This window comes from Polyodon spathula, chromosome 1 (assembly GCF_017654505.1).
Source record: "Polyodon spathula isolate WHYD16114869_AA chromosome 1, ASM1765450v1, whole genome shotgun sequence".
Taxonomy (NCBI): Eukaryota; Metazoa; Chordata; class Actinopteri; order Acipenseriformes; family Polyodontidae; genus Polyodon; species Polyodon spathula.
The window spans coordinates 24713824-24941009 of NC_054534.1; the positions used below are offsets into that span (position 1 = coordinate 24713824).

Below are 227186 nucleotides of genomic sequence, written 5' to 3' on the forward strand. Positions count from 1 at the left end.
TGCCACATCTCTCCCTCAGGTATATTGCACTCCCTTTCAATATAACTTCATGTGCAGTTACACACATAAGGCATTTCCCGGGAAGAGAAACATACGAGTGGCAAAAAGGGCAATCGAAAGCATGTAGCATGTTAAACATTACTGTGCAAAACTTTAGAGGTGCAAAACTTTGGTCGTTTGTTCAAACTTATTAAAACAGGTGGTGCTTGACTGGCAATCTTCTCATAAAAATGAAAAATGTGTTTTTTGCTTTTATCCGTTAAACAAAATCTTAATACCCGTTTAATAGTCTTAGATGCACTTTCACATGTGGGTCAAATTGAGTTTTACAGCCTGTATAGATTAAAAGTTAGATGAAAAGTGGATGTTGAAAAAAGCATTATAATCACCCAATTTTATAAAATGAGCATTCTTTTGATCTATGATATGAATCAGAATTGGTTTTTTTCCACTTGGCTATTGTTAATTGTTTGTATTGCCTGGGTGTGTTAGTGGTTAAGCACTTTTGTTTTGTTTTGTTGTTATCTAAAAGAATAACCTTCTGTGAACCAATGCATTTATTTTTAAATGAGAAAGAAAATTCAGATTGTGTTTGCGTATTGCATATTTCAAAAGGTAATATTCACGATTGGGTATGTGTATTCATACTTGCGGGCTGAGTATGCGTGTAGCTCAAAATTTGTAAATGTGCCACTTTTGCAAACTTCTGTTCCAGTAATCCTGCAAATAAACGCATCTTATGAAAACAAAGTAATGGACTACATGCAGCAATAACAACAGCGTTCTTCCAGGGATTGAAATGAAGCCAGATTCTTTTTTCTCTCTTTTTTTTTAAAGCACAGGAAGTGTGTGTGGGCATGACTCACGATGACACACTACATGTGAGTCCTTCTAGACAACATTACATTAAAAAAAATGTATGTTTCATTTTTTAATTCCTGCCACTTCTTTCTGTACTGCAGTGTACAGTAACAGACTCAAAAAACAGTGTTATTGTATCAAACTTGCGGTATAGTAACAACAGCTTTAGTAGCAAGTGATTTTCAAATTACATTTGTTAATAAAATGAATCTGTTAATACTTTGAAATTGAGTCGATGAGGTTGTTAATGAATGCGTTTCTTGTTAAAAAGCTTACTTGTTGCAGGTCACCGACATCACTTCCTATCTCATCAACTAGATAAGGGGAATTTGTTAATCAAAATGCATGTCAGTGAGATCAAGAAAAATGAATGGATGCATAATTTGCTGTTATGGAAACTACTAGCATACAGGGAGACGGCTCTCCCACCAGCGAGCAGCAGCCAAACGGAAATAAAAAATAATGGGAATATCTATTTTGTGTATAATTTGTAATAAATTGTGCATTTTGTCATCTAGAATGTACATTTATTTAGAACACTTCACATATAACATGCTGATTTACGATTATCTGACGTGTGGGTTTAAATCGAACAGCACGGATTTACAAATAAAAAATAAATAATGAAATAATTAAATCCCACTAGTCATTTGTCCTCATTTGGGGGGATATTTTGCCACAGCTTATATACAGTCGCTACCACTTAGAACTGGCATGTTTTTGTTAACATGCATTCACCTGCAGTAAGCAACTGACGGTATAAACACCCACACAATAACCTGACATAAAAAAGGTCCCCCAATTACCAGTACAGTAATTAAAACAAACAAGCATGTATGTGTTTAAAAATCAAGATTTTTTATGTATGGATGGCAAACTGTTTCAAATAACTGGGTGCACATAACAATATATGATTTAGCAATATAATAAACCTTCTGTAAGGTTAGAAATTGTTAAAATAAGTAATTAAAACAAACAAGCATGTATGTGTTTAAAAATCTTGATTTTTTATGTACAGACGGCAAACAGATTAAAAAAACTGACTGCAAATAACAATATATGATTTTAGCAATATAACAAACCTTCCGTAAGGTTAGAAATGGTTAAAATAAGTGAATAAATCTCATTCATAACCACACATACAAAAAAGACAAATATTTTCATAACTACAAATATTGAATTATCTAGGTAGTCTTGCAATATCACAAATCACATGCACATTTAGTGAATGGAACCCCTTCCTGTTCACATATGTATAAACATGGTGCTGCAGGGATTTGAGTGCAAGGTGTGCGCAATCGATAGCCCCCATTACTCTGGGAAATCCATAAAACTCCCTTTTAGTATTTTGTAGCTGCTCCTGATTAAGTGGAATACTGATATATTTGTTAACCCTCTTTATCAAGTCACCCGTGACCCTTTGAAATGACTCAGAGACATAGAAGGACAATGCTGCCAAGCCAACACCTTCATATACGGAGGTACGGCAGGCCCCTTTTCATAGGCATTCAAGGTCAGTCTAACAGAGGGCTACAAAATGCCCTACACAGACACAATCAAGTTTTTAGTCATCTGGTAAATCTAAGGCATTAACCCTAGTCCTGTACACCCTCTCTCTGTATCGTTGGCGTCGCAGCCGGGGTCTGTCAATCTCAGGCTCGCACTCAAGCTCTAAAATTACATTTGCTGCTACTACTGCTGCAACTGCTGCAAATTCATACTGTATTTTGTTTATTTTATTTTATTTATTTATTTATTAACACCGAAGAACTGAAGTACTATTTCAAGGTGCGTTTTATATACTTTTTCGTTAATTAAAACCCTCCTTTTCCAAGTTCATTTGAACTCCTGATAAATTATTACGATTAACACGGATTTGCTTTCAAATTCCCACGCAAACAAAAGAAATTGTCGCAAGAAGCACTGCTTAATAAGATTTTAACATTATTTCGGAAAATAACATAATTTCGGAAATTACATTAGGACGATTATTTAATAATGAAATGAACATAACGGCTGCTTAAAAATGCCAAAATAAACGGTACATACCGAGTTGTTGATTAGCACTGGAGTTATCATTTATGCAACCTTCTGAAAAGCCTGCCCTCAGTCTTACAGACCTCGGTAGAACAGAGCCCTTTCACATGTTTTTCAGGAAAACAAAGTAATGGATCATAATCATGTATAATCATCCTAAACATTGTTATTCGTCTGACACCTGTCCACTCTTGAAGTGATAGACATACACATAGTTATGGAGACAAATTTAACAGAAAATGAAAGAAAATAGTTTATGACAATTTATTTTCAAAAGTTGGCAAAATATTTTCTCTCTAAAAATTTTTTAAAATATATATATATATATAGCATATATATCTACGGAATTGGATATATTATATATAATATATATATTTATATATATTAATTAAATTTAAAATTCTAATATTTTACACAGGTATAATATCACCATGGATTCCAAAACATTTTGTACTGAAAAGATAGGAGGGTGTGCAAGCATACATAACTGAGGAAGACCATCCGGGTCAAAGACAAGGTATTTAGTACACGTTTCAAACATTTAGTACACTTTCTTATTTGACTTTAGTATGTGTTGTAATTCTAATTATTACACGTACTAATTTGGCCAATCAGATCACTAAAAATGAATTTATGATTTAAAGAAAATAGTATGTGTAATAAATTATTATAATTAAAAGTCACCTTACATCTGCCATTCCTGCCTAAGCCGTGGCAGTATATGGACTTGGCTTTGGGTAAAGTCTAGTGAAAGATGGATTCGCTATGGTAACTCGATATTTAAGTGCAAAAATAAATATACTTAGAAAATAAAAAATAAACAATTGTGTACATTGTTAATACAAACTGAACTTTGTCACTGTCAACACTGTCTGTCTTAAGAAATCGGTAGCACTCAGCAAATCTATATTTGCACCACCATGATTTGCAGTTGTCCTTATTCTTGAACCAGCTATCGGTTAGCCTCAGGGCTCTTTGGTCTTTTACTGCTTTCCACCGTCTTCTCAAAACCCACGTATTCAACCTTTTATTTGTAAATTCCTGTTTATATTCCTCTTTATATTTATTTATTTAGTATATATTGTATATGTGTTTTGCATTTTATTGCCTATAATATTGTATAATATTTTGCAATCTAGTTAGAGTGAACATGGCTTTCAGACGGCTATATTTGCAAATGCTAGCAGAGCAACAGAAAAAGAGAAGTGCGGGCAGAATATACAGACAACATGTAACAGTCCTTGACTTGTCTACTGAAGAAGTCCTTAGTAGATTAAACATAATAACATTTTAGTTTATCTCCAACTCCAAAATTAAATTTATTTGTAGTTTATTTTAAACAATACTAATTACCAGTGCTTAATTTGTAAAGAAAGAGGTGCCGGGGCGCAATGACAATACTACCGTTGAGTCTGTTCAAGCTCTGTCAAGTTCCTTGGGGGGTGTTGATGCACAGCAATCTTCAAGTCATGCCACAAATTTTCGATTGGATTTAGGTCTGGGCTCTGACTGGGCCACTCAAGAACATTTACCTTTTTGTTCCTTAGCCACTCCAGTGTAGCTTTGGCTGTGTACTTTAGGTCATTGTCATGCTGAAAGGTGAACTTCCGACCCAGTTTCAGCTTTCTTGCAGCAGGTTTTCCTCAAGGACTTCTCTGCACTTTGCTTCATTCATTTTCCCTTCTATCCTGACAAGTGCCACAGTCCCTGCCGATGAGAAACATCCCCATAACATGATTCTGCCACGACCATGCTTCACCATAGGGATGGTGTACTTTGGGTGATGCGCTGTGTTGGGTTTGAGCCAAACATAATGCTTTGCATTTAGGCCAAAAAGTTCCATTTTAGTTTCGTCAGACCACAAAACGTTTTGCCACATGGCTACAGAATCTCCTGAGTGTTTTTTTTGCATACTGCAAATGGGATTCAAGATGGGCTTTCTTGAGTAATGGCTTCCTTCTTGCAACCCTAGGCCAGATTTGTGGAGTGCTTGGGATATTATTGTCACATGTACACTTTGACCAGTCTTGGCCATAAAAGCTCTTGCAAAGTTGCCATTGGTGTCTTGGTAGGCTCTCTGATCAGTCTCCTTCTTGCTCGTCATCCAGTTTGGAGGGACGGCCTGATCTAGGCAGGGTCTTGGTGGTGCCATATACCTTCCACTTCTTAATAATCGTATTGACTGTGCTCCAAGGGATATTCAAGGCCTTTGATATATATATTTTTTTATATCCATCCCCTGATCTGTGCCTTTCAACAACTTTGTCCCGGAGTTCTTTTGAAAGTGTCTTGGTGCTCATGGTTGAGTCTTTGCTTTGAAATGCTCTACCCAGCAGAGAAAACCTACAGGAACTGCTGAATTTATCCTGAAATCAGGTGAATCGCTTCAGTTTAACACAGGTGGAGGCCACTTAACTTGGTGTGTGATTTTGAAGGCAGTTGGTTAAACCTGAGCTAATTTAGGATTGCTATTACAAGGGGGGTGGACACTTATCCAACCAAGCTCTTTCAGTTTTTATTTGTAATTAACTTTCTACAAATTTCTAGAATATTTTTTTTGACTTGGAAGTTGTGGGGTAGGATGTGTCTTCATTATGATATTTCCTCTTACTACATACAACAAAATGTTTACTTTAAGTAACTGTCGCAGCGAAAATGCAAATTGCGGTTTGTTTGTGCTGCCCCTGGTCCATCTTAAAACCTACCGTGTGGTATTATGTGAAATATTGTACTGCTGTTCTTTAGTGCACCACTGGGTGGCACACGTTGTCCATAATTCATATTCTGTAGATAACAGATACATGGGTGTCACACTCGGTAGCTCGGAACAATGCCTCCAATAAAAGGGCATTCGGCGCATGATGTGGTTTAACTCTGTGGTGAAAAGATTTAGCTGTAATTAGTTATCTTCTCTTATATCACCTCTTAATTCAAATATATCCTGTCATTTTCCTGAGCTTGAAGTACGCACACAGTGTAAGGAAGCTGTGTGTAGGAGATCTGTGGTTTTAAAAAATAAACGTTTCCTGCAGATATTCCAGAACATTTATTTTGCTGTTGTATTTTCATACTGTGCTTCCATCTCCTAAAATACACATAATTACATAGTTCACTAATAAACTGGGGTCCAGGTGGCAAGGTTATTTATGTGTTGTACTGTAGGTGTTTAGGTGGCTTGTGAGATGTGTTATTTAGCAGGTGTCAAGATCAGAGAGCCTGTTTCAAAAATAAGACCTGCACTGTAATGAATCGATCTGATTGCGATAAAGATTGGCCTCCCATACCGTCTTTCAGCCTTTCAAGGTTGCAGTAATTTACCTGGTGTGAGAACTTCATTATCCAAGGTATGAGGTGTCGTTAACACTTTTCTGAAAAGCAATTCGGCACCAAAAAAAAAAAACAAAAAACACTTTTTCAAAGGCAGGTGTGAAACAGAATCAGTTGTAGGATCTGCAACACTTGTTATCATCTATTCTCATGTTTGTTTTGCAATATGACACAGCAGCAGCCAGTAAATGATGTATTATTATTATTATTATTATTATTATTATTTATTATTATTATTTATTTATTTATTTATTTATTTATTTATTATTTAGTTCTTAGACCCATCTCTACCAGTTAAGCAGCATCTGGGATTGATGGAAATGTTACGATTGATCATTCTGCATGCTTGATTTTGATGCTTTGGTCAATAGAATGATTGTGCCTGTATATAAGATAGGATACATATAAATCCCGATACATTGTGAAATTGTATTTTGTTCCCAGGGTTGGCTGATTTTAAATCAAATCAAGTAAAAAAATAAAAACAATAAATAAATCCCATGTTTTCATTTACTATCTATTTTATAAAGTTTCTCAAAGAAAAGCATGTTTTGAAAACCTTTTATTAACACAAACATCTTAAACTCTTATTGTCTATAAACTCTCTTAGGGCTGTATTCTGATCACAGCGCAAATGCGAGTGTAAGCACGAATGGCGCTGGCCCCCGATTCTGTGGCCATAAATGGAGCGAAGACTAAAAAAAAAATAATAATACTACACTGATGGTATTCTGAAGACCTGTCTTCCCCCGTTATAGAGCGCCTGCCCCATCATTGACATATTCGCTGAAGCGAATCTGATGTGCAGTGGGGTCCCAAAAAGACAATTGAGCACTGTGTCACATGCTGAAACCAGGTTTATTTAGTGGTGCAATCAGGAACTTTAACAATTTAACTAAGTAACAACTGCATGTATTTGGATTGATGGAAAGAAAAGTAAAAGAATGGCTGGGATGAGTGAGGGGTATTTTTCTCTGGCGTACTCCATCGATAAATTCTTGTAGTTCACATTTAGATGATGCCACAATGATAAATAAGTTGCTTTATTTATGTATTCATTTTTACGATTGAGTCATTTACTTTGATATATAACTATTCACAAACCAGCATTTCCAACATCCTTATATTTACAATTGATTAAAAGAAAATAATAATAATTAAATCGCCAACCCTGTTTGTTCCTAATTTCCTGAGTTGGCCACATGCGCTCAATTTAATAACAAATGTGACAGTCATGAAAACAGATATGAAATTACCTAATAAATGATTTATTCTTGTCATTGCAGTCAATGTGCAAATCAGCTCTAGCTAATCAGCATTTTTTTTATCAGATGCATTCGTAATTAATCATTGTAAAGAAGCATGGAAAAGTTGAACCTTTGATCCACCACAAGATTTATATTAAGCATATTACATTGAGAAATGTATTTTTTTGTTTGTTTTTTTAAGTCTGTAGCAGAGTTTAGAGATTGAAAATATCACAGGCAATTTAATTTGTTGAAGTTTTTATGTTGAGGCAAATTAATGTTAGGGTGTTCTAACTGGAAATATGTTGGAATTTTTGAGAATGAACGCATCCAACAATCAGATTTTTTAAAAGCATAAACTAAATATATGTCCGTATACCCAAAAACATACGATATTTCATCTGTTCTTAAAGTGCTTACAAGCATAAACTGATGGAAAACATTGCTGATGTATGTGACAGCTAAAAATAGTCCACAAAATTTTCAGAATGATTACATTTTCTTTGTTTTCTTAATTTAAAGGTTATTAATGTTCAACACAGAGCAGTATCCACATTGCTTCATGTCTATTAGAACCTGTTTTACTTTGCTGGAGAGTTTAAAGTTCAACTAACACGTGCTGTGACATCATACTGTAGGTTGTTTTGTTTTTTTTTTAAATGGAGGAAGTATTAATATTTCCTTTTAAAAGGAACACTTAGTCTTCATTGCTAAAGTCTACTTTCTGCAGACCAACTGGCTCTATTGTTTTGTATCATTTGATTTGTTTCATTGTTCAATAAAAACTTCATAAGTGAAGTTGAGCTAATAAGAGGACAAAAGGATACTAAAACAATTTAAACTCAATTAATTCATGTATTATACACTTTCCACTGTATTTAGCTCACTATGTTTGATGCTACTATCATGTATTATGTACTTTCCACTGTATGTCATGTATTATGCATTTCTCTATTTGAAGTATTATGGATTTTCTTGTATTTATTGCATCTTGTAAAGCACTTTTTGATCGTGTTCCACTATGAAAGGCGCTATATAAAATAAAGATTGATTGATCTATGGTACAATGATAATACAATTGATAAACCCCTTGTATTCATGGTAACGTTGACCCTTGTCAACTTCCCTCGTGCTACCATTATTAAGGATGTATTTTAGCAGCTCAAGCCAGTCGATGAAAAAACAAAAAAAAACAGCCCCTGTAACACCAGTATTAATGATCTTTATGCCAGCGTGCAGCAGTTGATGCTGTGAAAAGGAGATTGGCTTGATTTCTGTGAGCTTGTGCTGTGCAAAAACAGAACTCCTACCGTAATGATCTTCCTTTGCTCAACCAGATATCCTTTTCAGTTATTTTAGTGAGGGCACATTCTGTATCTTGGGAATGCATGGGATCTCTAAATAGGTGTCTGAAGTGCCCAGTGATGTATTTTACTTCCTTCTCCTTCTCCCCAATTTGAAACAGGAAGTTTGACTGTCACCTACAGATAGTCTTCCTTCCCACTATCAAGCTCAGTGGCAATTAACCTCTGCACTTCCAGTCCAGGTCTTTGCTCCATCTATGGCCTTAGTTATTACATTGAACCAATTAAATCCCTGATTAGATCATAAAGCACTTATCCCTTAACTATATCTATTTTACCAGGAATACCCCTGTTCAAGCCAATTGCCTATTTCTGACCAGGCAAATCTTAAGCAGTGGATGTTGCCATGTTGCCGAACTCTGTAGGCAAGTGATCGGCTTAAATGATCTCTGTCTGGCCTTGACCCATGTCTGACCAGTAAGAATCCATTATAGCGCTGTGAAGTTCACAAATCCTAGCTGATGTTCTCCCCTAGCCAGCGGGAGCACAAAGGCTAATGCAACTCAAGCTATGGGCACCAGCCAAGATCAGCAAATCTCTATGACCAGCATTTGAAGGATTTGGCAGTGTCTGTACTAGATGAGCAACTGCAGACTTAAAGTGGAGAATATATACAGTACACCCTCATTATAACAACCTTCGGCTGTAACGAACCTGGTCCCTGGAACCCAAATAAAAAAAAGAAAAAAGATAATATAAACACACACTGTCAACGTCCCGCTCTGTACGCACAGATGTCACCTCCACAGTGAAGTCAGCTGTTGTCTTAATAAAAAAACTTGCGCTGTGTAACAATGCCTCCAAAATTAAAATCATTTTATGTTACAACAAAGCTGAAAACTATATTGATCATTTGAAAAAAGGAGTAACACAGGCATAACTCTGTCATGAATATAGATTGGCAAAAAACACTCTGTTTTCTGGCATGTTCAGCAACCATGAAAGCAACTTGAGAATCTCAACTTTTCATGATGTCGGGTTGATTTGGAATAAAAGATCAGCTTGGGATTCTTATATGTTGGAGAAAAAAACAATTCATATCAGAAGAATTTTTAAATAAGTTCAGCTTCAATTCAGGATTTTTGCTTTTTGTACTGCATTTTAATTCTTTAACAGATAGGATAAAGCAAAGGAAGAATACTGCATACATGAGACGAACAAGTACATGTAATTCTACTTGTATTCACGCTCTCATCTCATTAGCTGACTCCAACCTTTTTAATTTTGATTGTCATTTTGCTATAACAACCCCCTCGATATAACAAACAAAAGGCTTGGTCCCCATCAGGTTTGTTATAGCGAGGGTGTACTGTATTATAAATATGAAACGTTCATGCATAAGGACATCAATCTTGGCTATTTAGAATACATTTTCTTGGAATACAAGTGTTTGTTTTGAGGATTCCATGAGTTAAGAGAATTAATTGAAGAAGGGACTCACTTATCCCTTGATTTAAAGCTTCTCACTGTGACCTTTATTATAAATCAATGAGCTACAGATCCAAGGATTTTTTTTTGTATGATGGCATAACATCGAGGAGAAATGTGCCAACCTCGACTCATTAGTTTCAATATCAGGCCATTGTTCAAAATATGAACCCATGACTGTATCTTTCAGTTCATCTTTCTGTAGTACTCTACATGGTAAACACGATAACAGCCTTGAATTTTTACAAATGTAAGATTTTACCAAAAACCTTATGGATGCTTTTTTTCACTGCCATTTCTAGTAGCTAATCAATTTTAGGTTTATTTTTAACAGACCACAGAATTACTAGCATTATACACATGGCACAATAAGGTAACTGTATATTAAAATTATCTAAATTGTTGCTAATGTAAATACCAATGTTATGCAAATCATGTTTGTCTTGTTAGATGTACCTGTCTGTAGAAATATAGGGAGGGAAAACTCAGTAAGGCTAATATTTTACTGATTTTGACTGACATTCGCCACTGTTTTAGATCAATTGATTAGTGTACAGTATTTTGCTACTATTGCCCAAGTACATAACCAGTGTGTTGTACAGGTGTAGTGATGATGCAGTGCTCTGGAACAAACACACACACAAGACAGTTCACAGTTAACAGCTCTTTATTTTCATCTGGGTTGCGTTTTCAACAACACTTTAAATAATAAGCACGGGTTCTACACCTCCATGTGTATTGCGCCGTGCAAAAGGAGGGTTACAGTCCCAAAATAAGATACTTTTTAAACACACAATACACAGACACGTCTCCTGGCAGTGGGTGCTCTAGTGCGAGTGAGTGGTGAAAGACAAACACGGTGGTACAGTAGGTCAGTGTAGATCGGGTTTGGTGCTGACGTGCAGCGACAGCTCCCAGTTCGTGTTTGCCGTCTAGCGAAACAATGACAATTAGCTGACAAACAAACAAAACACGAAACACTCCCTTAAATGCCCCCTGTCAGGCTCTCTTTCGGTGGCATGGCCAATCACATCGCTTCCAATCCGTGACTGACACATCGCTTACGGCACTAAGGCGCTGACTTCTGGTATCATGGCCCCACCCCCTTCCTGAATGTCCGGCATCCGACTGACCCTGGAATGAACTGCCAAACCATCCATTCCGGGGCACACTGTTTTGGCTATACAGTGCCCTCACAGGTCAGGAGGGAGATTGTTGACAAGGATTAATTCAGTCTCTGTCACAAGATCTCAGTGAGATGCTCCCCCAGGACCAGGCATTTTTGGCTCTATTTGACTCTTCCTATAAAAATTCACAAATCTATTTTTTACAGCAAACATTTGTCCTTTTTTTCAGAACACTCTGGGGAACAAAGTACTTCAGAAACCATACAAACTCTTTTCCTTTTTTTCCAACAGAATATTTGAGGGTTTAAAAAAAAAATCATGTATTCTGCTTAGAGATACATGTATAAAAATGTGTTATTCTATGGCCCGAGGGACCTTACAATACTTCCTGAAAGTTTTGTTGAAAAATATTGATGTTTGGGCAAATTTATAAGACATTGTTCCATCTGAGTGATTGGAATGACATAATACACATTTATTCTCAGGATTCTCAATAACTGACACTACTCAATTATTTTCTAAAAAAAAAAAAAATAAATAAAATAGTTATTCATTCCATTATCAATAATAAGAAAAGTTGCACCTGATGATAAATTTAGTTATAAAAACATTCATAAAGGAATGAAATGAGAAATGAGAAAACTGGAGTACATGATCGGATTTCATCCATAGCTGCTTATTTAACGGCAGTTGATATTAATAAGAGAATTCAGATGCGTCGTCTATGAAGGCATGTTTTTAACGAATTGAGAGAAAAAGGTTAACGATTACCTCATTAGCATAAAGTTTTAATCGGTCCTGAACGTTAGCCTGCTATTCATAAGGGTGAACGATAGCAAAATGCTGTTGATAACTAGGAGTTATTGAACGCTTTATAGAGTCAAGTCTAAACTAACGACAGCCTCAGCAGACTTTTTTAAAATTTTTTGACATGTTTTGTTCCTAGCTCTGTTGTACAGTTTGACATACCCATGATTAACACTGCCTATTTTGAAAAAAATCTGTAGCTTTATAGGAAGGAAAAAGTTTAATATAAATATATACTCACACAAGAACATATTCTCTGGCATAATCATTTTGAAACAGCGCTGTGAAGCAGAGAGCAAGTGAGAGACTGAGAATAGACAGTTATTTTATTATTTCTTTGCCGTGATCTGTGGCTGACAGTGGCCCTTTTTCTTTTTCTTTTTTTTACCTCTGTTCACAATACACAGCTTAGATGAACACTGCCTGTGTGAACCTGTTTATTTTCAAGGAGCGTTACAATATACAGTGTACCAGTGCTGCTAATTCAGTCTGTGAGAAATTTGGGCTTGCTTGGTGTTGCAAAAACCACTAATGGAGAAATGTGCAGTATGGCGTGAAACTTTCACTGATTCATAAACATAAACTTACCCCTGATTGATGCTATGCTTTAAGTGGGGTTTATTATTGTTATTGTTATTGTTATTGTTATCATTATTATTGTTATTATTAGTTGAATTTGTAAGATTAACATTTTAAGTTTTCAAAATTATTAGTATTAGAATTCCAGGATTATTCCAACGTCCTCCTACAGTGCTTTTTGTTTAGAGCGTTTGTTTTTTTTTTTTTTTTTGGTCCTGCAGTTAAGAATGGAAATCTTATGGAAATGTGTTTACCAGCGCTGCAAAACAAAACGGAAATACAAAGTATTTATTTGTACACTTTTTTTTTTTTTTCTTAATTGACATGGCCTGAATTTTTGGCAGATGTGATAGGGGCATTGGAACCAGGTTTTGCAAACTGCCCGTGACTGGCAGCTGCAGACTTGGGTTTCAGTAGTAGGCTACTGTCTTTGGATTCCATTTTTCTTTTTGTAACGCCTACTGATGCCACCCAGGAAACATTAATAATGCTGATGATGTCATAAAAAAGAGGTGGATTTTCATTCATGAACAACTGTATACCCAGTCATAAAATGCTTTGCAACAGTCGCCCATTTGCTCAGACCATTTTATGAATAGCAACATGGATGACTTTCGTTAGTTTTAAGCGAAATTCATTTTATTACGTCAGTCGGCAAATACTTTTATGAATAGGGCCCTAAATGCCTCTTTCAGTGACCTCACACAAAAAAAACTACCAGGAAGTAAAATTCAAGCCCTTCCCTATTCAGTGATATGTGTTTAAAGCCTGTACTGCAAAGTACGGTGGCCCTGTAAGTCATCAAAACAAAGTGCATTTTTTATTGTGTTAACACGATCCCGGCCCTTAAAGGTTAACTATTTAGTGTACTATTTCATGTATTATGCTACTATCATGTACTATGTACTTTCCACTGTATTTAATGTATTATGCATAGTTTTTTACTGTTATGTATTTCTCTGTATTTGAAGTATTATGGATTTTCTTGTATTTACTGCATCTTGTAAAGCGCTTTGGGATGGTGTTCTACTATGAAAAGCACTATATAAATAAAGATTGATTGATTGAAGGGTATTTCTAGGCAACTGAATCAACTTGATTCTAACAACTACAAAAAACCTGTAACACCAGTTACTGATATTTTATATCGGTGTGTAGCAGTTGTGGATGTCAAGATGATTAGCTTGATGTCTCTGAGCTTGATCTGACCCAGAACAGACTAGGAACACTAAGTTAATAATCTTCAGTGGAAATCCTTTGCTCAGTTACTTCAATGAGGTCACATTTTCTTGTACCTTGTTTTTTTTTTTTTTTTTTTTTTTTTTTTTTTTGATGCACCTACAAACCAATGGACTAAAAAGAAACAGACTTTTCTCTTTTTCCAAGATTAATGGTGCTAGATGTGCCTGGAAAATGTGATTTGAATGTCAAAGTTTCATAGGTTTTGGATAATTAACTCTGATCTCAAACAAACAGCTGACAAAGTCCCATGGCAAAGAATGCCGTCAAATTGACTTTAGGGAAAATAAATACTGTCTTATAAGGTACTGTAAACCCTGTCCTTTGGATGTATATTGGCCTGAAGACATTACAAAAATAAAAATAATATTCACTTGGAATCTGTCCAGCATTATCACATTTTTCTGCATATTATTCTAAGAATACCCTTGTTTACTGTATGGGCAACTAGTTTAGTTTATCTTTATCCAGACAGTTTCAGGAAAAGAGGAATTCAGGAGTAGTTCCACAATCTGTGACAGACCAATTACCTTTGAGAGGTCTCCCTAATGTGCATGATGCTTGGTACTAGAATTGTGTAAGCTGTGAAGTGATAGGGAATTATTTTTTTATTGCCTCTTCTTTTCTTGATGAATACATGGTGCACTGTTGATGAAATCATGTGGAATTGACTGATTTCATAGGCACCTGCTAGGAGGGGATGTGGCCTCATGGTGTGGAAATAGAAGCTCCCTACCCCCTTGAACCTATTGTGAGCCCTTCTGCAATGTAGGCACAATGGTACTTAATTAAAAAGTAAAACCGGAAGGATAAACATCTGCAGTAGTGACTGTTTATGGTGCAAATTATATATATATATATATATATATATATATATATATATATATATATATATATATATATATAATATAAATATATCATATTTTTTTTTAAGCTGGCTCTTTTGACACAATGAAGCTAACAAAAACCACTGTAACATATATTTTTTTGTCTGAGCGTCAATAAAAATGCTGCAATTTTCTGTCTTGCAATATACTAATAGCTAATTATCTCCTACAGATTAAATTGCTGAAATATCACAAAATATCACCTTGAAATGATTAAACACCATTTACGAGGCATTTCAAATGATTGTATTTCAAGCACCGGAGTCATTGTTTCTCCTGGGACACATCATTATCATGTTGAAATGTTGTTGGCAATAATTTTGATCAATTAATAGCACTTTGGTACGGGCTGTAGTGCTTGTTGTTCTGAAGAAGCTCTGCATCAGATCTCAAACTGAAATACTGCTGCAAAAGGCTTTTTGCAAGTGGGGTCAATGTCAAACATATTGGTGTGTGATAGGAAAGCTGATAGAGCAGGCTTGAGAAATGTCGGGTGACTCAGATGGCCACTCCTTGTGATATCACTGCTTTGTAAAGGACTCTGTGCTCCATTTTAAATTTCATTGAAAGAGACTGTACTAATGTAAGTGTTTAGTGTACATAACAACCTACAGTACTTGTTTGAACCTTCAGAAGAGCTATAATTACTTAAATTTGTGTTCTTTGCAGTGAGATATTTTAGATAATGGGACATTTCTTGTGTGAGACAGTGATTTTAAAACTAGGGATGTGATTATAATTCTGTTACAGGTTCTTAGCAGTGTGTAGTTGACTAACTATAGAATGAAACAAAGAAAACTATTCTCAGCAGTGTAAATACATACAACTAAAATAAATGTTTTACAAATCCTAAATGCACACTTTTTTGCTGTGCTTTTTAAGCGTGATAAATCCACTGGGAACGCAGAACCAGTTCAAGGCTTCATTTGATTTTGTGTTTGAATTATTGAGTTTGAACATTGCCAGACTGAATATTACAGAAAGCATTTTTCTCATGTTCTATGAATGCTATATGCTATTCTTGGATAATGTATTTTTTAAATATAATGCTTTTTGTACCCATGGTGCTTTTGAAAACACATCAATTTGACGGCGCTGAAGCTTTGCATCGCCGCTGGTGCATATGGGAAGTTTAACCCTGAGTCACTGTCAGCTTCTTGGAATGATTTTCACCTGAGGGGTGATAGGGGTGGGGGTGGGGCAAGGTGAGGGTTTAGCCAGGGTGGGGGGGTTGTGCTGATGGTGTCACAAAGCAAAAGTGTGCGCAGTGTATAACTGCAACAACACGTTCCGTGCTATACAAGCTGCTATACAGGCGACTTCTGCTCCACCCCCACCCCCCACTCCGGTGCCCCTGGACTCGTGATGCATTGTGTAATCAAGCATGACTGATTGCTTTTGTCTCACATCAATTATATGTTGTGAATTGTGGATATTATAAGCTTTACAAAATACTATGTAAGAAAGGGTCTGGGTGCTGAGTCTTGCAATTCAATATCTTTATTACAAATCTAGAAACCAATTGAAAACCAATTTGAAAACCAAATTTGACATAAATCTGTGAGTTCCAAGTTTATCTCCTAGTATGATACAAATAAATAAATACAAATATAAATAAACGGCCTCTACACAGTGAGACTTTTCCAACATACTCAGTCAAGGAGTAGTTCTTTTGATGTAAATTGCAATTTGCAAATTGATCCACATTTTTACATGGTCATACAGTCTGTGTCATGGAACCTAATTTGCACAGAGACCAGCTGTAGAGATTTGCAGGTTTCTGATGAACTTCATTAACCAGAAGAATAGCAACAGAGTGTTATAGCGCTGTAGAATTCCATTCAGGCAATCTGATGGTGAATCCTCATCAGATCACAGAGGTGGAATTACAGCGTTGTTTGTTATTTTTTGTTACTTCTGTGCATTTCAGAAAACACTACATAGTAAAGAGAGATACTAAAGGTACTACATGTGATGTTCTGGGACTGCTTTGTTTTTGTTCACAGAACACAACCATTTCTGGCTATAACTGGCATACTTTTCAGATTTATTCAATTTTAAATGTTATGTTTAGAAAAAATATTATTAAAAGTGAAATGCTTGTGCAGATTTTCACTGAAATCCATTTGGGTTCTGTTCTGCTTGAGCAAGCACATCATTTACATCATTGTGTTTCTCAAAAAAAAGTACCATGTAATTTCTTCCTTTTTATATCAGCTGCTAAGTAGCTAGGCTCTATATTCCAGCTGAAAAGAACGTAACTAAATCTTGACAGAAATTTTTGGAAAAACTGCTGCGATGATACTGTATATCCACTTTCGATACATTCACCTCCTAGTAGTACAGGCTGGGGTTGGAAACAAATAACTATAAATAACAATATTTATCACACCTTGCTCATAGTAAAGCCTCTATCTCTTCTATTTGATATTGTCTTACTATGAGCAAACCATCAAAATGTACAAAATAAGAAAACATTTGGATAATGGAAAGCACATTTCTCTATTTTAAAATAATACTTGATAACCCAGGACATCTCGACCCTGAAATCCTGAGCTGCTAGTCTACATGTCATCCCCACACTGTGAGCTGTAGTGGCTGATTTTCTGTTCTTGGTTCCTGTTCTATTAGAGTTCCCTGCAAGAAGTTTAGAATCCTGCTCAATCTTAAATTGAAACCTAGGTTTCCATTGATCAATCAAATGTGTTGCCTGGCTTGTTGCAGTATACTCCTGGAGAGAGTGTTATTATAAAAAAAAAGAAATGAGTTACATAAATGAAAGACAGGTCTCTCACACAAAGAGAGGTCTCTCTGCACTTATCTATGTGAATAATAAATGTCAAAGCAATCCTGATGCTATGGAAAAAGACATGGCAAGGATATGCGCAGTACACAGGACAGTAATAATAAGTAATGACTTTGTTTTAACACTTGACATGTTTGGTAGAGCTATAGCAATCATACTGAACCGCACTAAACTTTGGTGCCGAAATGTAAAGTATAGAAAAAAAATAATATTGCATTGATTTAGAGTTTTAGAAAATATATTTGATAATTTTGTATAATATTCCTTTTATTGGCTGATGTTCTTTAATAAGTTTAGTAAAGGAAAGTTTTACTGTTATAGACCCTACTTACAGCAGGTACAGGCCAGCACATACTGTACAGCGTCCTGGAAAAAGCGTTGGGCCACTACCCAACCATACCCATTTTTTATTTTGTGATGTTGTGAGCTGCTGGGGTAGTCCCTCCACAAGACTTGAGCAGAATGTGTCTCCATTCTTCGCTCTGTGCTCCATTTTGATTTGAGAACTTGTTTCAGTACTTGACTCCCAGTCTGGCAACAATGGCTTTTATCCTCTTGCTCTTCCACTGTGATATCACATTCAGCACAGTTGTTTTTGGATGTCTGGTCAGCTCACTAGTCTCTCAATTTCTCTAGCCACTAATGTGGCAACCAAATATGACAAATATGTTGAAAGTCGAACAATTCCCTCTGACACAGTGGACTGTGTCAGCTGTGGCTAGACCTTTTATTCCTGATATGATCTGTAATTTGCAGATCAGCAACACCTGAAGTGGTACACATATATGTGTTGAACTCAGAAGTTTGATTTAGTACATTGGGCCAAAAGCAGTGCTGATGAAATTGTTCAAATAACTGCACACTACTCCACTATGACCACTGTCAGGAGAATAGAAACGCATTGCTGACATCTTGTAGGCACCCTGTCAGCCACTGGGGTCACCAGTGTGCGGTGAACCACAGATTGAGCTGCTGACGTAAGCCCTCCCTGGTGGTGCTCGGCCAATTGTTCGCCGCCCCGTAGGAACCCCTGGTCAAGGTCAGCAATGGCATAGCTTGGATTTGAATCTGCAATCTCCAGGCTGTAGTGCACATCCTGCACTCCATGTGGAGTGCCTTTACCGGATGAGCCACGCCGGTGTCCCAGACTTTTTTTTCCCTAGATAACTCCTGTGTTAAACCTTTGTGAATAGGGCCCACTGTTGCCAGTCTGAAATATAAATTCATGTGGTACTTATTGGACACATTATCAACACTATGTAGATATTTTTAATCAAGTTCAGTAATGTTCAAAACTGTGCATAAATGATTTCATAGAGGAAGGGCAATGCCAACAATAGGAGTCTATTAATTAGCTACTTTCTATTGAAACTGCAACCACCTTAGAATTCAGGTATTCTCTTGGGTCGCAACCCAGCAGGTCAAAACATAACCTTGTTGAACAAACTAATAACATTTCCCAACGGTGATGTATGCCAATTCACACTGTGACCTATTTTAAATGAAAGCGAATCTGTTGGTTGCATGACCAGAAGGTTGTACTGTAATCATCTTGATTCTGAAGAATTCATAACCCCCCCCCTGGTGTTAAAGTATTCGTAAATGAACAGAAATTGACAGAGAGTAATGGGTTCAAATTAAAAGCAGTTAAGACATAACTAAATCAATCGCCCTACGAATTGATTCTTTGCAGTTAATGTTGTGTCTGCCACCACTGTGACTGGATGTATTGGATTTTGACTTTATGGGGTTTGATGGATATATTTTTAATGACACCCTGCAATTTCTCACATTAAATAGACTTAACAACCTGGTTAACATCAGGAAGCTTAGCGCTGCATGTTAATATTATCATCCTGCAGAATCAAGAGCATTATATTTCATACAGCACATATAGGTGGACTAAACTTTAAAGGACTAAAGGTAATGAATCAATTTAGCAAATCTTACTAAGCAAGGGTCACAGTTCATGGGAAAGTTGTAATTTGTTAATTTGAAATAATACTGTTAATGTTGAGGAAGTGGTTTTAAATATGATATTTAGCTTGTAGCAAGGATTCATGGTTTCTTAAAATTAGCAGTCATGTGACTTATAGGAGACAGCAACTGTAAATTTAAAAAGCTGCTAGTAGTTCTTTTGAATTATTTTCTTACGGCCTGTGGGAGATCCAAGTGTGTGGAAATGTGGCCAAGTAAAGTTCCAGTTTATCAGTTCTATTGATGTATACCATTGTGATTAACAAAACAAAAATAACGTTGGTGAAGTATTTCTCACAAAAAAAAAAGTCCAGTGGTAACAATCCTGGGTTTTTGTGAGTCTGTGCTCTCCAGCCAATTCAACAGTTCCCCATTCTGGATTGCTCCCGTCCAGGTCAGTGTCTTTCACTTGCTGTACTGTATTCAACAATAAAGAAGACAAGTTTACTTTACCAGCTCGTGATTACACGCCGCACCGGTGTGATGCTGTCCCTTCTCACATCCCCGGGCTCACTAAATCTGTATCCAACATGTTCCCCTTATATCCTCCTAACTCTACCAATCAGTGATTTCTTAAGTAGGTTATTGAAGCACTCATGTGGCTTACCCCCACCAATATGGCTGCCGCAACCTGACCATAGACTTACAGTCTGTTCCATTTTGGTGAAAGGTATCAGGAGTCAGTAAGCACAGCGCCACCACCCATCAGGAGGCCGAACTTCACCAATATGATCTTTTACCCTGTCACGCAGCCTTTGCAAGATTTGTATGTTTTGTGACTATGGTCCCTAGTTACCAAAGCAGACGAGCCTTTCCAAAAAAATTTAAAAAAATAAAAACATTTTGTAGAACGAGATGTAAGGAAAATGAAACTGTATTTGTAGAGCCAGTATCACATCTTAGAAGATGTAATGGGCCTTGCTGTGTTGTTCCCTATCTTCCCGGTTCACTTGTAATAACTTTTTGAAATGATAAACTGCTTCGAGCAACTCTGATATATCCTGAAGCTCAGTGGCAGTGTTTACATCTTTGGCTGCTGTCCCAGAATTATTGTCTTCATTCTTTCCGTCCAGGTAGCAGTAGGAATAAAGTCTGATAAATGATTCTTACTTTAGGGTTCCACAAGCTAACTTTTAAAGTCAGGTGGCTGCAGTCTGCCTGGTGTCCCACACATCGGCGTATGCTCACAGTTGGTGTCATCTGGGATGTAACTAATGAATGAACTTAGACACCATTAAAACATTATTTTGAAATTTTTGTAAGATGCTGACTGCAACGTTAATAGATTTGTACAGCTCTGTGTGCATAATTTATTAATATCAAAGCACTCAAGACTCATTTAGTTATTTTTCTCAGGTGACTGGTCTGGAGCCATTATATTAAAGGGATGATTATTTTAACCAGTTCACTTCACAGCATGTAAAAAAAAAACTTCCCAGATATGTGAAGCACAGCCCTGGAGTAGATCTATGACGAGTATTTGGAAGGCGACGCAGTTTAATGTAGCGCCTAATATTATTATGAAGAGGTAATTCTTTTAATGAAAAACATTTTGTTAGTCTTGGGTTCATCATTGCGAAGAATGTATAGGTTTTTAGTTTTGTAAAATTAACATGTTTTTCCTGTCACAAAAAATTGCAAAATGTAGCTTACTTAATGAAAATAACCTGTCTAGGAGAAGGGATTTTTAATAGCCTCTAAACACACACACGCACACAAACTTTTTTACTAAAATAATTCAATAAATGTTTAACAAATCAATAGAAGTTCAGGGAGATACTCACGTACAGCGCTGTAGAAACGATCAGGTTAAAGAGATTTACTCCTTTCTATTTAAGTAAATAAGATTTTCCATGTATTAAATTACATTTTTACTCTTTCATCTACTTTTAACAGTAAGGGGTTTTGGTAATGTTGGTCATGGACTCGGAACAATTTAATGTTAATGATAATATGCAAAAGCAATTTTGGGCCAAGCACTCAGTCAAGGAACTCAAGCACCATCTCATTTAAAAGGGTAACTTGAATAAAGCAAAGTGCACACAATAGATGTAAATGAAAAAACATTTCAATTACCTCAACATATCCTTTTGTTCCCATCTTTATCTCTAGCAGGCTAAAGTACTTTCATTTTAAAATGTGTCTAGGGTAGATTGTTTAATTTGTAGGTATATATTTGTACTCAGGTCAGGTTTTAAATGTGTGTCTCATCCTGTACCAGCAGAACTAGAAATGCCTAACCTCCCTGTTATTGCTCTTCTGATTAAACATGGACTAAAAATTGTCCCTGCCTCATTTGCCTACTGCATCACTGCCTTATTCTAATCTAGAGGGTATCTGTGTAAGACACGCATTTGTACTGTTGAAATCTAAAATAGGAAAATGAGGGCTCCTTCTGACACAGAAGTGTGTTCCTGGCAGGTTCCACTCGAAGGATCACTACAACCTCACATTCTCTTTTAAGGTCATTGCCATTTAATGAGGATCGTTGGTGGGGGTGGGGAGGGGCATCATCCGTTGTGAGAAGGATACATTTGCTTATCTGCCATGTCAACTTGAGAGAGTTGCACATAAAAGTAACATATACTGGAGCTGGACAAAAAAAACAGTAACACCAAGACATACAGACATATACACTCAGAATCTGATACTCTGCATACCTTCTGAATAGTGAAAGAAAGGGGGCCTCCATAGGTCCCCTTATTCTGATACTCATCACAATTGGACATTTGCTTCTGTAAAGCAGGACATACATACTCCCGCCTCTATGAAACAGTGGGAGTATATATCCCTAGTATTGGTTAATTAAACATTGATCAAGCTGAAATGAATGGCACTATAGGCATTCTAAAGGAATTAGAAGCAGAAATAATTGAGGATTGGTTATGCATTCCTAGAACACCTTGCGAACTGGTAATGTAGAAGCAGTGTCGCCCTGGCACTACGCCTCACTGACAATGTTATGGCTTGTGTTCCTAATAGATTATCCAACTCCAGATCTTTATAGGTTTGAAAATTCTTAATATTCAGTTGCAGTAAGAGCTGTCATGCATTGCTATCGGCTATTCATATGTTATCATTCATGATACTCAATCACATCAGAATCTGTAATAAAGCCATTCACTGATTGATGCTCTGCACTCAGGAATTCTTAAACACAGCTGAGTCATCCCTTTGAAAAGACAATTGGAACAACGTTTGCATGTCTACTGCACTCTGTGGAAGGTCTTTATAATCAAGAAACTATTGACTGTTGAGATGTAGCCAGCTGAAAATGAACTTTTCTTTCCTTGATCGTACACATCAAAAAGGGTATTCAAACCTGATGTTTTTTCTAGCAGTAGAGTGCCTTGACCTGCCTTGAAAAAACACTTGCTCTTCAGATTTTCTCGACAGGTTTGCTGGAAAGGTTAATTAACTATGCTAATGGCGTGGCAGAGAGCTTTAAACGATTAGCAACAATCAATCCAGTACATTAAAGGAAAGAGAGTTGTTGTAGCTCTGTGTTAATACTGTCAAAATCTACTCGGAATCAATGAACTCAGGAGACCTACTGTACACATTCTGCAAATTAATGAGCTGCACATTATTTGAAGATAGGATACAGTTTACAATCTTCCTGTTACATTTTAATCGTGATGAGAAAGACAGCAGGTCTGATATATTTCAGTGAATTATGTGCTTTGTTGGTCAAAAGCTGCATATTAAAAATGGAAGTATAAGTAAGGTGACAAGATGTCCAGTTTTGGATGAGACATTTCCACTTTTGGAACACTGGTCTCACTGTCCCTAGAACCTTTCTTAGGACACTCATTTCGTCCTGCTTTTTTCCCAAACCATCGTCACGCTGGTAACAGAATATTGTACTTTCCTGAAGGCTGCTGTGTTACTTATTACAGTACAATGTCACTTGTTGTGATTAGGGAAGGCTGAACGATCAGTAGCATTAAAAAGCAGCTGTACAGGAACTCCCGAGGACAGGGAGGGCTTAGGCAATCCACTGTTCACCACGCACCAGCGACCCCTGTGGCTGATTAGGGTGCCTCCAAATCTGCAGTGCAGCCATTCTGGTCTGTGTTGTCCTCCAGCACTATAGGTCTGAGTGGCTTCGCTGTGGCTCCGCAGTACGAAAAACAACAGATTGGCAGGAACACCTTTTGGAGAACGTGTGTTTCAGCCTCTGTTTCTTGAGTCGCTGTGCGGTTGCAGCAGTGAGCCAGGATAAAAAATAATAATTGGGCATTCCAAGTTGGAGAGAAAACTGGGGTAAAAACCATTGGCAACAACTAAACTTATATTAAAAAAAAAAAAAGCTGTACAGTGCCGTGTAATCTGGAGAATTACTGAACAGTCAACTTTCATATTTGCAACCAATCATAGAATTGTGAGTGGGTTTATCAACAGAGTGTTGCTAAAATGAACCTTGTCTGAATCATCAGTCTCGCTGCCAGAAGAGGTTAGACTACTGTAGTCTAACAATAACGGTTCATACAGGTACCATTTGTATTTTGTTGGAACTATTCTCTTCATCCATGATATATCTATAGCAGCATGCAAACGACTTTGCTTCATGTGTAGCTAAAGGCAACAATTGTGGAAATCAATGCTGTCATGTCACATCACTGTGCATGTTTACAACACAGTGCACTGAAGCTTGTTGTGGTTTGAACTCTGTGCATCACTATAGCCCATCACAACAATAGGAGGGGCTGTAAAATATGACAAAAGTATTTGGAAACACATTGTTTATTGAAATAAGTCTGTATTCACTTTCAGTTCACCACAGATACCCTCTGAGAAATGTATGTTTGTGAATAATACAAAATAGTTATTTCACATTTACAAAATTCCTGCTGTAAATGTGAAAATATTTTTTATTTCTTTAAATATACGTTGTTTTACAGTGATAGTTGAGTACTGTATATGATACAAATAGTTTAAAACAATTACAAAAAACACGTCCAAGTTAAGTTAATAAGTATTTTACTTAATCACTGCTGTTAGTTTAATCATAAATATCTGCCTTTCCACAAATATTATTATTTCCCCCCAAACATATTTCCTATACATCTCTTTCTATTTTGTATCTTAGTTGAGAATACTCAATATTATTTTGAAGAGTTGATCCAGTAGGGTGATGTCTTAGGGTCTTTCGTTCAATACTGTCTTATTGATGAGAGGTCCATCTTCGCTCTGAGGTGTACAACATGGCAAGACACAGTGAATGAATCAGTTCTTAGCTTTTCCTTTAGTAGCAATCTAGGTTGATGTAGCTATTTGTTAAGTCCCTAAAAACATAATTTAGGTCTTTCACCAAGTTTATTTAGTTATTTGGGTATTTTAGCTGGGGTTATTTCTGAGCTGATATTTTTAACATTATTCTTCTCTGCTCACCTTTCTCTGACTAACCAGCTGTATCACTAAAACAAAGATTGCTCTGACCTTGAGGATTTGTTTGACAGAGTCAACAATCTCCCTCTCGATCTGTAAGGGCACAGTATATGCGATGTGCCCCGCACTGGAGGATCACTCGGAAGTCGGACATCTAAAAAGGGGGCGAAGCCACAACACTAGAAGTCAGCGCCTTACTGCGGTAGGCGATGTGTCAGTCATGGATTGGAGGATACGTGATTGCAGTCACTACTGAAGGGGGCAGGACTGAAGGTATATCGGGGGATGTGGCCGAGTGATCTGCTCCTTGTGTTACGGTTACACAAAGGTATATGAGAAAAAACCTGTGTACTAACCGTGAGTGTTTTGTTTGGTTTGTCATGTCTAGTAATTGTTGTATTTGTCATTGTTAGATGGCTAACTATCCAGGAGCTGTTGCTAAGGGGCCAGTTTCCAAACCCGGACTTCACATCACCATAGTGCACATTACTAGTATTTCACCACTACACTAAAAGCATTACAGCTTTTTGATCCAGAGCAGAAGTTGCTCCAGGTTTTCTAAAAGTATTTCTCAGAATCTGAAGGTGCATATCTAGCAAGGGACAATGCAGGTATGCAAAAGATAAGTAAGATGTCCAATATTTGAGAACTACATTGCATTATTTACAAAAAGAATATACAAAGTTATATACTGCAAGTATACTTGTGCCAAAATAGAATAGAATAATGGTCCCAATAATATATTAAAACCAGACAATTCTGGCACAAGTATACTTGCTGTATGTTACCTTTTTGCAAGGGATAATATTAGATTCTGATCCAAACTTCTTTATACCCTCTTAAATGTTAAACTTTATGGGAGGTTAAAAATAACAAAAATGAAATAAAAATGTGCACACATTATATAGTAAAATGAGCAAGTGTCATGTATTAAGCATACAGTACACCCTCACTGTAACAACCCTGTTTGGGTCCAAAGCCTTTTGTTCACTATAGTAAAAGAACAATCCAAAACAAACAATAGAAGCTGCTGGAGTAAGCTGAGGAAGTCAGTCACCTTGGATAAAAATATTAGCTAAATTAGTAATAATATTAGTACTGTTTTATTTTGTGATTCTTTATTATTATAGTATTTGCCATTACTAGCACTAATAATAATAATAATAATAATAATAATAATAATAATAATAATAATAATAATAGGCTGAGATTGTGAATAAAAGTAGAATTACAAGTACAGTACCTATTTGTGGCATGCTGCATCCAGTATTCTGGCTATATCCTATTCGTTGATGAACACAGTACAACCCCCCCCTCAGAAAAAGTGCATCAACAAATTTCTGTTTTGTTTCAATTACAAATGTTAATTGAAATCTTGGTTACTTATTAAAAAATAAATAAAAAAAATAAAAATGTTGCTTTGCCGTGCCAGTTGCATAGACCAGCAGTTTTATTTATGTATTTATTTATGTATTTATTTTTTTAAATCAGTATTTAATCGTATAATGAAGACCATATAGTGAGGATGTAAACAGTGTATCTACACTCGGCTGACAGTTTGGATCCTGACTGTTGCTGCACTTGGTAAAATAAGTTACAAGCCAGACATTGTCTTGTGGTCTGGATCAGCATGCCTTGTTCATCTAGTAGAGCTGTGCCATGGGAAGATGCTGTCGATGAGGCGTATGAGAGGAAGAAGCTTTGGTATGCTCAACTAGCTGCTGAAGCGGAACAGCAAGGATGGAGAGTTCGAGTTTACCCAGTGGAGGTGGGTTGTCGAGGATTTGTGGCACACTCTACAACCCGGTTTCTCAGAGACATCGGGTTCATTGGCCAAGAGTTACATCACACAGTGAAGAACTTATCTGAAGCAGCAGAAAGGAGCAGCAACTGGCTGTGGTTAAGATGGAAAGATTCTGGATGGGGATCTCAAGCACAATAAAAAGAAAGCAACGCTGATGTACAGGTAAGTAAGCTGAGTGGGGGATGGAGGGGGGTGATGCTGGGACACCAGAATCACTGTTGAGCCCTCTTGAGGTGTCGTGGGCTAGTCAACGAAACACCGAGGATGGAAGGTACCCACTTGAAGACCCCTGAGATGTACCCTACTTAGGTCAATTCAGACGGTTGTCACGCTGATGCGCTGGGGAGACTGCACTGGGTTGATCCGGAGCCAGCATCGCAGCCGTTGTGTGTGCTGATGTGCTGGGGAGGCAAAATGAGCTGATCCCTGGAGCCAGCATTACACTTCAGCAATCAACACCAGACAGAAGGATATCTACATCATCAGATGGAAAACGACGTAAATGGATGGAGATGCAGATGGATCATATTAGTTTTGCAAAGCTACGTCTTAGTTGGTGCTTATCTTGGCGAGAGCCGAGTTCAAATCAACATGAAGTTCAACATTTACTCTCATGTAATGGAAATAATCAAATCATCTTTAAAGAAGACAATTTAGTAAATCAGGCTATCCAGGTAAGACAATTGCTGTTAGTTTAACAGGACTAAGTTGACTTAGCATACCGAGTTAGCAGACATAACCTCAGGTACTGTTCCTTTGATATCTATTCATATTCTATGCAGGATCTCAAGCTCAGACATCTGAATTTGATGCTCTTTGTTGTCCTTTATATGTTCTGGCATGTCAGGTGTGCTGCTGCCACCTGTCAATCAGTGCCTTTCTCCACTCAACATATGTGTCCTTTAAAACTTCAAGGCTCTGCTGGTCTCAGTCATTTGCATGAAACTGGTTATATGGTAAACAGTTCTTCAGTAATTTACAGCAGTCCAGCCGCAATCAAGGACTATATTTAGCTTGCTTCAAAATATTCACTTTTCCCCTGAAACACAATGTTATTGTGGAAAGTGGGATCCCAGAGCAATCATTTCAGTTAAGACAAAAATTGCGATGAAAGATTACATTTTTTGTTTCCATTTATAATGGGGGAGGGTTGGAATGTGCACAGAATGTGCTTTACTCAGACTGGTTGGTCAGTTATCATTTCTTTCCAAATATCTACCAATACTATTCAAAATAGAACATAAATGCCCGGGTTCATAGTCCCTGCCACCTCTATTTGTAATGCATAAATGACAACAAGAAGTGTTGAATTCAGAAAAATATTATATTTAATTACCTTATAATAACTTTATTACTTAGAATTTAATTGTTTTATTTACAATATAATTTAATATTGAGCTTTTAAGAAGCAGTATGGATTGGTATTTAATTAGAGTCCCTGTCTGTGTCAAAGATCACCATCAGTGGTGCTTGATTGTAGATCTGGACTGTAGCTGTCTGGTTGAAAGTACAACTGTGACCGAAGATGGTTTGCATGCTGTGTGTAGGAGTGTAAGAAAGTCTCCCAGCTAGTTGGTGGTGCTGTCTTCTGTTCTCTCACTGCTGCTGTGCCAATATTTGTTTGCTTGTTGATGCTGTTGTCTGTGGAGAAACAAAGTTTCTGTTGCTTGAACAGACTGTATTGAAGTAGCTCTGGGCACTACACAGAGTGACAAGTTCATACTCGCTGCCAGCTTTTTTCGTTACGCAGAAAATTTAATTTGCCAGGTGTGTGTCAGACTCGGACACAGGTATTTCTTCTGTCTGTCCGATCTCAGTTCGGTCAGACAGAAGAAATACCAAGACCAAGTTAAATTTGGTTTTCTTGGATGTATTTACATTTTCTTGTTGACTAATAAAAGTTTTTGGAGCATAGGTATCACCTGGGTGACGAACGTTTTTGCTCAAGCTGATCTTAATTGACAGAGAACCGTCCAATGCGACTTTTTAACGTCACAAAAGTGCAATACTACTTTTTTTTTTTTTTTTTATCATGGTCCACAGTGTAAATATAGCTACTATCCATTTTATATATACACAGGTTAGAAACTAACACTTGCCCGAATTAAAACTGATGATGACTAGGTGATACCAGTGTCTCAGCAATCCTGTGGGTGAATGCTTAAAAAAAGTGTAAAAAATGAAATTTTCTAACAGGGTGTAGCAGTGGTGAACAAACATTCATGATGCTTACAAAACAGTTCAGAACTCAAACCTCCCTGCATCTCCCCTTGTCATGCTGAATTTCGCATTATTTTGAGATATGCGAATGCGTCTGCGTTTCACTGAATTTTGTCTGTGTGATTACTTACACCACGTTTTCAAAACTTTTTAGGCCCCTTACTCCTTTCCAAAAAATCTAGTCTACCGTGTACCCACATCTGAGATAGGGTGATAATATACCTATGGAGACAGAAAAAAATTGTATTTTCGGCTTAAGTACTTACTAATGTTTACTGAATATAATATATATATATATATATATATATATATATATATATATATATATATATATATATATATATATCGATAATATTAAATCTCATGTATAATGTACGAGTTGATTAAAATGCTCACCTACCAATGTGATGATGTGCCTCCTTTTTAACACAGATTCCAGTAAAACTACACCCTGATTAGTAAACAATGCAGCCCCCAGACAAGGTTATGTTATTCTGTATTTTAAAATGAACAAACAGGACTTCAAGTTACAAAAAAAATTAAGTGGGTCATTAAAAAATAAATAAACAGGACTTGATTTGCTGGCTCAGAAGGCACAGGGAAGTAGGAGGGGCTAGAGTTCAGCCAATTATGGATAACTGTTGTTAAACTAATTAAAATTAAATTAAATTAAAACTAAAAATACTAAAATTATTTCAAAAGCCAGACCAATAAGAGGCAAAACGAGTCCAAAAACAGGTTATGCTTTTGAAAACAAAACTAGGGTTCTAATTTAAAACAAAATTACATAGCAATTCTCAACAAAAGTCCTGCATTTTTTCCGAGAAATGCAGAAGTGTAGCGAAAAAACAGACGGGGCATTTGCATAAAAACTATTTAAAATTTACAAATACAGGCATCTTTTTAAAAAATCTGGTAGCATGCAGAACTATGTGAATAACACTGTGTAATTGTAATTTACAATTATACTGCATTTACAGTATAATTGTAAATCTCGAAAAACTACTCACTTCTAAATCTTTTGTAGTCATCTTTGTATTACTTTAGTATAAATACATGTTAATTTGGATTCATATGTTGTTTTTTTCTGACTTTAAGTGAACGAAAAGACACACATTTTCCCATTTTCCCATTGGAAATAGTGATATTTTGAAATATCACTGTCCTGGTCACAAAAGCAAAGTTTGTGGGGAATAATAGCCATTTTCTATACTTTTGAGGCATAAGCAATTAGGAAATAACACTTACTACCCAGGAACAAAATTGTGTTACATAGTGTAATGAATAATACATTAAAAAAAAAAAAAATATATATATATATATATATATATATATATATATATATATATATATATATATATATATATATATATATATATTATATTTTTTATTTTTATTAATAATTTTTTTTATTTATTTAACTTGACTGTTATGGTTTAACACTTAAAATGCTATCTGTGTCTTGTGCAGTATCGAATCCAGCCAGAATAAGCACATTGTTTTGAAGTGAATATTTCCTAAAAGTAAATTTGATTAAAGTAGAAAGGGGACATTTATATCTTGCAGTCAAAAATTACTTTGAGCAAAATGCTTACATGTTAGTATTTAGTGCAGTCGTCTGTTCATGTTAATCAGCTGCCAGAGAGCTTGTTGATGGGCACTAGCTATATGATATGAACACATTTAATAGGTCTGGAGTAGGGAATCCAATTTCAGACACTTCCCAATCCAGGAGTTCAGGGATTGATTATGTATTTATTTATTTATTTTTTAAATCCGCAATTCCATTTTTGCAATAATAATAATACAGTGCTTTTTGCTTTTATTAGCCTAATAATTAGCAGCGTACATGCTTATGCTAATGCAATTACTCGACAAAGGAGTCCTTCTACGAATTTGTCAAAAAACACATAAAGAATTGCAAGATAACACAGTCGTGTACATCCAGCTCCAGCGCAGTGATTTCACTGTCTAAGCTGGGTGGCACAGCTGCCTGCTAAACTCAATAATACTGTAATTTAAAAACATAAACTTAGATAAAACACACTGAATTTATTAAACTAAACTACACTAAACATTTAAACTCCAGAAAGCAAACGTACCTAGTAAATACTACACATTTTTAAAAGAAGCAACATCATACAATGATTTTTTGTTTTGTTTTTCTTTTTAGCCTACAGACTGCAGAACCATCGCCCTGCTATTTAAATATGTACGCTCACTCACTATCAGCAGCCGGTTGGGTGTTTATAGTTAACCTCGCCCAACAGAAAAGAAACGCACACCAGTACGGTTGTGGTTTTATTTGAAACGAGATTCAACATGGTAAATTCGATTGCTAAGTTGCAAAGTACTACAATGTGGTAAAAAAAAAAAAAAAAATACATACATACATACAGAGGATTTTTCTTGCGTACCCCTGAGGAGCGCTCGAGTACCCCCAGGGGTACACGTGCCCCAGTTTGAAAACCGCTGACTTACACTATTCATTAGTTCATCGACGTGGTTTAACTGTGAACGTTTAGTATGAACAAAGTTGACATTTTAGGCATCAGAACAGTCAGTCAAAATAATGAGAGGTAAAGCTGGATAGTAAATATGACTTTATATACTGTAAAGCCATGAATATTTGCAAGCCTTTTATTATGCGTTTTTCGCGTATAAAAAAAGGTAAACATTTTTTGCAATAATATCTTAGTGATTCGGCAAATATTTATAGAAAATGTTTTTGAAGATCAGACTGCAAGTTTTTTTTTTTTTTTGTAGTATAATTTTGTTAAGTCACAGAATCGCCGTTCAGCAGTTTTGTCATTCAGCCATTTTATCTTGTTGGAGTGGAGGTGGAGGACCTGCCTTTGAAAAGGGGCTGGACTGACAGTAATGTGAACCAATCACATGACAGGTGGAGACTATTGCCCGGTGGTGTAAGGTTGGTAGAGCAATAGTTAAATCTATTTTTCCTCCCTATGATGAGGTTTTAACCAATCACAAGCCAGAATTTAAAACCACTGACATATAAAATCCAGAACAGGGCAATGATTAAAAAACCTCCCAGACTTACAGTGCCTATGGAACGTTTACACCCCATTTCAAAATTTTCACCTTTTGTGGCCTTATTGCCTACAATTAAAATAGCTGTTTTTTTCATTTATCTACACACACAAAATTCTAGAAATTTGTAGAAAATTAATTACAAATAAAAACTGAAATAGCTTGGTTGGATAAGTGTTCACCTCACTTGTAATAGCAATCCTAAATTAGCTTAGGTGTAACCAACCGCATTCAAAATCACACACCAAGTTAAATGGCCTCCACCTGTGTTAAATTTTAATGATTCACATGATTTCAGGATAAATTCAGCATTCCCTGTAGGTTCCCTCTGCTGGGTAGTGCATTTCAAAGCAAAGACTCAACCATAAGCACCAAGGTTGCTTTCAAAAGAACTGAACAGGGCATGGGTATAAAAAAAATATATATATATATCAAAGGCCTTGAATATCCCTTGGAGCATGGTCAAGACGATTATTAAGAAGTGGAAGGTGCGTAGCACCACCAAGACCCTGCCTAGATCAGGCCGTCCCTCCAAACTGGATGACGAGCAAGAAGGAGACTGATCAGAGAGGCTACCAAGAGGCCAATGGCAACTTTGCAAGAGCTACAGGCTTTTATGGCCAAGACTGGTCAAAGGGTGCATGTGACAACAATATCCCAAGCACTCCACAAATCTAGCCTGTATGGTAGGGTAGCAAGAAGGAAGCCATTACTCAAGAAAGCCCACCTTGATTCCCATTTGAAGTATGCCAAAAAACATTCAGGAGATTCTGTAACCATGTGGCAAAAAGTTTTGTGGTCTGACAAAAATAAAATGGAACTTTGTGGCCTAAATGCAAAGCATTATGTTTGGTGTAAACCTAACACAACGCAGCACCCAAAGAACACCATCCCTACTGTGTAGCATGGTGGTGGCAGCATCATGTTACGGGAATATTTCTCATCGGCAGGGACTGGGGCACTTGTCAGGATAGATGGGAAAATGAATGGAGCAAAATAAAAATAAGTTCTTTAGGAAAACCTGCTGCCCCCTGCAAGAAAGCTGAAACTGGGACGGAAATTCACCTTTCAGCATGACAACGACCCAAAGCATCAGCCAAAGCTACACTGGAGTGGCTAAGGAACAAAAATGTCCTTGAGTGGTCCAGGCAGAACCCCGACCTAAATCCAATCCAAAATGTGTGCATGACTTGAAGATTGCTGTCCATCAATGCTCCCCAAGGAACTTGACAGGGCTTGAACAGTTTTGTAAAGAAGAATGTTCAAATATTGCCAAATCTAGGTGTGCAAAGTTGACAGAGATCTATCCCAACAGACTCACAGCTGTATTTGCTGCCAAAGTTGCTTCCATCAAGTATTAATTCAGGGGGGTGGAGGCTTATCCAATTATTATCTTTCAGTTTTGTATTTTTAATATATACATATTTTTTCTTAATAAAACCTTTTTTTCCCCTTTAACAGTGTTGAGTATGGTGTGTAGATAAGTGAAAAAAAAAATCCTCATTTAAATGCATGAAACTCTGAGACACTGACTCAACAAAATGTGAAAAAAGTTCAAGAGGGTGTAGACTTTCTATAGGCACTGTATATTAATGTTTTTAGTGCATGATACATATTTAAATACTATATAGTACTCATGCATTTAGTCCCTTCAGATCTGTATACTTGTGTAAACTTTTTCAGTACTGGAAACATACAAATAATAATAATAATAATAATAATAATAATAATAATAATCTCACTTCTCTCTCTTTCTTGTCTCACCGTCTCCTCGCAGAAGCAGCAGCAGAAGCCCATTACTTATCTCAGTCCAGGGCACACCCTGGTGCACCAGCCACCAGTCCCAAGCAGACACAGCTTCCCATTCTCGATCACCTAAAGTTCCAGCATTCCATCCCTTGATTCTGCCAACAATGTTGCAACTGGGGACATTTGCTCGGCAAGCCAAGCCTCTGCTTGGTGGTGATTGTTCTGTCTCTGATGTCCCTGAACACCTGCAGCACTGAACTGTTGACCTTGGGGCAGAACCTTCCTAAACGCGGTTACAGCAGATCCAGGGTTGTTATTATATATAACTGATAAAAGACATACAAGCATATGTTAAAGAACGTGACTCATCAATGCCATACACGTTCTTTAACATATGCTGGTATGTCTTTTATCAGTGCATTAGAGGAGAAGTAGTATTTCAAATTACTAGAACACAGACCAAGATTTCTTCCGAGACCAGGAGTGGAATTTGTACCTGAGAGAAAATGAGAAAAAAAAAACAACAACATGCAGTTAATTGCTCAGTTGAAAGTGTCCTGTAATCTGAAATTGAAGCAATGACAGAAATAACTGTAACAGTTATTTTGTTAGTGTATTAAATGGAATGAAGTCCAGACAGTAATTTATGTGTACAGAAATGGAAAAATAAATGTTATTTTTATTTTCTATACACAACAAAAGGATTAAATAACAAACGAAAAACAAAATGGTGTGAGGGAAGGAGTGCAGGGGTGGAATCCAAAACAAACTGTGATGACTCGTCTTTAATTTGTCTTCGTGGTGACCATACATAAACAAAAAAAAGACAAAAGAAATGTTAGTGTTTCAAAAATCCCGCTGCACAAAACCAGACTCTCCCTCCACCCGTTACTCCTCCTACTTTACTTTCGGACCAACCCCGAACACAGTAGTACGTTCCCTTTAGTATGTAATGTCCCGCCTCTGTAGTCAGTGGAACACCAATCCCCAACCGACACGTGTCCTTCTCCTTCACTTGACTCCAGTGGCTGGAATTTACATACTCGTACTTCCGCCCCTCACCAAGGTGCCGCCCCTCAAAAGATTCACGAGACTTTTGCCATGGTCACGAGATCTTGGTAAGGGAAGTCCCGAGTTGGTTTGATGCCATCTACTGTCGGGAGGCTGAATCACAGACCGAAAACCCTTTGACTCATCACATATCCCACCCCTCAGAGTGGAGCCGAAGGAACACTCGGAAACCTCTAACCCTTCCCTTTTACCTCCCTCCCGGGAAAAAAAATCAGCATTTTGATGTAACTTACCCGCACGATACCTTATTTGAAAGGCGAAGGGTTGGAGCGCCAGGTACCACCGCGTAATCCTAGCGTTTGAATCCTTCATCGTGTCTAACCACTTTAAAGAAGCGTGATCTGTGATGAGTACAAAGGGTCGTCCCAGAAGATAGTATTTTAAAGATTCCACTGCCCATTTCACTGCCAGGCATTCTTTCTCCACTACCGAATACCTCTGTTCTCTGGGCAGTAACTTCCGACTGATGTATAGTATCGGGTGTTCTACACCATCTCTCTCCTGGGACAGAACCGCCCCCAGACCAGTCTGCGATGCATCTGTCTGCAGGACGAACTCTCGGCTGAAATCCGGGCTTATTAATGCTGGGGCCTGACTCAAATTAGTTTTAATAGATTCAAAGGCTGTCTGACACTCTGCACTCCACTTAATTTTATTTGGAGCGTTCTTTTTAGTGAGATCAGTGAGAGGGGCGGCTATAGTGGAAAAGTGTGGAATAAAGCGGCGGTAATAACCAGCCAACCCTAACAGTGATCTCACCTGGGTTTTCGTGGTAGGTACCGGTGAATCCAACAAAGCCTGGACTTTTGAAACCAACGGTTTCACTCTACCCTTACCCATTATGAAACCTAAATATTTAGTTTCTTCTTTTCCAATAGCGCACTTTGCCATGTTCGCTGTGAGCCCCGCCCTCCTCAGAGACTGTAAGACGGCTTCTAATCTAGTCAAATGTTCTCTCCAGGAAGAACTATAAATGACTACATCATCGATATACGCAGCTGCATACTCTCGATGAGGTTGTAAAACCCTGTCCATTAGTCTCTGAAAAGTAGCAGGCGCTCCATGAAGTCCGAACGGCATAGTACAAAATTGAAAAAGACCCTCTGGGGTTGAAAATGCCGTTTTCTCACGAGAGGCTTTCGTTAATGGAATTTGCCAATATCCTTTCGTCAGATCCAGAGTTGAAATAAACCGAGCTTGCCCCAGTTTGTCTAAGAGTTCATCTACTCGAGGCATGGGATATGCATCAAACTTGGAGATAGCATTCACCCTCCTAAAATCGATACATAATCGTAGTGACCCATCTGGCTTGTCTATTGGTACTATTGGGCTACACCACTCACTTCGGGAAGGTTCAATTACCCCAAGTTTCAACATACACTCCACCTCCCTTCGAACAGAATCTCTCCGACTCTCTGGAATGCGATACGGTCTCTGTCTAACTCTTAGACCTGGCGGAGTGATAATAGCATGTTCGATCAAATGCGTTCTTCCAGGCACGTTAGAAAACACATCACTGAACATTTTAATTAGATTGCTTACCTCTTCACGCTGATCAGGAGTTAATTGTTCCCCCATCGGGACCTCAATTGCTGACTCTGACTCAATTGAGGGTCCAAAATCCTCTCCCTCCTGTACAGGAGATATAAAATGGACTTCCCGTTCTTTCCACGGTTTCAGGAGATTAACATGATAAATTTGACTTTCTTTCCGACGCCCAGGCTGTCGGATCTCATAATTGACTTTACCAATTGCTCGAATAACCTGAAAGGGACCCTGCCATTTAGCAAACAACTTAGATTCCGATGAGGGCAACAATAACAACACTTTATCTCCAGGTCGAAAGTTCCGAATTCTTGCATTTTTATTGTAGCTTTGTTGCTGCTTCTGCTGTGCCGCTTTGAGATTGTCATGTGCCAATCGACCGACTAATTCTAAGCGATCGCGTAACTGCAACACGTATTTTACTACATTTTTAGACTCCTTTGACTGTTCTTCCCAGCCTTCTCTTATGAGATCCAAGATACCCCGCGGCTGCCGACCGTACAAGAGCTCAAACGGGGAAAACCCCGTTGAGGATTGTGGTACCTCGCGAACTGCAAAGAGCAAGTAGGGAAGCAGTTTAGCCCAATTGCGTTTTTCTTGATCTACAAAGCGGCGCAACATATTTTTCAAAGTCTGATTAAATCGTTCAACAAGCCCATCCGTTTGTGGATGAAAAACTGAGGTTCTAATTGAACGAATTTTCAATAATTTATATAGTTGCTGAATACAGTCTGACATAAAATTAGTGCCCTGATCAGTGAGAATTTCTTTCGGGATTCCCACCCTAGAGAATATTTTTACCAATTCATTCGCTACAGCTATTGCATTCATAGAGCGTAAGGGAACAGCTTCTGGATATCTCGTTGCGTAGTCCACTACTACTAAAATATACCGATATCCTGACTCTGTTCCCTCCAGAGGGCCTACTAAATCTACACCAATCCTTTCAAACGGTACCCCAATAATTGGAAGTGGAACCAGAGGTGCGGGGCGAACTGACTTAGGGGCAGCTAATTGACATTCAGGACACTCCGATACATACTTCCGCACAAGACCATAAACCCCAGGCCAAAAAAACCGGGCCAGAATTCGTTCCTGAGTCTTTTCAGTTCCCAAATGACCTGAAAATGGAATGTCATGCGCCAATCTCATGACTTCTGACTGAAAAGGCCTAGGAACCAATAACTGTTTTACGAGCTGTCCCGTCCCGGGAGCCCGGGTTATTCTATATAATAAGTGCCCAGATACAGAAAAATGCGGAAATACCACCGGTTGTCCTTCCTGCATATCCTTCCCCTCGATATATCTAACCCGTTTCCAAGCATACTGTAACGTGGGATCATTTTGTTGTTCATATCCCAAGTCAATATCTCGGTCCCAATGGTTAGGTACACAGAGAGGAGTGTCTTTTATTACATGACCTTCCACCTCAGTAACCTCGCAGCCCCGGTTACACTGAATACCTACTCCCTTTCCTTGCCGTTTCAGCGATTGGTTTACTTTTGTGTCAGACCCCTCCCCTTGTCGTCTCAGAGTTCCCTCATATTTTTCCACCCGACGCTCTCTTTTTGTTTTTCTTGGGCGGATTTTAGGGTTAAACAGGTCGGATTGCAACGGAAAAATCTCGCCAATTGTTTTCTCCTGTTGCTTTAATTGTCCCCTGGTAGAAACTAAGACCATTTCCCGACCTAAAATACGATCAAAAAACGGCCAGTCTCTTCCCAGGAGAACAGGGTATGGTAAACATTGCGCTACAGCCACTTTAACGCAAGCTGAATAATCACCTACAATAAGTCTAACTTTAGTGGTGGGATAAACCCGAGTTTCTCCATGAATACAGGAGATAGCCACTTTACCCTGTGGCTCCCAGGCTACCCCATCCAAGAGAGCTTGCCGAATCAATGTTTGTGCACACCCAGAGTCCGCAAATGCGTAAGTACTCTTTCCCCCGACCTGTACTCTTAACTGATAAGGGCCCTCCCGACATTCCCCAGTGTTCCTACCTGTTACTGCTGACCAGGATCTTGTCGCCAGGTCCACCTTTATTACTGGACAATTCCTGGCAATGTGTCCAGGCTCATTACATTGGTAGCACACTTGGTTAGGAGGCATCAACGGAGTTAATCTGTCCTGCGAGTCCGCGACCGGCAGGTTAGGGGGATTCTCTCTCGCCCAGGATGGGGCTAACCTCGACCTCCATGGTCTGAAGGTCCGGTTACCCCCTCTGGGCTTCATTGGTTGGTTGGTCCGAGTTAGTTTAGGGGCAGGAGTGGGGTCTGACCCGGCACCTTCGTTTGCGTCTTCGTAGGCCTCCGCCAGGAGGAGGGCATCCTCGAGAGTGGTAGGTCTATTCCTCTTAATCCACTCTCGATTCCCTGGCGGTAGTATAGACGCAAACTGTTCTATAACTATTTTCTGCACCAGTTCTTGGGGTGTATGTTCTTCTGGCCGCAGCCACCGGGTGCACTGATCTAAAAGATATTGTCCCGCAACCCGGGGCCGCATCCCCTTGGACAGCTGGTATTCCCGAAAACGGCGCCGGTATGTTTCCTCCGTGATCCCGAGGCGTGAGAGAATGGCTTCTTTAACTTTAACATAGTCCCCTGCATTCGTGGCCGTCAGGGCTCGATATGCTGCCTGAGCTTCCCCTGTCAGGCAGGGTGCCAATTTCATGGCCCAGTGTTCCCTAGGCCACTCTGCAGCCTCTGCCACTCTCTCAAAAGTAATCAAGAAAGCCTCGGGATCATCTTCCGAGGTCATCTTCTGAAGATTAGGCTGAGCTGCAAACATCCGGGCAACCGCTCTCTCTGATGTTGATATTGATAGTTTTTCTACCAGCTGTCCCAAGAACTGGGCGAGCTGTTCCAGGTGCCGTGTCTCTCTCTCCTCTCGCTTCTCCTCCTGCTCCCTAAACATTGTCAAAACTGTAGCTGGATCCATTTTCACTTCTGACACCACGTGTGAGGCGAGAGTGTATTAAATGGAATGTCCAGACAGTAATTTATGTGTACAGAAATAAAATAATTTATTTTTATTTTCTATACACAACAAAAGGATTAAATAACAAACGAAAAACAAAATGGTGTGAGGGAAGGAGTGCAGGGGTGGAATCCAAAACAAACTGTGATGACTCGTCTTTAATTTGTCTTCGTGGTGACCATACATAAACAAAAAAAAGACAAAAGAAATGTTAGTGTTTCAAAAATCCCGCTGCACAAAACCAGACTCTCCCTCCACCCGTTACTCCTCCTACTTTACTTTCGGACCAACCCCGAACACAGTAGTACGTTCCCTTTAGTATGTAATGTCCCGCCTCTGTAGTCAGTGGAACACCAATCCCCAACCGACACGTGTCCTTCTCCTTCACTTGACTCCAGTGGCTGGAAGTTACATACTCGTACTTCCGCCCCTCACCAAGGTGCCGCCCCTCAAAAGATGACTTTTGCCATGGTCACGAGATCTTGGTAAGGGAAGTCCCGAGTTGGTTTGATGCCATCTACTGTCGGGAGGCTGAATCACAGACCGAAAACCCTTTGACTCATCACAGGGGATAACAAATGTTACCACATACAGTATTTTGTGACTCTTAGACAGGATGGAGATATGCAATGCTGTGTGTGTGCGTGGGGTGGATGGGTGCTGCACAGTGGATACCATTTTTTATACTGTATCAGTGGTTTTACAAATGCAACTCTGGCCAGAGCCTTATAGCTGATTGTATTAAAATATTCTTATCAATTGGTGCTCTAAGCTTACTCTGGACCTGTATGCATGTGACTTCAGACTTCATATCTCCATGCCAACCTCACTGGACCAAGGACGAAAAGTGCATTGCGGTTCCCTGAGATTACGAATAATTGAAACATCCCTTTCATTTTAGTTAGCACAGGCCCTTTTTTGGCAACTAACTAAAAATATATCACAGTACACGTACAGTATATTATGCTACAACCTGACTGCCAATGCAGAAATATCACACACCTGTATCTGTTTTTATCTGTTGTTAAAATTTAGACACATTAGTTGTTTTTGCAAATAAGAATACTGGTATGTGTGCTTGTTTGCATATGATACTCGCATTAAATCCATTAAGATCCTGTCAACATAAATATAATAGAACTTGTTATATCCCATCCTGTAAGATACCACACCTTCTATTAACAGATGGAGCTCTGGTGTGTGTCATTTACACATGCTGCTGCTAACTGAGCGGTGCTGATGGAAACTGATTGATGCTCATTTTATTATGGGTCTACAACAGTAAATTCAGCTCTTAGCATGACAGAATGGATTCAGTAAAAAAAGACAATTCCTTTTTTCCTTGATTCAGTTTCATTTTTCACATGCTGTCATTTTGTCTAAGTGCCCAGTTACCATTTTAAATCAAAGAAAATAAGAAAGCAAGGAATTCATATAATAACAGTACTGTTACAAAGCAGAAACAATATTTTTTGGATGACCTCCAAAGCCAGTTTGTGTTTCTGTATTCCAGATAAAGTAAGCATACAGTAGGGGGTTATACAGTATGAAACTAATACCTATTGTTGCATTGTGGCAAAGTGGCTAGTGGAGGGGAACAGGTGTAGCGGTGATGTGATGCAGGAGTGACAAGCAGACAACAGTTTCCAGTGAAAAGGTGCTTTTATTTATAATTCAGGTCTGGTGACCGTAAAATAATAAATCCCCGTCTATACACAACAATGTGTAAAGCGCGGGGATAACAAAAACAGGGCACAGTACCGAACAAAAAATGAACACACGGTCACCAGTCCTGGGTGAGTGCAGACGTGAGGGTGCGTGGTGAATACACGGATACGGTGGTGTGCAGGGGTGCTCCGGACAGTGCTGACCTTTTGCGACAGCTCCGGAGTAGTGCTCTAACTGTCTACAGTGAAACAAACACAGACAGTTAATAAACAAACACAACACGTATATCACAAAAACACTGCAAGTTCCACTCTCGCTCCTTCTTTCTCCAAACATTCTACCCAAACGAAGGAAAAGATCAGCGTTACCCTGGACCCTATATGTAATCCCGCATGATATCTAGGTAAACGGTTGCAGCTGCCTTATTACTTGCAGCTGCCTCTTGTTTACCTTTCAAATCAATACGGTCTACAACAGAGTCTCGCTTCCATCCAGGCTGACCCACTTCCCTGACCCGGAAACGAACTGTCAGGCCAGCCCGTCCAGATATTTCTCTTCTCGTTCTTTAGCACCCTCACAAGTCGGGAGGAAGATTCATCACCAGAACTCATATTTCTGTCACATGTATATATAAGCTGAATTGTATAATTTAGTTGATTCTTCATTTGTATGTCATCGAGTGTACTTTTCATGCTAATAACGTATAAGGAATAGTATCTGAACTTTCTCTGCTGCACATACAATATAAGAACATAAGAAAGTTTACAAACGAGAGGAGGCCATTCGGCCCTTCTTGCTCGTTTGGTTGTTAGTAGCTTATTGATTCCAAAATCTCATCAAGCAGCTTCTTGAAGGATCCCAGGGTGTCAGCTTCAACAACATTACTGGGGAGTTGGTTCCAGACCCTCACTATTCTCTGTGTAAAAAAATGCCTCCTATTTTCTGTTCTGAATGCCCCTTTGTCTAATCTCCATTTGTGACCCCTGGTCCTTTTTTCTTTTTTAAGGTCGAAAAAGTCCCTTGGGTCGACATTGTCAATACCTTTTAGAATTTTAAATGCTTGAATTAGGTCGCCGCGTAGTCTTCTTTGTTCAAGACTGAATAGATTCAATTCTTTTAGCCTGTCTGCATATGACATTCCTTTTAAACCTGGAATAATTCTGGTTGCTCTTCTTTGCACTCTTTCTAGAGCAGTAATATCTTTTTTATAGCAAGGTGACCAGAACTGAACACAATATTCAAGATGAGGTCTTACTAATGCATTGTACAGTTTTAACATTACTTCCCTTGATTGAAATTCAACACATTTCACAATGCATCTGAGCATCTTGTTGGCCTTTTTTACAGCTTCCCCACATTGTCTAGATGAAGACATTTCGGTATACAAAAACTCCTAGGTCTTTTTCATAGATTCCTTCTCCAATTTCAGTATCTCCCATATGATATTTATAATGCACATTTTTATTTCCTGTGTGCAGAACCTTACACTTTTCTCTATTAAATGTCATTTGCCATGTGTCTGCCCAGTTCTGAATCTTGTCTAGATCATTTTGAATGACCTTTGCTGCTGCAACAGTATTTGCCACTCCTCCTATTTTTGTGTCGTCTGCAAATTTAACAAGTTTGTTTACTATACCAGAATCTAAATCATTAATGTAGATTAGGAATAGCAGAGGACCTAATATTGATCCCTGTGGTACACCACTGGTTACCACACTCCATTCTGAGGTTTCTCCTCTAATCAGTACTTTTTGTTTTCTATATGTTAACCTCTCCCTAATCCATGTACATGTGTTTCCTTGAATCCCTACTGCGTTCAGTTTGAGAATTAATCTTTTGTGCGGGACTTTGTCAAAGGCTTTCTGGAAATCTAAATAAACCATGTCATATGCTTTGCAATTATCCATTATCAATGTTGCATACTCAAAAAAATTAAGCAAGTTAGTTAGACATGATCTCCCTTTCCTAAAACCATGTTGGCTGTCTCCCAGGACACTGTTACCATATAGGTAATTTTCCATTTTGGATCTTATTATAGTTTCCATAAGTTTGCATATAATAGAAGTCAGGCTTATTGGTCTGTAGTTACCTGGTTCAGTTTTGTTTTCCTTTTTGTGGATCAGTATTATGTTTGCAATTTTTCGGTCTGTCGGTACAACCCCTGTGTCAGAGACTGTTGCATGATCTTGGTTAGCGGTTTGTAAATAACTTCTTTCATTTCTTTGAGTACTATTGGGAGGATCTCATCCGGCCCAGGGGATTTGTTTATTTTAAGAGCTCCTAGTCCCTTTAACACTTCTGCCTGGTTATGCTAAAGTTATTTAAAACTGGATAGGAACTGGATGACATGTGGGGCATGTTGTCAGTATCCTCCTTTGTAAAAACTTGTGAAAAGTAATCATTTAATATATTTGCTATTTTTTTTTCTTCATCTACGATTTTGCCATTTGTATCTCTCAGACATTTAATCATCCTCTTTGAATGTTCTCTTGCTGTTGTAATATTGGAAAAACATTTTGGAATTGGTTTTAGCTCCCTTAGCAATGTTCATTTCTATTTCTCTCTTGGCCTTTCTAACTTCCTTTTTTGACTTGTGTTTGCAGTTCTGTGTACTCTTTCTGTGTACTTTCTTTTTGGTCTTTTTTAATGCTCTGTAAAGTGCCTTTTTTCGCTAAATATTTTTTTAAATTGATTTATTAAACCATTTTGGCAATTTAGTTTTACATTTAAATTTGTCTACTTTAGGGATGTAATTGTTTTGTGCTTCTAGTACTGCATTTTTAAAGAACAGCCATCCTTTTTATGTGAATGTTTTCTCTATTTTACTCCAATCTACTTCTGTTAGTCTCTGTTTCATACTTTCATAGTTTGCTTTTCTAAAATTGTAAACTTTAGCTTTAGTCATTACTTTTGGGGTTTTAAAAAGCACTTCAAATGAGACCATGTTGTGGTCTGAGTTTGCTAGTGGTTCTCTGACCTCTGTTTTAGTTATTCTGTCTTTGTTATTTGAAAAGACTAAATCAAGGCATGCCTCCCCTCTAGTCGGTGCCTTGACAAATTGTGTTAGGAAGCAGTCATTTGTCATTTCCACCATTTCAATTTCATCCGTCGTGCTCCCTACCGGGTTTTCCCATTTTATATGGGGGAAGTTGAAATCTCCCATTTGTATGGCTTCTCCTTTGCTACACGCATTTCTAATGTCATTGTATAACAGATTATTTTGCTCACCATCTGAATCTGGCGGTCTATAGCATGCTCCTATTATTATGCCCTTTGAATTTCTGTCTATTATTCTGACCCATATTGATTCGGCTTTATTTTCTTTGTCCAGGTTTAACACCTGGGCTTCAAGACTGTATAGCGCTACTCCTCCTCCTCTTCTGTCCTGCCTGTCTTTCCTATACAGTGTATACCCACAAATATTATATTTGTCCCCATCACTCTCAGACAACCAAGTTTCTGTAACACCTATCACATCATAGTTACTTATTAGTGCAGTAGCTTCAAGTTCTAAAGTTTTGTTTCTGATACTTCTAGTGTTTAGATAAATACATTTAATGGTTGTCTTACCTGAGTTGTTGTCTTTGTTTTGATGTGGTCTCCCTTCTGTTTTTTTGTTGATTTCTCCCCCCTTCCTTTCTAGTTTAAATGCTTCTGAACCTGCTCGAGGATCTTTTCTCCAAGTAGACTGGTTCCATTTTTATTTAAGTGCAGTCCATCTTTCTGGTTTGTTGTTATTTTCTTATCGAGTGGCTGTGTATACAGACGTGTACTGTTTGGTTACTTTAATATAGGCTGTGGATTCCTCTGCCACCCTAAGCCCTCCCTACCCGGGAAGCGCTTGGCCAATTGTAACGGCTGGTTGTGACATAGCCTGGACTTGAACCTGCGATCCCCAGGCTAGAGGGCACATCCGCATGGAGCGCCTTTGCTGGATGCGCCACTCGGGAGCCCCAGAAGGTGACATTTCTGTTGATGAAACGTCACTTGTGAGGAATCTTGGAATGCAGAGAAAGGTGCAAAAATTCCTGTTCTCCACAAAACCACCTTATAAAGATGAGAAGGAGGGTTAACAGTTGTGGCTGTTGTTGGTAAAATCCTGTCTAACAGATCCTATCAGTTAGGTATGAAACTAATATATAAGATTCTTTAGTCTCAGTGAAGGTTAACATAGCTTATTTTTGTATATTTAGGATTCATTACTTCATACAGGTAAAACTTTAATAAACTAAATAAACTGTTGTAATGCCTTTTATGTTATACTTTATTTACCCTTAAAGAGTCTAACTGATTTACATTTAATAAGGGCAGCTTACAAAATATCAGACACAAGATAATCTACTCCATTTGATTCAAATTATCAAAAAAAAAAAAAAAAACAGTAGTGAAAGCTATATGCCTCAGGTTTTAGTTGAGAGAACTCTCTGTATTTCTTTACACACTTATTTTTATTTAGCACTTAGTGTTATATTGTTCATTGAACAGTACTGTCTATGACTCAAAGTCTTTGATGCAACAAAATAAATATATTCAGGCTCGCTACATGGTTATAGTATTATTTAAATTCCTTGGAAATGTCTTGCATCCTGATTAGCTGCTGACATTGCAATCCCATATTGATAAAAGAGGACAACCAATGGCATGGATCCGATTTCATTCCAACTGGAATGATATCAACTTCTTAAGCGCAATAACACAGTGAAAGGCATGCATGGGTTGTACCGATACAATCCATTTCTCCGGTGGCTGAGTTTACAACCGTGTGTGTTATTGTTTGCACATAGTATAGAACATGCACATATATCAGCATGTCAGGGGCTTTCTAAGAAGACACGGTTCCTTTGTCCTCGATTTAGCTTTTACAGTTTGCATTACCATTAAATTCAATGCAATTCAATAAACTTTTTAGCAAGAAAGGAAGCTGAGAGAATTATAAAGTCATAATAAACAGGTGAATGTGGTGAAATGCTTATTTGGAAATAACACATAGCCAAATGTTAATTGAGTTGGGTCTATAGCTCCAACGGCAACCTTTGGGATTGATCACTAAGTTCTAAAAAAAACTGTGGAAATGTGTGTGTGTGTGTGTTTTTTTTTTTTTTTTTTTTTTTTTACTTTTGGTGACACTTTCTATGGCAAAAAGACACCTTAACAAGCACAGCCTGCTCGTTTAGCAACACTATTTTATCACACTATAAAACAAGGGCTCATTTTCCATTATTATTTAGAAACCTATATTTAAAATATATTTCTCTGTATTTGTTTAATTGGCAGTAGTGTTATTGTATTTTCTTCTGCAAAATTCCTAATGGATGAAGGTTTTTGTTTGTACCGGTAAAATAGCTCGATAGCATTTTTTTTCTTTTCATTTTCACAGTTATTGATTACGCATTGCACATAAACCCTATGGGATAATACCCTTTATTTTTAACAGATGTTACAAATCACATTGCTCATTTTAAAAACTCTGTAATGCTGTTGCTATAAATTACACTGTACAGCAGAATTATTTCTAGTCAACTGGTCTGCATTTTAATATGTTTTGCAGCTCACTGCTCACAGTTTTTTGTCAGTGTATACCTCCTCTGCATCTTTCATTCAATATGTAACAGACTTCATTAACATTAAGATATCATTAACAGCCCAATGTTGCTGATGACCATTGCCAGAAGCAACTGTTGTACTATCAATGCCTTAAAGGTGAAGTCTCATTAAGAATGTGTTTGTCTTACCAAGCTTTTGCTCCTATAAAAATGACCTGCAGTAGAACTCATAATAAAATGAAATAAAAGATCAAAATAGAATCTTATGTGCACTCGGCTGTGACTCTGCCCCTGCCTAAGGTGCTTTATTGCTGGGGCTGCGGCCAACTGGCTTCTTTCCCACCCAAGATGGTGGATTGACTGGGGTTAGAGGTAGGAGCTCCTGCCACCGTCAAGCTTCTCCTCCTTCTCTGCCAATGGTGGTTCCTCATTTCCACTGCTTCCACCGCTAGGATGACCTCTGGTGGGGGACCCAGTGTGTACACACTTTAATCTGTGCCAGACTGCCTGCTAGCTGAGGGAGGAGAGGCTAAATAGGGAACCCTAACAAAGTAATTGACATCTCCAATGACCTTGTCAAAACCAACTACCTGCAAGAACCTCCCCATTAAACAGACAGAAAAAAATCCCCCAAATTGTACCCTTATTATTGATCTTAAAAATCCCAAATTAACATTCCCTTTTAAAATTACACTTGAATATATAGCTAAAGAAACACGTGCAGAAACACAAGAAAACCAATCTTAGGATCAATTATCCTTTCCCTTCTTATGAGGCGTGTCATCCCTCTGCCCAAATGAAATGATCTGATCCAAGGCAAGATAGACGATGCTAATCAGTATACAGCAGAGAAGCTGGTGCTCTTCCCAAAGGAACGTGACTTCTGTGACACTGCACAGTGCAGAATATAAAAGAGGATTAATAAAAAATGAAAAGATACCAGGACATAACAAATGACTGTGCTTACAGAGCCCCCAAAACAAAGCTGCTGCAATACAGTAATGTCAACAAGTCTGATTTCACCTACAATGGGCTCAGGTTGTATTAATTTAGTTTGAAAAAAATACATGAAATATGTGTATAATTTACCTTTAGGTGCAATGTAAATTGTAGAATAAAGTATTGTACACATATTACGGTATTTAAAGTTCATATAAATGCATTTTTTTCTACTACTTCCAAGCCATATGGCAGACAGGGTAAAATATAACAATAATACAAATAATCAGCGTTAGAGCAGCACAACTCAGAAGCATTCACAATGACTCAAAACACCATACAAGGTAAGGAAAGTGTGGCAGAGCAGAGCTCTGCCCTTTATAAATCGGCAGTTATGGGGTTAAATTCCCCTACCTGCCTGGGTTTATTGTGTTCAGGTGGCTGGGGTTGATTAGAGTAATTAACGATCAATCAACACCCAGCCACCTGACATAAAAGGAGGCCTCAGCTTCCCATTAGAGAGAAGAGGGAGCTGAGGAAGCAAGCTAGTGTTTGTTTTGTGCTTTTTTTTTTTTTTTTTTTTTTTTTTTTTTTTTTTTTTCTTATCCAGTGGAGGCATCGCCCAGCCTGGAAACCTTTATTTTTGTATAAAAGGGGAAATGGAAGTTAATTGGTTTCATTCTGGAGTCATGTGCTTCTGTTCATTCCTTATCATTTTTTGCTTTACAAGGGAAAACAATTATCAAAGAAAGTCAAATCAGAGGGCCTGGAGCATTGAATCCACACAAGCATTTCCTTTACTTTGTTGGTACTCCCTTGAGCAATAGAGAAGATTTCCTTGCAATCCAAAATCCCCTCAAAGGTATTAACTTCATCATAGAATAGTATCATTAGATTTCAGATTTATGACCAACATTTTTCTTTATACTGCAAATTGAACTGAGAAATGGATTAAGATCCAGAAAATGCAAACCCTTTGAGCACTACTTGAATGTTGGTATAGAATGTTGCACAGATAAAGCATATTTGTGTAAAAAGAGCTGTTTGTTTATTTCTTGTTGGTAATGTATGGTAAAAATATTCTATTGGCTTTTTAGAATGTAACATGAACCTTAAGGTCACCTTTCTCAAGGTCAAAACTACCTATTGTTGTGGAGAAATGCAATTCAGCTATGAGCTATTATATTTGAATCGTGAATAAAACAAACATTCATGCTGCTGTCTTCTTTGATTATGTTCAATTTCTAATCTTGCTCTATACTGTTTCATGTAAATGTCAAACCATAAAGTCCTACTTGCCTTTTATTTCATTGTGAAACAGTGGCAACTTTTACTACGGTGTCAATCAGTAACCATAGCGACAAATATTATCTTCATAATTTCACCCCCACCTACTGTATAGTATTGCATCAAACAGTTACTAATATCTTCTGTTTAACCACTCTAATGGTTCATGTCTGTACATGTTGACAACTTGGTTTGCTTTCTTTCTTTTATTAAACTTCAATTAAACCTTCCTTCACCCCTGTCTAAGATTTCCGTTTTCCTTAGTTGGGGTCTCTGCTGCCTTTTTCACTCTGTGGAATTAAGTTCATCGTTTTGTCTCAAGTTATCAAGTTATTGTACCTATGAAAGGAATAACAATGTCATAACCTCTCAAAAGTCAATTCATTTTCATTTACCACCTAAATAAGGGATGCATGTGGTCTTGAAAGCTTATGTAAAATGATTTCTATCAGTCAGTTATTCTTTCTGTTAAACATGTATGTTTTTCTTGTGTTGTGTGCCACTGGTATGCCACCAGATCAAGTCTCTGAAAAGGTATATTCATTATTCACGTTAGAGTAAGTGTGGAAAAACGTTGACAAGGTTAAAGGGCAGTATGATACCTTAGCTCATTTGTATTCATTTCATATGATTGGTTGTGGGGGATATAGTTCAAAGGTTAACTATGTGTACAGTAATTACATTGTAGTTACCATTTACTGATATTTACAACATTCACTAAGCACACAATATTGTTATTGTTAGCACAGAACTCCAGGCATTAACAATAAGTGAAGTATTTAACAGTTGTTTTCCCAGTTGTATATATTTTTTATAAATACATGTTAAGACGTGGTGTGCAGATGTTTCTTATTGGATAAAAGATGCATATTGTAAATACAAGAACTACTATTGAACATAAAAAAGTTTTTTTTGTTGTTTTTGTTTTTTTTTTTACCTCCAGATAAGGTCCTTCCTTTTTGAGAATTTGAAATACGTAAGGAGAGCAGCATTATATTCCCAGCTACTTTGTTTTTTTGCAAAATGATAAAACCTTTATTGGCAGCAATTATAAAACTGCTGGTTACAATTTAAATTGAGTTTTCCTTTAATTAACAGCTCAACTGACCAATCAGAACTCCTAAATTGCCGTCATATTGATTTTCACATAAAACTTGTGATTTGCTCTCCTAATTTAAAATGCAATACTGCCTTAATTTAAACACACATTGTAACACAATTCATGGGTTTAATCACCAAGTGAAAATGTTATTCTCTTAATATCTCCAGACTCAGCTGTTTAGAAAGGTATAATACTCAGACCTCAAACAGGAAGAATGTTAACCGGAGTGGAAGGGTTAATCCACTTCATTGATACAGTTATACACCTGCTTGGTATGTGGATTCTGATGCAGTTTGCAGTTAGACGAGACAAAACTAAACAGCGATTGGTAAGTAAATTGAAATGCTAGTTTTTATTTAGGAAAGTCATATTGAGTGTAGCTTTACCAAAAAATTTAACCAAAAAAAAAAAAGCGCACCACACTTGGAGAATGTTCATTTAGCTTCATGGCTCAGATTCTCTGGAACTCTCTCCCAGCCGTGGGGCGTGATGCTCCCTTCGCTTTAAACCAACTCCCAAGACCAACTTGTTCTCTTTTGCTTTCCTTGCTCTTTAAGCCTGATATCTGTTATTAGCAGTTGTGTCTTTGCTACGACTAACTTCAGTGTATCATTTAATCAGGGCTTTGTTTATTTTCTTTTAAAAATACAGTAAATTTTAAAAATACTTAATCCAGTCACAGACAAAAGTGTTAACACTTCACGCTTAATAGGCTATAAGTCAAGGTAACAGATTATAGACAAGCATTTAATAAACTTTAACCACTTTTTAATAAAACAAAAAGCAAAATACACAATTTAATTTAACAAATAATCGTTATTAAAAAAAAATCAACAAACTTTTAAATTTCATTTAAAATACTTGTTGATGTATGTTACATCCTGTTGATACAATCTGGGCCTATTCTGTCTCACATATTTCCTTCAACTCAGACAGATTGAATACACAATGCTTAGCTACAGATCAGCAAAGCATTTCTATCTGGAGATTGCCAAGACCATTCCAGAACTTGCACCTTAGTTTTCTTCAAGAATATCAGTTTATTTAGCCATATGCTTTGGGATGTTTTCTTGTTGGAAGATAAACTGTCTGCCAATCAGCCTACAAGCAGATGGTATCATTATACTTTGTAAAATCTTTTGATACATGGCTGCATTCATTCAATCTTCAAGCACCGCAGCAATTCCCCATACAGCTCAGAATATTAAGCTTGCTAAAATTATTATCTTTGTTTAATAATGCTCATATAATCCTAACGCTATTGCATTACATCCATTTTTACTAAATGCGTTATAAGTAATTTGTAAGCATTCTTTATTAATGTGTGTGTGTGTGTGTGTGTGTATATATATATATATATATATAGTATATATATATATATATATATATATATATATATATATATATATTACACACATTCCAGACACATTGTAACAACATAAACTTTGATTGGGATGCAGTGACATCATAAATACTGAAGTCAAGCTGAAGTCAGTCTCTTTTGATCACCAATCTTGACCTGAGTTTGTGAGTCAAAAATTTACTTTTATAAGCAAATATTTCTATTATAATAGATTCTTTTGCTCTCAAATGTAATTATCTACTGTATTCTTTATTTTGCTCTTATTTGATTTTCTAATCATTTTACTGTACTTTATAACTGCTATTACCTGTAATGTGATATTGTGTAATGTGATATTTTGCAGTGTGATACTTTGTATTGTGATATTTTGTAACAACTGTAGTCACGCTGGATAAGGGTGTCTGCTAAGAATTGAATAAATACATAAATAAATATTTTAATCTGGCGTGTCCAATTTAGGGTTGCCACCTTTTCCACAGACCAAACCCGGACATATTTCTCAGTCAGACCAGCATTCAAATATATGTTTAGTTAATGAAATGTGTCTGCTAAAACACTATCTCATTCACAGAATCTCGTTATAGCATCTACATGTCACTGCAACAACTAGGAGAACAACAGAAAAAGGCCTTCTGAAAATGAGTTACAATATTTATTGTTATTATATTAAGATATCGGTAATTGGAAAGGATTACTAACTGCAGTACACTTTAATGATAGACATTTGCTAATGCTCAGTTGTAAAACATAGCTATGGTTAATTAACATAACACAGTGGAATGACAGTATTACATGTGTGAAATATTTAACAATAAAGCCAGAACCAAAATGCTTTAAATTTGAAGCTGGTTAATAGACTAGCAAGCACTGGCAAATCAGGTTTTTTTAAAAGGTGCAGAAATAATTTATTTGAACATATTGTTTAGGGACTTCACTATACCTCCAAGGTGGGTGTCTTAATAGTAGTATTAACATGTACTGACAATAATAATCCAAAGCAAATTTACACCCTTTTGTTACAGACTTTCTAACAAGTCTGGCATAAACAACTTTGGCTGCTACTTACTTAACCCCTTGTAAAAAATAAATAAATAAATACTATAACACAAAACTGCTTAACCTAAAAGAACATTCCTACAGGTACCACAGTAGCAGGCACAGCTTACACAGCCTCTGAGATTCTGATCGCATCATCAATTCCAGATTTCCTAAATACATTGATGGAAATGGCTGATCTGCTTTTTTTAATTTTTTTTTTACATTTTTTTTATTTTTATAAATTTAGTCGTCTCTAATTTTTTTACCCCAGTTTTCTCCCCAATTTGGTGTGCCCAATTATTATCTGTATCCTTGGCTCACTGTTCACAACCCCCCCTCCCCCGACTCGGGGAACGGAGGCTGGAGCAGGCGTCCTCCGAAACGGGCTCCTGCCAATCCATCATTTTACACACTGTGGATCCACAGCGAGGCCACCAGATCTATAGCGCCGGAGGACAACACAGATCTGGAGGCTCCACTGCAGAACCACAGGCACCCTATCGGCCACAGGGGTCGCTGATGCGCAGTGAGCTGTGGATTCCCCTGCCGATTTAAGCCCTCCCTACCCGGGCAGCGCTCAGCCAATTGTGCACCACTCTTTGGAACTCCCGGTCACAGTTGGCTGTGACATAGCCTGGATTTGAACCTGTGATCCCCAGAATATAGGACACATATAGACTGTAGCACTTTTACTGGATGCATTAATTTTTTTAAGCAAATTGGCTTCATCACTCACTGCCATTCTCATATTCACTTTGACATCGGACACATTCTTTCCCTTGTCCAGCACTTCTTTAACCTGTGCTGCATACCAGCAGTCTGTCAGAGGGCGGGATCGCACACTATGTGTCACACTCTGGTTGGTGGAAGTATTATTGGCGATCCAAACCTCCAATAAAGCCAAAATAAATTCCACTCCAAAATGTCACATTATACGGCGTGTCAAAGAAATTATTAAAGAAAGGTTGCTGTTTCTTATGTGTTTGACTTAAAACCAGACATTAGGGCGTCCGGGTTGGTTCATTCCTGCCACCTGAACACAGGTGCCAATTCCTGGACTGTACAGGTCAAACCCGGACAAGTGGCAACCCTAGCAATTCCCCCACATGGCTCAAGAGACCCGAAGATTCAGTGGGCGTCCTTGGATCTCGCGACCAAGCCAGCTTCCTTTTTCACCCAGGAACTCGAGAGCAGATGTCAGCATGCTACTGACCTCTGGAGGACAAAGGCAAGCCCTGCAGGTGTCTGCGCTGAGCACACTGGATGCCTGGCCAGCAGGGTTTGCTACAGAGCTATGAGGAGAAACGGTCCCAGCTGATTTTACCTCCCTAACCCATGGGAGTGTCTGGGACCCAGCGAAGACCTGCTTACTTTGCACAGACAAGACCTGAATGTGCATTGTATGACTCACCCTATGCACCACACATGCATCTACAAGGTAAGCCACTCTGGTACTCCTTTGAACAGATTCATAACAAAAATATATATTAGGTTGGCAGCAAGGACCATCAAACTTTTGAAGTACATTTTACTTTTGCCCAAGGTCTCTTGAAGAAAAAGACTACATTCACACGTAATTATTAGAGACCAGTTTGTACTTTTCTGTAACGGGAAGGCCCAACTACTAGCTGTCTGTGTTACCTGATGAGTGTTCAGTCAGCACCTTTCCCAGGCACTTAGGTAATTCATCACAAATTATAAAATAAAGCATGTGCTGTTAAGGAGCTTGAGGAATGTGCAATGTACAGTGCCGCGAAAAAGTTTGTGAACCTCTTAGGATTTTCACATATTTCAAACCTAAAATGTTATTAGATCTAATTCTAAGTCCTAATAATAGATAAAGATAAAAACATGATACTTTTTCAACATTTTTTATCTACTAATGAGTCAACATTCAATATCCATGTGTGAAAAAGTATGTGAACCTTTAGATTCAGTAACTGGTGGCACCCCCTTGAGCAGCAATGACTTCAACTAAGCGTTTCCTGTAACTTGGTCAAACTCTCGCCTCGGTTTTGAGTAATTTTGGCCCATTCCTCCTTACAGAACTGCTTCAACTCGGTGACATTTGACGTCTTCCTTGTGTGGACAGCTCTCTTCAGGTCCTGCCACAACATTTCGATGGGGTTTAGGTCCAGACTTTGACGAGGCCATTCTAAAACACGAAATTTCTTCTTCTGCAGCCATTCTTTTGTTGATCTGCTTGTATGTTTAGGATCATTGTCTTGCTGTATGGTATGGTGACCCTCTGCCTTCCAGGACATGGCATGACCTCAGAAAGCCGGTTTTCTGGTTTATCTGGACTAGACTGTTGATTGTTGAAGAAGAACATCTAATTCTCCAGGCAACTTCTCTCACAGACAGGCCACCTTCAATCATGCTGATAGCAATCAGATGATCTTCATTACTCAAGCGGGGCATGGTCGTATCTTTCGCTGTTCTTGCATTAATTAAAATCATGTCTTTTCGAATGGCTATTTTTATAAAGATTCTAAATCAACTCAACTCAAATACCAAACACAGAGCACCTGGCGTTTTTAAGAAATCACATGACTTGAGCTCAGTATATATTCTTTGAGATATTCTATTGGTTGACTTTTTCTCCCTTCCTTGATAAAATACCAAATTCCTCATTATAAATGCATGCTTTCTGAGCACACTATTATATGTTTCAGTCACATCATGATTAGAGAGAGCAGGGGTCTGCATTTTGATAAGCAGTTTGTTCTAGTGGTAGGGGGTTTAATTACAATGCAGGTGATTGGTATTTCAACCCAGCAGACATTTCTTTTATGTATTTATTCTATGTTGAGATTTCTTGCAGAACAAAAAACTGAAGAGAATTTTAAGAACAAATATATTAATCATGTATGTTTTGAAGACGCACACAGCAATGTGGTTATTACGAACGTTAGCAGGTATAGGAGACTACCTGATAAGCATCATGTCAAACAATAGAACAATACATGTTATTCTGTTGCATTGTAGTCTTTATGTGATAAAAACTTTTGAGCTTTTTCAGTCTTGTCCTGCAATTAGAGATATATAATTGCATGTATAGTGATGGTAGCTTTACTCCCCATAAGCTTCTACTACCCCATGGGGTAGTCACACTCACATCTGGTCTGCTTCCAGTTGCAGCCTTACAACTGGGGGGGGAGACCTATTGATTGCCATGACTGACACCACATTGAATGTCATACCAGTATTGACAGTCACAACTTCAAAAAACCATTTTTGTCTCACTCAGTTGTTTTGTTCCTAATTTGCTTATTAAAACCATCTGCATGCATCTGGACATGGGGTGATTATTTAATAAGCCATCCATACCATCTAACCATGATTGCAATTCTTAGTGTAAATAAAGAGGGTGGTTTCTGCTAATGTGCCTACCTCCAGTCGTTCTGTACTGTCAGCAGACACTGTATATTTCCCATGGTTATATATTGCTAGAGAAGACTAGATACCTTATATGCATACATCTTATGATAAAACTGTTATCACGGCTGAATATCTGGAGATTTCACGAGACGCAACACACTAAAGAAGGCAATAGGTTAAGACAATGTAAGAATAATACATTTTTATTGTGTATTCCTTTTATATTACATTTCACCAAAAGATACAAAAATCTCAAAAAAGAAATATTAAACTTTTAACAGCAACTTTTACCAAAAAGCAGTAAAATGCAAGCAAACACCCTTTCAAATGAAGAACTACAAAATCATCAATAAAATCACAGCTCTGGAAAGAATAAAAGGCATTTCAAAAAAGGAAAAAAAGAAACTCTTCAAATAGCTGACAAACGCAGTGGAATATCCTTCTATAACAAAAAAACAAGGTGTGGCCACTCGTCATCAGAGGCTACGGAGGCTAAGCCTACATGTAATTTTGTAAAAGTAAACAAAGTATTTTACTTTAAAAATAACGGCAGTGCAATAACCACACTGATCAGTAATAGCCGTGTATCGTGTTGGGTTTCGTTTAGCCTCTATCGCTTGTTCCGTACATTTTCAAACCTTTTATATAAACAATGAAAGCAGGTTTTGTTATTTAGCCTTGCCCACTTATTAAAGTCAGGAGCTGCCACTGTGGCCAGGTTAGCAGGATTACAGCTATAGCCAAAAGTTTTGCATCCCTAGAATTTTAGGATTGAGACATAATTAATAATAAAAAAAAAATGATATAAGCATAATTTAGGTATTTTATTTAACATCATGTAATCAAACAAACTATGAAATGATATTGCAAAAATCTACCAGAAGCCATAATAGTAGTACTTAGTATTTGTAGTGAATTCATTGTTTTAAGACTTCCTAAATCCTCCCAGGCATGGACTCAAATGAAGCACTGAAGGGTCGAGTTATCCTTTACATTCCTCCAGGCGGTTTATATATTGTTTCTTTTGAGCCATCAAACTCTTAATCCACCTCTGTTACCAAAACAACTGGAGGGGGGACTTTGGCCCAGTCTTTGGTCTTTCTTTCTCTGATGTTTTTCTTTCTCAAAAGGGGTTCTTAGCAGGCCTCCCTGACACCAGACCGTTCTCCAAGAGATGCCTTCACTCCAAATTCATATCATGTTGCAGTAAGTAGACACTACTGGCCTTCCTATCTCTCAAAAGTGAGCGGCATAGGTGGCAATCCTGACGAGAGGTGCTTTCTTTTGGGTTTCCAGACCTGGGGGCAGCTTTATACCTTCCAGTTTTTGGATAATTTTTGGATCATCCTAGATACAATGTTTTGGCTGGCATAATCTCTGTTGGCAATCTGACAACTGCTTGAACCGTCTTTATGAAGTGCAATGATGGCTGAGCGTGTTTCTAAGGTATGGCTCTTCCCTATGGCTTACTCTGAAGTTACAAAATCTATGTAAAAATCATGCTTATATAGCTTAAATCTAGTTGTTGCCACTTCTAATTGTCACCTTTTGATTTACTTGTAATTGAGTAACACGTGTCAAGATGTCTTTTTGGAAATCATATTAGATTTTGAAATATCATTATCAATTTTTGTCAGTTTTTCATTAACTATATGGAAAACTACAAAACAGCTGAGTGGGGCAAAAATGGTTTTATCCATCAGGTTTCTTTTGATTTTATGAAGCAAAATTCAATGATTCTAGGGTGATGCAAAACTTTTGACCATAGCTGTACATATCTCAGGAATTAACAGGTTAAACACATTTAAGACACAATCAGTCAAACATGTGACTTGTATAAATGTAGTCAGCACTCAGATATGCATTACCCAAATACACGTCAGTCGCGTTTTACCGTCCTTGTATTAAGATAAAATCAATCCCCATTATATATATATATATATATATATATATATATATATATATATATATATATATATATATATATATGTAACAAATGAATGTGTACATTTTTATTGTGTATTCCTTTTATATTACATTTCACCAAAAGATACAAAAATCTCAAAAAAGAAATATTAAACTTTTAACAGCAACTTTTACCAAAAAGCAGTAAAATGCAAGCAAACACCCTTTCAAATGATAGCTTGCCCATCACACGCGATTTCCAACTCCATCACCACTTTTCTAGTACAAAGCCAATTTCTTCAATGTTACAACTTAACTGAATATCCGTCACAGCCTGTGTTTATTTATTTATTTATTATCCCTAATGCCAGATCAGTCTTATATTGTGCAGTTACACGGCGCTTCCTCCAGTTTCACCTGACGAAAATGCAGCCAAAACAAAGCGAACGAGACAAGCTAGGGTAATGGAACAGTTCATCATTAACAGTTTTAGACACTGTTATGTATTTTTTTATTTATCTGTGATCTTTTGTTGCTTTTATGCATTTTCATTTGCAAGTGAACTGTGACATTAGGGCCTTATTGAGCACAATATTCTGCAATTTTGAATACTGACTTTGGATCCTGTTTTAATTCTGAAAACTGTGTTACTGTTGTTTTTTTTTAATCTATTAGTTTTGCTAAATTGCATTGCCTTTTATGTTTTACGCAGTTCTGTGCGTGGATAACATTTAGATTTAATTTTGCTGTTTGGTCGTTAATGGGAAATTTTACATACCGCTACAATATATATGGATATAGAAATATGTACTGTATTACAGTTAATGTGTTGTCTCTTTAGTCCTCGCAAGTGATATTTTCAGAATCATATTGTTCTGAATTAAAATACTACTTCTGTTGAAAATATAATACTGTACCAAAATACCAAACTAAAGTACAGTAAAATGGAAGCCTACTTATTCTAAAACATAGTCCTTTCAGATATGTATTTTTAATATTGTACCTTTTTTGTGTTCCCTGAAAAACGGACAAGAGATGGAATGGGACAAAATGAAATAATCAGATATGCGTCACACGCGTTAACCGTCACTGAAGTCAACATTTTATAGGGTTGGATATGTGAGTGCTGACTGTACTATGTGAATGCCGGCAAGCAATGATGCACGTAATAAATCAGTGCAAGTAAGGAAGAAGATAATGATATTGGTCTCACAGTTCAGTGCAGTAGTGGTGTGTGGATTATTTCTTAACAGACCATGGCTCCAAATCATGCAAATGCAGTTACACTGCACCTTATTTTGTACTGTGCATATTTAAACAAACAATGAGTTCTTGATGAAGCAATGCAAGGCATAAAGGCTGCTTTGTAGAATGAACCATTAAACACACATGTCACTGCACAGATTTATAGAATAGGTATTGATATTGAATAATGTTCAAATACCATTGTTACCAATTACCCATCTTCAATGCAGTGATCTTCAAAAGTTTAGTGAAACCGCTTACTATACAGTTTTCTTATTTTTGTATTATTTGATTATTTTTTATTGGTCACATTTTTTTGGGGGGGGGGGGGGGGGTTATTGAATGGAATTTTTTAATTCACTATAAAATCAGGAAACAAGGATTGATTTGTAATTGAACCAATGGTTTGGTCGTGGTCATTACGGTGTCTCTTAATTTAAGGGATTAACTGTAACCTGTAAACGATGATTGTACGTAGGGAATACAATCATGTGTGAAACACATCTTTATCCCACTGCAATACAAAATCACATTTATGTTTCACAAAATAATTCTAAAAACAAATCCAGTCACATTCAAATATCCCTCCCTGCAAATAAAAACTATTCTCTCATGTTCGCCCTTACAAAATGATATATAGAATATATTTTACTGCAGTATTTTTTAACGATTTTTTTTCTTGGCAAACCACGTGTGAAAAGTAAATCTCAATTCAGCTGCTGTTTGATAACATCCAGTTACATCAGTGCTGCACATTCAAAGGTCACAAGAATGAAACAAAACAAACATGACAGGCTTCTTTTGCCAGTCACTTGTCTTCTTTTCCATTGTATCTATACTGTTAAGACAGATACGGACACTTTACCACTAACAATAGATGGGGACACTAGATACAAAGACAAGATTGTAAGAGCAATATGTAAAAGATGTATTCTATAATAACAAAAATAAGGCACATTTTAACATTAACTGGCAACTTTGGAATTTGGAAAAGAACATCCATCATCACAATTCTGGCAACAAAAATAATGAACAGTACAATATTTCCACTCTCATTGTTCCCAGTTTCAATAGATGGATTATTGATTCAATAAGTAGGGCTGTTGCACACATCTTTCAGGATTAAGATATGACACACATGACTGGGTACAGCCCAATAATAAGTCAGCTGATTCCCACCTCCTAGATTTAAGATTATCCTCTTGATTATGTACAACAGTCTACATGACTAAACTAAATGTATTATATTGTCACTGATATATAAAATGACTATCCCAAGCAAGTCTCTTGAAACGTAAAATAAGTTATCCATCACAGCGAGAACTATGTGTATTTTGTATGTAGGTTAACCAGAATCCCATGGGATAACACTCAACCCGGGACCCAATGAGTGACTCATTGCTTAGATGAAACTGATTTTTTTTAAAACCCCATCATCCACAGTTATTCTAATGTTTAAAGTAACTCTATACATGGCTTTAAAATCCATTGGTAAGCCGGTAGAAACACGTATTAAAAAATGTAAAGAATCTTCACAGTATTTCAGAGTCTGCTCTGTATTTGCTCTTGGGACGGGCTCATCTCAGTTGTATCCGGAATGTACTGATCTCCATAGGATGAAGCTGGATCTCACTGTTGTTCTGGCTTCCTTGAGGTGTGTGCATTAAAGATAAAGACACCGGGGTGATGCGCTGCACCTTCATCTCATTAAAAAGCTTGTTAACTGGAATCTGTACAACAAAAAAGATTTAAACAATACAAAAAAATAAAAAAACAAAACACTGTCATAAAACATGCATTCTTCTACATTATTGACACAAATGTTCCTTAAATTTACCTGAATGGACTTCAAAATGATAAAATACAATATATTCTATAATAAAAGCCCCTTTAAGCTTTTACAAGTATTTATGTACAATTATGTCAAAGCCACACATATGAATCAAGACCACATAGTGTAGGTTTGCTTCCACTCTCAAACATTCTCTGTGTATCCAAACTCCCATTGTAGTCTATTTGAACAAAGAGAAATAAAGTCTGATGCTTCTCACTGAGAAGTCATTTGAACCCTGACACAGACAGGCGATGTGGCTTTATAGTTTTATTTCTGATCTTGCACATTTTTTTCTTTTCTTTCATTGTTCTTTCATTTCTTATATTACATCTCAAAAACATCACAAACCACTCCTGGGCCTCACTCCATGATGCCGACTGCTGTCCTTGTTTAGGGTATTGCTACCAAACTCCTTTGACTTGTGGATTAAGTTGACAGTGCACTAATCTACTGCATTGCCTTGCTCTCTCCAGTCTCCTTTCCATTACTGGAGTTTTACAAACTAGAAAATATTTTCCTTAAAATATTAAACCTTACTGTTTTTTACACCCTTTTAAAAGACAGTAATAATCTTGATTACCTTGCCGCGTGTTGTAGAACACAGTAACCCAGTGTTTTTTGTGGAGAAGCTGCAGTCAAATCCTTTCCTGTGTAGAATAAAGGCTGCTTCATCTGATGGACCCACTCCCTCCTGCAGGGAAAATAATTCCAAGACCTGATTTCACAGCTTACTTAAGGACATATGAAATTAATATATGAAAGTACACTTTTTCTAATTTACACACAGCTCTATAAATTATAAGAGAATACAAGATTTTGAATTAAAGTTACTAAAGACATTTACTGTAGGGAGACAGCTGACCTTTATAGCTGTCATCTTTCTGCTGTATGCATGAGTACACTAACACATCTGGTGTGCTGTCAACTTCCAGATTTAAGTGTGATGGAAAATAAACAACAAAAGAACACTGAAATATAATATTATAATGATGAAATGGATTCGGTCTAATGGCCTTTACCCAATTAAATATCCAGACTTTAATAAACGCACATCCCAGATATTGTGCAGGACAAATGGTTTTGATATTTCAACTTAACAAAAGACTGTCAGAATAAATTGATAATAACTTGAGATGTCCTCAGTAGGGATATATAGTGGGGTTGCTTCATTCACCCTCTACTTCCAACACAGAACCTTTAATCATCAGAACCCAGTCGATTGTGCCTTTTGCTCTTGCTTGTCTAAAAAATACTTCAGTGGTAAACAAAGAGAAAATCCATCAAGCAGCCCTGCTATAATTAGCTTGAATTTGGTATATTTTATGACCTGTGGCATCTTATTTCAAAATAAAGTTTAGCTTAAAGATTAAGTAGCGGGGTTCCGAAAAAAAATATAGCGTTATACATCCCTACGGTATGCTACAACCGTTTAAATAACGTACCTGTTTTTTTTTCTTTTCATTGTCAACTTTTTACACTTATAACTCTAAAGTCTGTTTCAAAGCTCTTATCAAAATGTCTGCTGTAGCGCACTAGGGTTTGAGATCTGTCCTCTAAATCACTGCTGAAAGTTGTGAATTTGAAAAATTGAAAAAACAAAAAACAAAAACAAACATAACAAGTGCTCTGTTATTGCTGTTTTATCCATTTTACAATGTGGGTATTAATTTTTACACTATCAGTGCACTACAGCAGACATTTTGAAAAGAGAGTTGAAATAGACTAAAGTTTTAAGTGTAAAAGGTTGTCAAGATGTTAACAATGAAAATAACAATTACAGATACATTATTTGAACAGTTGTAGCAAAACGTGGTGATGTGTAATGCTATATTTTTCAGAACCCCGCTACTTGTCTGATATCCTAGCCATGTTCTAATATTATCATGGAGACGACATTCATGGAAAACTCATTCTGCAATCCAAACTTACTTTCATTTTCATATTGTGCACCTTAAACAAATGCAGCACAAAATAGAGAGATTAATAAAACATTATTTTAATTTTATGCAGCTGAGGACTGACTTCCTTTGGGGGTAAATAAATAAATAAATAATACACACAGAGAGAAAATACTAAATATGACAAAGCCAGCGTATGGTATCAGCATATATTCTGAATATCGAGTGGAATTACCTCACATTCATCTGCACAAGAAAATGCATGTGAATCACATTATGAATATTTAAGGTCACTGGTTTAAACTGAGATGCAGAACTGTTCTTTTTAATATTTAAACTTTGTTTAATTGAAAGACATTATTAATTAAATTAATCCATTCACAATGTATTAATGAAAATGAAAGGACTGGTGTTCCAACAAAGGGGCTTCTCTATTGTTTTACACTCAAGACCCCACGAAAGCTTCTTTTCACAGACAATTAATACAAAAAGCTCCATTTTGTTACCCTTTTGGGTTATAAGAGTGACTCCATTGTCTAAAATTAAAATACAGTTTATATAAAAAGAGTGAATGTTTCAAGAATGATATATCTTTTCACACATTAATACTCTTCCTTTGTATCTTTCTTTGAATGTGTCCTATCAAGGACAGATACAGACTTCAGACATAGTAGTGTGTCTCTGTCATCTGTACATTTCTTATGAAAATTTAGTAAACGGTTTCATCACAAAGGCCCTTAGTGGGCACAAAATCTCTGTTACTTGACAATCTACAGTATATCCTTTTAATTCATTAGTAAATAGCTTGGCAAGCAAAATCACACACCTCCTTAAGCAACTACACAAGGAAACTTTGGCATGAGAGGACATTTCAATCAATCACAGTCTCACTGCTGAAAAATGAACGAGCAATTTTACAATGACATCTTCTAGTAATAGTAGGTATTTGATATGTACAGTACAAGGCAGGATGGTTCCTAAACCCTTACTTGAGTGTGAAAGGAAACACTTTTTACTATATGGCCTCATATATTGAATTTCAAAGGCTCTACACAACATGTTGGGACCTCGCAACAGCAGTAATTTGTTCTGGGTAGATACTGTACAGGTACTGTAGGCTGAAAGATATGTCTCAGCGATGTACCAGAGGCTATGAAACACTAAGTTCAGTGTTAAAAGTGCTTCTGTGTCTTTCATACTTTGTAAAACTGATTATATGCTAAACAGTGCTCCCCAATATCCGTAAGTGTACATATATTTTCAGACTTTTACCGACACATCCAAAAGGACATTAGACTTCTTAATAAAACAGATTTTTCACGTTAGGACAATTCCTCTTTGTAAAATGGTTGTCACTGTTAGTGTTGTGTAATATCGGGACCAGACAAATAAACAGTAAAGGACCTGTGGGGCAAGATATGACCATTTCTTAAACACTTTCTTATTCATAAATTAAGTGATTTGACATGTTTAAAGAAAGCACATCGAACATGAAAATATCCACACAAAAAAACCGGTCAAGTTCCAAATAAAAAGATAAAACATACCTTTGACTGTATGGCCCGTAGGTTAACTACATGCAAATCACAAGGCATGGATGAAGCAAGTGGTCTGAATTCTGAAACCAGCGAAGCAGCCCCAAAGTCCATGTTGACAGCCATAGGAACCACTGGGTGATTCAAGTACAGTGATGAGATATGACTGAGCAGAGAGGGATAACTCACTGGCTGGCTGTTTTCCTTCTGTTTAATAAAGCATAATTATAAGGTTAGATCAGCGGTGTCCAATCACAACAGAAGAGGGAGTTCCATAAATATTCAACATCTTTTTGTATTCTTCACTGGTTGGTCTAAGCAGGTTGTGGATGGAACTGCTGTGGTGTATTCAAAGTAGCACAGTGGCAGAAGAAACAACTCCTACAGTGGATGGAATACTTACAGTATGTCTGTGGCAGGGTTGAAGCCCTGCCGCTGTAAATAGTGTGTGTGTGGGAATGTAAGGTTGGCAGGGATGGGGTTAAATCTGTCCCTGCCAGCAGTCACAGGTGTGGCCATTCCCCAATTAGGTAACTGAGTGATAATTGTATACAAGGGAAGGAGAAATCCTTTGTCTGGTGGATGAGTTTGGGGGAGTGAGTGTTTGTAATGTGATTTTTGTACTGTTTTGAAACATTATAGTGAAAGTAAATGGCCAGCCTGTATTGTTTTGTTTGAACATTTGTTTTGGCCCTTGTGCCGTGTTTACTTGTTCCTGTGTTTTGTTTGTTTTTTGTTTAATAAAGTGAGTAACAGGGCTTCACTGCAGCTTCTGTCTCTGAATCTCATTATTGTACAAGATGCAAAACGATAACATGCTGTTGAGAAACACGACAATGACTGAATTCCTAACTGGTTTTTGAAAAACATTTTACGAAATGAAGTTGTGGACCAGTGAAACACCCAAGGAAGTTAGGAGTTATCCAATCAATACATGTAATGTATATATTCATTACAGTGAAATATAGTACCGGTACATGTTGCTGTTACAGGCTTATATTCTTTATTATTGATCTTCCTGCTTATGATATGGTGCAGACACCACATGGAGCATGGCTCAGCACGAGCAGGGGAGACTTGAATACATTGTATATAGTGTACACTGTTTGTCTAGTGCATTTTCATTTTGATATTCTGTGCTGTGCTTTGGTTGGATATTTTTAATTAAATGCTCAACCTCTCTCCTGTAATTTTATTATATGCATTTAATACTTTTCAGTCTTCAGGGTTCCTTTCTGAGGTTGTGTATGTTTGAAAAATACTGTTCAATCTAATATTAACATGATTGTATCATTACTGTGTGGCAGTTTTTATTTGGCTACTGGTGTTTTAAGGATCTGTGATAATGGTTGTTATACAGGACTGGTTAACAGCTGGGTAGCGGCTGTATTTCCTTGTCAACTGACTCTTTTTGCTCAGTTTCTTTTGTTTGGATACAGTAGCTTGGCAACCTTCCAAACTCATTTTTTGACAGTTTTGTTCATGTCACTGGCTGCTATGTTTTGTTGACTGTAATTACATTTTAAATATACAGTATGTGATTTGTTAGGAATCTTTGCTGCACAATTTTTTTTTTTTTTGAAACACTGTTTTTATTTAGCCGTTGGCAATGTTTTCCTATTTGTGTTGTAAGCAGTCAGTGCATACACGGCACTAATATAAGGAAATACAGCACTGTCATAACTAAACATTGTTTTGTGAACGTGACCCAAGCTTCAACTTCCTCTTTATGGATATTTAAATGGAGCAGTTCAATTCTTAAATCAACATGGCACCACCTCTCCCGGTTTTTGTAACAGATGTCCAAAAATCCATATCATAAGCAGTTAAAATGATGGACATGGATGTACTGGCATCATTTTAACACTCTCTTCAAAGCATAATGCATGTCAAAACACAGACAAAACAAGCATGTCTATGAGACAAATTAAAAATGTTTCATGTATGCTGCCTGCATTAACATTGTGCCTTGCTTTACAGCCGATTGACATTTGCCAATAGGATTAGAAATTAATGACGTTTGATAAACCTTCTGCATTCAACACTTTTTATTTTACAATACCAATAAATGGCGATGCTACTTTTCAATCAGTGTTGTACATAATCACTACCCAGTTCTTCTGAGATCAATCTTTTTAACCTTTGTCAATATTACAGATAACAGTACCATGAAAAAGTAAACAAATTACATCCATTGTATTTAGAGTACACGTAGGTGTGTCACTGTGGTAGGATAGCATCCCGGTCAAGGCCGGTGAGCACCAGGAAAGCAGACACTCAGATACAGAATATAAAATTAACAAACAAGCAAAAACTATAAATCAAAAAGACCAGAAGACCCTGTGGTCCTCGATAACTGGAGTTTTATACCCCTGCTCTAGACATACTGTAAAAGAAATGTGTGACACATGTTCTCCCACACACCCTTTTCTGGGATATTCTACTTTAGCTACATTTATTTTTCTACTTCATACTTGTCTGACTTCTCAACACCAGAATTTTAAACTATTACAACAGAGTCACATGTGCATATATCTTTGTTACTATGGCTACTTAGGTGAAATTGATTAACATTGCTGGACAGGTCAGTTGCTGTAAACATCTGGGAACACCAGAAATTAAAGCTTTTACAAAACTCAGGACAACAAAATAAAGCTGAATTGCTTTTTTTGTTTTTGAATATCAAGTGTATTTAGTAAATCCACATAGATTATCGTAGAAAACACCTGAGGTTTCTACTGGTGGCTTTGTTTCCTACATTCCAAGCAATACAAAAATCCTACAGCATTAGAGTGATTACCTCATCCACATGGACTCTCCTCTCCAGCAAGATACGAAACAAATTGGCTGTAATCTTGTTATCTTGGACCCCTTGTCCGAGGCCACGGTTGTCGTCCTGCATCAGCCTACGGTCCATGATGACTTCCAGCTGGCCTGAGGAAGAAAATTGGATATGTTTCATCGACAGCACAGAGTGGTGCATTTGCATGGTTCAAATGACAAGCCTATGTGGTTAAAAGTGACCTCAGGTGCTGGTCTCACAGCAGTTAATTACAGAAGTCTCAAATGATTAGGAAAAAAAACACATCAATGTGGATTTGTAAAGACAAATGTGGCACAGGCATCAGATAATTAGTTTATAGTTTACAAAAAAAATAAAATAAAAAAAAATCTATGACTTAGGGAAAATTACATAATTTACATAATTCTTGTAATACTAAAACATTATTGAATAAATCCTATACCCGCAAGTCATAGCCATAGCACGGGGTTCTCCAACCCTGATCCTGGAGAGCCTCAAATCCTCAGGTTTTATTGGTATATGTCACCTAAATGGCTAAAGATATGGAACACCTGTTAATCTTGATTAATTAAGACAATAATTGGTGCAATTAAGTAACTGACAGCTTGGTTGAAACGAAAACCAGAAGACCTAGTACCTCTTCAAGACCAGAGTTGAGACCCCTGCCATAGAGTGCAATGCACAAAATAATCTGGGGGGTGCTGTTGGTCATTGAAAAATACTACTGTATATTATTTCTTCCTACCAGATGTAGTTCACTGTTATAATTTCATGTTTGCCCAGTGCTAAGTATTGTGACAGAGACTCAATAAAAATAAACATGCGAACACGATTTTACTTATGATGCAAAAATAAACAGGAGGAAGTATCAATAAATCACCAAAATAGAAAACAAACAAACGTGCATGCTCATTAAAAATGTAAGTTGCTATAAAAAAAACCAAAACAAAACAAAACAAAAAAAACACAACAACAACATAGAAAATAAAACCAGGTCGGTTGACAATCGAAGCACATTTTGGTACGGCTACCTTCATCAAGGAGCTTTGCTTTGTAAAATAATCACAAAGGCACTACCTGTAAGTGGTGTCTGACAATGGAACTACATAGTGAGCTTTCAGAAGGAGTTTAAAGATTAAAAACTAAAAAAAAAAACATACAATCCTTGTACCAGTAGCTTCATTGAACTCAAAGATCTTTCATGTACTCTTATCAACCTCGAAGGGAGCTTGGACTCCCATTTCACAGGGCTTTTATAACTATAAATAGAAACATTCCAGATACCACTTGTTTATATCAATTATGTCGGTTTTCTGTGTTGTTCTGTTTTCCTTCCAAGAACACATTACAAACAGAACCCAAATGCAATGTAATTTGTGATGAAATAAAACAATTTCCCATACTCTAGTTCTTCTCAATGTGTTAATGTCCTCACCTACCATTTAGTCTCATGTCATGTTATCTCACACATTGGAATGTGAATCATTTGCCTTCCATGAGGAGGAGCTTTTGCTTAAAAAAAGATCTATTATCATTCAAACGCCACATTATTTCTTTTAATAAAATACAATATTTTTATACTTATGTTTTAGGAGGATATTCCTCTTACATAGAAAATCTCCCCACAAAAAAAGCTCAATTTTAAAATACTTTGGATTAATCCCAAGGTTAAGAATTGAACCAAGTTAATATATTGTACATAACTGTAGCCATTCTGATGGTTAAGGTTAGAACATCACAAAAGCAAACTGTAAATCCAGATATAAAACCGTAAAAAAAACAAGTAGGTGGAGAGGGACTGCTGATATGAAAACACACAACAAAAGGTTGTGCAAGGCCATTAGTGAATGCACTAGACTGCACTCAGGAGGCCTGAGTATCAATCCGGCATAGCTTAAAAGAAAAATGCCGTCATTAAACTTCACTGAATAATACATTAAAAGAAACAAGACAACATGCAATTCCTTAGCCCTCCCTGCGGTTTTTCTGTAATATATTTTTTTTATAATAGGGTATAACTAAACACCAATAATTTGAAATTAAATTATTTGCCAAAATGACCTGCTTTGCTTTACTACAGTCATCCCAGGTCTAAGGGCCAATTCTTGTGCTCTGTGTTTACAGTGTCACCATTCACTGTACCTGAGAACTAGCAGAGCATGCAACTAAAGGTTACAGACTGTAGTAAAGCAAAACCACAACAATAAAGCAATGACTGTATGTACGTTAGGCATTGTAACAGGGTGGGTGTATTTGCTGGCCTGCACTGGCTGCAAAAACAACTGATTTGCATATATTTCCACTTATTAGAACTGAACAATTTTCTTTAGTGATGGAAGATTTAATGCTAAAACTCACACAGAGATTTGCTATTGAATCCACTGGTGCACTTAAATTTTTAATAAGGGTATATTGAGTTCTGCAAAACTGTTTCGGCTTCATATTGAAAAGATTGCACAGCAGGGTTTCGACACTGCAATAAAGCCATTGAAAATGTAATGTGTTGCACAAGACGAGTGTATTTCAGTGTGCAATATCCCGGATAAGAAGCAGGACAATTTAATGGAAGAAAATCATTTACTGCATTTTGTAATATGTTCAGTAAAACAGAATAGCCTGCACATTATAAAACCTCTAAAGCACCTCACTGGGTATAGCAACAGCTTCAATGGTCAGTTAATATGAACATAATTTGTATTATATTAATTTCTAATATACAGTACAATGTGTGTGTGTGTGTGTGTGTGTGTGTGTGTGTGTGTGTATGTATATATATATATATATATATATATATATATATATATATATATATATATATATATATATATATATATATATACACACACACACACACACACACACACACACATACACACACACACAGACACAACGTACCCAGACCAGACCCGGAAGCTGACACAGAGACACAGGCAGGTATTTGCTGGTGCGCCTTTTTTATTGAAACAAAAATAAATAAAAAGATTGTACAAACCACAGCTCATAGAGCAAAACATTTTTTTAAAGAAAAACAAATCTTGAACACAAACACTGAACAAATACCGCGCTGTTCTGCCCAGCACGAGTAGCAATTGCTTTTACTTTGTTTCGTTTTAGATTTTCTTTCAGCTCGCTCACGATCCTCCTCCCAAACACACAATAACAACCGGAACACAGAAACATACATGCTTATATATATATATATATAGTATTATATTTGTTTAAAAAAAAATATACATTTTAATACTGTTTAGGTGTCTTGCAATGCACTAAAGAAGACTTGGCTTGCTAGACTGTTGCATGAACATTAACTAAACATAACTGTCCTGCTTTGACGTACGGTACCAGCACAACAGATTTGACAACTACATCATGGTGAACTTTTTTGCAAGTACACCTGTTATCATTGCTAGCCAGAAGCAAATTGCAATGATCAATGTATAAACATTATCAGTCAGAACTCAAAACTAAGGATAGTCTGCTGCATAGAATCTGTCAAAAAAGACTCTTGTATGCATTGCCATCTATATGGAATTCTTTAGCTCAGTCTTTCTACCAGGTTGGGAACCTCAATGGATCTGTGTTTAAATATTTCATGGATTTTAATCAATGTAACATTGAATAAAATTGATGTGACAAGGCATACATGTTGTAAATATGAATGTGGAGCTGCTATTTCAATCCCATTGGATATGAGGTGATTTATCATTTCAGTGTCGTTTTATCCTTAGGTGACCTGCAGAAATGTGTTTTCTCCAATAGGGTAGTATTTAGTAATTCTGTTTTAAAAGTTTACCTTTTTTTGCAGCAGCAGCATTTGCAACTGAAAAAAAAACAACTACATTGCCTACAACCTGTGTGTTGTGTGCCACAGCTTCCTGAGTATTATTACACTGAGCTCTTGTATAAATAGTCAAACTGTTGTTGGGAATATGACAGATGACCAGATTTATAAACTGCTATTTTGAAGTAATGATGTAAAGATAAGATTCCTGTTGATACTTAGAGGTAAGCCAGTCCCCCAAACTGCAATCAAGATTTTTCATTTCACCAGTACTTGTTATTAATACCGGGTCGACACAAAAACTGCAGTGCTTGAGGTGTTTTTAATACGGCTGCCTTCATGACAGAATGAAACCACTTAACAAGGTTAATAAGCTAGTATGTTTTTAGATTAAACACTACTCTTTCAGAAGGGCTGTTATTAAAAGACAGAAACCCAGACACAGTTCATAACATGGATGACAAACACTATGCTACTAATAATAAACACTATAAGCCAAGATTGAAGACAGTGATAGTCCAGCACCTCATACAGATCAAAGATGTTCCCTTAATGGAACAATACAGTACTCCCAGATAGAGGCTCCTTGGAGTTATCTTCACACAACAATGTAATCAGTTATATCCTATATCTGAAGACCCTATCCAAGGTGCCATGATGACCTCTATTACTTTGTCTAGCTGTAATGAAGTAAAGACAAATTGATTAAGGTTTGAAAACAATGCCGCCTGAGCCGGCATGGGTTATCAGGATTAGTGATGTTTTGTCATCTCTTTGCTAACCTCTGGTTGGGGGAAATTCTCAGAAATGGTTGAAAGACGTGAAGAATGCCTCCTCTTTCTCTCAAGTACAGCACTGCTGCTCCCATGCCTGTCTCTGAGTTGTTACCTGTCATATGTATCCCTAATGTCCATTAAAACACTAAAGAAGAATTCTTGGTTTTGTGCAATCTTCACTTTCTTTCTAAAGCTATGTGTCTCCCCCTTTATTACCCCTTTTAATAGCACAGCAGCCTCTGCAATGGGGACTTCAATGTCATAAGTTTACTCTTGGAGAGCAGAACAATAATTTGGTGTTGAGGACTGAATAAATGAGGACTTGACATATTTGTTGCTGTATTATGTGCCTGACTCGCATGTAAAGCACGAATATGAACCAGCAAACTCTTGTTTGGCCAATGCTCAGACTATTAAACGTACCCCGTCTCAATACAATACCTCCATGTGATGTTTTAAGGGAAACTTATAGCTTGAAATTACAGGTGGTAGATGGGGGAAATATTTTAACCATACCATGTGTTACTATATTGTAAAACATGATAATATTGTTAACATGTTTTTTTTTTTTTTGGGGGGGGGGGGGGGGGGGGGGTCACATGCTGTACGCTTGAAGCCTTCATTTCTTGAACAATTTGTGAAATGTAGATATAGATAAACTTGAACATGTTATTAGTTCATTTGACTCACTTAAGGCAGGGATTGCTGAATCCAATAAACGGATTCAAGTGACAGAAGAATGTATATCTTTAATGGAGGACAGAGATAGTGATCGAGATAAACATATTGGTGTCTGCTGAGAAGGTGATAAAACAGCTTCAGGAGTTCGTGGATGATGCTTAGAATGGGAAGATGTAGAAACATCTGAATTATAGGCCTGCCCAAGGATTCAGAGGGTATTTCCAACACGCTTTTCTGAAAGATGGATACCACAATAACAGGACATTGTATCCAAGAATGGAACTCTCAAAATAGAGAGCGCCCATTGATCGCTCACTCGCTCCCAAGGCTGGGGTGGACAGAAGACCATGACCCATCATAGTGAGATTCCACAACTGCAGCGATAGGCAAACTGTACTTGAAGCTGAAAGGAAGAAGGGTGACCTGAAAGTTAATGGGAAGAAGATAGTTCTTCAAGGATTTTTCATTTGCAGTTCAGAAACAGCGCTGCAAGTATGATTCAATACACAAGCAACTACGAGATAACAACATACGACTCACTCTGTTGTATCCTGTAACACTCCGAATCTTTCAGGAAGGAAAACCAAGATTCTTCAAAACCCCGCCAGCAACTCAAGCAACGAGCTGCTCGCCTCTAGATCCAAGTGTGAGACTTTGAACCCCTTTCCCTTTGCTTTAATGGGTTGTACCGTCAAATATTAGATGCGAAAGACCATTTCGTTTCAGGTATTTTTGCTTTTTACTTTATTTTTGTTTGTTTTCTATACCCCTGATGCTGGCTACAACTCCCTTTTTTGTTATTCAAACATTATCTTTGATGCTTAAGCTACTAATGGTTCTTGACAAACATGTTTCTAAATCACTCTTTTTGATAGTTACAGTTCTTTATTTGTTTATATTTTTTTATTATTCTTACTATAAGACAGCTACAATGTACTATTCTTACACATGGTAAATACTTTCTAAATACTTTCTAAATTTTTTAACAGGCAGACAGTATCATGGCTTTAGTTTACTTTATAAATATAGATAATGCTGCATTGGTCTTCAAAGTGATACGTGTTTTACTTGCATTATATTCCTTGTTGATTGATAATGGCTGATAAAACAGGGATTAAGATGTGCTCATGGAATGTGGTGGGTAAACCATCCCATTAAAAGAAAAATGATCTTACATTTTCTTAAGAAAGAGCATGTTCACATTGCTTTTCTACAGCAAAGCCACTTAAATAACATTGAACATGACAAATTCAAAAGGGAATGGGCAGGGAAAGTATATTCTTCTTCTTATACATCAAGTACAGAAGTGATCATTTTAATACATAAAAATGTTCAGTTTAGTATTGAGGAATGTATAAGAGACACACAGTATAGGAATATACTTATCAAGCTTGCTCTTTATGGTGAGTCAGTTGTTCTAGGCAATATATATGCCCCTGTGGGAGGTTAGTGGGTTGAGTCAAATGGTGGTGATGATGGGACAGGCAAAAAGTACACTGAAGGCTTGTATAGTTTTTCCCCGCAGCAGGGTTTTTATTTATCTGGCTGTAGATGGCCACCGACCAGTATTCCAATAAAAAAAAATATATAACAAAAGAAATGAAATAAAAATAATCAAAATAAATTCCCCCACCAATATCAACAATGATAAAGGAGGAGGAGAAAATAAAAGGTACAACTAACAAAGTCCCGCACACAGTAAAATATAAGCTGGTCTCTAGGGGGCTCCCAGTCCTGGGCAAGGTTTAGTGCCGAATTCCCGGTCGTTCTTCCGGGAAATACGCAGAAACACCGTCTCCAGTCTCTGTAACACAACACACTTTTTACATACGTTAATAAATCCAACAGCGCGTCTCCTTCGCTGTTCCCCAAGACTGAGCAAGCACGCTCAGATCGTACCGTCCTTTAAATACTGTTCGACCTCGCCCTTAGCCTCGGCCCCGGTCGCCGCTGTACGCAATCAGCGTACATAGTAACTCTGACTGGGGTACGTGGCGTGGCGGGCGCGGCGGCCGCGGACTTCCGCGTTCGAACGGAGCGATCGATCTTTCTGGAATACCCGGACGGCTCGACCTTTGCCTTTCCGCCGGTCTCGTCCCGTTTTATGCAACGCCACCAGCGATCGGGAGGATCGACCACAGCTCTGACCCGTTGCACCCCCGTCACAGCCCCAAATAATTTTTATGTCAGTTTTTTCATGGAAGTATTTTCTAGAGTGAGAAAGTTTTCCTGCGCAAATATTAGACATTGTGGAGATCTCAACTGTATCTGGGATGCTAAGAATGACAGATCCCTTGTCCTGCCTAACCGAAAGCCCCTCAATAAAGGAGAGTTGTACTTTATTAGTTGTACGGAGAATCAATGGTACATCAGACTAACTATTTTTTTTTTTATCAGCAGAGAAGTCTTTAGATAAAATTACTGGGGAATCTATAGGAAACATAATAATATCCGATCATGCACCCATTAATATACTATATGAACCCTTTAATTATACTCACAATGTATTCTACTGGTGCTTTAAGGCTTATTTAGTTTAGGACCCTTTGCCTGTTTCCTATATGGAAGACAAACTCAAATTATTTATAGAGACTAATTATGTGTCTGGTACAGATCCCTCATTGCTATGGGAAACATTGAAGGCTTACGCCAGGGGAATGATAATGTCATATTCTGCCACTAAGAAAAAACAACAGAAAGTACAAAAGATAACTCTAGAAAAGATAATAACTGAACTGGAAAAGAAAACTATAGCATCTCCCAGTAAAAAAGCTGCCAAGGAACTAACTGCTTCTCAAGCATCATTGGATACCCTGTTCACACAGGAAGCAGGCTTGGCACTCTATGCAAGACAGCGTTTTTATAAACAAGGTAACAGACCAGGGAAATATCTGGCTCAGTTTCTCCAGGGGAATAGAGAGAGTAACTGCTATTAATAATATTTTTAGGGACACAGACATCTAACAATGAGAAATTAGCCGTGCGTACCCTTTATCCATAACTGCAATTTCAGAGTTAATACAATCTCTAAATAGTAATAGACCACCAGGCCTAGTTTTATAAAATCTTCTCTCCTCTCCTTAGGCAGCCCCTGCTTAATATCATTCAATTTTCAATCAATTCAATAATGCATTCCAAAAAGGCACTCTTCCCCCTTCATGGAGATCAGCCAATATAATACTATTACTGAAAAAGGAAAAAAAAAGGAAGACACTGCATCATACAGGCCTATATCTTTAACAGACACGGATGCGAAGGTCCTCGCAAAGGTCCTTGCACGACGACTTGAAAGCATTCCACCTAATGCGATTAACCCAGACCAGACCAGACGGGATTATACTAAATAGATTTTCAGATAATAATATGAGGTATTATGGTTTTAGGAAAGGGAGAATAATATGAGGTATGAGGTTTTAGGAAAGGGAGATCGTGCCTAACTAACTTGCTTGATTTTTTTGAGGATGCAACATCGATAATGGATAATTGCAAAGCATATGACATGGTTTATTTAGATTTCCAGAAAGCTTTTGACAAAGTCCCGCACAAAAGATTAATTCTCAAACTGAACGCAGTTGGGATTCAAGGAAACGCATGTACATGGATTAGGGAGTGGTTAACATGTAGAAAACAGAAAGTACTGATTAGAGGAAAAACCTCAGAATGGAGTGTGGTAACCAGCGGTGTACCACAGGGATCAGTATTAGGTCCTCTGCTATTCCTAATCTACATTAATGATTTAGATTCTGGTATAGTAAGCAAACTTGTTAAATTTGCAGACGACACAAAAGTAGGAGGAGTGGCAAACACTGTTGTAGCAGCAAAGGTCATTCAAAATGATCTAGACAAGATTCAGAACTGGGCAGACACATGGCAAATGACATTTAATAGAGAAAAGTGTAAGGTACTGCACGCAGGAAATAAAAATGTACATTATAAATATCATATGGGAGATATTGAAATTGGAGAAGGAATCTATGAAAAAGACCTAGGAGTTTTTGTTGACTCAGAAATGTCTTCATCTAGGCAATGTGGGGAAGCTATAAAAAAGGCTAACAAGATGCTCGGATACATTGTGAAAAGTGTTGAATTTAAATCAAGGGAAGTAATGTTAAAACTGTACAATACACTTGTAAGACCTCATCTTGAATATTGTGTGCAGTTCTGGTCACCTCGCTATAAAAAAGATATTGCTGCTCTAGAAAGAGTGCAAAGAAGAGCGACCAGAATTATTCCGGGCTTAAAAGGCATGTCATATGCAGACAGGCTAAAAGAATTGAATCTGTTCAGTCTTGAACAAAGAAGACTACGTGGCGACCTAATTCAAGCATTCAAAATTCTAAAAGGTATTGACAGTGTCGACCCAAGGGACTTTTTCAGCCTGAAAAAAGAAACAAGGACCAGGGGTCACAAATGGAGTTTAGAAAAAGGGGCATTCAGAACAGAAAATAGGAGACACTTTTTTACACAGAGAATTGTGAGGGTCTGGAATCAACTCCCCAGTAATGTTGTTGAAGCTGACACCCTGGGATCCTTCAAGAAGCTGCTTGATGAGATTTTGGTATCAATAAGCTACTAACAACCAAACGAGCAAGATGGGCCGAATGGCCTCCTCTCGTTTGTAAACTTTCTTATGTTCTTATGTTCTTATGTACCTACTGAATATAACACAGCATTCACAGAACACATGACTGGAGACAGTCCTAGTGAATCTGGATGCTGAGAAGGTGTATGACAGAGTGGTGTTTAAATACGTTTGAAGTATTACAACGCATGGGCTTAGGAGAGGAGTATATTAAATGGGTTAAAGTACAGTATCAAAATCTAAGGGCCTCTGTAATTACAAATAAATGGTCTATGCTCTGAACAATTTGCTCTTTGCAAGGGTACAAGACAGTACTGTCCATTATCGCCTGTTATTTGCTATGGTAATATAGCCGCTGGCAGAGTCTATTAGACGTGACCTCAATATTCACTGTGCTCAGACAACACCATATGCGGCCGACATAATATTATTTTAGACTAAACCGCATAAAATCGGTGCCGAGACTAATGGAGGTGATTAAATCTTTTGGAGCCTTCTCAGGATATAAGATACAGTTTAGCAAGTAAGTGATTATGCCGACAAACACCTCCCAGGTTAACCCTTTACCTTTGGAGCCTTTTTGGTTGTCAACAAGAGGACTAACATATTTGGGAATATGGGTATCTCCATGCTTGGGGCAGTTATTTCCCCTATAATTTATAAGGTAAAAAAAAGACCTAGAAAGGTGGACCTGTTTGCCCCTTTGTTTTTTGGTAAGGGCAGTGATAATTCAAATGAATGTGTTGCCCAGAATCCTATTTGCCGTACAAATTATATCAGTATCACTTAAGTAAGGATCTTAAAACTATTAATCAGGTAATAAGAGCATGTCTATTTGCAGGAGAAAATAAAACCAAAAAAACAGATATCAGTTGAGGAGACTACAACTGTATAAAAATGGATAGATTGGCAATTCCTAATTTTAGACAGTATAACTGGGCTGTGCATTTGAAACATAACCAGGGACTGCTAGCCTGTAATGTGAACTGTGCTTGGTTGGACATAGAACCTGATGCAGTGGAATCTACTAACCTGGCGTGTTTACTAACAATGACAGAAAAACAATGGAGAGTACTGATTGCCGGAAATGTTGTTCTGGGTAATACATGGGACAGGAAATTAAAAGGTACCATGATAGGGGAGTTTTTGGTCAACTGCTAACTTCTGTCCTGGGAAACCCAGACTTTCAGTCGGGTCTCCTAGATGATGGTTTTAGGCTTTGGGATAATAATGGTTTGAACTCTTTTTCCCCAACCGAAGGGAGCAATTTAGAATCTCACAGCAATTTTTATTTAGATATTTACAAATTAGACATTTTATAACTTCCAATCTTATGAGGGAGGTTCCAAATGACACTCAAACAACTATAGAAAAAATGTTAGCCACAAACAAGGAAGCGAGGGAATGTTTACTGTATACCATATTTTCACCAGTGGCGGCTGGTGGGCAAAAAAAATGGGAAGGCAGAAAAAAGACAGCGGGCTTGGGGTCCACTTAAGCTCCCAGCAACAGTAGAATCTTATTATTGTATTCAGACTGACAACACTTTTTATATTATTATTATTATTATTATTATTATTATTATTATTATTCAAGGTGACTTGCAGGTGTTCCAGAGCAGTACAGGGTTACAATGTAAGATTAATATTTAAATACAGTATAATTTACAGTAAGTGCAAATAATATTACTAAAATACAATATGAAATAGCTTGCAATGGGTTAGGATTACAAGAGGTTATATCTACAATAGGGCTGAAACAAAGGGTGCATTTTGATCTTTGAAGGTTTGGAACATATTACCAAAGGAAGGTTCGAACCTTTGATGGTACTAACTTGCATAATTTATTGGTGACATTGCCATAGCTACTTGTTTATATTTGATTGAAAATCCTGTTATTTTACAGGTAATCCATATGAGTGTAATACAACATTCACATGTAGTTTTAAAAATACATTATACAGAACAGTCATCATGTTTTTACAATTTAAATACAAATAAAAATACACGTTGTTTATGTACCGTAATTGATGCTGCTTGCAGTATATACATTTTGTGAAAAGTCCAAGGGGGGTGAATAATTTTGAGAGCCACTGTATCAAGTGTTCTGATGCTCTTCATTCAGTAACCCCTTGGAGTGCAGTGTGAGTAGGGTGAGTAGGGTGGAATGGGAACAGGACCTGAAAATAACTCTAGATCATCACATTTAAGAAAATATTACATTCCGGATGCACTCTAATCTAATGTTTAACCAAATAACAAAGAAAATTCAAAATAATCCACAGACTGCATATCACGCCACAGAAATTGCATAAATTAAAAATCACCAAAAGCCATAGATATGTACCAAATGCAAAAAGACAGCTGGGACATCTGAACATTTCATCAGGGCCTGGTTCTCACAGAACAAGCTTTTGGGATCAAATATGCAGAGAACTTACAGCTATATGTAGTTTACCATTTGAAAATAACCCCCTTGTGCTTATCTTTAGAGCTCGTATGAATGTACACTGTGAGATGGATAAACTTGTAAGGGCTCTTCTTGCAATTGCTAAAAAGTGTATCCCAACAAACTGGATTTTGCACAGACCACCTACGATTCTGCAATGGTATAAGGCTATTTACAGTGTACTCCCAATGGAAAGGTTAGGTAATATTGAGGAAAAAAAAATTAGGACAAAGCCATAGGATTTGGGATCCTTTCGTTAAATACAGGACCCGCTCTCTCAGATCTAATATTGAAGGGATGCACGTCATGTCTGAGCAGAAAGCATTTCTTTTATTTCCCATTTGTATCACTTTGTTTGTAATGATACTGACAGCGGGCACTCTGTAATTTATGTATACAACATTGTAAATGTGTACACATGTAAGCAAAATACAATAAACAAACTACAATAAAAACATGATCCTATTTTAACAAGATGTAATGCATTAGTTGTTTAGTTTACTCTGTATAAGATACATTGAGGGGGCTCATTATTAAGCACACTTTGACATTGACATTCAACACATTCTAGGGTTTTGTCCCACTTCAATAAGTGCTGGCAAAACAGTAATGGACTGCTAGACATTAATAATTCCACTTATAGAATCTGATTCTAACCTAAAGAAATTAGAAAAAAAAAAAACAATTAATATATTGCAATATTACCTTTTACAAAAATTGTCCTCCTTAGGTTGTGATCAAGACAAAAACTATGTAAACAAATACAAAAATTGCAAAGCATGTTACACAAATATACACCTGAAGATTCAGATGTGTATGCTCACCTGGGTTCAAACTTGCAGTCCCCAGCGACTGGGCAGAATGAAGTGTCATCCGAACATTTTCATCCTGAATATATGTCATCGTGGTCATGGGATAGAAGTTCGCTTGAAGAGGTAATGTGCTTAAAGTTCTCCTGGGCTGAATCTGCAAAAATAAAATGAACCCAGTCAGGATTAATACACTTGTTTTTCATCATTCATTCATGGAATTTTTTTGCTTTTATATCCCTTAACAATGTGTGAGAGTATCTGGTAACTAAGAATTAGATAGACACCAGAAGTGCCATTTTCTCCAAAAAGTTAGGATATTTTCAGCCGATTATAATGACAATATTGAACATTTCGACTGCATTTAATCTTTTGAGGTCTAGCTTTTTGTGCAGCATGCCTACTTAATTTCCTTATAAAATGGCCACACCCTGAAAGAAACACCTTCCTTCAAGACAAGCAGCTTACATTGCCCTGAAATAGTCTTTTTGACATCTTGTCTGCGTCAACTCTGTATTGAGATCCACAGATGTGTATTAATAAAGACCATGTCAGTCGTGTGACTGTAGCACTGCAGTAACTCAGCATCATAAAAAATAGCATTATCACACTCCAGGGAGACAGGTTTACATCACTGGTTCATTTACATTTCAATCCAGTTAAAAGAGAAGCTACGTTTAAAGCACTTGGCAAAAGAACACAGCAGGGGTGCACTTAAGACCATTAAGTCATCCAGATCATTACATAGCAGACATATGGACGTTGGTGGAGAAACAATGTTTTTTTTTTTTTTTTTTTTTTATGTGATCTGTTATATACAATACCACATTCTCCCAACTTCAGGGCTCAAGGAGCAAGATAATTCCCTGACACTGCAATATTTTGTTGTGCCATGTTAGGAAAACATATTTATGCTGATTGCAGATGTGTACATTACATTTTCCATATCTGTCAATATTCAGAATATGTAAAAACACAAACAGTCGTGCTCCACACTAATGCTGGCATGTAGTAAATTGTAATTACATTTCTTTGATGTGCAATGGAGTAGAAACAAAAAAAGAGGTTGAGTTAAATGTACTAATTGTTTAAAGCACTCCTCTAACCAAAACAGCCTTACAATAAGTATGCTTTTAATTGTGGTTGACTTGAAAGCGGACGTATTTAATTGGAACTTTTCAACAACACTGGCAGTATAATGGAACGATGTTAGCTGTTACTTTAGTTTTAAACAATGAGACACTGCTAATTTTCTAAATACTTTCCTGAAGGAACTCCCTCCACTATGAGGATGGAATTGGCACATAAACAAATATTCTGTGTAATGATGTAAAAACAAAAAATGCTGACATATAAGGCTCTTCGTGGGCTAGCTCCGACTTATCTGTCAGATCTGTTATCTTTTTACACTCCCACTCGCAACCTCCGCTCTGCTGATCTCAGACTGCTGTGTCCCGTCTGCTCGCCTGCGCTCTATGGGCGACAGGGCCTTCTGTTGCTCTGCCCCCAAATTATGGAACTCTATTCCACTAGAGATTAGGGACTCAGCTTCTTTGAGTGTTTTTAAAGTACATTTTTTAGAAAGGCATTTTTTATGATTTTTATGATTGTTTTATTTCCTTGTTTTTCTTTTATGCATAATGTTTATTTATTGCAGTACTACTAATTGTGAAGCACTCTGAGATGACTCCTTTTAAAGGTGCTATACAAAATAAAGTTTATTATTATTATTATTATAAAAATGTTAGACCCTGTGTGTGTGTGTGTGCGTGTCATCTAGCAAATAATGTTAAAGGGAGGCACTGTAGAACACAAGACATTCTACAAGTAGAGCTGGTAATAACGGGTCTTGCAACTTTCTATACTTCCATGTTTCAAATATGGAAGCTACTGTACATAAATAAAGTTATCAACTTGGAAACCAAATGCGTTTTTTCCAGGGATAATCTCAGCACAACTGTAATATGTGCAGATGAGCTCCAGCCCCCCATGCTGAGTCCTGGAGCATGTAACTGCATTGTAAGAATCTTAGTTTTTTTTAATATATCCACTGCAAGCTTTACATCACAAGCTGTTTCATAGAAACATTGAGAAAACCAGAGTTTCATAATAAAAAAAATAAATAACAAAAAAGATTAAAAAAAAAAAAAAAAAAAAAATCCTCTAAAATATCAAAGTGATCATTGCGAACAGGGACCAAAGTAACCAGAGCACACTGGGTGTTTCAAGTGCTTTCACATTGAAAGCCACACCCTTGAACTACATTGTACAAAATCCACAGACATGCTCTAGAGACCTTTCATAAAGACCTATATGTGGCTAAAACGTAAAATGTTGGCAGGATGTAAACAATGAAACAGAAAATGAATTAAAAAGAGCTAAAACGACACGTGACTAAAGAGAACGCTGTATTTTTACACTCCTACCTCTATTTGCTCTTTAAATTAACAATTTATTGTTGAATTAAGCTGTTAAAAACACACACTTTCTATAAAAGTAGTTATGCTTACCCAAAATATAGTGTAAACTGGTTATCAATAATGTAATACAACACTCACTGCCACCCCATTACTGAATACAGACCTCTCTAACATACACATAAAAGCCCTTGAAGGCAGCTTAAAATGGCTTCTTTAACTGTCTGTTGTTTTGCTCAGTGAACAGCTGTTATTGTAGCCTCTTTAAATTGGGAATATAAGCAGTTTTGTCTCCACTCCCAGGCACGGACTAAAATCAAGACATTTCCACATCCTATAGTATAGTTAACATCACATGCCCAGTAGTTCCATGCACCTATACAGAAACTCCCATTGTAAAATATATAATACTGACGAAAAACAATGTTGTGAAAACTGGCTTTGTGACAACAGCACTGTCTTTCATGCGCACTTTCTACAGATCAATCTCTATTGTGTTGCAGTGTTATATACAACATACACTTTGATTATTCCCACAGTTTTACTACAGACGCTGCTGTAGCTTTTCTTGCTAAGTGACTCCTGTGATCATTAAGCTGGCCTGGGGAGTAACAGATTGCATTTCAAGTCTGCTGCAGTTCTTTTAACTGGCCGCAATCATGTACTGCTGCAATGCAAGCTCACTGTATATATCGCAAGCAGCATCAACTGCGTGCACCTAAACAACGTGTATTTTTATTTGTATTTAAATTATAAAAACATGATAACTGTTCTATATAATGTATTTTTAAAAGTACATGTGAATGTTGTATTACATGTGTATGGATTACCTGTAAAAATAACAGGATTTTCAATCAAATATAAACAAATAGCTATGGTGACGTTACCAATAAATTATGCAAGTTAATACCATCAAAGGTTCGCACCTTCCTTTGGTAACGTGTTCCGAACCTTCGAAGATCAAACTGCACCCTTCGTTAGGACCCTATTGTAGATATAACCTTTTGTAATCCTAACTCGTTGCATTGTATTTCAACTGTATTTTAGTAATATAATTTGCACTTACTGTAAACTATACTGTATTTAAATATTAATCTTGCACTGTAACCCTGTACTGCCCAGTAACACCTGCAAGACACCTTGAATAATAATAATAATAATAATAATAATAATAATAATAATAATAATAATAATAATAATAATTAAAAAGTGTTGTTAGTCAGAATACAATAATAAGATTCTACTGTTGCTGGCAGCTTAAGTGGACCCCAAGCCCGCTGTCTTTTTTCTGCCTCCCCATTCTTTTTGCCCACCAGCCGCCACTGGTGCAAATATGGTATACATATATTAGTTCAAATACAGGTTATAAATAAATCAAACTAGCTAACTCAGGTTTTCTTAAGTACTCCACCCGGAGACATTTAAAAAGCTTAGACTCAGCTTCACTGCTGCTCTGGCTTTCCCGAAGGTACAACCTGCCTACATCCCTTCTACACACTGAGGACCTGCCAGACTGTCAGCACAAAATGCAGATGATTTCAATTACTGTAAACAGCACACAGCTCTCGGAACAAACAGAAATTCATACTGCAAATGAAACAAACAACAGTTCCACATGATGAAAAAGATTTCAGGCAAAAAATGAACCTACTCAACTCCTGTATAATACTGCAAACTAGAAAATATGATATGTTACTAAGTTATTATATGTTACTAAGTTAATAAGCAATATCCACAAAGTTATCTGTGCTTTAAGTCTAAAACAAAAAACAAGAGATCCACACCTGGAAGCCGTTAAGGTCTGTGTAGAATCGGTCTTTGCTGTTGATGTCTGATGTTATCCTCATTACAATTTCACAGTTGAGCTCCCCCCTGATGTCCACCGTGTTGGAGATCTCCACAGACTGTCCGTCCACTCCTGAAACAGAACAGCAGGGCTGTGTGTTAAAGACTTCGCAAGCACATTTTTGTTTGAAATCTACTGCCTATGAACTGGAAATATACACGTATGTCGGGGCTGGCTTTTGTGTTCCAACTTTATTTCCTGTGAAATACTGTAAACGCACCAGTCAGTCTAGAAACTTTGCTAGACTTGATTTTTTGTAAGCGATTTACCGTAAAAAGCATTTGTACTTATACAATCTAAAATATATAATATCGTCACTAAAAAATAATGCTAGTTATTTCACGTTTCTGCCATTTCAGATTGGTATTTTTATTACATAAGAAAATGAAAAGCTGTTTGTATGTCTTTTTTTAATGATCTTCATAATTAAGGCACTAGAACAACATATTTTTATTTTTTCATGCTTTGGTCACAATTGTGCTTCATTTTTTTGAAGATCTTGCCACGATTTATGTAGCGCCTAAATGCCTTAATTATTATTAACTCACAAATTGTGTTTTGGTGGGATCACTAAAAATAACACAGAGGAATCTCCCCTAAGCCTGGTTAATAATAACTTACAGAGGAGATCAACTATGACTAGATCATTGATCAGTGAAATCAAACATGCAGAAACATAAGATTTATAAATAGTTACTGTACATAAATAGCTTTCAGCTGAAGTCTTTTATGTTTGTTTATCACTAAGACCAAAACAAGACCACAATTTCTCTTTTAACTGTAGAAGGGCTTTTTAATCAAATGTGTATCTGAAGGATAACTGTCATTCTAGCAGTGTAGCATAAAAAAAAAAAAAAAATTAGTTATTTGAATGTCCAAATGTTTGCTGAGCGTGCACTCCATTGTTTAAATGTTGTTTTTGAAGGGAGTTTTTTCCCCCATGCATTCCACCTTGACAACTCATTACACTCTAGCAAAGAGGCTACTTATTTATTTTTTTCAGCTAAATCCATTAGACATAGATCTCAGACAGCACAGCAGTAGGGGAAAAAGTCATTAGCTCTTGGTCGAAGATGTTTTTTCCTAAGGGACACAGGCAGCTATATTGCTGGATTCTACTTCACAGTAATTTATTTGCACATATTTGTCCATTAAGAAAACCGAAACATAATTCACTGCACAACAGACAAGACCGCTATAAACTTGTGCTTACCTAATACTCACAATAACTCAAAATATATGTAGACATGTATGTATAAAAACTATAAACAGCACTGCAACTGAACTGATTAACCTGAAAGTGGAAATATTGGTTCAACATTACAGTTTGAACTTTTAAAAAAGTAATAAAAACGGTTAATATTTATTTATTTATAGCAGCACAGATTCGTTTTATTATCACACAGAGCACATAAATCTAAAAACTATTAGCAATGTAAGTGGTAGGCTTTAAATATTTTAATATAGACTTTTATATCATCTCATCTGTAAATAATGTTTATTGCAATCCAATTGTCACCAAAGTTAACAGGAAAGGCTGTATATGTTATTTACTTAGGCTAATTAATAATGATTGATTTGGCTTGAAAATGTTTTAGGTCAGATCAAGCTGTGCATGAAGCCTGGAGTCTCACTCTCATCATGATCTGATGCTTTTGGAGTGCCATTAGTATTGTGACTGAAGCCTGATCACCACATGAACACTTGGAGTCTGGATTATACTGAAGGTTTTTTGTATATTAAACACATGCTTTGTATGCAGCATGAAATTCAGATGACCTTACTTGGTGTCAAGATGCGGGTAACTTGCAGTTACATCTTGGCAAACCACCTGATCCTTAAAAACAACCCCAATTTTCTAAAAAATGTTAAGGTTTGTGACTTCTAAAGGATGTCAGATTCTATTATGTTTGTGGAAAATCTCTAGCTAAAAACTTTTTATTCCAAATTGATACTTATTAGCACATTTTTTAATATCACTTCTACAAGAAATAAATACAATTTAACTATAACCACTTATTTATTTCTCGGTCTGGCAACCTAATCTGGTGTATCTCAAATGGTTTGATTATTATCATGCCGAAACCAAAAAAAGTCACTTGGTTACATTAGGCAGCCATATAAAAGTGAATATTTCAAAAACAGTGCAAATTTCAAATATAAAGACATTGATTTAATAATGTGTCAAAATTGATGGAAGGAACAGCTACTAACAACTGTAGGAATGTTTCCCAGCATTGTTCACCAGTATCAGTATTATAAACTTCCTGCCTGTTAATGTATTCTTTCTCTATGCCCCTGGTGCAGTTTGGGTAAAAGGTTTTCCCTGTACTTGTTACTATATTAATGGGCTTTAGGAGTAATTGGGTAATTATGTGATCTACATGTCTTTGTCATAACTGTATATTAATTGTATTCCTGGTCTGCGCACTTCACCAATTGTTTGACCTATTAACCTTAGAGGTGCTGTCAGACATGACATAAAAAAAATAATAAAAACATCACATGGAAATGACATCATAAAAATCATATTGGACTACCTAGATTAAATGGAAAAATGCTAAAAACCTTTTCCCATTAATTAAAAAACTGAAACGGATTTCTGGTTAATGGAAGTCTAACAAAAATACTGAATATATCAGATATATCAGAAAAGTGCATCAAAATGGTTCTCAGCAAATCAATGTATGATGGGAGAACGTACTGTTAAAAAGTAATGACCCTAAACCTCTGATATAGAGCACCCTGGGGTTATTAAAGCACTTCATCCAATTTCAAGAAACATGTGTTTCTCTTTTAAGTAAATCTTAGTTAATTTTAAAATGCAAGTACCCAATTACATCTATTCTTCTAAAAGCATTTAGAATATAAAAGCAAAAGCATTAAATACAAATCAGAAATTAGACATGATCTATCTATCTATAAATCACAGAATCCTTTTTAAACTATATACACTTTTTCTCAAAAGAGCCAACTTCCCAACGTTTCGGTATGTTTAATATAACTTTGTCAAGGGAAAGTGTCTCTGAAAACAAGGAGGAACTTATAGGCTCGTGATGCCATGTTTACTACACTCTTTCTATTTAAATATAATAGCGTGCTTGTGATATCATTTACTACATAGTTAGTGATGTAACAACCTACTATTCCATTATATTTAAACTTCCAGGCATCATGACAGTCAGTCTATTTACCCATTTATTTTCATTTATTCTTCCACATTGTACATTATCTCATTTAGTTTCTTCTAAAACTACAAATTTTAGGTAATTTGTGTATTGTTTATTTTTTGTAAAAGTGTTGAACTAAAAAAAAAGTGTTGAACTAATTTAATAATAGATAGATAGATAGATAGATAGATAGATAGATAGATAGATAGATAGATAGACAGACAGATAGATAGATACACACACAGTCAACTGCGGTAAACTCGACTGATGGACAATTCGACAGACAGTCTTAGTCCCAGATTTTTTCCATACAAAATATATGTATCCTTGCTCTTATTTTTTTTTATTCAACAACATGCTTTGCTCATAACTAGACATTTACTACTGGTACCGAAGCGATAAAAACTATTAAAGACTAGTGGATAACTCGACACTGTCAGTTCATGTGACTGATCCACTTGACACTCTTGTTTCACATGACTGATCTCTGACAGTGCAGCTGATTACAGATGAGTATCAGTTCACAATGAGTGAGAAGTGAAAAATGAGTTCCTATTTGTAACGGGGTGACAAGTCCGAGCCACAAGTCCACCTCGCACGTCAGGAATACAGAGACACTCGGAGCTTTCCTTCTTTTGTTTTTACGGTACAAGCATTCATTTTCTTTTAAGTAATATTAAGCAATCCTCTCCATTTTTCACCTTACACAGACAGACAGCCTTTTAAAGAGCTAGCCATGCCCACATTAACAGCCTTATTTAAACAATTTAGTACCGTTACTTTTATGAAAAAAAAAACTTTAATACTTACATATATAAATCACATATAAAACAAAGTAATTTGTTTCCTTTTCATACTGTGCACTCGCACACAGTATTTTTAACAATGCATAATAGTAGCTACAAACATGCAAGTGTTTCATTTATTTTCTCGACGTTAGTATTTAACGTCTATATAGTTACTGTTATTATGCAGTATACCGTTATAATATAAAACACAGTGGCTAAGCTGCACACAGAATTAGACTAACACGGCTTCATACTGCAACAATAAAAACACCACCCCCAGAGTCAGTTAAACATTGCACCGCGACTCATTGTAAACGACTCATCGTGCCCCAGTGAGGGTGCGCCGTTACACTGTTCAAATGGCTTTAAAGCTCAGGTTATTCAGGATAAAAAGCTTGTCAACAGAACTTTCAAAGCATGTATTTTGCATGCGAAACAATCGACAATGCTTGATTTCCACATGAAACTGTAAATTATTGTTTTTGCTCACCGAGTTAATTCTGTATAATGTACATTTGTTAACTTTTGCTATTTAAGCTGTCAAATTAGACAGTACAAGCCAATAACAAAATATAGTCAACATTTTGTTTGGGTTGTTTTCGTAAAAATAACACTGTAGTTATTTTATACATTTTTATTTAAATCAAACTATACGAGTTGTGCCGAGTTTGCACATTACTGATTGATTAATTCACTGCAGTTATTTCAATCGTTTTCATAAGGGCATTTAACTAAAAATAAACTTGTAAATACTATAATACTGTAAATGTGTGAGTTCTGTTACTTATACCCATGTTAATGCCATGGCTCGTGAGCACCTGTGATTAACTCAACAGCTTGGATAAATAGACACTGAATGGCATCTCTGTGGGGTGTCAAATTAACTGAGGTTTACTGTGTTTGTGTGTGTGTGTGTGTATATATATATATATATCAATATAGTTTCCAGATTTGTTGCAACATAAAATTATTTCCGTTTTGGAGGCATAGTTACACAGTCCGTGTTTTTAATTGAGACAAAAGAGTTGACTTCATTGCGGAGGTGGCATCCTGTGCATGCAGACCGGGATGTTGACAGTGAGTGTGTTTATATTAACTTTTTATATTTTTTTATTTGGGATCCAAGGGCCAGGTTCGTTATAGCTGAAGGTTTGTTATAATGAAGGCCATTATAGCGAGGGTGTACTGTATATATATTCTCAAGTGCAAAAATGAAAAACAGGAAATTGTGGTGGTATTTTTGTTAAGGTAAACAAGGGATGTGATCCAAGATTGCATACAGTACAAGTTATGAAAATTAAGGACACAGCGCCCATTATACTACAAAAATTATGCAAGTTTTAATTTAATGCATACAGTTGTAACAGCATTCGCCTTACCTTGCACATTATAGAGGCGTAGCGAATGTGTGAAATGGCGGTAAGTGCTTGTGACTTCAGAAAAAACTGGTCCAGTGGTCACTCTTATTATAGGGGGCTCAGAAGTAACATATGGCTGTAAGGAAAACAGGATTGGAATTACACTGTGTAAAAGCACTCATAAAATGAAGAGGTGAGCTCCTAGCTCCTATTATGCTAAGCATGTAGACTTTATAGAGATTCAGTCACTGGTCCTTTGACTTGTACTAGTACATTAGTTACCAATTACTTTATACGACCTAAGTTAATTACCTAGTTCTATTAAAAAATAAACACCACAGAAAGGCAGAAAAAATGGGCAGTTACAGATGTGGACTGGGTAAGAGCCAGCAACCAAGCAAACACCTTAACCACTGTACCAAAACATTGTTTTACCCACTTTTTTTTTTAAATAAGCATTGTCTCACTCATTAGGGTTAGTAGTACCCTAACAGGCAGTTCATCACACAACACTGAACCACATAACACTATGTTACACACAAAAACTCAGAATATAGTCTTATTAGGAAAACTCAGCAGATGCTGTTGAGATGTTTGTTTATTTAAAGTTATACATTTTAGTTCTACTAAAGCTCTACACACAATATGTTTTACTTCAGGTGCCTGTACCCGTGTTCTTATTTGTTTTTAGCTCAAGATGAATATACATTAAAGGTAAAAACAAAACAGCAGTATTAAAACATGAAGATACATATTAAAATGGAATACAAAAAGAAACCTTTGAAAACTGAAGACGAGAAGTTTATTTATTCTGACTCACTGGTCACTGGCCTAAAAACTGCATCTGATTTCACTTAAAAGCTTTAGAGCTTTACAGGAACCACTTCCAGCAATTCAACGAAATGTCACCATTTCCAGCTGGGTCGTGATGACTCACTTGCTCATTCAAACAAGTCCAGATAATGCATGGCGCATTAACAATTTGGCAGCTTCTTTCATTCAAACTTCTTAATAAAGTTGAGTACATACAAATAAAATGTATGTATAACCGCTGCACTGTAGTATGCCAGTATTTCACATGCAGCTAATCTTTCTTAAGTACCTAAGTGACCACAGAACAATATTTGATGCAAACATATTTTTGGCACTGTTGATGCTTCCAATGGTGAATAACGTGTTAGCATGCGATGAAAAATCTCTGCTTTTATTTGTTTAACTATCCAGCTTGTTCTGTACTTCATAACCCTCCCAATCCCCAAACCCAGGTACAACATGTGTTATTTTCTATGAGGTATAATGCATTTGATCTATTTTTTCACTATACCTTAGCTTGCCCATCAGGAAGGAAAAGATATGCGCCGCTCTTATCTCTGTTGCTGGTTGTTCCATACCACATAAACTCCACCTTCACATGTTGTTCTTTACTATCATCCTTAAGCTTCACTTTCTAAAATAAACAAAAAAAAACCTAACTTGAACTCTTGGGGTAAGCACTGATAGTCCCCTTTACTAGCAATGCTTCTTCATTCAGATACATGTCTTTTTAACAGTCTCTACCCGTACAGTTTAGAGTTGAAAACAAAAGTCATTGCATATAGAAAACACAATCACAACATTTACCCACTGGATGGCACTACGTGCAAATTAAGTTAAAATCCAATTTAAATTAAAAAAAAAAAAAAAACATGCATTATTATACTTATACTTATAAATTATTATTATTATTAAAATTGCACAAAATGATGCAAGGCCAGTACTAATTTACTTACCTCCAACAAGCCGGTTGATCCAGAACACCAAAGTTGAAGGTGTGTGTTTTCAATTTTGAAGTTAATAGGGTTGTTTTGTGAAACATCCAGTTTGAACGGTTCACTTGTACCGAGTACCAGGCGTCCCCCTTTTTTGTATAGATTGTAGTCTGCTAGGTGCGTGTTCATGTCTGTCCCCTCAGTGAGCTGGTATACTCCTAGGCCCAGTGCAGACAGCTGGGCCACAAAGGAGACCTTTGTGGAACAAAACAGAAAACTTGCATGGGAAATAAATCTCAAATGTGTGCTCTAACTATAACTGCATGTATGTGAATTATACAGTCTAATAACGCACCTCCATCTTTTTCTTAATCCAATACAATTGGCTTTATTGGACAACAACAAGAAGTCAGCAGGTTGGGAACCAAAATACACAACTGTGATGGCTGTCCTAATTTGGGTAGCACAGAAGCTGACAGCCTTTGACCCAGCTAACTTCAGGCTTTGTATTGGGATCACCAGCAGTTTATACTTCTGGGATCTTAAGAAGTGGCAAACTCATGGAGACAGCAGGTCCCTTTTAATTATACAAGCATTTCATGTGCTTTCTTGATCTTCTTAAAATAACATAAGTGGCTACTGTTGTCTAATCGATACTGTATCTAAGGGCAACTCTTTTCCCACATCTCAGCCACAATTAAATAATGCTATTTTAATGTGCAATACTTTTGGAAAAATCACATTACAGCCTGTTTTAACATTTTTATGGATATTTAAACTGATACATTATTGTGCAAAAACATCCACTGCTTGCAGTTGTGGATGTAATTAAACACTTTGAGAAGCAAAACAAGACAACTGTAGCATGAAACGTAATAATCCACACCAACAAGATGTGGAGAATGTAAATAGACTGAAATTAGCAATTGGAATCAGGACTGTGAGAACATATTGTTGTCAGTAACATACTTATTCTCTGCAATGGCTGTCAATAATAATAATAATAATAATAATAATAATAATAATAATAATAATAATAATAAAAACATAATAATTGGAGCTCTCAATCACCTGTGCCAACAGTTCTCTAGATACATGTAAAAGTAAGTGTATGAACAGTATCGATAGTATATACATATGGGGACTGCCGCTATATCCTCCACAGGGCATAACTGATTAACTTTGGGGCGTGTTCTCAAAGCTCTTTGCTACAAATTATCATCAGCATGATTTTTTTTTTTTTCTGAAAGGACAAATGTAACCAATAGTTACCAAACCAGAAATAAGCAATTTGGATATTCAATTTAGGGACTTGTACAGTTAGTAGTCTTATATTACTAATTTCAGAATTGATCTAGTTTCTCAAAGACCCTTGGAATCCAATGAAAAACAACTTCCTAGTCCAGTTCAGAACATGAAGCTTGAATTGAACTTTGTTTAACATTCTAAATGACATAGCTGCAACTGCTTGTCAATTTTAAACACTATCACAGGATCATACTATACCTGAAAGGCTTCTTTGGATACTTTGATCGTTTCCTCCCAGACAGCACTGACCTGTACCTTCACAGGCTGTCCCAAAGCTGTCAGGACTTTTACTCTTGGGGTATTCACATACACAGTAATAACAGCAGACCGGTCTTGTTCTGTGGGGTTATAAATCACGAGTGACCTGCAATAACATTATTTTGAAGTTAGTACACTTACAGACACACACATAAAGTAAAAATAACTAATATTTTACCATTTGTTGATTTAAAAAGCACAACATTGAGTGACCTCTGAACTTGAATATATTTTACACAACTTTTCTAATGGCTATGTACTTAGTTCTCTGTAAATGTACTTAATTCAGAATAACACACTCTTTGTAGTCAGATCCAGTTTTTGACCCAGCTTTTCATCCAGATTTCTAATGGGTGTTTAAGGACAAGATACGGAAAAGTTACTGTATTGCATCGCCATGAATAACCACTTTAAAGAAAGCTTAAGGTTGGGAATTGACAGATACGTATAGCTGTATTTGTACATACCTTTTAACTCCTCTACAATGATCTATTTCTAACAGCTCCAGTCTGACCAGTTTTGTTAAATGTTTATTTGCATTTGCTGTAAAAAGGGAGGGAAAAGAGAAAATGTACCTGGGCTGTGTACCGAGTTTCAGGATAGTCTTGTGGGGCAGAGCATCCTGAGAGGGCTGCACGTCATCCTATGTGGAAAATAATACAAGAGATCATTACATCTCATTATAGAACAGTACTATATAATATTACTAACAGCAGGATTGTAATATTATTATTATTTAATAATACTAGCAGAGGACTAAGGGTTTTTAATGCACATTTATATGCCTAATAAAATGAAAGTTTGTTTCTGAATATTGGGAACAAATCTTGAAATACTGTAAGGAAATTGTTGTAAAAATACAGCTATACCTTGTCTTATATTTTAATTATTATTTGAAATATTTTAAAATATGTTTAGTAATATATTACACATACGTGCATCCGCCATTTTACATCATACCATGTTCATACTCTGATGCCCATAGGCATTAAAATATATAAACATAAAAAACTGTTGATGCTACAGGAATACAATAAAAAAACAAAATCATAATCTGGGTTTATAATAGCAATACATGAGTGAATCTATCTCCATATTGTGTCATCAACTGACAGAATTCATATTTTGCTTGTTTTTTTTTTTCCAAAGGGGAAGAAAAATAAGATTTACACACTCAGTAAATTGCCATCTTACCATCTGAAGGAAGAGGTTTGAAGGGTTGTGTTTGTAGTCATCCTTGTCCTTCAGAATCAGAAAATGAGCAGAGTCAATTATCACCCGCTTCAAATTCATTATAGAATGAAAGAGCCTGCAAAAACACAGACCAAAACAATTAGCCAGGAACAAATATAACGTCTGAATTAGCCCCACGCTGTCCTTTGGTGTCCACACATTAATGAAGACAGCAGGTATTGGATGAAAGAAATTAAAAGTAATATTCCCAGGCAGTCGGCAAGTACAACAAAGGAAATAGATTAATGCCCACTGTACACAATCCTCTCAAAAATTATATTTTTTTCTTTTGCATTTCTGAGCCCTATTCCCCAAATGTTCAGGATGTTTTAAGGCACTTCTTATTTTTTTTTTGCCCCAAAGCATGCTTATAAACATTCTCTATGCTTTGAAAAATTAGAGCAAACATATAAACTATTTCTAAAACAGTTGATAAAGGTGTCATTTATTGGCCCTATTCCCAAAATGAAATGATTTAGTGTAGCACTGTATTTGCAATCCTAAATTAGTTCAGGTGTAACCACTCACCTTCAAAATCACACACCAAGTTAAGTGGCCTCCACCTGTGTTAAATTGTAGTGATTCACATGATTTCAGGATAAATTCAGCAGTTCCTGTAGGTTCTTTTCTGGGTAGTTGTGACAGAAATACAATGAGTTCTGGTTATAAATCTCCCTCTCGACCTGTGAGGGTGCTAAATAGTGAAAGGAAAAGTATCTGGACGGGCTGGCCTGACAGTTCGTTTCCAAGGTCGGGAAGTTGGTCAGCCTGGATGGAAGCGAGACTCTTGCATGAACGTATTGACCCGGAAGGTAAACGAGGTAGCAGCTGCAAGCTATAGACGCAGCTGAAATCGTTTACCAAGGGATCATGCGGGGTAGCATAAAAGGGGCCAGAGAAACGCTAATCTTTTCCTTCGCCTGGGGTTTGCGCTTTAAACCTGGAAGGACTGAGAGCTGCAGTAGAAACTGCTGAGGAATATTCGTGAGTGTTTGTTTGTTTTGAGTGTCAGTAATTGTCTTGTTTATTGTATCACTAGAAGGCTAAACATGTTCTGGAGCTGTCGCTTTTGGGCGAGCACAAGCCGGAACTGCACTGCGTGAACTGTCACGAAATAACCTGTTATCATCCACCACGAGCACTACTACACGCACCCAGGACTGGTGACCGTGTTCTAGTATTGTGGGGCAGATAACGTTTATTGTTTTGGACTGTAAACCCGTTTATTTGGCTCCGCGCATTAAACATTGTTGTGTATTGCCAGAGCATTTTTTTTTTTTGTTGGTAACCAGACCCGGATTACAATTAAAACCACTTTCCTACCGGATTACAATGGTTTGCGATTCCTTTTGCACCGCATCACCTCTACACCTGTTCACAATCACAGGTCAAGTTGCACAGTACTGCATTTCAAAGCAAAGACTCAATCATGAGCACCAAGACTCTTTCAAAAGAACTCCGTGACAAAGTTGCTGAAAGGCACAGATCAGGTGATGGGTATAAAAAAATATCAAAGGCCTTGAATATCCCTTGGAGAACGGTCAAGACGATTATTAAGAAGTATAAGGTGTATGTCACCACCACGACCCTGCCTAGATCAGGCTGTCCCTCCAAACTGGATGACAGAGCAAGAAGGAGACTGATCAGAGAGGCTACCAAGAGGCCAATGGTACTTTGCAAGAGCTGTAGGCTTTTATGGCCAAGACTGGTCAAAGTGACAACAATATCCCAAGCACTCCACAAAACGGGCCTGTATGGTAGGGTGGCAAGAAGGAAGCCATTACTCAAGAAAGCCAACCTTGAATCCCATTTGAAGTATGCAAAAAAACACTCAGGAGATTCGGTAGCCATGTGGCAAAAAGTTTTGTGGTCTGACGAAACTAAAATGGAACTTTTTGGGCTAAATGCAAAATGTTATGTTTGGCGCAAACCCAACACAGCGCATCACCCAAAGAACACCATCCCTACTGTGAAGCATGGTGGTGGCAGCATCATGTTATGGGGATGTTTCTTATCGGCAGAGACTGGGACACTTGTCAGGATAGAAGGGAAAATGAATGGAGCAAAGTAGAGAGAAGTCCTTGAGGAAAACCTGCTGCCTCTCAGCAAGAAAGCTGAAACTGGGATGGAAGTTCACCTTTCAGCATAACAATGACCCAAAGCACACAGCCAAAGCTACACTGGAGTGACTAAGGAACAAAAAGGTAAATGTCCTTGAGTGGCCCAGTTAGAGCCCCGACCTAAATCCAATCGAAAACGCTCCCCAAGGAACTTGACAGAGCTTGAACAGTTCTGTAAAGAAGTATGGTCAAATATTGCCAAATCTAGGTGTGCAAAGTTAGTAGAGACCTATCCCAACAGACTCACAGTTGTAATTGCTGCCAAAGGTGCTTCCACCAAGTATTAACTCAGGGGGATGGAGACTATCTTTCAGTTTTGTATTTTTAATATATCATTTTTTTTTTCTCAATAAAATCTTTTTTCCCCCTTAACAGTGTGGTGTATGGTGTGAAGATAAGTGGTACAAAATCCTCATTTAAATACATGAAAATGTGAGGCACTGACACAACAAAATGTGAAAAAAGTTCAAGGGGGTGTAGACTTTCTATAGGCACTGTATATATATATATATATATATATATATATATATATATATATATATATATATATATATATATATATATATAATATATCAGTATGGTGACTGTCATATACACCTGATCTATGATATAGCGATCTTCTATAGCATACACTACCACTGCACAGATTACCTGTTTGCATGACTAGAGGACATTCTTCTATGTAGCATTTTACCACTGAATGAAGCTGAATCACTTTTCAGCTCGGCCTTTTATTTACACTTGTTTTAAGGTTGTTGTTTTTTTTTTCTCTTAACACCTGTACCCCTACAACTACTCTCAGGTGCTAATTCTGCTTCACCCTCGCTGTCAAGTTCAATTGCCCCTGCGTTTTCTTCGACCGAATTACAAGTTTCGGTTGCGACCAATGCAGGAAGAAAATAGGTTCTTGTCAACTGCTTCTGTATCATTTTTGTTCAAAATTGAACACACAATTCAGTTATACCACTGAATGTATTTTAGTCATGAGTACTTGCTCACTGAAAATAAAGCTTTAAAAAGGACACAGGTTAAATGCAAAGCTATAAAAAAACATGCATGTGATTTCATTTAGTATTTAAATAACTGTTTTCTATTTTTGCTATTTTGCTACCGATACCTAACGTATTATGAATCTGTATTATAACTATAAATGAATGACAATAATGTACAAATGTAATACTTATATGGGTATACCTTAGGTGAAATATGTCGTTTTTCCTAAGGTCATTTAAAGGGCATGTATGTTAAAATAATTTACCCACAAACTCACATGCTTTATTCTTTACAGTCATTCTGGGTATAAGGTTTTTTTGTTGAAGCCCAGGCACAGTTTCATCAAATCAATATGCAAACATTATTAATGTTCATACAAATTTCCATAAAATATATTACAAATTGCCGATTTATATAAGTAATGTCCATTTTAAAAAATCAATCGCATTTGTCGATTTCAGCGAGCAATAAAATAAGCCCTACCATTATTATATATAAAGATAATTGTGCTTTACAATGTGTACTGGCGTTTACTGCTTAATCTTGGGCCAAAATATAAAACAAATTTAAAACTTTATTTAGCTTCTAGTGTTGTTATGGCCTCTATAGTTTGCCATTTGGTTGTTTTCATCTTTACTTTTCTTCCTGGCAACTGGTCAAGTTTTCACAGCAGCTGTTTCTTTGTTTTGAAAGGGTTATACGCTCTCCTCATGATATAACTGACATTAACACCACTATGTCAAGGAAACCTGTAAATTATTTTCACAATAATAGGCGCTTACCTAGTGCCATAGTCCACAACAACCCAGTCTTTACCAGTTCCTGTAATAGCATCGTGGTGTTGGAAAAGGCCAAGGTTTCTTCTAGCTTCTGTTAGCAGTTTATAATTATCAGATGAAGGGAATGCACTCATTTTGTTCCACTTCTGAATATTTGCCAAGGCAAGTGAGTATAGTATCTCCGCTGCCCTGTGAAGAATAAAGTTGAAAGAGGTAAAGAAAACATACTAAAAATGAAATGCTGAACTTCACAATTAATATCAAAAGGTTCAAGTATTACTGTAAATCACTATAAATATATCTGATGGATATAGGCGAAACAAATCATTGCTAAAAGGCATGGTTGCCTAAGTTTCCTAAAGGCCCAATGACATTTGCTAGTTAATACATATGACAGTATACTACAGCTTTGGCAATGTTGAACAATGTTACTTTAACATATTGAGTTGCATACCGCTTTGTAGGTTTCCATATGCTTAATGAAAAACTGACAAAAAAGTGACATTTTGAAATCTAACAATGAAATACTTTAGTTTCTTTGATTGTATGATGTTAAATGCATGATCCAAATTATGTGTATATGGTTTACTGGGAAAGTTGAGAAATAGTTTTGGTTTTATAAACCGGTTGACTTAAAACAGTTATGTTAAAATGTTTTGCTGCAATACGTGCATTGCAGGGTACCGCAAAGGCAAAGTAATTCATTTAATGTAAGAGAAAACATAAAAAAAATACATAAAAAAAGATACTGTAAATGTAAGCTATTAGCTTATCAAAGTTTTAACATATGGTACATTTCACTGCTTTTTCTTTTTTTTCATTCTCTTGCACTTCTCCAAAAATATTAATATAATAAATGACTGCTCAAACCATTTCTTTGTTTCTGAGATCAATACTAACAATTACTCAATATTGCTTATGAAAACCTTAATAAAAGTTTTGGAGCCACTGCCTCCAGTTTAATTTAGAGTATAATTAAAATGAATGACTGTATAAATGTTTAATATATCCCTTGCAGCCCCTTGACTGTCGAAAGAAAGCATACGTTCACAGAACAGTTAATCTTAATCCCCAGAAAAACACAATTTTACAAGACTTCACCTCAATCCCACACATCCACAGTACATTCCTGTGGCTGCAGTTATATTCTTATTAAGACTGTATTTTATTACTGAAATGTTATTTAGTAAAAGTAATTTGGAGCAGACTTACAGCTCTGGTTCACAGTATCCTATATTTTATTGCTGGAGACATTTTAATTTAAAATTCCATTGTACCAAATGTTCTGTTTACCCTCTGTTCAATCTATCTTTCACTCGTATCAAACAGCTACCAGAGCAAATAGAGTGCTTGTGTGAATCTACTCTATATGCAAATGGTTTGTGTAAGTGTACATCTCAAATTTATAGAGGGCATTCTGGTCATTGATACCCTGATCGACTCCAGCAAAAGCTGGCCTTACAGGTGGTTGTCCAATGAATAAAGCTTTAGTTCAGTAAAGTATAGTTAATACTTTATATATTGGATTTTGCATAATAAGAAAATAAATGCCAAGATAAGAATATCATTAGGTGCTAAATTAAAAACAAAAACACCATTCATCGATATCTTTCAGTCCTCGAAATAGTTCTCATTCTGCAAGATTGGTAACATGCTGTTCAGTCAACCAATTAAACAGAATAAAAAATTAGTAGGGTTCTTCAGTTTTCATTTTTTTTCAGAATTTCTTGAGAACTTTTCTGTAGTTTATTTTTCTTAATTGAGAAACGAGAGAAATAGTGGAGGGAAAAAGTGATGTTCAGGACAAAAAAAAAATTTATAATTCTCAACAATGTGATAATTTTGGTACTGTACGTTGTTAAAATGCAAATAAAAGGTAACACACTTGAAACAGCTGCGTCATATCTTAAATAAGGAATAAAGCCACTACTGCATACTGTTTTGCTAATGCAAGAACTAGCCTATATACCAAAAAAAAAATGTGTAAACAGCTTTTCACGGTAAGATAACAGTCTTGGCAATCACCATTGCAGAAAATAATTTTTGGAGGGTAAAATTAAGCAACACGGATATTTCTGTACTTCTGGGATAAGTTGATAATTAAAAGCTAATTTGTATTTTTGACTAATTTTGACATGTGTTTAAAACTCTGGTCACACGTGAATCATGGCAGCCATGCACATGTTATTGTGGCAGCTACAGTACATTTATAAATCTGGGGAAAAAATACAAGATTTAAGTTAAATCTGGAAAGAAATATAAGGTTTAAGCTAAATCTGGAAAAAAAGACATGTTAAAATATTCATGTTTTTTTTTTTTTTTTTTTTTTTACACGACACCCCATAACTATTTGATAAAATGATAGCAGTAGCAAGCAACAAAATCAGTCAAAGAGGGGTTTTTTTGCACACAAATGAATGTAACACAACACAGGGTATTATTTTACAACAGTAAGCTCCAACTGAGGGAATTATTTGCATACAATGATATTTTTATAGAAGGGAAGAGCATGAAGAGTCATTTGTTTGTTTGAGTAAGATATTTTTGCTGTATTTTTAGCACACATTTCACACATACTTCATTAAGCTTCATCTCCATGCATTGAGAATAATTTAGAAATCAGTGCACATATACTTGGCTGATTACATTTTCCTCTCCTGTTTCACACAGAATTAACTGTTTATACTCCTCGATATTAACAATTAAAGTAGTCCTCAAAATAATTCAAATCACGGTGCTTGCAAACAAGGACAATACTGAAATGATCACATTGACCACACACACTTTACAGTCTTTATTTATTAACTAAAGGATATTTACCAAGAGAAGCTGATTGAGATGTTAACTAGCAGAAATAGATCCACCAAATAATTCAAACTAAACAAAAGACAGACCCTGACATTCCACGTCATTTCATGTTTTGGTAATTCAATCTCAAGAAGTGGCATAATTCAAGCACTAAATAGTGGGTACTTAGGGCACATTTTGGCATCACGAAGTTCCATTGTTATGATAGGCACAGTAGCAGGACTGAAGCACTTTGAGGAAACCTGGCATCAAGATGACTTAAATATCAGGCAAAAACCTGTCAACTCCTATATTTTCTAATGGAATGTAAATGTGACATTTTCTGTTGAAATAATGCTATAGAAAAGTGGTATACAGGCATCGTGAGATACCAAATTCTACTATAAATACAGGGTCATTCCAGCCCAAGAGGACTAAGGGGAGGGGGGTTAATTCCTTAAGCTCTTTAGGCAAGCTTTAAAATAGTTTTGTTATAGGTTAAAGGTCATCAAAATGGGCATTTTACCAATATGTTTCTCCACTGAGAAAAAAATACTAAGGCTGGCAAGGCAGGTGATCATTTGAGGACCATCGACGGGTCAAGCATGTGCATGTTTTGACACCGCTTCCTCTGCCTGCTTGAGTCTTCTCAATGCACATTCACACCTAATTTAAAAAAAAAATGTAATTGTATGTGGGTTCATATTATACGACTGCACATAAATGGTGGAACAACAACAAAGGTCACTTTCCAAAGGTAGCCTGCTTGATCAAAGGCATTTTAAGCATCCCAATATGGAATGCCCAATCGTTTTTCTCCTCACTGCAGCAATTCTCCACATGGTTCAGGAGACCCAAAGGTTCAGTGGGCGTCCTCCGATCCCATGACCAAGCCAGCTTCCTTTTTCACCCAGGAACTTGAGAGCGGATGTCAGCGAGCTGCCGACCTCTGGTGGACAAAGGCCAGTGCTGCAGGTGTCCGCCCTGAGTACACTGGGCACTTGCCAGCAGGGTTTGCTGTAGAGCCATGAGGAGAAACAGCCCTGCTGGTTTTATCTCCCTAACCCACAGGAGCGCTTGTGTCAATACGACTCTCCCTTCGGAGTCCCCAGTGAAGAACCGCCTACTTCGCACAGTCAGAACCTGCACTGTATGACACCCTGCGCACCACGCGGCTGAGCTTCTATCAGGTGAGCACTCAGGGACTCGCTATACTACTTTTTACTTAGATTTACTTGTTTAATTATTCAATGGGCCATTTTCGTGCTTTTTCCATCACTTGGCACAAATCAAGACAAAAATAATGCAAGACGTTTTTATAGAGGAGTTAAACATAATCTGATGTCTTAATTTATATAATAGTTTTCAATAATTTTGCAACTATTCACCATATTATCAATAGCTCTAAATGAATTACTTCTGTTAGTTTTGGTAACTTTTTTAAAGAACATCAATGCTTCAATGCATCTGCTGTGAAAGCAATGCATTGATGGTAAAAAAAGGAGCATCATTCCAGCCTTAGAAAATATTACAGAATTGGTTCACTTGAGCTGGAATGACCCTATACTTGTAAATCTCCAGAGCAGACAAAGCTCACCACGTACAAGATGCACCTGAAGGGGCCTCAGCCATACCTGGAGAGATCACCTTCTAAGGCTCAAGCTCCACACTCATTCAATGCTTTACAATGTTGGGAATGAGACCACCAAAATAGGCACCTATATTTTAATCTCACTAATTACTGGGGATTCAGCTCCAGGCATTCCCAGCACAGAAGCTACTAATTAGATTCAGATTTTGTGCATAATGATATGAAGGGTTGCATAACACTTGCGAGTGAAACACAGTGAAGTCTGGTGCAAGTTTCGATAAAACTAAAACAAGGGATTTGCATTCCTATTTTGAAAGCAACAGACTTGTGTATCAATCTTTATTTTATATAGCGCCTTTCATAATGTAACACCATCAAAAAGCGCTTTACAAGATGTAGTAAATACAAGAAAAGGGTTGCCACAGGCTATTTTTTTTTATAAACATGTAAACTAGCTGCTGTAAAACAGCAACACATACATTATTATTATTTGTTTATTTAGCAGATGACTTACAGAGACTAGCGTGTGTGAACTATGCATCACTTACAACAACATCTCACCCAAAAGAGCACAAGCAGGTTAAGTGACGCTCTGGGTCACACAATGAGTCGGGGGAACTGGGGACCTCCTGGTTATAAGCCCTTTTCTTTAACCACTTGACCACACAGCCACACATTTACAGGACACTGGACAGTTATTAAAACATTGCCAGCATAGCAGTTAGCAAGCAGCCTTTCACCAAATTACTGATCTAGTAGCTTCAGAGCAGAAGTATCACTGACTTTTTTTTTTTTTAATTACAATCCAGAACTTGAAATACCAAAAGCCTATAACTAGAGAATGCATCAAGTCATTTGGAGTAAGTCATCTCCCATTACAGTCTAAAACCCTGACTTTCTGCAATCATCCTCTTGGAGGACTTATTTTCTCATACACTATACATCACCATCTAAAAATATGGAGATGAGAGAAAAATCTTTCTCCAAATTCACAATTTCCAAACCATAGACATGTTTGCTCAATACCCACCATGTGTTTCCAATCATAAAGAATGAGAACTGTTTGAGAGAGTGTTTGGGGGTGTTCTTGTTACTTTTGTTTTTAAAAAATAAAATAAATGCATCTCCCCCTCTGACATAGACAGGGGGACACTTGGAATGGGGACAATGTGTCTAATGTGTCAACTAAACCTGACTGCACATTTCATTATCTCTTTCTCAAAGCCACTCACTATCTCCAAAATGAAAAGCAAGATCACTTCCATATACACTGTATGTTTAGATTCCCATTCAAAAATGTTTCTACTGTTATGCTGTGTCAAAGGCTGGTCTTGTGTCAGTTTAATTTACTGTAAAATGCACTGACTGTAGCAAGTATGATAATAGGGTATTCCGTCTGCAGCCTTTGAAATGAATCTTTGTGCATGTATATTGCAGGGCTCCTGGAAAATGAGAAATGGAGGATTAGTTATGGGTTCTCGATAAGACCTTATCTGACAAAAGGTTGTAGCCAAGTGGAATCCCACAGCACAGGAAAGTGGTAATGTGACAGCTCTTGATATTCATTTTGTCCTGTTTTATTTGTCATCTTGCTTTATCATTGCCAAGTCTTAAGACACCTACTTGTGTTCTCAGACATATTCTTGCTTATTCTGTCCTCCAAAACAAGCTGCCAAACTAAAACATTTAGGGTAGCCTGAATAGTGAATATCAATATCGTTTTGGCTTATTCTCATCAATATATTGCTTCCAATTTAAAATGCTTTAAGCATAATTCTGTTTAAACAAAATAGTGTATTTTTCAATAGTCTTCTATTCAAATAAACCTCACAACAACTCAGCTTTAACATCGTAAGTATTTGTTCCTTTCAAAAACAAACTTGGGATTTTAATTCAGCTGCACTTAAACGAGACCTGGAAAAACAGAAAGCCTCCCTGGACAATTGCCTGACAACCAAAGGAGCCAGGTAATGGGCAATCAAAGTTAAAAGTTAAACAGCAAACCCCAAAATGCCCTGGTCTGCAAATTCCTAAGGAATTTTCAATCACTTTCTCACAGTGCATTTGTAGGGGATTTTTTCAACAAATTCCACTAGCCTTCAAGCATGAAGAGATGCAAGCTAAGCTGAAGACAGCAAATACTCTTGCTGAACAAAGACAGCCACTGAAAATCAGAACAGACAGAGTATTCCCACATCTCCTGCAGCTTGCAGCTTGGCTGAGGTCATTGGAATCTCTGTGCAGAAAAAAAACATAAGGAATTAGGCCAGGGAGACACTGGAAAAGATTAATTTGAAAACAAATATACACGGGGGGCCATCTTGAGCGAAAGAAAAAATGCATATTATTCTTCCTATTGGGAGATAAGTGCTAGGCTGTGTGTAAAGTATGAGGCTGTCTATAGCCAAGCAAGCATTACTGTATTGCAGAACTGCTGAAATGTTTTATTTATAATAATAATAATAACAATAATAATAATAATAATAATAATAATAATAATAATCATCTTTATTTTATAAAACGCCTAAATACACGCATCTCAAAGCGCTCTACAAACACATACATACATAATGCATATTAAGAGTACACTTAATATAAAAAGAAATTACACAAATCAAAAACCAAATCATGATAAAAATGACTCAACATAAAAGCATCAATGGTCTTAGCATCCCTGATAGATTGAGATTGAGGAAGGTTGTTCCAAAGTTTGGGCGTATAGCGGCAAAAAGCACTATTGCCCATGGTTAGTTTTGGGTATTGCCAATAAACCAGAGGATGAAGAACGTAGAATATGTATGGGTGTGTAACGTGTAAGCAAATCAGCAATGTAACCTGCAGATAAACCGTTCAGGGTATGAACTAGCCTCTCTGCATCAGGCACAGACAACACAGGCATGAACTAGCCTCTCTGCATCAGGCACAGACAACACAGGCATGAACTAGCCTCTCTGCATCAGGCACAGACAACATAGGGCGCATTGTTACGAAGGTGAAAAAAGGACACCTTGGTGACATTGGGGACATGTGACTCAAAAGTAAGGCTAGGGTCAAAGACCACACCAAGATTCCTAATTACAGAGCTAGATTTAACTTCAAGCCCATCCATCACTATGCTAAAAGAATCCAAATTTCTAAGTTGTTGAGGAGCGCCAAGTAGCATTACTTTGGTTTTATCGCTACTTAATTGTAGGAAGTTTTGCTACATCCAAGTTTTAATCTCAGTCAGACAATTATCAAGAGCTGAAACGGCCACATTTGTATCAGGTGTAGTCTTAAAATATAATTGTGTGTCACCTGCATATGAGTGAAAACTCACACCAAGACGACGCATGATCTGTCCAAGATATTAAAAAGTAAGGGTCCTGTGGCACCCTTGTAGATACCGGGCTAGGGTCAGATGTATAGCCGCCCACAGAAACAAACTGACTATGACCTGACAAGCATATTCGGAACCACTTTAAGACAATGCCAGTAATACCCATACAACATTCCAAGTGGTTAATTAAATGGCGTGGTTTACAGTATCAAATGCAGCACTGAGGTCTAAATAGGACCAGAATTGTTAGTGCACCTGAGTCAGCGGTCATGAACAACCTGAACAAGAGCTGTTTCAGTGCTGTGTCTTGATCTAAAACCTGACTGCAAAGGTTCATAAATACCGCATTCCGATAGATGACTCTGTAGCTGCTGAGCTGCTATGAGTTCTAGGATATTAGACAGAAGGGCAGATTAGAGATGGGCCTACAATTATAAAGAATATCTGTGTCAAGGTTTGGTTTTTTTAACAAAGGCGTCACAGCGGCATATTTAAATGCTGGTGGAACTACTCCAGAACTCGTTTATGATCTCTGTCACACCAGGCTGAGAACTGAAAAATGTGGCACAATGAGTGGTGTAGAGACTGGATCTAGGGAGCAAATGGTTGGCTTCATTTTAGTGGCTATTTCAGCCAGCCTTAAAGAAGTAACCTCAGCAAAACGTTACCATTAAAAGCCAACAACAAAACCACTATTTCTTAAACAAAACCACTGTGCTTGCTGTCGTGTTCTTTTGCCTGGTGTAGGCAAAACTTCATATGATTCTATGATAATGGTACTTCAATAAACTGAAAACGGCAATCTGTACCTTGAGATTACATTCCCACAGGAAAAGATTACATTATAAATTGAACAGGGTTTCATCTAAATAGCTAATCTGCAATCTAAGGGACTTGTGGTGTTTCTTTTTCTCTGCAATTTATGGTATTTCATTATGCAGTGGCACACATGGAACAGCTACTGAAAGCAAGTATAAGTTTAGTTTTAGTGCAACATTACTGCAGTCTTTGTTGTGATAAATTGTCTGTGACAACAGGACATTTTGGCCAGTTTCACTCATTGTTGATTCAAGACCAGAATACAACTGAGGCAATACAAGTGCTGACTGATGGTGCACACTTACAGTACCTGGAAGACATGGCTGAGCTGCAATGCTTTTATTAAAAACGTACGACATTGTGACGGGGTGACATGTCCAAGCCACACGTCCACCCCGCAAGTCAGGACCACAGAGACACCCGGAACTACTTCTTTCGTTTTTCAGGTACAAGCATTTATTTTCTTTTAAGTAATATTAAGCGCTCATTCACATACTGGTCAGTCCTCTCAATCCCCCCCACCCCCCGTACAGACAGGCAGCCTTTTAAAGAGCTAGCCACACCCACATTAACAGCCTTAATTAAACAATTTTGTACCGTTTCTTTATATAACAATATATATCTTTAAATTGTAACATATATAAAACATCACATATAAAACCGTATAAATCATTTGTTTCTTTTTTATACTGTGCACTCTCACACACACAGTATTTAACAATGCATAATAATAGCTACAAACATGCAAGTGTTTCATTTATTTTCTCGACGTTAAATATTTAGGGTTTTAATCATTACTGTTATTATGCAATATACCGTTATTGATATAAAAGACCGTGGTTAAGCTGCACACTGAATTAAACTAACACGGCTTCATATTGCAACAATAAAAACACCTCAGAGTAAGTTATATATAACATAGTACAACAACACAACTCATTGTAAACAGTCAAGCCCAAATGAGGATGCTCCTTCACAGGCATACAGGAGCTGCATACCTCCAACACTGTCGCATTGAATAAAATCAGGGTTTACTTTAAAAACCAAATGTAAATATGGAGACCATTATAACTGTATAGTTCATGTTCTGTGTCTCAGTCCTACAGTGTTACAACTGCAGTTGTCTATAGCACTCTAATGGGGTGACATGAACCAGCCTTTTTTATGTAAAGCTACATTCTGCTCCTCCTTCAAGAAATAAAAGGCGAGTAGTTATTCACTCCAATCATTGGGAGTTCAATTATTGTTCTGAAAGGAACAACACAATTACAGCTCTAAACTCTATATGAAAAAACATAACATTACATACAAGCCCCTCAGTGAAATGTCTGGGTTGTTTGTCTAGTATGGTAACGTCATGAGGTACGTTTATGCTTTTTGAAAAAAAGCCAGAAGGACAATTTAGAGTAATTGGTTTGGAGAATCTATGTGATCTAGTATTTATAAATATTTAATGAACCAAAAGAGAAGAGTAAAGAAGAGTCTAAGTAACCTGCTTGATTTTTTTTTGAAAATGCAACACTGACAATAGATAACTACAAAGCATATGACATGGTTCATTTAGATTTCCAGAAAGCTCTTCACAAAATCCTGCATAAAGATTAAATCTCAACCTGAACACAGTCACGATTCAAAGAAATGCATGTACATGGATTAGGGAGTGGTTAACACGTAGAAAACAGAAAGTACTGATTAGAGGAGAAACCTCAAAATGGAGCGAGGTAACCAGTAATGTACCACAGAGATCAGTATCAGGTCCTCTGCCATTCCTAATCTACATTAATGACTTAGATTCTGGTATAGGAAGCAACCTTGTTAAATAGGAGGCTTGCCAAACACCGATGCAGCAGCAAAGGTCATTCAAAATGATCTAGACAGCATTCAGAACTGGGCAGACACATGGCAAATTACATTTAATAGAGAAAAATGTAAGGTACTGCACCCAGGCAATAAAAATGTGCATTATAAATATCATATAGAAGACAGTGAAATTGAAGACGGAATCTATAAAAAAGACCTAGGAGTTTATGTTGACTCTGAAATGTCTTCATCTAGACCAGTGCTTCTCAAAAAACCCTGTGTCTGTCTGTTTTCATTCCAACCGAGCTCTCAATTACTTAACTATACACTTAATTGAACTGATAATTTAACTTATTTGATTTCAGCTAGCCAAAACATTTGATAAGTAACTTGAACTGCCACTGTTTAAGAGCTGAAAACAAGTAAAAAGGTCTAATTAAGCAAAATATTAGTTCAAATAAGGGTCTAGTTAAGTAACTGAGAGCTCAGTTGGAATGAAACCAGCAAACACATGGGGTCCCAGGACCGAACACCTGATCTAGACGATGTGGAGAAGCTATAAAAGACCAACAAGATGCTCGGATATATAATGAAAAGTGTTGCATTTAAATCAAGGAAAGTAATGTTAAAACTTTACAATGCATTAGTAAGACCTAATCTAGATGTTGTGTCACCTTGCTACAAAAAGGATACTGCTGCTCTAGAGAAAGTGCAGAGACGAAGGACCAGAATTATTCCGGATTTAAAAGGCATGTCATATGCAGACAGGCTTAAAGAATTGAATCTATTCAGTCTTGAACAAAGAAGACTACGCAGTGATCTGATTCAAGCATTCAAAAATTGTAAAAGGCTGACAATGTCGACCCAAGGGACTTTTTCAACCTGAAAAAAGAAACAAGGACAAGGGTCACAAATGGAGATTAGATAAAGGGGCATTCAGAACAGAAAATAGGAGGCACTTTTTTACATAGAGAATTGTGAGGGTCTGGAACCAACTCCCCAGTAATGTTGTTGAGGCTGACACCCTGGGATCCTTCAAGAAGCTGCTTGATGAGATTCTGGGATCAATAAGTTACTAATAACCAAATGAGCAAGATAGGCTGGATGGCCTCCTCTCGTTTGTAAACTTTCTTATTACTTACTTTCTATTATGTTCTTAATAAGTGCACAAATTCAGATTTTAGCAGACATAAATCTCAGCTAACTGATTTAGTAAGGCTTATGGAAATGCAATAAATAGTATTCCATTAATGTGGCAAAACATTTAGAAAGTGAAAATTCGTTAATTTGTTTTATTTATATTCTACATGTAATTCATCCACAACTTTAAACACTCCTTCACAAGATATATTGGGCTACATTCTCAAAGTTATTTACTCCAAATCATCATGAGCACATTTCTTTTCAAAATTAGAAACACACCCAGCAATATTATCAAACCAGATATACATCAACTTAGACTTTTAACTCAGGAACTTAAGTGGTCTTAAGTTGTTTCTTAATCATTTAAGAATTGTAATGGAGCTTTTGTCTTCCAGCGAAAAACTGTGTTACTAACTCCAAATCTTCATTAGCGCAATTAAAACTGCCTAAGAAGACATTTGCAGGCTTTGTTCTTTGCCTACATTATTCAAAGAGGTGAACAGAGAATGAACATTTGCCTTTTTCACAGCACCTTCAGGAACATGCTAATGTTTTGTGCAGAATGCTAATGAACCTTGGGTCTGTTTACCTCTGTTTGCTTAAACCAAAGAGAGTTTTCACAGAAACATTTAAAACGCCAATTTCAACAGTCCATTTTAATTTAATGCGAGACACAATTGAAGCTTCCTGGTATTTAATCTGTCATCTCTATCAATAGTAGCAAGATTTATGGTGTGTGGTGCTGCCCTAGTTCCATGTTTTCTCAGCACTCTGTTTAAATGAATATGTGACAGTGCGATGGCAAAAATCGCATACTACCCTATAGCCCTCTGACGCATATTTATCAGGTCTGTCTTTTCTGTAAGTGTGCAGGGCTCGCTCTTCTGAATTTTACACTTAAACTTTATCTTAAGACTGTCAAAGATTATAATAAAAAGTGAATTCACCCTGAAACATGATATATGATGGTTGTGTAATTTGTTTCAAACACAATGGGTATTTTCTCTCTCTCTCTCTCTCTCTCTCTCTCTCTCAATATATATATGAGTCACCCTCTGCCAATTCTTACATTTAAATATGACCTTGTTTTTATTGTATGTTTATAGATTATGCACACTTTATTTCCAGTCTGAAGGGCCCCTTTATACAGACTAAGGTCAGCAAAACAAATCGACCGGTATGGTCTGACTAAACTTACAGTAGACGGGCTTTGCAAAAGCCCATCTGCAGTCTGCTCTTTTTGTGTTGTGCAAAATTAGCACAGTATTTGGAAATGGTTTAATTTGTTATGCTTCATGATTTTCTCAATAAAATATAATTGACTTACTCAGCTCTAATCATTTTATATTTAACCAAGAAATCCAGAAGGCAATAAAAGGCTCCATGCACTTGAGTTATGTTGTACAGTATTGATAATAGGTGGGTACAAGCTTGGAGGCAGCTAAGAATTATAGTAGAACCCTGTGTAATTTACTTATATTAAGAGAGTTTAATAGGGCATCATATATGTTTTATATTGTAACCAACAAGCAGTTTTGCTAGGGATGCAATGAGGTAAATTCCAGGACACTACTGGTGAATGTGTGAATGTTAAGTTTGACAGACCAACACTACCAAGCTACATTTCTGTCTGCAACATAAAAAAAAACACTTTACAAGGGGACACTTCATTCAAATCTTGTCTGTTTGTCTCTAATGAGCCCCTTTATGAGTTAGTTACTTTACATAAATCACTACTGTTCAACCAATTCTCATCAGGAAATATAAAGGATTGAGGGATAAACAGTTTTTTTTTTTTTTAATGTTTGAGTGTAATTAATAAAGTTATTCATGAAAAACAGAACCTCATAAGTATCGGATACTAGTTTTTTTTTTTCTTTACTGAGAAGCATCCATTTATTTTAATCGTTTGTCCACAGCTGCACTTCCCCTTAAAATAAACTGCTTGATGAATCACCACATACTAGAACTTTGTGCCTAACCAAAGGCCTTTTAAGCTGGTTCTCAATGAGACTTTGTCTTTCAAGAACACCAGGCTGATAAGCACTGTAATTGCATGAAAAAGGCAATTAGTGGCTTAGAAAAGCTTTAACAAAATGACAAGGAAAATAACAGGATGTACCGGTAAATTAAGCAATCTGACTAGAATAATTTCCAACAAATTCATATCAACTATTTTTAAACATAGCTACTTTTTAGAGGTGATCTAAATGTCAGTTTGTATCCATTTGTTTCACATTGTTCCACCGATTTGATGAAACCTCCTATAAAAACTTCAAAAATGTAAAACCAGCCGTGTGACTTTGAAAGATGAAAAGGTGATTACTAGGATTTACAAGGTTGTCAATATCATCCTGCCAGTGCAATTTTCATATATATATATATATATATATATATATATATATATATATATATATATATATATATATATATATACACACACACACACACACACACACACACACGTTTTAAAATGTACTCTGCTGTATAATTAGTAAGCCATTATTCAGCATTACAATTCAGAATTCAGTACCAAAGAAAGGAGCCACAGTACACACACACACACATTATTTATGATTTTAAATGTTTTTTGCCAATAATTTTGCACATAGAAAAATAAACAGTCTGTGCAGTCTTTATAGTGTGTATGCAATACAATAATGATGAATGGCTTGTGCATAAACAGGTGAACAAATGACAGCCTTACCTTTCAACTTCTCATATTGATGCCTAGTTTACGTAACAAGTTAGCAGTGATTCAATTCATGCCACTGTGCTTTTTCTTAGTCTTCCCTCGAGGTTACTTACATTTCTAAAAAGTACAGCTGCACTGCTGTGATTCAGAACTTTTCACTGCAATATACTGTATTTTTATGACAAAAACTAAAACTTTATAAGCGCTTCTTACTCCTTCCATACACAACCCAAATTGTTCAAGGTGCATAAACACAAATGATTGCACAGACTCACTGATTACTACAATACAAACAATAAAGCAACATCATGCTTTATTACATGTTTTTGTGATACTGATAAACAGTTTAGTAGCAGATGCAGCTTATGTAACCAACAATATGTGAATAACCAATTTGAAGTAAAAGTAAAAAAACTGTATTAGGTGTATTTTTCAATGTCAAACGTTTCTTCATTTTACACAAATGTTATGATTTACGAGTGTTTGAAGTCATAGATAATAACCAATATTAACACAACACCTTATACAGTGTTTCCAGTTCAGCTGTCAGGTAGCTTAAAGACCAGCTGCGTATTGACAGGTAATAAAACGCGAAACTGAATTTGATTCTCCTTCCACATGTGCCTTTAATTATCGCAAAAATGGGATCTCCTCAAGCGAGATCCATGTGTCTTCCAATAAAACGATCCAAGTAAAGATGACTGCTCCTCAACAGGTTTAATATAAAACCAACAAAAATGACAAATTGCTGACCTGACTAAAGTCCAGATACAACAAAGTGTATTACGGGACAATGGGTCAACTGTTTTGAAAGCTGATATCAGACGCATTTCTAAATGCAGATTGAGCTATAAGAAGATCATACTGACAGGTTGACAGATCAGCCTAGATAAAGTCATAGCCAAACCTTGGTAAAATGATGAATACATTTAGAAGAAAGATTACTTTCCAAACATACAATTGATTTTACAGGCTGCACTTCACATATTTTACAAAACAGAAAAAAAAAAAATGTCAACAGCTTTACCAGTCTAATATTTTCTGCCATTTCACAGAATATAGAATAGTATTTTCCCAAATTATACACAGGATTTCCTCTGCAACATGCAGATTATACTATCCCAGAATTAATTTTAATAGAAGTTTTTTTTTACTGGATCTCACTTTGGAATCTATCTTGTATCATTCAAATCCAGCAAGAACGACATGGCAAATTGCACTGTTCCAAAATGATGCTGAGATGCTAAGAAATGTAATTCCCCAGAATCAACTGTTCAATTTGTACCCATGAACTCAAGAACAGATGTTGCCGGGGCTAGCTGACAGTCTTTGGAGGATGAAGGCCAGCCCTGCAGGTGTCCGCTGGAGTTTACCAGGCGCCTGGCCAGGAGGGTCTGCTGTAGTGAGATGAGGAGAAACAATCCACGCAGGTTTTTTTTAACATGAGGGAGCGCCAGTTCCAATTTGCCCTCTCGCTGCAATCCTCAGTGAGACCAGCGACTTTGCACAGCCAGGATGAGAACCTGTACTCCCATGATTGTATAGTTCATCCTGTACACAACTTGGCCATGCTTTTACCTGGTGAGTCTTACAGGATCCCCTAATTTAGGTTTAAATACTGTATTCTTGGAGTACACTAAGTATTTTATTGTAGGAAACAAGAGCACCTGTACCCAGTGTTACTCTTACCTCAGATGTGATTCTAAGACTCTGTCCAGTCTCTTGTAGAAAGGGCGTGAAGTGAAGTATCCACTCCAGTAATGGTCATCTCTGTCAGCATAGGTGAAGAAGTCCCCACTTACATTTGGAAACAATAAAGGGCCAGCAGCTTTCTTAAGTGCATCAAAGTAATCAGATATGGTCCCAAACTGAGCCTATGAACAGACAAGCCACAAACATTTGGTAAGATTACTATGAACACATCACAGTCTACACTGTGAAAACATCAAAATAATTGTACAGCTTCTAAATAAATGTGGTTTGATATTAAATAATCAATCATGTAGTTCGGTAATGTTCAACCCTACCCCCCATTTATTATTACAATTGAGTTTTTAATGTTATTTCATGCTGTGGTTTTGTAAGTGCACAGTATGGGCAACTGGAGGTCATATTTATGCAAGGGAAACGGCCAAGGCAAATTGTCGGAAAGGGATAAAACAATTTTAACAGTATAAATCTTGCAACAGATTGGTTAGAACAATAACTTACTTGCTCACAATAGGTTGTGTCTTGAAATATTATACCTTTAACATGTTTTATTACTTTCAGATATTTCTAGTTTGCCAATTGTGCTGCTACTGCATTGATCCAGCTTCTAGTCCAGGTCACCACTGCAAATGAGCAACAGTGGTTTTATCTGGTCAGATAAATAAATGAATACTCCACAAGCTCCTGCTTGTCGTTTTATGTCTGCTGTAATCACAGCACAATGTACAATGTCATGCAACTTTTATTGAGATGGTTGAGTGCATGCAAAGAGACAAGGGGCATCAGTATTGTCTTTCATAAAAAGACATTAGAGCCAAACAACCAACAAAGTAATTAACACTATGTGCTTCTGTAATCTAAGAAGCTACATTTTACCTTGACATGCAATTCTGGATGAGAATTCATGTAATCAAACAACTTCTGGTAATTCTGGAACTGCTGATCCCACTCAGAAGCCTCGTTGTATCGGAAATCATCCCCCAGGGGAACCAGAACTACTTTTGTTTTGAAAAGTTTGGACTTCTTTCTGTACTGATCCAAAATCATGTGTGCCCTTTGAGAGATACAAGTAGACAATTAGGAGTTTGAAATGGCATAATAGTAATGTTTATTTATTTTTTATTTTTTTATATTTTCCATTTTTCAATTTAGTTTGCACATTAAACGCCATCAAAGTACACTGACAGACAAAATAATAGCGAGCAACATGATACATAAGCCCTCAATGTGTTGCTCCTGGGAGTTGTTGGAGTGGAAACAGGTGTGTATTGTCAAGTGTTGAAGGTTTCTGTAATTTGGGTTACTGTTGCAATGTCTGGTGCTTGTCACAATGCATTGCACACATCTGCAGGACTCATCAGTCTACCTCTGAGCAGAGTCGGGCTTCTCATGGTAGCTTTCTGCAAATGTTGCCATTTCATGAACACCTCGGAGACTGTCTTGATGGACACGTTGGTCTATGCAGATGTAGGCACAGGCACCCACTATAAGTCTCCTTGGGACTACGGTATTTTCTTATTCTCGTTTTTTGTCAGTCTGTATATTTTTCATTTCAATAAAATAAAAATAAAAGGAAAACCAAATGCAATTGTGTGAATACAGTAATTGCATGTCCTGTGAAGTTGATGTTAGTAAATGCTTTTTTAGTTCTTTTTCACACGTGGCTTGAGAAAGTCTTAACCATCTGGAATAACTGGTTTAAGGCAGGCCCTTTGTGAACAATGTGTGATTACCATGTGCCAGAAAGTTGAGTTCCACCACTACAATAGCTTTGCAATAGTGGACTCAAAGGCTGCCACAGGCACACACCAGATACCCGAACTCCCCAGCAAGCTAACTTGGGCTACAAACACCCATGAAACAGAGTGGTACATTTCAGTTTATCTATCGTCAAAAGACCTCCCTCGTCTTTATAGGGTTAGAGAAGATAAGAATCAGTAGCTCCCAGGCTGGCTCATACACACCAGGAAAATGCAGAGGCGGTATTAACGGGGCACTTAGCTATAATCATTCTGCTACCTCTGCTTCCCAGAAGAATGAACTGAAAGAGGTAGGCATGCACTTCCATGACCAGTATTGTGACCTTTACATAGGAGAAAGAGCTCCAAAGCATATATACACTGTAAGAAAGAGGATTTCTAGAGGTATTAACAAAGTTCATACATGCTGTATTGTTCTTAATTCAAGCACATGTTCTATTTAAAAAGACTGCTGCTAAATGGTTTTGGTAATGTTATATCCTTGAGATCTGGTATTTTTTTTACCGTTACCTTTGCTGGATGTTTCCATCGTGGATTGCCTCAGGCGGCACCCTCCAAGGACAGTTGATCCTGCCTCCAGGAAGCCTCTTGAAGTCAAACTGACAGCATATCTTCGGGTCCGGACCGCAAGTGTGAGGAACATCATAGCTGTAGAAGGGCATCATGTGGCACAGGATGTCAGTGCTGGAACTCTTATCTGTACATAGAACAGGAAACAAGGATTCAGTCATGATACAAATCTGCCCAGTTATCAGAAAAAGAGTGTTTTATTAGATAAAAAGTTCTTAAGAGGAAGGTGGCTGTAATAAAAAAAAAAAAAAAAGTTTGGAAAACAAACAACAAATCACCGCAGATGAGAATGATTGGTTTGGGAAAAAAGTAAAAATAAAAATAATTTAAGATTGAAGGCTCGGAATCCAATTAGAGACCTTTGTGTAATACAGGGGATCCCAAAGTTTTGTTCAAGGAGGGCCGCTTAACAGGTGAGACATTGGGTGGTGGGGTGCATAACAAATTCACCTATAATTAAACAACAATATGTGCAATAAATATAACATACCTTTATATATAGACCCAAGACGTACATTTTTTCAGTTGCCTTTTCTTTATTATTTTCTGAATTGTTTTTTAGATTTAATTTTATCATGTTTGTATTTATACTTTATTAGTTGGTTTCATAGACGCAGATTAGCACTAATTGTGGTTTACCTTACCTAAATTAACATTGGGTAGTCCAGGACTAGTACTAATCGGAGTCTGTGAAACCAGCCATTTGTGTGTATGTTTATGGGGAAATCCTAAAACGCTTACTGTGGCTTAATGTGCTTAAATGGAAAACAAATGCTTACAAACTTATTATCAGGCTTAACACTTCCCAGTACTATCCTAAAACAAATCATGGTTTGCGTTAACATAACAAAGTTAAGTCCTAAAAATAACCTGGTAATGTAAACTGCTCAATATGAAAAGCACTTAATATGCAAAATGAAGTTATTCGTTATGTTTACCGCGATTTAGTGACTATTGGGATTCTTTTTTTTTTTTTTAATGCATACAAATGTTTTTAAATTAAAAGATAAAATGCTGTGGTTTTTTTCAGTCATCTGAATTTATTACAAAACACCAGTGCCAAAATAAATAAATCCATAACACTGCATCACAATCAACACGGCTCTCCTTGTTTTTATCAGTGCTGTTTAATTACAAAAGTATGATTTATTTTTGGATAGTATTATGAAGTGCTAAGCTTCAAACGTGCAAGGTTTGTAAGCATTTGTTTTGTATTTCGGTACATTAAACCACGTTAAGCGCTTTGTTAAGGTTATTTTTAGGGCTTAACGTGGTTATTAGTGTATGTTAATGAAATCCAAGACTTATTCTCATTATTAGATTTCAAGGCACTTTTTTTTTTTATATTTTGGCCCTTGTGCCTTTGTTTCTTTGTATCTTTTTGTTAATAAATACAATCTAGTGCTTGCACTGCAGCTTCCCTGTCTCCGAGTCTCATTCCTGCCGAATAACAGCTCGAGTCGTGACGCTACCCTTTCACACCCACCAGGGTATTTGAAAACACTGCAACAAAAATTCCAACTGAAAACCAGCAGGCAGAACATTCATCTCAATTTAATCTCCCAGTAATATTAAACTAGCCATTTGCAGCAATGATTTTGTGCTACAATTTGAAAGCGAATCCTCTACATTTGGCGATATTGTTTCCAGCTTAGTAGTGCCTACATGCCAATATTCTAAATGCCTATCATATTTCATGTGCTTTATGAGGAAGTGAAGAAGATTGAAGGATACACAATTACTTCTGGAGGTATATGTGCACTGGTATTGCTTTCAGAAAGGGTATGATTGCAGGTGATGAAGCTGTATGGACTGCTCTAGTAGGACTGCTTTATGGAAGAAAGTGCTGTCTTGCACATTATACATGAAGTTAGTACACTGATAGAATCAAGGGTGGCTGGAAAGCTTACTCAATTTACATAAATACATGTATTTTGTTATTAACTGTCAGCCACATAGAGTACCCAAGAAAACCTCTCCACAACAATCATTAATACAGAGACATCAACGAGTAGTATACAAGTACATTTAAACATATCATAGATTTGACCTATTTTACAATTGGAGAATACGGTTACTGGACAGTATGCATGGCTAATCTTGTTTAAAAAGGAATAATCTACAACAAATGTTGTGCATATTCATATTTTAATAATCCCCCAATTGTTACATTTAGCACTGCTAACTATTGTTACTAGTGTCTTTGATTTTCTCAATTCCATCTGCACTACAATACTGCATATAAGCTACACATTGCACAGCAGGGACAGCCAACCAACTTGAAACACATCCCAGCATGACATCAATGCAAATTGCTGATTAGCATTCAAGAGCAGGCGTGTACTGAGCTGAAAGATCAATTAAAACTGAGAACATGATAAGTTCTCAATATCTGAGATAATGCAAAGGTGGAAGAAAGTAAAAAAAAAAAACAATACATACTGCATTTGAAGTTATTTACTCTGTAACAAGTATTTGCTTGAATAAAAATTATGTAATCATTGTCAGGACAACAGTATAACAGAACTGAAAATCTAAAGGAACTGCTACAAAACAACCGCAGCAAATTCAGAACCGCAGGGAATACACAGCGATTGGACATCCTGTATTATGTATGTTGAAAAGCCATATGGATTTTTTGCACTGCTACTATTCTAGGTGTATTTTTGATCATCAATCAATATCTTATTATGTATTAGAAAAGTGTAACATGAGAGCTTTCTTTCTACACCAAATTTAAAAATAAGACAACACTGTACCGTAGGTAATTCTATTGGCTTCATTCTTGCAACTCACAGCTTTAATGATTTTCACTGCCATACCTAATAGTCGTGTGGGCTCAAAATGATTATATGGCCAAATATTCAACTGAAAAGAAACACCTTGCTCATCTTTGAAAATTGTGATTGAAAGTCATTAGCGAGTTCTGCAAGACGTAGAATCAGTATCGTCCTGGTTATAAAACTGCGATTTAGTATAGATTTGTGATATGCTCAAATCCTCTGCTTTCATTTAGTTCCCAGTTGATATAAATGTATAAAAATACCATGTTTAATATTTCTGCCCCTGGTACCATCTGATACAAGGAGCACCATGGAGAAGAGGTGACTTACTGGAAATATAAAAGATGAACATGATAAAGGATAGGGAGGGCACTGAAATAGCAACTGAAGACAGAGCAGAGGAATTTGCTTAGCTGGCTGCTTTTGAAGATGTTGTTTAACAAACCTGATTCCTGGTATTAAATACATGCTGCAAAATCATTCATAAAAATGTGTGGAAACACCGCTTCAACTGTCAAATACTGGTTGACATGCAATCCCCCTCTTGATTTAACAGAAATAGCAACTGAAGACAGAGCAGAGGAATTTGCTTAGCTGGCTGCTTTTGAAGATGTTGTTTAACAAACCTGATTCCTGGTATTAAATACATGCTGCAAAATCATTCATAAAAATGTGTGGAAACACCGCTTCAACTGTCAAATACTGGTTGACATGCAATCCCCCTCTTGATTTAACAGACCATCTCAAAATGAAGCATCATCTACAAGTACTTCGTTATTTTAAGTAATATCAAAAATTCTGAAATATAAAACATTAGTCTGAGAATCTCAGATGGCAAATCACAGCCACTGTTTTTGCAACATGCCATGTTTCTATCAGGCACGCTCCCAACAAGAATGTCTACAAATGAACCACAAACCCTACCGAGAAACTGAGATGTGTCTATAATCTTATGAGCCAGAATAATCAGATAATCACAGTTCATTGAGATCTTATACAGATGCTCCTAGGCTATTTTTTGACCATGAGCTATGAAATTATGAAGTAAAGTTGCCGATTTATTATAAATCCATGTTGGTTCACAGATTCTGATTAGCACTTATCTCATACTACCTTACCTAAAGTAACATTGAATAGTTAATGTTAAATCGGGTTCTGTGAAACCGGCTGCATGTGTTCTTAAGGAGGCAGTGTGGTCCAGTGGTTAAAGTCCAGGGCTTGTAACCAGAAGGTCACCGATTCAAATCCCACTTCAACCAATGACTGACTCACTGTGTGACCCTAAGCAAGTCAGTTAACCTCATTGTGCTCCGTCCTGCGGGTGAGCAGTTAAATTAATGTCCTTTTGTAAGTGACTCATATAATGCTCAGTTCCCAGCCTACCTCTGTAAAGCGCTTTGTGATGGTGGTCCACTATGAAAGGCACTATATAAAAATAAACATATTATTATTATTATTATTATTATTATTATTATTATTATTATTATTATTAAGGTCACCCTTAAAATTATCCAAGGGTGTATGTCATACCTACAATGTATATAGTTAGTGAAATGGACTCAGACAAATAAGCAATTTATTTTCCTATGAAAATAAAAAAGATAAAAAAGGTGTTTATTTTTTAAAACTGATTTCCGTTTTACACCTCCAAATCAACCCTTTCAATGAGGCATCCAGAAATGTTTCTTTACTAATCAAAGCATGCATGTATAATAAATATGCACCTATCCTATTTATTTTGCTCATACTATAACTCCTAAACATGAACAAATGAAACTGGACTATTTATCATGCACGTCTGTGCTTTAAGCAAGCACTCAGGCTTAAAACGACAAGACAGAATTATGCATTTGTGTGTTGTTAAAATTGAGCACAGCCAGACATTTCTAAATACATTAATAAGGAATAGTCAATCACACACACAAATCCACAAGGGCCGAACATAACAACATGTCTATAATCTTATCTTCAGCACTGAAGAAAGGCAGTATCTTCTGCACTTCTTGCGGGGAAATAAATAAATAAATACATAAATAAATAAATACATATATATGTGTGTGTGGTTTACAGAATTGAAATGTTCTCGATAAAAAGCAGGAGCATAGAGAACACCTGTGAATGTGTACTGCATGTTCACAGCTTTCCTATGTTTTATTAAATTCTCACCATGTGTTGTTCATGTACAATATAGCAGACTGTACATTGAAATGAACACTACCTTCAGTACCTTGTACTGTGTTTTAAGTTCACCAGCAAAACAGGCATATTCAGTGTTTTAATGCTTACTTTCTGTAAAAAAAAAAAAAAAAAAAAAAATCATATATTCAAATATAATAAAAACTATAGTCTATTATATTTTTTCTTTGTACCCATACTTACTGAACAGTGCCAAAATATGTGAATCTACTGTGAATCTACTGTGAAACATATAAAGTAAAACACAGAATAAGTGAAGCCTTCTACTATACTTTTTTGTACTGTTTAAAATGTACATTTGATGGTAGACATGAGTCTCTGAGCTTGTCTTGCACACCACAGGGTATCATGGTTTATTTTAATACAAACCACTAAGTATTAGCATATCAGCTTAATATTTAATATCTCTCTTTCAAAGTGATGAAAACTAAAAGAAAAAAAAAACATTATTTGCATTATAGCACATTTTTTTTCTCATTTTTTGTGTCTAATGAACTACAAATATTAAATGCAACAAAGGAACATAAACAAACTTTGGAACTGAATCTAAATTGATCACTTACCCCAGTTTTGTCGCCAGAAAAACTCTAGTGTCTTATGGCTGGCAAAGTATTTCTTTACTGAGTAGTGCACTCTCTGGATAAGCATGCTGGAAAAGCCGGAGCGTTTCAGGATGTAGGCCATGGTGGATGAATGCCCAAAAGGATCAACTGCCCATCCAGTCTTTGGTTTCACTCCTACAGATGAGGCAAGAAAAAGAAACAAATTCACAACAACCATTTTGAGGTACTGTAGCTTAAATTTCCCTGTGCTGGACTGAGTACACTATGTAACACAATTTTTGTTCCTGGGTAGTAAGTGTTATTTCCTAATTGCTTATGCCTCAAAAGTATAGAACATGGCTATTATTCCCCACAAACTTTGCTTTTGTGACCAGGACAGTGATATTTCAAAATGTCACTATTTCCAATGGGAAAATGGGAAAATGTGTGTCTTTTTGTTCACATAAAGTCAGAAAAAAACAACATATGAATCCAAATTAACATTTATTTATACTAAAGTAATACAAAGATGACTACAAAAGATTTAGAAGTGAGTAGTTTTTCGAGATTTACAATTATACTGTATTTACTAATTTTATAATACAGTATTGAAATATCACTGTCCTGGTCACAAAAGCAAAGTTTGTGAGGAATAATAGCCATGTTCTATACTTCTGAGGCATAAGCAATTAGGAAATAACACTTACTACCCAGGAACAAAAAAAATAATAATTTTGTTACACAGTGGTATCAAACAGTGCTAACCAATGTTTCAAAATCATTTCCTTACCTTGTATAAAAGGTTAATTAATTCTGGATATGCTAATACTTCAACTATGCTATAGATAAACTACAGGATTCCTGTACCTTTGCTGTAGGTCTGTCTGAAGTTAGACCACTGAAGTGATTTTTAACAAGAACACAACTTGATACAGTAAATGCCAGGACAAGGCTGCAACTCTCTAACACTAAAACCTGTAATAATGTATACAGTAAATTATCTTACCACAATATTCTACTAAAAATATGATCTCCTCAAATGTATGTATTCCTTTCTATGCCAGTGAAAAAGCTTTTAGAATAAGTCTGCCAACTTCATTTCTTCCCAACGTACCCAGATTTTTCTCCAGCCACTGGTGTCCTTCCAACAGTTGGTCAATCATGGCAAAATAATGTGTAGATGCTTCATCAGTCATGACCCAGCCACCCGTCGCAATTTCCAACTGGCCACGTTCAATTAACCTGCAGGAGCAAAGACAGGTTTACAAAGTGTTGGTTGTCTGTTCAATTAAAGCAATGGATACAATGTTTAAAGTATTTGCAGCAACCCTTCAGGACAGAAGAGGAGGAGGGGTACCGCTATACATAAGAAACAGTCTTGAAGCCCAGGTGTTAAACCTGGACAAAGAAAATAAAGCCGAATCAATATGGGTCACAATAACGGACAAAAATTCAAAGGGCACAATAATAGGCGCATGCTGTAGACCGCCAGATTCAGACGGTGAGCAAAATAATCTGTTATACAATGATATTAGAAATGCGTGTAGCAAAGGAGAAACCATACTAATGGGGGATTTCAAATTCCCCCAAATAAAATGGGAAAACCCGGTGGGTAGCACGAAGGATGAAATTGAAATGGTGGAAATGACAAATGACTGCTTCCTAACACAATTTGTCAAGGCACCGACTAGAGGGGAGGCATGCCTTGATTTAGTCTTTTCAAATAATGAAAACAGAGGTCAGAGAACCACTGGAAAACTCAGACCACAACATGGTCTCATTTGAAGTGTTTTTTAAAACCCCACAAGTAATGACTAAAGCTAAGGTTTACAATTTTAGAAAAGCAAACTATGAAGGTATGAAACAGAGACTAACAGAAGTAGATTGGAGTAAAATAGAGAAAACACCCACAGAAGAAGGATGGTTATTCTTCAAAAATGTAGTACTAGAGGCGCAAAACAATTACATCCCTAAAGTAGACAAATCTAAATGTAAAACTAAATTGCCAAAATGGTTTAATAGATCAATTAAAAAAAATATTCAGCGTAAAAAGGCATTTTACAGAGCATTAAAAAAGGACCATAAAGAAAGTACGCAGAAAGAGTACACGGAACTGCAAACGCAAGTCAAAAAGGAAGTTAGAAAGGCCAAGAGAGAAATAGAAACGAACATTGCTAAGGGAGCTAAAACCAATTCCAAAATGTTTTTCCAATATTACAACAGCAAGAGAACATTCAAAGAGGAGATTAAATGTTTAAGAGATACAAATGGCAAAATCGTAGATGAAGAAAAAAAAATAGCAAATATATTAAATGATTACTTTTCACAAGTTTTTACAAAGGAAGATACTGACAACATGCCCCACATGTCATCCAGTTCCTATCCAGTTTTAAATAACTTTAGCATAACAGAGGCAGAAGTGTTAAAGGGACTAGGAGCTCTTAAAATAAACAAATCCCCTGGGCCGGATGAGATCCTCCCAGTAGTACTCAAAGAAATGAAAGAAGTAATTTACAAACCGCTAACCAAGATCATGCAGCAGTCTCTTGACACAGGGGTTGTACCGACAGACTGGAAAATTGCAAACGTAATACCGATCCACAAAAAGGGAAACAAAACTGAACCAGGTAACTACAGACCAATAAGCCTGACTTCTATTATATGCAAACTTATGGAAACTATAATAAGATCCAAAATGGAAAATTACCTATATGGTAACAGGGTCCTGGGAGACAGTCAACACGGTTTTAGGAAAGGGAGATTATGTCTAACTAACTTGCTTGATTTTTTTGAGGATGCAGCATCGATAATGAATAATTGCAAAGCATATGACATGGTTTATTTAGATTTCCAGAAAGCTTTTGACAAAGTCCCGCACAAAAGATTAATTCTCAAACTGAACGCAGTTGGGATTCAAGGAAACACATGTACATGGATTAGGGAGTGGTTAACATGTAGAAAACAGAAAGTACTGATTAGAGGAAAAACCTCAGAATGGAGTGTGGTAACCAGTGGTGTACCACAGGGATCGGTATTAGGTCCTTTGCTATTCCTAATCTACATTAATGATTTAGATTCTGGTATAGTAAGCAAACTTGTTAAATTTGCAGACGACACAAAAGTAGGAGGAGTGGCAAACACTGTTGCAGCAGCAAAGGTCATTCAAAATGATCTAGACAAGATTCAGAACTGGGCAGACACATGGCAAATGACATTTAATAGAGAAAAGTGTAAGGTACTGCACACAGGAAATAAAAATGTACATTATAAATATCATATGGGAGATACTGAAATTGGAGAAGGAATCTATGAAAAAGACCTAGGAGTTTTTGTTGACTCAGAAACGTCTTCATCTAGACAATGTGGAGAAGCTATAAAAAAGGCTAACAAGATGCTCGGATACATTGTGAAAAGTGTTGAATTTAAATCAAGGGAAGTAATGTTAAAACTGTACAATGCACTAGTAAGACCTCATCTTGAATATTGTGTGCAGTTCTGGTCACCTCGCTATAAAAAAGATATTGCTGCTCTAGAAAGAGTGCAAAGAAGAGCGACCAGAATTATTCCGGGCTTAAAAGGCATGTCATATGCAGACAGGCTAAAATAATTGAATCTGTTCAGTCTTGAACAAAGAAGACTACGTGGCGACCTAATTCAAGCATTCAAAATTCTAAAAGGTATTGACAGTGTCGACCCAAGGGACTTTTTCAGCCTGAAAAAAGAAACAAGGACCAGGGGTCACAAATGGAGATTAGACAAAGGGGCATTCAGAACAGAAAATAGGAGACACTTTTTTACACAGAGAATTGTGAGGGTCTGGAATCAACTGCCCAGTAATGTTGTTGAAGCTGACACCTTGGGATCCTTCAAGAAGCTGCTTGATGAGATTCTGGGATCAATAAGCTACTAACAACCAAACGAGCAAGATGGGCCGAATGGCCTCCTCTCATTTGCAAACTTTCTTATGTTCTTACATACAGTAGATGCCGCTTATTAACAACCTCTCTGAAGATTGCCAATAAGAGAAAAGCCCCCGTTTTCAAGTATTTATATGGAACAATGATATATACTGTAGTTGTAAAATATGGCACTCAAATACATGTGTTTTAAAGGTTAGTGTTAAAAAAAATGAACATGAGAAACACGAAATATGAAAGAAAAGGTTTTTAAAAAATGTACACAAAAAGTTTAAAAGATGAAAAAAAATATTTTTTCAGAAAAATATGGAATGCTTCACGAATTTGCGGATGACACAAAAGTGCATGAAGCGTTCCATATTTTTTTGAAAAGATTTTTTAATCTTTTAAACTTTTTGTGTACATTTTTTAAAAACCTTTTCTTTAATTACTAATTATTCACTTGAATCATAGCACATTAACTAATTTGTGCAACCCTGTGCTCACATATTATTAAATACTTTAAATGCACATGAAGTGAAGGCACTGGATGCATGGGCTCCCCCCACTTGGACATTAGTTCCACCTCTTCGTATTGCGTGGGGCATATGGCCAACGTGTGCCCACATGCCCCACAGCCAAAAGGCCTCCCAGCCATCATCCCCGACTTCCTCCTGCTGTTGCTGCGGTTGTTGTTGCAGCTTTCCTCTCCCCCTTCTCTTCCTGCTCCTTCTCTCCACCTTCCTCTCTTGGGCTGGCTCTTCTTCCTTTTTCTGGAAGGGTCAGATAACCACCTTGTGCCCATATACCCTACAAGCAAGGCACCAGCCTTGGTCGTCCAGACCACCGAGGAGGTCCTCCAGTTCTCTGCAGCCATCTCTCCAGTTCCAGCCTTCCATTTCACATGCAGTACTCTTCCTGGCCTGAATCTTGGAGGCGCTGTTGTCCTGGTTCTGATACCACATGTGAACAGGCTGGCTGTAGAGGTGACGTCAGGCCAGAAAGGAGTACACACGCAGACAGCTGGCAGGTGAAAACTGAGACACTGTGGCGCTCAGTGAGTTTAATGAAAAATACAAAGTTTAAGCAAAAAAAAAAAAAAAAACAGCAAACAGCACTTTGGGCCAAAATAAACATAATGGACAAACAAAACAAACTACCACTTAACAAACAGTGGATGAACAGACAAACAAACACAGAGAGTCCGAACAAACACACATATCGTGCTCGTCCTTCCAGCACAAAATAGCAATTATATGCTTTTATTTACTTTACTTTTCGATCATTCTCTCCAGACCCATTCTCCACTCACCGAACACACAACCCAGAGTGAGTAAAATGTGCATCTATATATATATTGTTGTGCCAGGATTCAATTACTAATTTATTATTCACTTGAATCCCAGCACTGTGCAATCCCCATGCTCACATAGTATTAAATACTTTAAATTCACGTGAAGTGCAATCCCTGTGCCTAAATACAGCTATAGATTTAAAATCACTCGTGCTACACAGACCCATTTATATCCTGTGCACCAATACCTATACACCAACATTAACACACAACACGCACCCCATAACACAAAATACCAGAATTAAGGATTTGTTTTTTAACCTAAAGTAACTGTACAATGACTGACTAAATATCACAAAGATTCAGAATGAATAATTATCATTCTGTGGATCAGGGCAGCCCCAACGAGACTGCATAGTCACGTCATTGCAATGTATATGGCTTGCTAGTATATAGTAACTACCTTTTCTAATACTTAAACTTTACATAAAACAAATGTACACTGCTACTTCTTAATATTTATGTACACTGAAACCTTCATTTATCAGTTCACCACAGGAACTGAACAGTTGTGGTGGCTTACTAAGCATGTCTATGATAATGGAGCAAAACAATTTATGGGTGGGCCTATGAAAACCATGCAGGCACAACCTGCTGGTGCTATTTTTTAGTATTAAAAAACCTGAAAGTCCAGTTCGGTTATGAAGATATAATACTATATAGCTACATGGCTTGACAGTAGAAAATGCAAAAAAAAGTATTGTAGTTTTCGAATCTTTCGATATTATATATATATAAAAGATATATATATATATATATATATATATATATATATATATATATATATATATATATATATATATATATATATTTTTCACATTGCATGAGTCCACTGAGCTACTAAGCCTGTTAAATAAATACTGTGTTTAATCCCTGTAACCAAGGAGAAAGAACATAACCATGCAGATGCATCAGTTTTAATTTGCATAGCCATGGCTCACTCCTGTCTATTCCTGAACGCATGGACCCAGAATACGTATGCAAAGCAGCAACTGCATACTGTTTGGCCCGATTACAAAAAAACTCAAAATGTCTTTAGAAAGGTCAAAGCAAATCAATTGTAGAGGAAAATGTACTGTTTGTTAAACAAGACAAGGCAAGGTAAATTGTATTCTCTTTCAGAAATAAAATATATGACTCAATAACACTTCATCATTTAAATGTTTCACTTTATTTTGTATTCATGTGCTTGTTAGTGCAAGAATGTGTTGAATGTACAACCTCTCTGTTACGTCGGGTTTTTTTTTAAATTAGTTTTCTGAAAATAGGTTTCTAAAAAACTACAAAAAGAATGTCTGAAGGTGAAACAAGAATAAAAAATGGATCACAACAACCCTGAATATGTGTCACTCAAGGTCATAAAACGTCGTTTTAACAACTTGTACAGTATGATCTATTTTAAATGTAAAAACATATTTACAAAAATTGATTTGTTTATAAGAATACATTTAATTAAGTAAAAAAAATACCTCCCAGTCATAAATGGCACATGTAATCCACAATGTAGAGCCAATTTAGTGTAAACACTGCCGCAACATATGCACTGGACCAATCAATTGGAGCTCTGAGCAGCTGTGTTTTATGTTTGTTCGTTTTTTTTTTTTTTTGACAAGTCCTTTGCTCTCAAATTAGAATTGTAGAATTAACCATCTGGGAGACCAAACAAGGACATCATAGAAATGCTGTAAATTGTGGGTAAATCTCACTCCATCAACTGTTACAAAGTGCAGATTTTTAGGATGTAAATCACCCATACAGCAGATAGGGAATATTTAGGGTATAGGAAAGGAATGCAGTTAATTGTCCAAAACCAAATGTGTAGTAAAATGCATAATACCACAGTCCTTTGATCTTTGTCAAAATAATCGTATTTTTACAATGACCACATCTACAAGTCTTTTGGCATGTATTTAATGTTCATGTGGTTCTAATTCATGACAGGGAAGTTGATTTTAATTAGCACCCACCCCTTCAGCTTTTTTCTTCTCCATCTAATGTTCTAGGCGTACATCTTGTATACCTTTAGACACCTACTGATATTAGATCTATACATATTACAGTATTCAAGTTACCACAGTGGTTTATAAAACCCATTATCCACCAACACATGTAAATATTTGACTCTGTCAAGTGTTATTTATTTCAACAACATGCAGACAATGTGTCCACGTTTTCTTTTCTTTTTCAATTTTCATCGCCAGGGACCAAAATTGACAATGACAACCTGACACATCCTTCCTTCACAGAAATACCACTTTGAACATAAATTACTGTTCATTCTAAACTTAAAGGAAAATGATTTTCCATTAAGCAGAATATCGATCTCTTAAATATTTTTTAAAAGTGTAAAGCAATTTTGTAAAACAAATGTCAATAAATGACTGAAGCACACACATTTTTAAAGAACTCTGTATACCCCTCGTTTAGTTGAAAATATTACATTTCTTACATGGAGGACTTTGCATTATTAGGGTTAGATACAGTAAAAGAGTTCCCCTCTGTCAAGAGTAAATGTAGTTGGTTTCCAGCGAAATGAAATAATATAAAAAAGTGTGGGGAAAATAAAAACATGCCAGCTATTATGGAGTATGGGAAACAGCTTAGCTTTTGTGTGGTCAGCACAGCAGACAAATCTAAAACAGGTTTGTGGCAGGATGGGTGGGTGACATCACAGACAAGGAAATGCAGGCTCAGGGGCGAGTCGCCACTCTTTCTTTTATTAAATCAAACAAACCAAAGACTTGTACAAAAACCACACAAAACAAAAAGGCACCACAAGAAAAACAATATAAATATAACCAAAATATATATAACCAAACAAGTATCGGGCTGGTCCTTCCAGCACCAGTAGCAATTGTTTACCTTTAAATGTATTCTCTGTCACGCTCTCTCCGGTTCTTTCTCCTTTCAACCGTCTCGCCCTTGTGAGCGCATGCTGTGCTTTTATATACATGGCCATCTCCAAATTAGTAATCATGAATAAAAAAATAATTTCCCTTAAAGTTTTACTTCATGACTGATTTTAAAGAAACAGCACAGTTTGAGCCACTTCACAAGAAATTCAAGCTCTCTATCCAAATGATCTTGTGTCTTTCCTTCTGCCTGGCACGGAGCTTTAAAAGCAGTTCATTACAAAAGTCCTGCTTTCAAAAGGCATTGCAAGATTCTTCCTGCCATGAAGCTGTTCCTTGCTCCTTTCACATCTGTACAACTGTACAGTATACACATCTCACTGAATGATTTAGAAGGGTGATTTCAGACAACAAGGATAGCAAGTAGATTAAAAGTATGTATTTTTCTTAGTTAAGCCATAAAAAGTGGACAGCATACTGTTGTATAGCAGACACTCACTGATACATGCTTGTGTCTAATGCTGCGAGAGTTTAGGGCAGGGGTGTCTAACTCGAGTCCTCAAGGGTCATTGGGTCTTCTGGTTTTCATTCCAACTTAAGCTCTCAATTAACATAATTGATCTAATTATTTGTTCAATTGGGACATCTTTAATATTTTTCAAGGTCTTTTACTATTGATGTTTTTTGGTTTTTTTTTTTTAAATGCACTTGATTTAAGATACACTACCTATGGAACATTTTGCAGCCTGGAGAAAAGTGTTAAATGTGTTAATTTAATCAAACAATTATACCAATTAAGAAATTGAGAGCCTGAGTGGAACAAAATCCAGAAGACACTGTGCCCCTTCAGGAACTTAGTTTGACACTCCTGGTTTAGGGCATGCTATTTTTACCCAAGTTCTCATTTATTGTACGAAGGCTTGCAAATTAATAGTTTTTTTCCCCCTTTTCTATGAGTCTTTCATAACTGTATTCTCAACAACTCCTTGCAAATTTAACTTGTTAACAAAAATGAATAACAAATTGATTATTTTAATGATCTCTCATTTCCGAGAGCTGGGTCATATCAGTCTTCACGCAATCTAAACAACGAATTGGTCTAAGTTGTCAAGTGTCCTTATTAAAAGGGGTTGATCTGCTGAGAATCCTATAAAAGACAGTGCCCGTTGCATTCCAGTGGAATCATTTCTGTAATGCGGTAAATGTGAAATATCACTGTAACAGGGCGAACAGCCCAGTTCATTTTTTTTTTTTTTTTTTTTCATAAACCAAGGAATATCCTTTAAAATGTGCCTGCAAGCTGTACTTTTAAAATAAGGCATATTACAAAATGCTGTAATGCAATCCCTCATTTTCTTGCAGCTTGGCTTAATTTGATAACTCCTTACTGACAGAAAGAGAAAATGTCAGTCATTTTAACTGGCAGTTCACAAATATGCTAGTATAATTCTGGATTGTTCGTCAGCGTTTGACTGGCTGACTGACTGGTCTTATCTGACATCCTCTTTATCACTATAATTACGCAGTCTGCTTCACACTCCTATATTAAATGAGCTCAGGAAACCTGGGAAAATTGAAACCACACACACGACCTATAAATAATAACTGCAGTACAGGACAGTACTGAAAAATAATATACAAAAGCAAAGAAATGTCACATGCTGTGGTAATGTACAGGGATTCCTATGCTGCCACCAGATTTAGAAAGTCCTGATGGCGATGAAATGATCAATCAAAAAGAGGACCAGCTCAAAAGATGACTGGCCAGTAGTATCTCTCATTAGATTGGTAAATGTATAAATACAGTGCCTATAGAAAGTCTACACCCTCTTGAACTTTTTTCACATTTTGTTGTGTCAGTGCCTCAGAGTTTCATGCATTTAAATGAGGATTTTTTTTCCACCTATCTACACACCATACTCCACACTGTTAAGGGGGGGAAACAAGTTTTTATTGAGAAAAAAATTATGTATTTAAAATACAAAACTGAAAGATCATAATTGGATAAGTTTCCTCCCCAGAGTTAATATTTGGTGGAAGTACATTTGGCAGCAATTACAGCTGTGAGTCTGTTGGGATAGGTCTCTACGAACTTTGCACACCTAGATTTGGCAATATTTGACAATTCTTCTTTACAAAACTGTTCCATCTCTGTCAAGTTCCTTGGGAGGCGTTGATGGACAGCAATAAAAGTCTATAACTCTTGCAAAGTTGCCATTGGTCTCTTGGTAGCCTCTCTGATTAGTCTCCTTCTTGCTCTGTCATCCAGTTTGGAGGAACGGCCTGATCTAGGCGGTGCCATACACCGTCCACTTCTTAATACTCATCTTGACAGTGCTCGAAGAGCTATTCAAGGCTTTGATATTTTGTTAAACCCATCCCCTGATCTGTGCCTTTCAACAACTTTGTCCCGAGTTCTTCTGAAAGAGCCTTGGTGCTCATGGTTGAGTCTTTGCTTTAAAATGCACTACCCGGAACAGGGAACTGCTGAATTTATCCTGAAATCATGTGAATCTCTACCATTTAACACAGGTGGAGGCCACTTAACTTGGTGTGTGATTTTGAAGGAGATTGGTTACACCTGAACGAATTTAGGATTGCTATTACAAGGGGGTTGAACACTTACCCAACCAAACTATTGTAGATAAATGAAAAAAAAAAAAAAAAAAAAAAAAATATTTTAATGCATTTTAATTCCAGGCTATAAGGCAACAAAAGGTGAAAATTTTGAAAGGGGGTGTAGACTTTCTATAGACACTGTATATTACTAACTGACATTTCCACATAATCATAATCAATGGGAGTATAGTCCAGAATAAAGCAATACATTTGATGTCTCGGTCATGCTCCTCGCACAAAATTCTGGCATGATGGAACGGTACAATCAGGGTACAAGCGTAGCACTGTAGGGTGGACATGATCCACAACTACCCTTATGAAAGTTTACTATAGTAAACTGGCATGGCCATTTGGCATTTTTGTATAATATTCCCATGCTTATATTGTGCATGTACCGTGCTTTACCATGGTTGATTCTGTTTCAAACCTTGTCAATATCATGTTCTTACTATACAGTGCTTTACTGAACTTTGCTATGCTGCAGTATATATATATATATATATATATATATATATATATATATATATATATATATATATATATATATATATATATATATTCATTTCACAAAGATAAGCAGCTGGATACATCTGCACATCCCTGTGTCATAACTCAAATACCACATTTTATCATACATAGTATAAATTGATGGCCCAATAAAAATATATATAGCTTTTTTCATCTGGATCTCCATTACGTAACCCGCTCAGAAGACTGTACGAGCTCCAGCCTGGATCTCCATTATGTGACCCGCTCAGAAGACTGTACAAGCTCCAGTCTGGATCTCCATTACGTAACCCGCTCAGAAGACTGTACGAGCTCCAGTCTGGATCTCCATTATGTGACCCGCTCAGAAGACTGTACGAGCTCCAGCCTGGATCTCCATTACATGACCCACTCAAAAGACTGTACGAGCTCCAGCCTGGATCTCCATTACGTGACCCATGCGAGAGTTAGAGTAGAGGACTAGGCTTGAGCTTGGCTTGTAAATCTTTCCTGTTGGCGATTTCGAATAAAGGTAACCAGGATTAAGGCTAACCTTCAGCAAAGGGGCGTCTTTAGAAAATAAACAAAAAGGCACCATCCTGTTGTCTAGAGTGCTATTTTCATGAAAGACAAAAGTCACGATGAGAAAACACACTTTGGTCACAGCTGACAATGACAATAGCGTCACTACAAATGAAAAACAGCAAAGGTTGACACAGTTCACAACACAATTACAGTATGTTAACCACAAGCTCACACCATGAAACTTACACTGCATTTGGAAGGATATCAAAACTGTTAAATAACATCAGCATTGTGTACATTTGTATGATAGCTGTAACCTTAAGACTTTGTATTATCAATTAGTTAATAGGGTGTTCTATTACTCAATGGTGTTATAGTAGGGTTATTTGATTAATTATACAGTGCACTGCAAAAAATGGCATTTACTGTAGATAGGTCAGTAGTGATGTTTAGAATTGTTTAAATGGCGCATTTTAATTTCAACATTCTGTCAAAAGCTTAGCGTAAAGTATTTCAACCCCCCATGTTCCCAATGTTATCAGTGGAGCTGACCTTCAGCAAGCTGCGTCAAAGCATTGTACATCTACCAAATGAAGTTCTGTAAGAGAAAGGATCTTAAACCCACTATAGCTCATTGCACACAGTGACAACGTATGTGTATATACAGTTGCTCTCAAAAGTATTCACCTCCCTTGGACTTTTCCACATTTTATTGTGTTACAACATGGAATCAAAATTGATTTAATTAGAAGTTTTTGCCACTGATCAACACAAAAAAAGTCCATAATGTCAAAGTGAAAAATAAAATCCTCAAATTGTTCTAAATTAATTACAAATACAAAACAGAAAATAATTGATTGCATAAGTATTCACCCCCTTGAGTAAATATTTGGTAGAGGCACCTTTGGCAGCAATTACAGCAATGAGTCTATTTGGATAAGTCTCTACCAGCTTTGCACATCTGGACACTGCAATTTTTGCCCATTCTTCTTTGCAAAATTGCTCAAGCTCCGTCAAGTTGGATGGGGACCTTTGGTGAACCGCAATCTTCAACTCTTTCCACATATTCTCAATTAGATTGAGGTCCGGGCTTTGACTGGGTCACTCCAGGACATTGACCTTTTTGTTTTTAAGCCACTCCAGTGTGGCTTTGGCTGTATGTTTGGGGTCATTGTCCTGCTGGAAGATGAATCTTCTCCCAAGTGCAAGGTCTCTTGCAGACTTCAGCAGGTTTTCGTCCAGGATGTCTCTGTACTTTGCTGCATCCATGTTATCTTCCTCTATCTTCACAAGCTTTCCAGGCCCTGATGCAGAGAAGCATCCCCATAGCATGATGCTGCCACCACCATGCTTCACGGTAGGAATGGTGTTCTCAGGATGATGTGCAGGGTTAGGCTTGCGCCAAACATAGCGCTTAGCATTGAGACCGAAAAGCTCTATTTTGGTCTCATCGGACATTAAAATCTTCTTCAACTTGGTCTCAGAGCCTGCCACATGCCTTCTGGCAAACTCTAGCTGAGATTTGATGTGAGTTTTTTTCAACATGGCTTTCTTTTTGCCACTCTCCCATATAGGCCAGTTTTGTGAAGCACCCAGGCTATTGTTGCCGTATGCACAGTGTCTCCTAGCTCAGCCATGGAAGACTGTAACTCCTTTAGACTTGCCATAGGCCTCTTGGTGGCCTCCCTGACTAGTGCCCTTCTCACCCGGTTACTAAGTTTTTGAGGACGGCCTGTTCTAGACAGAGTCACAGTGCCATATTCTCTCCATTTCTTAATAATGGACTTTACTGTACTCCGGGGGATATTCAAGAACTTGGAAATGTTCTTATATCCTAACCCTGATTGGTGCTTTTGAAGAAACTTATTCCAGATTTGCTTTGAATGCTCCTTCGTCTTCATGATGCAGTTTTTGTTAGGCAATGTACTAACCAACTGTGGGACCTCCCAGAGACAGGTGTATTTAACCTGAAATCATGTGAAATACCTTAATTGCACACAGGTGGACTCCATTCAACTAATTATGTGACTTCTAAAGACAACTGGTTGCACCAGAGTTTATTTAGGTGTGTCATAGCAAAGGGGGTGAATACTTATGCAATCACCCCTAATTAAATTCATTTTGATTCCATGTTGTAACACAATAAAATGTGGAAAAGTCCAAAGGGGGGTGAATACTTGCAGAATAAAACTGTTACTAAATAAAAAAGAGATGAACTTAAAAAAAGGTCCATTAACTACATGTACAGTAATTACAATCTAGTTATTAATTTACTAAGATGTATGCACCATTATGCAATTGTGAGAATGAAATATATTATTTTGTTAAATACAACAAAATCTGAATACAGTATTAAAAATGACAGTGGTTCTAAATAGCAGTCAACACAAGACAAGAAGACACTGCCATCAATATGCCCCCTTGTACTTAATTGTACTTGGATATCAAGCCTTCTTTGACAGGAGGTGATAGACAATGGAATCTTCTGTGTCATTATTTGGTGTCTCCAGCAGCCAAGTTTCATGCTTCTGCAGTGAAGTCAACAGCTGCCTCTATATTTACACTGTACAGCAGACAGCATATGGCTATCTGATGCAACAATGAAAAGATGATATTTAAAAATAGAAACCTGCTTAGCATTGATATTTGCTTTTATTATATCGCCTTACAGTATCTCAGTTAAGATCCAAGTTTAATACTGCTAAAATCATGTCATTGATAAATACAATTCTCAAAATAAATCATTTCTGTGAGAAAGTCAAGATGGAAGCTGCATATTAATATTAAACTATATGTGGCTGGATAAAAGAAAGAAAAAAAAACACTAAGGGCTCAGTTAACATTTAGCAAGGTAATATAAACAAAATCGGTAAACCAAAATGTCTGATTTCTGATGAAGCAGAAGGCACTATGGAAGAATGAAGTAAACATTTAATCATATTTTAGTGGAAAATTAAACAAAAATTGACTCTGCAACTAACCATTAATTCCTCCAAATCAGTAGTATGAAGCTCTCACATATGCTTGTAGAGTTACTGAACTGCAAGTAGAATTCACCACGTATGTAAATATGTACTTACTTTGATACAGTATATACATCTTTTGAACCTTGAAGCTTGGCAACTTTTTTTTCTTTTTTATTTAGTTTTTTTTTTTTTTTTTTTTATTCTTAATGTTTGATTTAGGATGTTGGATGCCTTGCTTGTCAGATGAGGGAGTGATGGATGTATTCCCTATTGTACAGTATGTATTTATATATGTATTTATACCAATTCCATAGAGCGCTGTCGGGTGTCATCAGCATTCTGCATATCCAGCTTTTATAGGTTTATCGGAGGAGCTGACTCATGTCACATGACACAAGCCTTAGTTTCAGTTTGCTGTAGTTTCGCTGACACACTATGCCTAGGGTCCATACGGACCCCAAATGTAAAACAATTTGGGAAATACAACCAGGCTACCTGGATTAGAATTATACTTTGCATAGTGTAACAGGATGGGTGCCTGACAACAAACTAAAAGAAAACAAAAATCAAGTCACTAGATCCACATAATAACTGATACTAAAGCATCGTGGGGTCTGAATGGACCCTATCTTACCTTATGACAGTTAGTCTGAAGGATGCAGACCTTGACAATTATGAGCAGATAATGCATTTGATATTTTTCTCTAACATGAACAAATTCAAATGCTTTTTTTCAAAAATGTTCTTGCAGTCGTTTTGTTTTCAAGGTGCTGGATCAGACCAGCTACTCTACCCAAGCATCCTTCAGTGCTAGAAATGTTTAGTTTTCACTAAACTAAACTATATGCATTTGAGGTCCATTCCCTCCCTCCTGCTTGTGTTATCCAGAGGCAAACCTTTAATTTCTTTATTCGCCAACCCAACAGCAAAGTTTTGTATCGCGTAAGCTGTAAGGAAAGAAATGTCTCGAAAATCCTCTGCTGTTTGGGATTTGGGAACTGCCCAGATGACCAAAATAAAAGTTTAACGCAAACTGTTCAAGCAACTGCTGATGCATTATTATTATTACAGTGTCTTAAATAAAGCTTTGTTTTGCCGAAGTCCACTTGCAGTTTGTACTGTATATATCGCAAACACTGCATATTTTTATTTAAATTAGAAAAACATGATTACTCTTCTACATAACATAATTTTTAAACTACACGTGAATGTTTTATTCCATTTATATGGATTACCTGTAAAATAATAGGATTTCCAATAAACAATTAGCTATGGTGACTTCACCAGTAAATCATGCAAATTAGTACCACGAAAGGTTCGAACCTTCCTTCGAAGGTCAAAATGTACCTTTTGTTGCAGCCCTAACAGTCTATAATCATCAATACCGGTCATTTCAAATTCTGACTCATGGGGTTTGTCCTGCACTACTAAAATATTACTCTCCCGATGACTGCGTCAACGTATTAACCTTTATTTAAATTCAGGTCTAAGCCAAGGAGACACATTTTCAGCCAATAACACTGATGAAGCTATTACCCAAAAAGCTGACTTCTTTTACTTGGCAGTGTCTTCATAGTTGTATTCACTGTGGCACATTTACACATCAGATACAGTTTTAACTGCAAATGCCAATTTTTTTTTTTGTTTGTTTGTTTTAACTTTTTGGTACTCAGTTGAAGCTAAAATTGTTGTATCAAACACAAAAGTAAAGTAGAGCAGTACATAATGTCTAACAACTACACTATGAATACCTGAATAGATGAAATCTGGTCATTTAATAATGTCAAGGGACTCTTAGACTTTATGAAATCTATGACTAACAACACCCTAACCTTTTGTTAACCAATTATGAACAGCAGCTAAAAGTTCAGACACCTTTCAGCTGGATGAAAAGGATCAGCTACACCCTTCATTTAGGTGATTAATGTATTTAATTAAATTAAGGACATTCTTAAATGGATATAACCCAGCGCCATCCTATTGGTTTCCAAAACAAATACTACAGAAACCAGTAACAATGCTCAAAGAGAACTTGTTATTAATGTCATTAGTCATCTGCGATGTCTGATTCACTTACTGCATTTGAAGCTTCAGTGTAAAACACACACAGATTTTATACATAATGCACAATAATACCAATTCAACATACATTTGGAGCATTTTCCTTTTTTTTTCTTTGCAAAAATTAGTCACTTATTGTTGGTATGTACTCACTAATAATAAGAGCACACATACCAAATCAAATTATGTTTATTACAACCTTATAAACAGGTTTAAGTTTTCACAATACTTAAGAAACATGAGAGGGGATAGCCAAGTAGCGGCTATTCATTTTACGCATGACAGGAACGGATTTGAGATTAACCAATGAAGCATATACAGCTCAAGTGAAATGAGCTTTGGAGCTCTGAGGTGGAGTTTTCTGGTGGAGATTTTAACAGGAAATAATGCAGAACTGTATTTCTGGATACTGATCTTCTATAGCAAGGGATTCACATGAATAAGTGTCTGTAGGTCTTTTTTTATATTTAGTAGATGTTCTTTTCATGTAAAACACATGTAACTTACTTTTTATGAGCAGCCCTTTACTTAAACCATATCCATGATCATACAAGTGTAACTTACTGATTTTTTGTAAAATGCCAGTGTTGGTTTCACGCTTGTCAAAGTATTGTAAGTATAATTTGCTTAAGACACAGAACTAGTCATAAGCAGGGGTTCAAATAAAAATAATTAGGCAGTTCTCATATGACGCATATTAAACACAGCATAACAGAAGTAGGGATTAGCAAACAGTAGACTACAGTAGCCCATGGGTCATTCCCAAATTGTTCATATTGTACCAAATATAAACACATTTCATTCTGTCAAGTGGGCCAAAGATGGTGGCTTGAGAGTTGAATTTTGGTCCTTTGAACAGCTCTGCTCTTATTTAGTCAAGAAGTGCTGATAAGGCACAGACAGATCTTACTACTTTAACAAACACTTATTATAGAAGTAACTGCAATATTCCACCACCAGGGTGACATGTATGTAGAAACAAAAAAGTTGAAATGTTAAAAAGCTGAACATTCTCGTCCCAGAAGAATAGAGACTTTAATTTCTTCCATTTGTCAAAAGGTTACTAGCGAAAAATAGGAAATGTTCAGGGGTTGAGTAAACAGGACACTGAGAAGGCTTTCCTGTTTGATTTCCTTTTTTTTCTACTAAACCCAAAAATGTTTAAATTGTTTTTGTTTTTTTGAAGGGTTATCTTATTGGTGCAAAGAAAACTGCAGTTTACAAAACAATAAAAGCCCAGCTATGTTTGATGTCTTTAGTTATTTAGCAAAAACCTTAAAATAACAATTCCCTAAATCCCAAATTAAGTTTCTATCTAACTAATAACGAAAAAAAACTATGCCAAGACATCACCAGCTGGTCTGAGGTCCTTAAAAAGTCTGCTACAGTGTAATCAGAAAACCTATTTGCGTGTTAATGTTGTTACTTGATGTTGGGATCAGTGTAATGTCGGCAACGTTTCCTCAGGCACACTTGAAAATGAACTTATTCGTTTCAATTAACTTCTTCAGCTGAACATGTTTAAAATAAGTAAAAGGAAGATGCTATCTTAATCCTGGCAGAGATTCAGAAAGAACATGTTTTATGTCAAAGGCAATAAATCTTGTATGTGTCAGGGAATTATTGTTACCACTAAAATAACGTATACAAAATAAATTATTTTATGGGGATTCTTGACATGCTACACACACTGACATTTCTTGTTCTATTTTAAGTATTACACTGAACAAAAATATAAACGCAACATGCAACAATTTCAAAGATTTTACTGAGTTACAATTCGTATAAGGAAATCATCAATTGAAATAAATTAATTAGGCCCTAATCTATGGATTTCACATGACTGTGAATACAGATATGCATCTGTTAATCAGATACCTTAAAAAAAAAAAAAAAAAAAAGCTAGGGGCATGGATCAGAAAACCAGTCAGTATCTGGTGTGACCACCATTTGCCTCATGCAGCGCAACACATCTCCTTCACATAGAGTTGATCAGGCTGTTGATTGTGGCCTGTGGAATGTTGTCCCACTCCTCTTCAATGGCTGTGTGAAGTTGCTGGATATTGGCGGGAACTGGAACACGCTGTCGTACACGTCGATCCAGAGCATCCCAAACATGCTCAATGGGTGACATGTCTGGTGAGTATGCAGGCCATGGAAGAACTGGGACATTTTCAGCTTCAAGGAATTGTGTACAGATCCTTGCAACATGGGGCTGTGCATTATCATGCTGAAACATGAGGTGATGGCGGCGGATGAATGGCACGACAGTGTGCCTCAGGATCTCGTCACGGTTTCTCTATGTATTCAAATTGATAAAATGCAATTGTGTTCGTTGTCCGTAGCTTAACCCCACCGCCACCATGGGGCACTCTGTTCACAACGTTGACATCAGCAAACCGCTCGCCCACACGACGTCATACACGCTGTCTGCCATCTGCCCGGTACAGTTGAAACCAGGATTCATCCTTGAAGAGCACACTTCTCCAGCATGCCAGTGGCCATCGAAGGTGAGCATTTGCCCACTGAAGTAGGTTACGATGCCGAACTGCAGTCAGGGCAAGACCCTGGTGAGGACGACGAGCGCACAGATGAGCTTCCCCGAGACAGTTTCTGACCGTTTGTGCAGAAACTCTTCGGTTGTGCAAACCCACAGTTTCATCAGCTGTCCGGGTGGCTGGTCTCAGACGATCCCGCAGGTGAAGAAGCCGGATGTGGAGGTCCTGGGCTGGCGTGGTTACACGTGGTCTGCGGTTGTGAGGCCGGTTGGACGTACTGCCAAATTCTCTAAAACGGAGTTAGAGGCGGCTTATGGTGAGAAATTAACATTCAATTCTCTGGCAACAGCTCTGGTGGACATTCCTGCAGTCAGCATGCCAATTGCACGCTCCGTCAAAACTTGAAACATCTGTGTCATTGTGTTGTGTGACAAAACTGCACATTTTAGAGTGGCCTTTTATTGTCCCCAGCACAAGGTGCACCTGTGTAATGATCATGCTGTTTAATCAGTTTCTTGATATGCCACACCTGTCAGGTGGATGGATTATCTTGGCAAAGGAGAAATCCTCACTAATAGGGATGTAAACAAATCTGTGCACAAAATTTGAGAGAAATAAGCTTTTTGTGCGTATGGAAAATTTCTGGGATCTTGTATTACAGCTCATGAAACATGGGACCAACACTTTACATGTTGCGTTATATTTTTGTTCAGTGTAGTTTTGCACAGTACAGTATAGGCACACACAGCTCTTACAATGCCACAGAAACTAGGCTTCTGCTGCTGACTAATATAAATGTTCACCCTTTAACCTAAATAATACAACCTTGTTCCTCTTTTAAATTCTAAAAGCAGCAAACAAATAAATACAAAAAACAACAAGAATTACATCCAGCAATCTAGTTTGTTCCGTGACAGGATTCCTTCCTTACAAGCTGCACAAACCTGAAGTTTGGGATATTGTGCTTGCACTGTTTGATAACACCATGACAGTGAAGCAGTTTCCACTTGCTAAACTGATCTGAAATTGAACATCTCGTTTTATACCAGTCGCACGACACAGGGTTCAAGTCTTCTGGATCCATCCTAAGGTCTGTGGTGAAAGGCAGGTGTGAGTGATATAGACATCTGAAATCGGAAATATTGACTATTGTAAAGGGTTTCTTAACTTTTGATGTTATGGACATCTGTGAGCTGTCTGTGCTGAATCTAGTGTGAAGCTTGATAAGGCATTTGAATCATAAACACCTTGTTGGTTTCCCAATGAAAACCCAAGGCTGGTTCTTGAAATTAACTTTTCTATCCACTAGCCACCAGGGCTAATGGATGTAAAAATCCACTGGCCCAACACACATTCTGATGGCCCACTATATTGATAGTTTCAGATTGTGCTTGTTGCCACTGTATCTCAATGAAGACTGTGAAGAGCTGCTAAAGAAACTATTTAGTATTGCAGGCTTTATGCCATGGCTACAAATTAACACTGACTATTTCAGTTGATTAAAACACTTAATACAAAATGTGAAAGATTTAATTTAATTTTAGGTTCGTAGCCCCTTTTAACAGACCCAGACAAGAATGTAAGTTTGAAATAGCACTTTATAGCACTAACTCACATATTACTACCAAAACTTTTTTTTCCCCCAATCCCTCACTAACACATCAGACGGCTAAGCCATTTCCAATTAAACAAAACAATTTTTAAACACATACAAACAAAGAGGTTTATACACTATCTTTTGCAAACCACACCGGTCTTTTTACAAATGACAGCCTCTCTCTTCACACAGACTGGAGACTGCCTTGAACAAACATTTCTCCCTTGTTATATACCTGCCTGCTAATCATAGGCAGGTGTTCCTCATTACCCTTAGCTCCTTGAGGCTTGTTCCTGTGGCATTCTGGGAAATGTAACATCCCCACTACCTCTCCTCCCCCTAATCTGTCACATATAACATCAGTAACAAAAAGGCATACAATGTACTGAATAAATAGTTTCCATAAATGTGGTTTAAATCAATTAACATAAATCGCATAAAGAATGTGGATTGATGCTTAAAAGTGAAAAAGGAACAAGACAAATGTTCCAAAAAAAAAAAAAAAACACAAATGCACCACTAGGGGCATGTTAGTATGTGAAATCAACCCACATTTGACGGATGGGTAGGTGCTAGTTTTGAACCCTGAAACATTATATACTATTGTTAAGAAATTACATTGGAAAAAAGGTGCCCATCAATGCACACAGCACTAATCATCTATTAATTGTGTTTTTCAGCTGCTTGCTTTAATCCAGCAGCCATGATTTTTGTTTTTGTATTATAACGAAACATGTTGGTTATAACACCATAAGGTAGTGGCTCTCATTTTCCCCAGAACACAATTTGACTCGAACACTGGGTGAACGTTCCAGACATACAATACGAAGCATGGCCGACAGCAAAAAATGAAAATATCTGTTAAAATGGCAGAGCAAGAAAAGGTGAAACCTGGGATTTATACTGTTGCAGGACTGGTACGGACCCTGTTGTTTGTTTGTTTCTGTGTGTGTGTGTGTTTGTTAGCAGGGAAGCAATAAGCTTGCCTCAGCCGGGATTGGTGTGCTGCGCCCAGGGAGGCGGAGACATGAAAGCAGGGAGTACCAGCATCAGAGCTGTGTGAATGTGCTGCTGTGAGAGTGCAAGGCTCACAGGGGTCAAGAATAATCGCCCCAATAAACCGTGGATTTGAGTACCTGCAAATTTTCCACCATACGCTACAATATTAATTTGTGGACAATGAAAATCATTTTGGGAACAAAAATGCCAAGCAAAACACAAATAACGCAGTCTCCTAATTATGAACAATTTCTATCCCTATGTAAAACAGTGCACAAAGAGATGCAACTTATTTTTTAGGTGCAGTCACTTCACTTAAATCATCTGTAGCTTACTGATTTGTTTTAGCTTTTCTTAATGCTTGTTCCCACAATAATGCTAGGAAAACATTTCCAAATTAGATTCTTTGTGAAATCTCATATCTGTATAATGTACGACAAAACCAACACAGTGTTGGATTGACTCTTGTCAATGCCTTCACTATAAGAACCAAAATGTACCAAAGTCTTGCAAGTATAACTGGCTTAAGACACAGAATTAAAGTCATACTGTAAGTAGGGATTAAAATAATAGAATTGGGCAGTTCTCTTACGCAGACTTTCAGACAGAGCAATACAATTACTAGATATAATAAATGTTTAACATAGCACAGCATTAAAGCGATCAGAAAACAAACTAACAGTCATTCCCAGCTACTACTTATTTACATATTTTAAAGGTTGCTAAAAAAAAAAAAAAATGGCTTTAATATACCATGTATGAACCAAATGCATTATAGTATACAAACAGAAGGCAGTCCATTATCACCAAGTAAACATTGATTATTGATTAAAACTTTTCCAATGCTAATGTGTTTGTACAGTTTGCGTACTAATTTGCTTTTCAATAGGCAAGGCATACACAGAATTCTCACTCTCATTTGGGTATACAGCAGCATTTCAAAAAGGGGCGTGGCAAAAGCAAGCATACAGTTGAAAATTACAGCAATTTAATATAAACTTCCTCTCCATGTGCAAAAGGCATTTAGCTAGTTTCTAGAAGATAAAGTATTAATCCTGATTGGTACTGTAAGGTCAATTCTTTTTACAAAAAATAAATAAATAAATAAAAATCACAATTCAAGCAGCAGTGTAGAAATGAATGCTGGCCTTCTAAGCAGCAGTACTGACAAGCATTCTATCTATTTTGCACTGTGTGCTGGGTTACAAAATGAACTAACAGCTGGAACACATGGAAACTCATTTCCCAGAGTGGTTGAAGCATAAGCCCACAGGCACTTGTTGTTGAGGTTCAATGATTGTTTAATTATCGCTCACCCTCATTTCACCTCTGGAGGCTGCACGTAGTCTCGTTTGAGGAGGCTGTTCCCCCTGCATTTATTGAACACAACTATGTGCAGTAACATACACACACACACACACACACACACACATATATATTAAGACTTGCTTTTTCTTTTTACTCTTTTACTAGTGATTTTGAATACTAAGTTTCATTCATTGTGTCGAGTTTGAAAAATAGTCTGACGGACACAAACAAAAGCTGTAAACCGGATTCATTCTCCTGTGTCTTTTTGAGAACTTGTACTGTATAATAATTTATAGCACAAAACAGAACTCGAAACCACTCAGGGATGCTACTATATTTGACATTGTTTTCTTTTTCCCCCAACATTAAGACGGCCAAAAAATGAAGTGTAACATAGCGCTAGCTTGTGCTGTAAAACATGTCATGCCTAGTTAAGCAAATTAGAAAAACAGTAAGGATAAAAATCTGCATTGTTTGTTTAAAACCTTTAAATCCGTTAACCTGTTCTGCAGTCCTACAGTACCTACACCAATTTCAAACACCATTTCCATCACTTCACACCAATTTAAATCAATTATTAATACTGATTATTAAACTTCTAAAAACACACACTTACTATCGTACTTATAATCAAGGGGCATTCAACGTATTTCATAAGGTATCTCTGCAAAAGAAAAGTAACTGCACTCTTACTGTAACCTTCTGAATATCCATACGGGGCTCAGATCGGTGCAAGAATGGACGTTAAACAAGCCAAGTATTGTCTCCTCGAATGACATTGAAATGCAACTAAACTATGTATTTTGGACCTTGGTGATACTGCAACAGGACCGTCATAGCCTTGTTTTCCTATGTATCTGAAAACTGTCTATAGTAAGCAAAAACATTCATTTACATCTAAATATTAAAATACGTTGTCATATTTAGAGCACAGTTAGCATGCAGATGTGGTTTTCTGCTTTCCTTGCAAACACTTTTTCAATGGTTGAAAAGACCCTGCTTTCACTGAAAACAGAGTGACGGACTGTGTTCTGAAAGGTGGCATTTGTTCAAACAGTTGAAGGAAGTATGTTCTGACTAGCGTCACAGTTATCAAATTCTCACAAACCATTGTGCGTGAAAACAGACAGTATGCGACAAATATTTTGCCACAAATTCTGTAAAATCAGATTTGGATCAAGCTATCTGTATAGATAACAGCAATTCGACTAAATGTAGAAATTGTGAACAGGATGTTCCTGGCAAGGGAATGAGCGAAAAGGATTGAGTTTTCGTTGGCTACCTCCTGCAGCAGTATGTAGGGGTCAGATCGGCGGGAAGAACTGACATTAAACCAGCCAAGATGTGTCTCCTCCAATTACTTTGATCTTCTTATCTGATAAATATTTTTTGTGTTGTGTTGAGAGAGAGAGAAATAATCACCAAGCTTTACTAACACATGCGGTAGACATTGTTTGTAAATTTACAGGCATTGGTGATGTATGCAAGTTTCCAAAAAATATGTGTATGTCCTGGAAAAGTGCAAAAGAAACTTCTCAAAATGTTTAATGTGAGATGTGCACAAAATTCTAATTTCGACGAGAACATGTCTAACTTTTTGTGTCTTCATTGAGAACTGTTTCAAGTTGAGGCACAAAAGAGTTGGAGGTCTACCAGTTTGCTGTCATCAAATGATATGCAACATTGACAAATTTAAGGAAATGATACATAAATCAAAAAAGATTATAGCATTTTAAAAAAATGTATACAACTATCTATAATTAGTTTGTGTGAGAGAGGGGGGGGGGGGCTTAACATAACAGTATTTTATCTTCTGATAGTCTAAAGGCCAATCATACTACATTTAACGTTCCTAATACAAGATTTTATAAATTAAAATCATTGTAATCATTAAGTAAAACTTCTTTGTTGATTGTCCACAATGTTGGTTAAAAAAATATGCAGATGACTGTAAAAGCAATAAGACTTCCTCCAAATTTTAAGCCACAAAGTCAAAACAACAAAATGAGATAAAGAGCAAAGCCACAGCAAATTTTGGTTTCAGTTTTCAATTTTGAATGAGCAATAGAGCAAATATGATTATAACAGATACAGGAACGCCACAGAGGATTTATAACTTACAAACTAGGTTTATGCCCAGAGCAAGAACATATTAATTTAATTTTGCTGAGGAAAGCCTAAAATCTGTTGTGGTTACAATGTAAAACACAGCCTACAGTTAGAGGGTTTGTAAGGAAACCATTTAAATAAACAAGTCAAGTCTTTTAACCACCTACACATATGTAATTTAATTCTTTAACAATTTCCTCGTTTGTTAGAAAATGTATACAGCATCCACGCAACTACATTGCTTGCTCCTTGAATTTAGGTTATTTCCATGGTTAGATTAAACCGACTGCCAGAATTGTTTACATGTAATATTTCTTTTATCAAAGAAAATCCTTTTTGATATTTCACAATTTCTGTCAGGCTTTGGATGCAATTTTCTCAGCCAGATAATTTGATAAGGTAATATAAGACTGACCATGGGGAAACACAACATTTAAAAAAAAATTCCATAGGTGTTATCACCAAGTGTTACAATGGAAAACGGATTAGCAACTGTAAAGCCTTAAACACACAGCCTGCACACACAAGAGCTGCTCATAGTTAATTAACCATGTGAAATGAACAGAAGCTTCAACAGCGACCCCATGGGTAATTTATCCCCTTCAGGGATGAAATCTCGTGCAAAGGGAACAATGTTGAAGCAACGTATATATGTAATTCATACTTCACACATTTTTGCACTCGGAAAACCATTTAACCAATTGTCCTGAAACTTGGTATTAATTACTTAGCATAGAAGTCAGATCCTGGGGATATATGGGGGTGTCTCTCTGTCAATGTGTACATCTATCCATCTGTATGTCACACCAGAGGCACCAGAGCCAGAGGGGATAGGAGGGCCATGGCCTTCGATGACTGAAAACATACCTACGATCACCAAATGACTAGGGCTGGGTTTTTTTCACGATTATCACAGATTTTTGTGAAATTTACCATTGGTGTGTAATATGTAGTTCCCCATTGAAAATTAATTTCTGACAGAATAGTGTAAATATCAGGGCTTTTAATCGATTACAATTTTTGATAGGTTAATTTATGGGCACTAATTGATTAAAATCGGTAAACTAATCAGTACACATTTTTTATAAAGGTAACAATATTATAGCTGCCGTCCTGCACTGTAATACAAACAAAAAAAAAAAATCAATAGAATCCAATCTTATATATATCTTGAACTTTTTTCACATTTTGTTGCGTCAGTGCCTCAGAGTTTCATGCATTTAAATGAGGATTTTTTTTCACATATCTACACACCATACTCCACACTGTTAAGGGGGGAAAAAATTATTGAGAAAAAAATTATACATAAAAAATACAAAACTGACAGATGATTATTGGATAAGTCTCCACCCCCCTGAGTTAATACTTGGTGGAAGCATCTTTGGCTGCAATTAGAGCTGTGAGTCTGTTGGGATAGGTCTCTACCAACTTTGCACACCTAGATTTGGCAATATTTGACCATTCTTCTTTATAAAACTGTTCAAGCTCTGTCAGGTTCCTTGGGGAGCATTGATAGACAGCAATCTTCAAGTCATGCCACAAATTTTCGATTGGATTTAGGTCGGGGCTCTGAAGGACATTTACCTTTTTATTCCTTAGCCACTCCAGTGTAGCTTTGGCTGTGTGCTTTGGGTTGTTGTCATGCTGAAAGGTGAACTTCAGTCCCAGTTTCAGCTTTCTTGCAGAGGGCAGCAGGTTTTCCTCAAGGACTTCTCTGTACTTTGCAAGAATTCAATGTGTGGGGGGTGAAAAAACAAATCAACTAAAAATAAAAACCTGAAAAGTTTCATTAGATAAGTATTCACCCCCTTTGCTATGACACTCCTAAAGAAGCTCAGGTTCAACACCTTCAGAATTCACACAATGAGTTAAATGGAGACCATCTGTGTGCAATAAAAGTGGTTCACTTGATTTCAGCAACACCTGTCTCTGTAAGGTCCCACAGTTGGGTAGTACAGTCAAAGCAAAGACACTACCATGAAGACTAAGGAGCTTTCAAAACAACTCTGGGATAAAGTTGTGGAAATGCACAGATCAGGGGAGGGGTATATAAAGATTTCAAGGGCATTGAATATCCCTGGGAGCATAGTCAAGTCTATCATTAAGAAGTGGAAGGTATACAGCACCATCCAGAATCTGCTTAGAGCAGGCCATCCTCCCAAACTGAGCAGCCGGGTAAGAAGGGCACTGGTCAGAGAAGCCACCAAGAGGCCAATGACAACTCTGAAAGACCTACAGCGTTCCATGGCTGAGATGGGATAAACTGTCAATGTGTCGACAATAGCTGAGGTACTCCACAAATCTGTCCTGTATGGAAAAGTGGCAAGAAGAAAGCCATTTCTGAAAAAAGCCCATGTAAAATCCTGTTTGAAATTTGCAAAAGGGCATGTGGGAGACTCTGAAAAAATGTGACAAACGATTCTATGGTCTGATGAAACAAAAATTTAACTATCTGGCCTAAATGCAAAGCGTTATGTCTGGTGCAAACCCAACACAGCACATCACCCAGGTAACACCATCTCTACTGTGAAGCATGGTGGTGGCAGCATCATGCTATGTGGATGCTTTCCATTGGCAGGGACTGGGTAGAAGGCAAGATGGATGGAGCTAAATCCTTGATGAAAAATCCTTGAGGAAAACCTGCTTCAGTCTGCAAAAGACCCAAGACTGGGCCGGAAACTGTTTCACAATGTGTATCTATATATATAGGCTATATTTGCACCCTGAGTCATTCAGACAAAAAAGGCATAATACCACAGTAGTGACGTCAAAAAGTGATAATTCCTCAAGAGGAAAATATACTTGAACCCATTCGACTCCGAGACCTTCACTTTCAATTCAAACAAAAAATGTATCATTTTCAATCACTTGTCAAAACCCACAGTACAAAAATGTTAATTAATGATCAACAAAATGAGATTAAGTTTTAAAAAAATGGTCAAGGTGGTTTGTATCTCGGAGAAACTGGAGAGGAACGGGAAATTAAAACAAGGTCATCCAAAAATTAAAACAAGGTCATCCAAATAAAGCTGAAGCAATAACAGATAATGACATAGAACGTCTGTACAACACCGAAACACTACGCTTAAAAAACCCAACTGTACTGCTGAACCTCGTCCTCTTTAATAGGGTATTATAAGGGTATCCATGTAATATAAAAACGAATAGATGCCTCAGCTCTAACGATTGGACTGCAGTATATATATATAGATAGATAGATAGATAGATAGATACACACACACACAGTAAATAAAAAGTTGTTCTACTTACAACCTCCATAACATACTAAGTCACTTAGCGCTATGAAACAAACGACAAACCTTTTCACAGCATCCTTCTTTTGGCTGTCAATGCTGTTCCACCATTTGGAGAAGTAGGAGATCTCTGACCAGATCATTTTCATTTGTTCTTCTCCATGCAGCTTCACCACCATGTTATTCAATATGTGCTGAGTCTGGTCTCTGTAGTAGTCATCAAATGTCTTTATCCAGCCTGAAAAATGTACAGAAAAAAAAAAAAATGCTCTAATAATGTTTTGGGGGTTGTATAATAAATATTAATAACAAATAAATGTATGACCTTTATAAAAACGTGACATGTCCTGCATATTTTGACAACAACTAGTTATAATATAAAATATTATAACTTTATCCATTGAAAATAAACTTATTACCCTTTGGCATTTCCTTAGCAGAGTCATTGGCTTTTATTACTACTGTGACACCCCAGCAAAGCAAATATCAATATTGTGCTGACTTCAGCATTTCTTTCTTGCCTCTGTTTTCTCATGCAACTGCAGATTTATCTCTGAGAGCAGACTGCCAAACAGTCGGATGGTCACATAAGAGTCAGATTTCAGCTTCTGATCAGCCCAGTAGAGTCACAGTGAACATGCCTTGTGATCCCATGGCTTCCTAAAGTACCCCACCCCCACACTTCTAGTAATACAGCCACAGTGCTAGATGTTATTCCAGCGGTCATGTATATCGACCTTTATGCAAATGCAAGATGGAAGTAAGTTCTGAAAAATTTGGGAAAACCTTTTGAACTGCTTCTTGCAAGTACTATCTACTAATTATAATAAGTATTAAAAAACACCTAGCAAACAGGGGGGTCACCTAACCCTCAGAAACAACATCAACTGCTCTCCAATAGCTATATTCTTACTATAAAAGTGTACTGTACATCTCAATAAGTTCACTGCCTAAGCTATACACCTGCTGAACATGGAAGTGAATGGGTAGAACATTCTTTTTTTAAAAAATATGTTTTATAATGATTTAAATAAAACAAAATAACACTGATAATTTAGTTAAGACCCTACAGAGTGATTTTATTGACCTTTATGACTGGTTTGACAGAAATTGTTTGATTTAAAATGTTAAAAGGCTATGTTTGGATCACAGAAAAATAATATATGAATATTGTCTTTTGTAATAATATGCCTTTTGTGAGGGTTGAGATTTTTTAATATTTATGTGTGCATATTAGTGCATCTTGTAAATTTTTAAAATCCTTCTTTTTAAGTGGCTCCTTAAACATATGGTCACCTAAACTTAGAAGGAGTTTCCACTGGAACCAGATCACTTTTAAAAAGGGACCAATAGTAAATGACCTGTCTATCTCAATAATCTGTTTCATTTGATAATAAATATTTTAAAAGGAGTGAGTACTATTGGAAGGAAAGCTTTGGTTGCGCCCTCGGACTGGAATAAAATACCCATAAAACTCAAATCTACATTTTAAGAGATTGTTGTTTGATCATTTGAACCTGCATTATTATTGCACATGATGTGGATACAACAATGCATGGATTGTGAAGTTATAGGTTTGCTGTATACTTACAGGACGTAACTAATTGCTCCTGTTTCCGCCTGGGATGCCTTTGTAAACAAGCTGTTTACAGCTCACAATTTTAAATAAATAAATACATTGTCAGCACTCATGAGCAATTCAAATCAACTTTATATTCAGAACTCAAGACAGAAGTTATATTAAAATTACATGAAGTTATATTAAAATTATACAATGCACTGGTATGACCACACCTAGAACATTGTGTCCAGTTCTAGTCACCTTATCATTAGAAAAACATTGAGGCATTGGAGAGGGTACAGAGGAGAGCAACATGATTAATTTCAGGACTGAAGGGTATATCATATGACAACAGACTTAAAGAGCAGAATCTGTATAGTCCAGAAAGTAGGAGAGCCAGAGGTGACTTAATAGAGGTATATACAATTGTCAAGGGGTTTAACAAAGTAACTGCTGATAATTATTGTTCACAGGTCAGAGTGCAGAACCAGGGGTCATGGGTGGATGCTGAAGGGCATATTCAAAACAAAGGGGAGAAGGAGCCTTTCACGACAAGGGTGGTGAACCATTGAAACAGGCTGCCAGAAAGAGATGTTGAAGCAGAGACTATCGGATCCTTTGAGAATAGACTGGATGCTGTCATGAACAATACAGTATAGCCCTCTCTGTGATCATAATAAGACCTTTAGCTAGCTGGTAGGAAGGGTGATCCATTTAGCCACGGATTCCCAGAGGTTTCATTTCCCCTAATAGCTTAATGGTTAGGGTCTTTTTGTTTTTCTCTCCTGAGTGCTAACAGACCACACTTACATTAAGCGAGTGAGCATAGGTGGGCTGAATGACCTTTTCTCTTTCTAGAATTTCTTATGTTATTAAAAAAGAAATACAGCCTAGCTCTATCACCTTAATAGGAAGTGTTATACTCAAGACAGGGTTTTAATGGATTTTTGAGTTTACATCAGTGCTGTGTGAGAACATGAGTGTTGAGCATCATCACATTTGATGCTGTCACTTGGCGCAACTAGAAAAGTAGTTGTGTTATCAAACTGCTTTTTAATAACAGTATGGACATTATTTTGTGTCAGTTATTATCATTTGGTTGTAAGTCCAAAAGTCACTAAAAACCAGGTTTAATAAGAGTTGTGATGTATGGGTGTACATGCTTCCCATTTCCAGCCGGTGGCCGGCTAAATTGCTGACTACAAGCGATGTTGGTGAAGGCTGAACTGTACAATTTTATAATCCAGGGCTTGTAATGGAAAGTGAAACAAGTGATTGGTTGAGCAAGGTTTCAGCTGTCTGTATATTCGGTAGCCATCTGGCTTACACTCACTTACAGATGTACAGCTGTAACTATGAAACTGATTGACCAATTGCCTGCAAAAAACCCCAAAGTACTAAATACTGTACGCTAAACCGTACTTTTTTGGGGTTTCATGATTTATCCCTGTGACGCGAACCCTACTTCTTGTATGTTTACTGGACCTTCTATGCGTTCAAAGTTTTTTTTTATATTCAAGACTTGTACAGCTGTAACTATGAAACTGATTGACCAATTGCCTGCAAAAAACCCCAAAGTACTAAATAGACATGCCGATTTGGATGAAGAACAATCAAATGAACTGGAAGATAGCAAAACCAAAAAAATATGCCGTATTTGGAGCTCAAATCACTGTCTTTATGCTCACTCACTCTGACTGTCACTTCAAATAATGTTCTGGATCGGTTGGTTCCATTAATATTTTTAGAAACTTTTTTGTGTATAGAAATGCAAAAAAAAAAAATGGAATACATGATAAAATAGAAAACAAACTACAGCTTATGGCTTACCTTTTCTGTATTCAAATGTACTACCAATTAATACTGCTTCTTATCTTCTGTCTAATTTAGAAATTGCTTCACATTTTTCTCTTTTGTCTCACTTGGTATTACTTTCATTGGTGTCTGGTTTGGTCTTTCTATCACCACTCTCTTCTGTGAGTAATAAATTATTGCAAAACCCAAACACAGTTTGCTCAAATATGTCGACTTTACTTACTTTGAAATTCACTGAGTGCTAAGACAAGTTTGTTTTTAAAATTCTAATATAAATAATTTTGTAATTACTTTTCATACATATACAAGTAACGTTTACTTGCTCTTTAAATTTCTACCCTAAAATCATAACAAAACTAACAAAGGTATACACTTCTTTTGAATTTTGGGTCCTTATTAAGTCACATATTTAGGCCCAGGACATGCAGTTTTAGACCGCTGCAAAATCCTGAAATTTGTTTTCGGTGGGGGGCGTTGCCACCTGCACCTGCGCTGGGGGAGGACCCCCATACCCCTCTGCCTTCTACTTAGGATTTCTAGCCTCCTACTATAAATGAAAATGAAAAGACTGGGTATGGTTATGATGCTTACTGAACTGCAGCGCGTGTGAATTGTAATTGAGCATTCTTAATGGAAACATATGGCTATAGTAAAGAGTACTGGGTAGAAGACAGATCTTACAGCACTATACCAGAGCTCAAACTGCTGTCTTCAGCCTGCTTAGCAACATATTAAACAACAAATGGTTTTCCATATGTAATTGCATCACACTGTAGTTTTTAAAGTACTGCTTGATGACTCCTGTAATCACCTAGGGCGGTGTCAGACAAATAATTCAGACACTGAGCACATATTTGTACTCTTATTATATGCCTCCTTTCCACAATGTGACTTTCATGACCTATTCACAAGAAACAGATGCTGCTACTGATAAATCCTCTGCTTTCAATTCATCTGTATAATTATTAAAACTCCTACAACATCTAAGCCTAAGGCTTACATCTTTAGGATGAGGTTAGTAGCAATAAATGATTTATGTAAAAAAAAGACGTACAGAGGGGAGAATAGTACTTTGCTAGCAGAACACTGTATATAAAGAAACTAGATACTTAACCGCTCCACTTTCGTTTCATCAGAAGAAAAAAACTCATTCAATTGCATCTCGTCCCTCCGATGTCCAGATGTAATTCCAGTCTGCACCTTGTTCCCACACCTGTTTTAAACTGTTGATTTGAATCAATTCAACTTTCATCCAGATCTGAAACTAGTTCATTATTTCATTATACCTGCAGAAACACTATTGCAGAAGAGACTTATTGTGCTTTGATCAGGATATTTTGCAAATAAATACACTTTTAGATACAATACAGATCCATGTTTGTTTTTATCCTGGAACATTTTTAGGGAGCAGTTAATAGTAAACCGTGTTAAATGAAGCATTTGACAGATGTTTGGTTACTCAAGGATGTAAATAACACATATCCTGTTGTAGGAGTAAATAGGCTTAATATTTATTTTTCTATTACAAATAGATTTCTGGATCAGTTTCCTGTATTCCTGTTTTCCTGTAGGGGTTGATTTAATATGTGAAAGCCATAGGGCTGATGAAACAACTCTTTGTCACACGATGCAAATATGACTCATAAAACATAGGAAAAAATTCTGCTTAGCTATAAATGAAATTCTCTGTAAATGTATCAGAGTCAGTAGTTATTCTTGAATAAGTTATTCTTATTCAAATAAGGCTGGTTACTAATTTGCCCAGAAGTATTTGTTTTTAGCTGTACTTTTACCCCAGGTAACATTTGTAAAAAGAACACAAGGACCCAGGTTTATAAAATTCAAACCACTGGGTCCATTAAGAGCTTAAGGCTTTGTCTCAATCATTTTCAGAGGTATGTCGGCCTGATGACGGTATCAATGGCTTGGTTTACATGCACATGAAAATCCACTCTACAGTCATGACTGTGTGATGTTGTCACGCGAATACATTATGAAACAGCAAAAGGACATCCTTTTGGCAGCGCGACTTTAAAGGCAGGGTCAACTGCTTTCTCACACTAAAAACCCATGTAAACCGGAGCAGGAATCGTGCTTTTGGCTCATAAGGTTTCAGCAGTCAAGATCCCGTTTTTCTGACTTAGTCACGTAGTCCCCAGCAGAAAGGCCATACAAAACATAGACAACCCCAAAACACACGCACAGTACATTCAACACTTCGAACCTGTTATACTCATACCTACAACCGGCGGTACATTTTAAACACCATTAATATTAAAATGAAATACAAACTATTGGATATAACTCAAAAGTTTTATTCAAGCACATCATATCAAACATCTGCACAGCCGAAACATTGTATTTAAATGAACAATTAAACATAAAAGGGTTTATTTTCTAACTTGCGACATACAAAGCACTACTTCAAAAAATAAAACCTATAATAAAATAAACATTTTTAAAAAACCTAGTGTGTAAACAGGTATATGCACATGCAAAACTGTAAAACCAAAAGTAGTTTTTAATCTAAAACGAAGTAACACATGATTTATGTTGCGTGTCACTCGCAGCACAGAATCCAGGTTGAGCTGCTGCAGCTTTGCAGTTTTCTGATCTAAATGTTTCTGCTGATGCGCTGTGGCTAGCTTCAAGATGAGATCTCTCCTACCTTGTACAAAACAAAGGAATTGATGGCTGTTAAGTCCAGTAGAGATAACAACAGGCTTGTGCATGCATGTGTGTGTGTGTATATATATATGATATTGTATAGTAAAAGGCGGTTCTAGTGTTAATGAAATTTAACTTTTAGATGTTCCACAAACACACATACACAAATATAAATTCTAAGTAGTACAATTCTGTGTGTGTTTAAGTGTGTGTGTGTGTGTTGGAAAGGTAACCAAACAAACAAGTAGTTGTTTTTATCTTCATGGCAAAGCTTGCAGCTCTCCTCGCGATATTCAGAGTCGTTCTTTTCCTACTTAGTAACCAGACACAGACATTTAAATATCCCCTCCCCTAAATGACTATGAATTGAGCAATCTGCATTGGCACGGCCGATTTTTTTTCCCCCTCAATCAGAACTACACAGCAACGCATTTCATGAAAAGTACAGCAAACCCGTCATGAGGAAAACTGTCATGACTTGGACCTGTAAACAACGGCAATGTGCTTCATGCAAGCTGCTCTACAACAACAAAGCTATTCAGAAACCCTTCAAAAAACAAATATTTCAAGAGCATGTTTCAGGAAATCAAATAATGATTGTGCAACAATGCTTTTACACAATGCGGTGGTTTTATTCATTCTTGGTGATAAATATTTTTTTAAATCAAAGACCTTCTCCACTCTGCAATGCTTTTAAGGATTAGATAACTGTTTACTGTAAACAGGCAAAACATGATAGATTAACTGGGCTCATTTTCTATTTCTACTGATGAATAACATGTATGAAAAAAACATCTTATTACATGTATAAAAAAAGCTGCTTTATAAATGACCATATAAATGTTAGCGTTATATTGAAGTCCCAATTAAAATCAAGAAAACAGGGATATTTTAGCCATCCTATGGAAAGAAATCTATCACTAAAAAAAATTAAAAAAATCCACAGTACTTGAATAAAGCTCTTGCAATTGAATAAAGGTACTATTGTACCTTCCAAAAAATGCAATAGCCTTGCTCCACAGAAAACCATCCATAACAGAAAAAGACTTAAAGGAATAATTTAATTAATAAACTGCCTTGCATAGGTTTGCTCAAAAGGTCAATTATGCTGGTGACTTTATCAAACATGCCAAATAAGCACTTATATATGCAAATTAAAAGCACTTATCAAGGGATGAAAAACATATTGCAGGTATGCAAATTCAGAGGGTATTATATTAATTTAGCACTGAACAAGTCCATCATTATCTGGCAAATGTTACTAAAGTATTTCCTCTGCTAAAAAAATAAATAAAACAGTTTATAGCTGCCTTCCAAATGTCACTCCTACCTGGTTTTCATGCATTTTTTCTTTCGGAACCCGAAGGATGACTAGAATCGTCTTAATCTGCTTCCAAGGAGGAGCCAGTGTTAAATACTAAAAGTATATAATTACATTTACACCATCCCGTTAAACACAACATGATTTAATTTAAATTATCTAACTTACTACTTTTGGTGTTTTCATCTATCAACTTAAATGGTTTTAAGATCTGAAAGAAATGTCACATTCATGACAATCTCGTTTATATGCTTTTTGAAGAGTATGGTGAACTACATGATCTGCCTGATCGAGTTATTACTGGAAGACAATCTCACTGATTTTTTCATTTAGACTTTTGCATTTACTTGCCTGCAGCTGACCGATAGGCTTAGCAATCAGATATAAATATTGTTACAGCAGGCAAAATCCAGGAACCACAAGGATCCAATAAAGGATTATTATTTCCCCAAGGGTTTTTTTTTTGCATTTAATATACAACAAAAACAGCAGAGGAGTGACTCAAATATTGCATTTTTGTCTTCCTTTCTCCTGCCTTAACAACTTTGTTTAGAAAATATTTTATGCAAAGTAAGTTAAAGCGATGTTGTCTTGAAATCTAAAAGCTATACAGTGCTCCCTCGCTATAAAGCAGGTTTCGGGAGACACACAATATGAGCGTTGTAACCGAAGAGCATTATAAAACGGGGGACGGGGTGGGGGGCGCCGCGCAACACATAAACGACATATATCCGACAAATACAAAATAAAATAATTTCCTCTCTAATTCAAAAATGTACTTTCTGTGAATTAATCATGAATAAAGCACCATGTAAATCAACGCTACATTTTTTTTACAAAAAAGTATCGGTTTAGTCCTATGTTTCTCAATTCCTGTGAAATCTTTGGTAGACAGTACGACCTCGTGATACATTCTCAAAACTGAATTTGACGTCACGTTCCACACTGCAGCTTCAACTTTCAACACTAGTGTGAACACACCCGAGCCGCGACTGGGTGGGCTCAGCTTGGTTCCGGCTCGGCTCGGGTGTGCAAGTGTGAAAAGGCTATAAGTTCCACAGAAAAATCTATTTACAGTACAGTGCTACTGTGTCAACAGAAAAGAGCAATAATCTGAAGAGAATCACAGACCAAATGTATCCTGGCTATGGGCAAATGCCTTTAAAAGTACAAATCAATACTCAGATAACATTGAAGTCTTTTAGTGAGGTCCTTGAATATAACAAAATAAATAACACAAACACAGTTCAATTTGTGACAATTCAAGGACAGATGTCCAGAGTAAATTTCCAGTTATGTAACCCTTTAGCGACTGCTGTACACAATTTTGAACAGTGAACTCTTACAATGTGCTATAACACATGATACATGGTGAAGGTATCTAGTGAGATTCCCTCAGCACTCACTAGATGGCAACATAAATCATCCTGTTTTAATGGACAAGGCAGGTTTGCCAGGGAGTGTACAATACAACACAAGTTAACTGTTGTTGTTTCAGCAAGAGACACATCTTTAAATGACTAAATACTGTTGAAATAGATTAAGTTGGTTTAAAGTTACTGTAATGCTGACATGGACTGAAAAATGTGATTTCTGTATATTCAATCAGTTCACACACATAAGCTGGGTGCTCTGTCTCAGACTGCATTAATCTACAGATTATAAAGTTGCAATACAATGATTAACTGCGTATGGATATGATTGGAGGTTTAAAAAGGTTTAATTATACAATTAAGAACATGGTTGTACCTATTCAGCAAAAGCCAGCTGGCGAAAAGACAGAGCAACCGTTTTTTTTATTGGAGTCTGTATGACTTGAAGTAGCAACATAACTGCAGTGCTGCAGGCCAAATGAACTGTTCTGTACTCTAAGTTTCACTCTAAAACGTACTTTAAAATTACTCTGTTGCTCGGAAAAACCCTCAGGTATGTTTTTCAATTAATGACACTTGTTTTCTTTTCTTTCTGTTGCAACTTTGCCATGCACTCCCTTATGAGCCTTCCTTACCAGGGTCATTGTGTGAATGAGGCACAACAAAGACCTGCAGAGGTTCGTTATCCCATTCATGTTCATCATAAGAAATGTCGAAGCCTTGTTTCCAAACACCTCCATCAGGGTTATCAAAGGGAAGTATGTTATAAACATCCAGCATCTGAAAGACAAATAAGTGGTTTAAGCCTGCTTCAAAAGAAATAGCATTAAAGCTATGTTTCAAATGTTTACCACATTCTGTAATTTAATGTTGAGGAAAATATATATTCATTGTACAAAACTAGAGTCAAACTGCCAAGGAGTATAATTAAACGTCTCAATCACACTCAAAGTGTTTGTTTCTGAAACATTAACATTTAGATGTAAATGGAACTCTCCCCTCTGTGGCAGAACTCAACCAATGCCTGAGCAGTGTCAGAGGGGAGCCTATCAAAAGATCTCTTCATATTATGGCCATACAGGAAAACAAGCTAATCTTTTAAGGGCTGTTAAACACAGTCCCTCATACAGAACCTCTCTTCTTTCCACACTCAAAATGGCTTTTACTTGGGAGATCACGTGACCTGCAAACAGGAACGGACGCCCGAGTCTGCTGTTCCCTTCCACCCAACAGTTATTTCTTTCCTTTAAACTTTATCCGGGCATTTTTCAGCCACTTAATTCGATAAGTTATTATAAAATAATGGAGATGGCAATGAAACGTGATAAAGACATGAGTTCCTCACCATTAAAGAAAAAGTTAAAGGATAGGAGTACCGATCTCCCCGAGTCACAGCTGCGTGCTACCGTTGAGGATTTGCTGAAACAACAGCTCGGGGATTTGCAGCCCTTAATGGGACAAGTGATTCGGGAAGAACTTCAGTTTAACGAAGAGGCTCGGATCCTTGGAAAAGGATTTGAATACATTTACTTCTAAGTTTGACAATATGCATGTAACTGTTCGGGCGGTCAAACAGGAGTCAGCTGAAACCAGACTCACTGTTGATAAACTGCAGAAGAAACTAGTCCAGTACAAGGACAAACAGCGCCAAAATAATCTAAGGCTTGTTGGGTGAGACGAGGGCGAAGAGAAGGATGACCCTATCAAAATCCTTAAACGTAATCTTCCTAAATGGATTCCGGCTTTGGAGGGCAGACCTACTGAGATCAAAAGAGCCCACTGCATCTACAGTGGAAAGGAAGGCCGTAGAAATAGGCCGCGCACCTTGATTTTCAAGCTGTTGCGTTACAATGACCGCCAGGCCATTCTCGCTGGAGCTTGGACCAGCTCCACTTCATAAGAACATAAGAACATAAGAACATAAGAAAGTTTACAAACGAGAGGAGGCCATTCGGCCCATCTTGCTCGTTTGGTTGTTAGTAGCTTATTGATCCCAAAATCTCATCAAGCAGCTTCTTGAAGGATCCCAGGGTGTCAGCTTCAACAACATTACTGGGGAGTTGATTCCAGACCCTCACAATTCTCTGTGTAAAAAAGTGTCTCCTATTTTCTGTTCTGAATGCCCCTTTTTCTAAACTCCATTTGTGACCCCTGGTCCTTGTTTCTTTTTTCAGGCTGAAAAAGTCCCTTGCGTCGACACTGTCAATACCTTTTAGAATTTTGAATGCTTGAATTAGGTCGCCACGTAGTCTTCTTTGTTCAAGACTGAACAGATTCAATTCTTTTAGCCTGTCTGCATATGACATGCCTTTTAAGCCCGGAATAATTCTGGTCGCTCTTCTTTGCACTCTTTCTAGAGCAGCAATATCTTTTTTATAGCGAGGTGACCAGAACTGCACACAATATTCAAGATGAGGTCTTACAAGTGCATTGTACAGTTTTAACATTACTTCCCTTGATTTAAATTCAACACTTTTCACAATGTATCCGAGCATCTTGTTAGCCTTTTTTATAGCTTCCCCACATTGCCTAGATGAAGACATTTCTGAGTCAACAAAAACTCCTAGGTCTTTTTCATAGATTCCTTCTCCAATTTCAATATCTCCCATATGATATTTATAATGTACATTTTTATTTCCTGCGTGCAGTACCTTACACTTTTCTCTATTAAATGTCATTTGCCATGTGTCTGCCCAGTTCTGAATCTTGTCTAGATCATTTTGAATGACCTTTGCTGCTGCAACAGTGTTTGCCACTCCTCCTACTTTTGTGTCGTCTGCAAATTTAACAAGTTTGCTTACTATACCAGAATCTAAATCATTAATGTAGATTAGGAATAGCAGAGGACCTAATACTGATCCCTGTGGTACACCGCTGGTTACCACACTCCATTCTGAGGTTTTTCCTCTAATCAGTACTTTCTGTTTTCTACATGTTAACCACTCCCTAATCCATGTACATGTGTTTCCTTGAATCCCAACTGCGTTCAGTTTGAGAATTAATCTTTTGTGCGGGACTTTGTCAAAAGCTTTCTGGAAATCTAAATAAACCATGTCATATGCTTTGCAATTATCCATTATCGATGTTGCATCCTCAAAAAAATCAAGCAAGTTAGTTAGGCACGATCTCCCTTTCCTAAAACCATGTTGACTGTCTCCCAGTACTCTGTTACCATATAGGTAATTTTCCATTTTGGCTCTTATTATAGTTTCCATAAGTTTGCATATAATAGAAGTCAGGCTTACTGGTCTGTAGTTACCTGGATCAGTTTTGTTTCCCTTTTTGTGGATCGGTATTACGTTTGCAATTTTCCAGTCTGTCGGTACCACCCCTGTGTCAAGAGACTGCTGCATGATCTTGGTTAGCGGTTTGTAAATTACTTCTTTCATTTCTTTGAGTACTACTGGGAGGATCTCATCCGGCCCAGGGGATTTGTTTATTTTAAGAGCTCCTAGTCCCTTTAACACTTCTGCCTCAGTTATGCTAAAGTTATTTAAAACTGGATAGGAACTGGATGACATGTGGGGCATGTTGTCAGTATCTTCCTTTGTAAAAACTTGTGAAAAGTAATCATTTAACATATTTGCTATTTTTTTTTTTCTTCCTCTACGATTTTGCCATTTGTATCTCTTAAACATTTAATCTCCTCTTTGAATGTTCTCTTGCTGTTGTAATATTGGAAAAACATTTTGGAATTGGTTTTAGCTCCCTTAGCAATGTTCATTTCTATTTCTCTCTTGGCCTTTCTAACTTCCTTTTTGACTTGCGTTTGCAGTTCTGTGTACTCTTTCTGTGTACTTTCTTTTTGGTCCTTTTTTAATGCTCTGTAAAGTGCCTTTTTTCGCTGAATATTTTTTTTAATTGATCTATTAAACCATTTTGGCAATTTAGTTTTACATTTAGATTTGTCTACTTTAGGGATATAATTGTTTTGCGCCTCTAGTACTACATTTTTGAAGAACAACCATCCTTCTTCTGTGGGTGTTTTCTCTATTTTACTCCAATCTACTTCTGTTAGTCTCTGTTTCATGCCTTCATAGTTTGCTTTTCTAAAATTGTAAACCTTAGCTTTAGTCTTTACTTTTGAGGATTTAAAAAACACTTCAAATGAGACCATGTTGTGGTCTGAGTTTGCCAGTGGTTCTCTGACCTCTGTTTTAGTTATTCTATCTTCGTTATTTGAAAAGACTAAATCAAGGCATGCCTCCCCTCTAGTGGGTGCCTTGACAAATTGTGTTAGGAAGCAGTCATTTGTCATTTCCACCATTTCTATTTCGTCCTTCGCGCTACCCACCGGGTTTTCCCATTTTATTTGGGGGAAGTTGAAATCCCCCATTAGTATGGCTTCTCCTTTGCTACACACATTTCTAATGTCATTGTATAACAGATTATTGTGCTCACCGTCTGAATCTGGCGGTCTATAGCATGCTCCTATTATTATGCCTTTTGAATTTTTGTCTGTTATTCTGACCCATATTGATTCGGTTTTATTTTCTTTGTCCAGGTTTAACACCTGGGCTTCAAGACTGTTTCTTATGTATAGCGCTACCCCTCCTCCTCGTCTGTCCTGCCTGTCTTTCCTATACAGTGTATACCCACAAATATTATATTCGTCCCCATCACTCTCAGATAACCACGTTTCTGTAACACCTATCACATCATAGTTACCTGTTAGTGCAGTAGCTTCAAGTTCTAGAATTTTGTTTCTGATACTTCTAGCATTTAGATAAACACATTTAATGGTTGTCTTACCTGAGTTGTTGTTCTTGTTTTGATGCGGTCTCCCTTCTGTTTTTTTGTTGATTTCTCCCCCCTTCCTTTCTAGTTTAAATGCTTCCGAACCTGCTCGAGGATCTTTTCTCCAAGTAGACTAGTTCCCTTGTTATTTAAATGCAGTCCATCCCGTCTATACAGATAGTCCTCGTTGTAGAAAGTGGTCCAATGATCAAGATAGGTGAAGCCTTCCCGTGTGCACCACGTCTTCAACCATTGGTTTTGATTTATTATTTCCAGCTGTCCATATGGTCCTTTGCAAGGTGCCGGTAGTATACCAGAAAATACCACAGTTTTGGTTTTCTCTTTTAATTTCCTTCCTAGCTCTCTGAATTTGTTTTGCAGGGATTTTGGTCTGTCTCTTCCAAGGTTGTTTGTACCGATGTGGACGACTACTACCGGGTCGTCTCCTGTTCGTTCTAGGAGCCTGTCCACGTTTTCAGTGATGTGCTTGACCGAGGCTCCCGGAAGGCAGCACACTGTTGTAGTAAGGGGGTCCAAACTGCGAACTGAACTTGCTGTGTTTCTCAATATGGAGTCCCCAACAATCATGACCTCCCTTCTTTTTGCTGTCTGGTCACCACTGTCAATAGGGTCCTGGATGTTGTTCCTTTCATTCTCTTGTTGTTGGTTCTGCTCATCACAATTCTGAAGTGACTCAAATCTGTTGGTTGTTTTGATTTCTGGTGGTTGTGTTTGACGAAGTTTCTTTTTTTCCCTGCTTCTGCCTACCTGAACCCAGCTGTTCTGACCTTCTATCTCCCTGGTGGCTTTCAGTCTGTTAGGGGTGATGCAGACTTCCATGAATTGTGGGTGTGCCAGTTCCTCAAGATCTTGTTGCTGTCTCACTTCTTCCAGCTCCATTTCTAGCATGCTTACTAGTTTATGCAAATCCTGGATCGCGCGGCACTTTACGCACACTTGGTTTAGCTCCGCTGGGTTTTCTCGGATTTCCCACATCAAGCAGGTGTCACAGATTACTGGCTTGAAGACCATGTTGAGGGTTTTTTTTTTTTTTTGAAGTTTAGTTTCTTCTGCAGCCGTCAACCTGCTTTCAAACTGCTTCGAAACTGCTCTGTACTTTTCCACGCTGTACTTCTCCCACTCGCTGTCGCTGGGAAGACTTCGCTTTTTCCCAGATTACAGCAATGTCACAGCTCTGAAGAGACAGGACATGGCGGAGCCAGGAAACGTTTGATTCAGAAGGTTTGATTTATCCAGCTCTGGTTAAGGTGTTTCATGGGGGGAAACAATGGCTATTTAAAACAGCTATTAAAGTTGAAGATTTCGCGGTCTCTTTGGAGTCTGCGGGTCCTATTTCGGCAATGGACGCAACTCAGCAAGGGATCTGAACTGTGAAGCGACGTCTGAAGTTAACCAGGACTTAAGGTTTGACAACACTGACATTACAGATTGCTCATTGCTTATTGACAAATTATTTGTTAATGTGGTTGCATTTGTGCTATACTGTAAAGTGCTTTTTTTTTTTTTTTTTTTTTTTACAGAAGCAGGCTTTTTCTGATGATAGAGCAAAACAATTAAATATTCTCAAAAACGAATTTAAAGCCCTGACGTTGTTGCAAGCAGAATTCCTCATTCATCGCACCAAGCAAAATTATTATTACAACAGGGAAAGACCTAGGAGATTACTGACTCTGAGACTAAAGCATAATGAATGTTTGGCAGCAATTAGCGCTTTTAAAACTGTAAATAAATGTATTGGTTACAAAACCTAAAGAAATTAATAAAACATTTCAAGAATACTATTCCAAATTATATACAACAGAGACCAGTACAGATCATGCTGCTTGTAAAACATTTCTAAGCGAACTAAATCTACCTAAACTGGATCCTGATCAAAGTAAACTTCTTGATGCACCTATTATCTTAGAAGAATTAGAACAGGGAATTAAATCTATGCAAAAGCATAAATCTCCTGGCTTAGATGGCCTCTCCCCTGAGTTCTTTCTAGCAATATGGGATATAGCTGGTCCTCTTATATTGAACTCTATTAACTAGGCTATTGAAACAGGCTATTTTCATAGTGACCAAAATACAGCCTTAATCTCACTATTTTTGAAAAAAAATAAAGATCCAAATGAATGTTCCAGTTATCATCCAATTTCCCTTATATGCACGGATGCAAAGCTATATGCTACGGTCATGGCTTCTAGATTAGAACAATATATTGGTAGTTTGATCCACTTTGATCAAACAGGCTTAATGAGAGGGCGTCTAGCTTCTGGCAATATTCGTAGATTACTACATGTCATTTGTGATGCTGCCTCCCATTCTGAATCTTGTGCAGTTTTTTCCCTGGATGCAGAAAAGGCATCTGATCAAATTGAGTAGCACGACCTCTGGTTTGTCTTGGAATGCTTTGGATTTGGTCCAGGTTTTATTCATATGGTGCAAGTACTATACAACAATTCTTTGATGACTGGTAGCTGTCAATCATTCCCTTTTAAACTTCAACGGGGAATGCGTCAAGGATGTCCTCTCTCTCCCCATTGCGATTTGCTCTATCATTGGAATCGCTAGCTCAAGCTGTTAGACAAAGTACAGATATCTCTCCAATGACAACCGCAGGCTCAAAGCATTCCATTTCTCTTACGCAGATGACATTCTTTTATATCCTTCAAATATTTCAGAATCAACTCCCTGTTGTCTAGCATTATTTATTAAATTTGGCCGTATGTCTGGTTATAAAATGAATTGGGCTAAATCAATTTTAATGCCTCTAAATCTAGCTGCAAAGAATGTAGTACTCCCCACTACAATCCCAACTGATAATAAATTTACATATTTTGGAATACAGATTCACCCCTCTCTGCAACTTATAAACAAAGTTAATTACACTACTTTATTCGACAAAATTAAACAAGACCTGCACAGATGGCCTCTCTTACATTTATCTTTACAAGGCAGGATAGCCACGATTAAAATGAACTTATTACTGAGAGTTAATTTTTTGTTTTCTATGTTACCCCTATCCCCATAGCCTACTTTTTTTAAGGAAGTCAATTCTATTATACCTAAATTTATTGGGAATGAAAAACTTCCCCTCATTCGTCTAACAGTGCTGCAACACACAAAGGTCAATGGTGGACTGTCTCTTCCTGATCTTAAACTATACTATTAGGCTTTTCAAGTTAGAGCCTTAAAAACATGGACCAACATAGACTCAAAGGTCACCTGGTGCAATTTGGAAGCAGTTATAGTTCACCCACACAGACTACAGGTCTTATTTACTGGTATCCCCAAGAAAAACTTTCAAATTTGGCCCTATTGTTGCAAATTCATTAAAAATTTGGTACGATGTGGAAAAATTTATGGGAGGTCTATATAAGTTTTCGCATTCGTCTCCTATTTGGAATAATTATCATTTACCGACAGGAGGTAAGCCTTTTATATACCCTATCTGGTCAAATTGTGGTGTGCATAGTTTTAAAGATATTTTTAATAGTAAAGGCCTTTGAATGTTCCAGGAACTCAAGGAAGACTTCTCTCTCGCAGGTTTCTCTTATTTTCTATATTTAAGACTAAGGTCTGCTTGGGGTTCCTTGGGACTCAGATGTATGTCCTCATCCTTTGATAGACCTGCTGGTGACAGACAGCTGTTCACGAGGGACAGTCTCAACTATCTATGGACACTTGCTAAAACAAGCATGTAATACTCTGCCAGTTACAAAAATTTGGGAGCATGAAATGGAAAAGCTGGGCTTTTCTCCTGATTGGGACAATGTATGGAACAATACGTTTTTAGCTTCCAAGAACCCAGCTTACCAATTAATACAAACAAAACTTTAAACTTATCCATAAAGCATATGCTACTCTATACATACTTTTTAAAATGAAAAGGTCCCCTAGTCCACTCTGTGCAGTTTGTCAGACTGGTGCAGTGGGCACACACCTACACGTGTTTTGGGAATGTCTGATTGTGGCTGCATTCTGGGACAGTGTAGTTCAAACTATTATTGAGCTATCAGAGGTTCAGGTCATAAAAAATCCAGTTCTATTTCTATTGAATGATGACTCCTCCCTGGGACTTTCTCTACACCAGAGCAGGATACTTCTGGCAGGGTTAACTGCAACCAAGAAATCAATTTTACGGCTTTGGATAGACCCTACTCCTCCTATGATTGCTACCTGGCTCTCGGACTTTAAAAGCATTGTTTTTTTGGAATGTCCCAGCACCAGGATTAATAAGGCATGTCTGACAACTATACAGGCATGGAGTGCAACCGCTGCCGATTCGGCTACTCTGATGTTTAAATGACATGGGCTTCCTTTCCATTACCTTCATACTAGCTTCTATTTTTGGTATGTCATTTTATTTTCAGATTACAATATTGTAGTAACTTTCTTTGTTATTTTATTATTATTTTAATGTGCAAGCATTGGCAATTTTGTAAATAGTTTATTTATTATTTTTTATGCTTTGTTATTAAAATTAAAAAGCAATTGATCACAAAAAAAGGCTTTTACTTTATTTCAAACTTGTCTGATTTAAGTTTCCATTAAATATTAGTGACTGAATAACCTTTTAATAAACATGCATTTGACCCAAGAGATTCACTCATTGGTTACAAATTACAGTTGCTTAAATAAGTTACGGAAGAGGAGTTGTGGGCCCTTAAATTCCAGTACAGTATATCAAGTCGTAATTATTAGACATTGATTAAATGTATGTGTGTGTGTGGGGTGGGGGGTGGGGGGGGGATAACTCGTGTTGTGCCATTTTCATATAAAATAGAACTTCAAACTTTTGCAGTCCATTTATTCAGTGCCTGTCAGACCCAGCAGGTGTAATTTATTTTCACACAAGCTGTTTATTTTACATGCACTGTTTAAAAGTAATTTTATTCACAGTAAAACAGGTCTATAAGGCACTGCATAGCAAAAGGACACTCAGTACTGCATCTCCAGCCCTGCCCCACCCCTTGTTCGCTGTATTTATCACATAATTCTTCATAGTAAAGCATACTGATAAATCATCTCCTGATCACTCGATGTATCACCAAACTCCTCAATAATGCTGTCCAAGTCATTATTTTATTACTATAACATCTCAAAAAGCTTGACTAATGTCTGTGATATTCTTGGAGCGCTGGATGCGGAAGCAGCTATCTTGTTTGTTTATGTCCGTGTTAGGTCTGTGGTGAAGGGACTATGCGTATTGCTCAGATCTGCATCCGTTTTTGTTTTTTTTTCAGCTTCTCTCAGCCACTGAAAGCTTTTCTCTGCTTTTACCGGAGAAAAAACGACTCGGGACCTGTGTATGACTCCTTTTTGATGATGTTGGACAGGGTCCGACATCGGACCAGAAAGGAAAAATTACAAAAAAAACGCAAAGGGTTAATGAAACATTAAAGGTCCTATTCTGAAGTAGGAAAGCTAATTAGAGCTAGAGAGCAGTAAAATAATAATAATAATAATAATAATAATAATAATAATAATAATAATAATAATAATAAAGTCGGAAACTATTACACAAAGAATAATACTGCAACAATAATTTTAATTACTGCTTTATAAAAGAGCTATCTATTTACAGTGAGTTGTACTGTAAAGGCCTGGTCACACAAGCAACTTTTTTCGACGTCCAAAAGATGGAGACTTCTGTTGTGGTCACATGAGAGACAAGCTTTCTGTCTACAAAGGTGTCAACATTCTGGCAACAAAATAATGTAAACCAATCATTATTCATTTCATATGGTCACATGAATAAAACTTACCAGGCAAAGCAAAGAAAAGCTGCTGCTGCTTTAATGCTGACAATTTTAGATGAAGAGGAAATGAGAAAAAAGTGAGAAAAAAATCTTCTGTGATCGGCTGTGGATTATGAGACGTAATTATATTTACTGTCCAGTTATATCTGTACAGTAAGTATTAAACATGAATGAATTATAAACAAAGTATTGCTATATAAATTAAAAAATACAGAAAAAATAAACTAAATACTAAAGCACTGGATACTATATTGGTCGTGATTACTTAATGATATACCAGTATCTATTTAGTGGTTTTATTTACCAGTATTAATCACAAGACAGATGTCTCATTTCAAATAGCCTTACACATTACATCAGAATATGCTTTCATATTCAGTATAATGCAAGTTACTGATGCCCTGTTCGGAATTCTCCTCCCAGGAAAAATGTGCCTTTGCACTTTGAAATAAAAGTGACACACAGCAGTCAAATATTTTTTCCTAAGGCACAGCACAGGAACAATCGGTGGACAAGGGTGTGGATCCTAATTCATGAGGAGAGAGGAGCATACCATAATCTTTTAAATGAGCTACACTTAAGTTATTGCAATTTTGTTCGTATGGATCCAGACACTTTTGAGGAGCTGCTGAGGCTTGTAGGACCATGAATAACGTGAAATTACACCACAGTGCATCAGCGTACGTATCAATAAAACAACTGATTGTAGCAGAATTCCAAACCACGTCATCTTCTGTAAAAGTCACCATCTTGCACAGTCACATGATCGATGACTCATGCTCGACTCTCTCCTGATCGGCTAAAGGCAAAATGTTTCTCAAAGTAGAACCCTGGTCTACGCTGGAAAACATGTTTCCGTATTTCTGGAAACACGGAAACATCCAGCATATACACGGAAGCATTTTGTCTGGAAACAGGTTTCCTTGTATATGCTGGGCTTAAAGGCTTTACTGTGTTTAATTATAGGAGGCAACATCCTGTATTTCTGGTATCTGGCAGCTAGAGGGAGCTGCCGAGTTACAGAGGCCAGGCTCAGATGAATAGATAAGACTCACCTGAGCCAAACTGGTAATTAGCCCCACCATAAAACCCATGTGCAACTACCAGTCTTTGTCTTTTCTTTGACCAGAGCATTAGCAAAGCAGTCAAACATCACAACAATGGCTTCAATGGTTTGTTTAAACTATACAGTGCCCATAGGATGTATTTACCCCCTTGGACGTTTTCAGTTTGTTGTGTTAAAACCTGAAATCTTGATGCATTTAAATGGGATTTTTTCCCTTTGATTAACACAACCTACTCAACACTCTGAAGAGGCAAGATAATTTTTATTGTGATGTAGCGTCAGGGGGGGTGGGGGTCATGATATCATTCTGGGTATAAAATTAACAGAATTTAAATATGCAGAGGGGAATCTTAACCTCTTAAACCCCCAACAGGCAATTTCCGCCTGGAGGGCTATGGCCTTAATCAAATTATCTTCCAAAGTATAGATAGCACAGGCATGGTTCAGGGCTTGAATTCAAGGTAACCCCCTGGTCATTAGTACTAAAACCTCAGATTTGATATAAGTCTTACTCAGTACCACACTGGAAGGAGACATCCATAAAAAAACAAGAAACGCTTTTCATTTGTTTATATTCTATCGTCATTTTTTCACCTTGTAGCACATGAAAAGAGCCAGATTTTTTTCCAGTGCTTCCCCAACATGTCTACTACACTGTATAAAAATTTGATTGAATAAAGGGATCAAATTCTACATGAGTTTTTACAAAGCTAGGCCCAAGGGTCCCCAAACCTCTCCAAAAATGAATATTGTGTAAATCTTTATGGCCAGTCATACACTAGTTTCTTAAGCAAGATCTAAAAGGGAGGTTACCTTCTGGCACCTCACATGCTATACATTGCCACATGAATTAGAAAAATCCTCTTTTTTACTTATTTGTCCAATATTTCATTCAAAAGGTGGCCTTTTTGGAGAGCTTTGGGGTGCCCGAAATGTATCCATGATGAGTATGCATGACAAATACTCTCAGTTCATATGCCACAACTGTCAGGCACATTGCTCTCACATAACTGTGTGTTTGTGCAGGAGAATGCTGCCACTGAGATTTTTCTGTAGCTCTGAATTTTCAGTACCAGACTGTATTTTTGTTACTCACTTGCTTGAAAGTATGTAAATGTGAAGAAGCAAAATAAGGAGATTTTTATTTCAAAATAAAGTGGTTACACTCATTCAAGCACTGCTGACAGGTGAACATATGTTGATTATTGGATAAAGGCGTCTGCTAAATGTCTACAATAATAATAATAATAATAATAATAATAATAATGAGATTCCAGACACCTTTGCTGCTCTAAATCTGGCTGCCAGACTGAAAACACCTCAGTTACTTTCATCTTTACTTTGATTGACATGTGGTAAACAAAGGAACTGAGTGAGTGATTGTTGGAGCAGGCAGACAGCTTATCTTGAAAGGCTAAGAAACCTACACTGTCTCTAGGTGAAGTATAACAAAGTCTGCTAAACACTCCCATGCAATAATCTAAATCAATGAACATCAATAAAGACAGCCGGGAAGCAACAATTACTTCTTGCAACTTGTATTGCATTGTAAAGATCAGGGACCGTATATAGCAGCACAACTAAGAAAAAAAAGAAAGAAAAAAAAAAGTACCTGCACATCATCAGCAGCTTTGGAATATGATTTGGCAGCAAACTGACAGTCCTCAGCATCAACAGGGATGACCAGTGGAGGAGATACAAGGAGCTCTGAGAACACTCCTCTGTTCAGGTTCATTGCCTCAGGGTTCCCCTTTCCATCTTTCACAGACTCGCTGAGATTGATAACAGAGTCCCTGATGTTTGAGATAATTTCATTGTTTTCCGATAGCAACCTCTCTAAATGGTCAATCTTTTCTTGCAGTATGGATAGTTGTCCCTGAAAAATAATAAGAAGGCCGTTAAATGGTTACTTTGGAGGCTTGGTGGTCCAGTGGTTAAAGAAAGTTCAATCCCAGCTCAGCCACTGACTCACTGTGACCCTGAGCATGAAATGACACATAAAACCAAGGCCCTGTTGTAAGTGACTCTCCAGCAGCAGTTGTTCACTATGTATAATAGCATACCCCCTAGTCTCTGGATAAAAGCATCTGTTAAATGACCAATTAATAATAACAATAATACTGAACAAATGTTACAAAAGACTAGATGTTCTGTTTACTGCCTACTGTTTTCTGATCAGCCCTATATTAACTACATGAATATACTGTAAAAGCACACAGAGTTGTAGGTAAGTTATAAACGTACCTTTTTTTTATTTGGCTTATTCTTTGTTATTTAGGCATGTGATAATTATTATGAAAGGTGCTACATAAAAACCAATTATATTGCAATTGTATTATATTAGCCTAGTGGTCTGTCCAAAACAAAACACCACTCCTCAAATATCGGCATCTAATACACTGGTATTTGTTCAGGTAATTGACAATGATACTGTATACTGAATGTAGTGCTGGGACAAACAACGAACATCTTTTTTACATGTATTCGAAGACAAAAAAAAAAATGTCTGTGTACGTCAGAAATGATTTAATCTGTGGGAGATGCCATATATACAATCGTGGAGGACGACGACGACGTGATTTACTCTGATGCTCGCTTTCCGTTGATTGCCATTGTCACTGCTGCGGCTGCGAGTTGGGGGCGTGTCCTGACGGCACCCCACTGGCAGGCGCAGAGCAGTAGGGGGTGTTCTCTGGGGCGTCCAGACTGTCAGCTAAGATCAGCATAAGCGCTGAGGAGTGTTGCTGTTCACTCTGATTACTAAATAAGAGAGCCATCTATTTACAGTGAGTAAATATTGTTTGTGTCCCCCCCCCCCATTTTCACGTTTATTTTATTTTAAGTTTTCATTCAGTTAAAAAACGAATATTATTACTTTATGAAAAGCGTGTCTATGGCCACATTGTTAATTGCAAAGACACAACGTCAGGGAATATTTAAGAAAAATGCCTTGTCTATTTTGTTTTTATTTGAATTACATATATATATATATATATATATATATATATATATATATATATATATATATATATATATATATAAACATTTAAATGTTAAAACAAAAACATTTTCAAAAGACGCAGTGTAATCGATTTGCCGTCTTGACAGCAGGAGAAAACAGAAGTCAGCCATCTACAAGGGCTCCGAGCATTTTAAAATAGAGCTTTCAATAAATCACCACATATGTATATAAATAGGTATTTTACATCGTATTTCTATTCTCCTTAAATGCAATTGATAGAGGTTAATCCATCCGTGTATCTCAATCACTGAGAAACGCGTTAATAGTAAAATTGGTTTAAATGTACGTTTTTTTTCCGTGAAACCACTAAATGGGCCTTTAAATCTTAGAAAAAAAGACGACAAAAAATACACATAAAATGGAAGCAATCTTATTTAAAAAAAAAAAAAAAAAAAATGTATTAACATTGCTTGAGCCTCAGTCCCAGAATAGAAAAAAAAGGATCAGTCTTCAGTAATCTGGCTCAACCAAAGACAATAAAGTTGAAATCGGTATCCTCCACAATTGCAATTGATTGCATGACATTTATGATCGTCTCAATAATCAACAGTGTTGTTTTCAGACCGAATTTTATTGCATTTCCTAATATTTTGCTTGCATGTCTGGGCCCCACCTCCTCCACGCTAGATCCAGCTTCACAGAAGCAGACTAGTCACATAACAAAGGTAAGAAGTAATAAAAATAAATATTAAAAAAATAAAAAATGAGTAGCTGTTATTTGCAGTCAGCAGTTTAACTGTTTCGTAGGCAATCAATTTCACTCGAGTTCCAGTGTTCAAAATCCAATTTCAGTCTAACGTTTGTCAAATTTTATTTTATATATATATATATATATATATATATATATATATATATATATATATATATATATATATATATATACGCTACAAAAGTAATTTGAATACACAAAGAAACAACAAACACCAGTTCTTAAACAAACATTTATGCATGCTCTACAGAGCGGCCTATTTAACAAAGCTGGTCAGTAACCCTCTTGAAAAGGCTATTGTGTGCAAAGACTGAATGGAAAAGGGGTTCTACTGAAGTCCAGGCAGATAATACAGCCGTTGTAGTTTTTGTTTCACAGACTCCGATTACCACTAATCGTGGATGACTCTTGTTAAAGTAAGGAAGTCCAAGATTAGACTTAATCAGGTTCTATAGACCTACTGTAGTCCGTTGTGTTTTCACTATGATCTGCCGTTCTTCATTGTCAATGTCATTTATTCACCCACAGTGGATATAAAACAGGTATTGCAAACAGTCCAAATATTTGGGTCTTTACAATTGATCTAGTTGACAACACAGAAATATATGCAGATCCTGTCTTTGGGGATAGGTGTTTTCATGAGCTTAACAGATTTATCATTTTATTTTTTTAGTTGCCAGGGAGAGTATTCTTGCTACTGTATAGACTGGTTTGACTTATCTGTATTATATGCACGGAGGAGTGATTTTGAGTCTGTTTCTTTTAAATGAAATTATACTGACTGTCAAATCCTTGTACTGTATAAAGCCTATTTTTTATCAGTTAGTCTTGTTTTAACACTTTTGCTGCTGGACAGAGAATTTTGAACAGAACCATGGTATATGAAACATAATGTAAATGTGTATTATTCCAGATAAAGGAAAGGGTGGTATTGTACCTAAAATAAAGTCACCAGTGCACATATTATTTATGATGAGAGAACCACCTGCATCTTTCAGTTTCTCAAAGAGTGCACCCTGCTGTGCAGACCGTTGAGCTAATTGGTTTTATGTTCCAATTTGCTTTCATTCAAAGAAGTGATTGTCGCATACTGTATGGTAACAAGCTATAGAAATGAATAGGTCATGCTTAATGTGTTTCTTTCTGTAATCATGTGCAGTTTGGGCGAGGTTCTGTCTGTTCAAATTGTGCAAAACAATTTCTAATTATAAGATACACACAACATATAGCCTACAAATCATTAAGTTATTATAAATCATGAAAACAAAGATTGTATTCAGGAACTTCTATGAGAGTGTTGTTTTTTTTATTTATTTATTTTTTAATTAATTTTGTTACATCTTCTCTGCTCAGCATCTATACACAATAAGTTGTACTGAAAACTTGACAAATCCTTAATGGCGATTAGTTGATTTCTCAAACACGATTTAGAACATATATAAAACACCTATTTCAATGTCCCACCAACCAGTCATGTGTACATCTGTAATCAGTACCAATCACCACTTTGGGGTGGTGCTTTTTTTTTTTTTTTTTTTTTTTTTTTTTTTTTTTTTTTTTTTTTTTTTACTTAGAGTGCCCCTGTGTCTTAGTATGTTAAGTTCATCACAGCAACTCCCCACAAGAGCTGAAGAGAATTGCATGTCAGTGAAGGTCCTCTGATCCCACCACCAAGCCAATCCCTTCTCTACATCCAGGATCTTGACAGTGGATGTTGACGAGCTCCCCAGCTTATGCAGGAAAAAAGTCTGTGCTGCAGGTGTCTGCTTGAGCTCACTGGGCACCTGGCCAACAGAGCCTGTTGTTGCATTGCAAGAGGTCTCTGTCCTTGCCAATATTGCCTCCCTATATTGTATAAACTCTACAGCCAATGAAATGCTGCCTGTGGAGTCTCCATCAAAAAGAAGAGACCTATGTTTCAAGCATTAATTTAACAAGTGGGAGCTGTTAAACAAGTAGACCTAAGATACAGTACCTCAGTTTTTGATCAGACTACTACAGTAAAAAATTACTGTATAAAGACTACAAGGAGATTACACGTAAGGAAATAAAAATGATGTTGATAAAGTATAGAGAAATATCCATAGTATTGACTTTCTGTAACCGCAAAGATAACATTTGTGAAATGTACTGTATAAGTTTATAATTCCTTACATCTTACTAGCTCCCATCTGAACAAGACTGATTTTGTTTGCAAATTCTATGTGACACCATCTTTGTCAGCCTGAATATTGCAATTCCTCACATGAATAACAAAACCTTGCTTAAAGATGCCAACTCTGAATCAAGACAGATTATATATTTGTTCCTTAAGACCATAAAAGAAAAAAATGTTAGGGAGGTTTTTCCAATGCAAACCTTTGTGAAAATCTGATTTTACTTTAAACAGCAATATAGTTAATTAGATGTCTTTAATTAATATATTGATTAAAAAAACAACCTGTACAGACACTCTACAAAGGCTTATTATCCATGCAAAAAATACTTCTCTGTTCAGTGCCAACCAAAAAAGTCAATGAAATAAGCATAATAGTGTGCCATGATAAGTGTGCCTGATAAGTTGCATGCCCAAGTATAGAAATCCAAGCTAGATGAATAATTAAATATAAGATTCAATTTGACATTATCACATAACAGACACAAATTCACACAGTTGCTCACATCTTTAGGAATATTTAGGAGGTGTACAGAACCGGTTTATCTGCAAGTTGATATCCCTTTTGTTTAGCAGTAACGCATTTATGTACATCCACACATCACACAACACGATAATTTCATTTGTAAAGCATGTAACTCAATCAGTTAAAAATGCTGGTCAAATCTGCTGCTGCTAAAATATTCCCCACAACTGTTTACTTGCCTTTAGCTCAAAATAGCTTGTCAAAAAAGTACACAAACTATAAACCATGGAGTCGACAAAACCTTGGCTTAACATTCGTAATCTTATTGGTAAGTACTGTAGTTAATACTGTGCCTCGTAACACTATTTCACAACTTGCTGGATTATGCAGTAGTCTGTAATGATTCTACTTAGTATTCCCCAGAAAACTAGTGAATGCTTTGACCTTGGACAGCATCAGAACAAACCTTTAACAAACAAGCAATCCTGAAGTTCATTTTTCATCAAACCAGCCTCTGACAGGGTAATGTCACGGCCCACGCTGTTACCGGCAGGAAAAAGACCCAGAGACAGAAAGCTGCAGTTTAAGCACTAGCAGCGTTTATCTACTCTAGCACGTTTATTAACAAAACACACACAAAAATGAACAAAATAAAGTGGCACAAGGGACAAAATGATGTTCAAACAAAACAATAAATCACTTGTAGGCTGGGCATTAGCCTTCACTACAGATACAAAACAATACTCACCCTCCAAACAAATAACTTTTCTTCCTTCTACACGTGGACACTCCCCATTTAGTACCAACTACCTAATGGGGAATGGCCACACCTGCGACTGCTGGCAGGGACAGCTTTAACCCGATCCCTGCCAACCTTACATTCCCTCACACACACACACACACACACACACACACACACTATTTACATTGACAATGTGGACAAGATTAAGGACTATGTTGTAGTACTGCACACCTCCAAATGAAGAGGCTTGGGTAAAGTTGGTCCTTCCATCCCAGAATCAGCCAACTACAATTAAGTAAGCTTTTTGTTTTTGTTTGCTACAGTATATTTTTAACGGCTCACTAGTACAGCATGGCTCATTTAGCCAAAAGCAATTACCATCCAGGTCCTTAAGTAGTTGAATATTACATTTTACCTAATAAATCTGAAGAGGAACAGTCTTCAGAGACTGGAATTGGGCACCATTGAGATAGATGGTGTGCTTTTGATTACCTGAGATGTAATTCATTAGGTTAACTAATGGTTTTCTGTGAACTGCTACGGAAAATAAACCCTTTCAAAAGTCAAAAGACAAAGATTAAAACATGTCATTTCTTCTAACAATGGCATGAAATAGATCAGGTAAATAAACCAATTACGACCTCACAAAGGTTTTTGCAGACAATGCCAGTTTGAACCGGCCAAGCTTACATTTCAAGACAGAAAGCTCAACATCCACTGCATGGAAATTATTTAAAACTTTTTTTTTTTTTTTTTCTAACTACAGTAAACTTGAAATATTATAATTAAACAATGTGTCAGAATATTATCATAGTTAGGCGAGTCCGAGTTTGAATTTCAGCTTATTATTCAGCATGAAACTGTCCTTTGTGAATGGACTTATCTCCAAACAGATGCTACATCTGTGATTCCCCTATTGAGATTCAGATTAATCTAATACAAAAGTAGAATTGTTCCAGTACTACTGTAGTATACTGTAGCAAAAAAAGGTCTACAATGGTCCTGGGAGTTGCCCATGCCAGCTACAAATCATAGTTGTGTGGGTGCTCTCTAAATATTTAGCACTGGCTGGGATTGTAAAGTACTGTATGACAATCAGAACCACAAGCACACATTTGCATCACCCCATATTTTTTACATTATACATTTTTCTTTGACAGCATTGTAAAGAATTATCACAACCACCAAACCAAACAGCAGCGTACCTAGAATATTTTACTACATGTTATCTGAAAACCTGTTGTCATAGTCCTTAGGGTCATGGTCTGGATACCATCCAGTTTTATTATACAAAATAGTGTTATGCAGATTCCAGTCCATTGCAAATATTATAGCTATCCTATCTTATTGAAAACAGCAATTTTATTCTTCTCCCACCACTGGAAATTAAAACTAGTTTACTGCAGTTGCAAGCTGGGAGATATGTTTAGGCACAAAGATTAATTGATACATTAATAAAGTTTTCTTGTATGGCACCATTGCAGTGCAGGCCTAATTCTTACAGTTTTACCTGATTATTTCCCAGCATTTCTCAACATTGCATAAAAGTGTTTTTCCACATTTTTATAAAGAACACAAAACTAATACTTGAAATATAATACTTAATACTTAACATATTATTGTATTCACAATAAAACCTTAAAATCGTGGTTGGTGCTCTGGGTGTATGAATAGCCACTTCTCTTTTGGGAACATCATGTTATTTTGTTAACTTCCTATATTTATCCTGTTGGCAGCTACTGGTAAAAGAACATGACTATTGATCTGAAGCATTATATCTCACAGTGAAAACTGACAATTGAAAAAAATATATAAAAATATAATATTATGGTTAGTAGCTGACACTGTATATACCGTAACCATGCAAAAAGCTGCATGTGGTTACTCTATGTATGTACTGGAAGTGTGCTCCTTCGAGAGAGAGAAGCGTCTAGCCTTGTATGCAGCATTGTTTTAAAAGAGAAAGATAAATGTGGAAATCTATTACAAATCTAATTACAAGGCTTTAATGTTGTTGTTTTGTTTTTTTTTTCTAATCAATATCACAATCACAACTTACCATGCTGGTATATAGCAAAGCAGATTCATAAACATCTCAGCCCTCACTCCTTGCATTTACACACATCTTCCAATGCCGGGGTGACTTTACTCAACAACAGACATACGGTATATTTAAAAACCAAAAGAAGAATAACTTCATTTTCTAAGAATATAGTGTATACCACGTCTAAACCCACTCACACAATTATGAGAACAATATTTTTGAATGCTGTAAAAGTCTCTGAACCAAGTTACAGAACAATTTGGTATGCAGTTATGTGCCTACGCTATATTAGTCATCATGGAGTGTCTTTCCAACCAAGGTTAAACAGGTCAAATAAAATCAATAACTACTTTAGGAATGAGGTTTAGTTGGTTCAATTAAACAATTTTAACATGGCTGGAACAAACAGCTGGACTTCAAAGGCCAACTTTGCCCACCCCTGGTCTATATCAACTGTGTGGTGTGGGAGCATAGCTGGCCACTCCACTTTACAGTATCTTCAGGGATATACATCCCTAGTCTTACTCAGGGTCTGCAGTACATACTGTATGTACCCAGGTGCAGTGTAGTAAAATGTGGCAAGTAAGCAGTCTCACAGAGTCATTACAGATCTATAACTTTTTTGGCTGTAATCCAAGTAAAGCAGAGGCCATTTCAAACCCTGAAACTTCAGTAGGATATTTACCATCCAGTCAGAATAAAATAATCCTTACTCCATGTGAAAATCAAAAACACACAACACAGAGGGTAGGAATCATCTGCAATAAACTGCATGGATGTTTGAATGTGTGTAAATATAGAGCGGTTTGATACCAATACTCGATGTAGTTTTCTTCAATTGTAAAAACAGCAGATGTATCCTGTTTAAAAGTCTGACACAGATCTAAGGCAGTCCTTCCTTACCACATATTTTACAGTATAAGGAAACAACTCATATTAATGCCTTAACTTGCTCCGGTAGCCTGTTCTGTATGCATCACAAAACAAGTTGAATTAGAAAACTATTTCTTGAAGAACCGTGTGTTGCGGCATATCAGCCTGCCATGTTGAGCAGAGTAGATAAGAACAACAGGGTGTGCAGTTAGACCATTTTTATCACACGCCCTGGGTGCGTTGTGAGGTACGGGGCCTCATGGCTAATTTTTTTTTTTTTTTTTTTAAATAAATTATATAAACTAGCTTAAGGAAAAAATCTGAAATGTATTATGTATCATTTCACTGAAAAAAAAGTCCCTGAATACATATATTTTGTACTTTATTTCCCATAAACATTACATTGAACTTTCTCACTTACAGTAACATTTTCGAGATAAAATGGCATTTGAAAGCAGACTGATTTCCCACATCTGAGGGAGGATTCACGGAACAGAGAATCACTGCACTTGTACTTGGCAAAAAGGGAGGAGCGCCTAGTGGTTTTTGTGTGTGTGTGTGTAGGAAATGATCCTACTCAGATTTTGTGGTCTTCAAGACAAGCTGACCAATAATTTCGGAGGCTGTTTTCACACTGATGGCCGGTAACCAGTATTAATTTCCCTAGACTGAAAACCAGCATTAGATGATATGTGGACTAAACGACTTCGGTGTCAGTTTGCGCAGTGCCGCAGTCCTTCCCGTCCGCGGAGAGCACAACAGAATTCTATTCCAAACCCTACTTTGTTTAAAAGCTCAACGGTTGTGTCAGAAGAGAGTAGGAGAGATTTTATTTTTGTTTTAAGTATGTTTCTGAAATCGGACCGTAGTGGTGAGATGTATCTGTTGTGTCTAATTTAAACATTGCATACTCACTAGTCAGTTTTATAAGGCAATATTTAGCTTAATAAGTAGATGCCACTGCTGCATATATATTACATGCTGAGTGAGACTTGATGATTGCTCAGATGGCTTTTGAATAAAGTGTTGCTGCTCCTGCTTACCTCAGAGTTTTCTTTGTTCTGTTCTCTCACTAAATATCACAGTATATTTGCCATTTTTTTCTGTAATTCTAGTGACAAAGATGAAAAAAGCAGTGTTTGTTGGGTGATTTAAATGCTGTTTCAGTTGTATGTTAACATTTTTACCTACAGAAACACTGTTTAAATAACTGTTACTATTAAAAGGGTATATAAGGACTTTTTTATTTTATTTTGTTACACGTTCCCATGTGTTGCTACAACTGTTTGCTTAAGGTGTGCATATTGGTTTAATTTTTTTTTTCTGTTTGCGTAAGGTGTGTGTATTGGTTTAAATTTATTTTTATTTTTTTTTTACATTTTGACCACTTTTTTTAAACTTTTGAATTGCATTCCCTGACTCAGGGTGGCTTCAATTGTACCCGTATGGCTCACTGGTAAATCCATCTCAGTTACATATGTGAGCAGGAGGAGGATGGGGAAATGTAGTTCTGAGTGACCCATACAGGTACATGGGAAGCCATTGTGAGACAGAGAATGCAATAAAAAGTTTAAAAAAGTGGTCAAAACAAAAAAATAAAAATGAAAAAATAAAAAGTTATACAGATTTACAAAATAAACACACCCTTTTGTAAACAGTTGTAGCAACACATGGGAACGTGCCACACAATAAAATAAGGTCCTTATGTGCCCTTTAAGGTGTAGTAATATTAACAGATCAGGGGGCATATTACAAAAACATCCTAACTGCCAATCCTATCTTATCTTAAAGATAGGACGTCTTAAGTGTCATGTTTAGGGAAATTCGGACTGCAGAACAAGGATTCCTAACTAATTTTCCTATCTTAAGATAGGAAATAGTGCATTACAGAACACTGCTACCACATTTTTTCATAAGTTTTTTCCTAACATTTTGGACAAGGTGGCACGTGTCCTTGTCCTTCAGAATGGTTAGCTTATGTAGCTCTCGTAAGACAAACCTACTGTGTTTGTGCCTCAGCAGCATCACCTTTTTTTCTGTATAACAGTTAGTTTATAACTTTTTAAGATGGTTATTATTTTAATCCCTGGATTTAGACTTGATCAGTTGAAAACAGATATGATTTAATGCGAGACAGAATTTCCTAACTAAAGTTAAGCTAGGATAGAGCACTTAAGAAATTATAGCTACCTGTGACTTAGGAAGTGCTTCTGTAATACCAAGTTAGGAAAAATCCTATCCTGGCAATGAAAGATAAGAAAGCAAGTTAGGAAATGATTCTGTAATATGCCCCCAGGTAAGTAAGTTGGTCTATGATATCATAGCCGTGTGGTAAAACAATTCTTACCACACGGTCATGTGATCTTGTTAAGCCAATCACAGCACTTAATTTATACAAGCCATTTTAAAAATACTGAGACCATATTTAATCATGGTTGCAGCAACACTGTCTACAACCACAGTACCCAAAAGAAAAACATGGTCTGCCCTCTTAAATTAACTTCTGGGTGCAATGTTTATATAAAACCAAGTACATTTTGCAGTTTACAGTATATTACTAAATATACACATTCAGTATAGTAATACAGATACAACCTGTACAGATATTTTTAAGTGAACTAATTTACAACTTGTTTCATTGTCCCTGCATCAATAATCCCCACAATGCATGACTCTTTGCTCAGTGGGAAAAAATATATATATTTTGTTGTTTATGCAACCATTCAGAGTAATTCATTTTTATGTCAAGTTCAGTAGGGTGTGCTGCCATTTGAGAAGCTAAATTGTAGAGATAAATATCCCTGCAATTCAGGTTCTGTATATAAATAACTAAAAGAAAAAAAATACTGTACCGCAGTTATTTAATCTAGGAAAAGTAATTGAGTATAAACAGTATTCTGTTTATCACAGATGCATATTTTGTTACAATATAATTTGTCCTCTTAGGAACATTGGCTTTCTCAATGTAACAAGTGGCAATTTATTTCTAACGCTGTTCAATGATTTTCAATGATGTGCAGCAGCATCAAGACCTGTTTCATGGAGCTAGAGCATGTCACTAATGATGTAATTGATAGACCTCAATAGCCCTGCGAGTCACTGACTTCCCCAAAATCTTACAGTCCTTAGTGAGCCTCAAGCCAAGAAACATCACAGTTGGGTCCGCTATCTGCGGTACAGGATGTTCACGGGACAAAGCATACACCAAGCAGCTGTAACACTTACAATGTCTATCACAATATACAACAGTTTGATCATCAGAAAGACTTGGGTGTACATTTCCAAGCATCAAACAACGAGAGTTATCCTCTTCATTTTGCAATGCAGACCTTTACCCATCTGAGGGTACCTTGTGACATGCTGGCACTAAGGGATGCTGTCAATCCATAAGTAACTCAACTGGTCGCCACCATGGGTTACCGCCTGATTGGCTGAATGGGTGAGGGTGGGTAGAGGTATCTGGCTTACAAATACACACTGATCGACTTGCACAATGCAAAGTTATTCAATAACAGCGACGGTAAGCACTGATGAAAAATAAGCAGGAGCCAATAGCATTTCCTCCATACATTTACATAAAGGCGCTGGATCCATTTCCCTGGAGATAAATAACATGTCGTTTGTGTATTTTAGTTGCGTAAATATTGTGTATTTTTTTTTTTTTTTTAAACGGACAAATAAATATGATGTAATCCTACTGTACTTAAAGAAAGTACGTGTTGTCTGAGTCATCAGAACTGAATACATTTATTCATGCAAAATTACATAAATCAGGAAATACTTGCAGCCTGCTACTGTACTATGGTTAAATACAAGCCACAATGCAGCTAATCACACGCAGACAAGATCTGTAATTTTGAACACAGGATATGAGATAGCGTGCTACATTTTTTGTAGGGGTTGAGAGTAATGTTAAACAAAATTCAAGAACAGAAATAGCAGTACTTACCTTTTGAAGTAAGCCCCCTGCTCCCTTAGGGTTCTTGGTATTATCTAAGTGTAGATGATCCAGCATTAAGTACAAAGAGAACACCACCACACAGAATATGGCACTACCGAACACCGTGAACTGTCGACTTAGCTTCATCTTTTCCCCTCTGTTTTCCTACAGCAACAGGACAATAAAACTTTAAAAACAGCAGCCTAGTTTAAAAAGTCAAATCTTCTGAAATAGTTTTCAGAAAAGAAACTAATAATCCCTTGTCAAATTAATATGATAAGAGCCCTTTACGCTGAGTCCAAAGTTTTTGAGTTTTTTTTCCAGTACAGTCCATTGCACCAGGACACTCAGCAACATAAAAACACATTCCCAGTTGTGAAAAAAAAAGTCAACAAAAATCTATTATATTTGGCATTTAAACCCGAACTTGAAAACATGCCAAGTTCAACTTATCTGTGAAATCCAGGAATAACTTTTTTAGTTTCAAGCAGCAACAGGAGCAGACCTAACTCTTCAGTCCTTCCAGCGGCCGTGTGCAGCTACACGGTAGTTTAGGTTAAGTGTTGCCAACAAAAATGGAGATAAGGTGTGTACAATAACGCCCCCTTTTTTTTAAAACACACCTTATTCGTTCAGTGTTATCAAAACTAGAAGAAAAATATGTAAAGTTACAGCAGCAGAATGTTGTGATCCGATATGTCATGTTCTCAGCTTCATTTATCCCAACCACTTCGATAATTACACAACAACGTGTTTTGTATATGAATAGGAAGCAGCTCGATCTTAATTACATTTTGTGCAGCACACGAAGTACAGTATTATATTTTTTTTGTAACTTCTTTTCTCGTCATGTATTCCATTTTCATCAACAACAAAAAATTAAATAAATATCAGTGTTAACACTTTATAACATGAACCCCTTCCTCCCAGTTTAGGAGCGATACCTCTTATCTTGACACACAACTTCCCCCCCAAGCGCTTTTTTTTTTTTTTTTTTTTTTTATAATTTAGTACATTAAATTCACACCGCTGTACTTCACCCAATCCAACAGAAAGATATATTTTAACAGTACATTTTCATTTTTCAATTAGCATTGTCCTCTTCAGCAAGACACTAGCGTAATTAAATTACAGCCAATAATTTGTCAGCGAGGAATACTCTCCTGGCTAGTTATACAGCAGACATATCTGCTACTGTTTTTGCTTTACCGTTAAAATGACTCTACTGCTCCGTGTTCATGTGCTATCCTAGATAAAGGGTGTGTAAATCCCACATGTTTAGGGCATTTTGTCTTTATGTTTCCTCTTAAAATCTACACTCGTCAGCATTAAACACAATACTCCTGCGGTGCAGAGGGACCTCCTCTCACTATTTGCTGCTCGTCAGAAAACTCTCAGTTCCTCCTTGGCAGGCGCCACCTCCCGTAACGTCAGCGTGTTACGTTTTATCTTCATAGACTGACACACGGACTGCATTAACACTGAAGTTGCAGGGAATCGAATATTACTGTTGAAGACTTCTAGGGAACGACTCAAATAGAAAGGTCGTTTAAAAAAGTGGTTCGCTTATTGATAGTTTTTATCCATCAGAAGGGTTCAATTTTTGTGATTACATGTAATGCACACATTACATAAATGGATTGTTTATTTAATGTCTATGGTAACATTCATTCAAATTCAGATTCGTGTATTCTTAAATTGAAAATTGAACATCACCCAATGACCCACTCATAAAAAAAAAACGTAAAAAAGTTGGAGGACTGTCTAACAAATGAGGGTGCTCATGCTAGCTTCGAGATTTATGTTATTTTTATGTATGTAGTGAAAAAGATGTACAGTAACAACTGTAGCAAACCACTTTAAAATTAAGAAATCAAGATAACTAACATTAACATAACGAGCATATTAGTACATTTTGATGCACAGTTTTTTTAATATCAATATTTATTTTTTTCAGTTAACAAAAAGTAAAGAAAGCAAATAATTTACATGAGAATAACAGGCCTAACAGTAATGCATTTTTATCTCAAGTATCATTTCTTTGCACATGTACAGTATACTTAATAAAGCCTTCTGTGTGTTACATTTTACAAGAAAGCAAACCTTATTTGTTTCTATATATTGCCCTTAGGGTTCCTTCTTAACCTGCCATTATCTTGCTGTTTTTGTATTTCTGTTTTGATTTCCTGTTATAGTTACAGTGCTTGAAGATGACTTTGTATCACATGAGTGACACGGGTGATAGGGGGCAAGCTGTTTTTAGGGGGTGAGTTGTATCCCATAGGTTAAAATACTGTAGCAAAGCTGCTACATATTGAGGGAAATATGTTTAAAGTTAATGTATAATACACGTTAAGAAAGCTGGTCTAAAGCTTTGAATATTTGTTATGCTGAACTTGTTATTACCAAGTAAATGCAATAGGTGGAGCACAAGAGAATGTCCTACGATATACACTTGAAATGTACAATCCCAGTGCAGTAAGTTCTCAATTACATTACAAAGTTATAACTATCCCTTGTTTTGGGGAAGGTGTGATAGTGTTACTACACACTTGGTATACGTTTTGTTAACTGTACTGGATATGTACTGGAAGCCTCTTTTGAAGCTGGTTAATAGGAGTAGCGTGGCTGGCTTTTGTGTTCGATGACTTCGGGGGGGGGGGGGGGGGGGGGGGGGGGGGGGGGGGGGGGGGGGGGTTGACACACACACTAACTACTTATTATTATTAACTATCTCAAATCCACTGGAGTTCGTTGGAATGATTGCCTGTTTTGGGTGAACTCCCCAAACCCTTCCTTTTGAACCTGGAGCCTGTGTTCTTTGGCTTGTGTATTTCATTGTAAAACAGATTATAATTACATTGACCTTGGATTACAATTACAACTGATCAGTGTAACATTTTGAATCTGTGTCATATACAACTTAAAAGAGTTTGCCTTTATTTGCTGGAAGCCTTTTCATTTAATAAAGCTCCAAAGTAATTCCAGTATATCTCTTGGATACCGGTTACTGTTTGTAACAAAGGATATGTGTGTGCTACCAAAGACAAATCCTGTGTAAACCATTGGATGTATACCACTGGACAGTGCAGGTTTAATTTGGGTGTACTTATTAAAACTGATTGTGCAGACAGAACAAGCTTGGAGCAAATAAGCATAATTCTTATGGTTTCAACGAGCATGACTCTAATTTGCAGGCATCAAGACTAGGATTCTGTGACACCAGAGGTGTGGTATGTTGAATACCAAAAAGGAATATTTTGTTCAACAATAAGTGATTGTTCTATATTGTATCTATCTTGTGGTTAATAGAGTTAGGAAAATGTTAAATGGAACCTAATTAGCAGAAAGATTTAAGAATGTTTGAGCGCCCCTAGAGCAAGAGCGGAAAGATTAGAGTTCCCGGGCTCCTGAGTGGTGCCTCCGGTGAAGACGTTTCCGTGTGGAGTGCAGGATGCACCCTATAGCCTGGACGTCATCGGTTCAAGTCCAGACTATTCCACTGCCGACTGTGTACGGGAGCTCCCAGGAGGAGGCGCACAATTGGCCAAGCACCGCCTGGGGGCTCATTGCACACCAGCAACCCTTGTAGTCTGGCTGGTTCTCTGTGGGCTTGCCTGTAAGCTGTATTGTCCTCCGATGCTCTGAGGTAGTTGCATGGTGAGTCTGCAGTTAACTGATGGCACAGGCTTCAAAGGACAGCATGTGTTTATCTTTGCCCTCCCAAATCAGTGTGGGGGTGGTAACGATGAGCTGAGTCTAACATGTAAATTGTTGGAGGTGTTATTCTTATGTATTATTTTAAGATACAAAAATCATGAGTACATTCCTGATACTTTGATCACTAAGTCGAATGAAAAACAACGAAATACAGCATTTCATTTCAATGTCATGGCCAGCCAGTGGGGATGTACAAAAGAGACATAAATAACTAAAGTATTACATATGGGTTATGGGCTATGGTCCATTTGTCCTTTTGTCTTTCTATCTGCTGAAACATGTTAGTTGTGATTTAAAAATAATTAAAAGTGATGGCAATGAACATCCTCGATAAACCCAACCCCAGGGAGGCTGCATGGTCTTCCAATCAGAGGGTATAAGACCAGAGTACAAGCTTTAAGGTCTACTTTGTCTGCAAATGGAAAGTAAATACATCCAAGCATATCAATAACATCCATTACCCGCCATGAAAAAGCAGATCACAATGATGACCTTCTTCCAAACTTGCATGTACAAATGTAAGCCTGACTTACATACAGATGGAGAGATAGATGCCTGCACCCCCAGATTCTCTCAACATCACAGTTTAAAGATATATTAAAAATGAGATGCATGAACTACAGACTAGAGAGTCTAATACTCTAAATAAGCAGAGCTAAAGAAATGTCATCACAACTAGATAAATGGTTTTCTAGACATATGTAAAAAGGTAAGAATGACATACAGACTGAGTCAGACAGACAAACCGCTTTTAGTGACACATTCAAACGTTATACTTAATAACTAAAGAAGGACCTTAAGCAAGCTTATAAAAAATACATTGAAAACTTGTTCAACATACAAATGTACATGAAACCTCCACTATATCGTCATTGCCACAGATATGATAACTGACCAGTGGGGGATAATATGGAGTCAACAGGTGTCAAAGGCGTAAATTAAATCAATGTTTTGGGTGCTGCCTTACAGTAGCTGTGCTTTGTAATGGATATGCCCCAACAGGTGCAATAGGTATGAACATGATTAAAGCATTAACTGAAGTCTTTGTCTATTTGACCAAGCTTTTGGATTGTGTAGGGATCCAACACATATTTGGTATATTTTTAACTCTGTCTAGTTGCTCTAACGATTCCTCAATAGCTGAACAGCACTCTATACACTACATGTTGCTGGTATTTGTGTTGGAGATTTTGTATTCCATTTTAATATGTCTAAACTTTGATTTGGAATAATTTCTTGGTTGTAAATTCTGATAATTTTCCATGAAAACACTTTTATCTTGTTTACTGTAGTGAAAGGGCACATACACTACAACCCCCATTGTCTCACATGTTAAATACTACATCACTGTCATCTGTTTGTTTTAATGCTACAACAGTGTTCCATTCCTCCAGCTGCGAGTTATGATTTGGTATAGATGGGATGGATTCTTTCTGGTTTTAAAGTCTTTAGTTACAAGACAAGCACTTAAAATGTGACTAGTAAACTAATTTAGATATGACATAAGAGGTTATTTTTCTTAATTCTTTTTTAAACCAAAACTGATACCAGCCAGAATATGGAACGCAATAAAATGTTTATAACACCATACCAACCTCCACGATTGCTTATTTTGCCTAAAGATGTATTATGTACTGTATATTAATACTACAGCAGCAACAGGGCAACTGCTACATTATTATTTTTTTAATTAAAAACATATACAGATAATGCAAAGGAGTCTTTTAAGCAGTATGTTTGCATTGTTTGTTATTGTCTTGTTCAGAGAACACCGATATCACTCAAGTGTGTGCATTGCAGTCATTTGCATTTACATCATACTAATATTCCTTGATATTCCCAAAGCATGTATAGGCCAATTTATACTATGAGTATATACAAACAAACAATGCACTATATATATATATATATATATATATATATATATATATATATATATATATATATATATATATATATATATAACACACACACACACCTTAGCCTTTCTGCAGGACCATTAACTGAGGTTTTCAATGTGCTGTTTTGAATTAAATATATGCTGTATCTTGTACTATTTTAGGTTAAAGGAAGCACACAATTTGTATTTATACCTTATTCTAGGGTTTTCTGTTTGCACTTGTACCTCCTGGGTCATTTCACCTCAGCAGTTTCTTCTAGGTCAGCTAAGCTTATTACTGGCAGAAAGCACGTCAGCCAATAGAATCATAATCTGATTGGTTATTGACAGAAAAAAAAGCTAGTGAAGGGTGGGAACAATTTCAATCCATGTGCAACGACCCACTGCAATTTCAAATAAATTGAAACAGCCTTGAATAGATAAAATGTGTTATTCTTTGCACAGATTTGACTCTTTTATGTTAAATATTAGAAATGAATGTAAACTCTCATTATAACAGTCTCAAAAATATATTTAATTGCATTATAATATTATATGACCATTTTAATACACAGAAACCAAAATTGCATTGTACCTACATTTGGAAGGGAATAATTGAAACTTGAGCATAGCGCAGAATTTCAAGTGTATATATCTATATAAATTCATGAAGTACTAATTATAACTATGGCACATTCATTTTTTAATAAAATGCCTTTTTAAATGTACCAATAAATGTGGATATTTACAAAAACAGGACATAAAATGCTGTCAATACTATTATTTGTGTCCAAGATGAGTTATACAAAGAACGTTTCTGTCCAGGATGAATGGTATGTACTCTCAGGTTCCTTTCTAGATGCAAGACAGAACCGTGAGATCACACAGCATATCACTGACAGAAGGTAGACATACTTTGTTTGCACAGATACTTTATGCATTTCCCACAGCTAATGTTTGATATTACTTGAAGGGCAAAATTTGCATCGTGCATGTTTTTTTTTTTGTGAATGCCAGTTGGTGTAGGCAGAGATGCACTGGCTCTTTCTGCCTGAACAGTCTGGATAAGAACAATTGCTGCAGGTGCTCTAGGCATTCCCAACAGCTCCAAGAAAATTCTACATCCATACAGCATGCCAGCATTCCACATTACACTAATATCAAAGGACAAAAGCATTCTATACCAACACATCAACTATTATATGTTGTAAAAGATAACCAGTAGCAGCAGTGGGCAGTCATACATGAGCGGTGAAGGTTACTGTCAGTTTATCCAGGCTGTCAACTGTTCCTTTGGGGGAACTGTAGTAAAATGTAATCTCTGGTTTCTTGTCATCCCTGGTACACATTGTTGCATCCTTGTGCATTGTGCTCTTCACTATAACATTCTTGGTTTTTTTTTGGGGGGGGGGGGGGGGGGGGGGGGGGGGTTTGGACAGTATGAAACAACTGCAGTGCTTCTTGTAAAAGCAAAACTTGAAGCATATACAATTTTGTTCTGCATTTTTACAGTCTCATTTGGAAGTTCAGCTTTGTTTTTTCTCACTGTTCCAAGCATGGTTGACTTTCTTTTGAGTAGCTCAGCACCAAGTCAGTAGGACAGGAAAAAGTTGTCAAACGTGAATTTATGAACTTGGTCCTTGAATCATTTCCAACATGATTGGCTTCCCCTGATTTCTTTCAGGTGTTTCTCCCGGCAGTTGCACTGTGTATACATGCGTATGCTATTCATAGTACTGTAGATTACTCATACTTGTATGCCTTACTTAACATTTGGCCCTGGGTTGTAAAGAAAAGGCAACTACACTTACATTGATAGCAACTAATTTATCTCTTTCACGTCGGCTGACTCCAGTATAACGATTATCAAAACGAATCCGTCTTTTAACGATGGGAAATATTTCCAGTGACACAGTGGCATTATTGTCTACAAGATCAGTTCTTAAAAAAATTGTTTATAGGTATACCTAGGAAAAGTCATAAAATATTACAGGGGGAAAAAAAGTTACTGGAAACCAGTGTGGGGTCAAATAGGCCTGAAACATAATAGAAAGGTTAACTTAGTGTAGTACAATATATCATGTTTAAAAATTAAAGTACATGTTTTCTATAACATGTGTTTCTTTCAAAACTACATATTTGAGACCTAATGAATGTGCATGGCAGAGACATTTTATGGAACCATTTAGTTAGCTAAAATAACTTTAAGGTGTTTAACAACATCTGGACTGAGGGCTCCCAAGGGGCGCATCTGGTAAAGGCACTCCGCGTAGAGTGCAGGATGTGCCCTATAGCCTGGATGTCGCCGGTTCAAGTCCAGGCTATCCCATTGCAGACCGTGGATGGGAGTTTCCAGGGGGTGGTGCACAATTGGCCGAGTGCCACCTGGCGGGGGGGGGGTTAGGTCGGCCACGGTGTCCTCGGCTCACCGCATCCCCTGTAGACTGGTATGGCGCTTGCCTGTGTAAGCTGGCCGGAGCTTACCTGTGTAAGCTGCCCAGAGCTTGCCTGTGTAAGCGCCCTGGAGCTGCATTGTCCTCTGACACCGTAGCTCCAAGGTGGCTTCATGGTGAGTCTGCAGTGTGAAAAGAAGTGGCTGATGGCACACGCTTCGGAGGACAGTGTGTGTTCGTCTTCGCCATTTCCGAGTCAGAGCAGGGGTGGTAGCGGTGAGCCAAGCTTAAAAATAATAATTGGATATTCTAAATTGGGAGAAAATAACAAAACAAAAATTATAATAAAAATTACATCATGACTGAAATATTGGTTTACACTATTCGGCTTGCTTTTAATATAAAAACAGACAGTAATCTTAACCTTTTTGTCTAAAATGACAACAAACATATGATACACAGAGTACAACTGTACTTAAATGGACTTGGTGTGTTCTGGTTTGTGCAAGTTGTTTTGCATATTTATGTTTATGCATCCAGATAGCTTAGTGCTTAAAATAAATAAAACAACAATTTGAAAAGCAAAGCATGTTGTATAATTGTATTGGTGTGATCCTGTCCTCGGGTGTAAGTGGTGCAGTGAATAAAAGGAATGTCCAGGCAGTATTTCTCCCAAAAACAGTAAGTGTATTTTAATAATAATAACAAAAGTAATCCGGCCCTTTACCAGCACTGGTATTGGGAGTACACGGCAGGCTTGCAGACCCAAAAATAATAATTATAATAGCAATAGTCCGATGGACTTGCTCGGTCCCGCGTCCTCCGTGCACGAAATAGTGCGTGATCCGTTCCGGGGACTGTGGTGCATGAAGACGTGGTGCTATGCAGGGAAGTGCTCTCAGGTGATTGCTGGCTCGGTAGCGACAGGTCCTGGGCGGTCGATCCTTCTCAGCAACACAGAAACACACACACGTAACAAAAAACAACAAACTACAGGCTCCGGCCGTCAGGGCAGGTTTGTTCAGCACATAGCGCCTAGCTAACAGGTTAATATTGATTTAAGCCTGACTTTTCAGAAAATGTCTGGGGGAACCTAATTCAAACAGTTATGTGCAGATACCGATTACCAGCGTCAATCGCCTGGTCTTATCATGGAACAAAGGTCGTCAAGGTCTTATAGGTATAGAGTTAAAAGTCAGATATTGTGCGAGTGTCATAAACTGATTTCTCTCAACTATAATAAAACTGTGAAAATCGATTATTTTTCTGACCAGTCAACTAGTTGAAAGTAAAATTGCTTTTGCATCAAACAAACGCATATATTGGACATTATGCCAGGTATAATTGATTTTCATATATTAATGTCAACTAGGAATAAGATGTTTATTCCGCTACAAATGAGCCCTACAAGAGCAAGCTGAGTGTTATTATATTATTTTTCACATCGACTGTCGCTAATTGCTTTTGGGTGTACTTTTTATTAGATTCTGCATCAATGTATTTCATTAAATCATCCAGAACTTTATTTATACCATCCTTGCAAAATAATATTCTGTTTATGTCAAGATTAGATTTCTACCTTTTCTATTTTTGATACTAATATCAGATACAGTGTTAACAAACAGCTGCTATATAAAACCTAATTGTCTATTCATATGCGTTTCTTTGCCTGGGATAATATTAAAGACTCCAAGAAGTAACATGGCTGTATTTATTTATTTAGCATTAATTGTAGCGCCTTTAACCAAGGCGCTTTACAAGGTTTTAGAATTTGTACAATCTGAAAACAATGGGTGAAGAAAGAGGGAAAATGATTGGGGTAGGGTAGGGAGATAAATAGCTATATGAAAGCAAAGGGCCAGAGTCTAGGTCAGGGTGGGGCAGGAAAGGTCAAAACAGCAGAGGGAAATATCTGTAAGAACTAACCCAGGGGAAGTTATTTACCTTTTGAGGTTAGCATGCAGTTATGTGTATTTTTTTATAATTGTTTATTACTACAGGGTCCCTTAGTACCATACATCTATATAAAATGTATCGCACTAGCAACTACAGTGTGGACACTGCTGAAGGGACAATACTATATGTAATTAGTATGTAGTTCATAAAACATGCTTATCCAACTCTTAGAGAATTGGTCAGGGGTCTGAATACTTTTGCAAGCCACTGTGTGTATATATGTGTATATTATTTATACATCCTGCTTTGCCAACTGGCTATTGAAGTAATAGTTAACTCCACTTAGTTCCTTGTTCTTGAATATCCTCCAATAACCTGCAAGGTAATTAATAATTCATGAAATATTAACAAGACCACACCAGGATACACACCTCAGGTGTTAACAAATCTTGAAACACGTTCCTCAGCTCCACATTTACCTGTGATGCTATCACCGCACTGTTTGTATGCTACTCCATATAAAATGTTAAAAATGTTAAAAAAAAAAAAAAAAAAAAAAACAGATAGCATTGTTACAGGCTATTGTAATGTATACTAAGTGAAACAAATTATATATAATTGTACTCTGATCTGAGGCCAATGTCGTACTGAGCTGCTGCCTACCATTAAGTGTGACTCAATTTAACTTGGCTCTTTTGCATCCCATTAAGAAAGCTGAACAAAAAGAAAACAAGCAAGTTTAGATAAATATTTTGTTGGCCCGATAAGGAAATCTGGCATTATGCATTAAATATGCAGTGTCCCACAATCATGTTTAACTTCACTCCAAAATAGAACTGATCTTTTTATCTGAATATATCACAGTATGGAAACAACCTCTCCCCAAACCTGCAATACACGATCTGATGATCTTATAGCCCTATCTGGATTTTACAGCACAGGGAAATCAACTTACACCAACCATCTATCCATAGATATTATTAACCCATAAAAATGAGTGATTCATGCAATCCAGGTGGATTCTCTGGTACTGTAAAAAGCTCTCAAATAATCTCACAATTAATTAATGAAAACTGGCTTAAAAACATCCCTTAACAAAACATTTCCTAAAACAGTCCTTCAAATGTTGTGAAGAGCACCCGTTGTTTTTATATTGTTTTAGTATACTTATCTATGATATACCATGTTTGCCTTTGCTTTACCACACTTTTCCTTTTATTGCGGTATACTGTAATAAGCATATAAGGTTATTCTTGGTGCTGGCAGGTTCTGCAGGAAGGGGGAATAAACTGCAATAAATACACTGCATTTCTCTATTACCTCTAAGCTCTGTTGAGATTGTATTCTTGCATTATTAACTATCTTTAAAGTGGTAGGTTCTTGGTATTTTGAAGAACAGATGAGCTGAACTCACTGGACCATCTTTATGACTTTCAAGGTATGACCTGACCAATTTCCAGACCTTGATCACACAGGGAAGATTACTGGTGTTTACTTTTATTACAGATGGGCTAGATTATTTTAGACTAGGTGGACTTTAATAGAATAATGCCCATCTTTAATATTTAATTTTTATCTCTGAGGTAAAACTAAGGAAGGCAAAACTATAGGTGAAGTAGACATATTTGGCTTAGGAATCATCCTTAATTACCATATCAAGTGAGTATTCAACAAATGTACTGTACATTGATTACAGCACCTCTGTGGTAATTTCCCATACTACACACAATACATTAATTCTTTAGAAAGAGCAGCTTGGTGAATTGCTGAATTCTGCTTACTTTTTATTCCACCAGTTTAGTTATTATTTTATTGACAGAAACATTTATTTCTAAGTCAATCAGTAAATGTTTATAGGCCTGTTTGTGGTTGAAGAAAGTATATTGGATCTCTGTAGTTTAATTTGTGTTATCAAATGTTTCTTTTCAATTCTGTAACACCAGAGACACCCTGGAGTTTTGTCATTACCTATAAAGACTATACGTACAAATATTTGTTTTGGTAATAAACACAATACAAGCAGAGAAATTGACAGTGCTAGGGACTATTTATCCACAAGGCTGGTACTGTGCCTGGGATCTACAGTGTATCTTAGCCAAGACCTGGAAAGACTACCTCATACACTGTTAAAAGGAAACTAAACCCCTGCAATCACACAAGCCAGGCGATATGGAAGCTCCTCGAGGGGAGCTGCCAATCATCCACAAATTATGCACTGGTTATTATGGGAAGCCATATCTAAAAGAGGCATTCTGGGACTGTCAATGTTCATTCCAGAAAGAACAGGCAGTACTTGTCTAGGCTAATTTCAGAAAAGTCAGCAGTCCCTGAGGTATTTGGATCAGTAACTCATGAATTTCCAATTTTTACACAGTAAACCACAGTAAAGGAATTTACTGAATACATTTGCACAAGGAATACATATTTAAGGAAGGGCCGATCAACCAAGATGACAATGACAAATGCCCACACATGCCATGACATTGCAGCCTATGCAGCAAAAACATGGAATTTCGAGGAAATAAACATCTAATATTGAAACATAATTTTAAAAACACTAAAAGAAACTTAATAAGTAATGATGTTTCTTATCACTATTGACTGTTTAATATAAAAGTACTTATTGTAAAATGTTGCCAATATGTGTGTGATGGGTTGTGGCAAAGTGGTTTGCAATGAGCAGGAGTAAAGGTAATGCGGTGCTCAAGTAGTGACAAACAACAACGTTCATGGTGTAATGATGTTTTATTTATAATCCAGAGTCACTTGACAACTGTAAATAATAATCACTGGGAATACACAGCTATGTGTATTGCTTAGTAAAACCCACGGGGTTCAATCCTGAAATAATAATGACAGTAAATCCACACACAGAACACAAACGCGGGCACAAGTCTGAAGTGAGAGCTTTTTAAATGCGAGTGGTGAAATACATTTATTTGTGAACAGTAGTGCCGTGTTGTACAGGTTGGTGCTGGCCTTTAGTGACAGCTCCTGGTATGTGTTAGCCGTCTGTGACAGAAAAACAATGAATCTTGGTTGTAAATCTCCCTCCCGACCTGTGAGGGTGCTAAGCAGGGAGAACAGAGTTCTTTGGATGGGCTGGTCTGACAGTTCTTTCCCCGGGTCGGGAAGTCGGTCAGTCTAGAAGAAGGCGAGAATATGTAAATTGTAAAGCCAGCTGCACTCGTTTACCAAGTGATCATATGTGACAGCATACAAGGGGATGGAAAATCGTAATGTGTTCCTTCGCTTGGTTTAACAACAATTGAACAGTAAGGACTGTGTGAGAGACCCCGTAATAAATAATAGAGACGTTCGTAAGTGTTTTCTTGAGTTTGTCTGTAATTGTCTTGTCGTGTATTACTAGACGGCTAAACACGATTCCGGAGCTGTCGCCAAGGGTCAGCACTAACCCGGAAGAGCACTGCATGATTGTCACTAAAACTGTATCACCCACCACAAGCACTGCTGCATGCATTCAGGACTGGTGACTGTGTTTTGGGGGTTGATGGGTGTAGCGCCGATGGGACTGGAAGTGATGACACAGACAGGCAGGAAACAAGAAGTGCGGGTGCAACCTGCAGACCAGCAATGCAGCTCTGGGCAGGGTTTTATTAATAACAAATAAACTCAACAAAAAGTGTGGGCCTAAGCCACAGATCAAATTAAAGGTTGCAGTGTTTCAAAAACAAACAAAAGAACCCCCCGGAAATACCAGCAATGGTAATCCCAAGTTAAAAATAAACACAGTAAAAAAAACAGTCCCATGCATTCATTAAAGCAGTGGTTCACCAATAGAGGCAGTTCCAGCTCCTGCCACATTGTGGGTGGTGGCGTGTCTGTTAGACCTGGTTTCGTCAAGGTCCGCTACGGCGTACACCAGCGCTCAATGTCCTGGACAGGAATGAAAAGGCTCCAGACGTTCATTGATCCACCAGGGTAGGGAGGAGAAGTAGGGTGCAGGGATTCCAAGCAGGCAGCCGCCTGTTCAGGGTTCTGGAAGACAACTCACAATAACCACAAACTCTCTCTCTCTCTCTCTCTCTCTCTCTCTCTCTCTCTCTCTCTCTCTCACTCACTCACTCACTCACTCACTCACACACACACACACACACACACACACACACACACACACACACACACACACACACACACACACACACACACACACACACACACCCGACAGCAATGCTCCTTACAGGTTGCTATCCCAGGACAGAGAGACTGGAGCAGGGGAAGAGGCGATGCTTAAATAGGGCTGAGCCCCACCCCTGCAATCAGCCAGCTGATTGCCTGGCCATGCTGAGTTGTGCTGCTCAACATGGCCGCTGCCTGTTACTGCTGGTGGCTCTTCAGCACTGCCAGTGGTCAGGAGGGCACGTTACAGCGCCTGTGACACTGTGTTAGTACTACTGTGGGGCGGATATTTGTGTTTATTATTTAGGACTGTAAACCGTTATTTACACTGTGCACTACACATTGTTGTGTTTTGCTGGGGTCTTATTATTTGGTTGCTAGACCTGGATTAAAAATAAAGAAACCCTTTTCCAAATCATATTACAATCTCTGTTTTATTCCTGCACTGCATCACCTCTGCACCTGTACACAATCAACCACTTTGCGACATTGTCTAACAAGAACAAATGTTTACAGTTAGGACAACAAAACAAACAAACTCCAGTCCATGGCACAATGTTCCCTTAACACAGCACCCTCACAGGTTGGGAGGGATATTTATAACCAAGATTCATTATTTCTCTGTCACAGAGGTATATAAATTTACCAGGTAAAATTCCAGGGGCTTGGATCTGGGGATATTGTATACAGTGTAAGAAGTTCAGTTTACTCTGAAGAGCAACTATATTGCAAATATAAGGGTCCTTAAAATATCAGAGTCAATTGAATGGATATATCCTGCTCTCCTGGTTAACTATTTTTAATAAGAGCATCTATTACTCTATATATAGTGATAAATGTATTTAAAAAAAAAAAATCTATGGTACTATCACAAAGACGGCTGTAGTGGGTGACGTCAGACGAGAAACAGGAACCAACAGAGAAAAGACACAGAGAGGTGGAGTTTGGTGAAGCTGAGTGCTTGGCTGCGCTCAGCATTTAATGATTAAACAAACAGAAAGTAAAAGGTTGAAAGACAAACAAAACACAGGACACGGCACTTGAGGGCCAAAACAAATATACAAACAAAATGGACTACACAGACAAACACGGTGAGCTGCTATTATGATTTACGTTTTTACTTTCTCCTCTCCACACCCGTTCTCCACTCAATGAACACACAACCCTGAGTGAGTGTTAACATGCTGCTTTTATGCAGCTGTACCAAGACTCGATTGCTAATCAATCATTCAATTGGAGTCTCGGTACAACTGCACGTGAATTAATAAAAGTGCAATTCTCCATGCTCACATATTATGACATTTTACCTGCACATGAAGTGCTGTGCAATCCTCTTGCCTAAATACAAATATACAGCATGCTCGTAACCCATATTACATCCCATGTACCAATGACTATACATCAACATTAACACACTACACGCAACATACAACACAGAAATACACACAGGGCTTTTTTAAAGTCAACTGTAATCATAGCAGCCAACAAACAGAAACATCTAAGTCAAGATTATTTCTCCTGGTATAAAATATGTTTTGAGTCTTTCTACAGCAGGGTATAGCAGTCCATGAAATAAGGAAACTAGAAATATAAATGCTTCACTTATATGTATTTTATTAAGTCTTACTAAAATGCTTTGGAAATGTGGTTGTCGCTGGAGCTCTGTTTCATATCAAGAAGCATTTTTGCAGCTACATAAATCTAATTTGGTTGTCTTTGCCAGGCTATGCATTAGATTTTTTTAAGCAGATACAACTGTACCTAGGTGGCACAGATAAAACAAGCTGTTCGTTCAAATGTGTTATTTCAAAAAGAAAAGAAAAACATATAATTAAAATGCTGAGACAAAAGAAAACTATTTAAGACAACTTAATTGTCTGAGATATTTACCTCTGGTTTAATAAGCATGACCATTTAGATTTAAAAGCAATGAGAAACTAGCCCATTAGAAATGATCACAGATGGTTGGTGATGCCCTGTGGACTGAAACAGTAGATTCCATGACACAACGCTCTCCAAGACAGGAACAGCAGGCTCCAGCAGGCACATTTCTCTCAAAATCAACTGCTGGCTTTATTTGATAGATCTGGGAACAGCTGATGATTGGGAGTAAACCGACCCCAGCTGATATATCTAATTCGATAAAGACCATCTCTGAACTGGCAATTACAATCTGTTAAAAAATCTTTCCTTCAGTATAGCGCAAGTGATACAATATGTTACCATAAAACCTTTCTTGAAGGTGACCTCAGTAAAGAGACGACCTCACCATTAAAGCTTCTTTTTTTACAGTCCTGTTCTGATCCTATTGACGGCAATGTAAAGTCACCTTGAACATTAAGGCCACCCATGTATTGGCTAAACAAAATCATCTAAATATTATGGTCAATGTACTGTCTATGTATTCTATGGGTTTCAACCCTTATACTGCCATCAACTTCATAAGATTTCTTCCTCCTGTGTATTTTTGTTTACCACACTTGCATAGAACCATCTGCTACAGTCTTTTCACCAGACATCGACTCACCAAAATGCAATGCTGTACAGAATGTCATTGATAACTTCAAAAACACTCATACATTACAAGGTAAAAATCTTACAAGAAACAAAGTCAAATGTTTTTTGTTTTTTTTTAACTGTTTCTCCTGTAGAGCAGCGGTGGGCGAGTGTGTGTGTGTGAACTTGCCTCCCGCACTGAATGCATGCCTGCCACTGGGCTCCTCTGGGTCCTAAACCCTGCTATTACAGACAGGGATTGCAGTAACCACCAAGCCATGGCTTTTGCAGACATTAAAGGTTTGTTGACATTAGGGGGTTTAATATCAAAGTTTTGAGCAAAATACTGGAGAAAATCTGTCCCGGGAGATGTCTGAGAGAAGGGTCCAAAATACGGGAGACTCCCGGGGAATACGGGAGAGTTGACAACTATGAGATAGTGCCATCATCGTTTATAAATTAGATCTTTTTGTCTAATTGAATAATTATTTAATCACAGGTACATAAATTAATGAATAAATATATTAATAAATACATGAATTAATCAATTGTTATGATGCACCCGGATATTTATATCAAGTTTAAACACAGTGTTTCTGTGGTTAACCTGTGAACTATTAGCATGGTGAACCTTAATTTGGACCTTTGGCCCATTAAGAGATTTTTAAACTTTATTTTTTTTAACTTGAACCTGGTATTGGGAATATGAATCAAAACTCACCTCAACATTAAAGACTTCTTGTGAAAATCTATGGCATTAAATTATATGTGTTTTAGTGTTACTACTGATTTTTTAATATTATTACCAAGGGTAACCATTGCTAGACAATTTTTTTTTGTTGTTGTTTTTATTAACTGTTTAAATGTCAACACTAATAGAATACCAAATTCACAACTAGGGTTAAACTAAAAAAATGAAAGTAAAATATTGTGCGATTAAACTCTGTGTTGGTAAAAGTGGTATGTGTTTACCTACACAATTCCTATAACTGAATAATTACAAATAATATACTTAATGAATTTAGTGGCTAATGCTTCTGAGTTTAGTGTAATGCTGTAAAATGTTCTGTTCAGAGTTTACATATTTAAATGCGGTACCCAATGTAGTATAGTTCTAGAGCTTGGGAACATGGATTTGGCCTTCAGTATGGTTCATAGTTTAATTAGTAGTCATGAAGGACTCCTTGCTTCTTCCTCCTCTGATAGGTCTTTGCTTCTCATTTACAGTGGCACTGTATGCTTGTTTCGGATTGCTTTTTGGAAGCAGTATCCTCCCATGTTTTGAAAACAGACCTTATCATTCTCCTGTGACCTGATTAACAGACATTCTGGCCAGATGCTCACTCAGCAATAGCAAATCTGATAGTTCTTTCTTTGTAGCCTTGCATCCAGTTGTCAAATCAAATGCTAGACTTTTCTGATCTGATGGAAATGAGGTATAAAGTGGATTCACATATTGAGGTCTTAAGTTGCAATCAAAATTACTACTAAAGCAAATAGCTCACTGTTTAAGTAAATTACTAAACTAATATATTTGTTTTTAGTCATTTAAGTATCACTGATTATTAATGACTAATACCTCTTTTTAAAATGTAAAATGATATTCTAGATAAAGAAGGAGAAAAGCTTACCTATATTACGCACTGCTAGCGAAAGCCAATTTGTCAAACAAAGCTCTAGCAAATTGGTCCATGGAGTCATACTGCAATTGTACAGTATCAAGAAATTAATGATATGCCAATCCTATATATGGCTGCCTTAGCAAATCACTAGATTCTCAGAGCAATTATTATCTATTTTCAACTCACTGTATGTAACGGCAGATTGAACTTTCAACTAATTAGTAGAGGAATATGTGGAAATATTTTTACTTTTTACTTTAAATATTAATACTTTAGACACTAATACAGTATTAGAAATAGCCACTGGAAATTAGCATCCTTTGAATTGGAAACTTGAATATATCAGGGGATATTGACATAGCTCTTAGTGGTAAAAGAGCAGAATTTTTTTTTTTTAAACGTGTTTACAGAAATGAGACCTCTTGTAAACCCCTCTAATTGCGTGGTGGTAAAACATCAAGACAGTTCCTATTAGCTGATCTAAGTTGTCCTTCAGCATTACCCTGCTTTTTCCTGGCTCTTCTAAAGCTTTGCTCTTACTAGAGCTGAGCTTCTGCCTTTGAACTCTATGTTAGATCATATTATTTAGCAAGAATTGTGGCATTAAGTGGCTTTATCACCCTTGTCAGCACAACTGTCAGCTGCTGATCTTTGTTGACTGTACACTGCTCTTCATACAGATGTGTTCTGTATCCAATCTGTATCAAATGTTAATTATGTTCTCTTCAGAGATCACTGTCTAGCCCTTTTCCTTCCTAGTGCTTCTGTCTTGTACCTTTTATCTGTTGCCTTCTGTTTCACCTGTCTATTTATATGACTCACATTCTTTACTTGTATTGCTGCCTTGGGCCTTTCATTCAGCACAGTTAAACCTGAATTCCAATTCCACTGAAGTTCAGCATTACCCCTACAGGTCAGTCCTTTTCTTGGTGGACTGGAACATGTGTGTTTATTCTCTAAAGGTAATTTTATATTGTGAACTGCTGTGAGCTGAACTTTACTGACAGCCTTGGGGTTATATGCCTATTATGACCCTGAATTTGAGGTTATTGTTACAGTTAGAATCTTGTTTAGATCGTGATGACGATCTCTCATAGATCGAAATGTTGATTTGACCTGTTGGCATGGTGTTTTGATAAATACAATTATTTTGGAGCTTATTTAGTGTGCATGTATTTAATTTCTTTATTCTTGTTTTGATTACTTCGTACCCTGCACCGTTTTTGAGTAATAGATGTGCGTATAGATACCTTTGGGTATTGTATGATACAAATGGATACTCACTCAAAATTTGCATGTATCTATATTTGTATAATACATAATTAATAAGAATAGTAAAGTTAATCTTATGTGACATTTTTTTTACAACCGATAAAAGCCACCTGATACAAATTGCTACCTGATACAAAGAATTTTCAATGGCTATATCCCATCAGTATCAGGTTCTGCAATATATTATCATGTATATATACTTGTCCCATGTATATTTACTTGTCCCATGCCCTGTGGTGTTTTTTGAAGTGCATTCCCTATACACATATTCAACTAGATTTCAAAGCTTTTATTTATTTATTTATTTATTAATCATTGGCACGATTATTCCAGAAATGCAGGTAATAAAGTTACCATACCACAAGCCTGTCACAGTGCAACAGTCAATGAGGACCCTGTTTATATTTGAGAGAGTAGGTCCTTAATTATTAAACCCTGCTCTTTGTAGGGCTTGATGGATTAAATAATGTTTGATATTCAATGTAAAAAAAAAAAATGTAAAAACAAACAAACAAAAAAAAACAACAATTGCTAAATAAGCAATGCGGCAGCATGGTACAGTTAAGGTGACAACTGCCTTGAACTAGTGTGTGTGTGTGTGTGTGTGTGTGTGTGTGTGTGTGTGTGTGTGTGTGTGTGTGTGTGTATGTTGGGGTGGGGGTAGAGGAAATTGTTTGGTTTCACCCCTATTAGCAGCGTGGTGTAGCAGTAATTGACAATGATGATGACAGCTATGGTCACAGGTAATTTAACTCTTTCTCCTTTTTACTTGCACCGTTTCACAAACCACGCCTCTGTTAACTCAACAAATTATTCTCATCTCTGATACATAAACATGATCCCTGGAGCAAACCATTTTGCAGTGTTAAATTCTGCAGCTGGGCACAACAGTTGCATCCTATGCCTATAAAGAAAAGTTACAATTGCATTTTTTTTTTTTTTTAATAAAACGGCACCTGTTCTAGTTAAATAGTTAAAGCATATGTGGTGGAAAGCCGTTACAAGCACCTCCATTCACAAAGCTCTACGGCTTTTTTATTGTGTTAATAAGATGTGAGGTTTTAACTGGGGGTTATAACTGTTTTTTTTGTTGTTGTTTTTTTTAAACATCTATGGTAATCAATTTCTTGGATTGTGGTGACCCATATGACGCACAAAAGCCTATTTTCGATTCATGATTTTCTTTTATGACGGTTAGGCATTTCTTCTCGACTATAGCTAACCTGTCTGGTCTTCCGCGCAAAGCAGCCAGCTATGTACTATAATCATCAAAGTCCATAGTCATGCAAAAAGTTATTCCATCTGCTCTGAAACTGTGACTTAACTTCCGTGACCTGTAAGAGAATAGTGAATTCGATTAGTGCATACCAATATATATATATATATATATATATATATATATATATATATATATATATATATATATATATATATATATATATATAATTACACAAAAACGACGCATTATATTGGATATAAATGCTGTTTTGTTAACTATGGATGGAGACAAATAACAAAGATGCAGAAAAAAAAAACACCTTTTGAGTGATCAGTTTGTTTTACACACATGATATACTGCGCATCACAACATCAAATGAAATAAAACACCCCAAGACCAACCCCTTTTCATCCCGATTACAGACACGATTCTTATCTTGGCGTGATTGGTTAAACCTGTATCTGCTCCTCCTTCCAGCTGGCGCTGATTGGACAATGGCTGCCAGGTGACTCAAAGATGTCTATGACATTTCCTCTCCTGCTTGAGTTTGTGTTTGATATTGAGCTGGAAAGCAGGTAAGATTTGTTTTACACGGTTTAAAGGTGAATAACGTGTAAATGTACACTTCAAGCGGCTTATGACAAATCAGTAAGTTAGGACTGTGATTTTAAATCCGTGTTGTATTTGCCATAAATAAAGGTACCGGTAATTCTGTGTTAGTGCTTGAGGTAATCCGGCCTAATGTTTACTGTAGGTTTTTATGCCAAAACTAAGGGTAATAATGTATTCCTGAACAACAGTAATTTTCAGCAAGGCGTCCCGAGATCGTCATTTTTATTTTATCTCCCTAATTATTTTAGTCTGTAAAATATTTAGTTTAAAATATCATTTCACACTTGCCCGGCTGAGTACTGTCAATGCACAATGGATTTTTGTGATGTGAATTGTAAAAAAAAAAAAAAAAAAAAAAAGAGCAGTAAAGTAGGCATTAATTACACGTGCTTGTAGATCCTAAAACTTAATGGTGGATGTCATCAATACATAATAAGATGTGTGACAGGATGAGCAGGCGGACAACAGCGTGTGTGCGCCTGTGCCTGTGTGAATACACACACACAAACAAACACACACATCTCACAGGTATCCAACCGAATGTTATTTTTAATGAATTGCACAGTGTTTCTCGGTTATTTGATTAGGTGCAAGATAAGTTACGTATTTCTTATATTGTTTCATACCGAAGTGTGTTTAAACCAGTTTTAATTAAAAAAAAAAAAAAAAAAAAAAAAAAGTAACGTGTACAAAAACAATCCCAGTTTAGCAATGCAGTTCAATATTATTATTATTGCCACAGTTGTAACGTGTACAAAAACAGCCTATCTGTAGCAAATAGAATCAATATGAAGAATTAAAGATCAAAAAGGACACTTTTCCCAGTTTAGCAATGCAGTTCAATATTATTATTATTGCCAGACTTCCAGTACAGTAAACAAAATGCATCTCATTTTCAGTTTCTGGAGAATAAAAGCTAAATAATGTAGGCTGACCATATAAGGTCATGTGACTTTCTTTTTAGGTTTCTACTGTATAGAGGAAGAACATTTTTCCTGTCATATTTGATACACATCTGCATTCTATGATAAACCCAACCACTCAGAATTACTTTTGTAACTATGGCATTTAAGAGTGGAGTCTACCATGTATAAGTCTGAGGCTTCTGGTAGGAGTACATTCCTGCTATTGTGCTTTTACCCACTTTTACCCGCTCCAGATGTAAAAATGAAACCCCTTCCCAGGTACCAGATTTTGAAAATAATAATGTTTTCAAACCTGTAATTGCTATAAAATGTTAACATATAATGAATAAAACACAAATGACCTTCAACCTTTTATGCCTCTGTGTACTACATACCCATGTTAAATATAGAGATAAAAAACACTATTTTATTTGTTTGAACAATGAAAATAAAAAAATACTGCTAATACAACAATAATCAGTAAACAGTAATTATCAAATAAATATCAAAACGTGTGCTATTCCTTTGTGTTGGAGGGATAGTCTCAAATACGTGTACAGGGCTACTTTGTGCAGAAATTGTGATGGATCTGGCTGCTGCAGATGCCTGCTTCATTGCATTGTACCCAATACTGTGTTTTGATAGTATTTTGTCACAGCACTGCTATTTCAACCCAAACACCTTCCTGTTTGCAGCTGGCTTACTTGTAAAGTAGCTGCATGCCCTTTTGTTTGTACAATCACAAAGGTAAGTGATTAGCTTTTCGGGAACAAAAGCCAAAAAACACTCCAATGGAGAACGCAAACTGTTAATTTCCACGGCGGGGTGCCCATCTGTGTAAACAGGTGCAAAAACAAATGATGGAGGACTGGCATCATGGTAGGGATCAATAATAAACACCCAGTCCCCTGCTGTTCTTGGCTCTACATGCTCTTCATCATCATCGCTGAGTGATAAGTCAGCATCACTGTCGCGGGTATCGAAGTCCTCTGCACCAACTTCGAAACCAAGTTCAACCGCAATCGTGTAGCCGACCTGCATGACACCGGGTTGCAACCCGTGTAGAGCATGCCAGTGATAAAGGGGCTATGATTTATTGCTTCATTATAATTTATACATTATATTATCTTTAACTGCTGTTTGGAAATTATGCTTAAGTTGGTCTTTATGCATACTGTATTTATATTATACGTCCTGTTAATAAAAAGAGCTACTTATTGAAGTATTGTCAGAGTACCTCAATTGTTGTTTTCTTGCTTATTACTCCAATTTTGATATTATATAAGTATAATTTTAGCTAGTGGCACATTGCTGTAGAAGTATAATGGCGTAATCATTTTGTAAATTGTATGTATTTGATTATTAAAATATATGGAAATGCCCATCCCAAGTTCAAATTGTACACCTCTGTTCTTTAATTTACCTTCTTAAAATCTGAAAATGCCCTTGGAACTGCAATGTTTATTTCACTGGGTTTCCCTGGTAAAATATTTTAATAAAAAATAAATAAAAGTGCCTGTTGGGCTGTAAAAATAGAATAGAACAATATCACATACATAATATAATAAGTAAACAAAGAAATATGAAGGGTTTTAAAATGATAGGATCTGTATCTGTTGGTACTATTTTTCATTTGTTTTTCTGAATTTTGTCTTATAGAAATGGGTCAGGAAGCAGGCAAGCCAGCCTGGCCCAAACCAGCAGGAGGCTATCAGACAATCACAGGAAAGAGATACGGAAGAAGACATGCTTACATCAGTTTTCGTCCAACCTTGGCCAAAGAAGAAAATGCATCCAAAGAGAACAGCGTGGAGTGTGGAGGAATGGAGATGAACAGTGTGCACAAGGAGAATGCTTTATGTGTGTCCCATATATCTGTAATGTATATATCATGTATATGGTCAGTTTTATGGTCATCTACTGCTGACATGTTATTCAGACCAGCATTGTGCGTTCTTTAACAAATGACTGGTATAAACTGTAGGAATTTATTAGATTTGAAAACATTAAAAAATATTTGTGTACAAGTAAAGAAAATGTTTGCTTACAAGTACAGAAATCTATCTACCCCACAGCAGCTTGTGTTTGAACAGTTTAATCAAGTTGTATTGTTGGTAAAACGAAATGGTGTGTTCAGTCTCTTTTCACTTCAGACTGTGCTTCAAACTCTTACTGGTATAACAATTTAATTGGAAACATTTCTCAGTAGAAAAGGGTGTCTGAGGTTTTGTACCACTTCCAATTTGAAATGGGATACCTACAGTAATAGTGCCAAGCTACTGAAATCTCTCTTTCTGAAGATTTATTGTATAATTGAGAAAAGTTCTGTCTTTATAATCTGTAGTTTTAATATATATATATATATTTGTTGTTTTAGCATCAACTGAGGCCATCAGCTCAACATTACACACTATATTCCCTGCAGCAAATAATTCAGTTGTGCCAGAAATTAACAGAACAACAATATTCAAGGAAGGTTCTGGCAGGAAAAATGCAGTGTCAAAGAAAGCTGCTGACGCTGCTGGTTGCTCGTCTCAAGTGTTGGAGGATGAGCAAACTGGGTCCAATAATGCTGAGAATGGTTCCAAACCAAAGAAAAATTCAGAGGCCTGTGCTTTGCCAACCCTGGAAGATAATGAAACATGTCCTAGAAGACCAGGTGGACTGGGTTTTGTAAATATTGACTCTTATGAGCCAGATAGCAATGGTGGGAAGGAAGATGACCTATCTGTGGACTCATCAATAGGAATGCGTCCTGGACTTCAGAAGCAATTAGACAACATGATTTGTGAGTTAGAGAAGGAATTTGACTATCTCAGTGGTCTACACTCCTACTTGTACACAAAGTCATGTGAGGAAGTTGAACTGGTGCCCAAAAATGGGTGCTGTGGGACAGACCTTGAAGAATCCAATGAAAGCAATAGAATGTTTAAGGGGAGATTGTGTAGGCTAACTGAGGACAGTTTGGATAAATGTAGCCTATGTGATGCGAAGCGAAATGAGTTAGATGGTGCTGAGGCAGCCATCATCCCAGTGAGTGATCACAGCATTCAGATCTTTGATGGGAACAGTGACCATGGGTCATTCTCTTCAGAGATGGTGGTGAGACCAAAAGTAAGGAAGCAAAATAGTGAAGGCAACCTAGAGCGAAGAAAGCGCTCTCAGTCAGATGACTCAAAACATGGGACCAGCAGACAAAAGAAACTTTCGGATGGCCAATGGAGTGTGAATAGCCCCTTCTTAATGACTCGCACAGAAAAACTGAGCAAGGAATCCCGATGTAAAGCTGCACATACTGCATCTGCCAGTAAAGGAGCAAAGCAAGCTGAAGGAAAAAAGAAAGCAACAGAGTTGCTAAGTTGTAATCTTGACGAAGAGGATGACCTCTGGGAAGATTTTGAAGAACTCAAAAAGAGTTGTGCATCCTTAGGCAAGGATGATGATAGGTATGTTGATCCTATATATATATATATATATATATATATATATAATATATATATATATATATATTTATATATATATATATATATAAAATATTTAATATTTTTGCACACGTTTACGTTGTCAAAGTATTTATATGTCTGTAACAGACAGTTAAGACCCTCTAAAAGTCTACATATATCTAGAGAACCTCATGCCGAATTGTGATGAAACTTGTTGTATGAGTCCGTGGGTATATGGCGGCTATCTGCCTGTCTTGAATAAATGACCAAATATAATAAAGTACTACTGTATAAATGATAAAAATATATACTGCAATAAACATAGCTAAATAGTTAGCAGTACCTATTACTATAGTCTCCTAAGAAGCAGATCCTCAATCATCCCTGTATTGTATTTCATTAGAAATGTTTATTTTCTTTGACTTGAATAAACAGAGGCATACATTCTCGGTAATTCAAAAAGGAATAGACTTTTTAAATAACTTGAGCCAAAATTCACTTGACATGCAGAAAAAATGTACTCTAGTTTCTGCAACAGTATTAAATATTTGTATTTATAACCTTTTTGGAGTTTGTTCTCCCTAGTATTACTAAGTGCAGACATTTGTTAAGCACTGTTACTACTGTAGTTTCTGTGTTATACAAACCTAGTAGTAAAGGAAATTTCAGTTTCTCGTATTGAAAGCATTGCTCCTGAAAATTAAATTAATCCATTTGGATATTCATAATGTACAAATGTGCATAGATATATTCAAGACAATACATCAAATTAAAGTTGCAATAACTTGAGACATCATCTACATGTTGTCTTCCAAATTATTCAACCAAACCGTAACAATTTTGGTATTTTGAATTTTTTGGCGTTCCAATTTTAACCATTTTTTAAAAGTGAAAACTAATTTTGACATTTTTAACTGGCTAGCAAATAAATACTTTATGAGCCAATCGCTTGGCTGTATGTAAAGATCATTGAACACTGCATTTATCTGATTTGCTTAACACTGGCTTTCCATGCTTAGTATTATTAGACATGGCAGACCTGAAATATATACTTTTAAATGTGTTAGGAAGAGTTTATATTGAATTTACAATGACATTTATTTTGTGTAATTAAGAAATTGTAAAATTGTGTTTTTTGCTGGTCAGTGTATAAATGATTTAAATTAAAGCGTGAAAGCAAGTTAATAGACCCCTGCAGTTAATGCAAGTCATCATGCGCTACTGTAACACCTCTTAAGATTGTGTTGTTTTTAAAGTTCTGAATGCAGTGAAGGAGAATGGTCTCCTACCTGGACCTCTGATTCTGCTGTGGACAAGGAGCAGTCCTCCAATGATGAAAGCTGGGAGACACTGCCTGGATTGGATGAACCAGAACATGAGATTCGGAGCAGCAGCAGTAGCAGCTTGGATGATGTTCCAGAGCTCAACTTTCATTCTGAGTAAGTATCCCTGACCTTTAAATGTCTGAATGTAATTGTTATGCTTTCTGTCTATGCAAACTGAATTGATACCCAGAGTAATGTGTACTTCCCTTCAATTTTGCTATGTGGTTGAAGCAAACCCTGTGGAAGGCACAACACAGGTCTGGAGAACTGAAGCTTCAGTGGGCATCCTCTGGTCTCACGACCAAGCCAGTTTCCTCTTTTACAGCCCTAACGGTTTTGCCGCCCTAACCTGTCGGAACACTGGAGCATATGCAACATACCTGGTGGAATCCGCATCGAAGACCAGCAGCTTCACACAGCCAGGACGCGAACCTGTGCTCCCCTAACTGAATGACTCGTCTGGCACACCACGTGGCATTGCTTTTATCAGATGAGCCCCACAAGTTTAATGTTTCTGAACCTAAATACATATATTGATTTCAATATATTTAAAATGGTCAAGCATACAGTAAATGTCTTTGTCAAGTTAGCATTGTTAAAAAAAAAAAAAAAAAAAAAAAAACTACAGTACCAAGAATGAACAGAAAATAACTTGTTTAAACCATCTTTGATTACTGACAGCTCTGGGTATTTCTAAACATTTTTCCCCACTGTCGTGGTGTAATCCAAATTAAGACATGCTATTATTCCATGTATGTGTTTTAATGCAAATTTTTAACATGTTGCTATTTCTGCTGTGATATTTTTAGAGAGCAAGCATCCTTAGAAGAGGGAGAAATCCCTTGGCTTCCCTACCAAGAGGAAATGGATAGCAGCAGTGATGACGATACAGACGGAATGAGTCAGTTTCTTCACCCGGGTCTTTTTATGTTAGATGGGAACAACAACTTTGAAGATGATTCAAGTATGAGCGAAGATTTTGATGCTGAGTGGAGGTATGTTCACATTTAAAAGGTTCATAATTTCTGGGGCTTTCCCTGGAGCTCTGGAGAGAATTGTAAATTGATCTATTCTAATCTATTGTTGCGTAATCTTTTTGCAAAAATAGTTCAGCAGATTTGTGTATATTGAATCCTGTTTTTACAATGAAAGGTAATAGCTTGTGGTCAGGCAAATGCAAATATAAAAGGATACAAAACAGTATTTTGAAATTATTATTATTATTGTTGTGAAAGCTGACATAGCTATAAAAATCTGAAATTTGGCTATTTAGCTGTTTTTAATATGAGTATTTGGTGTTGATATACCTAGTGCAATTTGTTTACAAGCTATTAACCAGATGGGCTTTATAACACAGTGTGCGCTAACATGAAATCTATACTGTTTGATTTGAATAGATATTTTCCCCTAAAGGAATATGCATGTTGGGAAGCACATGGTTTGAAGATAAATATAGTCCTGGTATATGTCAGGAACTCGCCATTAGGTTGCATACAGTACATGTTCACAACAAATATATGGATATGTCTAACAAATAAGTAGGTTATTTACCTGCTCTCTCTCTCTCTCTCTCTCTCTCTCTCTCTCTCTCTCTCTCTCTCTCTCATATATAGATAGAGAGATATATATATATCTATATATATATATCTATATAATATATATATATAAAAAAAAAATATAATTAAATAACTAGAACTGAAGGTCTTGGTGAGTGTGTGGTTTAAATAAAATATGAACTAAAATGTTTATAACCCTGATGACTCGGTAATAAAAATAGAAAAACTGGTAATTTCTACAGTGTGATGTAATACTGGTTTACACATTTAAAAAGGAATGCTTTGAAAGGGTAAGATGTAGGAAAGAGTAGGAATGCTTTGAAAGAGTAAGATTTCTTAATATAAGATGTCACATATACAGTACATAGATTCATAACACAGTACATGTAAGGGATTGGTGGAGGGTCCCTTGCAGTTTGTTGCCTACATAAATGACCTACATGAGGATAATTAGCAAGCTTGTAGAATTTGCAGATATCAGAGCTGGAGGGAGTGGCCAACGTGTATGTAGCAGTTCATGAAAACCAAAGGGGATTTATCGTAGTCCTTCAAATTTAAGACCTTCAATTTGAGGAAAAAAATAAAACATCAAATAAATATGCATTTACGAAGCTAGAACCTCAATTACGCTGTTCTATTGTACAAAGCTGACACGAAAGTGTTGTAGATTAACCACAGAGTTTGTTTATTGTGCTACATACAGTAGTACTTAAGATGGCATCTCTGTCGTACATACACCACTCACTTACTTACGGCATCACGCATCCCGACAACAGCAAGCACGACACATCAGGCAACATGTAACCCAGCAACCAGAACAGCATTGATCACATTGCAAACACAAGTCAGAATGAACATACAACAGAACATAACCTATGCATATGGAGACTACTTGCACCTACTCTCCCAATTTGGGAACTGTGGTATTGCTTGGCATGTCGAAAAATGAGGGTCTAATCAGCATTTCTGAACTGTCCAAGTTGATACTATTTGTTAGAAATGCAGAAATTGCTGAAGCTTATCTTTTGAGTTCCTCAGGAAGCTGAAGACGCTTATTTGAAAATAGCTGCTTGTATGTCATGGATGATTTGAGATCAGGCAGCAACATTTTTAATCTTTTCTCAGCACTAAGTCATGTTGCTGCTTGTGTATTCGGGCAGGTGTCTTTGTTAGTCTTTTCTCAGCAGTCAGTAACATTGCTGTTTGTGTACTTGGGTAGTCACGTCTTTTGTTACCGATTGTAAATACATGCTTCACTATACTGTACTCGAATTCAAGATGCAGACTTTTTTTTGAAAAGCAAAAAGTGCATCTTAAATCTTTTGTCAAAAGTATAGAGTACAAATCTGGGGAGGTTATGATGAGGTTGTATAATGCACTGGTGAGACCACAATCGGAATACTGCGTTCAATTTTGGACCCTACATTCCAAAACAGACACTGTGGCTTTGGAGAGAGTACAGCGAAGAGCTGCTAGACTAATCCCAGGGCTAAAAGGTATGCGTTGTCAAGGTTGGTTGTGAACTGAATATATGTGGCCTAGAACACAAAGAATGGTTAGGGGAGACTTGGTAGAAGTTTTAAAATTCCTAAAAGGTGTTGATATGTGAAGTGCCGCACATAGGCTATTGGGTAGAGACAGATGTAGAGCCGAGGGTAGGAACCATGTTTTTATACAAAGTGGTGTCTGTATGGAATGGGTTACCAAGCCACTTTTATTGTTGCTGTGTCATTGGGATCAAAGTTCTGGGATCAATTGGCTACTTGAAGCTGTATCAGTTCATAACTTATTGCATTAGACAGATTCAAATAAGTTGCTCTTTTAAAGGGAGTGTCAAGATTCTAAAGTCCTGTTGACTTCAGAGGCATCTTGGCCTACCTGTGGGATAATGACCCCAACTCGAAACGTGAATGGCATGTTTTAAATAGTTTACAGAGTTAGAAACTAACAGTATTGTGCTACTAGTCCTAAGGACTAGTACCTTTTGAAACAACAGTTAGGGTCCCAAAAAATCAGCTTGGATTTTATTTTGCTAAAAAATAAACACTTATAAATTTAGATTTACATTTTTTTTTTTTTTTTTTTTTAAACAAAGCACCTCCGTAAAGGCTCATACAGATCGATCAATCACCTATTTGGACATCATTACTGAGCAAATAACTTGTACTGTGTGCTGAGAAACTGACACTGACAGCACCAGACAGGATGACAGAAGAAAATTCTCTCAGCTGTGTTACCTTGTCGACCATGAAGTTCCCTCTGCCTGAAATTGGCACTGACATAAGCAAAATGTTTATTTTATTGTACATTACATGTGTTGCTATTTACAAAAATTCTGTCTGGCTATGAATTACTAGCAGCAATAATGAATGTACTCGCGCACACATGCAGTCTTCACTAAAGTCCCAATTTAAAGACGGTACGTTTCACTGTAGCCCTCGGGATGAAATTGTTAGGTGAATATTTCATTATTTTTGCTTTAATTAGCAGTGGGAGAAAATCACTTCAGCAAATACAGTAGAATCTGCCAGAACTGACGGACACTGAATCTACTATAGATACTGAAGAGAGCAAAACAAATACAAAAGAAAAACAAGGGAAACAGATCATTTCAAGAAAGCTTGGAGACTTTGTATAAATGAATTTTATATTTTTAAAAGCTGCAATAACAGTTCTGCTTCTGAAGCATCCACACTATATTGACAGAATAGGTGATTTATTTGCAATGTGCGGGGCCTTATTTTCCCCCACTGGTGCTTGAGCTTAAAGCCTGGTTTTCAAACGAACTGATTATAGCTCACCAGTACTATGTTGGTATAAGAAAAGTATGTTTTTAAAGTCATTTCAGCTTCCATTCACTTAAGTTATGCAGAGGATAATGTAAACAACACCAAGCTACAGACAGTGAGTCCAAAGCTTTAAACGTGTTATTGTTTATCGACAAGAACTCAACTTTATTATGAATATATTGTGTTATGTTTTAAGCAACATACTACGATAATGTTCACTATGGTAATTGTTTGTTTATTAAATTGTGGCCTATTGTTTGACCTCGTTAGTACAACCGGCCCTGTTTGCTAATGACATCTTCAGTCACAGTTTTTAACCCAGTATAAATCTCCACATTTTTGTAATATAATTTTACACTTACTTCAAAAGGTGCAACGTGAAAAGGTTCAGTAAATTCAAACGATAAGCTTTGCATCCTGCACAGAGGGAGAACGTAAAATGTCATTAAGTGGGGTTGGCATTACAGGGGAGATGAAGGTTTCAGTTCCGAGTGACTCTTTTCTAAGCATTACTTGTGAATGCTTATTCACCACTGCTACACCCCATTAGAAAATGGACTTTCGTGCATTTTTTAACACAAGACTGAATGACGTGAAAGTATATGTGTACACTTGTGTTAAGTACTCGCCCAGAGGACTACTGAGACACAGACATCGACTAGTCCTCATCAGATTTAATTCACCTTGGGCGAGTTTCTAATCCTGGTTTACATTCTGCAGTTTACTGATTTTAAAAAAAAGAAAACATTGCCTGGTGACTTTATATAGCAAAATCATACTAATATCTGGTATTTTGTAAGAAAACCTTCTGATGAGTTACAATTGGGCATAAAAATGCAGCATATTGTGAAATCTACAGCAAGATGTTTGCAAAGCTGCACTGTAATTTTAATTTCTGCCATGACATACAAATCAGTGTTTCATTAATCTTCTGTAATTACAGAATTAATCCCATTCTGTCCAGAAATACTAAATCCAATGCTACAGTACAAGGCAGCCCTTTTAGTTTTAATAAAGAATCAGAAGTTGTCATGAATATTTAAAAGTGCTCACTTGTCGGGCTTCAAGGGGTTTTTTTGTTTTTTTTTAATTACATTTTAGATGACTGGGGATATGAATTTGAATAACAAGCTAAGCTCCCATCCTTACTGCAGAAAAAGCATTTTTGCTGAAAGTATCACATTCATTTGGCCTATTTTGTCTAATGTTTCAAACTGGAACAATTGAAAAGCAGTCTTGACAAACCTTCGGTCTGTCTTTCTTGGAAAGTTTCCATTGCTTAATTTTAAAAACAGTGAAAATATGTACTCCCATTTTGCTACATGTACTGTATGTTTTCTGTAATAAACAGATCTCTGCATACATTAAAATTGTCACAAATTGAGTCTTCTGCTTCCATAAACATTGTACAATTTCCCATAAATGTATGAATGAGGAAACCACCAACATAGTGTACAACGACCTTTGTTGTGTATTTATATTACATGATTGGAGAAAATAATAATTACTGAGTTTGAGTGTTTTGAGTTGACGAGTAAGTATTATGAAAACTAATGACCAGTAATATACAGCTTGCCAGCTTCTTTTTTGTCAGGCCATAGGAATTGAAGATATGTATTATGGTTTCATCTTTGGCTTGTTAGACTGTTTGTTGAACAGAGAGTAAAGAATATGTAGCATATGATTAAATATATTGAATGTCTTGATTACAGATTACTAGATGAATTTGGTGAAGGTTTTGGAGTGGCTCAAGCTTTTTCCTATGTGGACCCACAGATGCTTACTTATATGGCTCTTGAAGAGCGGTTAGCTCAGGCTATGGAGGTAGGCAATGTCATTTTTACAAGTGATATTACTGTTATCATACACAAGCATGATCTTTCACTTGTATCCACTGTTTGAAAGAATCCCACATTTACTGTATAGTGGCCTACTCTTGCTGCAAAACTAAACTATTTCAAAATAAATAAATGTGTCTCTGGCTTTTGCTTATTCTAGTTGGGTATAGTTTTTTTTTTTTCTTCAGAAGTTATGATGATAAATGTGTTTTAAAACAATGCAAGATTCTCTCCTTAATCAACATTGATTGTCAATAAATATGTACAAAGGCTTTCACTAACAAAACAGTACAATGCAAAACTACATCTGTTTTGTAAATATTTTTTTGCACACTGGTGGGTTTGACATTGTAAGAATCTATACTTGTGTACTATGTATATTAACTACAAACATGTGGCACTGTTTAGTGGACTAAAAACACTAAGAAAATGATTTATCTTCCAACAAAAGGCTGCCCTGGCTCATCTTGAGTCTTTGGCTATTGATGTTGAACAAGCTCACCCCCCAGCCACTGAAGAAGTCATTGATTGTCTGCCACAGATTACAGTCCTGGAAGATCACCACGGTGAGATGGGAAAACACACTGTAAACATCAAAAACATTCAGTAATAAATTCAAAGGTTAAACTTTTAAAGAAACTACGTCAAGTAGACAACCATATCGGTTAGTTTCTTTATAGTTTTACCTGAGATGTGGAAATATTTGTATGAAGATGGGCTAAACAAAATGGAAGATTTTTTTTTTTTTTAGTGGTATAGGCTGGGTCAAAAGTCACATGACATTGGCTATGTTTACAACGGCTGTTGGCAATGTTGACATTTAATTGTTTTTTTAAAACTTATTTTTGTATTAATAGACCAGGCTTTTATTAGCATATAGTTGTTTGTGCACTGCGCCAATTGCTTTGTAACTTCCCCTGGTAACAGAGGGGCTTGCAGGAAAAAAAAAAAAAAAAAAAACCCTGATTTGGAATAAGTGTCTCTTTCTGTCACAGCTGATGTGTTACAGTGTACAGAAGAATCATACCAAACATAGCACCGCCTGTTGTATACACAATATTCTTCTCTAGTGAAATTTAACCTATTGCAGGTATTTTTTTTTAAATACATACCTATATATTTACATATCGGTGAACAAAAACATTTTTGTAAATTAATGGTGACAGTCAATACATTACCAGGTATCAATTCATCTCAACCTGACAAATACAATGTTGCCAAAATAAATAATATAGTCCTGTATAGTAATGTAAATGCATGTGTGTGTTTTTTATATACAGTTTAAAAAGCGGTTTGAATTTAATTTTAAACACTGAATGCTCATTCCTACAAAACATTTATGGATTTGTCAAAGTGTACTATAATGTGCCAGCAAGCCAGCAAGCCAGCACAACAAAAGGAAACTGAGAACAATGCCTATGATCTGGCTACTATATATATATATTTTTTTAAAGTAATTATTATAAACGAGAGAGACTGATAAGAAAATATGCATTAAGGTGAATAATAAACTGACTCCATTGTGATTTAGCAGTTGGTTAACAGCAAATGTTGGATTTTTTCTGTAAATCTGTGTAAATAAATTTAAAACTAAAGACAGGGAAACAATATTAATCTAATAGGACAACAAGTTTTTTTATGCTGGGTAGTTTTTTGAATAATAATAATAATAATAATAATACAACAACAATAATACAATACAAATTTCATTTGTACAGCACTCTTCATGCAGGCATTTCAGGGTGATTGTGATGAGTCAAAGGGGTTTCGGTCTGTGATTCAGCCTCCCGACAGTAGATGGCATCAAACCAACTCGGGACTTCCCTTACCAAGATCTCGTGACCATGGCAAAAGTCATCTTTTGAGGGGCGGCACCTTGGTGAGGGGCGGAAGTACGAGTATGTAACTTCCAGCCACTGGAGTCAAGTGAAGGAGAAGGACACGTGTCGGTTGGGGATTGGTGTTCCACTGACTACAGAGGCGGGACATTACATACTAAAGGGAACGTACTACTGTGTTCGGGGTTGGTCCGAAAGTAAAGTAGGAGGAGTAACGGGTGAAGGGAGAGACTGGTTTTGTGCAGCGGGATTTTTTGAAATACTAACATTTCTTTTGTCTTTTTTTTTGTTTATGGTCACCACGAAGACAAATTAAAGACGAGTCATCAGTTTGTTTTGGATTTCACCCCTGCACTCCTTCCCTCACACCCTTTTGTTTTTCGTTTGTTATTTAATCCTTTTGTTGTGTATAGAAAATAAAAATAAATTATTTTATTTCTGTACACATAAATTACTGTCTGGACATTCCATTTAATACACTCTCGCCTCACAGTGATTTACAAAAGAAATATAAAAAAGCATGTGTCTGTTATATAATCCAGCTACAAATAAACAGACCCAAACAAATATGTTTTCAAACAGGATTTAAAAGATTCAATTGTGCTAGCATTCCTGATTTATGAATCTGGAGCAAGTGCCAAAGAACAGGGGCATTATAAATAAATGCCTAGGCTCTGACAGAGTTCAAACAAGTTTTAGGGACTGTCAGAAGATTAGCATTTTCTAATCTTGGGGAATGACCAGGGGCATATGGGGTCAGCACATCTTGAAGAAAAGAAGGTGCAAGACCATGTAAGGCCATATAGGTTATAAGACTAACTAAAATAAAAATAATAATGTCAGCATCAGTAATAAAACAACGGCATGAGCTGGATGCAGTAATTGTATCAATTAAATATGCGATTTAAAACCAAGATTAAAAAATGTAATCATGAGATTAATCACAATTCATTTTTTTAATCACTTGACAGCCCTAGTTGATAAACACACACCTCCAAACTGTTGCTAGTGAACTGCTGAAGTCCCAGCAGCAAGCTGAACACTCCATGTAGCTCCGTCAGTAAAGCCTTATCTTACAGTCCTTAAGATAATAGCATCAAAAGTATTATAATAAAAAGTTGCTTATTATAATTTATATTAGTTGTAACCACTGTTTGACAGTTGAATTGATTTGATGTTAAGAATCCAGACAAATTAATTATTGTAAACTGGCCAGAGACTTCTGGCATTTTCTGTAATTGTAAGCGCTGAAAGATGGAGCGGGTAAATCTTATCATTGGCTTCATATTGTATTAAATTGTGAAATTGTAAAGAGTCGTTGTTTTCTTTTTTTAAAGTTTTGGACAAAAAGCTGTTTCTCTAACTGTGATAAATATGTAACTGTGGGAGATGCATGCAGAATGTGTTTTAAATATAAATGAGATCATTTAAAATGACTTACCAGCATGTTTTATACTTGATTCAACTGTTAGTCTGTTTGCATTTTTCAGGCCAGGAACAGTGTTGCGCCATCTGCTGCTGTGAATATATGAAAGATGAAATAGCAACAGAACTTCCCTGTCGTCATGTATTTCATAAATCCTGTGTGACCCGATGGTTACAAAAGGTACAGTATTTTGAAAAGTAATGTTCTTTTGAAAAATATCTTTTGCTAGCTGCAGCAAAAATTATTAACTGTAAACATCTTAAGACAATCCAGTATTTCACCAAATTGTGCATGTAAATGCAAAACACTTCTGGTAGAATATCATCTTAATTGTAGTACCCCCACAACAGACCTTTTAAAGACTGCATTATTTTTGAAGTACAGTATAGTTCAAAGGAAGCTTTACTATGAGTATTTTAAAATCTGTCGGTGGTCCGACTTTTTGTCATTAATATGACAAACATTACAAGACTATTTAGATACTAACTAGTACAGTGTTCACAGTGGGGAGCCATAGTTACAAGACCGTGCTGTTTGTATTCCACCTTAACAAGTATAATAGGGCTACTGTAATGGCATTATGGAGCCAATGGGAGCCACAACCCTATCGTGTTATAACCGATTCCGCACTATAATGAGGCGTGTTATAACGGGTGAGCACTGTATAGTAAATTTGTTAGAAAAAATTATCATGATTTTATTATTTATTATTTTTGAATATAACTTAGTTTGTGGTTGTTGAATAAATGTTTTTTGGTTGCAAAGAACAGAAAAAGTAGGTAATAAAAAACTATTAATTTGATTGAAATGTCAAAAGTACCTCTAATCTATGTAGAATGTCCAATCAAAGGACTGTCTTAAAGTGGTCATTTTAACATCTGTCAACAAGGGATTCTTCTGTGAGCCAACTAGATAGGTCGTTCTTGATTTAGCTGCTAATCTTCACTCCAAGGGAAGTAGCTGGTTTGTCATCACAAAATACTTGCAGAGTTTACAAATCGATCATAATCAGGTGCATTGTTTTTTTTATTTATTTTTTCATATTATTTATGTCCAATGCTAACATCTCTCTAAAGATAGCTTTCCTTGCTGCAAGGTGGAATGGTATTGCTGATTTTGTATTATTTTTAACCTAGTCAAAATGTGGTCATTCTGCAGCAAACAAAGTAATGTTTATGTGAAAAAATGATGTCAGCTTTGATTTTTTTTTCTTTTTCTCATTTGTGTTGAAGCAGTAAAAGAATATTTATTTAACAGATGAGGATGTTTTTTTCCATCTGAGTCTGTGGTTGCCTTAAACAATTATCAACTACGTCCTTGGTGAAGCTTTTTATAACACAACCTAACATTTTTTAAATGTTGGCCACTGTTGGGACAAAATTAAACAAAGAAGCTTGCATACAATGTTCATACACAATAAAAATACATTGTCTGCTTTTATGTAAACTACTTTAACAACAGATAAATAGTTGTTTGGTATCTTCCATATATTAAGCTTTAAAGAATGGCTTTGAATAATATAGTTAGTAGATGTTGGCCCATGATGGACCCATAATTCTGACTTCTGAAGGTGTGAACCGGTATGTAATGCAATAACTTTATCAGATGTTTTCTGTTTCTTCAGGCAGGAACATGTCCGGTGTGCCGCCATGTCCTGTCCCCTGCTCTCCCTGACTCCGCTGTGGCTACAACCTTTGTGTTGGATCACGACACTCCTCCATCCACCCACAGCGCGGCAGGAACACGGTGAAGAACAAAAAACAAAGTTAGATTTCAATAAAAAAGACTTTTTTTTTTTTTTTTTTTTTTTAGCTATTATTATTTCAAAGCAATACTTTTTGGAGATCTTCTATTTACTGTCTGATTCTAAGGAGATATTATAACATGTACAAATTAGTGACTAAATCAAATTGTTTCATAGTTTATAAAAGTTGAAATATTTAAAATTATGAATTCTCGGTGACAGACTGCACCTCTTTTCTGAGAAAATATTGTCATACTGTTGACATAATTGTTTAATATAATAAGACAAAAACATTTAAAATATATATATATATATATATATATATATAAATTATAATATATATATAACCCGTAATTGGGCATAATCTGATGCTTCTGTTGCTTTTCTTGCATTAAAATGTCAAAATAAGTTTAGTGCAATAAAGATCGTATTACATTTGCTTTTACTAATAAATAAATTCACAGCTCAACACCCGAACAACTGTATGGTTATAAGTTATTCACATATGAACCACTGAACTTAGTAATTTGAAAAAGAAGCTGACTCAAACCAAGTAGAGATCTGCTTTCTGTTTTTCAGCTGCTGAACTGATCTGTTTAAGTAAGTGCTTTGCTTATTGTGTACCTTACCAGTATACTGGTTTGCTAAATGCTGGGTGTTACGGCCCCAATGTTCAATAAAGGCTGTAACTTTGTTTCTGCAAGTATGTTGTTGTGGATGTTGACATATGTAGTGACATTGTTTAGTTTTTTTAAGGATATGAAAAGGATAATAAAATGAGACCTGAGATCTGATTGAGAAATAGCAATGAACTATATGGGTTCCATATATTAGTAGAGATAATAGTATCATTGGGAATTATGTTGTAGAGGGCTACCTACAAGGTCACATTTTTGTATATATTTAAACGTTATATGGCTTTTCTCCACCCTCTCCACTTGGACAGCTGCGTTAAGGGTGAAAGTCTTCATCAACAGGCTTAAAAAGTAATATATAGATATATAGTATCAGACAAATATATTGGCACTATACCCTTAATATATTTCAAGAAAACATGTTAAATACAAGCATTTAGTGAACATTAACCACCAGTTAGTATGACTAAGCAAAATACAATTTCTGGTAGTTTAACAAATCTATAACAATTTCAAATATTTGTTCGTGACAAATCAATCAATTTTTATTTTATAGTGGACCACCATCACAAAGTGCTTTACAAGCTGCAGTAACAACAAGAAAATCCATAGTACTTTAAATACAGAAAAATGGGTAATACAGGATACAGTAAAAAAAAAAAAAAAAGCATAGTACATTAAATACAGTGGAAAGTGCATAATACATGATAGTAGCATAATACGTGAAATAGTAATAGCAGCTAATAGCAGATATCAGACTTAGAGCATGGAAAGCAAGAGAGAACAGGTGGGTCTTGAGAGTTGATTTAAAGTGAGCGACAGTGGGAGCATCACTCACCAAAGCTGGGAGAGAGTTCCAAAAAGTCGGAGCTATGAAGCTAAACAAGCATTATCCAAGTGTGGTGCACTTTTGCTTGGGGATAACAAGCAGTCCAGAGTGGGAGGACCACAGCTTGCAGGCAGAGACATGGAAGGTCAGCAGGTTGAGGCGGTACTCGGGACCTGTGTGATAAAGAGCATTGTAGGTGAGCAGGAGAGTTTTGAAAATAATCCTGAACTAGTCAATGCAGCTGGGCAACACTGGGTGATGTGATCACATTTTTTACATCTGGTAAGGATCTTGACAGTGACATTCTGAACTAGCTGCATTCGGTTTATGGTGCATGCTTGGAGACCACCATATAAAGAGTCGCAGTAGTGGAGTTGAGAGATGAGCATGACAAAGTATCTCCGCATCTAGGAGGGAAAGGTAGGGATGGACTTTAGAGATGTTTTGAAGATGGTAGAAAGAAGATTTGACAGCGGAGGAGGAGGTAGGGGAAGGCAGCAGCCGATAGTTTCCAAGGTTCAGGGCAGCTATATTTAGATTCAAGTTGAGTTTTAGATCCTACTAAAAGGAGTTCAGATTTACTAGTGTTTAGCTGAAGAAAATTTCGGACATCCAAGCCCCTCTGTCTTAAATACACACCGAGAGCTGTACCATGGCAGAGGGGCTACCAGGGTCGGGTTTTAAGTAGAACTGGGTGTCATCAGCATAGGAGTGAAACATGAGGCTGCTGGAGGATGAACTGACCCAAGGGAACCATGTAGATATTGAAGAGAAGGGGTCCAAGAACAGATCCTTGGAGGACACCACAAGTGACTGGGTTTGCAACACCACTGCGTCCAGACTGCATGCGTCGGGATAGGTAAGAGGACATCCAGGAGAGACAGGTTCCAGAAATTCCAGCATACTTCTGAAAGCGGGCAAGAAGAATGCCATGACCTATGGTGTCAAAAGCGGCTATTAGATCAAGAAGCAAAAAGAACAGAGAGAGCACCAGCATTAGCATTGAGCAGGAGATCATTCACAATCTGGAGCAGAGCAGTTTCAGTACTATGATGCAGCTGGAAACCAGACTAGAGATTCAAGCAGATTGTTGTCTGTAAGATGTTTCATCAGCTGAAACCCTTTCGAGAGTTTTGGAGACAAAAGGGAGATTGGAGATGGGACGGAAATTAGGTAAGTCAACCAGAGTAGGGGACAGGTTGAGAGTGTGCATAATGGGGGGAGCAAGATCAGAAGCACAGTTATACAGAGTTATAGAGAAAAAAATGACACCAAAGTTTGGTGCTTCTTTCATTTATTTGGTGTACAAGGTAATCAAACATGCACTCTTCATGTGTACCCCCTTAGTTAACTCAACCCAATTAAAGGGATAATTCGGGTCAGCTGTTTGAATACTTTGGTTAACAATCAGGCCTGATTTGGGTCAGCCCTGCCCAATATAAATCTGACTAACTTTGGCCCTTACCATCAGAGTGAAGTTGTCAGCACACAGGTTCTAGAGGCACGTCATGCCACGATCAAAAGAAATTCCTGAAGATGGATGGAAAGGGTTACAGAGCCATTTCTAAGGCTCTGGGGCTCCACCAAACTGCAGTCAGAGTTATATTGTCCAAATGGAGGAAGTTTGGGACAGCAACATACTGACACATTTGTTTGTTTCCCCCATTATTAAAAGGCAATTATAACGTAATTGTCCGCAATGTACCAATTGCCATCTGTAATACTATACTATATTAAATTAAACATAATAAAAGAAAGAATCTTTAGTAGTCTTCTTGGCTTTCTACTTCATGTTGGTCCACACCTGTTAAAAAGCTATTTTAATGTATATGATCCATATTTTATTAATATTTCTAGTCTGACCTGTTCAATATTATGTGAGTTCTGTATAACACTTTGTTTTTGCCAATTTAGACAATTACACTATGTAACACAATTTTTGTTCCTGGGTAGTAAGTGTTATTTCTAATCTCCTAATTTACAATTATACTGTAAATACAGTATAATTGTAAATCTCGAAAAACTACTCACTTCTAAATCTTTTGTAGTCATCTTTGTATTACTTTAGTATAAATACATGTTAATTTGGATTCATATGTTGTTTTTTTCTGACTTTATGTGAACGAAAAGACACACATTTGCCCATTTTCCCATTGGAAATAGTGATATTTTGAAATATCACTGTCCTGGTCACAAAAGCAAAGTTTGTGGGGAATAATAACCATGTTCTATACTTTTGAGGCATAAGCAATTAGGAAATAACACTTACTACCCAGGAACAAAAAAAAAAAAAAAGTTTTTTGTTACAGTGTTATTTCCTATGCTTACTAACTACTTGAAAAAAAAAATGCTCTTAAACAGACTCCACAAAGCTGATATAGCAGTTCAGTGTTGCACAGGCTTCAGAACTATATTTTTTTTCTGGTAAATAAGCATAGGAAATAATTATAAATAGGTTTAGTCAGAGTGAAAGTGTACTGAAAACTAAACGGGAAAAAAAATAACTTTTGTTTTGCATTGATAATGAATCATTTAACATTAAGCGCTGGTATCTAAGATCCTCATCAACTAAAGGATCATTCAGTATAACAAATTAAAGGCTTGCTGCTATTGTAAAAATAACAACCCTTCCTCTTCCCTCATTGGTTTACCCCAGTTGTTTAAAAGCTGGTACCTCCTGCCATCCTTCTATCGTGATGTTTCTTTCCTCTTTCTCCTCCCCTCCACTTCCTTTTAAAGGATTGGTTGCTTCCCAACACCTGGATCTGGTCATCTTGTGGGAGGAAGGTTCCTTTTAGTCCAAAAGGCAAGATCCTGGGCCACACTGCTTAAGTGTTAGAATATGTATTCCCTTAACTAAATATTCTAACACTTAACCGTGCTGTCTCCTCAGTTGGATGGTAACAACAGCTCGAGGAATCTACAGTATACACAATGTGCTCTATTTGCAGAGGAGCTACTTGTCTGCAAGTTGGCCGT

The 227186-nt window shown here is 36.8% G+C and overlaps 2 protein-coding genes across 2 annotated transcripts; one reads left to right on the forward strand and one right to left on the reverse strand.

Annotated features, from left to right (window-relative positions):
- Positions 1-59290: 59290 nt before the first annotated feature.
- Positions 59291-186007, reverse strand: LOC121315950 (alpha-mannosidase 2-like). The gene is made up of 23 exons (XM_041250580.1): positions 185840-186007; positions 184640-184795; positions 172292-172555; positions 159744-159888; positions 150438-150609; positions 122962-123089; positions 121869-122042; positions 116267-116453; positions 114873-115050; positions 113976-114160; positions 98136-98321; positions 94202-94316; positions 93583-93650; positions 92948-93113; positions 91463-91696; positions 91018-91140; positions 89715-89829; positions 84316-84449; positions 80130-80271; positions 67035-67168; positions 64247-64441; positions 61382-61492; positions 59291-60697 (listed from the first exon to the last, which is right to left on the reverse strand). The coding sequence occupies exons 2-23, from the start codon at positions 184775-184777 to the stop codon at positions 60545-60547; spliced, it is 3447 nt and encodes a 1148-aa protein (XP_041106514.1). The 5' UTR covers positions 184778-184795; positions 185840-186007; the 3' UTR covers positions 59291-60544.
- Positions 186008-205766: 19759 nt separating this feature from the next.
- LOC121315956 (E3 ubiquitin-protein ligase Praja-2-like) lies at positions 205767-222773 on the forward strand. The gene is made up of 9 exons (XM_041250593.1): positions 205767-205842; positions 208444-208644; positions 209162-210230; positions 211484-211666; positions 212362-212547; positions 217610-217721; positions 218187-218301; positions 221064-221179; positions 222624-222773. The coding sequence occupies exons 2-9, from the start codon at positions 208446-208448 to the stop codon at positions 222747-222749; spliced, it is 2106 nt and encodes a 701-aa protein (XP_041106527.1). The 5' UTR covers positions 205767-205842; positions 208444-208445; the 3' UTR covers positions 222750-222773.
- Positions 222774-227186: the final 4413 nt, after the last annotated feature.

Coding starts and splice junctions, on each gene's coding strand:
- LOC121315956 (XM_041250593.1), top strand. CDS start 208,446: ATGGGTCAGGAAGCAGGCAAGCCAGCCTGGCCCAAACCAGCAGGAGGC. Junction 218,302..221,063: donor AGTCCTGGAAGATCACCACG/GTGAGATGGGAA, acceptor TGCATTTTTCAG/GCCAGGAACAGTGTTGCGCC. Junction 221,180..222,623: donor TGACCCGATGGTTACAAAAG/GTACAGTATTTT, acceptor CTGTTTCTTCAG/GCAGGAACATGTCCGGTGTG.
- LOC121315950 (XM_041250580.1), bottom strand. CDS start 184,777: ATGAAGCTAAGTCGACAGTTCACGGTGTTCGGTAGTGCCATATTCTGT. Junction 91,141..91,462: donor GATCAACCGGCTTGTTGGAG/GTAAGTAAATTA, acceptor TGTTTATTTTAG/AAAGTGAAGCTTAAGGATGA. Junction 67,169..80,129: donor GACTGCAAGTTTGAACCCAG/GTGAGCATACAC, acceptor TTTCTTCCTCAG/GCCAGCTGGAAGTCATCATG.